We start from the raw sequence: 285553 nt of genomic DNA on the forward strand, positions 1-285553 counted from the left end.
ACATTGGCTAATATTCTTCTCTGTGTGTTTTTCTCTAGACCTTTCAGACGAGTGACAGACAAAGGTGCACTGCTGTGGGACAGGATTCACAAGTTGGAGAAAGGGAAGATCTACAAACAGGTGTTTTTCCATGCATGCTAGTTTAAATGTTTTGTATTAGTAATCCTGGATACAGCTTTTTTAAATATATGTTTTTTTGTGTGTGTGTTTGATGTCTGTAGGGAAACCTTTATGAGTTCCTGAGACTCACCGGCTGGGGAGGATCCAAAGTGCTCTACTTTGGTGATCACATCTACAGTGACTTGGCAGTAAGCAGCATGATCACAACGAAGTGCTCTTTATAACTACACAAAACTTTGTACAATGAAAGATTACCATATCATGAACAAAGAGGGGAACCCCGCTTTGGCCATCCTCCATTTAAGATAAGTGTTTTTCTCTTGAATTTAAAGGCCCGACGCTGAGTTAACAGTCTCAATCTTAACGCTCTGTTAAAGAGCACATAATGAGATACTGAGCGGATGTTAGAAACGGAACAAAGATACTAAAATAACTGGGTAGGAATGCATTAAACCACAGTCACTGTAGCACTGCATTTGTTCAAGGTTCAAGGTTCTTTATTGTCAAACGAACATAGCTACAGATTAATTATGTCGTTGAATATCTTAGGTCACAGGCTTCTCCAACAATGCAACACAATAATACAGATAAGCAGACAATATTAAAACAATATTAAAGTATGTTGACAGGCATTTTAATGAGTGTCACTGTCTCCTGACATCTACCAAATCTACAGTAGTGGGCATCCCTGCACCTAATTTACATCGTAACCTAGCAACCTGATGTAAGCAGCCCCTCATCTCAATAAACTCACAAAGTAAGATCCATTGTCTTTTTTTATTATAACGACTGAATGTGTCGGATCGGCTGTAAATGGTGATAATGAAATACGGAGTTTACATCTTTGCCTTGCTGGTGGCAGGCAGCCGGCTGTCAAACATGTCGCCCTGCTTGTTAAGAAAGATGGAACATGGTGTTACACCGCCACAGCTCCACTGTAGGATAGATGGACATCGGGGAGATTGTTACTGCAATTGGACACAGAGAAGAAGCAGGAGTTGCTAAGGAGTTACAGAGCATGCAGCTATATTTAAGTGCACAGCAGAATCCTGAAACATCTTCTCACTTCACTGAATCAGCAAGGCTTTCTCAGTCGCCCTACTTACGTACTTGTTACAGTCTTAAATGCTTAAATTGTTGCTGTTAGCAATTTCTACTGGTCACCTATTTATTTGAGCTTTAGGCGCAATACTGCAACCAATTTCAAAAGCAAATCTTTAGTGTGACATTGCAGTTGTGCTGCTGATGTGCTGTGTGTACGGCTGGTATAGACAAGGTTAATGTCATAGATGTCCCACCAGTTTATCATCATTGTGATGATGACACTGTGTTATAACAGCAGCAATACCCTCACATTCAGGCTGCTCTACTGTATGATATGTGTTATTTCTCCATCTACAGTGTGTTGTTTATACCACTCCTTTACATTTATTATTGCTCATTCCCTAAATGTAAAAACACGTGAATCAACGAATGGGTACATTCTTCAATTCTGGTGCTTTGTTTTGCAGGATCTGACTCTGAAACATGGCTGGAGGACGGGCGCCATCATCCCTGAGCTGAGGAAGGAGATTAAGATCATGAACACAGAGGAGTACATGCACATGATGGCCTGGTTACAGGCGCTGACTGGACTTATTGAACAGATGCAGGTCAGGAGACTTTACAAAACATTTGTCTTTCCCTTTTTGCCTTTATTCCAAGAGTTGTGTGCCTGACATTTTGCACTTCTCCCAAACAGGTTCACAGGGATCCAGCATCTCAAGCTGTGGTGGAGGAGTGGATCAGCGAGAGAGAAGACATGAGGTATTAAATATAATTACTTTGGCAATCACGAAAATCTGGGATCTCGCAGACAGATCTAATCTACTATTGACGCTATCAATGTTATTTTTTATGGTAGAGCACAGACGAAGGACATCTTCAACCCTCAGTTCGGGAGTCTCTTCCGGACGTACCACAACCCCACCTACTTCTCACGCCGACTCTCACGCTTTGCTGACATCTACATGCCCTCCATCAGCTGCTTGCTCAACTATGACTTCCAGCACACCTTCTTCCCTCGCCGCACCCCCCTGCAGCACGAGTCCCCCTTCTGGCCTGAACACAGTCCTACTGGTGTTCCCCGGTCAGCTCCGGGGACTAAAGCAGAGTCCGATTAGAGAGAAAGAGAGGGAGATAGAATTGAAAAATCATCTCCATTGCTGATCTATTTCTAAAAAAAAAAAAAAATCTTAGGATTTTAGAAGATGCCACACAAGTACAATTGGAAACAATCAAGGTAATATGTATTAGACTAGTTAGATATTTCTGCAGTGGATGCAGTTCTCATTTCAAACATGGTAAACATGTTTTTTTAATTGCACAGAATTGAAGACATTGAATGCACTGATATTTTTAGGTTTACATATATGTGTTACTGTTGGACTGTGTGTTTGTCTTCAGTGTGTTTGAGAGAAAGGGCTGCATTTACACAGTGTTTGTCTTCAGTGTGTTTGAGAGAAAGGGCTGCATTTACACAGTCTAAACAATAAGGGGCAGTCACACATCATGTCTACCAAAAACCTTTGTTGCATCATTTCTTCCCTCTTATTACTTTGCTTTTCTGCTCTTTGCATCTGAGAGAGACTGACGGTGAAATAGTCATACTAGACATTTCCATAACAAACTTTATTGCCTTACGGCCCGTCCACACAGCGGCATTGGAAGCTTCTTCCAACGCTTCTGCCCATTCACTTTGAATGGGGTGACGTCACTTTTCGCCGAACTGCATTGTGGGAAGCAGAGCGGAGCTTTCCTGGCGTTTCAGGCTGCAAAAGTTGAGCAATGTTCAACTTTTGAAGCTTCTGAAGCTTTCGGTGGAAGCGTCAGCCAATCAAATCATATGCCAGTACAAGCTCTAGCCATTCAAACCACTGCTTGTGTGTCCGGGGCGGGAGATTCATGTGATTGGTTGTTGGTCGAGCTTCAGACACACCCGCCGGCAAGCTTTTTCCAAAGCCGCTGTGTGGACGGGCCGTTACTCTCTTTTTTCACATTACTACAATGTGTTTATTTTTGTTTCAACCATATGTTATCTATGGTAATCAATATTTTCAAATGTTTTGCATCTGAGTTCATTTCATTTTGAGCTGCCGGCCATGCTGCACATTTAGGTTCAGCAGAGATCTCTGTATTTGATTGTCTGAACTCGTTTGTCACACCACAGCCTGTATGGTGCTGAGAAATGCTCATCATTTCAGGAAGAAATAGATAATTGTTGCTATATTTAGCACAGGAGTTGCTATTTGATCTGTTAACCCTTGTATGGTGTTCAGATCTGTGGGACCCGTTTTCATTATTTAGTTAAAGAAAAATGATAAATTATTTTTTCAAACCCACTCAATGGCCTTGGCTCATTTTCTGTGAAGAACATATCAGAACACATTTTCAATGACCACCCACTGTACTGTCCAGCCCCATACACGTGTGTGTGTGTGTGTGTGTGTGTGTGTGTGTGTGTGTGTGTGTGTGTGTGTGTGTGTGTGTGTGTGTGTGTGTGTGTGTGTGTGTGTGTGTGTGTGTGTGTGTGTGTGTGTGTGTGTGTGTGTGTGTGTGTGTGTGTGTGTGTGTGTGTGTGTGTGTGTGTGTGTGTGTGTGTGTGTGTGTGTGTGGCGCCTAGCATTACTATACTTATGGGGACTGTAGAGGCTAAGCCAATGCTTTAAGCCTCCGAGGATCCGCTTGGTGGGTGTAATTGACGCACACAAGTTTGCTGCCAAATAAAGGTCAGAAACAAAGTTTCCAGTTTGAAACAGTCCATTTATTTCCATTTTACTGGTTTCCATTTACTTGCTTCTTTCCATATTCACCACACGATATTACTGTTTACACAATACCTTTGCTTTGCTTGTAATCCCGTGTTTGTGTGTGTGTTCTCCGTGTGTGTTCTCCGTGTGTGCTCCTTGTGTGTGTGTTCCGTGTGTGCGTGTGTTGTGTGTGTGTGTGCTCCTTGTGTGTGTGTTCCGCGTGTGGTCAAAAACTGTATGGGCCTTCTGGCGGAACCTCTCCCCAACACACATAGGTTCCTACCTTTTATACCCACAGTTAATTCATTCACAGTTAAATCATCAACTAACTGAAACTGACTTACTGGTGACATGCTGATGCATGGATAATAATATCCATAGTATAAGAACAACACAGACCATTATGCATAGTGAGTGCTTTTGGTATATAAAGTACATTTTGAGTATTCTTATAAACATGGGCTCAAAACACCAACAATAAAATCATTCTTATGCAGAATAATGTATAATATGGATTATAAGTATTGACCCATTCATGTTAATTAATTGTAATTAACCAAGTTGAAACCATCTTTATACTACAACATCATTTAGCAGTTCATTTGTAGTTTGCAGTCACTTTAAGTAACCAAATCACAGTGGAATATCAAGTACAATATCTTCCTTAGAATTAAAGTAAGTAATAGAATATTTTAAATGCCTATGTGCACGTAGCGCAAAACTGTACTTACAGTAAGTACAGTCATTGAGAAAATATATACTTGCCTTTTTCACCACCTTCTTTATTCAAATGCACAACTCGATCACTTGGTTTTATTTAGTGTTTTTACTATGGATGTGTACTTTTTACTTTTATTAACGTGCCTTTTTCTTTAATATGTTGTATTTTTTAAATGTACGTTTTCCTTGTATATGCACTCCCTCTTGGCTGTAACGATGTAAATGTCCTGATTTCGGATTAATACATTATTTCTGATTCTAACTTTGATTATTTAAGCAGTTAGTGTGTTTCCCCTCTGGGAGAAATGGGAGGAAACGTGACGTCACTCTTCCTCTTCCTGCAACACCTGGCGTCGCACTTCACCTTTACTACACAACTACAAAGCCAAAATAGCACCGCAACAAAGTGATAATGGTGGCTCACAACGTGTTTGACGCTGCTGAAAAGACAAAATGGAGGTCCCCATAAGGGGAATCATTAATTTTAGGGTGAAGACTTGGTTAGGTTTAGGGTTAGGGTAAGGGTTAGGCATGTGTTGGTTATAGTTAAGGTTAGGAGGATAAGTCTCCAGGAAATGCATGTCAGTCAATGTAATGTGTGTGTGTGTGTGTGTGTGTGTGTGTGTGTGTGTGTGTGCGTGCGCGCGCGTGTGCGTGCTCTCAATGACCACCCACTGTACACCCCCCCTACACATTTATATTACATACAGGATGTTCGGGAAGTGTGTGTGTGTGTGTGTGTGTGTGTGTGTGTGTGTGTGTGTGTGTGTGTGTGTGTGTGTGTGTGTGTGTGTGTGTGTGTGTGTGTGTGTGTGTGTGTGTGTGTGTGTGTGTGTGTGTGTGTGTGTGTGTGTGTGTGTGTGTGTGTGTGTGTGCCTGCCTGCCATTCCCGCACAAGGTTGCAACATTGTTGATGAATTCAACCACCGACACCTGTCTGCTCTCACATTCCCGCATTATGTCTTGCGGGAACCGGCTGCAAATTTGGGGCGAGACACAATACATAAAGCTTTGCCAGTTTGGGTCCTTATCACAACTGATCAAGATGGCCAAACGATTCTCTGCTCAGAGATGTGCAAATGATTTTGGAAGCGAGAGAACCATTTTGATGATGATGTTGTAGAGGAAGAGGTTTCAGAATGCGAAGATCACATTTCTGAGAATTCTGAGTCTGACAGTGACTTTGAAGAAGAGGATGAGATTGAGTATCAGCTAGTTACAAAAAAAAGACGAGTCTAAGGACCAGCCGGTCAGCGGGCAAAAAAATTAGTAGCACTTTAATTCATTAATGTGATATGAAGCTTAGCGCAAGTTCAGACAGGAAGACCTAACACTCCGTATTGCGCGTCATGGCAATACTTGCTCCCTGCATCTAAATGACAGGGAGCGCCTCTCCTCAGCTAAACCTATCACGCCCCTTCATTACAGGGCTAATCATCGCACCTGTTAACCCCTCTATATATGCTCTCCCCTGTTCTATCAGCTGTCTTCCAGGTGTCAACGCGCAAGCAGCAGCAGGGCTTCGTCCCAGCTCCAGGCATTATTCATCAGCTCCACAGTCTGGCGGATTAAGCTACAGGCGGCATTCCCCAGTCGGCTAGCGGTTCCAGCCGGCCGCCCGCAAACCCGGACTTGGGAGGAAAAGACAAGGAAATCGGGCTCCACGGAAGTTCCTCCAGCTTAATGGAAACGGGCTACTTCACCCAAACAATTGACGTACGCCTTCAGTCTCTCAAGAGGGTATCACTGGTTTCATGGCCGCTCAAATGCGGCGCTTCCGGCTTCACGCGGAACGGGTCCTCATCGCATGCGAAGCTTTACCCATTCTGGCTTCAACCACAACCCCTCCTGCAGGCAGGCAGGGCTCAAGCTACATCCCATCGGAGCTACTTCCTCCTGCGCCTCACCTCTAAAGGCAGTTGCAGCAAATTCACGAGATGTTTCGTTATATTGTCATGACATTCGGGGCATGCAGAGCGAGATCACTACCCCTTTAAGAGAGGGGTGTGGCGCGTGCAGGTGTGCTGGGCATGGTATGGTAGAGCGAGCGGGATTCATGTTTTCTAGAAGTAAACAAGGCAGCAGAAAAAGGAATTTCTGCGATCTTACGAAACAGAAGAGCTAAATAAATGCAACGACCTCCCAAGAAGAGCTCGCCTCTCTCCAGTCTTTCCGAAAAAATGGGTTATTGAACCCGAAGCGTGTTGCTTCTGCCCTGGGAGACGACAGAGAGTCACCCCCCCCCCCCCTTTCCTCGACTACGGTCTGGGAGCCGACAGGAAGTTCAATACGATGCATTGCTACCTTTAGTTCAGGGTAAGGTGAGTTTCCAGGCAGTGTTGGGTGTAACGTGTTACAGTATGGAGTTTCAGTAACGTATTACTTGCATTATTAATGCAGTCGGGTAATTACTACCCATTACAATGCTCAGTAACTAACGCAGTTTCAAGCTTCAACACAGCGTTACCTGAAATGAATGGCGCCAACTCATTTCTAATAAGCAAAAGACAAACAAATGCGTCTATGATGTATTTTCGATCAGACGAGATCTCTCTCCCCGGTCTGCGTGCGAGGGGGCGGGGCAGTTTACACACACGCAGCTGCTCCATGCAGCGGAGCACTCTGCGGAGGTGGCGGAGAGAACGCGCTCCGAGGTGTGGTTAAACTTTACCCGTCTCGACGTGGAGAATGCTCGTTGCCTAAGTGCAATAAGAGTTTAGCTTTTGTCTAAATATTTATCAAAAGTGCAGCACATTCAGACAAGGGAATGCACCGTTTTCGACTGTCTAGCAGCTCTGTAGCCCCATCCACGAGTAACGTTTTCACGTTAGGTGTCATGTATGCTAGCAGCAACACACAGAGTTCACTAAATTATACAAACATGGGTTAATGATTAGAGGTAACTGAGTATTTTATTTTGTTGGGCTGTTTTCCGGGAATAATAGTCAAAGCCGTCAGGTGCAGCATAGGCAAGACGAGAGATTTATCATAACTTTAACGAAAACGTCTGCTACCACCCATATCGTACATTCCTCCACATCTGCAGTCCTGCAAGGACGCTCATCCAAGGTCTGTATGCCCCAGGCGCAACCGCAGCTTTGCCAGTACCTCGCGCCAGGAACCACATGGAAAATAATCTTTCAACCCCCCCCCCCCACCCGCATTAACGCCACACATTAGCAGTGGCCGTATCTACTCACTCAGACACTCAATGAGTCTTCGTTTTATTCACTGATGCTGCCCATCCGTGGGGTTTTTGGGGAGTTTCTTCAGGGAGAAAGAGAAGCTCACGTAATATGATAGAAGACAGTCTAATCACCCAATCAAGTGCATCTATGTCTCACCGTGGCGTAATTAAACTGCTAATTAAGCTAGTCCCATATCATGGGTCATGTTTCAGTATTTACCTAAGCATACATCATTTTATGCTGCGCATATTGTCTCATTTATATTGGTCATGCTCACATGGCTTACGATAAGCCAGGATATAACATTCATGTCTCATTGTACTCAAGATAACAGCTGCATTACATTGTCTACATCTCCCTCTTCCCCCGGACATCGACTCGTGCCGGCAATCCTAGATCTCTCAGTTTACCTATGGTAAACATGCATATAACTGGTGGTGGTGTCTTAATAGCATTCCAGGGCTTCATCCAGGATAGGTGCAGCAACCCTGCCGCAATCAAGGTAATTATTCCTCATCCCTACAACAACCAGACGGCCATCCAAGATCTCTCTTTCCTGGTATTTATACATTTAGTGGTAGTGTTCATCTGTGCATTTTAACCCTGCATCGCAGGTCATCGACCATCGTGTCGGCAAGGTTTAGTGGTAGTGTTCACGTAAGCCCGGCGCTGATTCCGGCCGTTGACTTCCGAGTCAGCATCCTATGATGTACAGTAAGCCCGGCAGTGATTCCGGCCGTCGTTTAGTGGTAGTACGTAAGCCCGGCCTGATTCCGGCCGGTGGCTCTCGGGTCAAGCATCTTATGATGTACAGTAAGCCCAGCAGAGAACAGTAAGCCTGGCAGCGATTCCGGCCGTTGTTTAGTGGTAGCGTTCTCGTAAGTCCGGCGCTGATTCCGGCCGTCGACCTTCGGGTCAGCATCTTATGATGTACAGTAAGCCCGGCAGTGATTCCGGCAGATCGTTTAATCCACATGTTAATCTCTCATTTCATCCATAGATTACCGCAGTCAGCCCACAAGACGTTCCGGAACCTCTGCCCAGGAGCCAGCACTCAACCCGTCAGGATTCCTCCCCTGCATCTCCTCTCTCTCTCTTAAATAGAAGCCCCCTAGAAAGGCACCTCGAATCAGCAGGTCTATGAGGAAGGGCTTAGCGCGTCCACCCTCAAAACATATGATTCACTTGGAGAATGTTTGCGACATTTTGCTTTTCCGTAGGCATCACACTTAAACCTGTTCTCATCTCCACCGTGTGTGCCTTCATGTGCTACTGCGCCACTGATCGCCACCTCAAACCCCAATACATCCGGGGCCTCTTAGCAGGAGTTCAGTTTAACGTTCGCGTTCCGATCTCGGCTTTCCCAGCCTGTTCGCAAACCAGTCAGTCAAACTCATCCTCAAAGGTCTCATTAAAACTTTTCCCCCGTCTTAGACCGGAGACGCCCTATTACGCTTTCCACTTTACGCCTCATGCTCTCCAAACTTAGAAGTGGGTTATTCTCCCCTTATATCGATGCACTACTCGATGCTCTATTTCTCCTAGCTTTTATGCCTTTCTCAGACCAGGCGAATTTACCACAGCTTCCCTTACTTTCGATTCCAATCGAGACGTCAGCTTTCTGACATATCCTTTCACGCTAGCCACTTTAGTTTATATCTTTAAACACTCCAAATGCGGCGGCGCCTGCTCCGTCATCGCCGCCCGCATCGACTCCCAGTTCTGCCCTTATAAGGCCATGATCAAGTTTCTACGGCTTAGACCTACCTCTAATCCTCTCTCACCATTATTCCTTATCTCAGGGAATTTTCCTTTAAACGCAACGACAGTTCAATGTCTATTTAAAACAAGTCCTCATTAAATCCGGGTTATCACCCCTTCTATACACGGGGCACTCCTTCAGAATAGGCGCAGCTACTTCCGCTGCCAATCAAGGCGTCTCGTCCTCATCCCTGCAACAACTCGGACGGTGGTCCTCCTCCGCTTTCTCATCCTACATCCGCCCTGACCTCAATGCCGTGCTGGCTATCCAAAGGTCTCTCCAACCTTAAACAAATTGGTACGTATGCATATAACTGGTGGTGGTTCTTAGCATGTCAGCACGTATGTTGCCCTACGGCTCATGTTCAATTCTGTTATTTAAACCTGCATGTCCAGGCTGTAAAACCTTCGGGTTGTATAATGTGTCCCTGCTAAAGCAGGTTGCCCCGCAAAAAAAAAAATGTTCGGGAAGCCTCGCACGTTCCGGGCACCCGGGGCACTGGTCGGGTCGCTCGGTGCGTCCGGGTAGTCCCCGCTCACCCGGGATGCCCCGTACGTCCGGGACGCCCTGTACGGCCAGGATGCCCCCTCCGGGATGCCCCGTACGTCCGGGAAGCCCTGTGTGGATGCCCTGTACGATCCAGGATGCCCTGTACGGCCAGGAAGCCCCGTATGTCCGGGTTGCCCTGTATGTCCAGGATGCCCCGTTCTTCCGGGAAGCCCCGTATGTCCGGGTCGTGAAACCTCCGGTCCGTATTATGTTTCCCTGCTAAAGTCAGGTTACCCCGCACATTCGGGAAGCCTCGCACGTTCCGGGCACCCGGGGCACTGGTCGGGTCGCTCGGTGCGTCCGGGTAGTCCCCGCTCACCCGGGATGCCCCGTACGTCCGGGACGCCCTGTACGGCCAGGATGCCCCCTCCGGGATGCCCCGTACTTCCGGGACGCCCTGTATGTCCAGGAAGCCCCATCCGGGTTGCCCCGTCTGTCCGGGATGCCCCGTACGGCCGGGAAGCCCTGTACGTCCAGGAAGGATGCCCGGGAGGCATCAGTCGCTTATATCCTCACATGTATTAACCTCCTTTTCATCCATAGATTTCCGCCGCATCCCGCAAGGTAAGATTCACATTCAGTACTTCATCCTGCATTCTTTTGGGGGTTCATCGGAAATGGTTCTTCCCTTCCCGATTGATATCCTACTAAAACTTGGGCCTAATCGCCAAAACAACATTCATTCATTTGTGATGAACTGTCATCATTATGTTTCATTGATATAATGTGACCGATAATAAATATGTATTCCATACATCATGTCTCTCCTGATTGAAATGAAGCTTAGCGCAAGTTCAGACAGGAAGACCTAACACTCCGTATTGCGCGTCATGGCAATACTTGCTCCCTGCATCTAAATGACAGGGAGCGCCTCTCCTCAGCTAAACCTATCACGCCCCTTCATTACAGGGCTAATCATCGCACCTGTTAACCCCTCTATATATGCTCTCCCCTGTTCTATCAGCTGTCTTCCAGGTGTCAACGCGCAACCCTCCTCCACCCCTTCGCCTCCTGCTTCCAACTCAGGGCCAAGCTTATCCTCCTCCCTTCCAACCGGACCTAACCACTTATCACCACCACCAGTGTCTAGACCCAGGGGGGTTAATCGGAAATGGTTCTTCCCTTCCCGATTGATATCCTACTAAAACTTGGGCCTAATCGCCAAAACAACATTCATTCATTTGTGATGAACTGTCATCATTATGTTTCATTGATATAATGTGACCGATAATAAATATGTATTCCATACATCATGTCTCTCCCGATTGAACTAACAAATGTAAAAGGGCAAATATTAACCATATATATGCTGTTTATATTGCTTGTAATTGGGATGAAGTAAACATCTGTGTCAGGGTTTGAGTTTTGTGTGTCTAGTTTTGGGGTTATTTTGCTGTTCTGTTCTCCCTGTCTCATGTTTTCCTCCTTGTTTCTTGTCTGGTCCTTCTCCCTGTGTTTTGCTTCCTGTCGTTAGTTTCCCTGGTGTGTCTGTCTAATTGTGTTCACCTGTTGCCCTTGTGTTTTCTACCTCTCCTGCCCAGCTGTTTCTTGTCCTGTGATTACCCCTCTCTGTATTTAGTCTTGTCTTTCCCTGTGTTCTCCTGTCGGTTCATTGTTTTGTTTTTCCTGTCTCCCTCCATGTCACTCACCGTCAGCTTTTTGGTATTGTATCTTCCTTGTGTTTTATGCCATGTTTTTGCCATCAGCTTTTAAAATAAAGCTCGTTTTTGTTTTCTAGACCAACTTACCTTTTTTTGGGTCCTACCTTTCCCAAACCCTAACAGAATGAACCGACCAGAAATGGACCCAGCAGATGATCCATTTGAGGTGGAATTAATGAATTTTACTTTTGTATTGGCTTGCTGCTATGATTGGTGGAAAGGAGCGTCCAGAGTTCTACAGAAGGAGGCCGCTCTGGTAGAGGCGCACCGGTTGGTAACAGAGAAACCACGTTTATTGAAGTTCTTACCTGGCTGGATTATGGACTTCCTCCAGACATGTGATTCCCGGCCTGCTACCCCCAGGCATGCTAGCCCCCTGCCTCCCAATTCCCAACCTGACACCATACGTCTCGGTGTGTTCTGTCTGGAGCGGAGTCAACCCCTGCTTCTTCCCCATTTCCTGCTCCTGTCCAGGAGCCGTTCTCAGGTACTCGTCTGGCTTTTGGAGGTCCACTGAGCCTCCAAAAGGCTCCTAAGTGAAGGAGTTGCAAGTCCAGGCTAGCAGCCAGAGTCCCAAAAGCCATGCTTTGGGCTCCAGTACAGGCCCACGCAGCCATGGTTCCAGCCCCAGTTCTGGCCCCAGCAGCCATGGTTCCAACCCCAGTTCTGGCCCCAGCAGCCATGGTTCCGGCTCCAGAACCAGCCCACAAAGCCATGGATTCGTGCACCAGTACCGGCCCACACAGCCATGCTTCTGTGCTCCATTACCTGGCTCACACAGCCAGGGTCCAGGCTTCTGGTCCGTGCCCAACAGCCATGGTTCCGGTTCCAGAACCGGCCCCAGCAGCCATGGTTCCGGCTTCAGTACCGGCCCCAGTAGCAATGGTCCCGACTCCAGTTTCGGCTCCAGTACTAGCTCTCCGGCCGACGCCAGCTCCCCGTGTCCTGTCGGCGTACCGGCCGACTCCAGTCCCTGGTCTCCTGTTGGCTCTCCGGCCGACGCCAGCCCCCCGTGTCCTGTCGGCGTACCGGCCGACTCCAGCCCCCCGTGTTCTGTCGGCGAACCGACCGTCTCAAGTCTCCTCTCAAGTCCCCTCTCGAGTCTCTTCTCGAGTCCCCTCTCGAGTCACCTCTCAGGTTCCCTCTCAAGTCTCCTCTCAAGTTCCCTCTCGAGTCTCCTCTCAAGTTCCCTCTGGAGTCCTCTTTCAAGTCATCTCTCGAGTTCCCTCTCAAGTCACCTCTCAAGACTCCTCTCGAGTCTCCTCTCGAGTTCCCTCTCAAGTCCCCTTTCAAGTCACCTCTCAAGTCCCTACCTTATGTCCTGTGCCGTTGGAGGTTCCGCTGGGGGTCCTGCCAACTCCATGTCCTGTCCCGTTGGGGGTCCCGCCGACTACTATTCTGCCGGGGGTCCTGCCAACCCTATGTCCTGTGCCTTTGGAGGTCCCGCCGACTACTCTTCTGCCGGGGGTCCTGCCAACCCTATGTCCTGTGCCGTTGGAGGTTCCGCTGGGGGTCCTGCCAACTCCATGTCCTGTCCCGTTGGGGATTCCGCTGAGAGTCCTTCCAACCCCATGTCCTGTTCGGTTGGGGGTTCCGTTGGGAGTCCTGCCAACTCCGTGCCCTGACCTGTTGGGGGTCTCGCCAACACCTGTTTCGTTGGGGGTCCAGCCGACACATGCTCCGCCGGGTTTCCTGCCAACACCATGTCCTGTCCTGTTTGGGGTCCCACTGACACCAGCCCATGTTCCGTCCAGGGTCCTGTCTACGCCTGACCCGCCAGGGGTTCCACCAGCTCCTGCCGTCCTTGTGCCCGGCCCCCTGAGTTCCCCAGCCGTGGTCTTCGCCCTCGAGCAAGGCCCCCTGACTCCTCAAACTCTGCCTTGCCCCCGGGCCGTCCGCCCGAGACCCCCTCCATGGACTCTGCCTTGCCCCCGGGCCGTCCGCCCGAGAACCCCTCAATGAACTATGCCTTTCCTGGGCTGTCGATCCAGATGATTCTTGTATTTGACACTTCTGCAGAAGTCAAATGTTTTCACACGTGCTAGGATGAATGCACGAGAAGAATATATTTGATAATTATCTGTAAAACGCGAATGAGTGCAACAGTGGTTTATTTGTGTTTGTTTAGTTAAAAAGATGTGATAATGAGGTGTATCTTTTTTCACTATTTAGTAGAAATGAATTAATGATCCGAGCCAAGTGCTTATTTCGTATTCTAAAGCAAATTGATATGGTTTGGTAATTGCTATGTAATTAGCAGGTGTGTATTTATTGAATGTCTAATCCGTTTGTGTACTGTGCGCTTTTTTTCCCTTTTTATATTAGCTAACATTAAAGGGAAACCATATTTCATTAAATACATTTTCAGTTCTAATTCATTCCTTAATATCCCTCAACTTTCCAATTACCATTATAGAAGTGGGTTTATTGGGATTAATCCATTCAAATCGTGTTACGGACCAATTTCCAATATTGCATTTGAGGCTTTCTCCATCAGACAGGTGCACAATCTGAGACCTTTTGACAATAAGCAAAGCTGACTGGTTTATCAGGGATCAGATGTGATAAGATCGACAACGCTGTGTCCGGCGGGTTCACTCTCTGGCCTCATAGTGGTTTCCTCGAGGCAGAACTTCATTTAGGCATCATGGAGGACAGCAACAGCATGCCGTCCATCTCCAGCACACATCCTGGCTTCATCTACGCCGAGGGGGTGACTGTTGCGTCCACCATCTTCCCTCGGGTGGGCTACAGTATACTGGCTTTCCTCATGTTCATCAACACAGTGCTCTCGGTGTTCAACAACAGTCTGGTGATAACCGTGATGCTGAGGAACCCGTCTCTCCTGCAGCCCATGAACGTGTTCATCTTCAGCCTCGCAGTGTCTGACCTCATGATCGGCCTGTGCGGATCTCTGGTCGTCACCATTTCCAACTACCAAGGCCATCTCTTTATCGGACACACAGCCTGCATCTTCCAGGGATTTGCAGTCAACTATTTTGGTAAGTGGAGCAATTTTCTTTGGAGAGAGCAGTTTGTGCTCTATGGACTTTTTGTGAGCAATTTAGTTGTTTTTTCTCTGTACCTTGGGGTCTGTCTTTGAGAAACACAATACACACAATTGTAAGGCTAAAATATCAATCTATTTCTCTCACCTTACCTTATGTCAGTATGTTTTGTAGCTTCACAAACACATTTATGTTTTTGGCTCAGCTTGAAGCTTTTTAAAAATGTCTCTGCTCTTATCAGATGTTGTCAATTCAATTTTTATTTCTTGAAAAATGTGTTTTTCTGATTTAAAGTTTCAATGCAATTCAAAGCACACGCAGTAGCTTTTCTTTCAGAGCTTTCAACAACATAGCTTTCTCAGTGGATGGAGCTTGCTCAATTTGTTATGGAGATATTTAAGATGCAAGCACAGTTCTCTGAGAGCATCCATGAGAACTAGTGAACATCTCCAGTAAAAAAGAGTAGTTTGACTTTAGGCTTAGTTTTTTTTTTTATGAATTGCTCTTTCCTAGGTCTGGTATCTCTCTGCACTCTGACGCTGCTTGCCTACGAGCGTTACAATGTGGTGTGTAAGCCCAGAGAGGGTCTGAAGATGAGCATGCGGAGAAGCATCGTGGGCTTGCTACTTGTCTGGTTCTTCTGCTTGTTTTGGGCGGTCGCTCCTTTATTGGGCTGGAGCTCCTACGGACCTGAGGGGGTCCAGACATCCTGCTCTCTGGCCTGGGAGGAGCGGTCGTGGAGCAACTACAGCTACCTCATCCTCTACACACTCCTCTGCTTCATTTTGCCTGTCATAATCATCATCTACTGCTACTCCAAAGTGCTCAAATCCATGAACAAGGTGGGCCCAATAATGGCTTCTGTATATTTATTACACTTTAACACCATTAGAAGTAGATTTAAAACTCATACCCACATACTCGTGTTTGCAATTAACCACCTACTGATTAAATGGAGCGGTTAGCCTTTAATGGGAGTCACATTTCCTTTCTACTCGCAGCTGAACAGGAGTGTGGAGATGCAGGGTGGGCGTTCCAGCAAGAAGGAGAATGACCATGCCATCACTATGGTCCTGGCCATGATCTCTCTTTTTTTTGTGTGCTGGCTGCCCTACACGGTGCTGTCAGTGGTGGTCGTTGTGGATCCGGAGCTTTACATCCCTCCTCTGGTCGCCACCATACCCATGTACTTTGCTAAAACCAGCCCTGTCTATAACCCTATCATCTACTTCCTTACCAACAAGCAGGTAAGCAGCTGTGAAATTGAAAATCAACTCAAAGGTCATTTAAAGCAAAATATCACAAAGCAGCTTGTCTCAGTGGGCTTTGCAGATTAAAAAACATGAATTACAGTGCTAAAGGAGATGTAAAATGAAAATAGCATAATAAAAGACAAGATAGAATGTAAAATACAAATAACAAAATAAATAATAAAATAAATATTTATATATATAATTAAATGAGACACCAAAATGAGAATAAGAATATAATATAACAAAAAAATACCATAAAATGTACTCAACATAGGGTAATCTTAAACCAGCTTGAACTATCTGCTTTTTTTAAAGGAAAATCTTCAGCACACTCTTAAAAGTGTGGACACTGTCTGCCTCCCTCATAAAAACAGGAAGTTGATTCCAAAGAAAGGGAGCTTGCTAGCTGGAAAGGCATGCACAGTAACATTGATTTGAATTGCATGTGAAATTAAAGCTCATGCATTTGGTTTCTTTATGTCCAACAGTTCCGTGACGCCGCTCTGGAGGTGTTGTCGTGCGGTCACTTCATACCTCGCGCTCACACTGATGTCAGCATCAACATGCAGACCTTGAACAGGAGGAGCCGGCTGACTGCCTTGAGCACCAACTCGCACAGCAGGGTGTTGCCTCTGTGACCTCCTCCAGGAAAGACCAAGAAGCTGCCATGGTTGTCATTGTTTGCCTCTTTAAGGGCCATCTACACGCCCATGTGTCTTGGACAGATAATGTACAAGGCCTCACGCTCGCCAACACTCACACTTCGCAGGAGTGTGCTGCACAGAACACACTATTAGATTGCTGTAAGGTATACATGGATAATTTCCCTCATAAGCACCTGTGTGAATACAGAATTTACTCAGAACAATTACTAACCCGTTTCAGGAAAGCTGCAAAGGCAACATAAATTATGCTCTCGCACTGTGTGGCTGGCCTTAATCCATAGGAGTAGCATAATGAATATAAATCAGTTCTGTAATACCTGCACTAAATCAAGAACACGGGGCGTTTGGGTGCACTGGTTGTCGAGCCTGCTACACATCTCACTTTGATCACGTTTTAACAATGGGAAGTCAGTCTTTGTCTTTATTCAGTCAGGCTGTGAAATGCTGCTTTCTATGTTTTTCTTGCCTGGCTTACTTTGTGCTATTTCAATTTCGTATTTATATGCTTAATATTGTCCTTATTACTTAAATAGGTGCTATAATTAGTATTTTTATAATTAGAACTCAGAGGGGGGTTTGGGTTCAGAAAAGTAACGACAAATCTGAGTCTCATTCAAAGCCAGGACATTGTGTCTTATATGGTCCACGCATGAGTCCGCACTGAGTCACCCGAAACAAGGATTGATATGAATCACTGAATACAAATAAAGAAAAAGGACACAAATAATGAGTGTTCTGATTGTTGACTTAGTGCTATAATGTTTTGATCTCAGAGGGACAATTCTATAATCTACTATACCTTATTTATTGTATTTGTTCTTTATGTTTATTAAAATATGATTAAATGCAGCATCTTTTCACAATAAACCTTAAGTATATAAACTGACAATTCTTATTTTTACAAAAAGCTGAATTATGTGTCATATACCTCACGTCCTTTAGACTTGATGGTAAGAATTGATTGCAAAATGTTGTTTTTCATTCTCATAGTCCTTAGAAGTTTCTTTCATGTTTCCCGGAGCTCATCGTTAGTGACCATCATGTTCTTCGTTACCCCTTCTCCCCCCCGATTGCTCAGTTTGGCGGTCCGCCCCAGGTGGAGTGGTGGTTGCTCTAAACGTCTTCCCTTAAAGAATTAAAATGTGCCTGTGGGAACCTCGAGTGCAGCAGATCTGATCCTAGCCTTCCCCAAATCTGTACTCCAATGCTATTCATTAAGTTCCTTTGAACTCAAGGCTTGTTTTTTCCCTTCATATATGCATTATAATCTGTGAGACCTTAAAGACACTTTCCAAATCATGTCCAATCAGGTTAATTCATTGCATGTGTCAATGTGTAATCACTTTTAAAGACAATGAAGAGAAACAGGAAGCACATAAGGGACATTTTAAGTGTCATGGCAAAGGTTCTGAGAACTGAAGTCAATGTGATATTCCTGCCTTTTCCTTTTAATAAAATTGTCGAAATATCTAAAATCCCTATGGGGTTTTTACGGAGTATTGTTGGGGTATTGTAGATTGATCTGTTATTTAAAAAGTGCAAACTATTGTTGCAAGAGACTGCAACTTGATAAAAATGTAAAAATGGTTCTGAATACTTTCCAAAAAAAAGTTATTTGCATCACTGCACATACAGTGGTGGGTGCCCTATTGTGATTGGTATATATAATTGGGCTGTTATTAAAAATAGATTGGGTGATTTTGTCCTGCTACTTATTTTGTCCTGTCCCCTCCCACTTGTTTGGCACGTTTGATGTACAATCGTCCCTTTGTAGATAAATAGAAAGTACTCTTTCTATTTTTATATATTGCTCATTATGTGATGTGTTAGTGTATGGCGTCCTAAAAAAAGTCATTTGCTTAGTGCCAAGACATTCCATAAGTGGCTTTTTGTTTCATCACAGTTTCTTTTCAAAAACGTTGTTTGTATCTATGTTGACAGACACAAGATCAGTTTAATTTGTGGGATGGTCTGGAGGAAAATGTATTTTGTTGATATAATCCCAGATTTGGCCTAGACCATAAGCTTCCACATTCGAAGCAAAGAGCATTTCACACTTTATCTCCAAACAGGATTACACAATGCTATGCTATAATCCAGCAGCATGGCTCCCTTTATTTCCTGAGCCAATTCAGGAACTCCCAAGTCATCCATCTGCTTAATGCAAGGCTTTTAACCCTGTTGTGAGGTATTGTAATAAAGGAAATGGACAGCTGTTCACGTCACACATCCTGCATGTATATCCGATGCACCTTAGTGCCATACCATCAGCCTTATTGCATATCTACTTTTGAGACAGTCGTGACGTAAATACTTTTCAATTAACAACCATCCCTTTTTCCATTCCTCTGTGCTATGGACACACTGCACAGTCTTTAATGAATGTTAACAGTGAGGACTCCCAGGTGACCGGCTGCGGCAGTGGAGTGATAATGAAAAGGGCGGATACTTATCAGAGCTACAGGTTCCCCCATTAATAGTATTCACTCAGTGGAGAATCACTTTCCAGCAAGCAAAGCATGCTCACTGTGGCGTAGAGAGGATGAAGATACAGAACTGAACATGTTGACTCTTTGAACCTGGAGATGAGAGGCGAGCTCACACCTGCATGGGACTCTGGGAACACCACCTTTTGGGAGGAGTACTCTGACATTGCCTTTGTAGTTGCCAACAGCTTGATCCTGTTGATCACCTGTGCCGTGGGGATTGGAGCAAATCTTTTTGTCATACTGGCAGTTTATCAACAAAAATCCCTGCAGAATGTGAACAATGCACTGCTGGTGAACCTCGCAGTCATAGACCTCCTGAGATGTTTGATTGACTGCCCCATTCTCCTAACCATAGTCATCACTGTGAACCACAGAGGACACGCACACCAGTTAATCTGTGATACACAAGTGGCCTTTTTCTCTTTCAGCTGCTGCATCCAACTGTTGACTCTGGCCAGTATCAGCGCAGAGCGGTACCAGGCCATCGCCCGACCCTTCACCACCACTCAGAGGCGAAGACGGATTATGGTTTTGATTCCTCTAATGTGGACCTTGGCTATTCTGGTTGCTGCCTGTTGTCTGATACTCATGAAGGACTCTCCGGTGCATGAAAGATGCACAGGACTATCAATGGAAACATCATCCAGCTATGACACCTTTGGACTTTACATGTTGTTCCCACTGTGGGCAGTTTGCATTAGTGTTATCATTGGATTCTACACAAGCATATTTCTCCTTGTGAGAACACACAATCGCAAAATATTTGACAAAGGTTCTTGTCCTCTTTCAAAGAAAGACAAAACAGAAGATGAGCAGAAGAAAGAAGAAACCACAGCAGTGGAAAATGGACACGGAAAATCTGAGCAAAACCTGAGCAAAAGTGTTGCCGGGGGGAAACTACCAGCTGAACAAAATGTTTCTAACAAAGATTCTGCGGATGCTATACTGGCCTCGACAAAAGCTCCACAATGTGCATCACTTGGTTCAGAGATGAAAAAGGAATTAAAAAACACATTAGTGATATCTGACTTGGAAACAGAAACACTTCATCCCCCTGCATTGCAGGTTGCAGAGCAGTCTGAGACGAAGCCTTTTAAAGCAGAGCAGCCCAATCCCTGTGGCACAGAATTTGAGGCGAAACTATCAAATGGAGATGCTGCTGCTAGTGTTCAGAGCTCAACCACAAAGCCACAGAAGGTGTCAAGCAATTTCAACACAGAAAAGCCGTCCAAAGAAAGAGTGAACATCGACGAAGTGCCCTCTGAAATGAAAGAAGCCAGCCCCCATGTTCACTCGCCTGCACAGTTAGAAAATCCCGAACCCACTTCTGTTTTACTGATTGAACCAACACAAGATAAGAGCAACAATGGAGGAGAAACACTGAATGTTTCTACAGCAGATCAGGGGTCTTCATTACCCCCCGACTCAAGTAATGTCCCAGAAGCAGAAGCTACTAAACAAGATGTGGAAGGTGCTGTTTGCATGATGCCTTCCAAAGCAAGTAGAGAGAGAGCAAGCAAAAAGAAGGAGGGCAAAATGGCGAAGCGTGCTGGCTACATCATTGTAACCTTCCTCTTGTTCTGGCTACCACTGATCATCACTATCCTGATTAATTGTGTTGTTCACGGAAACAAAATCCCACAGGTACGTATTTGTTTGGTAAGGGTTGAACCTCTACTGTCTTTTTATATGTAAAAGCTTTTAGTTTGTAGTGGATGAAAGAATAACGGTGCTTTATACTAAAATGTGTATTCGGGCCTCTCACAGTTTCCAGGCTCTATTAGAATGTCATGATTGTGCATATGTGATTTATATAGATGTATATGCTGCAGTAATGTATCCAGACTTTGAATGTAAAGGGGCTGCTTCGGCATAAAATATATGATATACACATCTGACACGTATTCAGAGCCCAAGGTTTAAACGCTTTATTCTTTAGATTGATAGAATGACTCCAAGTTTGATCTGTTCTCTAACACTTTATCATTTCCTGTGATTTTGCAGGTGAAAGTCATTAAGGATGTGGAGATCCTGACAGTGTCTGTCACCTGCATCACATCACTGAGTAACCCAATCATATATGCAGCAGTGAACCCTCAGTTTAGGACGGAGTTTTATAGGTTGAAAACAAAATGTGTGTCCAGATTCACTAAGAAGTGATAATATTTCCACTTCTGACTACTTTTCTTTAAACCAAATTCAATATACAGTATGTAACTGTAGTTCCCATCAGCAAAAACACGTGGGTTTGCTATCCTGGCTCCAAAATGGTGGAATGAGCTCCCCATTGACATCAGGACAGCAGAAAGCCTGCATATCTTCCGGCGCAGACTGAAAACTCATCTCTTTCGACTCCACTTCGAGCGATAGAATGACTAACAAAGACCTGCTAACGGAGCACTTATATACTAATAAAGGACTGGCGTATCTATAGCCAGTTGAGTAGCACTTGAAATGTTTGGCTCTATGAAACCTGATATACTTATATGATTCTGTTTTCTTCAAGGTTGTGTCTTCCTGGTCGAATGTACTTATTGTAAGTCGCTTTGGATAAAAGCGTCAGCTAAATGCAATGTAATGTAATACTAGAATGGTTTCTCTAGTCATTGTTCAAATAGTAACACAGTTAAACCCCAGACGTCAATGTGTGAATTTTAATTTGGGTATAGGAGGTTTTATTATTTGATATGCCGCTGTGTTATCTTAGATTTTATGCAGCCTGACTTCACAGCGGTTATTTAACACGGCAGAGCGGAGACGCTGCATGCTGGGAGAAACAGCCTGGTCCTACGCAGCGGGCTCAGCAGGGGGCCGCAGCGGAGGCCTCTGTCAAACAATCACTGAGGCTGTCTGTCTGTCTCCAGAGACCCCGCAGCAGAGACCCACCACTGGGACAGTCAAGCCCTCACATGTCCTCCAGCAGCACCTAATTATTATCCCATCCTATTATTAGCTCTTTGAGTAATCAGGCAAAACATGATGAAATCCACCTAAGTGCACCCTATTAAAAACAAAAGACATGGGTCATTTGATGGGTTTCTCAGTAGAGCTACAGTATTTATTCTATCCACTGCACCAAATGCACAATGTGTGATTATGTATCCCTTTTTCCTCACCCATGACAAGATTTTTTAATTTCATTAAAAGCAAAGAATTTACATCATAACATACCAGGCTCATTGTGTTTCCTTTCATTAATCTCATTTTTACTGACAAACCTCCGACAAGAAGACATACTTTTAATAAAACAGAACTCTGCAATGACAGCATGCAAATCCTTAATTCAACCAGTTAACAGACAGAAATAGTATGGCAACAACTGTCAACTAAATCTAGAAATAAGAGAAGCCAACTTCAAATGCATTTGATAAATTCTAACTGAGATATTTACAATATGAAAAATGTACAAAATGGTCCTTTAACACAGTGAAATCTACCAAGTCTCGCTGATTATAATGAATATTAGAATTTAAGAGCAACTCAGTGGAATTGATGTCCAACATTCTTTCATATGGTTTAAGTCAACATTAGGGTTAGTATTAGTTAAGTGTTGCGGAGAACATTAACTTATATCTCTACCTTGTGACTTAACTAATACTGTATGTACCCTGTATACTTCGCAATATCAATTGTTAATTAATGACAATGGCTTTCACATAGATCCATATCAGAATGTCAAATATGTAAGTTAACACAGATTCTGTCATTTTGACTTGCATTTGCACATTTCACAAACATGTCATGATGCGAAGCATATTTTACTCATCAAGCGATGACACCAACCAGTTAATGAGTCAGTTAATTAATGAATATTCACAACAGTTATCCATTCCAGTGGATGCATGTTTTCTGAATGTACAACAGTGAGGGGACTATTGGAAAGCAGTTCATTGAGGGATTTCAAAACAATCTATTTAAGTGGGTGGTGAGTGAATGTTTCTTCTGTGTAAGTATTCGGATTTAATATTCACAAAGATGGCCCTTGGTTAATGAATATGTGTGCTTTGTCATCAGAGGCCATGATGAATGACCTTGTAACGTCTGCCTCTCCTCCTTTGAACCAGAAGACAACAATTACAACTACATTACATATTCAAAAATAAAGTTTTCTCAGTATTTTTAGGCAACAACGATAACCACGCAGTCCAAACACTCCCGTTGCTCTGCTGTGCTTAATGGAGCAAGATCTGCTGGTTCGCTCATATATCCAAGGCAGCCGTCCACATCATTGTAATACCATGCAGAGTTTGACATCAGATGAGATCACTACTTCAAAAAAAACAGATTTCTGCTAATCTTATAATCCCTCTAGATTATGGCAGGTTGATGCTCGGTGGTCCCTCTCCTCAGCATCTGGTGCTTCTTGAGACCAGTTTGCTGATCAGATAAGCATGACATCTACAAGGCAGATACTCGGACAATGTTGCTCTGAGAGTATGTGGAGGTGGTGGTGGAGCCGTGCCCGTCCGATGACGTCACCACCGGGGCAGATAGGCTGACCATGGAAGGAGTGATGTAAGATTTGTCAAATTTCAAGGGCGCAGTCCCATCGAGTTTGGCATTCAGACTGGAGCGGCTGTAAAACAGACACAGGATGAAAGCAGGTGAGAGCTCTGACCGTGTGAATGTATTACACAAAGCCTGCATTACACAGAGTTCTTTATTATTTTACAGTTTCAGTATAAAAGCCACGATTCAGAAATACCCGCATGCTTTGTACGGAGTGAATACATAAAGGAGCTTTGTCTCATGTTGCTCATTAACCATATCTATGTTTTCAGGGTAGATTTCTGCTTTTGTCCGAGATTAAAGAGGTGAGAGGAATCGCTATATGAAAGCTCTTTTACATGTCCATCTTGAACCAAAACTTGTTAGAATCCTCCAATTAAATGTGTTTTCAGATGCTTGATAAATACATCCTCATTTGATGTCTGTACTGTCGTGTTGCACGTGCAATTAGGATTCACAGAAGAAGATAACCTGTGATGACAGGCAAACCAATGAAAAATCATTCTCAGCTATGTATGTGGTATCTTTCACACCAAGATTAATGGGTGTCATTTCACCCAATTAATTAAATAACAGGGTTTCTCACAGTCAGAATGAAAGATTTTACAGCATTTCTATTAAATATTCATCTCTAATAATTCTGCTGTATAATAAAAGTTGTCTGGATTTCATTGACTGCAGTTTACAGCATCAAAATCACCAGCGACACCGAATACAGTGTCCTCGTTGCAATGGATAATCCAAAGAACAAGCTGTTCTACAGTTTTCACAGAAAGAGGGTCTATTTCTTTGTAGTAGTTTCACTGAAAACTGCAATTCCTGTGGATTAGGGAATCTGTCTCTGGACGGACATGTTGCTGTTTTTCTATCTATCTTTGAGCAACACAAACCCAATTGCATTCAGTTCCAATGTGCTGGTTTGTAAGCAGAAATCTCAAAGATAGATTTATTTAGACCATGGAGAATTAAACTGTCTGAAGATAGATACCAGTAGAGGTAGCGGTATGTAAAATGAAAAGGCGTTAACATATCTTGTGTGAATTTGCGCTTTAAGACTATCACATGCAATGTAAATATCCATACCCAACATGTACAAAAATCAAACACCTTAATTAGCTGTCCAAATAAATCCATGTATCTCCAAAATAAGATAAAGAACAACCGTGTTTGATGATTCATAAAAATGCATTTTTCTTTTATGAATCCACAAAAGATGCCTCAGTTTTGCCATAAAATCCATAAAAACTAAACAAAGAGATACCTGATTTTTACAGGAAAGCAACAGTATGTTTTCCTCCCCTACTATCTTATTATCTATATAGCCTACTGTTAGAAATTAAAATCAATGTTTTGATAGCATAATGTACCTTAAACATACCGTCAGTTTAAATGCTACCGGAAGTTCTCAATACCAGATGATACCAGTCACCTCTGTGGAAACATTGGTATGGCTGCCTTTTTTTAGTTTGTATTTGAGTGATGTATGTTTTGTAATAATGGACTTATTCTAAAGCTTCTCTCCTGGACGCGAGAATAACGAACACAGTTATCAATACCTATGAATATGTGTCCGTTGATTTTCCAGCAAGGAATCAATAAAGTGTATCTTGTCTTATAATACAATATCTGCTGTTTGCATGTGTGTGTGAATCAAACAGAGGATACTACCTGTTGACCATCGGCCTCTCTCTGATCTGGATGGTGCTGAGCTCCTGGTTGTTTGTGCTGGGCAGGCTGAAGCTGTTCTTCTTCCTGTGGCGTCGTGAGCAGCATGAGCTGAGGCCGTGTGGAGACGAGGACAGCGAGGACGCACAGGACCCCGACTTGTTCATCACAGAGATCTCCATGCAGTTGGCCTGAAACGTCTGCTCGTCCACAAACTCGTGGTTCTGCAAAATGGCGGAACATTTTGGATTCAATGTTGCTCATGAATCACTCTATTACATCGATGATTGGCTCTCTAAATAATGGGTAAAGACTGAACAGAATCCACAGTAAAATGGTTTAATAATTTGAAAATGAGTCATCACGGGAATAGAAATATATTGGCACAGATGTCCATATTAAGTGCCATGCCATCTGTGAAAACATTAACAACTGTTATCCCTGTGACAAATTAGAATGACTTGAAGGTCAGGCTCCAAATGTGTTTCCGGCGCAGCCAGCAGGTGGCAGAGGAGCCACGCAGGATCTGATGCCACGGTAGTATTCTGAATCACGCCTCCTTTCTTATACCTTCCCTCTGTCAGTCCTGCCATCTATAATGCACGCCATGATGAGACTAATGTAAACATGTGCGCTGCCATCTGAATGGCAAGAAGCCTTTTTGGAGCTTTTCCCGGACGACAAGCAAGCCTTTCACTATGGAGAGGATCATACAGTGTAAGGAGGGAGACTGATTTACTGCCTGTCCATGGCTTTAGAGCTGCAAGTGTACAAATCATGTCACAGCCAAGCATTATGGGCGCTCTTACATCTGTAAATTATACATTGTGTAAAATGAAGTGTGCTTGTTTGTTTGAGAGGCGTAATGTTTCTGGTTGGCTGAGTCATGTTATCTTTAGCATGTTGCTGGCGAGGGGACTCAACATCTCCCTGCCCCATTTACAGCTATTTTTAACACGTGCTGCATATAATATAGAATGTAGAGTTTGTGCATGGATGAAACAGCTCACGTTGTTTCTATTTTCTAAACACTGTAGCTGGACCGCACTGCTGCATGATACAGCACAGACAGAGGTGATGCAACATTACATAAAATAAGCTTCTTTTTATACAGTGAGTTATTTTAAACTGTCTCAAATCTGTTACCAAGATAGTAAGACTGATCGATAAGTGAGTGTGTGTTTTTCCACTGAAAAAGAAAAGAAAATATATTTTACCGTGGTCTTCTCCAGGCAGTGCAGCAGGTGATTATGCTGGGTCTCAAAGGGAGGGCTGGCGGCCTTCGCCACCAGGGCTTTTCCTGCCTCCTTGCAGGCCTTGGAACATACAAAGTGAGAGAAACAACAGTGTAGATGAGCAGGTTCACACTCTGCACAGAAACAGTGTCAGGCAACAGCTCGGTGATGTAGTGGAGAGTACACAAAGCACTGAGGGTTGAAATGCTGATCTGTAGCACGGCAGCCAATCTACTGAGAACCTGGTGGGATGGGGATGTTTTAAAGATGCATAGAGACAGTGGCTGACTACAACATGCTTCACTGATATAATTGGTTTTGCCATTACGCTGATTTGGTGAGAAGGACCAGAAATGTCAAATTAGAGCTAATTTCAGTGCAACAGCAGTGGCACACCTAGACACAGATCGGACAGATTGCACCAAACACGTCACAGATTCTGGACCACAACAACACCACACACGTGGATGCACTCTGCACGGCTCTGGGATGGAAGGTATGTTGTGTTAGTTTGCATTACAACCTGGATGCTCTAGAAATAACACACAGAACACACAGCAGATCAGAGACAGAGTTTAGAGGAGATGCAGGAGAGCAGACAGCCTCCATAGACCCACTGTCCAGTAAGCCTTGAGTTTCCCTCCTTCCCCTCCAAACCCTGTTGGACAGACATGCAGAGCTTGTCATGAGTCAGTGTGACTGTAATGGCCGTGCTCTGCCAGAAGGCAACTGGGCCTGCCTGGCCCTCCTGCTGTATGGATAGAGAGAGTGTCGAGGAAGCATGTCGATGCCGCAGCTGAGAGGTGTGATGTAAGAGACGATCACACTGAAGCGCTGGAATGACAGCAGCATGAGACCCTCCCCCCCCCCCCCCTGTGTGTGGTGGCATGGCCCCCCGAGCAGAGCGGCATGCAAGCATCAGCGAGGCCCCGGTCAGTCAAGCCGCTGTTTGGTCCTGTTACCTCCTCCAGTGAGTTGATCTGCCCGTTTTGTTTGTAGCGCATATAGACATTTGTGCCTCGAATCTTCGCAGCGCGGATTCTAGCAAGCCGAGATTTCTGTTTGAACAAACAGACCTCTGTTTTAGCCTCTGACAGTTTCTCTGTCAGGCTAATTGATGCTGTCTCCCTCCGGCAGCCACAGTATTTAGTAGGGAGAGGCCATGCTTAACTCAACCATTAGGAAATTCTGCCACGGCAAACACTTTGAGAAAGAAATGCACATATTGCTATTGAAAAGCTGCTGACACTATACTCTGAAAATCATTTGTTCAGTCATTGTCATTCCCTTTCTTATTTCTTTCTCCTACTGACTCAAGGAAGTTGAGCCCATCCAACACACACATACACAGAAACACAATAACAGATTAATATTCTGGAAGATAGTGTTTGCCCTGTCATTCTGTTACTTGTGGATAAGGCAGGGACAGAGGAGAAAGGCAGATAGAAGCAGAATAAAGACAGATAGGGGGGAAAAGGAGGGAGGGGGAGTGTCAGTACCCTCTGGGCTCGTCGCTTCTCCGCCCGCTGGCTTTGGTGGTAGATCCGGCTGAAGTTTGACACGATGACAGGGACAGGCAGGGCGATGACCAGCACACCACTCAGAGAGCATATGGACCCAAACACCTTGCCCACGATTGTTTTTGGCACCATGTCCCCGTACCTGAAACACAGAAAACAGAACAGTAAGCACACCGGGTGAAAAAACAAGACAAAATAATATATTCCTTTGAAAGAATCCGCTTTTGAGGTTTGTTTCATCACGTTATGTCGTTGTTTGTTTGATGTTATTTATAAAAGTCTTGAAATAGTCACAATGACCTTGGAATATTTCAAATACGAAGTCACACATTTGAAGTTGGTGAGGAATAAATAGGACTTCTCTGAAGTCGCTTTTTTCCTGGCCTACTTTCTGCATGCCATCTTGATGTTGCTCTTTTAAAACCCTGTTTCATATATAATTACACACCTGCTGGCACCGACTAATGCTTTCACATCACGACCAAATGTGCTACATATCCCCGGTGACCTCTGTTAGCCAAACAGCTTGTGAAAGATACGGGGAGTAGTATCACATCAAGTAAAAGCAAAAAAGGAAGGGAACAGTGTGATGCCGAGCCCTAGAGAAATGTGTGTGTGGGCCTCAGCCACTGGTGTGTTTTGTTCTCCTTCCCACATCAAAATGGACTTGAATACTAAATGCAGACACCAAGTGAAAACACATTAAAACAGTTCATGTTTGAGATAAAGCGAAAAGCATCTCTCTGTGCTGCGACATTGATCTGATCTATGCATTACATTTTGGGACATTTTATACATGTTGAACAGGCGACATTCAGCATGAGCAGACTAATGGTTGGACACGTGTCAGGTGGGTCTGAATCCTCCCCATTAAAGAGATTAATGTACCGTCCTCCATCAGCCTGTCTGCGCTCAAGGTAAAGCAAAAATCAAACTGTCTGCATGATCTCACTTTCTTTACATTTTCCGACACATCCAAGGCCACTTACTAGAGAGACTACAAATCATTTAGCTGTTTTAATTGTTTCAAGCCATTCATTAAAAGGATTCTTTGTGATTAAAAACGAACTTGACTTTGAGTTTGCACTCTTGAAATTGCTGCTTGTTCAACGCTATTTGTTCAAACACTGTTCAAACCGACGTGACGTTCCGCACTAATATTCATGTTACTGCTTCAACAGATGCTTTCAATTCACCACAAAACCAGACGCATGAAATGTTCAGGTAAAACCCCTGATTTCCTCCAAGCACAAATCTACAAATTACACCCACAAATCATTTTAACACGACCTGCTTGTGCATAAATAGCCTTCTGCAGACACTTTTGGCCACAGGGAGCGCTGGGAGCAGAAAAAGAGAGCAAATAAATGATTCAGAGCATGTATGTTTTCCCTGTCTTCTAAACATCCTTATGTGTGCTGCGGCAGAGGACCAGCAGGATTGCAGGTGGGTTAGATGAATGATCAAGATCTTTAATGCGCAAATGACCTGAGAAGACCATTACCTCCTGAGAGTAAGATGAATGCAGGTAAAGGACATCAGCATTGCTCAGTGGCTGTGACAGCCGCGCGTCTCTCAAGTGAGGCGGGGTAATGTGAATGTATCGCTACACGGGAGGTTGACTATTTCATAAATGAAGTTGTCTAATGCCCACAACCGTCTGCTTGAGTCATTAGCCTCAGGTTTCCATCACGTTGGCCCAACAGCCGGGGCTTTAACAGAGCTTGGGCGGAAAGATGTAAAAGTGGACATTTTAATATCACGCTCGATGGGACTTCATGTACAACAGTTTGCTTTCAAGTTGAGAAATCTCACACAGATGTCATTAGTTTTCCAGATCATTTCGGGTCAAGTGATTTCCCTATGTAATCACTGACAAAGCCTAACAGCAGGTGTCAATTATACATTCCTGATGTACTGTTAAGAGGCCTATTAAGGAATCCATATGAAAAATGCAAGAAAGCTTTCTCTCACATAATGTGACTCTCTAACCTGCCAATGGGAAAATTGGTAGGATGCTGCCTGATGCAATGCAATACATCGCAGTGCTTTTTATTGAAAGCAAAGGATAGTGAGCAGGTGAAAAAAAAAGGAAGGAGCAAGCGCCCTCTGGAGATAAACACTAACAGTGATGGATTGTTCATAAGGGGGAAGCTGAGATACACAAAGCTGTGCCTCCAGGATGACGGCAGTGGGAGGAATTAGCAGCAACGAGAGATTAAAGTAATGTTCCTGCTTTGTTCTTGTTGTCTCTGACTACCAGGTACCCACGTTTCCTAGCCAGAACTGACATGAGTGAGACACGAAGATGGATGGCCAGATCTTGATCCACCCTGCAGAGGAGGAAGAGGATTGTCTGAATGACTGAGTATCAATTCCCCAGTTCCACCCACCTGAAACCGTACGGCGCTCGCATTGGACTGCTCTTAAAAACAGCGCATTCTGTGGAATTGTCCTACAGTGAGATGACAGCATTGCAGATGAAGCCCAGCACAGTGTGTGAGAGAGAGAGAGAGAGAGAGAAAGAGAGAGAGAGAAGTGGAGGGGAAGTGGGGCTTCGTCTCAGACAGTGTGAGAACAATGTCAGATTAAAAGGTATGTTTGAATTCAAGAAGCGAGCGATGGATGTCCCCGCCCGGCTCGGATAATAGACCAATCAAACATTCATGAGTCCCTATATCAACCTGCGTGGCAGAGTTTGTGCCACTGACCTAAGAAGTGGTGTGGTATTTCATCAGGGGTGATGTGAGACAGATTTCTGAACATGACCTCTTCGCCACACAGTGAGCACGACACCTGGAAACATGGAGATGCCCGACACACAGGAACACACACACACGAGCAAGCAGTCACAGATACATACCCTTGTTTGTTTGTGTGTGAATATGTGCGTGTATGTGTGAAAAGGCCCTTAATTTGACATCTAGTTAAACCAATCCCTCTTCCCAAAAAAGCAATCTTGTTCCTTGATTGTCTTCCAGAAGCCTGTGTCTGAAATCTGACTGCCATCTGGTTAGTGGGAAGCAAGAGCAGAAAAAAACCAGGATATCTGGATGACTTTATAGACACGTCATTTGTCTATTTCTCTTCTCAGAGTACGGTCTTTTTTCTTAAATCAAACACAATTATAGGAAATCTTTCCACGTACAATGAGTCTCAATTGTTTAAAATCTGATCTTTGAACTGCTGGGATCAGAAATCAACCCATCAAAGAGTTTGGGGGGCTGGCAGGAGAGAGGCATCACTTACAAAAAACCCTCCTTTAACTGAGCACAGGCTTAGGTTGCTGATGTAATCACGGGGGTCTAAAGTAAGTCCTGCTGTCCCATAGACTCACATTGCAGTATAGGGATCACAGCCTAAAGCTTAACCGCGCTGACAATTAGGATCCAAGAGGGATTGTGACAGATCTTTTAGCTGAGAGGGCTTTGTCACCAGTTAAAATCCAATCATCCACTGGCACCTCTGTCATGATACCTCTGGCTTTCACTTCCCGGGGTTTACCATGAAACTACAGTACCTCGCTTCCTGCAGAAGTGACTATAGTCAACTGCCATAATAAAAGTAAAGGGAATAAATGTCTTCACAGCATCCGATTCCCCTGATGATCCATGAAGGTCAAAGTGTTCAAAAGCAGAAAAACCCTGTGAAAAAGATACTCCAGCTACTAATGGTGCTTTTCCATTAAATCCGTCATGGTAAAAGACATCTCTTCAAACTGTACTTTGATCTACTTCGATATTTCAACGAGAAGTGAACTAATTTGATTATTACAATAAGCATTTTGATTTGTCAGCTGATTAGAATTTAGATAAATTAAGCACACTGCTCTATCTCATGCATCATCTTTATCCGTTGTTTCATGCCAATGATTGCTGGGAGGGCCTGCAATCTAAGAATCTGAAATTAATTTCAATCTCTCCTTCTTTCATGAGATTGGTTGAAATTCACATCTCACTCTCCATCAGTTTCTGATCATCTGCAAGGGGAAATCGCCCTGAGGCACATTCACTGGCATCCGTTGTGCATGTTGAGAGTCACAGTGGACTTACTAAGAAATGCTCTTTGAGATGCTAAAGTAAGACATTCATTTGAAAAAGCACTTTGTTGTGGAAAAAAAATGCAAGGTCAGCCACTTTGCCTCTGAAATGGCTTTAGCATTTTTTATCATTTCAAAAAAGATAAGATATTTCAAACATACTCTCCCCATCGAGTGTCATCAGCATGTGATGACACTCACATGCTGATAAAGTCTGTGAATGCAATATTCTCCGTCTGACCTTCAACAGCCATCCCATCGCACACCGAGCTCCCTATCAGTGCTTCCTGAGGTAATTCACTCGCTCAGTTTCACAGTTCAATGGTTTCTACAGCACAGACAAGCCCTCCAAACCTGTGAGACCAAAACCTGCCAATTATCCTGAAACTCCCAAACTGTCGAACACTACACCAATCAAAACTTGATAAAGACAGAGAGAGGCATTAAAACAGTGCGGGGACAAAGGGAGAGTGGCAAGGTCGGGAAGTATCGGATATCCTGTAACTAGGGACATCACCTGGAGCGTGATGTGAAATGTAAAGCTACAGCCGAGGATCAAAGACTGTCAGAGTGGACCCAACATTGAAATGTTATCTGAGGCTCTGACACAGAAGTGATGAAGCTTTACACTGACCAACCGGCAGATGCTACATTTTTTACGATAATATAACAATGTGCAAATGGAGCAAAGCTCTATGACAATATGCTTCTCCGTTTATTCTCCACAAGGCTGAGAGAGCACAGTGTTCCATCTCACTGACAGTTAAATAATAGATGTTCCCAAAAAGAATGTAATTTTCCTCATGAACTCCATCATGGTCATACCACTATGAATTCAGAAAATGGATTGTACTGCCTGCATGTCACAGAGGCATACTTACATGAGCGACAAGACGATATAAATGTTCTGGGGTGTGTTTGTGAAGACTACGAGATTTATGGTGTACTGCAGAAGAGGTCTTGAGGGTGGTTATGTCATATTAAGAGCTCTCGTAAAACATGTAGTGTGTAAAAACAAGAAAGGAAAGGCTATATGATCGTTCTTTTCTGTGCCAATGGGCACCATGAATCTGACCAAAGAGTAGGGAAAGAGAAATGCAGCAAACAAGGATTGCACCATTTACAGATGAACAAGGGTGAAGTGAAACTAATCGAATAAAGAAAAACTCTCTGGTGTACCACAAATCTATATTATTGATGAAGCAAATGTAAATCTGTTTTGTGTTTTGGTTAGCATGTTAAAATATTAAATACACACCGTATTTATTAATCTCCACTGTGTGTGAACAGACTGTAAAATCTGTGTTATGCCAGAGAGACTGGAAGCACCCCGGTGGCGATCACCCTGAGGGACTTTGTCAATGCAGAGGCACAGCTACACTGCAATGCAACCCTTTGGGGAGACACCGCACAAGGTTTCAAGAATCAGAAGCACAATACATGAACATGATCTCCAACATGATCCCTAAACACCACGTATCATTCCTGATGTTCTGCACTGCATCCCTGGCTGCGGCCCGGGAGCACAACATCCAAAACGCTGGCTCTCCTGGGTTTGGACACCAAAGACTGATGGGATTAGGAGTGTGTGGGCTGATAGGGCTGTGCTCTGATGCTATCCCTCAGATATACATCATTATAGCGCAGGGAATCCCACAGGCGCTGGGATTAGCCTGCTAGATTTTCACTGCAGGTGATATGGGAGAGTAGGAGAGGCTGGCAGAACTACACAACATAATGGGGAGATAGGGAAGCAGAGATAGCAGGAAGCGAGAGGAGCGCACTACCTGGTGTTATACGTGCGGTAGGAAAAACAGAGCGCTCGAGTATGAGTAACTGTGTGAACAATAGCCACAGGGAAGGACAACTTTGAAAAAGGTCAACAGCGCCAACTCTGTGGGAAATAATGCACCGGCTTCATTGCTCTGGCTGGATGTTTAAATGCAGTGAAATGAAGTGTGGAGCAGATGTGAGAGATAGTTTTGATATGCTTTCCAATTAAATGCATGGTTGCAAGATGAAAATGTGAGTTAATTGATTTAGATAAACATTTTAAGTTGCAAACATGAATTTATAAGTTGTGTTGATGTAATAATGTTGGTAATTACTTAATATTGTGTGTAATTTGAACTCTGATTTCTGCGTTAATTGACTAAAAACTAAATTCAAGTTGTAGTAAGCAATGCAATTGGCTTGATAACTTAATTGTTCTACACCTTGAGTTAAGGATTTCAAGTCCACTCCCACTTAACATGCCTGGACATGTTCCGACAGTTAAGACAAATAGAAATATACAAAGGACATTTTAAGGTGAGTGTCATCTTTTGTCATTCAAATACAGTAGATAGCCTTGTAGTTGCACTGTATAGGCAAATTGCTGTTTGACCAAAATTAGCAGCCTTTGAACTGTGAATAGTTCTGTGAGAGGGTACAAAGTAGTAGAGGCTACTGTGAGTGTAAAAATACTTTGGTTACTATTGTGATATCGCTTTTTATTAAAAATGAATCAAGGATGCTTCTTGAGGTAGGATCGTTATTTAGAGTTGTCATTGAAATGCAAGTTGTTGGCAGTCACCCATTCAGAATATATTCATTTAGGTAATTTCTCTTTTTTTCCTTTTTCAAAAATAGCACAATACAATTGAAGTGCGCAGAGAACTATAGCCATCCGCTGCCTTGTCGTGTACCTTGAGAAAAGGAAGAGGACCTTTTCAAGGAGTTTAGCGACGTAATTAAAAATCTTGAAATAAAATCAAATCCATGGGCACAGGACAAAAGCACTGCTCTCTGTCAGTTACATTTTGAAGCGTATTACACTTTTGGCCACACCCCAATTATTAATATCTTAGCAACGTTCAGCATGGATAGGTGTTGACAGCAATGGCATGGGAAAAGGATTGTGTAAAATTTGAAAAGTGGCTTCTGCTCTTCACTTAACCAGTTCACATATAACGTACACTAAAACTTGCACGGTTGTGATTGACAAAATCTGTCCACATGCATTTAAACACTAGTCAAAGTACTCAAAAGCACCTCTTTGCGTCTTCAGGACCACATTGCCATGACGACACACACATGCAGACTCAATAGGTGAAAACAATACCAGCGTTGCTTTAGCAGCTGGTAATAATGGCTCTGAATTAGCTAAGAGTTTAAACAGTATGCAATTACCTAATTCATTATCTCTTATGCGCTAACCTATTATTTAATGTGCTTCAAAAGGACATGAATATCGCCTTCATCAGTGACCGGTCCACCCAAGGATCTGACCATACGATGGCAACCATCGTGGTCGAGGGAAACAAATGAATGAGCAAGCATTCTGCGTTAAATGTGTTCATACTGTTTGAAATAATGACTGTCGGCAGTGTAAACATCTTTGTTACATCTTTTGTCAAATTGATGTGTGTGATCTGCAGATTGGTGGCCATTGAGAGTTTGTTTCTGTAGTTTCACAAAAACTTTACAGATTTTACATATTTGGCACTAGTTTTAAATATGCAAAGGCCTCTAACTTCGTTGTGATGGCAGCATTTATTTGCTGTGTCCCCATGTCCCATGGTAATATGGCTAATGTGTTTATTTATTATTTGTGGGGCAATTTAAATTTGTGTTATTTATCTTTTTTTCAAGATTTACAGTGGGGCAAAAAAGTATTTAGTCAGCCACCAATTGTGCAAGTTCTCCCACTTAAAAAGATGAGAGAGGCCTGTAATTTTCATCCTAGGTATACCTCAACTATGAGAGACAAAATGAGGGAAAACAAATCCAAAAAATCACATTGTCTGATTTTTAAAGAATTTATTTGCAAATGATGGTGGAAAATAAGTATTTGGTCAATAACAAAAGTTCATCTCAATACTTTGTTATATACCCTTTGTTGGCAATGACAGAGGTCAAACGTTTTCTGTAAGTCTTCACAAGGTTTTCACACACTGTTTCTGGTATTTTGGCCCATTCCTCCATGCAGATCTCCTCTAGAGCAGTGATGTTTTGGGGCTGTCGCTGGGCAACACGGACTTTCAACTCCCTCCAAAGATTTTCTATGGGGTTGAGATCTGGAGACTGGCTAGGCCACTCCAGGACCTTGAAATGCTTCTTACGAAGCCACTTCTTCGTTGCCCGGGCGGTGTGTTTGGGATCATTGTCATGCTGAAAGACCCAGCCACGTTTCATCTTCAATGCCCTTGCTGATGGAAGGAGGTTGTCACTCAAAATCTCACGATACATGGCCCCATTCATTCTTTCCTTTACATGGATCAGTCGTCCTGGTCCCTTTGCAGAAAAACAGCCCCAAAGCATGATGTTTCCACCCCCATGTTTCACAGTAGGTATGGTGTTCTTTGGATGCAACTCAGCATTCTTTCTCCTCCAAACACGTCTAGTTGAGGTTTTACCAAAAAGTTCTATTTTGGTTTCATCTGTCCATATGACATTCTCCCAATCCTCTTCTGGATCATCTAAAAGATTCTAAATGCTCTCTAGCAAACTTCAGACGGGCCTGGACATGTACTGGTTTAAGCAGGGGGACACGTCTGGCACTGCAGGATTTGAGTCCCTGGCGGTGTAGTGTGTTACTGATGGTAGCCTTTGTTACTTTGGTCCCAGCTCTCTGCAGGTCATTGACTAGGTCCCCCCGTGTGGTTCTGGGATTTTTGGTCACCGTTCTTGTGATCATTTTTGACCCCACGGGGTGAGATCTTGCGTGGAGCCCCAGATGGAGGGAGATTATCAGTGGTCTTCTATTTTCTAATAATTGCTCCCACAGCTAATTTCTTCACACCAAGCTGCTTACCTATTGCAGATTCAGTCTTCCTGCCTGGTGCAGGTCTACAATTTTGTTTCTGGTGTCCTTTGAAAGCTCTTTGGTCTTGGCCATAGTGGAGTTTGGAGTGTGACTGTTTGAGGTTGTGGACAGGTGTCTTTTATACTGATAACGAGTTCAAACAGGTGCCATTAATATACTTAACAAGTGGAGGACAGAGGAGGCTCTTAAAGAAGAAGTTACAGGTCTGTGAGAGCCAGAAATCTTGTTTGTTTGTATGTGACCAACTTATTTTACTGAGGAATTTACCAATTCATTCATTACAAATCCTACAATGTGATTTCCTGGATTCTTTCCCCCCATTCTGTCTCTCATCGTTGATGTGTACCTAGGATGAAAATTACAGGGCTCTCTCATATTTTTAAGTGGGAGAACTTGCACAATTGGTGTCTGACTAAATACTTTTTTGCCCCACTGTAAATGAAGCTCAGCGCAAGTTCTTTCAGGAAGACTGGGTGTATATACATTCACTCCGCAGCTGCATATAATCAGCTCATCACAGGCGTTCTCTTAACCTATTACATTTCACCTCATTCTCCAGCAGCCAATCAACGTGCTGCAGCCAAACTATAAAATGGTTCTCCTCTCTCCTGCAGTCAGCTGTGATTTCAGGTGTTCATGCACCTTATCATATGGCATGTGTCAATAAATGTTCATACGAAATGAATTCTCTCCTGATTGAAACATCATGTGTTGAAATAAACAACTGCAGTTCAAAATAAAAAGTGAATTGCCTAATATTTTTATTGTGGAATCAATTAATGTCTTTCTTCAAAGGCAAAAACATGAAAAAGCTAAGAAAAAAAACTATTGAATACAATATATTTGGAGCAACTTAATTTATAAATGGTTGTCAACTTAAAAACGTGTGTTCACAATGATGGTAATTAAGTATATACAACTTATAATCCTTTTAAATCATACGGTAAAACAGGTTGGAACAACTTAATTTTTGGAGTAATCGACTTAAAACGTGTATCCCGAATGAGGGTAATTAAGTACATACAACTTAAAATTCCTTTTAAATCATGTGGTAAAACTAGTCGGAACAACTTAATCTTTTGAGTAATCAACTTCAAAACTTGTGTTTATGCTACTAATTATTAAGTAAGTGGTAATTAAAAACACCTCTGATTGTAGAGGAAAAGCCTTCTCCCCTAACTCAAATAACTTTGTTGCTTTAAGACAATTTCATTAAAAGTTGTCTTAACTCAATAAACATTGATGCAAACTGTTGCGTTGATTTTCTTTGTTGAGCCAAGGCATTTGTTTTTAGAGTGCGCTATCCAGCTGACAGTCCCTGCAGATTTGCGGAAGGCGCTTGGAAGAGCTGAAGGTTAGCATGTGAAGTTCAAGGAAACAGCCGTTGCACGCACGGCTACACGCCAGTCTGTGTTAAGGCATTGTAAATGAAGACTTTGTGATGCAGCAGTGTCAACGTGGCTGTGATCTTCAAACTGAAGGTTCAACGTGAAGACTCAGGAACTACACAGAACCAATAAAGGCATTTTTCTTACCCATGCAGACAGAGATAACCATATAGAATAATCCCCCACGTATAGCTCTGGCAAAGGCACCTCATCTCTCTTGCTCACATATCAAACATGTATTCCCTCAGCCCTCCAAATCCCAGCTTAACCCTCAACCCGGGGAAACCAGGCGGCTAGTTATCACCGAGGCTTTGACATTAGCATGCACGCCCTATTTCATTTGGGAGATCTTCTTAAGAGTCAGGGATGATAAAAAGCTTTCCTCTCTACCGCTCGTCCATTTCTGACTTTGACTCACCCTTCCTCTGCCTGGACCTGCCTCCAACTGAGATGGAGATGAAACGCTTCATTCTCTTTATTTTTTCTCCTCCTTTTCTATTATCATTCAGTGCCTGCACAGCCCTGCTTGACACTTTTTCTTTTCTTCTGCTCTTCTCCCTCAGTCTCTACCTGCTGACACTTAAGAAACAACTGCTGTCCTATGCAAAAAAGCAGCCTTATTCCCCTGCTATTATGTGCTAAGTCACCTCTACCTCAGCTCCCCGTCGTCATGATTACAACCAAGTCCTCCTGGCGATTTATTTTAATTACAAGATAAATGGCTGTTCTGTATTAATACAAGTTTTACGAGGGTTAAATATCCTCATGGACACACAAAATAGCCCGTTACCCTGAGAACAGCATATTTGAGAGTTATAATTTGTGTGTGTTACGGTCTGGATGTCTTCCATTAGGAAGGCCGAGATGAAAAAACTGACTCAAACATTGCTCACAGTCATTTGTAATTCCATGTTTAGATTACCCATCCTCCTTGCCAGGGGCTAAAAATATATTCTCATAAGGTCTGTATAATGCTTTGATAATGCAATAACACTGCTGCGTGGCTGAATGGGGGGGGCAAAGGAACATGAAAGAAGGGTTGAAAGCACAAGGGGTGCCAGCGCTATGGATTATGAGAGAACTTGATAATAAAATGAAATCATCAGACACTCAAGCGATTATGCTAATGAACTCATTCAGTATTCATCATAGGTTAATCGGCAGATAGTGGTGGCATTTTCTTGAACATTGGAAGCTCTGATGGAGCAGGCAGAGAGTTACCTCACCCCTGGTGTGTGGAGGCCTGAGGCGGGGTTAGAGGTGAGACGAGAGATTAACCATTGAGAAAACAAATTAAGTAGTAATTGCAGTAAAGCATTAGTAATATCAGTGCTCATAGTCAGTAGTAGAACAAGTATTCAGATTGTATACTTCAAGCAGCCCTATAATGCTTTTTGAGGTTTTCCCTTTCCTGTAGTGTTTTGTATGTTTATGTGCATGTAAATGGTTTGCAAAGGTTAAAATCCCAAGTTCACAAAAGAGGGAGTTTCTCTCCCACACCCCCATTGTAGTCCACAATGACATCACTATGTAACACTCACACTTCAATTGGCTAGCACTCCAACACATTGTACGTTATATGCTAAGGGGGGGCATCTCAAGCAGTTGACCAATCACAACAGAGCCGGCCAGCTAACCAATCAGAGCAGATTGGGCTCTGGTTTCAGACAGATGGTGAAAAGAGAAAAATAAAGACTTTTTTGAACATTAAAGCATGGAGAGAGTCACAGCAGAGACACAAAATACAAAGATGATCCAGAAAATTAGCATAACAGGGCCACTTTAAGTAAAATGATCAATACTTCATTGTAGAAAGATTCTGTTACAAGTAAAAGTCATTCTTTCCAAATAAAAGTAAAATTATTGGAATCAAAAAATACTCAAGTACCACAATTATTTGCACTTGTTAAGCCTAATGAGCACTTATTAAGAACCATATATGAAATGACTGAATTATGATTAGTTATACATGTTTTCACAGCTGGTAAAGGTAGAGCTAATTTTAATAACGTTGATGTATAGTTTGTATTTGCTAAAAATCTGAATCTTCATAGTATTTAAAGCTGTCCGATAAACACAATGGAGTTCAAATTACAATATTGGCTTTCAATTTCAAATGTAAGGAGTATAATTATAAAGAAAATACTTAGTTACATTCCACCACTGCTACTATGAGTTGTTGCCAACGATGCAAATGGTCCACTATTGACCCGACAAGATTTTGACCCTGGTACCCTTTGTTGTGTGGTCAGGTGATGGAGGAGAGGAAACTGTGAAAAGTATTGTGCATTAGTGCCTGTGCGTTGGAAGGGAGACCGGGTCCAGCAGCCTCATTACCCTGACAGCAGATTAGTGCTCTGCGGCGCCAGAGCAGACGGTGAAAGATTAACTTTGATGTGCGATTCCACACAGAGCAGCCGCTGGATATCGGCTCCCTCCACCAACTGGCCCCTTTTCTCTGAGTTTGCAGCATGTGCATTCATGACTTACAGTATCTAAAAATCTGCTTTTTTAACGACAGAGAACAGTCACAAGATTTTGGGCCCCAGTGAGTTTTTTGCTCTTGTCAATATTACACTTACTGTAAAGAAACATTTACATGTTAAGTTTAAATGTGCCAGATGTAGCCATTTTGGAGAGACTGGTTCCATTATGTTCAGTATCTATTCATCTATAGACTGCTTTTTAAACATTTATTTGAAAGAGCACCAGCTTTACACATGAAGATTAGTTTTCTCATTATAAGGAGGACTTAATTTGTAACAAAGGACGTATAATATCTTCGGTGGCTCTGGAGAAGGTTTGTTAAGTACAGAAATAACCCCTGATTCTGGTTTCATCAGTGTTATCTGTGCTCTGAGCCTTAATGATTAACATAGTCTGAGTTACAAACTATTGGAATTTGAAAGAAGTAATGAACGTCACTTGACAATTATTTCTTTAATGTATCTCTCACATAACCAAACTTTATGGAAATGCAATTAAATATCACACAAGTGTCCCTTTAATTGGTCTTCTGTTTAAACTATTATAATTGAATGTCATAACATTATTGAAAATGCTTATCACCACACCTGAAATCTGATGTCTTGACCAACAGTTATTAATTGCCAATTATAAAAGACAAAGTAAAGCAGTACTTCCTCACATTTAAGAAGATGGAACCTGTGAATTCTTTATCTAAAATACTGAGCAAACTCCATTCACTGTTAATGAACCTTATATTCAGATTGTTTAAGCTAATTACAGTTCCAAGTCAAGAATGAACTTCCCTGATTGATTGAATATCATTCTGCAGTCTCTGTGAAGGTCAATGTTTCTATAAAAGCTAAAAGAAAAAGACTTGAGGCAAACAAATAAAGTAGAAATAGGCTGAATAAAGCCCTGGAATTTGGAGGAGAGGAGAAGTCTTAGGATATTACATGTTTGGGGGGGACGATCAATTTTCCTCATGCTCAACACCAGAAAACTTCTTGATTCTGTTTGAGTTGCAACTTTAAAATGTCTGTATCAGCTTTTTTACACCGAACAGCTGCAGCCCCACATCTTCAGGTTTGCTTTCCTGTACTACATGCCAAACTTCACTCTAGTGCAGGATAGTTAATGCCTCAGCTGTTAGTAGATACAGAATCTAATAGCAAAAAAAACGTGTCATGCCAGTGAAAGAAGCTTTTTATATTCCTGAGAGAGTGTCTTTGAAACAAACATGAAGGTACACATTCCAGCCGTTTAAAAAAACAGCTGCAAGTTCAAAGAAACACTTCAAAAATCTCACAGTGAGGCTGAGGGGAATAGCGGCAGTGGGGATGAGACAGAGGGGCTGGCGAAGCGTAAAAATGTACTGAGCGCTCTCTCAGAGTGTGGACAGCAGCCAGGACGGCGACAGCAGCGAGGCCAGATAACAGCGAGTAGCAGGAACCAGCGAGAACCTGTGGGGAAGTATTGGGAAGAGCTGCATCTCCTCTAACAGCTGCTGACTGGCTCCCGGGGCAGAGCATGGAGCTGCTGTGCTCGCTGACGCCACCATCTCACCACCTGCACCACATACTACTTCCTGCGCATGGGGACATCATTACTTTTTCCATCTCACTCCACGAGACTTCTCCTGTCAAATCAAAAAACGACACGAAAAATAATAATTCAGCGCCATGGGCTGAACAACAACAACAACGCCACTAAAAGGTCATTTTGCAGATGAAAATTGGCCTTGCATCCACACAATCTATCAGTCCTCAACGTGTTTATAGCTACATTTACTTTCACAGCAGTGGGGCTGAGTTAAACCGACCCCGGGCCAGTGGGAGAATGTATGTGTACTTAATGACACAACTCCCATCATTTATAACTTGTGCGTCTTGGTCACTGCAGAGGACAGGCTCCTGATGAATAATGATGTTAACACTGCGCTTTTGCACCACAGCAGACAACACATTCGAATGTGCCGTTAACAATCGTGACTGAATGAAGGTTATTCATTTTAATCACACTACAGCACGCCCTCCCTCCCACTATCCCAGGGGGTTGCTATATTTAAGCACTTTTTCATTTCTTCTCCTTTTTTTTGTGGTCTTGGCTGATGGCAAGGCAATTGCTTTGTGGGACGTCTGCCCTTGAAGAATCAGACAACAGAAGGAGATATTTTTACATACTGTAGATGTGGAGTAGGAGCAAGCTGTATCAAATGTAACGCTTTGACTGTGTAGTGTTAAGGAATCAAGTCACAGACGCTTGCTTTCTAGCTTTTATTTATCTTTTTCGTATGTTTCCCCGCCAAAACACGAGTGATGTTGGTTTTTTACCTAAGATTAGCAATCTGTCCTGGGGGAGAGAAGAAGAGTTGGAACGTGTTCCTTCCATCACTCCCATTCACTCGCCCGCTTTCTAATTGGAATACTCCATCTGTTGAGGCCTACAAATTGTCTTCTGGCGCTAAAACATCCTATCAAACACACAAATACTTTAGGGATGGTTTTCTTGGAGTGCTTCCATACCAGGCACTGAAAGAGTAGTCGGTCCATGTGTGTGTGTGTGTGTGTGTGTGTGTGTGTGTGTGTGTGTGTGTGTGTGTGTGTGTGTGTGTGTGTGTGTGTGTGTGTGTGTGTGTGTGTGTGTGTGTGTGTGTGTGTGTGTACACAGTCACGTGTGGGTACTGGCTTCCCTTATGGGGACAAAATGGAGGTCCCATAAGGGGAATCATTCATTTGAGGGTGGAGACTTGGTTAGGGTTAGGGTTAGGGTTAGGGTTAGGCATGTGTTGGTTATGGTTAAGGTTAGGATAAGTCTCCAGGAAATGCATGTAAGTCAATGTAATGTCCCCTGAAGTATGTATACATGGTATGTGTGTGTGTGTGTGTGTGTGTGTGTGTGTGTGTGTGTGCGTGCGTGTGTGTGTGTGTGTGTGTGTGTGTGTGTGTGTGTGTGTGTGTGTGTGTGTGTGTGTGTGTGTGTGTGTGTGTGTGTGTGTGTGTGTGTGTGTGTGTGTGTGTGTGTGTGTGTGTGTGGGTGTGTGAGAGTGTGTGTGAGTGTGTGTAATGTATAATCAGACGTCCAGCAGCATACACCCTGGAGATAAGTAGATAATACACTATATGCTGAAATCCTGATATAAAGCCGGCAGGATTGGCTGCTTCAGAAAATAATCTACCAAAGCAGATAGGTCGGGACTGAGTGACATACAAGATCAAAATGTTGATATGTTCCCGAAATATAGCGTCAGTAGTCACACGCACATCGGATAAGGGCTTCTTCTTTGCACTCTCAGAAGATTTTTCATCTTTTAGGATTCTCTACCAAATCCTACTTGTAGTCGTTAATGATATGGGAAATTGTGTTCCTCACGCTTGTCACTCTTTACATCCCATTGACTGGGAATTGAATACTCGGGAGCGAGCAGTGGGACGTGTGACAGTGTATTTGTGGTGATGATTACAGCCCATTAACTTTGATGGATGCCATTTCACAGAAAAGAAGATGGGAGTTGGAACAGCGACGACGCAGCTTGTTTTTGTGTCTCCAACATATGTACACAGAAGCATCTAGAAGAGCCTGGAGGAGTAAATCTGCATGGAGAATTGATTCAGAATCACAATGAGACCATTTCACCTTTCGGAGGTAATTGAATGTCACATTGCAGAGGCTGATGCTGGATCAGTCTCCCAGGACGCTCATGCATGATTCCCCTTTGACCAGCAAGGACCCGAGGATCACCTACGCTAAGCATTTACATCAGGAGTGTACACAGTATGTTTTTCCATGCAGGTGAGAGTGTAGCACAATATGCAAGTAAAATACACTAAGCTGGACCTGAAATTGCTTTACAATTTCTGGCTTTACTTTTATTTGTGCATCCTGTCTGAGGTGTTTTCCTCTCTGCTCAACTCGCTGGCTGTGTGGTTAGTCAAAAATGACACAAGCTCCATTTGTCTGTGGTCGTTATGTAAAAATAAGGTATTGCATGCCAGCAATCTGACTCTTAAGCTCCTCCACAGGGATTACGGACAATTGGCTAAGGGGAAAAATTCAAATAATAATCAACTGTTTACGGTTTTCCTCTAATACCTTGAAAAAGAAATGAAAATCCCCACATAGAAATGCAATCCTTAAGCAGTTGAGGTACTCCTGTGTAGGACGCCTGCAGAGAGATACACAGGCACAAAATCCTTTTGGTGGGAGAAAAACCCACTCTTCAATAATATCTAAGCAAACATATCAATATACAGTTACTGGCGTCTAAATAAAGCTATTAAATTGTGCAATTTTAAGTCAATGAAATCCAACCATTACTAAAAGGCATTGAAAGAGTACGATGAGAATTTGCCATTTCAATGCTTTAATATGTTTACCTGGAGTGACCTTGTGAGTCGGAAGCCTCATTTACTCCCTGGAGTGTGTATTCACTTCTTTCATGTGTTGGAAATGTTATATTTAGTGGAATAATTACTCTGGTCCTAACTGATTAGTAATTATAAAATAATTATTGAGCAACATTTATTTTACGATATCAATATAAGTATTAATAATCTTGAATGGCCCCCTTTCAGATTCTTATTATCATGATTGACACTTTCATGTCTAAGGAGCATTTTAACTTTTATGTGTGAGCCCACATCTTACTGATGTATCAGATATTATTTAACCAAGGGGTTTTGTATGACACTTCATCTCTAACTACTGCTGTCAAATAGTGGAGTAAACAGTCAAATATCCTTAACAAATGTAGTGCAAGCACAAAAAAGAAATAATTAGAGTGCCAAATATTTCACCACCAAAAGCTCCTGCTCTGTGACAAAATGGTCAAACACCAAATGTGAAGCTCTGACAGAATGATAGAAAACTATCCTGAACTGAGCACTAATTCACTGACAGGATAACTTTGAACCGCGATGTAAGAATTAGCTGTGATAGCACTATGACATGTTAAAAGTCATCCAGTAGCAAAGAGCAAGAAGTAGCAGGTCTTACATGTTTTAGCCTTGTCACCAAGTTACCTTGACAGACTGTTACTACTGACAAAAATGTAAAGTAGCAGCTCTGCGAGTCTGTGCTTAGCCACAGGCTGTGCTTCGAGATAAACGGTATGTCACAATTCCCAAAGGGCCACAATGACTATAGCCTGTTCACATTTAAGCACAATGTAGACTACTTTTTTATTTAAACCTATAATAGTATTGCTTTCAACCAACCTAATACATTTAAGTGAAATCTGTTGACACATTACATTTCATTAAAGTCAACATTTCAGTTTTTTCAGATTTGATAAGATCAACAAACCAACAAAAATATTACTACTAATCCAGAGGATAACTCAAAAATGTGTATCAACTTTTAAGTAAAATCATCTAAACTCTTGCAGAGACCTCTCAATCAATGTCATCTTAATGGTGGCGCTAGAGGGAAAGTCGGGGATCACTAATATCAAAACCAGTGTTCCTTATCCTCTGGGTACAATAAATATCTGTACAAAATGTCATGGAAATCCATCGTATAGTCTCAAACATAGGGCTGGCTCAACCAGCTGACATCGATTTCCATTCATGGAACCACACTGCTGGTGCTGCAAACAAAAAACCTGCTGTCTGTTTAAGCGGAAACATTCGATGGTTTATCACTGTGGGATAGTAAATTACATTGAAATACACACAAAAGACAGACACTGATATGTGATGCCTTCAACCTGCCATGTGACTGCTCTGAATTTACAGGTGGCGGGCACAATAAAAGCATCATCACCATTTCCCCTTTGTGAAGATTTAATGCTTCTTCCCTATTGAGACTGTGGCAGTAAAGTGATGATTTAACACGGTGCTAGTTCTTTAAGACCATAGTAATTCAATTGCATCTTATTGTTGTGTGTGATTGATTTTATTGCGTAGCCTATGATGGAAACTGTATCAACTTATACAGAAATATATCTCCTTTACAAAATCAATTGCTCTTGCATTAGGTGCATTTAAGTGATCAGTTGTCTTCACATCATAGTATATGACTGATGCTTAATATAACATCCATCTGAGTGTGCATGGGGACAGTTTAAAAAAAGGGAAAATGTCCAGACACTGGTACACCTGCTCTTGAGAAATTTGTTTGGGGTGAAAGAGGAAAATATAGCCCTGGAGCACCTGCCCTGTTTAGTTTCTGTTTGACCAAATGGCCTACATTAGGTGATATATTTAGCTATTTATAGAAGCTGGGGCAGGCAGGAAACAGCTGCCATGCGTCAGGGCTGACATCCCTCATCTCAGCAGGAACTCCCTGCGAGGCAGACGGGAGGAAGCTCTCAATACCTAAACTGAAATGGGACATTGCCTCTTATCATTCATTCTGCATACGGAAACTAATAATCTATGGAGCCTGTGGCAAAGACTCGACAATAAAAAACTGGGTTAACAGTGGCAAGTATGAGCCGCTCGATTCAAAGCCACACTTGTGCGCTTTGCAGAGATCTGTTTTCTGCCTTTACAGCAAACTGAGGATTGTATTCAAGTGGGATCACTATTGATCAGGAGGAGCTTTTATCGTGGTATCCTGGAGCTGTAAACTGGCACAAGATGCCTCAGCTCCGACAAAAATGAGACGGTTCATCAACAGCGCTTTAAGCTGGCAAACAGCTGAATCAATATTCATGACTTTGCTATGAAGCCGCTCACGTTCAGGTATTATGAATGGGCTGTAAACCAAATTTCAATTAATGTGTTTGCATCAAACTGTCCCCGCTCTCTCAGAAATTGATGACAAGCCATGCCTTCTGTTTGTCTTTGGTACATGAAAGTCTGCATTGATTTCACACTCTCATAGGATACATTACATTACATTACATTGCATTTAGCTGACGCTTTTATCCAAAGCGACTTACAATAAGTACATTCGACCAGGAAGACACAACCTTGAAGAAAACAGAATCATATAAGAACATCAGGTTTCAAAGAGCCAATCGTTTCATGTGCTACTCAACTGGCTATAGATAAGCCAGTCCTTTATTAGTATATAATTGCTTTGTTAGCAGTTCTTTGTTAGTCATTCTATCGCTCGAAGTGGAGTCGAAAGAGATGAGTTTTCAGTCTGCGCCGGAAGGTGTGTAAGCTATCTGCCGTCCTGATGTCAATGGGGAGCTCATTCCACCATTTTGGAGCCAGGATAGCAAACCCACGTGTTTTTGCTGATGGGAACTTGGGTCCCCCTCGCAGCGAGGGTGCAGCGAGCCGTTTGGCTGATGCAGAGCGTAGAGCACGTGCTGGGGTGTACGGTTTAACCATGTCCTGGATGTAGGAAGGGCCAGATCCATTCGCAGCATGGTACACAAGTACCAGTGTCTTGAAGTGAATTCTAGCAGTTACCGGAAGCCAGTGAAGGGAGCGGAGGAGCGGCGTGGTGTGGGAAAATTTTGGAAGGTTGAAGACCAGACGAGCCGCTGCATTCTGGATGAGCTGCAGAGGTCGGATGGCACATGCAGGTAGACCAGCCAGGAGGGAGTTGCAGTAGTCTAGGCGTGAGGTGACGAGAGCCTGGACCAGAACCTGCGTCGATTTCTGGGTCAGCTGTGGGCGTATCTTCCTGATGTTGAAAAGCGTGTATCTGCAGCAGCGGGTTGTAGCAGCGATGTTTGCAGTAAACGACAGGTTGTTATCTAGGATAACACCCAGATTCCTTGCAGTCTGAGTCGGGGAAACAACAGAGGGGCCGATGTTGATAGTTAGGTCAAGAGACACCAGATACAAGACAGTAACTGGTGTAACAGTAATAATAATAATAATAATAATAATAATAATACATTTTATTTCTATAGCGCTTTTCTTGAACCCAAAGACGCTTTACATTTGGGAGGGAGGGTAGACACAATTGCACACACTTCTTTTCAAAAAAAGTGTGAAATAAATAGATTCTACACTGCATTTAAGTGCAGATACTTAAAAACTGGGGAAACTGTCAAGTTTATACATTACTTTCATTTCATCCAGCTCATGTTTTGCTGAGAGGCTTTAAAAAGCATAACTTCCTTTTTGAAGCCTTATTTAGTGATATCCTATCACTCTTCAGATGAGCACAAGTTACATCACTTTGAATTCTTTTCGTACACACAGCAGACTGATGATTGCTGTTAGCTATAATCTCTGAATCTCTGCTGATCGCAGATGTTGGCTTGTTTGGCTGAGGGGCGTTTTTGATAAAGAGACAAATGTCAGGGGGAGGGATACTCACAGTCTGGCATTAGAGGAGCTGGCACCGTTTCAAGATATTGTGTTTGCTATGCTGTCCCATGCGCCAGAGAGAAAGAAATTGGTGCAAAGTGCAATTCAACCCACCCACACTTTTCACATTGACGGGTGGGACTATCATCACCTTCCTTATAACTTTTTTGTCCCTACATCTGTGCTGCATAGATGGATTTCGAGGTCAGAAAGGGGGCAAGGGCTGGATTAGATGTGGTAAATGCAGCATAATGAATTATAGTGCAATGTTTACCATAGAGACAGTGGCATCTAAAAATAAAGGAACAACTGTTTCTCCCCCGACCAGCACTCATTACATTATACTGTGAGGGAGCGGTTCAGATAGGCATAGTGAACATTAAAAACATTTCAGCTCTCTGTTCCTTGTATGCAAATTAGCTAAAGTGTTACGCTGAAGTAACAAATGAAGGTCCGGTGAGTTGCATTTGTTTAACTCTACAATTTATTACAGTGATTTTTTTCCCCACACAATGCTAATGTGACTTGTGGGAATGATTCATCCAAATTCATTCTTCTGTTGTTTAAACACCATGTTGAGTCGATAATTAGTTTGCTGACCTTAGAGTGCAACCCCAAGCAAGAACATTTAAACTACTGAGTGGTAGTAGCTACATTATGTCTCTCCAAGGGAACTTTTAGTAGCTGGACTTACATTTAGAAAAGTGTTCCTGCAGTGAAAATGTTTTGTTGGAAGAGAGGCTCGACCATAATGAAAAGACACGAGTGATAAAATAGAATATATTAAAATAACCTTTAAAATATTATTACAATCGTTTCAGATTAAAAGGAAGATAACTCAGGGAACTTCAGTTTAAGTAACTTGGTTAACATTTTAGGAATTGTGTTAATTTGCTTTATTAATAAGAGTTCATCAAGCAAATTAACATAATTCCTAAAAAACAAAACAAGTCCCCCAGATTAAACGGCAAGATACGATGCATGTCCCTGCGCTTCAGAACAACATATTAAAGCATTTTCCAATTATTTGTTGTGTCTGTGCTTTCAAAAGCTTTCAAATAAATCAGTTTTATAATTTGACGCTCTCATTAAGGTTTGTTTTAGGCACAAGTTCGCACAACAAAGACTTGGTAAGGAGAAGGGAAACGTTGCTGTTTGGGTTAAAGCCATGTTCTTAAGGTTGTAAAAATATGTTTGTCATGTTTAAAGAAATAGTTTAGCATAAAGACTGAAAACAAAGAAACCAGCCTGGCTCTGTTCAAAGGTAACAAGCACCTCTAAAACGTACTAATTAACTTAAATGAACTAACGTCATATTGTGGTTTTTATGTGTACAAAAACCAGATGCAGTGACAACAAGACTCCAGGAAGCAAAGCACAAGCGAAGGGAAACAAATAATTCTTCACCATATTGACAAGACGTTGGTGGCATACAAAATAATTACATATATAAAAGGCTGCAACAGCATGCACTGCAAAGGAAAAAAAGCAAAGACACTAGGACTACCATAAGATACTTTAAAATAGCTATTTATTAAAGGTGAACACTCAGCATAGTTTCTCCAATGGTATTGGAACAATCACATCACTAAATAAACATTGCTAGCTCATTCGTGTTTCTCAGTTTCTTCTGCTAATTCTGTTAAACTCTCCTCTGTTGTTTTTTTTGCATTTGTGAATAACTGGTTTATATACATCTGCTAGTGTTTTGTGAAGATTCATTGTGCTGTAAGGATGGATAAATCTATACCTAAAGGATTGAGACGACCAGCACTTAGTCTTGTTTGGGTATTGATTCTTGCATCAATAAGATTGATACAAAACCAAATCAACGAATGAACACTCTTATAAATGCATGTGCTCTTTGCAGTTGCTTCCCTTATAGAGTGAAAACATAATAAAGATATATATAAAATGTTGTTATTTAACATTACAAATGTATGGAAATGCAGCATGATCATGAGATAATAATATTCACCTCATAAATCATGACACAAGGGACTCCCTACATGTTATTACATTTACCGACTTTAATAATGAATGGTAGCAAAATGCCTCCGTTCTCTACAGATGACTTCCACAAACGTATACAGAAGATGGCTGTGTTGGAAATGAAAATGCAACGGTTGGAAGTTAACGTGGAAGTGAATGGACTATGTCGTGGGAATGACACCACTTTACCAGTGTTGCAAAATAATGGAGAAGGGTATGCTAACTCACAGCTAGTTAGCAGCTATAAGGATTCCAAGGAACAGGAGGGCTGAAGAGTAAATCATTTCCATGGGATTTGGGAGGACGAATAACAGGCAGAGCCCAGCGCTCTGAAATCTGTGATGCGACCGGCTGGCCTGCATTGCTATCACCCAGGAAGAGCGCCTCTTCAACCCCTATTCATACTAGGATACAGCAGTGGACAGCTGCTAAAGGGAGGATTGTTTGTAATTCTCCCTTTAGGAGCTGTCCACTGCTCTTTCCAAGTGTGCCAATCCAGAACAGATACGCTCCGCTGACCGAGAACCGGAGATCTGATGACCTGGATAACCTGTCCTCTTCACACAGCAGGGTAAGGACCAATAGCTACTCCAAAAGTAAAAGGCTAGAGGGAAAGCTAACGACTGGGCCTGAAACTCTGATTGTGGGTGACTCTGCTGTAAGAGATGTAAAAGGTCTGTGTAGTAAGAACCACACCAAAGTACTTGGCTGAGAAGATCCTGCATATTGGGGATGAACATCAGACTGTGAAGAATGTGGTACTACACATTGGAACAAATGATGTTGTGAAACAACAGTCAGAAGTGCTGAAAGAAGACTTTAAATGTTTGTTGGAAACTGCCAGCTCTCTAAATGCAGAGGTGTTCATCAGTGGCCCTCTACCGCCAGTCAGAAGAGGAGTGGAGAGATTCAGCAGATTGTTTGCACTGAACCCCTGGCTTTCAACTGCCTGTACTGACCATTCTGTTCATTTTATTGACAATTTTAACTTTTTCTGGGATCGGAGACATCTTTTCAAGGCAAATGGAGTTTGCCTGAACAAGTCAGGAGTGAAATTGTTTATCTCTAACATATTCAACTGCCTGCGTCATCAATCTGTTCCCTCTGCCAAGGACGGCAAGAGGAATCAAAACAGGAGAAAGACACAACAGATCGCGCAGAAAACCCTGAAGAATTATCACTGCACCCGCCTGAGGAATGTTCTGATTATGGGAGACGTATGAGACCCCCCCCCCCCTGTCAACGCCTTTGAGGATACTCCGTTCACCCTTTCACCTTCACCCTCGCCCACCCTCCTGGAGATCGCTGAACACACAAAGGAGATACAGAGGGTTGGCACCGATTCCTTCCTGGAGTTCAAAGACCAAACTAAGCCGATACGCAGGATTGGCAGCATGTCCTTTACCCCCGCTCCTCAACGACGCCCACCAAAATCACTGCAGAGACGCACACCATATCCCCCGTCCTCATCACCGCGCCTACGTCAAACACCTCCCCCCCTGGCAGCATGTCCTCTACCCCCGCACCATCTCCCCCGTCTCCATCACCGTGCCTACGTCAACCACCACCCCTCCCTGTGTACAAAACAAAACAAACTCTTACTGATATGTGCTGGGTCCAGGCTCAAGGGCGTATGGCACTCTCAACTCTTTCCAGGACATGCCGGGGCCCTGCCTGCCAGTAGCTTTGCCGATATCTGTGTTGATAGGTAATAGATTAAGAGCGGTGAATCATCTTAGAAACAGGAAGCGCTCAAACGTTTGTGTGAGTTTATCAAATGTAGCAGTGATTCCATGTCAGCCACAGCTTGTTACAAAAAACATGACTGATAGTGTGTTTAACAAACTTAAACTAGCTTTATTAAATGTCAGGTCTTTGGCAGGAAAAACATTTTTAATCAATGATTTTATCACTGAGCACAATCTCGATTTTATGTTTTTAACAGAAACTTGGATTGAACAAAATAACAGTGCAGCTGTTCTTATCGAATCAACCCCTCCCAACTTTAGTTTTATGAGTCAGAAAAGAATGCATAAGAAAAGAGGTGCAGTTGCTATTCTGTTCAATGATTCCCTTCAATGCAGGAAGACATCTTATGGGAACTTTGCTTCTTTTGAATATGTGGCCCTTCAGCTGAAATGCTCCTCTCGAGCTCTGTTCCTAAATATCTATAGACCACCCAAATACTGTGCAAGCTTTTTTGATGACTTTACTGAAGTGCTGTCAATAGTGTGTATTGACTTTGACCGTCTAGTCATTGTTGGTGATTTTAAGATCCATGTTGACAACCCCCAGGACAGAGGGGCTAAATAACTGTTTTGTGTTCTCGATAACTATGGACTGACTCAGCATGTGACGGAGCCCACGCACAATAAGGGGCACAATCTGGACTTAATTATCTCAAAGGGTCTGAATATCTCTAAGGTTGTGGTAACTGATGTTGCACTCTCTGATCATTCCTGTGTTTTCTTTGAGAGCTCTATTTCTGTTCACAAAAATGTTCAAAAAGAGGTAACCACAAAGCGATATTTAACTGAAAATACTAGGGAAATGTTTACTCAGAATTTTTCTTCCACACTTGCCCCTGCTAACATCTCAGTAAATGAGCTAGTAGATCATTTTAATTCAAACAATTTAAAATGTTATAGATGCCATTGCTCCAACTAAGGTAAAGGAAGTGTCTGGCAAGAAAATATCTCCATGGAGAAAGGCCATGACCGTGAAAACAGAAAAAAGAGAATGTCGAAAAGCTGAACGCAGGTGGCGAAAAACAAATCTTCAGGTTCACTTTGAAATCTATAAAGAGAGACTTGGCCTTTATAATTTGGAATTGAAAAACGCACGACAATCGTTCTTCTCTGACATCATTACCAAAAACAAAAACAACGCCCATGCCTTGTTTGCTACCGTCGACAGACTAACTAACCCCCCAGTGTCAGTAGCCTCTGAATTTCTATCCACCAGGGCGTGCAATGATTTTGCCTCCTTTTTCACTGACAAAATTCAGAAAATCAGACAAGCAGTCAGTGCCTCTGCACCAGGAACAGCAAATGTGTTGTCTCTGTGTCCACTTAGCATCAATTCAAACACCATGACACAATTCCATCAGATTAATGATAAAAACCTAGAGGACATTATACAACTTCTGAAATCCTCCTCCTGCTGCCTTGATATTATTCCAACAGGATTTTTCAAAGATGTTTTGCCTTGCATGGCCTCAGATCTACTTCATATAGTAAACAAATCTCTTCACTCAGGTATTTTTCCACAGGCCCTGAAAACTGCAGTCATAAAACCGCTCTTAAAAAAGAATAATCTAGATCAGGGATCACCAACTACATTTGTCCAAGGGCCAAAATGTATCCAATAGACACAATCGCGGGCCAGTGATTTTTATATAGTCCACAATGCTAGTGGAGCACGCTCAGGTACTGCTGCGGACCTTTCATTTATTATCTGAAACGATGTAATAACTTTTAAAACTTGTTCCAGTCACTTGCCCCATGCATTCAGCAGCAGCAGGCCATTCACTTTGATTTGATCGTTATGAAATGTCATCATTTCGACAATAAAGAAATGCTACATAAACGTTATCTTGCACATTTTATCCAACCATCTCCGTTTCTAACTTTCAATATATTTTAAAAGAGATCTCTCTCTCTCATCTGCGTGCGGGGGTGGGGCCTCACAGACACGCTGCATCTCTCTCTCGCTCACAGACATGCTGCAGCGCCGTGCAGTGTGCACACAGTTCTGCCGGTAATGAATATTACATTTTGTGAGGAAACTTTTCCACCAATAACTCCAATAAGTATTCCAAAATGTATTAACTTCAGGTTTATGAAAGTAACTGTAATCAGATTACTCGTTTTTTAAATGTAACGCCAGCTGAATACAGTTAGCCTACTTGATTTTTATATTCTGCGTAACGCCGTTACATGTATTCCGTTACAACCAGTCTAGGTTACAACCCAACCCTGCTTCTAGGCTACTGTCCCGCAGCTCCTGCCTCTGTTGGACTCCGTCGCAGCGGGGCTACTGCTGCGGAGTGCACAAAGCAGACTCTTCACAACGAAGGGTCACTTCTTCTTGAAGGCAGGGAAGGTTTCGCAGTACGCAGTCTACTGTCCCGCAGCTGCTGCCTCTCTGTTGGACTCCGGTACTGCACCTTACTCACGACGTTGTAAAAAAAAAAAAAATGGGTGGGAGGCGAACGCAGTAACCACTCAGCTAACGCCACAGTCACCCCCGTCGTGCGGGCCGGATGAGAATGTCTGGCGGGCCGGATGTGGCCCGCGGGCCGCCAGTTGGTGGTCACTGATCTAGATGCTTCAGTAATGAACAATTACAGGCCCATATCAAACCTGCCATTTCTAGGTAAAATCATTGAAAAAGTTGTTTTTCAACAGTTGAGTAATTTTTGCATTTAAATAACTGTTTCGATGTGTTCCAGTCAGGCTTTCGTCCAAACCACAGCACTGAGACTGCTCTTGTAAAGGTCTTTAATGACATCCACTTAAACACAGACAGTGGCAGAACTTCAGAGTTAGTATTATTAGATCTCAGTGCTGCGTTTGACACTGTTGACCACAGCATATTACTAGACCGACTGGAAAACTGAGTGGGACTTTCGGAAACAGTTCTAAATTGGTTTGAATCCTACCTAAAGGACAGAAACAACTTCGTTTCTATAGGTAAATACACATCTGAGTTGACAAATATGACATGTGGGGTTCCTCAAGGCTCCATCTTGGGGTCTCTTCTCTTTAACATCTACATGCTACCACTGGCTCAGATAATGAAAAACAACAAAATAAGTTACCATAGCTATGCAGATGACACACAAATGTATACGTAACAATTTCACCAGGAGACTATGCTCCAATTCAAACACTGAGTAAGTGCATTGAACAAATCAATTACTGGATGTGTCAGAACTTTCTCCAATTAAACAAAGATAAAACTGAGGTAATGGTTTTTGGAGCCAAGTCAGAATGTATAAAAGTTAGCGCTGAGCTTCAGTCTGCAATGTTCAAAACAACAGATAAAGCCAGAAATCTAGGTGTAGTCATGGACTCTGACCTGAGTTTCAACAGTCACATTAAAACAGTTACTAAATCAGCCTACTATCACCTAAAGAATATATCTAGGATTAAAAGACTAATGTCACAGCAGGATTTGGAAAAACTTGCTTTTATCTTCAGTAGACTCGACTACTGCAATGGTGTCTTCACAGGTCTCACTAAAAAATCTATTAGGAAGCTGCAGCTGATTCAGAACGCCGCTGCTCGAGTCCTCACTAACACTAAGAAAGTGGATCACATCACTCCTGTTCTGAAGTCTTTACACTGGCTTCCTGTGTGTCAAAGAATAGATTTCAAAAATACTGCTGCTGGTTTATAAAGCACTGAATGGTTTAGGCCCAAAATACATTTCTGACCTCCTGCTAAATTATGAACCATCCAGATCTCTCAGGTCTTCAGGGACTGGTCAGCTTTCTGTCCCCAGAGTCAGAACTAAACATGGTAAAGCAGCGTTCAGTTATTATGCTCCAAATATCTGGAACAAACTCCCAGAAACCTGCAGGTCCGCTGCAACTCTGACTACTTTTAAATCCAGGCTGAAGACTTTTCTTTTTGTCGCTGCTTTTAATTGAACTATTCATATCTTAGACTGCACTGTAACTTTTATCCTTGTACTTTTTCTTTTAATGTTTAATTGAACTATTCATATCTTAGACTGCACTGTAACTTGTATCCATGTATTTTTTCTTTTAATGTTTATTTTATTAGCTTTTGTTTTTAATGACTGATTTTAAATGCCATTTTCTTAATGTCTTTCATTTTTTGTAAAGCACTTTGAATTGCCATGTTTTGAAAAGTGCTATATAAATAAACTTGCCTTGCCTTGCCTTGCCTTGCCTTGCCTTGCCTTGCCTTGCCTTGCCTATTATATTAATAGTAGCAACATTTGTATTCATTCATTGCGACCCTGACATGATAATTGCGTGGATCTAATGCTAAGCACAGGGTTATCCACATAGTATACTGTTGTACATCTCAACAAAGTGATGAGGAGGCATTATGCGTGTCTGCATACCAATATTATAATACCAGCCATTTCCATGTATATAAATGCTAAGTATGTAAATAAGCCACGTCGCACCAGAGTAGGAGATAGCTGTTGGGCTTGGGTTTATCATTTGAACACCATTTGATCCACAGATCTCATGGCGTACACTTTTACATCCGTTATCTTTTCCAACATATCAAATTCCACGATAGGACACATACTGTAATAGGCAATATTTTCCCATTTCAGTCATTCTCTCAACCGGGGTCAGGGTCCCTGGACTGTTAGATTGGAGGGAAGTGGAGCCAGGCAGAACAAACACTTTCTAACAACAATGAAATCGAGGTGATGTGTTTTCTCACATATCTCCTTATTTCCTAATGCACTGATGCTGCATTCATTCAGAGTAACTTTAATATTTTTCTAGGAAAATCCATTAATCTTTGACGTTGCTTGCAATACAAAGAGGACGATGAAAATGCTGAGTGGTGGGAAAAACACTGATGCCATATTTTATGTCCTCACACTACGTTACCCAGGCCCCAAGTGCAGAACATGCTAGTCTATTTCCCTGCTTAATGCAGCACATTCAAAGTGAATTAAAGAAAACCCCTGCACGCAACGAGTGTTATTGGTGCTGTCTGGAAGATGGGTTGTCAAAGAAATCGAATTAAATGGAGGGACAGCCATTTTGTCCTTGCCATATAGATTATTTATCAATCTGACCATCTGCAGTGCCTGCTTTTAGAGTCAGTTCACATAGACAGTATCCTCACATCAACCTACCAGCTGGACATAATCTGTTTTCAGTTCAGGGTTGACCGACCACAAATGCATTTTCTTTTTACCAAAGTATTATTATACAGTATATACTATCATTAAAATATAATTTAAGCTGCAGAGTCTTGAAGTTTCTACCTATTAGAGTACATAAATATGATGTAATAAATATGTAATTTATGAATCCCTATCAAATGTTAATAAATCATTCAACCCACACCTCCATAACACCCTTTTAAATCTCTAGCTGCCGGTGAGAAGCTGCCTCGGTGTGATGAAAACAAAGAGAATAAAAGGAATGCAGGGGCTTGCGTATTTTCAATTTAGCAGAAAAAAGAGCACCTTTGTTTTGTTTTTCACAGATTCTGTCTTTCACAATGATCCTAATCTGCTCTGAAGAAGACTGCCTGTTCCCGCCCCTCGCTCTCACTCCTCCATTTCGAAGTCATTTGCATGGGCAGAAAGGAGCCAGCACATAACATATTTCAGTGCCAGGTTTTCCTCATTAAGTCACCTGTCACTTCAGCACCATTATACCAGGCTCATATTAGCATCACCTCTCTTTCCCAATAAAGCACCTGGAGAGGGACTATAGGCCTACAGGCTAATGGCAGCCTACACATCCCACATCAGCCACTTCTTCTTTACACAGTAATTCATCACATAATGGATTGCTGATTTTCATAATGTGCACAACAATGCCAAGTGGTGTAATGTATTCCGCTGAACACAAAAATGATACCCTTTGCAGTACATCATCAAACACACCAAATGTTCTCGCTGACTGTCGTGCTCAGTTGAAAAAAAAGTGAAAGAGTGAAAATCCTCTGCATTGGCTGCGAGGGGAATTGTAACTTATCAAACCACATGCCTACTATATCATCAAAAATGCATTTGTTATCTCAACGATACAGATGCAGTAAAGGCCCTGCAGATTGTCCCTGTACATTTCAATTACATTTGACATGTGGTGAAGGTCTTCAAAAAGCTTTGCTCTGCACCACATCGAAGCATTACGCTAATGATTTGCATTGTAGGCTTTGATTGCAATGGGGTTGAGGTGTCAACACTGGCAGCATGATAATGGTTACACTTGCTGTGGTTTATGGGCCCAACACTGACCCCCATGTCTGTTAACCTTGCCTCCTCTGTCTTGTAAATCCTACCTTGAGAGGTTTATAGGGCTCAGCTGTCAAGCCTTTTCAGTCGTATTTGGTGGGTGGAGCTGTAGCACAGACAAACGACACGGTGATACATTTTGCATCTGTTGAGTGACAACAATGTACATGTGTTTGTTGCAGCAGCGAACAAAGCACATAGTAAACACCACAACAAATGCGTAATTTAAAATTGTTTTTCTTAGCATTATTCAGAAGCAGCATATGAAAATATTGATATGAGGATTGGGAGAAAAGCGTGTGTATTTGTGGAGGCTCATTCAGAATGTCAGAGGTAATGTCAGTTTGTGTCCAGAGTAACGTGAGTGTGGCACACTAAACCCTGTCCTCCCCACTCGCCTTCCCGTGTGGGTTGCGCTTGACTTCCACCGTCTTCACAGCTGCTCTCAGCAGTGCACTCCATTTCACCTTAAATCACTTAAAAGATCTGAAGCACCAAAAAGTCCCTCGACAACTAATTCACCCTGACGGTGTGGATCATCTAGAAAAAACAAGAGCAAGAAAACACTGCAACGTCTGATTCCAGCCTGATAAAGTTGAATGCTCTTTATAATGGAATATATTGCTGCCTTAACTGGACAATAGTACATCAAGTTACAAAATCGTACACTCAGACCTGAGAGCAGTTTACAAGATTGTTGCACAACACAGATAACAATCGCATATTTTTCACAGCCAGGATCTTGGCAGGAGCGTTCTGACAGAGGCAGATTCCTCTTTGTCAGGTATCCGAAAGCAGCCACCGAGATTAGACTCAATAAATAAGGAGGGATAAGTGGGTCTTGTCCTGTGTTTGGTGGCACAGAGCTGTAGACACGCAGAGGCGTGACACGCAGCTGCACAGTGCTATTGATTCTCCGCTAGTCTCAAGGCACCCTTCCTTTTCATTCAGGCTGCCTGCCAAGTGCCTCTGAACAGGAGCCCCTGCTTTCCCAATGTCTGCACGTCTGCTTAAGCACAATCAATGGGCCATCAGCAGGAAACAGAATGCACACCACTGTCTTTACTTCCTCAGGGTGGGAGTCAGGGAAATTGAAAATATATGTAGTGGAAAGGCATCATGATATCATGCAGGCATAAGGCATCATTGACTATCAGAATGAAATCAAAAGCCCCAGATGGATACAGCCAGCAGCACCCTCCCTAGAGCTTATTTGCAACCGAATTACATGATTATACCCCATCCATATCTTGCAGAAATAACTATTTGCTAGACCTAGATAACATTTTCTGCATTCTGAGATCTGAAACAAATTATCAGAGTACCTCATTTACACTGACCAGATAAGCATTTGAAGGTTACTGGAGGAGAGTACAACAATAGATATTTCCCTCACTTCAGTGTCTTCAGCAGACAATGACAACCTCAAATCAGCTCGACTGTAGGATTGTATGTTTTTTTTAAAAGCACACCTCAAGACAATGATAGATCATGAGAAGGAGCCGACTTTGTCTTTCAGTGATAGGTATTCAGCCTCTCCACCGGTGGTCCACTATGCAGCATTCTGCACCACTGCAAGGCTTCAGTTGAGGTTGCAAATCTGTCAGAGAGGCTGTCATGGTTTACAATAGAGTGACAGAAACGTCCCCATTACCAAGGACATTTCAGTTTTGTTCTCGCACGGCAGAACATCTTTTTCAAATCCATCTTAAGCAACACAAAGGGGATCCTGGGCTGAATGCAGAAATATCTTTGTTGCTTCCCAAAGATAAATAATGTACCCTCTTACACAACTCATCTCTCATCTGTGCTTTGAATGTGAATGGAAAGCATAGCCAATGCAGCATTACGTTTGAGGCGCTTCAATCACCAGATCTTGCGTATCACTAATTATGCACTCATTGGTCATTTCGAGGGTGAGTGGTAGTTCGACTGGTATTGAGTGAGTGCAGGGAGAAGCTTTGTATGCTATTAAGGTGACAGAGAATCCACTAACTCAGTGTCATCCGCTGCAGATAGCGAGAGGATGACGTTGTGATAATAAGTCATAATAATCAAAATTATAATAAGATCTGTTGCCTGCAGAGCTGAAGTGTACCCAGGTGCCGAGTGTCTGCATCAATGCAGATAGAAGATCAAGAAGGATCCGTATCAAACATATGAAAAGTCAAGCAGGCAATTAGTTCTGTTTGTATAAGCGTGAAAAATCCTGCATCAGTTAAACCAAAAGTAATTCAGAAAAAGTACACATGTTATGTATACTTTAAATATGAACAGACACATCCTCAAGCACACACTTATGCACACACTTATATACACACAGAACACACAGCCAGTGGCAGTTTGTTTTGCAATGTTTGATCTGTGATGTTATGACTTTGAAATTAAAAGACAACATTATTTCAACAGGATCTCATTTCTGTGTCATCAGTGAGTAGCTGCCTGAGGACTAACATTGGCTGAGTGGCTGTACAACCTCATACGTGCAGCAGCGAGTAAATAAGCAACCAGGATATTTTTACACACAAATTAGAAACGGTCCGATTATTATTTCCCACTGTATGACTTAATAATCGTGACTTCAGGCACTCAAATGGCACATTCACGTTATTCATCTGAACGGATAAAAACCAATAGCAGCCAGTCGCTCTCTGATAACAACTTTTCAGCACCTTGAAAAGCATACCGCCCCAGAATGTTGAGTAAATAAATAAATAATAGCTCGAATAATATAATAACCCATGCAAGCATCCGAGCGGTTGAGTGCCCTCATCAATACACATTCATTTGATGTTACCGTTTTAACCGCTTTTAATTATTTCATGCTACATCAGCACATTGTACAGCTGATGTTGTTCATGAGCACGACATTAGCATTCACATATTTACTGTAACTCTTTAAAGGAAGAAAGAGAAGAGGGAGAGAATGAACGAATGAGATGCAGGGGGAGCCGTGTGTGTGTGTGTGTGTGTGTGTGTGTGTGTGTGTGTGTGTGTGTGTGTGTGTGTGTGTGTGTGTGTGTGTGTGTGTGTGTGTGTGTGTGTGTGTGTGTGTGTGTGTGTGTGTGTGTGTGTGTGTGTGTGTGTGTGTGTGTGTGTGTGTGTGTCGTCTATACATTTTTTAAACTACTTTGCCTTTAACTTAATCACTGCCTTGGCCAGAAAATGCAGTATGCAGGATCTTGATCAGTTAGGAGTCTTTTTTTCTTTGGCCCAAAGGTTTTTCCTCTCACACGGAATAAAAAAAAGAAAAGAAAACTGAAAAATACAACAAAACAAATCCTCCACTGTCTTTTTTACAGGCCACACTGTATGTGTTTGCTGCGGCAACCTTTTCAAAAGAGCCCATCCAATAAAAGCCATTAAAAAACAGGCAGGGACGAGGCCTAACCTTCGGATAAGGGCTGCCTGTGAGGTGCAGCCTCATTGATAGGCAGTGAATGGTGCACGGAAGCCTCTATAAAGCCGACTGTTGGCTGAGCAGCACTTGAGGCTGTTAATATGCCCACTAAATGCACACCTGTGGCTGCACACAATTAGTTTAAACAATGGCCCCAAAATTAGGCTCTGTACGCTAATTCAACAGCTTCTCACAAATTAGAAAAATAAAAAAATAGTTGATGAATTCATAGGATTACTGTAATTAAATAATCGGGGACTTGTTTCGTAGCGTGTTTGGCTATTACAATGAATGTTTCATGGAGGCAGTAAGCTGTGAGCTGGTGATTTATGGACAGTTGAAACAGCTTAAAGGGTTTTATAGACTTGTATGCAGCCACCTACCCCAGTGTTGTCATGGTGACAATGGTGTACCAAAACGCTGCAGGGATACTGGTGAACTTGCTGGCTGTGGAGCCTTTTTCTGCATAAAACATGACCGTTGCAAAGATAATGATGGCCATGGTGAGGGAGAATAGTAGGAAGCCCAGCTCGGAGGCGCAGCTCTTCAAGGTGTAGCCCAGGATGCGAAGCCCCGCAGAGTGCCGGGAGAACTTGAAAATCCGAAAGACCCGGAAGACCCTCAGCGTGACGAAAGCACCGCTCACCTGGTCATTATCTGTCATGACCAGGCCGATGTAGTAAGGCATGATGGCGACCACATCGATGACGCTCATCACACTTTTCATGAACTTGTACCTGCTGGGAGCTGCTATCAATCGAAGAAGATACTCAACTGTGAATATCATGACGCAGGCAGTGTCCAAACAAAAGAAAGCCAGGGAGTAACGGTCTCCACAAGACATCTCTTTTGCCCTGTTGGGCATCGCCCCACATGGAACTGTCTCAACCACATTGGCCATCACTGATATGGCAATGAAGAAGCCTGTGACATAGTAGAAGACCAGCGCCATGGTGCTGGTGTGAGGGTTTTCAAAAGCCCGCCACAGGAACTCCCGGTGCGTGAGGTTCACCGGCGTGACGTCATTGCTCTGGTCCATTTCCTCGTCGTCTTGGAGCCTCTCTGCGTTTTCGCGCCGCCGGTCCTTGTACTCCTCATAACAGCAGTCCCCAATGATTTCGGCGATAATACCAAAGAAAGCCAGCTCCTCGTCGTACGCGGCTATGCATTCTTGGCGCGGATAGTGTAGTTTCCCCGTGCGGTAAAAATTGAGGATGTGTCTAAAGATGTCAGGGTCACGGTCGAAAAAGTACTCGTTTGTTTCGTCGTGGAAAAAAAAGTCTCTCTCAGTGCTCCCCAGCAAAGTGTCCGGGTACCTTTCTAAAGTGGTTCTCCACGTCTGAAACTTGGTCCCACTCACGTTGAGGATGATGAGTCCGTCCTTGCCCTTTTTCTTCTCTTGCGGGGGGATAGGCATAGGGGTGCTCGCCACGGGCATCCATCCTATGGCTGCCGCTCGGGCGAACGGGAGCCACGCCGCTACACCTGCTGCCATGCTGGCCTACAGTGTTTAATATAACCCTGCTCCGGTTATCACAGTGCTATGGTTCAGAGACGAATTGCATCTGCAGGAAGAACAGCAGATAGAAACTGGTGGTTAGGCGTTTGGAGCACCTAGGCTTAACAGAATGTGATAAGAAAACCCCCAAACCCATTTACTTAATCTGGCAATGCGCATAGCACTGATGAGTATCACTCTCAAAGCCTGGAACTGTTCATGTTATGGAAGCTCATACAGTACTTTGCGGCAGAATATGAATTGGCTTTGGAAAACGTCACCCATCAATAAGCAGGAGTGAAAGTAAAAGAAAACCACCCACCTTAGGGAAGGCTGTTCTTTAAACTGCATCCACGGCGAGTTTAATACAAAATAACGATCCTCGGAAGAGAACACTGCAGCCAGACGATAAACAGAGGAAAAACAGAAGAATATCGTCGCATCAACAAGTTAAACAAACGGAGCAGCAGTTTCTCAGCAGAGAGTGGTCAGCCGTCCAAGCGCGATCTTTTTCTCTCTCCCTCTCTCTCTCTCTTCTTTTCATCCGCAAGGCAACGGTGCTCAGTTGCATGCGTTTTTCTCCCGTTGCAGCTACTCCTCAATAAACTCCTATTCCTCTCGTCGACTGCAAGACCACCCTCCCCCCTCCTCACCACCAAGCTCCGACTGTGGAGAGAGGAGAGAAAATCATATTCAGAGAGAGGAGTGGTCCTATCTGCACCCAGAAATTCCTCGGCCGCTCCTCTGTGGGGAGACTAATCAATGCGTAAAGGAGGCGGCATCTCCAGAAGCTCAAGTTATTGCTTATGTGTGTTTGTTTTCTCCCGCTGTACACCGTGAACCCTCACGATTTGACTTCTAAAATCTAAAATACAGTACATGAAACAAACCATAGATTGTTTTAAATAAGATGGGTTATTTTGTGTGGGTTTCTCGGCACATTAACCAAGTCCTTTGAAGATGTCCTTCGTTTTTCTCTTTAAAAATAAAAAGTCTAAAACGACTCGGTTTGAAGAGTTACGATGGATATATAAGACTCTCAGGGTGCAAAGCTTGTGATTTATTGGTAACAATTATTGATCTTAATATTGGGGCTTATTAGTTGTTGTTTTTCATCAAAGAAATATATTACAGGCTTCAGATCTGCAGCACATCGTGATCAATATTGTTTCTTGAATTGCATTGTTCTGTGATGCTACTGCATGGAGTTACACAGCTTAAAAGGTCAACATTGTTGGGCTACATTGCTCTGACATTTTCAGAAATAACCATAATCAATGAAATGCCTCTTGTGTGCCACACCACAACACAGACTTGCCATCTCCGTGGGGATTTTAGAAAACTGCATGGAGCATTTGTTGCATTCTGTGACTTCAGTTCTCCATATAAGGAGCCCACTGCCACTGAACCTTTAGAAGATTTCAGCCCAGTTTCAACCATTTTAGTTTTTCAACTCCACGGAGCGCTCTAAAGCATTCTACATCTTTCTCGTTTCCCGGGATGCTGCAGGTTACAGTTTCCAGAAATGTTTTACAGTGGATTCACTCAGCTGTACCACTTCTCCAGATCCGCTCAGCACAGAGGGGTTCAGAGTCATGGTTAACTACACACAGCTGCTGAGCTTAAACAAAATGGACTATGGTCTCTTCGATAATTGACCCAGACCTCCAGCCCCAAACCAAATGGGGGTTAAGATTAATTCTCTTAAACATGTTTTAAAAAACACCAGCTGTTGCTCTTATAAAAGGCAATTTGCAACAAAAGAAAAATAAGTGGTGGAGTGTTTTGCTCAAGGACGATTTGACAGTGTAAGTGGTCGCTGATGGACACATAAGAAGTTGCACTTGTCAGACCTGTGGCCTTTTGTTCTCAGATCTTCAGCCAGTTAACTCCATTCACGCCCAGCCTCTGGTCCCCTCTGGCTCCATGGTGAGTTTTTTTAGGATGAATGCACAGGACTGTCAGAAGTGCCATTAGTGTATGCGGATCACACTCAGTGTTCGGTTTGAGCAGTCAGGCCCAGGGGCTATGTATTCATCAGGGCATTTAAATATTCCAGCGGTTGCCAAATGGCACCAAACACAGGCGTCCCAGCAGAGCGTGATGCCAGACTAGCTGCGAGCTTGTCAATGCACAGATAGCCACAGTGCTTTAATTTAGGAGGTATTCAAAGTGGTTATTTAGTAAATGGTTATTTAGCATTTACATATCCTGTAATTTAAGCAAATTCTCAAAAACGTTCAGATTTTCGAACAGAACACGATGATATTTGCCTCAGAATTATGAGTGTATAAAAAAGCATGGCAGTTTTTTATCTCTCATTCCTCATATTTTCATTTGCCTTTGGTTTGTAAATCTTCTAAATGATTTTCCTATAAATGTGAATTCACAGTTTCAGCCTATATCTTTTCACAGTATATTGACAGATACATTATGTATGGAAAGTCATATTAGATGGTGGTGCTCTGTGGTGTAGTGGGATGGTCAGAATGACACCCTCAAGGTGCTGACATGCTTCATGAACACGGTCCATTCCAAGAAGTTCCAAGGTCATTGCAGATGATTGGTGTTGACACAGAGCTGTGCAGATGATTTAATTACACCGTCTATGTGTTTATGGATTGACTCTTTGGATCAAGTAATTAGCATGTGTCCTCAACAAGGTTGAACAACTCATCCGGCATTTTTGTGGTGTTTTGCGTTGACATCAGTTAAAAGATAGAAACCGCTCATGTGGATGTATGCTAAATGCATTCATGTCAACAAAAATACAGACATGGTTTACTGTATAAAGGCTTCCAGAAATAATAGTTATATATCATCAGGCTATTTTTCTGTCCAGCCAGATAAGGCATACTGACATTTTAAACTTGTACCATGGAAGTGATGCTGAGGGCTCTGGGATTAAGTTGTGTACCAGGATACATTTTGTAAACAGGTCCTTAAGTGTGCTTAGTGTTGTAACTCGAATGCACGCACCCAAAACAAACACACAAAAACTGTCTGATAAACCCTCAGCAGACTTTCATGGAGGCTCAGACACACACAAACACAAACACACACACGCTTGCACACACCGAGAGTCATCCTTTTCTAATTTGACAGTCATTGACAGTAACAGTTCGTCCACTGTACACTGGTGCAGCCCTCAGTGCTGCGTGTTTTCTGTATTCTATATGTAGTCAGGTCCAGTTCAGTGATTGAGATGATTAATCAGATGAGTCCCTTTCACTAGATACGTGCCATGGCTTGTTAAGTAAGAAGTTAAAGGGCAGCCCCCATTTGATTTGGGTCATCAATGAAGAATCTCGAAACATTTGAAATAATTGAAGCGAGCTTGTAAATGTAAGCCAGATATATTAAGTGAGCAGAACGAATCATCTACAGCACAAATACATGCTTCAATGCCTACAATACCTTTAAAGACAATCATATAGGCTCTGTACTGTACTTTACTGGGATAGAAGTCTAGTTTAACCCCATAATAAACTTCATTTTTATGGAGCATTTCAACGAGATGCAAAGCTCATGACAAGCGATAAAAAGGTCATAAATAAAAAGCCAATAGGATGAGCAATAAAAAATCCCAGAAAGGCAGAAAAAGGTTAGAGAGGAATAAAACAGGCAAATTACACAAGGTAGCCTACCCTATTTCAGGCGTGGGTACCACCCTGGCATGTTTTATGACATGCTGTTAATGAAGTCTGAATCGTCCTCATGACCTCTGGACACAATGACATGCAGATATCCTCAGGTGAGCAGCCCTCCCACACCACGTCACCTCACTCAGCCTCCTCTGCCTCACCTCGGGTCTAATGAGTTATTGACCCCCCGCGGATGTGTAAAATAGAGTTGGTCTTCTTGGTTCTTTATTCCACATGGCAGCTGGTGTGTTTGTGTGTCTGCATCTCCCTTTCCATGTTTGTGTGTACACATCCATGTATTCATGTGTTAAGCCATTTATTTGTGAGTTCATGTGTGTGTACTAAATGCAGAGATGCCGGGAGTGGGAGGCTGATGTTTGCGCTTGAGGACAGTATGACTAGTTTTATCCCTGTCAGGATTGCTGGGATAATCTGTAATTTAACAACTGCTTCTTGTCAAAAAGCTACAAATGCGCTAAATGTGTATGTGTGGTTGCTACTGTACCTGTGGGTTTATTTCAGCATTAAAAAAGGTGCTGGGAAATATATAAATATTACATCTGTTTCATCTTAGATTATGGATATTGTAATGTCGCATGACATCCCTAGTTTTAAGAGATGTACTGGTATTACAGTAAAGTGATGTTATTTCCTGAAGTTACCAGACTTTTCTAGCTGTTCTATGATTTAGCTTTACCCTTTAAGTCATTATATCCACATTAATGTTGATTATTTATTCAATATAATTATGGATATTTTGGAAAAGCACCAACAGTCAACCCTGCAATATCTCTGCAATATTTCCCAGCCAGACATCAAAAGCATATTGTAATTTATAGACCAAATCTGTTAAAACCTACTGGCATGATTACAGTCTGCCAAAAACACAAAAATACTGTTTGAGTATGGTCTCACTCATTAAATCAGTCTATCATTTATATACAGCCCATCCTGGATAGGAAACAATGAAATCCACCCACTAGCGCCTTTTTAATTGTTTTTCACCTGGCTCCTTCTCACTGTGTCTATAGGGAAAGTAGCTCTTGTCATCTGGTGAAGACGTGTAGGGATTAAAACAGAAAGGGAGGTGTCTGTCAGCGTGAGTGCTTGTGCCTATAGCTAAAGCACACACTGCCGGTGTGTCTGGGGCTTTGAGAACTCCTTGAGTACAGTACATCACTGCAGGATCAGTCGTAAGTCCCTTAACTGCCACTGCACCCGGGCACATCTGCTGAAAAATGTAACGTGCGGCCATGAAACTAAGCTAAACCATACTTTTGCTTACCTTGTCTTGTCAGCTCAGCCTTGTAGTATTCCTTTTAGCCTTGTTGCATTGCAGAAAAATACAGATGTTCATTTATCTCATGGCGTATAATTAAAAACTAAAGACAGCACAGTGCCCAGCCTTCAAAGCCTCATTGAAATTATTTTCCAAGGACTTCGTTTTTTGTATACCCGTCTCATCTGTTGAATACAACCCCCACTGCAGAGGTGTTGAGCAGATGCTATGTGAACTTTTGAACACAGAGCTTTTAACAGGTTCACACTGTCTGTGCAGCCGCAGCCCCAAATTGAAAAGGAAGCTTCTCCTTTTTTTTTTTTAAGTGATGAAACCTTTATGTTGCAGCTGCTTCACTGCACTGAGAGGACAGCTAAGAGGAGACGGATATTAGCTGGAAAGTTCAGCTCAGGACTAGAACAGACATCAGAGTTCATTGCCCATCATTGCTGTGCATAGATTTGTATGAATGTTGGAGCACACTGGATAGCATCCAAGATGGAACCATTTTGATCTAATCTGCCTCTTGAAATCATATTTGTTTGGCAGATGTGAGGTCCCGTTTCATTGGATCATATTCAGAATTTCATTGCCATTTCAGTAGATTGATACTTAAATGTCACTGGCTTTAATACGGTTGGCTCAGATTCAATCCATTGTTTTGGATTTGCTTGCCGTTTTTTTATTGTGTAAATGTACTGACAATCAAAGGCCGTCAAGTTCAGGCCATAAACTTCTCTCTAATCCCTAAAGATGTACTTAATAAGGACACACAGTATGCAACTTTTCATCTTTTGTATTTCGGGTTCAAAGAACATGAATAGATGCTGTAATGTTCAAAAAAAACTTTATTCTTCTAATACTGTCTGCCTGATTATAGCTGTATTCACGTTCTGTCTCAAAGCTTTGGTTCAGCGCCTGTGTCTTTAAGCCCCTCTCCCAAAAATACCCAGTTTGCTTTGATTGGTTGCTGGGTCTGCGCTGTCAAACAATGGCCTTTTCACAGCAGCATCACTGCGGTCAGAGAGACTCGCTGTGTCTACTTCCCACTTCTAGGGTGAACAATAACTGAAGAAAACGCTTATTAAATAAAAAACTTTACGCACCACATTTTCCATCAGGAATCAGATCTCAAATCAGGGAGAAATTAGCAACAAAGATTACAGGTTGTCTCCAGTATATAATACTATTTATATCTCCTTGTCACATTTGCTCATTACGTTTGAATTAACTCTGATACCATAAACATTGTAATTTCATCTTTGTGAAATAAATCTAACGTGTGATCTAATGTTACAAGATCATTCATTCTGAATTTAAAAAAAATATCCCCCTAACTAAAAATCACTTTATTCATATACAATAACATTGAAATATAAATTGGGTTTGCCTGAACTGAAGGGGTGTCAGCTGGCTATCCTGACAATGATGATGCCTCTTCTCTGATGGCCTGTGGGAGAAGAGTCCAGAAATCATTTAACCCAACAGGAGCTACAGGATCGACCACCAGGTTACTCATATCACCTGCAAAACAGTAGATTTACTGTAACATTATTGTTCTGATTCTGTTTAGTTTTGGTTTTGTTGTGTGCTTTTTGTGTGTTTTCTTCTGTCTCCCTCCTCCCTTCTCTATTTTCCTCTGCAGGGCTGGGTTGCATTCGGATGTTTAAAAATCAGCTCCTAATGTCTAACCCTATCGTCTTTCCCTTGACCTCTGAGTGAAACGTCACGGGGTTAAGGGATAGTGGATAGGAGAATTCAAAAGGACTTAGGAGAAGAGACTGCGGTACTTTAGAGAATCCGACTGCACTTTCACTATCCGACGTGTTTATGATGCGCCAGCGGACGTCCTGAATGTGCGTCTGCTGCTGTGGGGGAACTATGGAAACTACAGTTTTCTATACAGCGGACTAAAACATGGATGTTTAATAAGAACGAGGGACTGCTGTAAACTCATATAGAGACTCTGCACCGTGCTCTGATGCTGCTGCTTTGCTTTATGAACGTGGACAACAGAGAAACATATTCTTCATGACCAAAGTTGGAATTGAAATAAAAAAAGAAAGTGAAACTTATGCTCGTCACATTAATACAAACAATTATCCCAGTATGATTGTATGAACTATGAAAATATCTTAAAATCAATACAAATGTATTTATTATAAACGTTAGTCTTTACCATCTATCACTGTGTATATCACCATTCAAACATCTTTTAAAAGTTGAACAAACCCCACACAGCTCAGTGAAATGTTGACTTTATTTGATCATTTCAGTAAAAACTAACGTTCATATTTCTCTTTTTGATTATAATACTGATGAACGTTCAAAACAAAGCACTTTGGCAACTTACCACATACGTTTTAAAATGCTTAATAAGCACCGTAACTTTCATGATATAATTTCTCCGTCATAATCTATTGTTTCCGTGAACGGCCGACTGTTGTGTGACGTCAAATGCTGCGGCTGCAAGGCATTGTGGGGCAGCATTTTCTCCTCTCCTTTCGGTTAGGGAGGTCCAGTGGTTCCTAAGCTAAAGGAGGTTATAAAGGAAGTTTGAAACCTCCTTACCTATCATTCTAGAGAATTCGAACGGCACTTATCATGGCTGCCACTGAGGGACTTCCGGGTCATTTCACTCCGTTAGGAAGGTTCCTAAGCTAAATGGACTATTCGACTGCAGCCCTGGGTTGCGTTCCGATAGTCCAGAGATCAGCTCCTAAGTTCTAACCCTATCGTCTTTCCCTTGACCTCTGAGTGAAACGTCACGGGGTTAAGGGATAGTGGATAGGAGAATTCAAAAGGATTTAGGAGAAGAGACTGCGGTACTTTAGAGAATCCGAATGCACTTTCACTATCCGACGTGTTTATGATGCGCCAGCGGACGTCATGAATGTGCGTCTGCTGCTGTGGGGAAACCATGGAAACGACAGTTTTCTATACAGCGGACTACAACATGGATGTTTAATAAGAACGAGGGACTCATCTAGAGACTCTGCACCGTGCTCTGATGCTGTTGCTTTATGCTTTATGAACGTGGACAACAGAGAAACATATTCTTCATGACCAAAGTTGGAATTGAAATAAAAAAGGAAAGTGAAACTTATGCTCGTCACCCTCTCCCTCCGGTCCACATTAATACAACAAATTATCCCAGTATGATTGTATGAACTATGAAAATATCTTAAAATCATTAAATGTATTTATTATAAACGTTAGTCTTTAACACCTATCACTGTGTACATCACCATTCAAACATCTTTTAAAAGTTGAACAAACCCCACACAGCTCAGTGAAATGTTGACTTTATTTGATCATTTCAGTAAAAACTAACGTTCATATTTCTCTTTTTGATTATAATACTGATGAACGTTCAAAACAAAGCACTTTGGCAACTTACCACATACATTTTAAAATACTTAATAATCACCGTAACTTTCATGATATAATTGCTCGGTCATAATCGGTTAGTTCCGTGAACGGCCGACTGTTGAGTGACGGCAAATGCTGCGGCTGCAATGCATTGTGGGGCAGCATTTTCTCCTCTCCTTTCGGTTAGGGAGGTCCAGTGGTTCCTAAGCTAAAGGAGGTTATTAAGGAAGTTTGAAACCTCCTTTCCTTTCATTTAGAGAATTGGAACGGCACTTATCATGGCTGCCATTATATGTTGCACTGAAAGTCGAGCTTCCAGTATAACACCAGCCAAAGCAATTAGCAACAGGTTGCTAATGTTAACCAAAGCTACACAACTTGCTAATAAGAAAGAACATTTTTAAATTCCGTAAAATTTGACCATTTGTTTTTCACATGTGTACATTGAGAGCAGTTTGTAAAGTATATCAATGATACAATACTGCTGCATAGTATGTAGCCAGACCCGGCGCCAGAACAAATCTAAAGGGAGGGCCGATGATTTTCATGGGAGGGCCCACAAAACCGTCACGTGCTGCGTGCCTGCGGCACAATATCAAACAGCGAGGCCAACAGCATTGCGTAAAGACGCACACTTATCGCAAACATACACAAATAAAGGGCAACATAGAAACCACTTTGAAACATTGTGTGCGTGGCAGCACAAACACTGGTAAATCACGAGCAAGGCACACTGGTTACGGATGGCAGCTTCCTCATCGCTGCACTCGGAGAGAAATAGTAGAGACGGAGACGATGAACTGTTTAGCCCGCCTTGGGCATGGTGTATTTCTATGCACTGCACTCGGACATGCTGTTGAGTGAATCGAGTCACCTCTGAGAGGGAGTTGGTTGACAGCTAAAAAAGCTATAATATCAACGACAGCTGACACATAATAACGGCTCCGTGCCAGCTGATCTGCACCAAAGTACTAATTTCCTTATTTGTTTCCTCGCCTATCTGTCTCTCTCTACACACACTCTCATATGAAATGTGTTCTTTTGATGCGGCATGCATTAGCAGTCCTTTATCAGTCTGTAATGCGTGTTTCCAGTCGCAAAAACCTTTGACAGTAAAAGCCGCATCAGATGAAGACGTATTCACTTTAAACTGTCTACAGGGGAAACAAAAGGCTGCGTCTGCTTTGAACGAATCTTCAAGCCATGGTCTGTTGTGTACCATGCAGCGGCAAAAGTGCGCTTCTTTCCTGAAAACAATCTCCCTGATAACGATCCAGTTTCACCTGGTTGGGTTTATTAACCCCAAGATCATCGCTAACTCAGCCCCAGGGTTTGCCGAGGTCACGCTTGTGACATTAGGCGTGCTGCTGCAGCGGCAGGTGCAGGGTCGCCAGCAGCACCATCGGCTGCAGTTCTTTCATCGCTATTTCGTTTTAATAAATCCTTAGACCTTCAAACAGAAGTGGGAGTCTACAGAATGCACAATAAACAAATCCAGAATAGGCGGCAGAGTGTGACGCTGTGATTGGTCTAAATGGGGACGATTCACAAATCACAACAGACACATCACACATGCATTTATTTGACGTAGCCTGCGATTTTTTTTTTTAGTTCTGACATCACATACATCGTAGCATAACAGTTCACAGTTTATTTATAATTAAAAAAAATAAATATATATATTTTTTAATTTTTATAAATAATAAAAAACGTGTTTATTGGGGAGGGCAGGAATGTCAAATGGGAGGGCCTGGCCCTCCCACGGCGCCGGGCATGTATGTAGCCTAATCAGAGAGTGGAATGGAGCAGATGGGACCTTCTTGTAAACAGTGCCAGCTGAGCTAACGTTTCACGAAAGGCAACATGAAAACACAGCAACTCACTTTCAACCTACAACTGTCATAATTTAATTGAATTCAAATTATGCTTAGCACTCACACAGTATAACAATCTGTATAAAATATTGCATTTCTCTGGTCCGTGGGTCGAAAAGCAAGGCTACTGCTGGTGGATGCATTAGCGTAACATGCTAACATTAATCTTACAGGCAAACTGTAAAGCAGCATAACAAAGGCAAAAGATAACGTTTCCAAGTTTTAAGTACAGCTGATACCAATTCATCCAGACTTCAGCTTCCGTTTTTGAAGCTTCAAAGGATTTATTGTCATATGAATAGTAGCTACATTGTGGAAATGGCAATGAAAAGTCCCAAGCTCCTCCAACGTTGCAACATAGTTATATAGAGTTTATAAAAAATAAATAGTGCCATGAGCAACAGTACAATAGATTAAAATAGAATAGTGCAAATTATATTGCAAGACCAATGTGCAAGTAATGCAGATGAAGTAAACGTTATACATGTCAACAACAACAAAAATACAATAAGCTCAATAATGCAGAGAATGTTGTGACCAAGTTAATGCAGGAGGCTATATACATGCACATATAATAAGATATACAAGAACAGAATGTAAAATTAAATACTGTACAGTCAAATCAAATTAAATACTGAAGTGAATGTTGTTGCAGTGTACTGCTTCTTGTTGAGAAAGAGTTGTTTCTATTGTTGTGTGGACATTCCAGCCATAAATTCTCAACCTCAGATGATTGATGGGAGATCATAAAGGTTTTTCTGTTGGTTATTGCAGCAAACAACAGAACAAGTTACTTTGTTCGTTCGGGCTGTGTTAGCAGGTCCATGATGGTGAGGAACAACAATGGCGGACAGGAGAGATTCAGCAGCTACTTTTTAGGGGGAACATCACCTTGCTGGAGGTGGTTCTACTGATCCCAGGAACCTGAATATGGGATATGAATAACTATTTGACATTAGGAGGGGAGACAAATCTGATTCATTCAGCATAAGATGGATGGAGCAGGAGAAAAAGAGAGAGGACTTATTATTCTGAAACTTTCAGGGTTGCCTAGACGCCCCAATGACCCATATTTATGTTTAGAAGCCAGGAAAAAGTACATTTTGAATAATATGTGACCTTTAATGACATCAGCTCTTTTCCCAAGGTACTGTCACTGAATGCTGAATAAGAGAAGCTTTAATTCATAGATCCTCAGCGCCATCATTACCAGTAAACACTGTGACAAAGGGTCAGGAGGGGACCAGAATTGATGGCAGGGTTGTTTGTTTGGGCAGTGACAGTGTGGGCTTCTCCTGACGTCATTTATCGGGACTTGGCACAAGCTGGTTTGACCAGTGACATTTGCTTTCCCACCATGTGGCCCCTGTACTTTGAGGCCAGATGGCAATGATGCCTCCAAAGCAGACGACACACAAACCCTCATGCAAGCGTTCACACACACACACACACACACACACACACACACACACACACACACACACACACACACACACACACACACACACACACACACACACACACACACACACACACACACACACACACACACACACACACACACACACACACACACACACACACACACAAACAAACACACACACACACACAGATTTACATAAACACACACACACACACACACACACACACACACACACACACACACACACACACACACACACACACACACACACACACACTGCTCCCAATCAAGTTCCCCTTCACTCAGCAGAGAGAGGGGGCAAAGCAACAGATCGATTTGTCACCTAAAATAATTTATTAAGTCCTGATAGAATGCCAGAAAGTAAACTTAGGGAAAAGTGGATGTATTATGATTGGAGTCGGGTAGATCGATGCTTTCCTCTCTCTGTGAGGCTCAGCTTGTTTGTTCAGGGTGAAATATCATCATGAAGGCACAGCACATAGCACTTCCACCTCCCCCTTATCTTGACTGCAAAATCTGTTTCTTTTCTGCTCTCTGTCTCATGTCCCCGTCTTTTTTTTCTTCTGTTTCCTAGTGCCAAATGAAGGAACCGTCAGTCATCTGTGAATGGTATTCAGTGGAACAACCAGCGAACTGAAATTTTGTTTTGAACCAAATATCTTGTGATGTTTTTTAGAGACCTCGGGAGACAAGGGTTGAAAAGTGAACTGAACACTCTGTAGGTGTATAAGTGTGACCTATTCATCCTGAGGGAAGGAGGCAAATCAATTTACTCCTTTGAAAGTTTTATCAATCATGAGCATCACAGCTTGGGGGGAGGCTCAATGATGGAGGGCTTCCTCCTAATACATCATATCAGTAAACGGCGATAAGCATCAGCGCTTCAATCTAAAGCTTATTTGAACTGCTTGTGCTGTTTCTGCTTTACTAGAAAGCACACAGACCACAGAGTCACAGGAAATGATATGGACAGAAAGGCGATGACAGGAGTGCACATGGTAATCAATCCATAAGAAAGCCCTGTGCGAGCTGCTTCTCTTTGCATATTTCATTATTTCCACATTCACTTCCCACAGCTTTTGTTGTGCAACCCACCAGACTATAAATGAACAATTATTTTTGAGAGGGGAACTGTGCCCAAGCAATCCCAAATTTCACCAAATGAGTGCACAGCATCACACAGGGGGTTGACGTTGCCACCGGTGACAGTTAAAGGAATAGTTTGACATATTTGGAAATACGCTTTCTTGCAGGGAATTAATGGAGTAGATCGATGCCACTTACATATCCGTCCGTTTCATAATAGGCTAAAAACCAGCAGTCGTTTAGCATATCTTAGCATAAAGACTGGACAAAGAGGAAAACTAGCCGAAAGTCTGACTTCTAAAGCTGCCTTGCAGGACCTATAAAGCGTGTTCAATAACACATTATATATATATATATATATATATATATATATATATATATATATATATATATATAAGTTGATCAATAATTAACAGATGTGTTAAACAAAGATCATGAAGAAAACTATTCCTTGGCAGGGAGCAGCAACTTCCTGTAGTCAACGCTGGTTGCCTGGCAACTGCTAAGAGGCAATAAATATTTCGACATGTAATCCCCTGTGAAACAATGTCTGTTAAAAAAAGTCAGGGATTTAATCAATTAAGTTTCTAATACATTTGAGGTAAATGATTTAGTAATGCAATTTTAAATAAAAATAGTGTAGTTTAATTAATAAGTAGCCTACATGTATTTGTAAACCAATCAATCATTTAATTAGTAACAACGTAATACGCAAATTGTTTGATAAGTAATCTAATTAACCATTTTAAGCAATGTGGAAGGAATTTAAATAAAAAATACACAGAGTGTGCCTTTCATTTCAGATATTTAGTTTGATTGGTTCCTGTACGTTTCAATTTGTGCCACCTGTTGTAATTGGTCGAAGGTACGGAAGATACAAACAAAAAACGTTATGCAGGAGAGAAATGAAAACAGAGCGTGAGACGCTGGGAGTACTCATTATTCAGATCGACCCATTTCAGAATAATGTATTATATGTTTTGATTACAATTATTGATGCATTAAAGTGTTATCAAAGCTGGTAAAGGTTGAATAAATGTGTTTGAGAGTTGATTATATTTGTTAAGCTCCTCGTAAAGAGACACAAAAACTTGAACCCGCTATGCAAGAACACTGGGACGGAGACTTGGGTGAAGTGTCAAAAAGACTGGATTTAATAAGTCCACAAAAACCCAGGCAGGGGACAAGGCAAACTCTGAACAGAGTGGGGAGAACGTGGAGCAGGGCTGAGATGGAGGTTGGGCTGGACGTGGCAGGCAGGACGGAATGGAATGTGGAGTTTCTGGAACAGGCAAAAAACAGAACAGGATTAGCATATGAAAAAATCCAACAGGAAGAGTATACAAAAGGACTAGAAAATCTAGTCAGCCGGAACTGGAGTTTACCACTGAGTATACGAAGAACTGGCGAAGTCTGATGATCGAACCAGAGTTTTAAGCAACAGCAGGTGAGTGGTGGTAATCAGTGATGATGAGAAACAGGAGCGGAGGTGAGTTGGCGGAAAACGGAAAGTAGGGCTTAACAGGTTAAATACTTGAGAAAATATACTTAGTTACTTACACCAGCATGAAGTAATAGTTAAAAGGGTTACAAATATAGATTTTGCCAAAAGAAATCTGAGAGGATTTAAGTTGTGTGGTTTAATATTTAGATAAAAGCCAATTCCATTTGTACATTGTCTTCATTCTTTGATAATCGTATTTAAGTAAAGTTGATTTAGTTTTATATTATTTTAACCGGCACTCTTCTTAATTTTGAAGGGGTTCGTTATTTGTGTCTTCTGTTTTCTTTTTAACTTAAGGATATATTGTAGTGCTGAGATATAGGGAGTCAGAGGCGGTGCAAGGAAGGTGCAAAAGGGTACTTTATTGGAGAGTAGAAAAGGACATGTTGTCCGGTTGCAGTCCGGGAAGAAGAGAGAGAAGACGGGAGGGCACACAACATATATAGACAACACATAACATGTCCATGTGGAAACAAAACCCCAACTGTAGTTCCATGTGTGAACGGGCCATCGTAAGGGGGCCGCATTAGGTGTCGTGGCGAACCCAGCAGGAAAGAGCGCTGCCCGGCCACAGGTGAAGGCACGGCGGCGGCGGTCATGAAATCTCCAGAAGGACGGAGCGGTATCCCAGGGAGGGAGGAGCAGTCACCCCGGGAGGAAGGAGCGCAACCCGGCCGCAGGCAGACGCACAACGGCGGCGGGCACGAAGTCCTCGAGGTATCCCCGGAAGAGAGGAGCAGTCCCCCCGGGAGGAACGAGCGCAACCCGGCCGCAGGCAGACGCGCAGCGGCGGCGGGCACGAAGTCCTCAGCAGGCGTTGAGGTATCCCCGGGAAGCAGGAGCGCAACCCGGCCGCAGGCAAACGCACAGCAGCGGCGGGCACGAAATCCTCGGCAAGCCTTGAGGTATCCCCGGGAGGCAGGAGCAGTCTCCCCGGGAGGACGGAGCCGTGGACAGATGAGAGGCCAGACAGGGTCCCGGAGCGTGCCACCCATGGGCAGATGGAGCATGGGCGACGTCCCGAACTGTCGAGGCGAGAGGGGGTCCAGGAGTGCGCCACCCAGGCGCCGATGAAAACTTGAGTGGCGTCTGGATATCCCCGGAAGGCAGGAGAGGCCAGACAGGGTCCCGGAGCGCGCCACCCATGGGCCGATGGAGCATGCGACGTCCTGAACTGTCGAGGCGAGACGAGGTCCAGGAGTGCGCCACCCAGGCGCCGATGAAAACGTGAGTGGCATCTGGAACCGCCGCCGAGGTGGTGAAAAAGGTGAGAGTGTCCACACGAGGTCAACCGGCTGGTTGACCTCAGCTAGCCGCTATCTGGCAGCCATGGGTAGCTGCTAGGGGTGTAACGGTTCACAAACATTTCGGTTCGGTACGTACCTCGGTTTTTTGGTCACGGTTCGGTTCGGTACGTTTTCGGTACAGCAGAATTTTTTTTCACAAAACAAAACATATATATATATTTTTTTTTTATTATTATTAAACTGTGAATAATGTATTCACTCAAATAAATACAAAATATAATAAAATAAACATTAAGGTGCAGCATTTCGATGAACTGAAATAATCTGTATTTGAACTTTACTGTACAAGTACTCACAAAACATAAACTATTAGTTTTGGGTTTTTAATTATTATTAAACTGTGAATATTCACTCAAATAAATACAAAATATAATCAAATGAACATTAAGGTGCAGCATTTCGATGAACTGAAATAATCTGTATCTGAACTGTACTGTACTGTACTAGTACCTAAGCAGCCAGCTTAACATTAGGACTTGCTTGTCATTGTATTTTCATTTTGTTTAAAGAAAGATGAACTTGTTCCACATGGCTGCTGAAAGGGCAGATCTGCTGGCACTAGCAATGTCTCCTGCTGTGGAGAACACCCTCTCGCTAGGGACAGAGGTAGCAGATACAGCCAGGTAGTGCTTTGCTAACATGGCAACATAAGGATATTTGGCGTTTATAATAGCTTTGACTCGGTCTGAACTTGTTGCGAGTGGTGGAGGCTTAAATGCTAGCGGGAGTTGGGTTTGCACTTCAGTCTTTTTTCTTTTGGTACCGGTTATATTCACGTTCGGGTGATGCCTTTTCAAGAGTGTGCAAGTTTGATGTATTGCCAGCCGCGTAACCAATTTTAGTTGAACAATGCCGCCAAACAGCTTTGGTTTGGTCCACCTGTCTTTGTCCGTCATCCTTGTACGTAACTGCGAAACCAAAATGTTCCCAAACCGGAGACTTCATTGATGCTGGAGGATTTTCGAGCTCAACTTTATCTGCGTTCGCCATTAATTTTCGACAGTTCCTCAAATTACCGACTAAATTTGAACGCATCCCTCTGACCAGCTCTCATAGCATGCCCTCTCATCCAATGAAATGACTTGCTCGCTCTATGACGCGCTGAGCCCAATGGGAGCAAATTACTCTGAATGCTGCGACGCAGCACCTCAGATTACTTCCAAGAAGTTGTTCACTTTCTCAATTTTTTACGTTTAACGTTATATTCGTTCGGTACACTTCGGTACACACGTGTACCGAACCGAAGGGCCCGTACCGAATAATTTCGGTACGGGTACGTGTACCGTTACACCCCTAGTAGCTGCTAGCCGTCGTTAGCCCCTCGTGGTTAGCCGCTAGTCATCGTCAGCTAACGCAACCGGGACGTGCAGCCGCATGCCCCAAAGAAACAAACCCACAAGGTAGTGATAGAGATTTTGAGGGACAACTGGTCCGCTTTCCAAATCTCCGCGCGTCCCTAACAAGCTGGTTATCATACAAGAAGGAATCCAGAACATACAAGTATCCGTTAAAACAATAATCTATTTTAATGGTAATATAACAATGCAATACAATCAATACATTACCATACAAAGCCATATCATATCATATGCGTAATGTCAGGAGTATGCCTACTCCTGGCCCTTGTTCACGGGCTGCCACGACCTTCCGGTCCGGGCGGCGCGAGAAGAGAGAGAGAACAAAAAGATGCATGGCTCTCAAATACCAACAGAAACAGGAAGGGGTGGAGTTTACTCAGCCTCCACACCTTCTGCCATTTCAAATGTAACACACTTCTTAAATATCAGATGCTGCAGTAGCCATCTAGCTGGCTAGCTGGTCGGCCCAGCAGGTCATGCATCGTCCCCCTGTTGGATGGAAGGCTGATGCGGGAATGGCGAGCAACGTCCCCAGCTCCTCTGCGGGGCGCGCACCGAGCCTCAGTCCGCGCGCCGGTGGCAGCCACGGATAATTCCAAAAAATCCCCGGCATTTCGAGAAAGAAACTTGAGTTCCTTTTGCCGTGTTCGGGTCCGTCCCGGAAACTTCTCGAGACTTGTCAGGGTCACCAGTTCCGAGAGATAGGGAGTCAGAGGCGGTGCAAGGAAGGTGCAAAAGGGTACTTTATTGGAGAGTAGAAAAGGACATGTTGTCCGGTTGCAGTCCGGGAAGAAGAGAGAGAAGACAGGAGGGCACACAACATATATAGACAACACATAAAATGTCCGTGTGGAAACAAAACCCCAACTGTAGTTCCATGTGTGAATTATGAACCAGTGTATTAATAGGTGGTCACCACAATATATTATTTGTACACAAAAAAAGTAAGTTTTCTGTGTACAAATAATATCTTATTTGTTGTATGTCTTTTTCATTCCATAATGTTCTGCTATTTATAGTTAACTCAAATGGATCTGATATTGATAGTTTTAAAAGATTTTGTGTTTTATATTAGATTTCTTGTTTTTTATATTTTATGTATGCACCATGACATCAAGTCAAATTCCTAGTATGTGCAAACCTACCTGGCAATAAACCTGTTTCTGATTCTGATGGAGGGGCAAAGGAGTCTGTTGCGATTATTTTCGGAGTATTGAAAATCGTTTCCCGACATCGGCGGTGCCTGCTACAGGACAACAGGGAACGTGCGTGATTTGGACGCGATGAGCGGTGCTAGTGGAACACGCGCGTGAGCTGCGAGCACCAGAGCCTCGCAGCAGCGATACTGAGGCTCCGTGGTAAACTCTGGTAACATGAAGAGCCGTTTGGGAGCCGAAACAGCCGGCGCTTTAAGAGAGCGTAAAAAGACAGTATCTATAAGGGGCAGCTCAACTCAAAATTGAGTGGTGGCCGCCCTCTTAGCCCTGGCCTGGCGGAAACACTGGTAAGCACCATCATTAGTGACGAGAGTGTGCGGTGAAAATACCAATGAGGTTATACTCCATAAACCCAATTGAAATTCCCTTCAGCACACAATTCAATCAGGAGAGACGTGATGTATGGAATACATGTTTATTATCGGTCACATTATATAAATGAAACATAATGATGACAGTTTATAACAAGTGAATGAAATGGTGTTTGGCGATTAGGCCCAGGTTTTGTAGGATATCATTCGGGAAGGGAAAGAACCGTTTACGATTAACCCCCCTGGGTCTAGACACTGGTGGTGGTGATAAGTGGTTAGGTCCGGTTGGAAGGGAGAAAGTTAAGCTTGGCCCTGAGTTGGAAGCAGGAGGCGAAGGGGTGGAGGAGGGTTGCGCGTTGACACCTGGAAGACAGCTGATAAAAAAGGGGAGAGCATATATAGAGGGATTAACAGGTGCGATAATTAGGCTTGTGAATGGAGGGAAGTGATAGGTTAGCTAAGGAGTGGCGCTCCCTGTCATCTAGTGAAGGGAGCGAGTATTGCCATGACGTGCAATACGGAGTGATAGGTCTTCCTGCCTGAACTTGCGCTAAGCTTAATTTCAATCAGGAGAGACGTGATGTATGGAATACATGTTTATTATCGGTCACATTATATCAATGAAACATAATGATGACAGTTTATAACAAGTGAATGAAATGGTGTTTGGGGATCAGGCCCAGGTTTTGTAGGATATCATTCGGGAAGGGAAAGAACCATTTCCGATGAACCCCCAAAAGAAGTGAAGTATGAAGTACTGAACGTGAAGAAATCTTACCTTGTGGGATGCAGTGGAAATCTATGGATGAAATGAGAGGTTAATACATGTGGGAATTTAGACATACTGGACGTACAGGGCTTCCTGGGCGTACAGGGCATCCTGGACGTACAGGGCTTCCTGGATATTGTTGGGGGATGGGGTTTTTACAACCCAACTCCTCTCCGCGTGTCGTTTTGGCGAGTCCTGCTTGAAATCATAACAGGGAGGAAATTAGAAGACACCATGATACCAGTTAAACAATAATCCGTTTTAATTAAACAAGGTAATACTGCAATACAATATAATACATTACTATACAATATAAAGAATCATATAAGTAACGTAAGGAGTACTCCTGCCCTGATTCACGCGCTGTGATCCTCCTGTCTGGGCAGCGCGCGCAGAGAGAGAGAACAACAGGCTGAACCGCTTCCTTCATACTAACACCAACAGGAAGGGGTGGAGTTTACTCAGTCGTCTTTTCCGGTCATTTCATTTGGGAGATACCAGCGCGGGCCAGCAGAGAACCAAACAGTTTCAGTTTGAAGCAAAACACATTCTTATTATGTAGCTTATCACACAATAGTCCATATGTTTTCCCTCTATGAAAGCCACACGTGTTGGGGATTTATCAGTCATCATCTCATGACCCCCTCAGGACCAGCTAACCCACAGAGCTTCTCAAGGCCTGCAGGATGCGCATCATTAATTTAAGAAGAATTTAACCATTATATCTGGGGAAAATGTCCCTCGCAATTTGCAAAGCCTATCAATGGTTTAACCAAGAAAAACACTCAAAGGGGTAATCTTTTCACTCAAAACAGAACTCACAAGTAATTCTGCATCTTCCCTCTTCAAAAATAGCCTAAAAACACCCTTTTGATAAAAGGGTAAAAGTGAAAGAAAAAGACTATTGCGCTAATCTACTTTTAAGAAAAAGGGAACATTGTTTCAGGAATCTATAAAAAAACCTCTCGATATTTAAGAGGAAAAATTTACTTTTTGTTCCTTCAACTATTAACACACAGGAATGTATAAACCCACACATATATTAGGGATAACATGATGCAATACACCTCCTATATATGGGTGACATTAAAATGAATATACCAAAAATATGCTGCCTCACTTCTTCTGTATAATACCTTACATCAATTTTCCACAACATACAGGGCTTCCCGGACGTACGGGGCGTCCCGGACATACGGGGCGTCCCGGACATACGGGGCGTCCCGGACGTACGGGGCGTCCCGGACGTCCGGGCGTCCCGGAGTCTGAATTAGACATGTTTGAGGTTTTCGTATCAAGTGTTTAGGCGTGAGAGGAGTGTAAGCTACCAACTTGCGCGTTGACACCTGGAAGACAGCTGATAGAAAAGGGGAGAGCATATATAGAGGGATTAACAGGTGCGATAATTAGGCTTGTGAATGGAGGGAAGTGATAGGTTAGCTAAGGAGTGGCGCTCCCTGTCATCTAGTGAAGGGAGCGAGTATTGCCATGACGTGCAATACGGAGTGATAGGTCTTCCTGCCTGAACTTGCGCTAAGCTTAATTTGTCTTACCCTTTAAAAAAAATCTTTACATGGAACAGCTTGATACAAAGATAATGATGTATTTCAGTCTTGCAGAACGAGCAATATAGCATGAACGTGTGAGCTACAACGAATAAGGAGATAACCTGCCTATTAAGATAAAGGGGAGGTGTTGAGGTCATCAGCTCGAGAGTAGCTGCCATTGCATGGCAGTTCAATTTAAGAGGGGGTGGACCGTCCTTTGAGAGTTTTGTGATTAATCAAAGTCCCCCTTTAAACTCAACTATTTCACGTTGAATTTTATCAGCTCGTCTCCCACGTGCAAAACCCTTGTGTGATGTGAGCCCATATCTTAATTACTCTCAGATCACTGATACCCCCCACACACACTCCCGGTATCTCTTGAGGAGACAGAAAATCATTTTACAGCTGAGCAGATAAGTCCCCGTGCTCCCTTTAACAGCCCTCCTAGCCAAAGCACATCTGACAGTGTTGTAATGACAGACAGCCAGCAAAGGGCCATGTTCCGATTATTCCTCGGCTACGTACTTGTAATGAGCCCCCCACACCCGTGATGGATTTCAAATTGAGCCCCTGCAAAAATATTATAATTTTAAAGCAGGCATACATCTTTAATATGTTATTAATGGCAATGGCTGCTGGAACTGGCCTGCTGCTGCAGAAGTGTTTCAAGCTGAGTGAAGGATCATTATCGAACGTATATGTTTGGGAATGCATATGTGCGTTTGTGAGCGTTTACTGGAGATGTGTCCTGCTTTATATCTGACCTCTACTAAGGCCACTAATCACTGAGCCTAATTTGATGTCATGTTCTACTTAATGCAACGCTTGATGGTATTTGGTTTCCTGCAATAGAGAACAGTAGAGTCACACTCTGTGGTTCACTCCATCTACAGGGCAGATCAGTCACCCCAGGCATTCAAGATGAAATGTGGCTGATTTTTCCTCTTGCTCTTTCATTCTTGCGCTTTATACTGGTCGTTTGGTTCTGCAGCTCTCTTTAAAATGATCAGATGACCACTGGTAAAACGTACTGTTTGGTTCATGGGGATTTATAGAATTGTGCACACGTAGAATGTTGGCTGTAAAAACTGATTTCAAAGGCATGTTTTGATGGAAAAAATGTGGACAGGTAATATTATTAAAACACTGGCAACTGGACTCTTTCTCAGAAAACATGGTGAAGAGCCTGCAGCAGCTTGTCAGATATTAATGGTGAGTAGCACATACAAGCTTTAGAATGACACAATACAGCATATCTTTTGATACTAAAATAATTATAAATCCTTCATTCTATAAATAAACCTGCCACATTAAAGTGCAATATTTTGATATGCTAAGCCAGGGGTTCTTTATTTGCAAAGGGAAAAAATACCAGATGGCAATACTGGGGCTTTGATCGTGCTCAGGGGCAACACTGACATCATAAGCTTGTGGTTAAATCAAACAAAAGACTGAAATAAACACAAGGTGAGCAACCCGATCTGAACTGCTGATATTAAATAGATTTTGACTTTCTGAACTGCCTTTCTCAGAACACACAGCTGCTTAAAAACACTTCCTTTTTATTGTTCTGTCTAAATTATAGTAGTACACCAAATTGTATTTCAATGTGAGACTGTCATTATGGTTAGGCTTACCCAGCATGAGTATAAACATCGTTAGAGCAACTATTATGACATAAAGTAACACAAATATTCACCTGCAGCGGTTTTAGGGTGCTCCCACTGGCGGATGAATCAGCATGCCGTTGTCTAATCACCTCCTTTCACTCTTTTAGCTTGTTACTGGCTAATCATGCTCATTTAAATGGCTCACATGTGTAATTGCTGCCGTCAAGCAGTCCCAGGCCTAACAGGTCAGCTTACTTAGAGGACCGAGCCCATTATGGAAATGTTAAGTTATGATCACAGCTGTAGGCCAGCTGTAGTAATTCAACCCAGGGGAACTGATGCCAGCCCTTCTCATTGTGAAAATGATGTGTTTGAATAACATAGAACGAGGTGTGTATAGTGTGTCCGATGAGCATAAATGACCATAACTCATGTGGTTCATTAGTGGCTACTGTTTTCCAATCAGACCATTTTAGTGTAACTCAGCTACCCCGATGAAAACTCTGACTTTGTGCTTCTTCATAAAACGTGTAATTGTGTGGGTGAATGCTAATGATGGTCACGATAAACCAAAGCTCCTGCAGTTGATTGTTAGTGTTTTTTGTTGTTCCAAGGCTGAGCAACGGAAATGAGGGGGCAGGCATAGTCACGTCTTGGGAAGTGTCTGTACTTACCTTACAAAAAGGTTCTTATTTAGGATGCAGGGAGGGAAGTGACACTCAGAGGATTAGCCGCAGCGTTTTCCATAAAGCAAAAGCGCTCTGAGGACACCTTCAAGTCTTTCTCACTTTCCCCTTGACTCCCTGATTCCTCCTCTCACTTTTCTTTTACTCCATTGCCACACTCCCAGGAGGTGAAAGAAATAAGCTCTGAACTGTTGGAAGAGAGGAAGAGGAGGATGTGCGAACAGGGTGAACATAAATTCACTAGGTGTTTCACGAATAGGTGTGTGTGCTTGCTGCATGGATTTGGGAATACACACACAGACATCTGGGGATGCCATGGTTCCGGCAGGCTAGAAACTAACATTAAAAAAGCAGTGCAGATCCGCAGCTGGATTGAACCAGTGTTATGGCTGCTTTATGGACTGTGCCCATCCAATCAGAGCTCTAATTAAGCAAGCACAGTGTGGGAATGGCAAACGCAAAGCATCTAATAGCTCTCAACATTATTCTGTTGTTTACTAGAGCCAAAAGACTTCGCTCTGTGTGACTGCTACAGCGCCATGTTGACACGGCTGTTTTATTATGAGCAAAAACAGTTTTTTTCCCCTGCGCCTTCTCTGCTTAAAAGAGTCTCGGTAAGGAGGACCCAGGAGGCTGCACATTCTATTTCATTTCCATTTGAAAAACAGTGCAGTGGAAATGACAAATGTGTGAGGCCTATTGAGGAGCCTTCAGGGCAGTAATTTAAATAAGAGAAATTAATCATCTTCTCCAAAGACGGGGAAACACGCCTCACAGTCACAACAAAGGTCACAAATCCGGCCTGCGCCTTCACATCTTCCAAACAAGAAATGACATACTTCTGAATCGCCACTAATGTCTGAGTGTGTGGTCTTGTGTGTTTTGCCCAGTGTGTGTTTACTGAGTGTGTGTGTGTTCACATTTGTGTATGAGCATGTGTGCAAGCATTTCTGTGAGTGCTTTCTGAATCTGCCTTTGAATTCTTCGCTTTATTTGTGTTGCAAGGTTTTGCGAGTGCATCTGGATCCACGGTGCATATGTTCACGGACGCTTTTATTGTCTGTTTGAGTGAGTGTTTGGTCGCAGATTCACAGGATACCTTTTTCTCTGAGGCTGAACCATCTACTTTTAGCTGACAGCAAATAGTTGAGCAGAACCAATTTAATCTTGTTTTTCAGCCCAGGATGACATACGGGAGAATAAAGCAGTGAAGCTTGTCCTAACTCTCCTGGTGGAGGCAGTCACTACGGGCAGCCGTACACTGAAGAATAGATGGTAATTGCAATGTGGTGATTTGAACTTTATAGGCATCATGGGAAGCTATGGCAACACTGTGGTATTACCATACACACTGCAACATTCTCATACCTTGTCCAACAGCTTCCAAGGAAACTAATTTGCAGCTCGGGAAAATAGTACCTGACGGATCGATTCACCAGTTGTACGCACAATTAATGGACAATTCAGGAAAATAAGCATCCTCTGGCTGGCTTTGGCTCAGGAGAACGTGAGCACAAATGTTGCTCTTGCACATCTCATACACTGTAAATGTCACAATTAAAACCAACCACAAGCTCTGTGTGTGTACATTACAATGCCTCTCGAGGGACAGCTTGACATTTGGACAATCATGTCGTGTTTCTCATCAGGGTAGAAGTTGGATTTGATGTACCCTGAAGAGGTTGCGCATTGCAGCATTATTAGACTCATTTGGAGAGAAGGAGGTAATTGCGTTGGAAATAAAGCAGGCAGAATGTTGCACATTTATTCATAGCAGCAAGAGCCACTAAAATAAGCTTTTTCAATGACGGGGATCTATACATAGAGCTGGTCTGAGCTGAAGTGTTGCTGGTGTGCAGCACACACCAGCTGTCAGTGTGAGGAGAGAAGAAAATAGCTTTCATCACGGAGGGAAGAGGACTGTCGGGCCACAGGGAGGCAGAGACTGAATCAGTCATACATTTTCAAAAAAATCCACATGGGTAAACTAGAATGTAACTGCAGGAATCCGGAGTGGTACGTAATGTAACCAAACTGCTATCCTCCCCAGAAAACATGCAGATGAGAAAAGCTACAAACAAGAAATCCTTTCACTTCTCAGAATTCTGCTGAGCCCAAACCAGATTAGCAGCAGCTTTGCACCAAGTAGTTGATGAAAATGTAAAGGAAGGACATCCTGATTGTTTTACGTAACATCAGGTTGGATGTAAATGAACTAGTGTCGAATCTATCTCGACTTGCTTCATTTTGAAAGGCTGAAACTAGATAGCTTAATTGTTGCCCTGTTGCTTATGTTTTTGTTGATGGACAAAATGATGGGATTTGACTAAGAGGATTACAATGACAGCAGTTAATGAGACACAGCTGGGACTGGATCACAACAGACAAAATGGTATCCCCCATTGGAGTTACAAATCCATAAACACATAAACAGACAACACATGGGCATTCACATCAGCACACGCAAATGTTCCCTGTCTCTCTCTTTGCACACACCTAGAAGCCAAGACAAGGGCTGCCACTCATTGGTATACTGCATACAATGCCTATTACTCAGAGTTTATTATCCTTTTCAAATTAACAAGATTACGTTTTTGTTTTTTTCTGCTTGATTTGAAATATTTAGTCTAACAGGACAGCAGTGGGGGAAATGTATCCCCTCCTCCTTTAAATGTTGGTTGGGTGCCGGGTCAATGTATGCACATGACAATGAGGCTTCAGGTGTAAATGAAATTCAAAGCTGGTTCACATCACATTACCACCTTGATCCATGTTATAATGCCTTATGAAGTCAGCTGCTCTGACAGGATAAACAGGAGGCGTTGGCATCTGCAAGAAAAAAAACCTGACAACATCCCTTTATTCTGACATGGAGTTAAAACTGATAACTTAAAAAAGCCTTTGACACTTGGGGGCAGCAAAACATTTAGTATTCACAACCCTGAAATAGTTGTACCTTATTAAGATAATGTATTAGCAAATTGTTGTCTATTTATAATACACCATTTGCGTACATTGAAGTTATTTGTCTGGTCATCCGAATGTTATTCTAATAGTCACTCTCCTTGTAGTCCTGATTTGGTCTCCACCAGCGTCTTATAATAAATAACCTGCTTTTTGCCACGACTTAAGAAGTTTTTAGAAATCGGGTTCATGAACAAGATCAGGCTTCTCTACCTCACTACCTCAATCACATCACCTGCGCAGTAGGTGTCTCTGACCCTCTATTCATCCGTTGTCTCAGTTCTTCTGACCTTCCCCCCAAACTCGGTTCTTCTCCTCTAGCCCCTCTGAGCTGGGAGACATGGTGGCTCTGTTGTTGGCACCATCCCTCACAACAACAACATAATAGATTTTTACCTGGAGGGGTGGAAGAGCAGGAAACTCATCAAGGTGAGACCAAACCACACCGCTGTTTGGCCAACACAAGCCCCCCTTACCCAATCTTTTCTACATCATTTAGCCATTCTAAATAATATGACTCATGTACAGTACGAATGTTGTTGTTGGTCTCTGTTACTGATCATCGCCAGCTAGTGAACTCTGCCTGTCGGCTGTTTTGTGCTAAGCAGTGACAAAGTGATAGCAGAAAGGTCGTTAAAGCAATAAGACAAAGAGTGCTAAACCTTCTCCAAAGTAATAATCACTTCTAAACAAACGTTTTATTTTTCCATAATTTGGTTAAAATGATCAATTCCACATGTGAAAATCCCTGTATTTTATATATATTTAAAATCTACTGACTGGGACTTTAATGATTCTTAGAGGCACAATATAGGCTCATATCTTCTATGTAAATGTCACCATGTGATATTTGATGCAGTAATTATAGGATCCTCTATATGGAACAGCCCACTTTCATTAAATGTTCATGGATTGATTTCCTATATATAAGCCATGATCAGTTATAACATTTGTCCTTCAGTCTTTCCTAAGAGTCAAACTAAACATCCTTCTACCTTTATCTTTATCTTTCCACTCTTGAGTAATGATATGTCTATTGTATGCATGTGGCGTTCGATGTCTGATATACATAAAATGTTAATGACGTTCCTGGACATCACGTCTTCGTGAGTAGCCTGCAGCAAACCCACACACACTAAAGACAACATGCTTAATTAAGCTCATGGGGCCGAGATGAGCCTACATGACTTTAATGTGGCCTGAACCTATATGCTAATGTAATGGGCATGATTACAAAGAGTGATCTCGTTTAAAGATTTTAAATAATGTAAGAAACACATTATTAATCACTAGCTGAGAGCATGGATTCCAGAAGACAGAGTGCCTGGAACACATGCATTTAGATTCCTTGTGAAACAACTTGTGTGTGTGTGCATGTGTGTGTGTCCATCTGTGTGGGCGTTTTAATCTATGTACACCTTTTGACTTGCACACGGCAACGATGCATTATATCATATTTCCTCATGCAGCAGCAGCAGCAGCAGTCTAAATGACATTCCAAGCATCAATTTGCTGCAGCACATTTATTGTGATTCCTCTCATCTTCCAATCTCACAGCATACACTGTGTTAGGTTGTTACATATAAAAGGGGGGTGACTGTATTATAATCCAACTTTGATAAAACAACTAGCTGTGGCTCTCTCACTGATGCAAGCATTACAGTGAGTCAGTCAGATACAAAGGACAAAGTGCAGAGAAGGAATGTAAATCAGAGGGAGATCACAGCACCAGGCCGTTGCTTTGAATTTCACCATTACATGGTGTGCTGCTGTGGAGGAGAAGATATGAAGATCTGAAGGATAACCTGTCAGTCCGCAGCCTTTCCTTTGGCCAAACCAGCATGACGGACAGGCACTACTTCTCCCCCTGCAGTGCTGTCTGCTTGAAAAAAAGATTCAGAAATTAAGGCCAGCACTTGTTCAGGCTGTAAACGGTTAGTCTGTTTTAATATTTGGAAACACGTTGCCCGTTCGATGCTCAAGGGCCACCGCATTGTTTAGCTTGTCCTGATGGTGTGATGAATTAGTGCATTTCTGTGCGCCTTGAATTCCATTATGTTAATGTTAGCAGACTGCCTCATCGGCAAGTAGCATCTAATAAGATGTATTTCTGTTCAAGCAAGCTGTTTCTATCCAAGTTAACATAGATTTAACCACCTGTGCACATATTCTAATTCAAGATTTTTATGGAAAGCACTCCGGCCGTGACTGGAGAAATACTCTTAAATGGGAATTGACATGCTCACTGAAATGTAAAAAGCTGCGCATGTTTTGTTCAGTGACCCACAGGCTCCTATCATCTCCGGGTTAACAGCTGATGAGGACCAATGACTTTGACTCTTACAGTAAGAGGGAACAAAAAGTTATGCCTCCATTTTAAATCAGCCTGAGTTTCAATCCACACAGACGACATGCTTCAGTGATCTGAGAAATTACAGGATACCACCCCTTCCAATTTCACCACCACTGGACCAGACTGTTGCAGGCATTGGAAACAATTATCCCAAGGGGACCGGAGTAACCTTGTTTATAGCTCATTGAGCATCCACAGTTCCAATTTTGTACAGGTAATTACAACATCGTTATCTTCCCCTAAATCTTCTCCAGAGGTGTTATCACGCAAAGCTACCTTCGGCTCAGCTGTTTGCCTTTTGAACATTGATCCAAAGCATCAGTATTCCCAGACATTTCTTGGACGGGCTTATGTTCCTTCTCCAGGTGTCGGTGACCCAGCAGAGCCCGCTCACCCAGAACACATCAGTCACACTAACACACATCTGTCGCACAGGGCTACCCACTCCATCACAGCCATGGCTGGTCTCTCCTTGAATGTCCCTTCCCGCTTAGAGAGGACAAACAAATCTTCTGATTTGCCTCTAATCTGCAGTCTACCCTCAGCGTGGGCCACCCTCAACCTAGAAAATCAAGGACAAGCACTCCATGGGGGGGGTACCCAATAGCACAGCATCCTGCTTCCACCATAGTGTGATAGGGACAGGACAGAGGGATATGCTCCAATTAGAGATGGAGACATGGGGACTTTGCCCCTGACATGTCCCTGCTGCTCCACAAAAGCAGTGTGAGCATACCTTTCTCATACGAAAGAAAGGCTATCCTTTCCAATCTTGTCCCCTGCCTGGGGCTGTTGCTGTTCACTCACCTCATGAAGCCAAAACATTTCGTATCATACTGTTTTCTTTTCATGTGTGTCGTGCAGCCTTGGTGTGTGTGTGTGAAAGTATGAATGGCAGGTCAGCTTATGTGTGGGTGCATGTCTATGAAAGAAATGGTGTGTGCTTGCTCTCTGGCACGAGGGTGAAAGTGCTATCTTGGGGCGGTCTTTGGCATGCGTCTCTCGTCTGAGGCTGAAATCCATCCCTCTATATAGTGCAGTATATCAGCTTGCCTGTATTGGCTCGGGGTATGTTGGACCGGCTTCATGCTTCATACATTTGCATGCTGCATGAACACAATCTGCTCACGCCCAGTGGGACCTCCCCCCGACCATTTGCATTGTTTTTACGCTCCTACGCGAAGTGAACCAATTTGTGGTCATAGTCCGTCTGATTTTTAATCAGGATTTGTGTACATGAGAGGTTAGAGACACAGAAGAAAGCATAGCAGCAATACTCTGCTATGAATATTTCATCTTTGTTCTATGAATAAAACACAACATGTTCCTGATTCAATCACAGGACTGCACCTTTCACTGGTCCCGTGTGGAGCGATGAGCACTCAGATATGAACTTTTCCATTACATGGCGCCTCTCATTGAATCCAAACTTCACCAATGGCCTGCGCATGCACATGCAGCCCTCTGCACAATACAGACAAAATATAGTGAATTTGGTTGATTATGCAGTGTATCAACTATGCATGAAGCAATTAAGTACCAGGGCCTTGGGGCTCAGATGAAAACCGAATGGATACTTTCCTACAACGATCTCTCCCTTCACTTTCTCTACATGTCCATTTATTAATCCAGCGAGGCGGCCATTTGTTTGTGCAAACATTCGTTTAGCTGTTTGTTTGTCTGCTCGCTCAGCCATAGCAGTTTTCCTTTTTTTCACCTACTTCAAGGAATGTCAGTGTCTTTTCTATCTGAGTTGAAGAGACTGGCCGCATTGATAAATAAAGGTCGAAGGTAGCAGAAGCAGGCTCTGGGGAACCAGGCTTGTGGTGACAGAAGAAGTGAGATGAGAAATAAACCACTGGATCTGCTGAGGCTTGGATTGATTGGAATTTAGAGAGGGAGGAAAAATTAAATTGGAGGGAGGGGGGGCTGGATCAGAGGAGTTGGAAAGAGAGAGGAGAGCAGGAGTCGGCATGATAGGGGCCAAGCCAGAGGATGAGATGTTGTGCCCTGAAAGCACCAACTTCAAAAGCTTTTGGGGGCATGCCGTTACTCAATTGTACTCTTAACATAATCCAGATATCTGAGAGAGAGTGCATCTCCGTGGCAACCCAACCCCCTCCCCTCTTGATCCTCCTTTAATAAGTTCTCACCCATTTCACGACTGTAAATCCAACATTTATGATTGCTCTGAGGTTAAGCTATCAACTGCATTACCATGTTTAAATGAATTTGGTGCACTGTGTTTTTAGGTTGTCTCAATTGTACTGCACTTTGTGTTTGTTTCTGTGTTTGTGTGTGTGTCTGCATGCCTGTCTGTCTCTCATTCTTCCATCTGGATCCTTTTAATCCCATTCTCGTCCTCTAATCCATCTTTCTCCCTCTCTTCCTCCCACACTCTGTTTGCCCTCTCCTCCCTCTTTCCCCCCAGACATCACTATCACCCACCCTCCCTCCCTCCCGCTGCTTGCTTGATCGCATGCTGTCTCCATAGCGAGGAGCTGTATCTTCCACACGCTCGTGATTCACTTGGCAGCCACTTGAGATAAACATGTTGTGGTGGACAGACGCCTGGGTCCCGGTCCGGAGGAGCAGGTTGACGTGGGAGGGCCCTTCCCAGGTCCCATCGTCAGCATGGACAGCAGTGGCAGCCACTTGGCCAGATGGTCCGGAGTCAAGCTCTCGCCACTGTTCATCAAATGAACCAGCTCACTCTGTCTTGCCTCGCCATGACCCCCAGCATCATGTCACAGTGCAACCAGACAAACTTAGCACCTAATTATAGGCCCCTCTCTGTGAAGACTCTTCCTGGTGCTGGTGCTGTGTGTCAGCGTGTGGAGGCTGGCTGGTTGACTCACTGTGGGGACTGAGGTCGGTGTTACACGCAGAGGACATCAGAACACATGCACAGGGCATGGAGGACACAAGTCACGACACACACATATGCACAGGGACACACACAGTCATAAGGCTGAACCTCCCTTCTTTCTGGTTGATTTGAGCCACAGCAGGGTCTGCATCCCCCACCCTACTAGGCTGCCACAACAGAAACTACTTGTGTTCCATCTCTGATCCAACAGGATTAATTACACACACAATGGAGGCTGATGCCTCTGGTTTCTATGCTCCGCAGGCTCCCTTGTGTTGAGGATGGAGTAGTTAATCTTCACTGGGAACAATGGAGATTTCGTTATAGTGTATCTTGTTGAGCCGTAGATTTATAAGAGAGCTTGACTATGCTGCCATCTTGTGATTGCATCTGCACAAGTACAGGATGTAAATGAGAGGACTGAAATGACTGAATGTCCTGGATTGCTTCATCACTCTAATACTAAGCAGTAATTTTGAAAGGATATGAAATGCATCATGGCACACTCAGAATATTAAACGCCTTGGAGGCCATCTTTTAGAATACCGGTCAGATACTCATTTGAGCAACTCTTTGATCAGGGGGAAATATCCTGGGGGCTGCTCAGAAGGCAGAGCCAGCAGTGGTCAGAAAATAGCTGCATGATGAAACTGTAAAAATCTGAAGAGTGAGAAATGCCTTCTGCTGAATTGGCAAAGGCTCTGCCAGCGCTGTGAGGAATCAAATAAATGCAATCAATGTTGTCTGGAAAGTTAGCAATTAAATCTTTATTAGGTCTGCAAAGACTTACCAAAAATAGGTTAATATAACAAAAAAATCAATATCTCATTCTTAAACCATACAAAACCATATTGCATCACACTTTAAAACTGTTGATTACTCCAACATCTCTGAACAGTCATGTATGATGATCGTTTACAACACAACAAAACAGAGAGAGGAAATGTTATGGACCGAGCAAAACATCACTCAAAGACTCATAAACTACGCAGTCTGCCTTTACACCACTGCATGTGGATGCATGCTTGTAAATGTCATGGAGTTAATGCAAAACTTTGGCACAATAGATATTCTGACATCAAAAAACTGTAAGCAAAATCCTCGCAGGTTTTAGTGCATGTTGAGCAAATTGTAATCTGCTGAAGAGCAGGAGAAGCACCGGAAAGGAAGAACCGGATCGATGCGTGCACAGGACGAGAGAAAGGTTGTGGGTCAGTGGAGGGGACGGTACGTGGCACTGGGGCAGTTCTTTTTTAGGGTACAACCACCTTGTAAGGGCTGCCGGGGATGTTGTCGTCGCCCCATTTGACAATGACGGTGTAGCTCCCCTTGTCCTTGACGGTGTAGGTGACGTTATATTGCTTGTTGCCCATGTGCTTGACATACACCTCCTCACAAGGGGCTTGGGGTCCATGCACCCCGACCATCAGCATGTTGGAACCTGGATGAGAAGTAATAGAGGGTTTAATGATTTTATGATTGACAAATGGGTTATTTTTATCTTCAATATGCGTTTATCAAACATTTTATGCAAGCAATGGATGAGATGATTAAGTATAATGCAAGAGGTGTTGCTCATAGTGATAAAACCATCTCCTTAAGCGCTTTGAGCACCAGGAAAAGCGCTTTATAAATGTAATGTATTATTATTCTGTTCACCAAAGCTCTGCATTTTAGTGTCTTGTAGCTCTTTGTTTTGGATGAAACCCTGCAACTGTAAGGCTTCGTTTACCAATACTCAATAGTCAAGACCAAATGTATGCTACCTGCCCAGCACCTAGCACCAACAATGACAAAGCAGGCAACTCCTTTCTGAATAGTGGCGCATTAAGCCGCTGAAGAGCAAGATGTATCGCTCTGGAGATGGAAAGAGAATTGAAAGTCTCTGGTTGCCAAAAACACGACTCAAACTAATGAGTCGTGTGAATGTTAATTTTTTTGTGTCTGCTCGATGTTCATCCAGATATTTGACTTATGTTGGTAATGTATGAATATAAAGTATTTTGTCTTTTAAGTGGCAGATCATCTCACCTGCTTTGCTGCAGTCAACTGTGAAATTGTTTTTCTGTCCAACCACAGCCTTGGAGAGCCCTGCTCCACGACAAACCACCACGCTGGCATCAGATGTCAACTTCGTTGAGGTGGTGGAAGAGGAGGAGCTGGAGCTGTAAGCACCGCCCACTTTGGAGGTCTTGGTGACAGTTTCGACCAACACAGAGGAGGTCTCATGGAGGCTGTGTCCCCCTGAGAGCCGGGCTCCTGTAGCAGAAACAGAGAGAGGTTATCTAATGTCATCAAGACTCAGTCTGTGATACTGGAGAACAAAATGAAAAATTATTTCATACCACTTTCCAATAAAGTGAATTTCCTAGACTCACGGGAGTTTTTCTTACTCTTGAAAGTATTTTATGTCGCATTAATAAATGAAAAGGGAATTTGCTAGCAGTGACAGCAGGAGTATTTCATTGCAGTGCCAGGGAAAGACAGTTTGTATGTAAAATGTACACTGAGCTGAGGAACGAAGATGACATAACATTTTCCGGACTTCCTCGCTTTTATCAGAGGAACATTTGTTTCATAATCGAGACACTTGTCATGTGAGATCCACAGATCAGATGGGAGAGTGGCTGTCAAACAGACCTGTGATTTTGGCTTTGAAAGGGCTGCCCACTATGTGCTGTGGCCCTCCGTATTTAATGGTGATGAGATAGTTGCCGGGTGCCATGGGTGTGTAGGTGATCTTGTAGCCTTCAGGACACTCCCGGCAGTCCATCTTGACCTTAGATGGCCCGTCGATGTTGACCGATAGAGTGGCAGAGCCTGCGTTACAGGTGTTCACCACAAACTCTGAGGGTGCACCTACAATGCAGAAAGAGATGAGAAGATTTCTTAGTTATTGCACAACATTACAGTGAAGCCATGCTTTATTATCAGCTACATTTTTAACATAATTGAAGTCGTGGTGGTGGTGATTCCTACCAGTAGTCCCTCCCAGCAGCCCAGGGCCGTGTGCTGTCACCATGCCAGGGTCTCCAACCAGCCCCGGGTCACCCACTCGCACGTTAAAGGGGCTTCCAGGAATGTGGCATCCGTTGAACTTGACATCTATGGCGTGAACTCCGTTCTCCCGGGGAATGAAGCGGATTGCATTCTTGTCTGAACACAACAAACAACACAACTGGGTAAAGTACTCTTAAATGACAGATCTAAAAAAGAAAAACTGAATATAATGAAGTCTACTTTTCACTACAGGGAGGTTGGTGCGTACCGCTGTCAAGCTCAGTGACATAGCATTCTTCAGAAGAGCCGGAGGGGGTGTGAACTTTAGCGTCAACCACACCTCGAGCCCCATTGCGCTGCACCACGAAGGATGCCTCTTGATTTACCTTCAAGTCCTTCTCCTGAAAAAGATAGGGAAGAATATGATCAGAATATATGTGCGTGCGTGTGTGTTTTTGTGTGTGTGTGTGTGTGTGCCTGCACCTCCAGGGAAACAAAGCGTGTGACTCATCGCGCCTGATCTAGAATAGATTTAACGGTTGGGTGTAAGAGGCAGAAAAGGTCATAGTTTACAGCGAGGCGTTTAGTGTTTTTGCCCTACAGGCGTACGAGCTGTCCTGCCTGACATTAGAGGCAGCGTGACATTGTAAACGTTGGTCTGATATTGCACTTCATCCGGCTTCAAGTGGTAGAAAAGCACTCTGAAGAGGCTTTTCAGTCAGGTACAAATATATGTTTGGAGCATTGTTGGCAATTGTAATGGAAACTGAAAGCAAATAAAAACACGCATCTGTAATGCGGAGAGCAATATTGTGAGCTGTCACAGGTATCTATAAAGAAGTCGTTATCTTGCACCCACTGTTTTCTCGCCGTTTTCCTCTCAGTCAGAGACACAATTGAAAACACAGACACAGAATCACTAAGACTCACTGCCCGCCCACACATAGCACAGCTTGTGATGCCCAACATTAGCAAGGGACAGTTAATCCAGCCCTTCATCACTGGCCAGCATCACAGTATTATCGCTCCAACTCTGGCGTTAAATTACACTTCAAGGGCGAACTGCTATTAGACAGAAATATCTACAGCTACTCTAACAACGTTAAATGCAATCTGTTTTTTATACCTGATATTTTGTGACTGCATGTGTTTTTGTTTTTATGTTGATGTGGCTTTGGTTTTCTTTGTACATGTGTGTGTACTTTTACCTGAACGCTAGTAACAGTGAACCTGCGGGCCTCGTCTGACAGTGTAGCAATTGGAACGATGAATGGACTGTCAGGGATGTGCTCGTTGTTGAACTTGATTGACACCTCGTAGTCACCTGGGGAAACAGACAGATTATTACCGTTCACCAACAAATGAACTGTTAGGAAGTATGAAATAAATACTGAAAAGGTTAGCAGCTTAGAGACAAAAAACACTTTGAAAAATGTAAAATTGGGTCTTTCTACTCTTTGGGGCAACAAATGTTTTACCTGGTTCCTTGACTATGTAGGAGACGCCGCAGGATCCATCCTTCCTGTCCTCAAAGGAGATTTCAGCCTTGCTGGGACCCTCCACAGCGATGGACAGACCGCCAGCACCTGCCTCTCTGGTCCAGATACTAAATTCAGCTAGAGAGGGGGAAACAATGTTGGTATTAACATTTTAATACATATCTGAATCATGTGTTGAATTAAATCAAGCTTACTATTTTCTTAATCAAGCTCTACTTTCTTGATTTATATTGTATTACTTATTATTATTATGTGTTTTATTATATTATATGTTGTTTAGTGTTCTTTTTGTCCTCTTCTGCCTTTTTTCTTTCCCTATTTCAGTAACACGTGTCTGTCCTGTTGTGTTGTGATGTTATGGCAAATTGAAGGAATTATAAAAAATCAAGTCGTAATCAGTATTTGTAGAAATCTCTTTCTCCATAAACTCACAAGGTGCTGCAGCCACGCCTCTCTCCAGACCGGGTCCTCCGGCACGGACCTTGTGTGATCCTCCCTCCCCCATGGGCCCCACAGTAAACTGGAAGGGGCTCCCGGGGACGTGCTGGCCTCTGTACTTGACGTTGACAGTGTGGGGTCCCATTTCCTGGGGGATGAAGCGCACACTGTAGGTGCTGCTCCCACCATCCACTAGGTCAGCATCCACTGTCTTCCCACTGGGGCTGGTCACCTGAGCCGTCATGGCCTGAGAGCCACTCTCAACCACTATGAGAAAGGAATAACCGCAGAGACGACACTTTAGGATAGACATTTGCAGACAATGTATAACAGATATCTTTGAGAAAATAAAATAAAAATAGGGTTTAAATGTGGACTCTCACCTTCAGGTCTGGCAGTGATTCCAGCAAAGCTGCTGAGGCTTTCTCTGCCCAGAAAGTCTCCAAAAACATCTCTGAAGGGGCTTCCCCCGCCGCCCATCTGGGTGCTCTCCTCCACTCGGACCTCCCTCTTGGTCTCTCCACCCCGGGTTTTGCTGATCTCCGTGCGTTCAGTGCGGGAGTATGTGTGGCTGCTGCGAGTGAAAGTCCTGGTCAGCCTCTCCTGAGCTGAAACCATCTGGAACCAGTTTCCTGAAGCGTGAAAAAAAGCAGTGAGGATACAAATGGGAGTACATTTATTTGATGGTGGTTGACCGCTGCCTTGTAACCGTTTCTGACTGAACTCATGTACCCACCTGGGATCTTGAGGTTAAGGCCACATGTGCTGCCCACTGAGGCGATAGTAGACGCCTGTCTCTTTCTAGTAATACTCTCCTTCATCCTTCCTTCTCCGGTCACCTTCACTGTGAAAGGACTTCCTGGAGGGCAGAGAACAACATATATACCGATTTATTTTATGTTAACATGCCAAAAGATTTTGCATTTGTACATTTTCCAGTAAAAGATTCTAACCTGGGATGTGTTTTTCAGCAAACTTGATGTTAACAATGTAACTTCCAGGTTCTGTTGGACAGTAGGTGACCCTGCACGTCCCGTCCTCCACATCTTCACAGTTGATATCCACTTTGCTCGGACCCTCAACCGACAATGCTAGACCTCCATAACCTGAAGGATTAAGAGAAGTACAGAGAGTAGTTAAAAAAACGTATGTGTTGCCTTTGTACTTGTTCTGACCTCGCTTGCTGTAAAGGTGAAATATTCCGTCTCTGAATCGTACCTGCATTCCTTGTATCCACAAAGAATTCAGCCATTTCTAAAGTGTGTGCCTCCGTCAGGCCTTTGCCGAAAGCCTTCACTCTGCTGGCCTCGCCAATCTCTGACTGGCCAACCATGATTTTGAAAGGACTGTTGGCAACGTGCACACCATTCTTCCTCACGCTCACTTCATGCTCGCCAACCTCCTTAGGGGTGAAAGAAATACCTGCAAGAGAGAGGGGAACAAATCAAGAGAAAGAACCAGAGAAATAAAATCGAAATGCATACAATGAATCAAACACTGCTTATCTATGTTCCACTCTTCCTGTGATTTTGTTTATCTGGAAAGAGAATATCTCACCGAGGTGTCTGTTGGGCAGCTTCTTGAGCAGGCAGGGCTCCTCATTGCCTGATGGCGCTCTGATACTGGCAGTCAGAGAGCTCAGATCAGTCTCTGTGATCTTCAGCGACACGTCAGCCGCTGTGCCGACATTCAGCTGAGATGTCCTGGTGATGGCATCATCACCTTAACATAAAAAAGGTGGTTTAGATGTTTATCAACCCCGTAAACCTGATTTATTATAAACACATCCACTATCATAATCGACAGTAAAAAGAGAAGTCAGTGATTTATTTTCTCACCAGTGATCTTGGCAGTAAAAGGACTGCCTGAAATGTGCTTGTTGTCAAACTTGACAATGATGTTGTAGTCTCCAGGAGCGGTAGGCAGGTATGACACAGTGCAGGTGCCATCTTTGTTGTCCTTGCAGGTGATCTCGGCCTTAGACGGACCCTCCACTGCCAGGGACAGACCACCTGAGAGGGGAGGAAGAATAACACGTTTTTACTTTTCTGCTGAGTAAGGTAAGGGTTAACTATTACCACAAATCCACTGGGAAATAAGAAATAGCTGTCAGGAAATGAAGTATAGTACCTTCTCCTGCATTCTTGGTGACCACAGTGAAAGTGGCAGCCTTGTTGACCATGCCGTAACTCAGACCTGGACCATAAGCTGTCACCACTCCGCTGTTCACAGCATCCACAAAGAACTGCAAAGGACTTCCTATAAGGGATACAAAAATGTATACAAACATTTTATTTAAGAAGGCAAGAGAACAATATATATTCATCATATTTAGAGTTGGAAACGGCTTCCCATCCTCGTAAAATGCTGTGATTCTGACCTGGAATGTGGTTTCCTTCATATTTAATGTCCATCTCGTGCAGACCTCTCTCTGTGGGCTGGTACTTTATTGTGATGGTGCCATCCTTATTGTCAGTGATATGAGGGCGGGCAGTCTTGCCTGAAGGCATCCGCACCTCACCTGGAAATGACAGCAGTGTGGGGAAATGTTAGTGACCTAAATATATGGTTGCGACATTGTGTGGGTGTGTTTGTGTGCAGGATTTTCTTTCAGTTAGAGTGGTTTGTGTCACACCTGTGATTTCTCCTTGCTGTGGCGTGAAGGGGACGAGGAAGTTCACGGGACGGAAGAGAGGGTCCACGGTATCACGGGGAGCAACTGGCTCATTTGTGGCCTGTCAATACAGAGAAAAGAAAAACAGTTGGTTCCATACAAGTAAATGTCAGAACAAAAGTGCACCCAGAAAACAACTGGAGCATCTTCTATAAACTCTTTTACCCACCATCACATGGAAGGGGCTCTTCGGGATGTTCTGTCCCCCAAAGCGGATTGTAATAACATATTTCCCAGGTTCGGGGGCTGTGTAGTAAATGTCAAAGGTCCCATCGTGATTTTCCATAACGTCCATGTCCAGCTCCATCCCTTGTGGGGTCTGAACCTTACAGGTCACCTTGCCCTTCCCAGCAGCCTTTGCATCCACGGTGATAACTGTATCCTCTGAGGTCTGCAGCTTCTGAAGATTTGCTGTTGAGGAAAGAGATAATAAAGATAAAGAGTTAGTGCTAAATAAATGCTTTTGATGTGCATGTGATAATTTTTCGAGAAATTAGTCACATAAAAAAAAACGAAGTCACTGTTACTCACACACGCCATGACCTCCGATGGAAACTGGAAAGAAAAAAATGGCAATTTTGAATATAAATAATTAAATGTTTATTTATTAGACCACTTAAAGATCACCGTGGTTTTCTCACCCGTGAGGAAACATTTGCTGGCATCTCCTGTGGGCAGGGACTGGATGCGGTAAGGGGAGTAAGGAATCTCGTCTCCTCCATATTTAATGGTGATGGTGTAGGGGCCAGTGGAGTCAGGAACATAGGAGACAGTGTAGGTGCCGTCCCTGTTGTCCTGGATGGTGGCATTCTTTGGCTTTCCCTCAGGGTCCTGTCAATACATTAAATTAAGTTGCTTTCAATGGTGACTTATTGTTAGAAAAATGATGATTGATGTAAGGTAGCTGAACCCACCAGAATCTGCACAGTGAGCAGTCCCTCTCCAGCATCACGAGCATCGATGGTGAACTCAACTGGCAGACTTGCAGACACACCTTTTGTGTCTAGACCGGGGCCGCTGGCACGCACCTTACTGGCGTCATGCCCAGGCTGAGACATCACCTTGAAAGGACTTTAGAAGAAAGAGAGGGGAGAATAGCAAGTTTAATTACTAAAGGGAAAAGAACATTTGCTGAACTTATTTTTCAAATCCTGCCAGACAGATTGGAACTTTAATTAAGACATATATCTGCACCTTCCTGGCTTAGTGGGTGGATTTTTAAAATTATACCGTACCTGTGTGGGACTTCCTGATCTGCATATTTTACAGCTACAGTGTAAGGGCCATCCTGGGCTGGGGTGTAGTGAACAGTGTGGGTGCCATCGCCGTTGTTCTTCACACCAACTGGCTCCACAGTACCTGGAATTAGGACATTTTAGAATCAATCATATAATGTAAAGTTGAAATGCTGTTATTTGTCAGCTTAGAGAAGACATGGGTTTTTAAATATCAAACGCATGATCTCACCTGTTGGGCCATAGAGTTTGACATCCAGTGGGGCCTGTCCAGCCTTGGTGCAGTCTGCGGTGAAGGTCTGAGGAACATGAGCTCTCACTCCGGTGCCCAGACCAGGACCGGAGCACTTCACCTTGGTGGGATCCACGGGGTCCTTCACTGGAACCCGGAACGGACTGCCAGGGATCGGATGACCTCCGTAGTTGATGTTGACGTCGTAATCTCCGGTTGTGAAGGGGATATATTCCACACTGCAGCTGCCATCTTTATTATCCTTGCAGGATATTTTTGCTTCTGATGCTCCCTCGATGGTCAGGCCCAGGCCTCCTGTACCAGCACCCCTGAGAGAGAAGCCGACCATGTAAATTAATTGCACAAATCCGGACTAAAACCACCAGATTCAGAGACAGTTTCATACCATAGGCAATAAGACTGCTAAACAACTGAACTGCTGAAACAACATCCATAACATTCATCTGTTACTCAGTAATTATTTATCTATTTCTCTAATATATCATTCCAATTAGACTCTTATTGCACTATTTAACTTTTTTAAACTATTTTTCTTTTTGTATTTACTATTTACTTGCACTATATTTTTCTGTGTTATTGTGTTGCACTGTTGGAGGAGCCTGTGACCTAAGATTTTCATCGGCATAACTACACTGTAGCTCTGTTCGTATGACAAAATAAAAATAAAGAACCTTCTAACAGAAAACCTCCCCTCCATGATAGTGTGTAATACTTTAAATCAGGACCTTTGGCAAACATATACCTGATAAAAATTACATATATATTAAAACTGCATAGGTCGAACTGCATGGATCGCAATGAGACAAAGTGAAAGTGGAGGATGTGATTCAACAGTACCTGGTCTCCACAGTGAAGCAGTTGGGCTGGTTGGTAATCCCTCCTTCCAGTCCCGGTCCATAGGCACGGACCCGGGTCGGATCACATCCCTCCACCACCGCCACTCTGAAGGGGCTCTTGGGCACCGGCGCGTCGTCATACTGCACCTCGATCAGATGCATTCCTGCGCACAAACAGATACACCAGTTCAATGTCTGCTGCCATACCTCTCTGCCTGAAGGTACTCAAAGCAAACAAATGGTTTTCTGTTATTGCCACTTCATTTTAATTATGAGCCAGAAAAATTCCCTTTTAGGGACACAAACATCTGTTTATTTAAAAAAAGATCTAGAGCGCAGACGCTTTGGTGAACGTACAAGGCGTTACATCTGTTCCCTATTCATTATTCTGTAGCAACATTTTTTTCTGACAGCCCTCTCAGTAGGCCTATATGCCAGATTCCCAGCAGCACTGCGATGATCTTAGAGCCTGTCTGGTGGTGGAGAAGTGCTCTGTGATCTCTTTGCATTGTGTTATAGGTCTCTAATAATATCCCCTGTCATTCCCCTGCTATATAGCTGTACTCAGGCAGCCTTCAGCACACATACCTGGCTGGTTAAGAGCTTCTGTTCAAGAGCAGACTATTTATAAAAACAGTGCCTCTCTGCTCTCTGCCCCTCACATCATTGCTCTACTGCATCATTCTGTATTTATACCCCTCTCTTTCTCGTTCTTTCTATTCCACCCTGCTGCTTTATTCCCAAAGGGCGCCTGTAAACAAACGCCTGTTAGAGATTGTCTGTTTTCTCTCTCAGACAGCTGCCTATAACTAAAATCCTATTTCTATTTGCAGCAGTTTAGGTTTTTGATGTTGTACTTTTGACATACTGTACATCTTCAATTGTTGTTTGATGCCTATGTCACTGTGTGATATTTTAACCGTGTGAATTAACAATGTTACATCAGATAAAGTAATATTGTTCTCCTACCATCCTCGAATGCTGTGTACTCCACTCTGTAGGTGCCGTCTCCCTTGTCAGTGATGAAGGTTTCTGTGTTGGTGTTGGAAGGGCTGATAATTTGAACCTTCACATGATTTCCTCCCACCTTGTTGAGGGTGCGAGCATCGACGATGAAGTGTGTTGTCACTTCTCTGAGGACCCCTTGAAACAGAAAAGCCCTTCAGGTGATTTGTTGCCAAAGACAAACTAGACCAAGAGTATGATATTATAAATCCTTGTAAAGAGCTTTTTTCTTAACTACTTAAAGTGCACACTGGCTGCAGCTAACAATGCAATGGTTTCTTTATGGCTTCATCTGTTTACTATTGTTTGTTTAGTCTAAACAAGGTGACATCTCCTACGTTTTCAGAACCACATTTCAAAATCTGTATCTGAATAATAATAATTTAAGTTTGAAAAAAAGCTACCGGCAAGTGTGGCATTTTGCTTGATAAATGACTTCAGCTGCTTTCATAACAATTGACAAATGACTTAAATAAATCTTTCTTTAGTACATACCCTAGGTGTATTAAAACCTGGCACGAATGCCAACACATTTGTATGCTTAGGTTCTTAATTACCTCTGGGCTCTACTCCTGGCCCGTAGACATGCACCCCGCTGGTGTCCACTGAGGGCTCCACCTGCAGCACCTTGGGAAACTGGGGAATCATCTGGCCACCATACTTGATTGTGATGGTGTGTGTGCCATGTAAGGGTGGGGTGTATGTGACAGAGAATGTCCCCTCAGCAGTTTTCTGGATGTGAACTTCAACCTTCGTCCCGGTCTCTGACACAATCTCAATGGTGAGCTCGGCGTCGCCCGCCCGGGTGCAGTCCACAGTGAAGGTCGCTGGCTCTCCGGCCTTGGCCTTCTCCAGGCCCGGCCCGCTAGCCGTCACCTTTCCGGGGTCCAGGGCTGCGCGCACTGCAGCTTTGAAGGGAGAGCCGGGGATGTGCTGCTCCGCAAACAGGATGTTGATAGAATACTCCCCAGCCTCGGTGGGCAGGTAAAACACTGAGCATGTGCCGTCCCCGTTGTCCTGGCACTCGATCTTTGCCTCGCAGGGACCCTCCACAGTCAGACCCAGCCCACCTGCACCAGCTCCCTTTGTATCAATAGTGAATGGAGCTGGTTTACCCACAATGCCTCCCTTCAGGCCTGGGCCGAAAGCTCTCACCTGTGATGCAATCAATAATCAGGTCAGTTGTTGAGATATGGTGCATAAAACATCAAATATGTGTAGGTTTCATGAGCCTCGAGCATTCACACAATGCAGAACTACATGAAGCTTTTATGAACTTTTACCTTTGAAGGATCGGCAGGCATTACAGCTTCAACCCCAAAGGGGCTTCCCATCACCGGGTTGCCATCATAGCTGACTTCAACCTTGTACTGCCCCTCCTCTGGGGGAATATACTTCACACTGTGAGTGCCGTTGGCTTTGTCTGACTCCAGCTTGCATGGGATTGGTCGGCCTGAGGGCGAGGTCATCTTCACCCCCACATTCCCCTGCCCACCAGCGCCCTTTGTGTTTATTGTGAACTCCTGATCCTTTCCAACCTCCACTTCTGCAAGAAGATGAAATGCTTTAACTGCTGCATTTAACTTTCTACATAGTAAATGCAAACATTTTGTTTAGTGTAACTTACTCGTGTCTAATCCCTCCACTTTCACCTTTCCAATATCCAGTGGTGGTGACACTGTGATGATGAAGGGGCTCTTGGGAATAGGATCTCCTCCATAAGTGACTGAAATGGTCATGTTACCCTGAAGGCACAAATGGAACAATGAAAAGTAATGGATTTGAGTGATTCATATGAATAATCTCTGAAATGGACTTCAAACTGAGGCCGACTGTACCTGTAGTAGAGCCGTGTACTTGACAGTGTAGGAGTAATCGTGGTTATCGATGATCTCAAAGTCACGAACCGCCTCTCCTGAGACTGATGCTGTGAAATGCACCTCAGGCTTGGCCTTGCCAGCTCCCTTTGTGTAGATGGTGAAGTGGGTTGGAGTGCCCACCTCCACTCCTGAAAAACACCCGTGTTTTGTCAGTGCTATCAATCCTAATCCGATCATCAATCATTTCTATTACTTCATAGAAATGTAGAATGTGGTTTCTGGTCATTCTAAATAAACTATTTCATGGAGTGGATCTCACCTGTCTTGTTGATCCCGGGGCCCTCTGCTCTCACTTTACCAGCATCATGGGAAGGATCCACCTTGACTTTGAATGGACTGATGGGAATTTCCTGAAAGAGTCAATCATAAAATAGTCATAAGAAAGGACTGAAGACCAAGTCAAATGAAATAGACAATTCTACCTCACTCATCAGTCTGTCTTTGACTGGGAACTGTATTCCTACCTGGTCAGCAAACAGCACCATGATGGTATATCGGCCTGCACCGGGGGGAGTGTACTTGACAGTGAAGGTGTCATTGTCATTCTTGATGATGTCAAAGTCGATGTCAGCCTCGGCAGGGCCCACCACCCCTGGGGCACACTTGATTCCGATGCTGATGTCCCCTAATGGTGCATAGCAATGAGCATAGTTCAAGAAGGTCATTCAAAATAGATGGTCTGAATAAATAGACACAGTCGCTCCATTGCCTACAGCTTTAATGCAAGTACATTTCAAATAACTTGTCAGCTAAACTGCACAGCATTGCTTATTCTGTTCATGTGTTCCTTTTTTATTCTTCAACATCCTACATGGTGTAGCACTTATTATAATGAAGAGTGAACTAAACTCAGAAGTGTTTTTGTAACTCCCACACCATCTCCTTGTAAATGCTCACCTTGACCGGCTTCCCCACAGTCCACCGTGAAGTATGTTGGCTCATTAGCCTTGAGCCCTGTCTTCTCCACTCCGGGCCCATAGACTTTGACTTTATCGGGATGACAACCCTCTCCAACGAGCACCTAATGAATTCACATCGTACTTGAAGCAAAAGCAGTTGGTTCAAGTAGAACTGCTGCAGTACTCTTACTTCATCCATAATTGCTCGGGTATCATTATATTTAATTGACTGAATTTCAAATGGAGCAATGTTATATATATATATATATGTGTGTGTGTGTGTGTGTGTGCTAGTATATTGTCCTTTGTCTTACCCTGAAGGGGCTGTTGGGCACGTTGACATCCCCCCAGGTGATGATGATGGTGTGTTTAATGGACTTGACAGGGGTGTACACACAAATATATGTGCCGTCTCCCTTGTCAGTTATCTTGATGTTCATGGTGCTGCCTTCAGCGTCCTTTGTGGGTACAAAAGCATGTCAGATCTGCTCTTTACATGCAACATCAATGATGTGTTCCCATAAATAATCAATGAAGATTTCACAAACTGGCTCTCCACCCGTACCTGTGCGTATATCTTGAGGTGACCTTTCCCAGCCATGGTGGCATCAATGGTGAATTCAGTCGGTTTGTTCACAATGACGCCAGTTGGCTTCAGGCCTGGACCGAATGCTTTCACCTGCAACATGTTGTTGTTTTCATGTATTTGTTGACAATATGGCAACCTGCTTTTATATGATGTATATTTCAGTGAGTGGGAATTACCTTCTCAGGGAAGACGTCATTGGCAGCAGGAAGGATGTGGGCCATGAAGGGGCTGTCCTTGATGTCCTCGTCATCACAAATGACGTGGACAGCATAGTCGCCGGCCTCAGTGGGCCAATAGCGCACATCACAGGAGCCATCCGCCTTATCGTCACACTCAATCTTAGCCTGTGATGGGCCTTCGATGGAGAAGCCTAAACATCAAGAATAAAAGTTTCACAGTGAGAATTCTTTTTTGGATCCACTTTTCTTCTGAAAGAGCTGATATTATTAGCTAATATCTCACCTAGAGTTCCAACTTCAGTGCCGATAGCCTCGACAACAAAGTCTGCCGATTTTCCCACCATGCCAGTCTTCAGACCAGGACCCCAGGCCCTCACCTTCTGAAAGCCTGCCTCCTGACCAACCTCCACCTCGAAGGGGCTGCAGTACACAAGAGTACACAATATAACCAACTACAAATGTGAATGTGAATTGTTAAGGAATAGCTTAAGGCAGCTTTTGGAACTTACCTGCGTGGGATGGGCTGGCCTCCCCAGGCAATGCTCACTGTGTATTTACCAGGCTTAAGTGGGAGATATTCACATTCATACACACCGTTTCCTGCATCTCGCACTTTCACTTGCTCCTCTGCTCCAGCTGGGGAGGAAGAATAAAGTGAACATGGATTCTTATCAAGGCGTAGAGACATTTTATGCTTTTAGTTTATCATATATGAGAATGTTACCCTTCAGATAAACACCCAAACAAAGTGAATAGTCGTAAAGATGTATGACCACGAGTGATGCTAAGACTCACTTGGTCCTTTGACTGAGACGCTCAGTGATCCACTGCCAGCTCCCTTGGTGAAAACTTTGAAGTCTGCAACCTCCTTTACCCTCACGCCTTTGGGCTGAAGGCCTCTGCCTGTAGCTCGGCATGCATTTGGGTTTATTGCTGAAAGGAATAACAAAAAGTGTTAGAGAAATGTTCAGCAAAGCAACCGATAATATCAAGCATTTTACAGCTATGTTAGTAGCAGAGAAATTAAAATATCCAATGCAGTTAGGATTCCTTAAGGTTTGACAGACGGAACCTGCAATCAGAAGGCGTGGTGCAGCACATACAATGCAGGATGCTCAATAGCATATTGACACATTTGAAAGCATTGTGGGAGCGTCTGACGACATTTCAGTCAGTCGCTCCAAAAAGTTGACTGCAGGCTTAAATCGAATGCTGGTTGATGCAAAGGTAGATGTGATAAACAAACATGTCAGCAGAAAAGCAAAGACATTTAACAAAAAAGAACGTGGACAGAAATGCAAGATGGGAAAATCTGTTCCACATTGCATTTCCTCTCTCTCGGAACATAACAAAATCATCAAGCTACAGGACGCAGGAAGTTGGAGCAGGCGACCAAGCACGGCGTTGAGCCGCGGCACTCTATTCTTACAGAAAGCACAATCTGCAGGGCGCGGCAAAGAGAAAAATGTTTGGGCGGTTCTGGCTTAGCAACTGGCACAAGCTCCTCCCAGGAAACCATACTAACTTGGGCGGCCGGGTTTATGGGGGGGTACCCCCTTTCCACCCTTCGCTCCAGGGGGTGTGTGCATTGACTGAGGGGCTATCTGCAGAGGAGCAACTGGAGGAGCTAAAAATGACAGATAGGAATGGTTACGGTCTATACTGGGAGAGTGTTCCCAGGGAAAAGAAAAATGACTAGATTGATAGATCACCCTGACATTAACAGCATGATTAGAAATCTGGTTTGTCTGACACTAATTGACGACACAGACAGATGGCTCACCCTCTGTGATGTTGACAGTGAAAGGGCTCTTGGGGATCTCTTGGCCTGCAAACAGTACGTGGATGGTGTGGCGCCCTTCAAGCATGGGACGATAGGTGCAACGGAAAACACTTTCGCCCTTATTCTCCAGGATGAGCTCCACGGTGTCCTTCTTGCCCTGAGGATCGATGACTACCACACTTACATCGCCATTACCAGCACCTGAGTGGGACAGGAAAACAATGAGTTATCACAGATTGAAGGATGATTTATCTTCACTTCCCTAAGAATATTTTGCAGTTTATTTTGACTTTGTTTGAAAATACTGCAAGCCTCTCATCAGATCACATGCTTGTTATTGACGCTTGTTATGGTCATGTACTAACCAGCTGTGTAGATGTCAAAGTAGGTGGGTTTGTTGGCCACGTTGCCTGTAGCATCCAGACCTGGTCCCCTGGCATGTACTTTGCTGGGGTCGCCCAAATCCTTCGCTACATTCACTGTGTATGGACTCTTGTCAATGTCCTGACCGGCAAACAGCACTTTCACCTAAAGAGACAAAGGCAAGACAAAGTTAAGACACTTTTATTTAAAGTTATTTGACCGTGTTGTGCTGAGTGATGTGTGGACCTGCTCTTACCTTGTGAACACCTTCAACTTTGGGAAGATAGGTGACAGTGTATGATCTGCTCTTGTCCTTGTTGGGCTTAACCTTAGCCTGGAGAATAAGAAGACAAAGTAAGAGAGGGTTAAATTAAAGATTAGATGCTAGACCGATTTCGGCCTGGTGTGTCAGGGCCTTTACTTTGCAAAACTCTGCAACTTAGCAAGATTGTGTGAGTTGACTTGCAGGCTTTTTGTATAACTTGCCTCCTCTTTGTGTCCCTCAGGATCCTCCACATAGACCAGGACCTCCCCACTGCCAGCTTCCAGAGTTTCCACAGTGAACACAGCCGGTTGCATTACCTTGTTGCCATGGGGCTCAATACCTGTAATATAAATACAGAGACACAGGATCTGGTCATATATTCTGCAACACAGTGGCACACCAACTAAAAAGCTTTCTAACTTTTATTATCCCCTAGGTATACTATCCATGCCCTGTTTTTCAGGACTGAGAAGTTATACATTATTCCATACACATTTATACTGTTAATATGAACTTCTTAAAACTATGCAGGTGTTCGTGGCTACCCACCAGGTCCATAGGCTTTAGCCTTGTTTGGGAAAAGCTGTTTAGGCCTGAGATCAGCGCCGGGCTTCAGTTTGGCCTTGGGGAACTGAGACAGGTAAGTCATCACAGAGTGCTCATCCACATCTGGGTCCACAATCTCCTCAGGGGCAATCACCTGCAGCACAAAACGGCAACCAGCATATCAGAGGTTAATAATGTGTATTGTGTTTTGATTGAAAAGTACAGTCAACATATAAGGTCAAGCTCAGTTTTCATGTAACATCCTACCCATTTTATGTTTAAGTTAAGAGTATTTTGAACTGTAAGAAGGGTATGGTTTACTCTTTGTAAAGCGTTCCCTTATTAAGCATAGTGCAATAGGATTTAACAAGGATTACATTTATTTATTCCCCCCACTACTGACTCCTCGCTCCCTTCAAGCACTTGTTTGCCTGTCTATCACAACGTGGCACAAAGCCATGCACGGCGCTGGTTATATTTAACCCCAGGACAGCAGGGTTAAGGATTGTTGTCCTCAATAAGCCAGCCAGGGGGATTTATCCTGAGCCAGAATTTTCCCACATCTCCTTGACACCACACTGCACTCCAGCCCCCAGGCCTGCATACATGACATACACCCCCTCCCCCCACCCAGATATGTTACCAATTCTAAGCCTCATGGAGAACAGCTAACCCCGTGCCTTAGACCAACAAGTAAACAACCTACATCGAGGACATTACAATACGGAGACTCTGAGCCTTACAAATGGGAGTGGAAATATTGCACCCCCGCTCTGTTCACATTGGTATTCTGATGAGCGCACACCTCTGTTTCAGCGGCTGGCTCGGGAGGTGTTCAGAAAGCTCATACCCGCACAAATTCACGAACTACTCAATAAAGCTACAAACTCGCATACTGAGAGCTACAATAAAGTGAATGGAAATATTGGAAGTGTGAAGGGTAATACATATTTCATGATACCCTCCAGCATGATCTGCCTGGAAAACACTGGGCTCCATTTCATACACAGTACTGCCTTATTTCAGTGCAGTGTTGCCGCACCAGTGTGTGGACATGTGGTGAGTTTTCATTTGCAAATGTTTTTGGTGCTCCATTGTAATTGCATGGTAATGACTTGTGCTTGCTGAATGCATTTCCATTGAGTATGGACTATCTTGCCACCTGAAGGTAGAAACGAGACATGCTTGTCTTGTTGTATTGTCCTGTGAGATCAGATAAAGCAAACTAAAAAGCACTTTGTCAGCAACATTCATCATGAATCTTACCTGAGGCACACCCAGCCAGTTGTCAGCCTGTTGCATGGCTTCTCTAGCATTCTCCACAGGATGGTTGGGGTCCCATTCTGCCCAGTCAGGACACAAACCTAACGGAAGGCAAACAGGAAGATTAGACAATCCTGCACAATGCAGTCAGTGTTACTCCACTGTTGCTATAATAAGGGCACTTGGGCTGTCACTACTATCTGTCTAACACCTTCAACTACAACATGCATGACCTTACCCACACTGCTCTGCTCCTATGAAGTGTGACAATAAAGGTCTTACGCTGTGCTATCGCTCAAGAAGTAGTAGCACTTTCACTAGGGCTGTAGCTAGCCTCCTCCGTGCTGCTAATGCCTAAATTGGATTAGTGTTGCTGATGGAGTAGCTACTCACTCAATAGGCCTGTACAGGCACACCATAGAATACTATCATCCAATTATTATTGACACGGGCACACAGTATTAACAGGGTTGAGTTAACATGCATCTGCAAGGGAGTGCATAGCTGTCACTTGGGAGGCACCAGGGTGGGCCTTTTAACATGTTGCCATGAACAATCTGTGCTTTTCAAAGTGATGTCAGCTCTGGAGTTAACCCAGAGCCCCAGAGTTCATAATGCAGCATCACTACGATACCCCACGAAGCAGGACGTATGCCATCGATTGTATGTAAGAACAGAAACTGTATCAGATAAAACATTTATGTATTCCTGGTTTGGCCAATTAACTTGTTTTTTTGTGTATCTGCATTGAAAGCAGAGCTTGTGTGTTTTTCAGAACGGAGAGAGTTTCGTCAGTAACCCTGCTGTTTGGTAATAGCTGATGAAAGAACAGAACCTTGTATGGTCAGTGCTGCTGCACAGTGTTTGAAAGATGCATCTCCACAGATCAATGGCTCATGTAAACACAGTGAAAGTCGGAGCTTTGCACTCCTCTTGTTACTCCTCCACCTTCCCTCTGTGATGCACAGCACGGATAGGACTTTGATGTTCAATGTTTGAAGCAGAAGCCTGAACTGGCTATGGCTCAAACTGTGGCCTCGTGGCCCTTGGATCTGTGGCTTAGGCACCTCCCTGTGACAGATAACTCTGCAGAGCCAAGCATCCCCCCTGACAGAGGAGGAGGAATGGTGCCCAAATTTGGGGGTGTTGTGTAGCAGCAAGGCTATAAACACTAAAGCAGGGCTTGGGCCTCAGGGCCCGAAACAGTAAGAGGGAATGCTTCAGTCATTGTGGGACAGCTGGCAGGGACGTCCCCCGGCCATCAGCAACCCCTCTACAACCTACTGACACTAGTTGCTCTCCAGAGACAGCTAACATACTGACATCTGACTCTGTGTGTGTGTGTGTGTGTGTGTGTGTGTGTGTGTGTGTGTGTGTGTGTGTGTGTGTGTGTGTGTGTGTGTGTGTGTGTGTGTGTGTGTGTGTGTGTGTGTGTGTGTGTGTGTGTGTGTGTGTGTGTGTGTGTGTGTGTGTGTGTGTGTGTGTGTGTGTGTGTGTGTGTGTGTGTGTGTGTGTGTGTGTGTGTGTGTGTGTGTGTGTGTGTGTGTGTGTGTGTGTGTGTGTGTGTGTGTGTGTGTGTGTGTGTGTGTGTGTGTGTGTGTGTGTGTGTGTGTGTGGGATAAATACAGTCCTCGTTTCTATATGAGGAGCAAAGGAGACAAAATCTCCTGAGAAGGTGATACTGTTTCTGACACTCCGACTGACACATGCCTGACCTCAACCTCCATAGCAACCAAGGAAAACCACTATACAACAAGCCCTCAACAGGCCAGGCACCTAGTCTGACTCAGCACTTACTCCACCCAGCCTGTAGGCTCAGCTGGTGACACCACACACTTCTTACCAGGGGCGCAGTTGTCGACCAGAGCTCCCAGGGCTTTGCCGTCCCGCCAGTCACGGTTGAAGTTGCGGATGGGCAGCTGGGGCACCTTGTTCTGAATCCAGCCCAATAGGCGCTGTTTGGGGGTCTGCTTCTTAAACTCCTCTTCATCCTCGTCGTCCCACATGGGCATGGAGATAGAGTAGTGGAGGATAAGAGTCCAGATAAGACCCAGGATCAGCTTTAGATTCCCATCCACAATGGCTTTGCTATCTGTAGTTGGACAGTAGAGACAAACATGAGGTTTAAAACTTCCAAAATGTTCACACCATGCACCATGTCCACTTCTTTATTATATACTAGTTAACTGCATTTCATTGGTGAGGGCACTACACTCTAATAGTAAATGGTTTCACATAGGCAAGTCCTAAGATCTAAACCTAAATGTATTTTTATCAGACTAGTCTTCCCATGCTGTTCTACAGAGTGGATCAGAAATATAAACAATGATGATTGACTGCTGAGGAGACAAGAATGTAATGCTTCTCTCTGCTTCCCCCGAGCCCCTTTCTCTCAGACAGCTGTCTGGCTGAGGACCCCTGACAATCTGTCATCCAGTCACAATGGCACTCTGAAGACAGTGACAGCTGAGGATGTGTGGAAGTGGATCCCTCTCTGCATAAAACTCCACTTGGATTTCAATTACGTCCAAAACTTGTAGCGCAACAGTGTGATCAATCAAATAGTTTGTAGATTAGATGAATTGACAGCGAGCACGCAGCTCATTTCCTGAAGGGCTCTGAGGAAAAGTTTATCCAATAGGCTATTTCACATCCACCTTCATTTAGGTCTTCAGCCATTTAAACAAGGAAACCTCTAAGGAGCGTTTGACTTTAATATCTACTAATCGAATAATCTTATGTGATACACTCCACTTAATTCAGTAAGACTTTAATAACAAAGGGACTTTGATGCCAGTTGTTTATTGAGAGGTTGTTTTTTACGACTACGTGTCTCTTCATAGATGAGGGAAGTGTTTGGTGTGTCACTGTTTGACTGGCGCAGGCAGGTGGCACGACGTGGGACAGTGTGTTGGTTTTGATCCTCCCGTGTCCTGATTTAAGGGCAACTGTGTGCTCAAAGAGACATCCATCAGATGGTATCTAGTTTCATCGTGTGACACATGTGTGACTAAGCCTGAGGTGATTTTTTTTTAAGTGTCTCCAGGTCACTGTAATGAGACATTATCTTAAGAGGGCCACACTAATGCCGCATGGAGGGAGAGGCTTCTGGGAAATAAAATGCCAGGACTTCTGTTTTCATTTGGACCTGTTGTGTTTGTCAGTACAGCTGGGGAAATACTGCCAGTAACATATTTAGTCCCAGAGGCACTATCATAGACACACACTGCACACTTTGAGATGAACTGTGATGGCGACCTTTGCCCTCCTTTAACCAGGACCCTGAGATTTGAACTTCCTGAAAACTGAAACAAATAGTAGATTATTCTGATTAAACTGTTTGTCAAATACAAAATTAATCACAGACTATTTTTCTAATGGATTTAACAGAATGAAAAATTCAGAGATTCTTAAATATGTTATGGTTTCTTTACTCCGCTTTGAGAGTAATAAGATTATCTCTAAGTTTTTAGGAAAAAGGACAGCCAGGACGTCACTTAAGAAACACTGAGAACTAATCATTTGAAGAACAAAATACGAAACTAATAATTGAGTTAACAATAAAAAATACTGGTTGACGCCCTCATGTCACACACCAATCAAATATAACTCAGTGTATGGCGGTGGACACACTGTGGCTTTCACAGTCCGCCGGCCAAAGCCTCAGCCATGCCGGGAATTTCTCTCCAGTGTGTGGCAGAGATCATCAGTCACCAAAACAGAAAAATACTCTGTCAAAGTTGTAATAACCTTTCTCCTTTATGGCTTTTCATATAAGGCTATAGTTTCTCGCCAGTTGTAAACTATTTCTAAGAGGTGGCATTCTGTTCGCTCTTGTGGGGTGAAGTCTATTTCTGACTTTTGTGTGTGACACATCTATCCACAACAATTTACTGTAACTTCAGCTATCCGTAGCACAGTCTGATCCCCAAATCCATCCAGAGTTAATCCTCACTTCACACAAGTTGCTGATGGCTCAGGACCGCAATATGCTGTCAGTGCGGAGCCTCATTGAGTCGTGGTCACCCCTGACCTCACCGAGATGAGTGTGTGTGTGTGTGTGTGTGTGTGTGTGTGTGTGTGTGTGTGTGTGTGTGTGTGTGTGTGTGTGTGTGTGTGTGTGTGTGTGTGTGTGTGTGTGTGTGTGTGTGTGTGTGTGTGTGTGTGTGTGTGTGTGTGTGTGTGTGTGTGTGTGTGTGTGTGTGTGTGTGTGTGTGTGTGTGTGTGTGTGTGTGTGTGTGTGTGTGTGTGTGTGTGTGTGTGTGTGTGTGTGTGTGTGTGTGTGTGTGTGTGTGTGTGTGTGTGTGTGTGTGACTGCCGTCCACAGGTATAAATGAAGTCATTTTCATTAGCACAGGCCTAGCAAATTTCCAGCTTATAGTTTACCACATTGCTGCAGCAGGAGAATGCTTATGATAATATTATAGAGCTTTCAGTCCTTGGCCTTGACTCAAGTTAATGACCTCAGTGGCACCTCTGCAGTAACTTTCAAATAAGCTGATGACCCCAGCTGCATGCAGCTTTCCAGGGGCCTGTGAAACCCATGTCTCACTGCTGACTGACACATGGGCTGATAGCATGCAAAGAGAGCAGCCGCACAATGTGGGTGTGAGATACATTTAAAAATATCCAAAGATATGTGGTCATGGTTCAGCTTTTAAATATTGAACCACAATATCTTATTAAGGATATTATCAATAACTGTAATACATTTTTACAACTGATTCCTATCTAATGTAGCTTGGTAACTATTGATATATTGCCCTTTAGGTAATTTAACAGTGTGTTTTCTTCACAAGCCAAAAATTCAACTTACCAATGGAAACCAGTTTGATATGCTCCCTTTCCAGAAACTCCAGTGCCACAGACACATTTTCCAGTTTCATCTGGCGGAAGTTGGGTCTGATGTGGTGCTTTCTGTACATTTTCTTCTGGCTCAAAACCTCCAGGAGTGAAATTAGCTTCAGCCCATCAGTAAATTCCCTCTGGAGATCGGTGATGGTCTTGTTGACGCACTTGAGGTGCTCGTTGCACCACCTGGTGAAGGTGTTCTGCTGAATCTTCTTCCAGGGCGCGTCCTCGGCCAAGTCTTTCTCCCCGGCTGGCATCTCGTCGTCCTCCTCTTCCCCAAAGTCTGTGGCCTGGTAGTACTGTGGAGGCGGCTGGTCGTCGCTGTAGTTATTGCTCATCATTGTGGCGTTTTCCGTGTCCACTTTTATACCTCGGTGACACTTAAGTGTTGAATTGTGCGCAGAAAACTTTAGCAGGAGGACGGCAAGCGCGCTCTCGCGGAGGTAAGTTCACCCTTTGGAGAGTTCAAAAAGCAGCCTAGAGATTTTTCGGATGTACTTGCGAAGAAACCACTTATGTCAAGACAGTGATGGATTAAAACATCCGATGGACAATGTGCAAGGCAGCAGGTCGTCCGCTTTTTTTAATTGGCACCCTCTTGTGAAGTCGTTCCTCTCTTATAGCTCCGAGGAGGATGTCGGTTTTAGAAAAATGAAGTCTCGCGGCAGGTGCACGAGCTTGAGCTGCACTGTTAAAGTTGACTCGAGCGTGTTTAACTTGACTGCTGAGCGAGGAAAGAGTTGGGTATATAAAGGACCCAGGGCCGCGTCACTCAGCCTCTGTGATCATACTCTATAATCCTGGAGAATAAGGGGAGTGGGGCTCGGTTTACGGGGGAGAGGGGGCCGTGATTGGTCAGACAGCGCAACAGTTGGGGCATGCTGCTTATTTTTAGGTGCTCCTATTTGGGCTGCTGGGGGCCGGCCGGGGACTTGTTGCGAATATGTGTCATGCTCAGGATCCAAGTGTCTGAACAATTGAGCTAAGAAAAGAAAGTGAGAGGTGAGGTGGTCCCTCTGTCCCCCCAACAGAAACGTTTTTACAGAGGATAAAAGTTAAAGAAAAGTGGAATTGTAAACTCTTGGAGGGTAACATTGTAAAGGATTGAGGTCACCCTGATAAAGATGATGAGTGCATTACGTGTGTTTGACAGCTATCTGCCAACCCTGAGTGAAATGCATCTCAGTGTAGACAAGCAAAGGTCACTACAAACTCAGGGAAGGTTATGGAAAGATACTTGATATTGAAGAAAAACTGTTTATTTATTATTTCATATGAATGTTAATGCCCCGTCAAGCAAACCCGTGGTAGTTAAATATATTGTTCATTTCACAACAACAACAACAACAACAACAACAACAACAACAACTGTGGGTTATTGCCTTTTAACTCACTACATTCAGAATGTATTGCTCAATTTTCACATTAAAATGCTTGTCAGGCCACAAGATCATCTTTTTCTTTTTTTACTTATCAAGAAAGGAAACTGACTTCGTAAATTGACTGAAAGCTAATTAGTGTCACCTCCAACTGTGTCAACATGACAGGGTGCATTGATCGAAGATGAGGCTGTGTACAGAAATACTCTGAGACAGTTTACAGCCTGATGTGCGCATAGTAAAATTGATCATCTGTAAACAAAATGAGTCATTTCCAATAGATGTTGTGTTGCAGGTTCAGGGGCTGACAGGCTGCTGTGACTCAGCAGTCGGTGACACCAGATGCCAGCAGCGACCTCGATGGTGGGAGGTAAGAGTCTGTGACACATGCTGGAGGCATTCTCAGGACGCTCCGTCTGCCACTGCAGGGGTCCCCGTGTTTATCTCCCACTGTGTGATGAAGCACTTTGAAGATTTTCAACTTTTTTTTTCATTTTATATCAGAATATTTCCCCCCAAAATATATTTTTTTAGTATATGGAAATAAACATTAATACAGGTATTTCAAAAATGTTTTCATCTTTTAGGGTTGTAAGACATAGATGGATATAATTCCGTATTTCAAATGAACAAGCCATCAAGTCCTTTTGATTCTTGTCAGTGTCACTTTGTAATATTTATGTATCCCTGTGTGTGCATTATTTTCTGTTGTAGATAGGTAGTAAGTAAGTGGAGCATCTTACCGTATATTACTGGGTAGGTTTATCTAGAACAGCATTATATTTTTCTTGGATGATCATACATTTTGTTACAATTAAACTAAGTTAAATTGTTTTGTACAGTAGAAGGTGCTATTTTCCATTAAAATGCAGCAAAGATTTAAATTTTAACAGAACTTTTGGCCATTTTATGCCTGTATTTGACAGGAACAGAGTTGGGGTTTTCAAAGTACCATAACATCACATTTCTCAAGTAAAGCAGAAGAACTTCAAAATGTATTTGATTATTCAGTATTCGAGAAGACGCTTCTGTGTAAATGATTGCAAAAAAAGTTGAAAGAATTTCAATTCAAACAACTACGTAGAAAACAGGCACATTTGACTAAATTAACTCAAGTCTCTTTTTTGTACGTGATTTTGATAGCTTTGATTTATCTTTTCATTGATACATACAACATAATCCCAACTTGATAAATCAAATCAAGTTTTATTTATATAGCACATTTGAAAGTGATTTTTGGTCGAGCCAAAGTGCTGTACATGTAATAAAAACACATTACCACAATCACAATAAAAGACAATAATTTAGAACAGAAATATAAAAAACAAAAACACAGGGAATAGTCAGGTGTCATACTCCGCTCTGACTAGAAGGCCAGAGAGAACAAGTGTGTTTTTAGTGAGGATTTAAAAAACCCTAGTGTGTGGGCCGACCTCACATGGAGGGGCAGAGTGTTCCAGAGCCTGGGGCCAGCTGCTGCGAAGGCTCGTTGCCCTCTGGTTTTGAGCCTGGTCTTGGGCACTATCAGCAGCAGCTGGTCAGCCGACCTTAAAGCTCTGGCTGGGGTGTAGCGCTGGAGGAGTTCAGCTATATAGGCCGGAGCCAGCACATTTAGTGCTTTAAAAACAAATAAAAGGAGTTTAAAATAAATTCGGAACCAAATTGGAAGCCAGTGTAGTGAGGCCAGAATTGGGGTGATGTGGGCACGCTTTTTGTGGCCAGTCAGAAGACGTGCAGCTGCGTTTTGGACTAGCTGCTGGCGTTCAATTGAGGCCTGGTCCATACCCACATACAGAGCGTTGCAATAGTCCAGTCTTGAGGTAACATTAATAACCCTTTCTCGGTCTTTAGAAGATAAATACGACTTGGTCTTGGCCAATAGTCTTATTTAAATAAAAAAAGCAGGATTTGACTACGGTGCTGACCTGCTTGTCAAGTTGAAAAGTGCTAGTGAAGGTCACTCCAAGGTTCATGGCAGAGGGGATGATTTTTTCATTGAGAGAGCCCAGAATATCAACCGGAGAGGCTGGAGGTTGGGATCCAAAAAAGATGACCTCAGTCTTGCTCTCGTTGAGGTTAAGGACGTTTTTGCTCAGCCAGGATGTTATCTCTGTTAAGCAGTCCATCAACTGCTGTAGTGAGTGTTTGACATTTGCTTTGAGAGGCAGATAGATCTGTACATCGTCGGCGTAGCAGTGGAAGGGAATATTGTGTTTATTGAGAATTGAACCTAGGGGCAGTATGTACAGTAAAAAGAGGATGGGGCCCAGGATATAGATAAGATAAGAGGGGCTTTAGCAGAGGAGAAGGCACCTAGCTGCACTGAGAAGTTACGGTCTGTCAGGTAGGACCTGAACCATGCAAGGGCAGAGCCTGTGATGCCTGTGGACTGTTCAAGCCGTGACAACAGGATGCTATGGTCCACAGTGTCAAAGGCAGCTGTTAGGTCTAACAGCACCAAGACAGCTGTTAGGTCTAACAGCACCAAGACAGCTGGGCTACCTGAGTCAGCGGCTAGGAGCAGATCATTAACAACTCTTAAAAGGGCTGTTTCATTACTGTGCATAGGTTTGAAGCCAGACTGAAACTTTTCATGGATGCCATGCGTGCTTAAGAACGACTGCAGCTGGACATAAGACAGAAAGTATAAATTATGTGTAAACTAAATTAAAAAACCAAAGCACAGATTTACATAGACCTTGTCACTGTATACTTGGCATTTAATCCCCAGCCTATGGCTTCTCACACTCAGCCTTCCACGTTTTCTAATTAGCTTTTTCCTTGTTAGTCTATCAGGTGAATCTATTAAATATTTAAGAAGGGATTTGGGGTGAATTTGCTGAACAGATATTCCTGAGGCCAAAGCCCACTTAATTAAGTTTCCCTGGTGATCTGGCTCTGACATTAAGACTGTAAATACTGTTGTATTTATTTAGCCATAACTCAGAATGACACAGAAACCTGATTCAGAATCTGTTGGGAATAATTTACTTTAATATTTAATTTAAAGTGACAGAAGGTTGCTCAATGAGGGTTATGCTAACTGTACCCCATGACTACGTCGGCACATCCATGCTACTTTTAGTTAATTAGACACACTTGAACTTAGTGACCCATGAGTCGTGGCAATGGAGTAATGAGTGTAGTTTAGGGGGCCCATCGACAACGTTCACACGACAGTTCCTGCCATCTGTAAGGAGACCATGTCTGTGAGCTTATGTCACATCTCTGCAGTGAAGGTTATTAATATCCATACAACCCGTGAAATGTAATCCCAGCTGAGAGACGGTTGTCACTCAGGTTGACTGGTAGTGACTTCATGAATGAGAACCAGAAATATCCTTAAATCTAAAACTGTGACTGACGGTGAGGACACCATCCTAGAAAAGAAAAGACTCACACATCACGTGGGGGGGGGGGTTATATTTATTTTCTTAAGTCATAACAGTACAAAATAGACCTCGATGTAACAAAATAGCCACAAACTATATTGAAAACCACAATATGTAAAGCAACAAGCTGAGAAACACAGTGCAATATAGAAGCTTGTGAAACTTTGATAAAGATAATATTCAGGAAATCATGAAAATAATTATAACATTCATATGTACCATTGCAGTCAATGGGAATTTAATTTATATTGCTGATATATTTTTTAATAGACAGTGAAGCATTTGCAGTCCAGTGGCTCATCTTTACCTTTGTTCGTTTTCCTAAATAGAAATGCAATTGCTCAGGCGTTGCTTATCAGGAGTGTGTTTAATGACAAATGTGTCAGCAAAGACTTTTAATTCATTTCTGAATTAAATTGGTCTTTCAAGCAACTAAGGTCAAATGCAATTGAAATGCATGCAATGACTACACAACCTTTCAACAAAGAGGTACTGAGAAAGATTAGCAATGAAAGCAGTTCTGAATAACGTCACCATAAATAAACATTTACACAGCATATAATATGGCTATCAAATATACGAAGCTCTTTCAAAATATAATTAACTTTCTACAAAGCGAATACAAATGGATTTAAGAAATATCTCTCCCAAAGTACTTTATGTCATAACTATTTACATGGAATACAAAGTAACTTAAATGATATATTGTGCTTCTAAATGTTTTCTAGCATGCTTTTTTTAAACCTTAATTATTTTCACCAAAAAAATACGTTTCACAAATATAAACAATAATCAGAGTCCTTCCAAATATACATATTTATGTTTTGTAGTGACTGCCTTAACAAACATCTCCTGACAACTTCCTATTTAAATATTTTGTAACCATATTAATTGCTAAAATGCCCTCACAACCAACACCAATCGTCACCTCAGTCACAACAGTAGATCAATTTAAGTGTAGCCGAATGTCCACTGGTGTTTATCTGTTCTGCAGTTTGTTACAAATGTCGTCAGTAAACAAGGAGATGCTGGCGGACCTCATTTTACACCGAGTACCTGGAACAACCTGCGATCACCATAAATCTAAATAACAATTCACTAGCCATTTCCTGCTGGAGAGGAACAAAAGCTTATTTCTCCACATTGAAATGATCAAAAATATAACAATATTATAGCTTGATCCTTCTAAGATACGCTCCCAAAGTTGCTGGGATATCTTTAATAGCACATAGAAAAACTACAGCGAACATTTGTAAGTGTAACGATGTAGCTGTGGGCGTAAGATAACTGAAATTCAAATCAAGCTGTGGGCAGGTGAGATGAATCAGAAACTGTTGCAGACTTTCTGGCGTCTCGGTTAAATTGATAATTAAATAGGAAAGTGGAAGTCAGACACAAGACAGGAAGTGACCGAGCCTGGAGAAATAAGAACAACAATAATGTGAAGAAGAGCTCGCTGCTCTGGGCTTGGATTACCAGTTGTTTACAATATTTCTCATTGTAACTGCATATCATTTGTGTTAGCAATCGAAAGACATCAATGTGATATTCCAAAGTTAAGCTTGGCAGAATAATGGTGGCAGAATAGTTGGTAATGTTGGCATGTTGTTAAATCATGCAGATTTTGCGACATTCAATCCAAATGCAGAATTTATTCAAAGGAAGGCAACAATTTTAAGTCAAATCGTTCACATAAAATGTCAAACTGCTCTTTGTATTAACATTTAAAGGGCATATGTACATTTCAGGGATTTCAGTGCATCAAATGCCTATACTCCATGTTCTTCATTATTATCAGAGACATCTATGAACAATATCCAAACAAACAACAAATAAATAAATAATGGATAAATAAACCCAAAACCACTTGGTGCACGGTAAAATTCAAAACCTTCATTTGTATCACATTGTTAGCTAAAAGGAGAGAAACATAATATTCACAGACACAGAGGAGGAGAGACACAGCACAACATTTAGTGGAGTGAGATCAGTCTTCTGTTGGCTCTCTGCAGGTCAACTCTTCATCGTCCTCAACCTCAAATGAGACTGAGTGCATCGTTCTCAGTGCATGTACCTTCCTATTAGCGACAACCTTTTCTACTACACGGCTGTTCAGTGTACAGACGCGGCAGGAGAGAGCTGGACTGAAGCAGACATCTGTCCCTGTGTAGATGTTGCCCATCCAATCAACATCGGACGAGAGCTCTCAACAAGCGAGTCATCATCAGCAGCACTGCTGTGGCCGCAGTGATAGTCAAAATGGAGTTCCAACCTACCTCACTCCCCTGAAGGAAGACAGGAAAATAGTGGTGTTAAGAGTCAGCAGAGGCTATTCCTCAGGCATAGATAACATGTATAGGCTAAGGATTAGTTTAATATTTTGGGAAATATGCTAATTCAATTTGTACAGAGTTAGATGATAAAAGTGTTACCATTCTCTGGAACTGGGGACAGGAGGGGATTAGCGTAGTTTAGCATACAAACTGAAGCAAGGGGAAACAGCTAGCTTAGCTCTCTCTGAAATTCAAAAATAAATGTCTCCATATAAAAGTATGCATCCTGTTTGTTGAATCTATACACAAATCGCTTTTAAACTACTTTAAATATGAATTTGTGGTTAAATAAATAACCAAGTTTACCCGTCCTCCCAAATGCTGTCTTCATTTATTGTGGTGATACCAAACACCAGAGAGTTACAGCGGCCGGCCCACAATTTACGGCTCTTGGCGCCCCCAAATACCACAAATTGTTGTTATTGTATTATTTGTGTGTACAGATTAAACCAACAACATACAATGTGTTAATTACTGAGCAGTTTTATTTTGGACATCGGTTTACGCCTGTTTCAAGCCTTTATGCTAACCAAGTTAATCCAAAACCTTACTTGGAATCCATTCAAAACCACAAAATCTACATTCACATTTTTATTTTGAAGGTGTTTGTTTACCTTTCTATTTAATATCGCTTCAAACTCAATCATCAAATATGCAGAGGTGGGACCAAGTCATTGTTTTGCAAGTCCGAGTCAAGTCTCAAGTCTTTGCACTCAAGTCCAAGTCAAGTCTCAAGTTAGGATGGGCAAGTTCAAGTCAAGTCCAAGTCCTAAACTTTGACAAAGCGAGTCTTAAACAAGTCATTATGTGTTTTTCACCAAATGTAATGACATTGATCAACAGAATAATACTTAATAATCAAACTGTTCTTTATTAGTCACATTAATAATTGAATAATCAATTTTCTCTCTGCTGGTAAAGTAACGTGTGTTTTTCTATTTTAAGAGGGATCAGTAAGTTAAGGCTACCGTGACGGTTTGATTCAGAAGGAGTTTAATGTATAAGATCCCTGATGTTGAGGTGACCAGAATGTTTATTTCCACTGTGTACAACATGTTATGAGGGACCCACAATCTATCTTTATGCAAGGGATAATGTGCAGCGAGCGGTCTCTATGGGGAAAAGAACACCCGAATCTAGGTCCCTCTGCAGGTGGCAGAGGTGGGACCAAGTCATTGTTTTGCAAGTCCGAGTCAAGTCTCAAGTCTTTGCGCTCAAGTCCAAGTCAAGTCTCAAGTCAGGATGGGCAAGTTCAAGTCAAGTCTCAAGTCAGGATGGGCAAGTTCAAGTCAAGTCTCAAGTCAGGATGGGCAAGTTCAAGTCAAGTCCAAGTCCTAAACTTTGACAAAACGAGTCTTAAACAAGTCATGTCAACAACATGTTATAAGGGACCCACAATCTATCTTTATGCAAGGGATAATGTGCAGCCAGGTGGTCTCTATGGGGAAAATAACACCTGCATCTAGATCCCTCTGCAGGTGGTACTTTAAGTATATTTTGATGATAATACTTTTCTACTTTTACTTGTAACATTTTGAATGCAGGACTTTTTATTGTACAGGGTTCCTGCAGGCTTCGCCAACTCAAATTTAAGACTTTTTAACACCTTTTTAAGACCACTTTGAATAGAATTTAAGACCTATTTCACGGCAATAAAGTATGAAGGAAAATGTATATGAAAGAAGAAATACGTCCCATAATCACTTACAAAGTAAATGTATTCATGTTCAACATAAGAACAGTGACTGAACATAACAGCATAACAGTACAGAACTGTGTGTGTGTGTGTGTGTGTGTGTGTGTGTGTGTGTGTGTGTGTGTGTGTGTGTGTGTGTGTGTGTGTGTGTGTGTGTGTGTGTGTGTGTGTGTGTGTGTGTGTGTGTGTGTGTGTGTGTGTGTGTGTGTGTGTGTGTGTGTGTGTGTGTGTGTGTGTGTGTGTGTGTGTGTGTGTGTTAGGGCTGGGCAATTAATCATATTTTAATCGCAATTACGATTTTGGCCTGCCACAATTACGAAAACAACATAATCGAAAAAAACGATTATTTTGCTTTGCTAGGTTGTGACAGTGCACTACAACATATTTGATCTAATTAATTTTTTAGTAATGTATCATTTATTTAATAAATGTTTGTATTGGTTTTTCAGTTGAATTATACGTTCAGGGTAATTAACAGTTAAAAAGATACTGTTCAAATTATTATTTGTTTTAAAGTTCAATAAATGGATGTTTTCAAAGTCAATGAATAATCGTATTTAATAATCATGATATTAATTATTGACCAACATAATCTTGATTATTGCCATAATCGAGCAGCCCTAGTGTGTGTGTGTGTGTGTGTGTGTGTGTGTGTGTGTGTGTGTGTGTGTGTGTGTGTGTGTGTGTGTGTGAGTGTGAGTGTGAGTGTGAGTGTGAGTGTGAGTGTGAGTGTGAGTGTGTGTGTGTGAGAGAGAGAGAGAGTGACAAGAGCTATATTCAGAGCTCTGCTGCCTTGGCTATAGTATTTCATCGTTGCTGTTGTATGATTGGTGTTTAGCTACGGTATTCAGCGTCTACAGCACCTCCGCTTTTAGGGTTGACGTAGACCCAAACTTCGCCCGGAGGTCCCCTGGTGTTGTTGCGGGAGCTGCTGCACTAGTTAACGCTACATTAGCTGCTGCTGCACTAGCTAACACTACATTAGCAAAACAAACGCTAATTTATTTTTGCAAAAGGTGCAGCGGGCTTCAAACACGTTCCCTCCACTGGTTTCAACCAAGCACTAAATTAGATGTTTTCCAACCAAATACGGTTGAACTTACACTTCCCCATATTTATTTGTAAGTAGATTCGAAGATAGGCTACATGAGCTGAAGCTTGGTTGCTAGGTTACTAGCTGGGTGTTCTCCAATAAGGGGCCGGGGGAAACAAAGTTAGTGATTAGTTAGTGCGTTCCATGTTGATTTAATTCAATACAAATTGTTGGGGGGAACTGAAAGGCTATTACTACGGAGCCCCCTAGGGGACATGGAGAAGAACACATTTTTTATTTGAAATTAAATAAAAATTAAATGTTTTGCGAGACCTAGGGGGCTCCGTATATTACCGTACTGGTTACTTTGCAGCCCGGACATTTCCCCCAAAACACATTTAGACGCTATCGCAACACAGAAGTACCTTTCAAATCCGATAATTTTTAAGACCTTCTAAATCATATTTAAGACCTTTTTAAGGCCTTAAATTCAGATTATCAAATTTAAGACATTTTAAGACCCCGCGGGAACCCTGATTGTAACTTTTTTAATTGTCTGAACTTCTCCCACCTCTGACAATAAATCCTGAGTGGTTACCAAAAAAAAAAACCCTGCTCTGAAGGTTATTTTCATTTTACAAATCCTGCACTCAGCTTTGCTTTCTCCAATATCATTGAAAAGCAGCCAGATGCTGCTTATTTTTTCGGTTTTCGCTCATTTCTTGACTTTTTCCGACGCACTTGCATTTAAATCCGGCTCCCCGTCTCCCCGTCGCTCTGTGCAGCTGACCTGTATCACTACACCTGCTGTGCCCCCCACCCTTCTTTCAAATAATGGTATGATCCTAGTGTGTCGCATGTGATTGGCCGCATGGTGGCCCAGCTAAATAAAGACCCGCCCCTGCCTGCAAGGATTCTCAGCAAGAGTAGCGGCTGAAGATTCTGCTCTCCCCGACGGGAGTCTTCTCTTCTAGCGGCATCTCGCGATCGGCGTGTTGGAGACCCCTGAATTAAAGTAGGCTATCAAGTCACCTCAAGTCAGAAGGCTCAAGTCCAAGTCAAGTTCTGAGTCATTGGTGTTCAAGTCCAAGTCGAGTCGCAAGTGTTTTGTGATGTTGTCAAGTCGAGTCTCAAGTCATCAAATTGGTGACTCGAGTCTGACTCGAGTCCAAGTCATGTGACTTGAGTCCACACCTCTGCAAATATGTAACAATGTTTTGGAGATCTTCAAACCACCAAAACAGAAAAAATTGCTAGTATTGTTTTTATGCAGATTTTAGGGCCTTGTTGCGTGAAATATACATTTAAAAAAAGGGTCATAGTCGACCTGAACATTGAAGGGGTTTTCTTATCTAATTATTGGCAAAACAGCACATTTACCATAAATGTCAAACAATTCCTGTAAATGAGTTATTCAGTACCATTCAAAGAAAGTCATATTTTATTCTAATTAGCCAAACTGCCCACCCATCCCACGTCCACCTTCCATTAATGTTTAATGTTATACCTTTATTCACTTCAGGCACATTTGGCTTTTTCTTCAGTTTAGACCCTCCTATACCAACCACCACTCCAAATGAATCTTGAAAATGTTTTTATATTAAATGGTCAATCCATCTAAATAACACTAAAACATATTTTCTTACTTACGTCTGGCAGTATCGAGCCATGCAGATGCCATGCTCAGGTTTTGAGACATTTTTCCTTCAACCCAAATGAAAGTGATATATAAAAATCCAATTACACGTTACAAAAACAGTATCCTTAATATTCTGGATTATTCACAGAATACACTTTCTCTCTACAGTATAGTACCTATAAAAACTGTTTCTGTAACTGATGGTTTCTGTGAATAATCCAGAGTAAACAGGAACAACATGTTTTGTTTTGGGATAAGACTCAAAAACTGATATCTCAACACCTGAGCAAATAGAAGCAAAACTAGCAAGATAAGGCCTGGCAGACACTGTGTTTTTATGTTATCAGTGTGTAAGAGCCTTACTTAGCATAATGCATCAGATAGAGATAAGCTCCTCCCATACCTTGCCCTCTGGGACGCCAGCTCCGACAACCAGCACCAGACCACAGCCAATATTACAATCATTCCTATGAAGGGGATGGAGAGAACAGGGTGCTCAGACGGATGGATGAATCTCTGAGGAGGGAATAAAAACAAACACAATGGGAATGAAGGGAATGAATGAATGGATGGATGGATCCAAATAATATATAAACAGATAAAAAGGTGTGACAACAAAACAAATGGACCACCACAACAAATCTCTAAATCAAAAGTGTGACATGGTCTATGACTGTGATATAAAAGGGAGGGGTTTTGATGGAGCGATTCACATTTGCTGTTAAATAAACAAAGCATAACTTTAAGGTGACACATCTTCAACTCAGTGTGATAATGTGCGAGCAGTTCTGTGTGGCATTTGTTGGCAGCGCGTGATGTAATGGTGACAAAGAAAGAAAGACAGACATACAGCATGAATGTTGTGACTAGCGTATGGTGGTGTTTTTGTCTCTCTATCCTCATCTCGTAGTTTGTTTTGATGTTTTGCTGATTTGTGATCGTACAGGCTGAGAGCTCATGGACATTCAGAGGACAAGGACAGTATCAGAGACAGGCACGGGTAGACAGTTTGACGCACACATCTCATTAGGCTGATGAAGACAAAACACAGAGTGTAAGTACTGTTTGTTTCTCATAAAACATAAGGGACCATATTACAGTAAAGTATTTAACATTTCTTCAACCACTGGTTTTGTTCTTTGGTTTGTTTTTTTAAGTATTTTTGTAAGAAATTTTCCTTTTAAAACTGTATGAAAATCAACTTGCAGAAAGTCTGTCTTGGCTTGAAATGCAGTTAAATCCCCAGATTGTCCTCGGGTCTGTAAATGGAACAGTCACACTGTGCTACGATTGCAAAAAAAGTCAAACCCAGAGGACAAACAAAAGGCATAAGATGGTTAAAATAATGTGGTTCAAACGGTTCAAATTAACAGTTTTGTTTTTCCCGTGAGCATTTGAAAACACATACAAACTATCCATGCTTTCAAACACTTATTATGCAACACATGATAGTGTGACTCTGTGACTAGAGAAAAATAAAAGGAGTGTTATTGTAAGAACAACTTATTTGATTTTACTGCAAGTTAACTTTCACACAGCACCTTATTAAAATGAACAAAACAGGTCTTAATAAAGTAAAAAGGCAATCTCAATGGTCCTTTCATTACTTTTTCTCAATTAAAAAATATAAAACACCTACAAAGGATTTAGTTATTGAAAATAGGGCATTCTCTGCTTGACGCCTGAATGCCTTTTTTGCAGGTTTTGTATTTTTGTCTGATAAAAGTATTAAAGCATAGCTTTCACACAGAAGTTAGAACACAGACACAGCAGGGGGGATGTTCCCCAGCCCAATGCCCACAGTAAATACTGATATGGGCTGACAGGCCAGGTCATATCAAAACAGATTTTCACAGTATGAGACACATAAAAAGGTTTCAACAGACACAGGGTACAGTAGGTGTGATGTGACGTGGCGTGTTGGTTGACAGTGTGAGTGCAAAGAAAAAACATTTTTTTAATTGTGTAGTCATCATAGCTGTGAATCTCCAAACTATTTCTAGAATATTTTCACATTCATTTAAAATATATTAATTTAAAGACAAAAACACCTGCACTGCAAATCTAACTACAAAACGGACATTGATCACATACTGTATATATAGCACTACTTCTGATACCAACTGTATGTTATTGTATTATTCATGTCTGCCCCTCACCTGAGCCCCCCCTAGCTTCTGCAGCTCAGCCTTGCAGCGCTGCAGCTCCTCCTCCAGCTCGGCGCGCTCCTTCTGACTGCTGTCGTACATAACCTGCAGCTCCTGGAGCTCCGTCTTCAGCCCGTCACACTGAGGACACACAGGACACACAACACAGGACACACAACACAGGACACACAACACAGGACACACAGCACAGGACACACAGGTCACACAGGACACACAACACAGGACACACAGCACAGGACACACAACACAGGACACACACAGGTCACACTGAGGACACACAGGACACACACAGGTCACACTGAGGACACACATGTCACACAGGACACACTGAGGACACACACAGGTCACACTGAGGACACACAGGACACACTCTCAGGCGCAGGGGACTGACTCCATGTATTAAGGGGAGACGCTACAGGTACAAATATAACTTATAGATAGAATCGGAGGGATGAAACGCTCTTGAATTGTCACACATGCAGAGCACACAGCACACACAGTGAAATGTGTTCTCTGCTTTTAACCCATCCTAGTACCAGGAGCAGTGGGCAGCTATTGTACAGCGCCCGGAAGGGTTGGGGGGGGTTTGCCAGTGCCTTGCTCAAGGGCACCACTGCAGGGCCCAGGAGGCGAACTGGGACCCCTCCAAGTAGCAGTCCACACCCCATATTTAGGTCTGTTCGGGAACTTGAACCGGCGACCCTACAGCCCCCAGTCCAAGCCCCTACTGATTGAGCCTAGACTAGATACCACCATGGAAGTTCCCCAGTTGAATAATAACAACTATTTTCTTTTGTATTAGCAGTGTTTTGAAATGTTAATTATAAAAAATAAATATTCAAATTTGGCATTGTCTTGAAACATTATTTAGTAAATATTTGCTGATTTCATACATTTCCAAAACATAAATCTGAACATTGGATCCAGTCAGGTTAAATGTTCTTCTTTCAATTTCTTGTCAGTATAAGAGTCCATTTTTTAAAGAGAATGTTTTAGATAACATTCCATAAATCAAAAAATACTGCCCTTAGTCATAAAAAAAACATCTATTTTCGCTAGGTTTTCAGAAATAAAATGTTATATAAATCGGGGAATGAATGATTTATGACTATACCCCTCTGTAAAATCCCTCAGAAGATAGATGGGAATAAAACTTGAAAGTCTGGTGTATACAAGCGCTGCTGCAGTGGAGATTTCTGGCTCAGAGCAAGAGCAGAAAACCAAAACAATGTTTTTTTCTGTAATGTCTCACCTTACAGCAGTGTAATAAGGGTTGGACAGCAGGTTTTTTTTTATTGAAATCTATTTTCCTATAATGGCTTTATTCATATTGTGAACTCCCAGGGCACCATACCTCTCTCTGGACCTGTGAGGCCTTCTCCTCCGCCTGTTTGAGCTGCTCCCTCAGGGAGAAGATCTCCCCGATGCCCCCATTCCAGCTGCTCTGTGTCGCGGGCTTCCCATCAAAAGAAATGTTCTTCTGGATGGAGGCGTCCACCAGGCGACAGTTCCCAGACTGGGCCATGGTCATGTAGCTCTCCGTCATGACCTCATCGCAGCCGGTCTGCATATCCTTCCCCTCTGAGCCCTCCTCTCCGTCTTCCTCCTTCAGAGACAGGTAGACGCTGGAGCTGGAAGAAAAGGAATAATGGGGAAAAACTCAAGAAACGTTTGATTTCAGCTGCAAAGGCCTTAAGCTCATAAATTGACTCCAAATAGGCCGATCATTTCCCAGATGAAAGGCTAAACGTGTTTTTTCCAGCAATTATTTAGTGAGAGCTTGTTAGCGTTTGTGTTGTCACATTTCATATGCAGAGACTTCCTCATGGCGTACACAACATTTGATAACTGATTGAGACATTATGTATCTAGCCAGCCTTGTAATAGGGCTTCAACTAAAGATTATTGTAATTTAAGATTCATCAAATGATTGCTTCCTTTGTTATCAATTAATTGTGTGGTCTGTTAAATGTCACAAAAGGCCCATCACAAAATAATTGCTTCTTTTGTCCGAAACCAAAACATATTTATTTAATTAAATTAAAAAATATGCAAAACAGAGCAAAGCAGTGCTGGAACTAGAGCATGTTTGGCATTATTGATTTGTGAATTTAAATAGAATAATCATCATATTAATTGGTATGTTCTCGACGTAGTGCTTACTACAAATTAGTTCATAGTATAACTTATTTGGTGGGTTATACTGTATCTCTGTGTTGTATACATTGTGTTTCTCCTAACTCATCCTTTCCCTTTCTATTCCTGTAAAGCACTAAGTAACGTCGGTTTCAATAGCGCTATAAATAAAGTTACAAATTGCTTTTGATTTATCAGGACGTCTCCATCAGCAGATGCCCAGTTTCCCATCTGCTGAGGGACATCGTGTGATGCGTTAAAAAAAAATCAGCAGCTGCTACATAGATCGGGTGAGGAAATCGTTTTTAAGGTCAAGAATTAACTTTCAATTTCAAAATGGTTGTCCATTATCTTTCCATCAATCTACTTATCATTGAATAAATGTGTGTGTAATCCCTCGTATGATGTTACAGTTGTACTGCAGCGATTAAACAGGTGGCCGGGCCTTTCTAAATGAGACATGGCGTGAATGACGAAGGTAATATTCCAGAGGGATCCCCTTCCAGCTGATGCAGGAAGCACAGCTGATGAGAGAGCAGCCGTCGACCTCTCACCATGTCCTCTGTCTCTGCAGCAGCTGCAGCCTCTCCGTGAGACGCCTGTTGTCCTCCTTCAGGGTCTCACACTCCTCCCTCAGCGTGCGGCACTCCTCCTTCAGCAGGTCCACGTCACCTGGCAGGACAGAGAGGTCAGACAGAAAATTGTTAAATGGATTGTGTTTATATCTCGCTTTTTCCTTTTTTTGTCACCATTCACACCCATTCATACAAGGTGCCACCTGCTCAGGGAGACTAACATTCACACACATTCACACACCGTTGGCCCTGCCATCGGGAGGAACTCGGGGTTAAGTGTCTTGCTGAACGACACATCGATGTGTTGACTGCAGGGTCTGGGGATCGAACCACTGATAGATTGATAGACGACAACACTTCTGAGCCAAGAAGAGGTTAAGAGAAGGAAGATAAGGTGAGCTCATCTTTAATGTTACTGATTGAGACTTTGATATAGTCACAACATCTTAAGAGTATACTTAAGGAACTCTTTATAATAACCATCATGGAGTGGTTCAGTTGATTCAACTTAAGTTAATAGTCATTTAGATTGATGTTGACAAATTAGTTATCTAGTAATGCAATAATTACACTTTTAAAAAAATGTTATCCCAGATATACAATTTTACTGATTTGAAAAACATTGTGAAGGGTTAGAAATGGCTTGATAGTAAACTGACTAAAGGCATTATTTGGATGGCTACTACTTGCTAAATGCTCTTGTCCATCATTGTTTCTGATGCATCAAGAACTACTTAATATATTATTGTGATCTTCTCTTTTAGCTATGAAGGTTTTATCTAATCCAATGAAACAATATAAATGGTCGCATTACTTAAGCATTCATTAGTTAAAACATTATTATAATTTCTTTGTATGTAAACTGTTATTGATAACTATTAACTAAAGCTTAATTATCTATCAACAAACCATTTTCAAATAAGGTTATTACAAAGCACTAATATGACTGTTTAGAGTTAGATGAGTAGCTTGATCTCAACCCAATGCTAATTTGTTAAACATGAAGCTAGCACCAGTTGCTAGTTAGCTTATTGGAAACAGGGGAAACAGCTAGTACGGCTCTGTCCAACAGTAACTAAATCTAGCACTTGTATCGCTCAATATTAAAATATCATATCTTGTTTGTTTAATCCAAGTGTTAAAAGACATGTTGATGTTTTCTAGAGGGATGTTAGCTGGATTGTGGCTTGACTGTTGCTCGGTTGCCGGGCAAAGAGGGTAGATTCCAGGGAGTTACTGGTTCTTCTCACCACATCGTGTCAAGAAAGCAAATAAGCGTGTTTGGTCAAATGTCAAAAACTATTCCTGTAAAAGTATGGCCCACTGTGAGTTAGATTTCACTTCAATATTAATGCCATTCTGTGTGATGTTTACATGAAACAGCCCAGTATGAAATATCATGAGCTCCCCTCTGAGACTGCAGAGCCCAGAGATGATATCATGTGTTACAAGAGTGTGTCCCTCCCGCTCATGACTTCATGTCCCTGGTATTTTAAATGCACACACACACTCACACGTACACACTCAGTCACCACTCCCCTTGCAGCACTCAGCATCACATTTATAATATTTATTAAACCCCACAAATGATTAATGTTCTTGACTGCGGGGTGCTAAGCTGATATAAGGGTTGGAGGAACATCTATAACATCATGTTCCGTTCCCATAGTGTCAGGCACAAAGACTGATCGTGGACTATTTGTACATTAATGTGAGTTTGATAAATGTCTCCCACTAATGGCTTTATACATGTGGTGTGAAGATGAAGTGTCAACACGGGACTTGATTCATCTTATCTACTATGTACTGGAAGTAAAACAATGTTGGAAAGGAGGAGACGGTATGTGTGAAAACTACCAAAACCACCTCGGCACTCTGTTCCACCTTCCTCTCTTACATCCATCCCTTTTATATTCTATTTTATGTACTTGCACTATTGTACCCATTGTATTGTTGTTGCACTGTTGGAGGAGCCTGTGACCTAAGATTTTCATTGTCATAACTACACTGTAGCTCTGCACAAAATGACAATAAAAGCCTTGAATCTTGAACCTATCTTTTTTGTGTTTTCTTTATTATTTCTACACCTCCTCTCTTCCCCCCTCACCCTCTCTCCTCTCGGCCACCCTGCGCTGGCTCTTCATGCTGATCTCGGCCCTCAGCGTGGTGATCTCCAGCTCGTACTCCTGCGTCTCCTCGCTGAGGCGCTGCAGCTCGGCCCGCCGGCGGCACAGCTCCTCCTGCAGCGAGGCGATGTCGAACTCCCTCTCTGCCGCAGCCTCCTCCGCCGTCTGCTGCAGCAGGATCACCTCCTCCTGAGCCACTCGCAGCTCCTCCTGGGCCTCGGCCAGCTCGCTCTCCTTCTCCTCCTCCAGGCTGTCCATCTCCTCCTGCACAGAGCGCAGCTGGGCTGTGGGGAGAGGAGGAGAAGGAGAGTGTGGCTTTATGGGGGATGTGTAGGTGGGACTGCAGCATTACTATAGATTTATATATTTGAGAGTGTGAGTGCGTGTCTGAGCTTTTTGCAACAGTGGGCTTGTATGTTTTTGTGAGTGTGTGTGTGTGTGTGTGTGTGTGTGTGTGTGTGTGTGTGTGTGTGTGTGTGTGTGTGTGTGTGTGTGTGTGTGTGTGTGTGTGTGTGTGTGTGTGTGTGTGTGTGTGTGTGTGTGTGTGTGTGTGTGTGTGTGTGTGTGTGTGTGTGTGTGTGTGTGTGTGTGTGTGTGTGTGTGTGTGTGTGTGTGTTATATGAAAGTGGAGCTGATGTAACTGATGGTAACAGACCTTTTCTTAGGGTGTTGTCCACACTATATGTTTACTTCTCACAATATTAACACAAAAATAATGCCGATAAAACCTTTGATAACTCAATTAAACACTTAAGACCTGATTGTTTTAAAAATGGTCACAAATAAGAAAATGTCAAAAAAAAATACAAGCTTTTAACGTGTTCTTGTCAATCATACTTATTTAGCACTTTCTGTCTGAGACTATTCAGTAGAGAACTAGTAGGATAATAGAAATCCCTTACAGTGATATACAAGATGTTGATTAACGACAGTAAATCCGCATGACCTTGACTATTGAAAAACATGAGAAATGTAATATGCAATATCTGTATTCGATTCTGTTTTGTTGAACAGTCATAGTTATGTCCTGGGTTTATTCAGGGCATAGAGCTTTATTGCTGACGTTTTATTTTTGTTGTTGATACCTTGCAGATTCTGGATCTGGCGGGTGAAGGCTTCAGCCTGATGGGCGCTGGTCAGACGCTCGTCCTCCAACAGATCTGTCGGAGAGGTGAAGTGAGCGGAGGAGTGGAGGGGAGGATTTGGAGAGAGATAAGAAGAAAATGTCAGTTCAGCAGCCAAAGAGAAGATGACATCTTGATAAGCTCTTCAACCTTGAGGCATGTGGGAATGACACAAGCAGATCTGTGTATGTCAGTGTGTTAATACATGTGGGCCTGACCAGCATATTGTATAAAATGAGTTAGGATATTCAAATGTATGAGTATATTTTCACCTATTTTTCAAATCAAGTCAACAAAAGAAATAAAGAAGATTAATTTGTTTTCTGCTATTTTTCTCTCTCTGTTTCATTTGGTCTCTGTTATGCCAAGTCCTTTCTCTAGCATGCTTAGGGCAGATCTAAATATAGTTTTAATTCAATAACAGCTTCTAGATGAATACAGAGGACCTTCAATTGAGTCTGTATATTCTTAAAGGATAAATTACTACAACGTACCAAATACAACCTAATCTTACCTTTAGTGGTACCCAACCATATACTGTATATATATTTAGAAATGCATTTTCTTTTTTTTCAATAAATATGAGGGATAAGTCAGTACACAAATGTTATCAAGACTAAAATGTGGTGAACAGTAAACCAGCCTCACATCAACAAGATAGCATAGTCATTGTGATCTTGTTGGCGTTCAATGTAAATACTGCTATATTTTACTATATTTTTTATTATTTTTTAATGCTATTATAGTTTTTTTTAAATAGTTCTCTATCTGTGTTTTTAATTGTTGTTTTACTTTTATGTATGCACAAAGACACCAAGTTAAATTCCCCGTACGTGTCAACCTACCTGGTAATAAACCTGTTTCTGATTCTGATATGTGATCCTTGTACGGTGTGAGGGTCTAAGGACAGAGGGTGTCGTATTGTCATACTGATATTCTGTACACACTGTGAAGTCCACTGAGACAAATGTAACATTTGTGATATTGGGCTATATAAATAAACATTGATTGATTGATTGATTGATTGATTGATTGATTGATTGATTGATTGATAATGTTAGCACTCTGATGATAGCATTAAGCCACGGTACTTCTTCACAGAGCTGCACGTTAGTTAAGTTTTGTTTGTGTCACTCATTGTTTTTTAGTGTTTCCTGTTTTATTTCTCCTCTTGTTACTGATCACTTCCTGCCTTGGGTGTTCTCCCTCCAGATTTGGTCTGTTTGGCCCTAATTAGTTTCTCCTTTCCCTCGTTAGCCCTGCAGTCACCAGACCTCCTGCTCATCTGTTCCCATTTCCCCATTACTCTTTCACAATATATACTAGCCTAGCTCCTTTGTTCTTTGTCAGTTTCTGTATTGGGTTTTATTTACCTGTTACCTTCCTGCAATTGGACTGTTATCTGTTAGCGATAAATCATTTAACTGCTGCAGGCAGCCTGCTTTTTGTCTGTGTTTGGGTCCTTCCTGACAGTTGTGCTCTACAAATTGTGAAAGACTAATGGGGAAGTGGGAGCAGGTGAGCAGGAGGCTGGTGACTGCAGGGCTAACGAGCAGCAGGTGAAACTAATCATGGCAGAAAAGAAAACTGGAGGGAGAACACAGGAGGCAGGAAAGGTTCTGAAACACAAGCAGAGGTGAGTCAAATAATATACTAATGAGACAAAACAAAACAAGTCCAGGGCAGATTATTAAACTATCAACAATTGTCATGAGTGTTTTTATATTGAGACAATGTTTCTAGCAAGAAATCTCAAAGAAAAACTACACTTTCTGTAAGGCTATACACCATACCACCAGAGGTAAATAATTGAATATACACTGAACAAAAATATAAATGCAACACTTTTGTTTTTGCTTCCATTTTTCATCAGATGAACTCAAAGATCTAAAACATTTTCTATATACACAAAATAACCATTTCTCTCAAATATTGTTCACAAATCTGAAAAGATCTGTGATAGTGAGCACTTCTCCTTTGCCGAGATAATCCATCCCACCTCACAGGTGTGGCATATCAAGATGCTGATTAGACCGCATGATTATTGCACAGGTGTGCCTTAGGCTGGCCACAATAAAAGGCCACTCTAAAATGTTCAGTTTTACCACACAGCACAAGCCACAGCCACAGATGTCGCAAGTTTTGAGGGAGCGTGCAATTGGCATGCTGACAGCAGGAATGTCCACCAGAGCTGTTGCCCGTGAATTGAATGTGCATTTCTCTACCATAAGCCGTCTCCAAAGGCGTTTCAGAGAATTTGGCAGTACATCCAACCGGCCTCACAACCGCAGACCACGTGTAACCACACCAGCCCAGGACCTCCACATCCAGCATGTTCACCTCCAAGATCGTCTGAGACCAGCCACTCGGACAGCTGCTGCAACAATCGGTTTGCATAACTAAAGAATTTCTGCACAAACTGTCAGAAACCGTCTCAGGGAAGCTCATCTGCATGCTCGTCGTCCTCATCGGGGTCTCGACCTGACTCCGGTTCGTCGTCGTAACCGATTTGAGTGGGCAAGTGCTCATATTCGATGGCGTCTGGCACGTTGGAGAGGTGTTCTCTTCACGGATGAATCCCGGTTTTCACTGTTCAGGGCAGATGGCAGACAGCGTGCGTGGCGTCGTGTGGGTGAGCGGTTTTCTGATGTCAATGTTGTGAATCGAGTGGCCCATGGTGGTGGTGGGGTTATGGTATGGGCAGGCGTATGTTATGGACGACGAACACAGGTGCATTTTATTGATGGCATTGTGAATGCACAGAGATACCGTCGCACGCATCTCTGCTTGTCTAGCTGACATCTCTCAGTGGATGTCTGCTCATCACCTCAAGCTCAACCTTGACAAGACTGAACTGCTTTTCCTTCCGGGAAAAGATTGTCCCACTCTTGACCTAACAATCAACATCGGCACCTCTGTTGTTTCCCCGACTCAGACTGCAAGGAATCTGGGCGTGATCCTCGATAACAACCTGTCCTTCACTGCAAACGCTGCTACAACCCGCTGCTGCAGATACACGCTTTACAACATCAGGAGGATACGTCCCCAGCTGACCCAGAAAGCCACGTAGGTTCTGGTCCAGGCTCTCGTCATCTCACGCCTAGACTACTGCAACTCCCTCCTGGCTGGTCTACCTGCATGTGCCATCTGACCTCTGCAGCTCATCCAGAATGCAGCGGCTCGTCTGGTCTTCAACCGTCCTAAATTTTCCCACACCACGCTGCTCCTCCGCTCCCTCCACTGGCTTCCGGTAACTGCTAGAATCCACTTCAAGACAATGGTACTTGCGTACCATGCTGCGAATGGATCTGGCCCTTCCTACATCCAGGACATGGTTAAACCGTACACCCCAGCACGTGCACTCCGCTCTGCATCAACCAAACGGCTCGCTGCACCCTCGCTGCGAAGGGGACCCAAGTTCCCATCAGCAAAAACACGTGGGTTTGCTATCCTGGCTCCAAAATGGTGGAATGAGCTCGCCATTGACATCAGGACAACAGATAGCTTACACACCTTCAGGCGCAGACTGAAAACTCATCTCTTTCGACTCCACTTCGAGCGATAGAACTATTAACAAAGCACTTATATACTAATAAAGGACTGGCTTACCTAAAGCCAGTTGAGTAGCACTTGAAATATTTTTGCTCTATGAAACCTGATGTACTTATATGATTCTGTTTTCTTCAAGTTTATATTTTGTTGGTCGAACGCACTTATTGTAAGTCGCTTTGGATAAAAGCGTCAGCTAAATGCAATGTAATGTAAAGATACCATGACGAGCTCCTGAGGCCCATTGTTGTGCCATTCATCCACGACCATCACCTCATGTTGCAGCATGATAATGCACGGCCCCACGTTGCAAGGATCTGTACACAATTCCTGGAGGCTGAAAACATCCCAGTTCTTGCATGGCCAGCATACTCACCGGACATGTCACCCATTGAGCATGTTTGGGATGCTCTGGATCGGCGTATACGACAGCGTGTTCCAGTTCCTGCCAATATCCAGCAACTTCGCACAGCCATTGAAGAGGAGTGGACCAACATTCCAGAGGCCACAATCAACAACCTGATCAACTCTGCGAAGGAGATGTGTTGCTCTGCGTGAGGCAAATGGGGGTCACACCAGATACTGACTGGTTTTCGGACCCCCCCAATAAAGCAAAACTGCATGTTTCAGAGTGGCCTTTTATTGTGGCCAGCCTAAGGCACACCTGTGCAATAATCATGCTGTCTAATCAGCATCTTGATATGCCACACCTGTGAGGTGGGATGGATTATCTCGGCAAAGGAGAAGTGCTCACTATCACAGATTTGTGAACAATATTTGAGAGAAATGGTTATTTTGTGTATATAGAAAATGTTTTAGATCTTTGAGTTCATCTCATGAAAAATGGGAGCAAAAACAAAAGTGTTGCATTTATATTTTTGTTCAGTGTAGTTTGAAAATATAGCAGGGAGTCTAGTTTGCTGTACTTTCCCTGAGGTAACCGAAAATTCAGCAAAACTACAGCTTTACAGCTTTACATTTTTCTACTGGTGGATATAATGTCATTCCCACCCCCATTCTCATTTCCTGTCCTGTCTCTCGTGAGTTTAGCATGATTTGCAGCTCGTATTAATAATCCTCTATAGACCCTTTTTTCCTTCACCTCACCTTACATCATTCTCTGACCATGTCACTCAGGACCCCCACCACCTCCACAGCCCCCACCCCAACAGCTGCCAGCATGGGGACAGCTGACTGTCCTCAGAGGGAGTTTAACAAATGTGTTTTCTCAATGCGATTTAGGACAGCCAGTCTGGAAGCCTCCCTCAGAATGAACACAGTTGTCTGAGGAATGCCTCTACCGCTGCCAAACAAACAACTGAGCTCACCGTGTCTTTTAGTGTGACACAGTCATATACACACACTCATAAATATGCACAAACACACACACTGAGCTCACTAGCCCATACCCAAGGCCTTACTCACTGCTTGTGTCCCTGAACATTAAGCTCATCATTTCTAAGCTATGATGTGATGCTCCATTTAGCGCCTGTGAGGAACTGGCCGTGTCAGTGGCCGGGCCGCATATAAACATTACGCTTCTACGAGTTCAACTAGATTGTGATGAACCGGAGACGTCGGGATGAGTTAAGCTGTCCAGGTAGAGGAAGGAGTTTTCTTCTGTGGTGTGAAAACCGATCAAATGTAAACTATCACTGAGATGGAAAAGTGCAATGTTTGCTTTTTTACTGCAATATTGATTAAATATGGAATCCATGATCATGACATCTTACTACATAAATTAAGCTGATTTATAGCAGGAAGACTCCAGATGGCAGAAGGCCATAAATGTAAATGTGTAATCGCTCATTAAGTTTGAAGCTTTTCTTGTTTATTGACAACACAGTTGAGATGAAGGGACTGAATGTCGATCTTAGTCTCTGTGTTGTCCACTTGTTTTATGGTTTAACATTTCACGCATGACCTCAATTGTAGAGATGCAGGAAACGCAAAAGTGAAAATGATAGTGATCAGTGAAATGAGGCGATTAGTCACTGCAAACACTCGGTGTCACAAAATATTGTCGAATGCAAACGGCAGATAAAGACAGTGGTCGAGCTTTTAAATACATCATGAATGGTCACTATTAAAAGGAAATTACTTTATAGCCCGAATTGGTTAAAATTGGCCTCTTTTTTAAAGCATTGCGTATCAACTTGTTGTTCAACCTGCCACTGACTTAGCTGCCATATGAATGCACACACACCATTAAGCTGTTGCTGGCTAGGATCCCACTGTGCAGATGGCATTGAATTGCCACCATATAATTAAAGGTGAAAGGGGACTCTAGTTGTGGATAATTGTGACGTAAACATCTGCCATGCAGTTACAGATGCTAGACTTCTAGCTTATTCAAAGATTTTTTTATATTACATTGTTTTAACATGTATTTCTTTAAAGATTTAGCATCTCTCTAGCATTGAAAGATAGATTTAAATGTTTGGGCTGAAATGACAGTATTTAGGTTATGTGGAAGATGTTTGCATGTGGCTTAAGAGCTCTTGATTTCAGGTCAGATGGCTGTAATTAAATGTTGGATAAAAGATTGTGTGAGAAGACGATTAATGATTCAAGGCACTACATAATGAATATATAGTGTAACGGTAGAGCATTGACCTTGCAGCTCGTGGAAGCTCTCCTGGTGTTGGTTGGAGGTTTCTCTGGCGTCGTCCAGCTCCAGCAGCAGCTGCAGCACCTGGGCCCTCAGTTCCTCCAGCTCCTGCTCCTCCGTCAGCGGCTCCTGCTGCTTCTTCATCTTCTCCTCCCCTTCCTCCTCCTTCAGCTTCTTCTCTTCCTCTTCCTGGTCCATCTCCTCCTTCTCGTTGTTCTCCTGCAGGATGCCTCTCTCCTTCGCTGTTATCTGGTTGTCCATGGTGGGGGGGCTGCACTCTGCTTTCAGATCGCTCGGGTCATCTGAGGAAAAGATGAGTGTGAAATTAGAAATGGGATTCATGATATTAAAAAGAGAGGGTGACAAGAAGAGAGATGACTAGGTGAAAAACCTTTTTGTCATCAACCTAAATTGATTCGAATACAGCACTCGGTTTTCTTTTGGATCAACAGCACCATCTTGTGATCTTATCTTGCATTGAGTCTATTGTACACCAAACTCTATTGCACTCATATACCTCCACTACACATAACGGTTTTAATATAGAAAAAATACTGACAACACTTCTTATTATAATAGAGCTGAGTTTTTTATAGAAAGGGATCAAAATAAATCCATCACGTTAGGAAGAATGCATACAAAAATATAAGCCTAAACTGTCTTGGCTCAAAACGTTTAGATACGTTGTTATAAATTGAGACATTATCAATAAATACCTTTTGATGACCACTGGTTACAGTTTTAAGACACATCTGTTTTACATTGGTTTATCCGCTCATTGACTTAACATTTCTGACCAGTAGGTGGAGTGCGTAAGCCGACACAATGCGGATAGAGGGGGGGGGACGCCTTGTATGCTGAAGCAATCACTATGACTCACCACTCAGCAATGTACCTCCAAGTCCATAATAATACAAGCTAGTACGAGAGATGTGACAAAAACGTTTCTCTCTTGTATTACACCGTGTCAAATTTCATGGCTGTCTGCAGTTTTCTATTTTGTTTTGTGTTGATTTTCCTCGTCCGCATCAACGTCCTGAAGAGAGTCTACAAAGCCCAATGAAACATTATGATGTATACTCAATTTGACATGATTAAAGCTGTTGGTTGCCAAGGCTGCAGAGATGAATGCAGAGCCGGTCAGAAAACGAGAAGGGAGGGCATCATTTCGACACAACAGCATGAGGGTAAATTCTCATTAGACGAGGCCGAAGAGTCTTTTCCGATTAGGTAGATGAGATTTGCTGCCAGGCGGGAAACGGCCAAAGCTAAATGCGTATTCACAGTGTCGGTTTGCTCTCAGGTGCAGTTAAAAGATCGTTTGTGTAACCGTTTCATCCCAGGACATTTAGCTTACATCTCGCACTGGCCTGAGACCATTTCTCTCTTATTTCTCAATAACATGCCCTCTGGGGTCAAGTCATAAATTGATGTGCAGCATCTTTCATTTTCAAGTGGTCTCTGAACATTTATGTCTGTACTGTAAGCAGTGTGTGGAAGGGAGAGGGGAATATTGTTTGCCGAGATGGGAATAGAGAGATGGGACAGGAAAAAAGTGCAGCAGGGGACTCAGCAAAGCATTAACTAAAGATCTATCTAATTAGAAGTGATGCTCACCGGGGTAATCCTGGCTCAAGGGATGCTTCCATCTCTTGTGGTAATTATTTCTCTGCCTTGTTGTTCCCCTCACGAGATGTAACTATTTCCACGACAACCAAGTATGTCTTTTTCTAATCATATCTATAGCAATAGCAGCAGGCTACATCCTTCCTGTCTCATAATGGTCCTCATTTAAACAATGCAGCCCCCCTAAGAGGCATGTGAGAGGTTTCATGAGCACTGGGCTATTTTGTCATTAAACTTTGATGCTGGTGTAATGAGTTAGTCATAAAGAGAGGGGCCGGAGCTGCTTGTACAGCCAGCAGCGGCTAAAAGGCCATCAAGAGACAAAAAGCTCCCCACTGAATATCACTCGCTTCTGAATCTTTCCGGATGTAATAATTCCGAAAGCTCGCTCTAACAATTTGTCCTTTGTTTTACATTTTGAATATGTAGCATTTAGACTGCCCTACAATGAGCACAAATGATAGCTGATTAAAAATCAAATGAAATCCAGGTTATAGTGCTAGTTTAGTTTAGTGCGCACTTTTTACCCGCTTCCTGTAGCTGCTGCTGCTGAATGGTCTTGGACATCTGTTAATATGACAGGCCACAACACCCATCTCTACTTTCTTTAACTTCCTCTGATGCAAATGTATAAGCTTCTGCCTCTCACTATATCATTCTGTGCCAATCATTAACTCTCTAAAACCTTCCTGAGAGCCATCCCTATACGTCCAGTGTTTCTTCTTGGCAACTCCCACCTGTGTGTTTATCACTTCAGTCCTTAAGGAAGCTTTATCGCCTCACCTTGTGAGTGAATGTCAAACACATTGTGCAGCAGAATTGTCTGCAATGACACCTGTGATCACTCCACAGCATACTTGGCTCAGTGCTGGTCTTTAGTCACGCAGGGATTGCATTAGACATGGACGCTTCTTGCATACAAGAGCGAGGGAGGCATCTCAGGAGCAGAGGTACCGCTCCAGGCAGACGATGGCTTTATCTGGCCTACACATTCCTCCGTAATCACGTTGCAGCCAAACACTTTGAGTATGTCACTGCGAACATTGTGCCACTTTATAAAACAGACAACAAGCAGGGCTGTGTTGTCCATCAGCATTTCAGAAAAGATGTCCGAGATTACTTTTGAACAGTCATTTGGCAACACAAGCCTGTTGTTTTGCTTCTGATTTGGTTTTCGGAGATGAAGTGTGGAGTGTAATTATAATTGCACTTTGCCTAATTGAAGAGGAGTGAGGACTTCTCCATAAAACACTTAGTGTGATTTTGTTGTCAGACTTTCAGTTCTGTGTATTAAAGGGGCTTATATGCTTATTTAGAGGTTCATAATTGTATTTTGTGCCTCAACTGTGACATCTTTACATGCTATAATCTTCAAAACGTGCTTTAATTTTCTCATACTTTATGCTGCAGCACCTCTTTTCACCCTCTGTCTGAAACCAGAGCCCAGTCTGCTCTGATTGGTTAGCTGGCCGGCTCTGTTGTGATTAGTCAACGGCTTAGAGATGTCCCGCCCCTTAGCCTATTACTTACAATGTGTCTTTGCAGTCCATTAACATGCACAAAAGCCTATAACACACTACAGGTAAGGGAAACCCAGAAGGCATAATAGAGCCTATTTCAATATGCAGCAAAAACTGAAATTCACTAAAACATTTCCTTATAACACTATAATAATAAAGAGTAGATGGCAGTATACCAAACCAGATATTTCTGAAAAAGAAAGATACAAATGTGTTATAGTTTATGCTTTATTTAATCCGGTGCAATGTCATTTCAAACGTGATATATTGCAAGTAAGCTTCTCTATGTAACAAGTGGCTCTCTTCCCCTGACTGCTTATTTCTCATTTCATTGTGGTGAGAGGAACATCTGGAGTCAAATCAGCTGTAAAAAGAAATGACGGCTCACTGAAACAGGAGCTGCGGCTGTGATGAGGTGTAGTGTGATGGAGCCTCGTGCTGAACCAAGCTGGAACATGTTAATGAGGAGAAATGTGGTGCTGGCACTGTAAGAGGTGTGTGTGTGTGCAGCTTTTTGTGATTCTGTGTATAGGGCTGCACAATAACTTGAAATTCTATTCTCGCATTTTGGACTAATAGAATATCCTAATCGTAGTAAGCGCAATATTTTTTAAGGACAACATTTGCAAAAGTTATCTGAATAAAGTATTGTGGAGTCGGCCTAAAACAAATTCTACACATTTATTTAAAAAATCACATTATAATTTTGCATAATTTTCAATGATAATGTGAATATTGTTTCATTCCCTCTTACTTCGCACATCATATCGGAATTTAAAAAAAAACATATAAATGCAAATAGTTATTTCTTTAAACCGTGCAGCCCTAACTCTGTGTATAAAATGTATGCATAAGTGTGTAATTGTACTTAAACCTGTGTGTGTACGCAAAATGGTGATATGCAGGCTTGTGTTTCATGTGTTGTATTATCTCTTACTGTAGGCCCACTTGTGATGAGTCTCATATATGATCACACGTGTTTAAGCTGCAGTCTGTGCATGTATGCCATGGAGCTCTGCAGCTGTGTAGGAGGCCATGCATAATGCACACCGCCCCAGCTTTGAAACCAGCCCAGCACTATGGTGCTAGCTTGTTCACTGCACTGGCACACTTCCTCAGCAACACATCATTTGGGGAAGGGAGGTAGGAGTCGGCAAATCACGGAGAGACTTAGCGAGAGCAAAGTAGGAGCATAGGAGGAGAAAACAATGAGAGATGCAAGGAAGGAGGAGTTATGCAATGGCCTGGGAGATGCTCACTTCCTCATGAAACTAAAAGGAGTCAGGACCCTAGTTTATCTCTATGGTGACCGCTGCACACCAACAACACAGGGATACACCATCTGGAAAGTGACCTTGGCGATAAAGCTGTTTTGTGCACACTTTTGCTTGGCATTTGTCTGCTAGTGCTTTTCCCCACAGAGAAGCCCAGGTGATCTTATCAGGTGTCCCTCCACAAAGCTCACTTCATAGTGAAGCCGGCATCATGTGAGATGTTCTGACTCCAAACTGTGAGACTCAGCAGCTTCAGACGAGCAGCGAGCCACAGGGATGGAGGTCTTTAATGAGGTCAATGCGATGTTTATCTCTTTCCCTCTGTCTCTGTAGTTTGAGCGTGAAAACTCCAGGGAAAGTGAGGAACAACTGCAGCCCGTGACGTCAAGAAAAGAAACGGGATCAGAAGCACCAAAGAGTAGGACTGACTTAATGAGCCACTCTGTTAATTAAATGGAAAATCCACGTTTGCATTTTCAAAGGGAATAATAGAAAGTGGGTCAACAGAATAAAGGCATTGTAGAAAGAGATACTGTATAAATCAGCCTCATTACATGAACATGCACAAAGTGGGTCAGTGTGTAATTACTGCAGGTGACAGATTCAGGGAAGATGTTTCTTCATGGGCGTACGTGGTGGTGCCCTGTTTGTTTCTACATCTGCTTATTTTGCATTAAGGGATATGAAAGAGAACAAAACATGAAAACAAATGATGTATTAACAAGCAATTGTTGCCCCCCACCTTAAATCTATCTCTGTGAAAGATTTGTAATCACTTAAATTGGCCCTGTTTCAGGTTCATATTTGTATTTTGTTTCTCTTCTGTTACATGTTTCCATGCTTTAATGTTCAAAAAGCTCTTTATTTGTTCATACTGCCTGTGCTGCAGCAGCTCTTTTCACCCTCTGTCTGAAAACCCAGTCTGCTCTGATTGGTTAGCTGGCCGGCTCTGTTATGATGGGTCAAACGCTAAGAGCTGTATTGCCCCTTAACCTATCACGTACAATGTGTTTGAGGGCTAGCCAATGGAAGTGCGAGTGTTGCATAGTGATGTCAATATGTTACAGAAGTAAACACAAGAGTCCAAAGGAGGCGTATCAAGCAGGGGGGGGGGGGGGGGGGGGGTAGTGTGTGGGGGAGAAACTCCCTCTGGACGGAACATTGGAATTCTAGCCTTTGCAAACCATTTACATGCACCAAAACCTATAGGACAGACTACAGGAAAGGGAAAACCCAAAAAAAGCAGGATAGGGCTCCTTTTAAAACGAGGGGGAAAGACGGGGCACCACAGCTTGTCAGGTAGCGAATCCAGAAAGCATAAAGACTAATGGGGAGAGAGAGTGCACTAATGATAGGTTGTCAGTGCCAAGCCTTTTTGCAAGGGGGGAATAAAAGTATTTTAAATCAATAGCATAAGCTGCAGGAAGGAGTTATGAGTTCATGAACCTTCTTTTTCCCCTGAAATTGAGGATTTTGTTCCATTATTCAACTTAGTGAGAATTAAAAAAACATGTGGCACACTCAATTATGTCAGGTACCTGCAGAGTGCATTGAAAGCTTGTTTTAAAAGGCTCTAAAGTCTGATGGGATAGGATGGTGCAGGCAGGGGAGAGGAAATGGGATGCCTGAGGGTGGAAAAACATACAAGATTTGTTTTCATTTGATTTGCAATATTAAACAGTGATGTGAGAATCTCACATTGTTGTTTTTCTCAGAGGTCTTTGCAGCTCCCAGATCTACACAGTTTGTTTACAGCAGCAACTTTGCTATGTATTAGATTTAAAGAGCTGAGATAAACCCTGTTTGGCCACCCTTTGGGAATATTGCTGATGATGTGCATTTCACAAGATGAGAGTACAACACTGGAGAGGAGTGGAGGGGAAAGTCGGAGAGGACAGGAGAGAAACGATGTGTGGGTTGAGGCACTGGCAGGTGCAAAGGTTTGTGTCTCTATGCCTGTGTGTGCACGTGAGTGTGTTGGAGGGTGTGTGGGCGCTGGAGAGAGCAGAGGACTGCGATGGAAAGAGGGGGAAGAGATATTGTGTAGGACAGGCAGCAGAGGAGAGAGAAGGATGGAGGGAGATATGCTCGGTGACTGGTGCAAGTGGGAGGAACAATATGGTGGCCGACGGCTGAGATCAGCTGCTAATGGTGTTTTATTGATCAGTGGGAGCTTGTGTAAAAGCATCTGTATTCCCTGTTGGCATAGAAGCATTAATTCCAGGGTGGTATGGAACAACGTCCCAACAGGGCTGAAAATACATTTCAAATAAAAGTGTCAGATTGATAATTGACCTGATCCAGGACCAAATGAATGCACTTAGATCCATTAAAATCCCAGGGTGTATGAAATTCAAAAAGACATGAGTTTATACCTTCCATCACCCAAGTCCACTTTTTCTTTGCTGTTTGTCTATCGTTATTATAATTAGGATTCGCACTCCATTAAACCACACACTTGCCATCACTAGATGCTGAATTTCTGAAAAGCATGCCTCAGGCTGTGATGAAAGGAAAGTGGTCTCCAGAGTTTAGACGGCAGGAACAAGCTTTTCTCCTGAGACGGCATCAAATGTTATGATGGTCAATACGCAGGCATCAGCATAATGTAAACAAAAGAAGAAATGACACGCTAACAACAAAGCAGTGTATAGTTTACAGCTGACTCTGAAGAGCAGGGGGGCTTTGAGAGATAATTCTTCCTGCTTGTTATTGAAAGTTCAGTTTTAGGACAGCAGCCTATACTACGCAGGAAAAGGAAGCAACATGGCCGCCAGTCAGAGGGCTGTGACCTGTGGTTCTCTCTGAGCCCCTCCACACTGACAAACATCCTCCCAACAGGAGGGTCCCACACAGAGCTGCTCTGTCTTCACGCCCATACAAAACATGAAGAAAACACACTCCTTGTTGTCGGACACACATGAAAACATTCCACACGTTCTTAACTGATTCTGTGAAAATGCACTGTTCCCAATGCCACACATTCATAAAGTTACCAAACAAGCTCAACAGCAGCTGTCAAACCCAACCATTATATGTAAAGTGAGTCCACCACAAGCATACATGGTGAGCTGAAAACAACCTTAGCATAAAAAGAAGCTTAATAACATCCAGACTCCATCCATTGTCATCATCATCAAGTTTAAAAAAAAATTACAAATACAATCATAAGACATAATGGAGACATGTGAAATGGGACGCCCAATAAGCTGTAGGAAGCTTGAGAACAGGGGCCCAGACAACAAATATAATGTATTTACATTATATATCAATGATATATAGAATTGAGAGAGTTTGTGTGTTATTCACAACATTACAACTCCAAAAACATACCCCATACTAACCCAAAACACTATAAAAAGGAAACTACTGTAACCCTAACTACTAAATGTTCTAATATTTAATTAATCAGTCTCAGAATAACACACGCAGCCCCGTAACACAGCCTTGACAAACATGTCTCTGGGTGCCAGCCCTCTATATTTACCTGGCAGCACGTTGCCTCCATCAAAGGTCCACAGCTGACAGAAATGCAGTGTATCAGCTCGGCACAGATCCTAATAAAGACAGTCTCCTTCTAATATCTCCCCACTTCCTACCAGCTGACCAGCTCTCTGCAGCTCCTCAGCTCACACTATCCCTCGCTTTGGGAGTAAACACTCTTTCTCAGCAGAGATAGACATCGACCCCTCTACCTTTTCCTGCTTATCTGTAGTACGGGGGCTAAACATAGCCACATCATCGCGATTAAACACACACATACACACACACACACTGACAAACAGCTGAACAGACCTGTAGAGTCCAGAGCCTCCTCGATGAGTGGAGGTAAACGCAGTCCATCCATAGCCCCCTGTAGCTGCAGCGGAGAGGGGGAGACTCGGGAGAGAGTGGGCGAGAGAGGGTCAAGAGGCTCCACACGCCCACCTCAGCTGCAGGGAGAGAGAGAGGCAGAAACACACGGAAAGTACTGAGCACTAGTACTCGCCACTCACACACACATGCAGGCTACGATGCACATATATACACACACACACACACACACACACACACACACACACACACACACACACACACACACACACACACACACACACAAAGAGGCTGAACCTCGGGAGAGTTTGGGAGGGTCCGGGGAGCTGAAGGCTGAGCGCTCCGCAGCGTGGGAGAGATGCCGAGAGGGAAGAGGGGAGGAGCAGGGAGGAGGGGGATGCTGTTTTCCAGACGGCAAGCTCTCCCTCTCTCCCCCCTCCCTCCCTCAATTGTTTCCCTCTTTTACCCCAGCTATTTTAAATACACAGTGGTGGAAATGTGACCAAGTACATTTACACAAGTACTGCTTAAGTATCAATTTGAGGTACTTGTAGGCTACTTTTCTTGAGTATTTCCATTTTCTGCCAATTTATACTTTTACTCCATCACAGAGGGAAATACTGTACTTGTTTACCCTTCATTTATTTGCCATTTCTAGTTAGTAGTTACTTTTTAAGTAACAAGTAACATGATGTGTCTATATGATGTAGAAACTATAATCAACTCGGTAGAACACAAAGTATCCAAAATGTGCTTTACATTACAAGTTACAAGATTATGTATTTATTTTTTAGTGATACTGAAAATAATTGTATAACATTTTATAATAATACAACTCTTTTAAAAGTGCTATTCTATAAAAATGTGTTAGATTTCATCTGAGTACTTTCTTTTTGATATCGTTTCTGAATCTTTTCCAAAGATCTAAATGGTGGTATATCCTGGACTTTCCCTTTGATACATTAGACCTTGTTGAATAATTGCTAGATCAATCCACCGGTGTGAAATAGTTGGCAAGAATAGCTGATCTCCAGCGAATGGCAATGCATTCATCTGGCAAATGCTGAACCCATACATATTTCATAATGCAAAGTCAAACTGGCTTGTCTAGTTCCAATAAGCTAAGTTGACGTTTTGAATATACCCGAATACAAACAGCTTTCAAGAAGAGCTGACAGGATCACAGCACCAAAACATTTCAAAACTCTGTCTTTGCTTCGTAGCATTCATTCATGTGCTTTCTTGCACACACACACACATTAACACACACATGCTTCCTCTTACCCTCATGAACAGCCTTCGCCCCTAAGCTTGATGAATTTACCTATAATGAGGTCCAGACAGGCTGTTGTTGTGGAGGCAGACAGCTACCACAGCAGATTACTGATCATTTCCCCTCCATTGTTCATTTCCTCCCCTTGCTGACTCTTTCTCTTTCTGTTGACTGCTTATAAACAGTTGCTCTTCCTCTATAAACAGCATCTCAAACACACATACCTCTATTTTCATCACTTCCCTTCACACATACATTTCTTTCTCTCTCTGACTGTCTCTCACCTCTTTCTCACTCTTTCTTCAGCTGCTATCACATCTAGCAACTTCTGTGCAAAACGTAAGGAGCCAGAAATGTGAGGTGTGCCGTGAAACAGTCAGCTTAGAGAGAGAGGAAAGGAGGGTCAGGCTTTACCGTTCGCTGGCCCAGTAGGAGGATATTCCTATCACAGCACTGTCAAAGAGCAGGAAGTGCACACAGACGCACAAACAACACAGTCAAATACATAATGGAACCTGCCGACATCTGAGAGAGGAAATGTAAGAAAAAAACAGAAGTAAGTGCAACGGAAATAGAAAGACGCTCTACATGTGGGTGTGAACAAGAATAAATGATAAAGGGGAACCAGACTGAAAAGATAAATGTCCACTCATAGACACTTCCTCTACTTCCGGGTGGTTCTGCACAGCTTTCCTCAGGCAGCCATGACAAGAAGATAAAGCATGCGAGCATCTTTCAAAGTTGTCCCACAAAAAGTCTCTCTGACACACAAAGGAAGGGAGAGCTGTTTGCTGACAAGGTGTTGATAAGGAGATGACAATGTCTGGCTTCAGCCCACCGTGTCACAGACTGTGGCAGGAGCCTGGTGGCAGAGCTGAACGAGCACAGCAGGAATGCAGATACAAGATTAAACCCTGGTCCAACACTACAATTATTCTCACTGCTTGTTCCAAACGGCTTGCTGAACCAGATGGGTGGGATGGAAGTCTATCTGCCGAAACACACTGAGATGATTGTTGAATGGCTGGACTGGAAGCTACACGATGAGACAATCAGTCGGCAACCTCACCCAAAGTTTTAATTTTGCCAAAGTACAGTATATCCACGTGCCATACATACGCCAAATGTCTGTGAGTGTTTGCTCTGTAACAGAGCTCTGTCCCGCCGAGTGTGAGGTCATGCACAGGGAATCCATCCGCTCATACTGTCGTCTTTGTTTTCTCCACATTTAACAAGTCATACGCAAGACGCCCTCAGAAATGGAGCCTGTAATTGAAAATAAACACAAATGGACGCACACAGATGCAAAAACACACAAAGGGGCAACAGTTTCTCATCTGCAATTGTAACGTTTTACATTCTACATGCTGCACTCATGTCATTTTGAGTGGAATGATGGTTTCAATGGGAGTGTTTAAAAAGGATTTGCACAAACATGCCTCATGAATGATTAGGCGTGCAATTCTTGTGTCTGAGCCGTCACTCCAGGGATGGTGAGGTCAGTTTGTGGGTTGGTCTTTAACTTTGGCCTAGATAGAAATAACTCAACTATTGGATCTATTGCTATGAAATGTTGTAATGACATTCAGGAGGATGAATCTTCCTAGCTTTTGTGATCTTTGACACTTTTAGTGTAATCCTGTGAATTTTTTTGACAGATATTAAGACTTTAAATCTCCCCCATCATCAGGTAAAAGTGTCAATGTGTCCAATACTTGGATATAAGCAAAGCTCTGCCAAACTAATCAGAATCAGAATCAGAATACCTTTATTAATCCCACAGAGAGGAAATGTACGTTGTTACAGCAGAAAAAGAGCTACAGTAATGTTACATAATATGTTATATGCATTAAAAGTACTAAGTATACAAAATATAATAAAAAGTTAAACAATTTACAAAATACACATCATGTAACAGTTCTTAGGATTGAATTACATTGCCATCAGCTTCAGCTGTTTTGTCTTCAGCGTTTAGCATGGCTGCAGACTCTTTAAAATCTGAAAAATCAGACTGACTATTTTCCTCTTGAGTAGGTGTTTGGATTAGAGGAAAAACCATTAAGACAACATTCGGACACACATCATATCAACATCAGAGCACATATGTACATTCAAAGTGTATCTCCCAACTGGGTAAAGATGGCAACTACCTGAAGACTCCTAATGCCCATGTTTGGTTTGTTTGTGTTTACATGGAGCTTAGTCCTATCGGAAAGCTAGGTTGTTAGTAAACCTGGAACAGGTTGTACTTGTTGTCAACTCAGTCTCCAGCTGCAGTGTGCTCCTAATAGGACTTTGGAGATGATGGATTCATTGCACACGGAGCAAAGGGAGCAGGAGGAAGGGGAAATGGGCCAAAAAGCTAATTGTTGTATCAGGGCCCCAGAGTGTTTTAATCAGGTAGACACTAACCATATGGCATTCAGACTTTAATTAGACTTCATGGACATTGATGGACAGAGAAGAATAAAACTATTATTTCCCAAACAAGCAAATGTTTAATTCTAAGGGAAAAAGTGCCAGATGTTGTTATTTTACCTTTACGAACTGATTATGATGTTCGTCCAGTGCAGCGGCGAGCCGCCAGGGTCCTCTCTGAGGGCCTAAGATATTCTAAAAAATTATATTTGAAAACAATGTTTTTTTTTCAATATTTCTTTAGTAATATTGTTCATTAATTGTATTTAAAATAAAATGTCCAAAGAAATAAATCGAATGAGAAGGGTTAAATGAAAGAAGCTCGTCTCTGCGAGTTATGTGAAGATGGGAGCTGATTGGTGGTCCTGCTGTAAATTCACAGATGGCCAGCTATAGGCACTCCACGAGAGAGTAATGTCAAGTGACAGGACAATTGACCAATCATATCTTCCCTCTAAATGGGTGGGCTTTATTTTCGCGGACTTTATGACAAGTTCTGCCTGCTGTGAAGTTTATGCAAGTGGTGCAGTGACGCGTCCTAAAACCCGGAAGTAAGCTGCGCTTGGGTTCCCTCGACAAAACAAGCAATGGGATTTCTCCATAGGATTTTGGAAAAAAGCTCGAAATAAGGTCTGTGGAAAACGAACCTGTTAGATAAATGCACGTTTTGTTCAGCCGGATAATATCCACATGTCTACCCTACTTTTATAATTTACTAATCGTAAATCTAATCGATAGATTTATGATTATCATAAGTTTGTTCATGATGGCTCATGTCAGTGATAGTGATGACATCGTTGCGAAATTATTAACCGAGTCATTTTCAAGATTGAGTTACAATGATAAATTGTAGTGGCAAAGGATCAGCTGCATGACCCCGCCATCAAGACAGAGGGCCTAGGTATAAAAGTCACGGCTCGCCACTGGTCCAGTGTCAGTGGTCACACAGCACAAGCTGCACTACAGCCATTGGGCCAACATACACTGAACAAAAATATAAATGCAACACTTTTGTTTTTGCTCCCATTTTTCATGAGATAAACTCAAAGACCTAAAACATTTTCTATACACAAAATAACCATTTCTCTCAAATATTGATCACAAATCTGAAAAGATCTGTAATAGTGAGCACTTCTCCTTTGCCGAGATAATCCATCCCACCTCACAGGTGTGGCTGAAAACATCCCAGTTCTTGCATGGCCAGCATACTCACTACTGACTGGTTTTCGGACCCCCCCAGACCCCCCCAATAAAGCAAAACTGCACGTTTCAGAGTGGCCTTTTATTGTGGCCAGCCTACGGCACACCTGTGCAATAATCATGCTGTCTAATCAGCATCTTGATATGCCACACCTGTGAGGTGGGATGGATTATCTCGGCAAAGGAGAAGTGCTCACTATCACAGATTTGTTTCAGATTTGTGAACAATATTTGAGAGAAATGGTTATTTTGTGTATATAGAAAATGTTTTAGATCTTTGAGTTCATCTCATGAAAAATGGGAGCAAAAACAAAAGTGTTGCATTTATATTTTGTTCAGTGTAATTAGCTGGTGGATGCACCAGAGGGATGAGCAGGGTGTCTAATTACTCTCTAGTGACGGTGTATCATTGTCACTGTCAGCTATGTAACCTCGGAGCTGTAAAAGACAGTGATTCACCCCCACAGTCGTCTCTACACCACCGGGCTACCAGCCTTTAACTCCCAGCATCACTGTGGCACTCTACGGTTGCCTAGCAACTAAAATAAACTGAAGGTGCCTTTGATTTAGGGCATTTTTAGAGGTGATTAATACAAAGACCTTGATGATAAATGTTGCCATGAATCAGGAATTTTCCACTGGCTGATTCTCAGTATTCATGACTGCAGTCTCTGGTCACAGCTGCAGATCTCACAGAGGAATGGACTGTGGCTGTTTGCTCGATGCAGGGCACATTTTTATGTTATAGTGCAAAAGCAGAGCAAGGGAATATGGCCTGTTTCCATGACACCATCAACAGGAAATGGGATGGGCCCCGTGCTGCCAGAGGAGGTTAAATCAGCGTGGGAGAGAGGTCACAACTTTCCCATAATATCAAATCATGCGGGACTAAAACCTGTGCTGTAATGTATTGAAGGAAGTTTACTCAAGTATATTACCAAAGTACAATTCTGGGTATACCTTACTGAGTATTATTTTCTCGTGCTACTTTATTCTTATGCTCCACAACCGTTTAGAAGCCAATATTGTGCTTTTAATTCCACTACATTTATTTAACAAAATTAGTTACTGGTTACTTTACAGATTCAGATAATTAGCTAATGAAAAATATAAAATAAATAAACTATGAAATATAAATATAGGTAAAGACACCCAGCAGTAGCATTTAAAGTAATTAAAAGCAGCTCCACATTTACCCGCGTTTAAGAACACATTAATATATCAAAGATATTAACCCAGTAATTTAATATACATGATTCTGAATTGAGCTATTGTGCACAATAAGTACATTTCGTTGCCAGTACTTTTGTGCTTTTACTTAATTAAAGATTAAGATTTTAAATGCAGGACTTTGACATGTAGATGAGTATTTTCACACTGTAGTTCGTCTTTTAGTATGATATCTGTGTTCTTCTTCCACCCCTGAGTAAAACACACTCACATTATGTATTCATTTATAAACACACACTTACAACTAAAATATTCACCATCCATGCTTAAAGCTAAATTATATCCGCACACTTCCCACTCTCTCGCTTGGCTTAAAGGGAGAATAAAATCAAATGTGTCCCTCTCACTCCCCCTCAGTAAAGGAGAATGGGAGTGAAGCTGTGGCGGTGCTTTTGGTGGCCTCCTGGTCCCATCCCCTACGGTCACCATGCCAACCTGTGTGAGGAGGAGGCTTAGCTGCGGAGCCCAAAGAGACTTGATGAGGTCCTTGGATAATTAGCAGCTCATTATGGAGCCAGTGAATAGGCCATGAGCACCAGGAGCCACAAGAGAGCTCAATGGAAAACATAGGACACATCAAAGGAAGCGCTCACTTTTCAGATCACATAATACAGAGAATAGAGAGAGATTGGGAAAGAAAATATTTCTTTCTGTTCACACCTACAAATATAGCTCATAATCCCCGTTTTTAAGCCTCTGTATGTGTGTGTGGGTGGCTGTGTGCATGTGTGTATTAGTCAGAATCTCTGCGTCACACCAATCTGAATATTTCTTTTCCACCTAGCTGCTTCACAAATGCACTAAAACACAACCCGTCCTACACACAGATAAATGTGCACAAAACTCCCAATTCCACTCCAAAACGTAAGCTCTCATAAAGTACGGGAACATTGTGTGAGTGCCTGAGATCCTCAGTTAAGCTATCTGTCCATCATCCTGATTTTCTGTGTGTCTCACCGTGTGTCTGTGCCTCTAGATGGCATGCAGGCAGGCACTAGTCATGCACACTAAACCGTGCACACCACTCTGCCAGGTGACCCATATGGCACTGCGGCTGAATTTAACCGTGCATGAGCTTCATTTTCTCTGGATGTGTGTGTTTGTGTGCCCATACTGCTCCCTGACAGTGATACCCAGCAGTGATGTCGAAGCTGTTTGTATTGATAAGAACGTGGGATATGTTTTATGGTATTTTAAGGTGATATTTCACAACATGGCTGCGTGATGTTGTTGGAGCGACGTATGCTGTAACAGCTCGGCTAGGTGATCCTAAAAGGAACTTTAACAGTTTGTATCCATCTCTCTTGGATCATATGCATCCTGGGTAACAACATCCACCCTGATGGGAACCACATCAGACACAGTTACAGTTTGCAGAAAGCATTCCTGTTCAAAGCATGGAGTACAATATGACCCAGATTTAATGTTGATGAAAGTATGCAGAAATATTCTACGATGGAGCGTAAATGGTGTGCACTTTGGAAAATTGTAGGAAAATGTTGTTAATGTATGTTAATTTGGTACAACAGCAGAGGGTGCCACTCTTCCACTTTGCTAGTGCCAAAGGAAAGTGTTGTCGCTGTCTAAATGTGTGAAGTTGTGCCATTTACTTTGATGGAATTTAAATGTCCCCTATCATACTGTTTTTCATCAATATATTACAGGTCTCTGATATATACAAAATATGTCTCTGAAGTGTTTGGCTCCAAACACCAAACAGATCATTGCAGCATCTCATAATCCCCTCTGTTTCAGCCCTGTTCCTAAAGTGCTGATTCTCTGTCTGTTACTTTAGACCAGGGGTCTGCAACCTTTTTGAACAAAAAAGCCATTTTGCTCCTTTTTCCAAAACAGTTTTTTGTCTGGAGCCGCAAAACATATTTCATATCAGACAAAAACTACAGTTTTTTGCATTTATTAGGCTATTTATTACATGATATAAAACTGTTAACCTCTAATAAGAAACAAAGAACTCTTATAAGGAGAATTAAAAATAATACACAGGCCTACTTTAAAATAAATGAAACACAGCACTTGGGGAGTCCTCTGCACATTTGAAGGAAAAAAAATATTATTAAAATGGGCCCACTTTGAAATAAATAAAACATATAGCTGCACCCTAAAAAGAGTTAAAGGTAGGTTAGGTAAGAATGGAGAAACCAGCTCGAGTGCGCTAGAATTTGAAAATACACAACCGGAAAAAATATGCCTCTTCCTTCAGACTTCCTTACAGAGTCCCTCTCCAACACACACGAACGCGCACATGACCAATGAGGGCACGAGATAAGTTTGTGCATGGAAGGCTGACAGGCAGGAAGGCCATCCAGTTATTTTAGCCGGGCCGGCTCAGATGATTGGTCGTGCGCTACGGCTTCCAGAGATTAATTTTTGTATGTATTTATTGTCAAAGCATTTAATATATTCATTGCTATCGGGACGTTAAGAGCATTCCATGGAATATAACAAAAAGTGTTTTCTGAAATAAATTACATACCCCATTGAATTATGACTGAAGATCGTCAGCTGTCTTCCTCTCCCTTGTTGCTCCTCGATACGTAAAGGCTGCACCACCGTTGACAACTTCTCTCTACATATCAAACATACCGGTAAACCAGCATCGATTGCTGTGAAAGCATATAACTCTGTCCACACAGAATTAAATCCTGTGTTCCTCCTGTACTTTTCTTTGATTTATCCAGAGTTCGCTCATCGAGCCGGGGGTCAGGTTATTCGCCAAAAAAACGTTATGAAATCATAAAGTGGCCAAAATCTGATCAGCTCATTTTCAGACAGGTTTTTATATAAATGGATCAGGAGAAAAAGAGTGCAAATCTTTTTTTCTGAAACTTTCAGAATCTCTTTCCACAGAGGGGGCACATGTTTATGTAAAATACATGAACAAGTGGATTTTGCACAATAGGTGACCTTTAAATGAATAATTTAGATATAAATCATGCAGGAAATCTGGTTTCTGCTATTAGGCTGCGTGAGATGCTCCAGCCTTCCTATATGTTTTCTCCGTCTCTGTGTTGTGTCAACAGTGCAGCACCATCACCCTCTAGTGGTGTTGAAGGAGAGTGTTTAGTAGTGAGAGAACAGCAAATATTTGTTGTGTACACATTTACTTTAGAAACTGTATTCATATTACATTTTGATATGTTCGTACCTCAGGGGCAAACGTCTGAGAGGAAAATAAAGAAAACAGCAGTTTTATTTAGAAAGAGTGTTCCCAGTTTCAGAGTTATAGTGAGTAAACAACCCGTCTTCTTTTCTTTTTACAGTTTTCCTCATTTGCATTGATTCAATTCTCGGATGATAAATATTTGTTTAAAAACTGTTTATTACAAATCTATTAACAATTCGTTTTTTTGTGCACTACAGATTGCACATGGCTTTGTGCCATCATCTTTTTTAGCCATCACATGCAAAATACTTAAATTATTGAAATATATTATTTGTCTGCTTGATTTCCAGGTTAGCTGCTGGGTGACAGTAATGAACTACTTATCACAATATTATATATTATATTTAACATGAAAGGTTAACATAAATGTTTCCTGTTTGAATTTGCTGTGTACACACACACACACACACACACACACACACGTACGTGCATATCCTTTTTCTGTGAATAACAGCATTGTACAGTATTGACTTTTCCCAGGAAATGTTTACCTACTCAACTACTTGACATACGAATCTAAAAAGCTCAGTGCTAGGCACACACATTATCATCCAGCTAGACAAAAATAAACAACAACTCCGTCACAAGATGATTAAAAAGGCTTTTTAATTTAACAGAGTGTAAGACAAAGGCACGTAATGCATGAAATACAACTGATTGATAAGGTAGTGCATCAGAGAGGAATAGAGAATATAAACCAGATATGTATTCATCCGTAAAACGTCCTCAAATATGTCCTAAACAGGAAGAGAGAAATATAATACAGTAGGTAGAAGACAAGTATTAACACAAACATGTTATTATGGCAGACGAACATTAAAAAGTGGTCCTTAGCTTCATATGAGATCATCATAGGCAATGTTAGTAAGACAAAAACAATACATTAATCAGTCAAAAATTGGCCCGTAGATCATCACTCAGAGCCTGTACTGAAGGCTGTAAGAACAAAACAAATTGCATTTTTCCTCAGAAAAAGGCCTTGTGTCACAGTATAATCCATCGCCTCTCACTCACATTATTAATATAATACAAACACATAAAGAGAGGAGGAGTGTGTGTGTGTGTGTGTGTGTGTGTGTGTGTGTGTGTGTGTGTGTGTGTGTGTGTGTGTGTGTGTGTGTGTGTGTGTGTGTGTGTGTGTGTGTGTGTGTGTGTGTGTGTGTGTGTGTGTGTGTGTGTGTGTGTGTGTGTGTGTGTGTGTGTGTGTGTGTGTGTGTGTGTGTGTGGTAACAGTGAGAGAGACAGCTGGTCTTATCAGAGCCCAGCAGAGGCTTCAGTGGTTATGGATCTCTTATGCCAACATTGATGACACTTCCCCCACCCCACAGCACCCGATCACTGTAAAACATTGACGTAAATGCTCACTCCTAAAATACCATTTTAAAAACAGTGCTCTTAGAAATGAAACATATTGCACTGTAAACAGAACAAACTTTAAGAGACGACTGACCGCACAGGGCAGACAAAGATACGGAAAAGAAAACACCTAAAAACAGGATGTCTATCGCCTCTGTGCTTGAGACTGTAAATTCTTCATTTCAAGCAATAGAAAAACATTCGGGGAAATATGCTTATTGTATTTTGCAGAGTATAAGATAAGTGGATTTATACCACTCTGCGGTCTGTATGCTAAATATGCAGCTACGGAGCACCAGATAACAACATGTCCCGGGTTTGAAATAATCTACAATCAGTAGCCAATTATCTTATCTTAACATAAAGACTGTAAACATGGCGAAATAGCTAGCATGTCCCTGTGCAAAGGTAATGGTGGCAACAAAATCTGCCTCGGAGCATCTAAAAACAAACTGTGTAAGAGTGTCAAAAGTACATGTAATAGGTTATGTGCCCGAAGCAGTTCCTGGAATAATTACCCAGAAAATGTCACTTTAACACTTAGTTTTTTGTAAAGATTAAACATGCCGTGTTCATTTGTCAGCTTTTCAGTGGATTTTGTTCCCATTTAAAGAATCAGGCTAGCCGTTTCCCACTTTCCATTGTTTATGCTAAGCTAACCGTAGCATCATGTTTAAATGGAATCTAGCGTAAAAGAGATTTCCCCAAATGTCCAACTATTCTTATCAAGGTGACAATAGCATTTCGTAACGTTAGCCAACAACATAACAAGCTTGAGGTTTTGTTTGTGTGTGCATGATTTCTAACAGATGGAGAGATGTTCAAGTCAAGCAGAAGCAACATGAGAAACATTTATCCGTGGCCTAATTTGACCTCTTCAAATAATATTTCCCCCAAAATCTGTGGGGAAGAGTAAGTCTCATATGCAACTCTTTCCACCCTTCTTGATCCTTGACTATTTTCTTGTGATGAATTCATATCAAACCTTAGAGAAGTAACACAATTAATTAATTAATTTAACTGTTATAAATATTATTTGAAAGGTTAATGAAAAATGTTAGCAACACATTCAAGTTCTACACAAGAGAAAAATTACCTACATTTAATTGCAGTTCGACTTTAAAAAACAATGACTTCTGTAAATGCGTGGCGATCGTGTCTACTGACGATTGTACAACCAATCCTCTGAGACAGTCCTATCCTGACACCAGACAGCGTCCATGTTTCTGAAGTGTTATTGTCAGTGTGCGCTCTTCACTCTCAGACAGGCACTAACAACCTGTCGATAGCGTACTGTAAACGCTCCCAGTTCTTCCAGAAAATGGTCAAAAAACAGACTCCCAGTACGGTAACTACCACATGGTGCCGGCTCCTCATCAGTGGAGCGGCAAACTTGGCAGCAGTGGAGACGCACACGAGGATGACGGTAATGATAGCCAGCATGATGTTGATGCTTTTTCCCAGAAGCACTCTGGCGTCACGGCTCTCGATCTGCACCGTCTGCTGCTGCTGCTGCTGGAGCTCCAGCTTGGAGACTCGCGTCTGACACGACTCCAGAGCCTCCTAAAAAGAGAGAGAAGAACCATGAGAGTCTGAATGTTTCCAAAATGGCTAAAGGGCTTTTTGCTGACCCTTAATTAATCAAACTTCAATTAGAGATTCATGATGCATGAGCAGAGAGACGGAGAAGATAAATGTCAAATGACAAAACAGACTTTGTACCCTTCAGAGTGTTATCTCATGAAGGGAACGATTGTACGTAGGCCACTAATGCATTTGCCTCTATATGGTAATGTCCTTAGCCTGATTACAGTAGACTCATTATGGGATTTAGAGAAGCTTGGTGGAGATGTTAAGATTTTAAATCATTCCAAAACTATACATTTTAATATGCTTCTATCTTAAAGTGGCCCTATTTTTGCTTTTCTGGGCGTTTCCTTTGCTGTAGTGTGTTATATAGGTTTTAGTGCATTTAAACTGTTACGTGATTCTCTGTTACATGCCTGTATGTCTCTGGCCCTCTCTTGAGCCTGGTACGCGATCCTCTCCTCGATGCTGGCCAGCTCCTGCTTTAGATCACTCATCTCATGTTGGTGAAGCTCTGTCAGGTCGTTCAGCTGATCTTCTAAGCGCTCGTACCTGGCACAGGATGCAGAAATGTCCGATTTGAATACTGTGTATGAAATACTTCACTACAAATGCCATGTGTGTTTACATTTTTAGAGAATAGACGTAACATTAGAAAGGATGTATTTTTGAAGGAAGTAATAATCAAGAATATTATCATTGGAATACATTTCTATTTATTTAGTATTTATTTCTTGGCATAGGACATTTCAATTGATAGTTGTGATTATAGCTAGTCTCTCTATAAGTCAGAAATCAGATAAGTAAGTCTCAAACATGCGTGGAAATCAAAAAGGTTGCTCACTGGGGGCACACAATGGTAATTGAGGCTCTGGCCCACTGAGGAAAGCCCATTCATTTCCAGTATTACAAACTGGGTGTCTGTGGCAACATTCCAAGGGGAAATGACATGCAAGCTTAGTTAGTTATGCATTGTCCTATTGGATGATTCTGCAGAGAGAGTGGGCAGATCTAACACAACAGACTCACTCTTCAACTCACTTGGATGTAAAACCACAAATGCCTCTGCTAGCATTTCAGGCAAACGGATACTAGGATTTCAAAATATGAGAAAGAATGATACTAATGCCCGGGTGCTAACCGGCTGACGTCAGAAAGACCCAACAACCCATCTCTAATTAATGCCCTCACCATACTTGCACAATAGAAAACCAATATTGCATCCAAATTATATAATTAAGTAATAAAAACATACCTGTATCGCTCCTCCTGCAGTGATTGGCTGATGATGCCATACTCCCTTTTGAACTGAGCCTTGATCTCCTCCATATCCTCCTCCAGCTGGCTCTGGGCCTCTTTGATCTCCCTCACCTCCTCCAGGCTCAGAGCTAGTCTGCCCTGGCTGTCGTCCTTGGCCTGCTGGCCCGGAGTCAGCCCCGCTGGGTTCCCGTTACTATCTGCTGAAATGGAGGCGCTCCCCGAGGAGCATTCATCATCACTGGGGTACTTGGGCTTGCCCACCATGGAGGTGCTGCTACTCAGTCCCTTGCTGGCAGTGTCAGTGGGCAGCGTAGGGGAAGCATCCAGAGAGTTCTTGAGGTGGGCGATGTTGTCAGCACTGCCAAACTTGTTTCGGATGAGGTTGGCAAACTCTCTAGGCTTGCTGAAGAAGAAAGGAGGGGAGAGGGAAACACCTGGGCCAATGGTCTTGATCTTGTCCATGGTTGGGTGTCGGCCACTGCCCGTCATGTCCTTCAGCAGCTGTCTGGGCGACTCCCTGGGCATGGTGCTGTGTTTGACAGGCAACGGGTGAGGGGATGGGCTGTAGTGGGTTTCACTGTCTTTCATCTTTCGATGGTACTGTTCCAGCTTTTTCTGCATCTGGGCGATGTTTTGAGCGGACTTCTGGTTCTTCTTCTCAAACACCTGCTTGATGCGCCCGACCTGCAGCTTGTCGGCGCTGTTCACCAGCTTCAGGTACTCTGCCACGTTTTCGTCCCGGGCCGTCTGTTCAATCTTCAGCTGCTCCGTGACTTTGAGCATCTTCTGCTGGAGGCTGTCCAAGCAAGACCGGCTACGCACGACCTCGGAGCCCAGACCAGGACTTCCATCGGTCAGATCCAGGTCCAGGTTGGTCTCTGAAGAGCCCCGCCGCATTGACCCGGAGATGCTCGCAAAACTGCCCTCAGAACTCCGGTCCTACGAGTAGAAGAAACAACAATCAGATAAACATACTTTATTAGATAGGGAGTGCAGAAATGATCTTGGAGCTACTTTAGAACAGCAACTCCATTTCCCATTGTATGCATTAATACATGAAACCCCAAAGGAGCATTTCATTCACTTTCAAATTGGACCTCATTTCCTAGTTTATACTATAATTCCTCTTATCTACTATAATTATACTTATAATACATTATGTTATTTCATCTCACATAATCTCCATACTCTTTTAAGAGACACATTTCACATTACAAAACGATGGTGTGTATGGAAAACTACAAGTGGTGGCTTCTGATAAGGAGCTCTCTAGTCCAATGGACAGTTTGGATCATTTGGTAAAACTCGAGGGTGGTTCCAGAATTTGATCTGAAGGAGTTGTTGTGCCCCATGGGTGCCTTTGTATGTCTCTGGAAAGCGATTGTTTGTGACCATTTCACAATGTGTGTTATGTGCAGTTTGCCCCGTCTGAAGCATTACATTGGCATTCATGTCGGCCATTTAATAGACTAAAAACAAGATGGCTGGCTGGTGAGTGAGATGTTACGAACAATGGCTGAAAAAACAAGAGCTGGGTAATGAAACATTTTGACGTGTGCTCTTCTTCTCGACAGTAATACAGAGCAAGGCCTCTGATCTATTTAGATTCCTGCTATTGCCACAGTGAGACCATCTGGGTGGGCGTGTAATGCTCTTATTTGGAGCATCCGTTATGTTTTAGAAGCCAGAATTTAATCCTGTTGTATTTACATTATAGCACACTTGACACATTCAGATACCAACTATTAATGTGTGTAAAATAAAAGTGGAGCGTGGATCAAATGTAGGTCAGTGATAATCTCAAATAAGGCCATGATGCAGATCCCCTTTCAAGACATTTCCCCCTGTTTTTACAGTAAATTACCATTCTCCGAACAAAGGTTCAACATTACACTATTGACTGACATGTCAATAGTTCACTGTTGAGAGGCCGGCTATAAACTTAAAGAAGTGAAACTAAATAAATGTGGCTTAAGTTCAGCTATGAAAGCAAACCTAACAACTTCACATAAAAGGGGAAACAGACGAAAGCTGTGAAGACATACAGTATGTTCTTCTTTTTTTTTTCGGAGCAGCATTTTTAGAACATGAGTTGCACCTCAAGTGTAATAGCACAACACCAGTGTATGGACAGGATGTGTAAGCTGATAGAGCCTAATGTGAAGTGTTGTACAACAAGCACTATGGGCTGTACAAAGCTGCAATAATCCTTAACAAATGTAACACCACTAGTTTCAAGCAAATAAACTGATCACAGCTAACTCAGGCAGGCTTAGGCTGAATCCAGCTTAGCATTCCCACAACACCACATCATGCTTACATATTGCAAGCTGGCCACACACCACACACTGACACTCCTCGACATGTGACTGTCAGGTGTACCTAAAGACAGGGTTAACCAATAGTACAGTGATTAAGTATGAGTACACTGCTGCACACAAACAGAGGATAACATAAGAAATACATTCTCAGTCTTTATTCCTCTTTCAAACCAGTTGGATTTAAGTTATCCAGTTACACATTTCCGTTTACTTGCTGTTGCCATGACCTCACACTTAATCAACCAGTCAAACCAGTTTTCGTGGGTGATAACAGTGAGCAAGAATTTGATTTATCATCACCGACTTCTCCATTGTGTACTAGAATGTAGTTTCACTACAAAGTAACACAGAAAATGTACTTGTTTTTGGCCTAATGGTTGGAAACGCCCATCCTTGTGTTTGTCTGTACGTCTGTCAACTGTCTGTAGGTGTTTCGGTGTGTCTGTCTATCTCTCGGTTCAATCATTTGGTACAGACTAAACTATCCCAACAAACACGGGTTGACTTTTTCCCAATGGATTCATGTTTCACAGAAAATAAATCCTAAGAACTTCTGTGACTTTCCCTGTAACACCATCATGTGACCAAGTGTAGCCAATTAGCTAATGTTAGCATGCTAACCAACTACACACTAATATATATGCTGCTAAACATAAGCAGGTTATGATGCTAGCACTAGTATTTGAATCAAAGTAAGTACAGCTAAACCAACTGCTAGCATGGCTGTAGTAATAACTACTAGTAGTACATGAACACATTTACAAATAGTAGTTGTAATATTATATTGCCTATAATTATACTGTATACTACATAGGCTACTTTATGCATAGTGTGTAACCAGAGAATGCACTGCCTGGGGTAATACAGCCTCTGTCCTCACCCCCCTCCCTCTCTGGCATCTGTCCTTCTTGAACACAGGACGCTTTGTCTTCGGAGAAAAAAGCGCACTTTGTCATGTCCTACCTCTGCTCCGTCCAGGACTCTGATGAGCGAGCTACTGCATATGGATTCACTGGCCTGACGTATAGCCTGAGGAGCCCCGCGTCCAATCACAATCATGCTCCCTCCAGAGCGCAAACAATAACTCTTGTCAAAACAATCAGGTTCGCACATAAGTCCTGCTTTTTGTCAAACCTGTTTGTCAAAGAAAGAGAAGCTTAATATCCTCCTCCTTCAAGCGGAAGTATAGCGCAGGCTTGTGAGTAGGTTGCTCATATTACCCAATTGTTTTAGTTTCAAACAACAAACACAAAGAGCTGCCTGTTCCACCAGACAGCTTAGACTGCATGCTATTTATCCAGGAGTGGAACTAAGCTGGCTCCTCAGGCACTCTCCTACCACCGCCTTAACTTTGAAATGTTCAATACTCTCTCTTGGTACAGCAGGGGTCAGAGAAAACAGGGGTGTGTTTCTATTGCTTCAAGGTGCTGGTATCACACACTCCGGATGAGCGTAGCATGGATCAAATTGTGACCTGGCTGGCAGCCATTGATGAATCACTGCTGAAGCCAGATGGAAAAGACCTGTAGTACCGACTGTCAAGCCGAAAGAGTTTCACACATCTGGAAGGATGGGCCCACGATTGTTCTTATAAAAAACAAAACAAGAATGCTTTTGGCAGAATGAGGCCTGATTCACGAGAGCAGCTCATATAACACTCATAACTCAACCCAGATGTTACACACTCAAACCCAAAAACGTGTGTGACATACAACGTTTTTTTATAAGAAATGTAATAGGCTAATTTCCATTAAAGCTACTCAGGGTTTTCTGGCTAAACGCTGGAGAAATGTGAGAGTCTCTCTGTGTGAGTGGCTCTGCTAAATGAAATAGACTCATGCTGATGAAGAATGTCCTCCGAAATATGCTGAGGAGCTGCCCTACTTTTGACTCCGTTACTCCCAGGGAGTTATGCAGGCATTCTCCAGAGGTAGAGGACTGGAACAGGGAGAGGATTAAAGGACTTCTGGGGCTGGCGGGAGGGGGAAAGCCCAGGAACTAGGGGAAAAGCCGCTACAAAAAGGCAGATGGCAACAGTAAAATCTGACAGTTATGTGGACAGCCCTTTACAGATTCAACACTGGTTAGAGTTTGATATGATGGAGTTTCCATCTCCATCCTAATACCCGTATGGCTGTCTTCAAGCTAAAGCCCCTGTCACACTGTCCCGAAATTGACACCCGATGGACACACGAATATGGAATTGTGAATTTCGCACGAAGATGGCCCCGAACCACACACGAAGGCAACATTTACATTACATTTAAGACATACAACTGCAATGAAAGTACCAAAAACAATTATGTTACAGTACTATGATACTGTACTGATATCTTCAGACTTTGTTCTTTACTTTCTCCGTCTTTATATGTAGAAAATATTACGTTTTCTCCGCAATGTTGTTTCCATAACAACAACAACTTCCTGTCAACTGTCCTTCAAAATAATATATATTATCCTTTTTAGTTTCACAGAACACAAATTGGGTTATTTAGATAATATGTTTACATTATTTTGTTGTGCAATAAAACAACCCGATGGACACACGATAAAGGAAATGTTCAAATTCGGCTGTGATCGTAGCAACATCGGGCCGTTCGTGAGGGCATCTTAAGCCTTCGTATGATCGCTGGTGGAGTTTCTCAGGCTCCGGCAGCAACTTCGTGAGCGGTGGTAAAATCTTTGGCATGCCAAACAATTGCCGAAGGACCTTGCGAAGGTTCATTTTCGTGTTGAATTCGTGTGTCAATTTTGCCCTTCGTAAGGCCATCGTGAGGGCATCTTGTTATCCTCGGTGCCATCGGGCATTCGCCCCGATCAGAGTGAGTGTGAATGCACCGATGATAACACGAAGATGACACGATTTGACAAGATGCCCTCACGAGTGCCTTACGAAGTTGCCGCTCACGAAGTTGCTGCCGGAGCCTGAGAGACTCCACCGGCGGTCATACGATGGCTTAGATGCCCTCACGAATGGCCCGATGTTGCTACGATCACAGCCGAATTTGAACATTTCCTTTATCGTGTGTCCATCGGGTGTCAATTTCGGGACAGTGTGACAGGGCCTTTAAGGATGACCTCCTACTTGTGCTCATTTATGATGATTCATTCAGATTACAAAGTGAGAATTTGATTTACCCATCTGACTGATCATATGCCTAAAATCTGGTTTATCACTACCAATGTGAGAACAATGTTGTCTTTGAAATGAATAAGCCACGACTGTTTGACTAACCCATTGATATTAGTTTGATAGGAGATTAGAAGCAGAGGGACAGACCGAAAGTGAGAGACAAAATGGAGACAACCAAAACAGATACGATGAAAGGAATAGAACTAAAGGAGGACGCTCCCAAAGACAGGGCACAGCAGCACACATCACCCCGATCATCATCTCTTCCAACAGGATCTACAGGATGCCCCCGGGGTGCCTCTCTTACACCTCAGCCCTGTTTGAGCCCCCTGTCCCCCATGCTGCCCTACATAGCAAACAGCCAAACAGCGTCTGTCCAACACCATGACCCATTTAAAATGCTATGACCTGGCTAGACAGTATAACATAAAGATCCAACTGCATTAGCCTCAATCTGAGCCCAACAGAGAGCGCGTGTTGTTCTGCTGGAAAAATCCGTCCAAATCTCAGTAACATTTGGGGGCAAAGGCGGGAGAGTTGATAGAAACTGCAGATGCGTCTTATCGTGCACTGCAGTGAGCTCTCTCTTGGATCAATGATCAAGTGAATGATTTTATTTTTCATGAAAAAACAGATATTTTTACCGCAGCAGAGGAAGAAACATGCAAAGCATTACAGCACTAAAGGCCTGAACTGGAGTGTGGTGAAAGCACATAGATTATTCAGAATGGGTGCAGTAAAAGAACTGAGATAAATATTGGTTCTTCAGACAAACAGGATTTACAGAAAGTGAGTCCGTTTAATGCTAAACTCACTGTCCCTCCCTGTTAAAGGCGTCTCTGAAAAACACAGTTTTCTTATGCAAACAGGAAGGCATTGTCCGCATTACGAGGAAGTAAAGTTTGCAAAAGCTCACATATTTAATTTTGTGAGATCATCAGTTCACACTGTAAGGTCAGGTCTTGCAGGACAGGTGTTTGTGGTCATTAGATGGAATTAGATACAAACGGTGAGACTGTGGTGAGTGGTGCATAGGGGGGAACTTATTCTCACTGTCAAAACCCTGAACACACACACACACACACACACACACACACATACCATGGATACATCACTTCAGGGGACATTACATTGACTTACCTGCATTTACTGGAGACTTCCATATCATAACCTTAACCATAACCAACACATGCCTAACCCTAACCCTAACCAAGTCTTCACCCTAAAATTAATGATTCCCCTCATCGGGACCTCCATTTTGTCCCCATAAGGGAGGCGAGTGACTGTGTAAACAGATTTAGGTCCCCACAAGTATAGTAATGCTAGGACACACACACACACACGGCGAAAGAGCTGGCAGACTTATTTAGATGGAACAAAAGCGTCCCTTGAAGAGAGCACAGAGCCACAGAGGGGAAGAAGCCTGCAGTGCTTATTGGTATTCCCTCCAGCTGATCCTCATGGATACAGACACTCTCACAGCTCACAGGGGGAGAGGGGGAGAAAAGCAGAGAGGGAGAGCGACAGGGAGCACCTCTTTGATTGCAGAGAGCTGACCCAGCATCTCCTCCCTCTCCTCTCATCTGCATCCCACAGCTGCACCACAGTTTGATTGCAAAACTTTTTCTTCAGAGGCCAAGAAGTTTGCCTCATCAGAACAACAGAGGAAATAAAACTAGCAACAGAGTTTGAGGTCATGAGTTCCCTGAATGAGTAATCCCCATGAGGTCAGCCGAGTGAATTGCTTAAGATATATTTATTATTATCTCATAAAAAAGCTGGTCCTGGACTAAATCAAAGGCCCATTAACACTCCCAGCATCTGCCTGCCCGCGTGGACTGAGAAAGTATTTAATGGGATTCAATTAAGATAACATGCAGCTAAATTCAATGCACTGATTCAAAGTTGGAGAGTGAATAGAGCCAATGGCGTAGCAGGATTAGTGATTAGGCTCTAGAGACATTAAACATGAATTTATAAAAGGGGAAAAAAGGGACAATAGTTGCCAGTTAATGATTTACAACATAACGAAGGTAACTATTAAAAGGTTGATTATTATACTGATGTATTGTTAAGCTTTTTCCTGGTGACATTAATGTTAGAAAACAATTACAGGTTGGCAGAGGGTTCATGTGAGGACAGTCAGAGGGGAATGGCACGTACATCTCTACAGAGCCACCATCTAGAGCAGGGGTGTCAAACTCAAATTCATCGCGGGCCACATTAGCATTATGGTTGCGCTCAAAGGGCCGGTTGTAAATATATAAATATATAATACTATTATTACATTATTGCCTCTGAATTGGATTATTATCGGATAGGGTAATAACTTAGTAAGTAACTACGTCTGAAAGCAGAAGTCCAGGGCAAATAATTCTCTCTTCAGTGCGCATGTCACAGTGCGCGATGCATTGTGGGACATGTCATCTGTAAAGTGGCATGTAACTGTATAATAACGTATTATATTCTTTGCAAGCTCTTGCGGGCCACATCAGATGAAGTCGTGGGCCGGATTTGGCCCCCGGGCCTTGAGTTTGACACCCCTGATCTAGACATAGGGTTAAAGACTCAGAATGAGGCGTTGCATCATCTCTGGCCTGTAAGCCACGAAATCTGCTGGACAATGGCTTTTTTTTGAGGAACCAAACAGGAATGTCATTTGCAACCCAACAAATGAAGGAAACGCATAATTACACAGCCCAGAGGTAATAAACCAGCCAAATCCTAAGATATGTTGTTCCATTATATTGTGATGGCAATCAAACCACAACCGAATACTTGTTTACTTGAGCTGGCTCCAAATATTTGTTTTAGTATCTTTCAAGCTCTACTCCAGGGGGAATGTTATTGATGTCATTCACCGATCAGAGTTACTGTAATCCGAATGTATGTGCAATTGTTCAAATGGCAGTTTTAATAGGAGCTAAACCGGTTAAAGAAAAGCTACCAGCGCTCTCTCTCTCTCTCTCTGGGATGCAGGATGCCTCTGAAGAGTATGGCTGACAGGAGTGGCAGCACTGGAGGCTCATACATAAACTGGGAAGACAAACAACCTGCTGCACGACACCTGACTTGTTACTTGTGATATTAAAAGACACTTTGGAGGTTGTTATCTTTCTTATCTGACTCAATGATTAACAATAGAGGGAGTTGTTTGTTGGACATATTTGAAAGCACTTTCAGACAAATTGGTGATTTGGGTTTAATTAATGAATAAACTGATTTGTCTACATTTCTGTTTAAAGATATAAATAAGATACCATTTGATAGTTATCTAGACATTTCTCTATGTGAGTTCAATCCCCTCTTTGTGTCAGGCGTTGAATTAAATCTCAACGAAACCAACACTTCACTCATTCGAGAGTTCACATACTTATCTGACACAATGGTTAAGAATAGAGGGAGTTGTTTGTTGGACATATTATAAAGCACTTTCAGACCAATTAGTGATTTGAGTTTAATTCATTAATTTACTGATTTGTCTACATTTCTCTGTAAAGATATAAATAAGATACACTTTGATAGTTATCTGGACATTTCTCTATGTGACTTCAATCCCCTCTTTGTGATACTGTAGGCGTTGAATAATTAAATCTCAACGAAACCAACCATTCACTCATTACAGAGTTCACATACATAGATAACATGAGTCCTGAGTGCATGACAATCAAGATGAAGTCAGATTTACTCTTGAAAAACTAGGTTAGATAAAAATGCTTGTTCCGTCTTTTTTGGCTAGAGGATAACACATAGAAACATACTGCAATTCCATAGAACATCCAAACTACAGAAAGGAATTGACATTATGGATGAAACAACACCCGTCAAAATTACTATAGCCCTTGCCTATACATTTTAATTAGAGCTGCAACATTAGGTTATTAAAATAGTATAACAAATATATTTTCATAATAAATCATATGAGTTTGTTTAACTCAAATTCAATGGATCCAGCTTCACCCATGGGGACTTTACATGTTTTTTAAAAATTATTATTTTGAACTGTCGAACAAATCAGGCAATGTAAAGACATCAATTCATGCTCTGGGATGTAGGGGGCCTTTTTCTATCATTTATACCATTTAGTAGCCCAGAGAATGAATCTAAAAAACGATATAATGATCACCACAGTAATCGATATGTGAAATACTCGTTAGTTTCAGGCGTAATTTGGATGTGAGGCACCACAGACAGATTATCATCCCGTTTGGATGTCTTCAAATGTGTGGACACCCGCATTATGAGCCGAACAGGATTTTGTACCGGGAGTTCAGTGACACTTGAAGACATCCAACCAGTGGAACCAGACATGCTCTTTCTCTGCGTAATCCCCCTGCCTGTACCCCGGGTTGGAGGCTCTTTGTTGGGGGAATGTGCCGCTTCAGAGGCGCAGCTGTCGGTTTCTCATGACGTGGAGATGATCCGATAACAATGTGCGCTGGTACAGTAAGGGACCTGCCTGACACAACAATGCTGCGGAACACACTCTCACATGACATTACTCACCATCCGGCTGCTGAGGTATTTCTCCACTTCGGATAAACTTCGCACGGACACGTTGGCGCTGGGCATAATAATCCCGGGTTAGTGGGTCAGTCCGGAGAGGCCGGGGCTTCAATTCTAGACTACTTTACAACTCAAACCTAATCTCGTGTCCATGTTGAGCCCCTTTTCTCTCCCCCTCTCTCTCCCTTTCACACACTCTGATGGCCCTCTTCAACAAAAACAAAGCTCCGCCTCTCCTGGTCCAAAGGGAGGGGTTAACTCCTTCAGCGCCTCTCACTGGTGGAGGAAAAACAGTTTATCGCCTACATGTATTTATTTGAGTTTGTGATCAAGAGAATTGTTTTAATAATGATATTCCCACAATATGCTTATGATGGTTTTGAAGTGTGGTTTAACTTAATGGCGTTTTATGACGAATGGCTTTCAAATGAAGTGTCGCATTTATGAGAGTGGAGATCTAGGCTACCTCAACAAAGCAAAGAGTCAGTCTTTTGCAATATTGATTACATAAATGATATTGATTTATTAATCATGCAATGTTACACATGTTAAATCAAAGCGAATAAGGTCATTAGTGGTTGTTAAGCTAGTTAAATCGAAGTTGTAATTTAATTAAAAGAAAATTAAAGTTTCTAGACATTTCTTTTTTCAAATGCCCATTATCAGAAAAATGCCAAATGTTTAAAGTCATCAGCACTTTAAACTAGTAAACCTAGATATATGCTGCTGCCTGCTGGTAGTTTAATCTGCATGATCATTTTGTTGTTGACATGTGCTGCATGTAAACTAGAAATTAGTTCCTAGCTGTCAAACAACTGTATGGTGGAGTAGAAATATAAAATAGATTAAATGGAAATGCACAAGTGAAAGTACCTCAAAAGTGTACAGTTTCTGAGTAAAAATCTCTTATGCAACAGCTATTGTTTAAAAATATGGGGAAAAGCATAGACTGTATAAAAAAGAGAAATACATACAAATCAAAAACATATCCAATGTCCATTAGTCAAAGCTGTACAGTATATTAGCTGTAAACAAAACTTTGTATCAAGACCCAAACCAACAAACTCGCTGTTATTATTTTGTGATAGACTCGAGACTTGTGATATTTGGTAGAGTTTAAAACATTACAAATGACTTCTAAAGTAAAAAATGCTTTAAACAAGAGAAAACCGATATTACTAAAGAGGAATGTGTAAGTGAAAAAAACAAAACTGTGAATGCTTGTCAGCTTTTTGGGCGGTAATTACTAATTTTATTTATGTTACTTAATCTTTACTTTACTATGTGTGATGATCACCTCGGCCGGTATCACTGGACACTGCTGAGATGTCTTTAGCTGGTACTTTTATTTTTTATCTTTAGAATTGATTATGCTATATCTGTATTACTACATTAAAGTTAATTTAAGAGACACCTTGTTTTGTAGCAATCTCCTCACTACTAAAAGCCCCAAGAGGCCATGGGAACAGTCCAGCGGGGCCTTTCTCTCACATTCATTCAGCCTGCTAATCCACCTGGCTGTGAACACAAAAACCCATGCATGTTGCATCACAAAGCGCTAAACCTTTACAGTTACACACAATATCTTTGTGTTTCGGGAGTTGCAGATTATCTGTGCTCTTTTGTTTGAACAGCAAGTGTAACATGGCATGCAGGGAGAGTAGAGAGATTTGGAGATATGGCCTTGGGGAATCAAATTAAAGAGCTACAGGATGTACTGGACTTCTAAGAACAGCATCAGAATTAATCTGGGCATTAAGATTTAATGGTCGTATCAGTGGCTTTAATTAGCTGGACTCAGTAGGTAACTACAGCACATGAACGCTTTCATGTGCTGTCCTCTGTTCCCGCAGAGCACTGATGAAAAATTGATTTGCTAATAACACACTGAAAGTCTATCGTCCTCTACACAGCAGCCTGAGATATCTTCCACCGCCACGTTACACAAAACACCGCAGTACATTTGTGGGTGAAGATACAGATTTTGCATTATTTATTCAGAAGGACCATGTAAACAACCTGCTGAAGTTATTAAACACAGAAAACAAAGAGTTATGCAGGGTTTGAAATTATCCAGATAACGGAGACAACTTTTTTGAAGGAAGCCCCTAAATCAAAATGTGGATAAATCTATGGGATTAATGCAATTTAGGGGAGAAGACAACATGTTTATACTCTAGTGTTCACCCCAAAATCTTTGTGTGTATGTGGTCATATTTATTTGTAGTTTACTTAAAAACGGATTAACAACTAATTGAGACATGACAATGACATGAGTCATTAATCTCTTTGATTGACAATGGTCAAAGTTTGATTAGCTTGATGAACTTGTGAAAAAAATAATGTTAATCGCTTTTAATAATTTGATTACTCGGTACCACTTTACAATAAGACTACCCTTATAAAGGGTTTATGAATAGTTTGTAATTCATTTATCAATTAGGTTGTGAACACTTTATAAATCATTAATAAGCTTTTATAAGACATGAGATAAACGGGGCAACTGTGACCGGTTGCTTGCCAAATAGTGAGCCCACATCTATCTGTACTGCTAAGTCTTATATTGGCTACTTAGCTTACTTCGTGTTCTTCATCAGCCAGCATCCTTGTTGTCTGTTGTTCACTGAGTTGATTCTCGCTAAGTCATCTTGCCAAATAGTGAGCCTATGTTGAAGAATGAAAACCATGTTAGAACTGGTTTATAAATGGTTCTTAATGATTAATAAAGTGTTTACAACCTAATTCATAACCTAATAATAAACCCTTTATAAGGGTAGTCTTATTGTAAAGTGGTACCGATTACTCTATTGATGTCTGTCTGAATTTGAACAGACTGATAAACTGGCACATTATTTGTGGAAGCCTGTTTTTGTATTTAGAGGATTTTTGCAGCAATGACAGGCATAACAAAAACATAAACACAAAATACACAAAGAAAGCTGATTATAACTCAAGCTGTGGACCCACCATTTTATCCAAACAAGACTGAGCATGGGTCCAAAATAATTATATCTTTGGCTGTTTGAGAGTAAACATCTACTTGTGTTTAAAAAAGAATTCTCACACAAATACAAAATTGTGTTTAAAAGCAAAGAACCTGAAAAGCTACTCTTGTTTCTTGCAGTCGGTATGTAAACAATGCATACAGTAAATCATCTGGAGACAAGGAACGGAGTCAGATCTGTCATTTATACTCTTTACTTATATTCATTCCAAATAAAAACTCACTTGTGTAAATAATAAAGAAACATGGTGGAAATGTGTTTTTATTTTTTAATGACTTTTTCTGTCCACATTATTTTGTCCAAAAGATGGGATTGATGAGTTACCAAGTGTTGCCCATTATAGCCTTCTTGGTGCGATCTATATACAAATCTATATACACAATACGTTCATGATGTCAGGTATTTAACAAGTGATGCGGCCTGATCCTTTGGATTGCCAAACAAATAAGAAATAAAGGTTATAACCTTTTTGAAATAACAACATCTCACATTTTTTTTCTCTGCATAATTATAAGAAAATAAAAAAGCATGACCACATAGGAAAGAAGTGAAAATCAAACCATCCTCATTTCTAAAAGTAGAAACAAGATTTACAGAAAAAAGGAGAGGCTTGCACGCGATGAAGCATAAAATACTATGTACAATAAAAAGCGCAATCTACGATGCAGGTTTCCAGGTTCCCTTCCTGAACGGGCAGAGGTTGGCAGGCGCGCAGCCGCTGATTTCATTCGTCCTCTTTGTGAGTTCTACTGACTCAGGAGTCAGAAGCCGGAGCAAGGTAAGAGTGAAAACTGATTTCCCATAGGATGCCGAGTCATAAATACAGTATGTTGGGACCACTTTGTGATCGCTCTGTGGAGCTCTCTGATTGGCCTGCTGTCCAGTTCAGTTACTAATGGCACAAGCTGGTGTCAGACCCCAGAGGCCGCCTGGCTGTTGTAGTCGGTGGACTCCATCTTCAGGATGTACGGGATGATGCTGTCGATCTGCACGTTGCCGATGAGACCGGCGAAAAACAGCTCCTCAGTGACAGCAGCACTGATCAGCCGGAGGGCGGGAAGTCGCAGCAGCAGCTTGGATAACCTGCGAGCAATGAGGGGGAAATTAGAGACAAGTAGCAAGTACATTCGTTATATTATCACAAATCGGTCTTGCAAAATCGTACTTCGTGCTTATTTTCATTATAAATTATTCTTCAAATGTCAGAAAAAAGTGAAAGATGTCTATGCCAGTTTCTAAAGTTCACAGGAATGTTTTTTAATGTATTGTATGTGCTGCAGGTCTCCCTTGAAAAAGAGATCGTTGAGCTCAATGGGATTTTACCTGATTGTTGAATAAAGGCTACAAACAAACAATTGCTTTGATAGTTCAGCCCCAGTTTAATGTTATATAAAACGGGGAAAAGCAGGAAATCTCCACATTTGAGAGCAGAAGACAGCTTTTTCTGACATTTAAAGGTTCATTGATAATCAAATGATTATATTCCTGAAGACTGATTCAGTGTTGCACCTCTACTAGAAATATAACAATTCTGTATCAGTACATCGTAACCTTTCATGTAGCACAGAGGTAAAGCCTACTGACCGATAGGAGTCTTCTGGGTAAGTGGTGGTCACGTAGTCCTGCAGCTCCATGTAGGCCTTCTCCTGAAAGCGCTCTATCTGTGGAGTATTATCTATGCCTGGGTGATCTGGCACAAAAACAACAAATGCAAACAGTCAGACAAGAGCCCATGCTCATTTAGCCCTATGGAAATCTTTTTTAAAGGATTGTTCCCCAACAGGAGGATAAGAACTGGGAAATGTAGTTTTTATTGTGTGAACTGGTGAGTTGTGAACGCACCAGGACTGAAAAGAATGATGGCTTTGAGGTAGGCATATTCATAGGAGTCTGGGGACAGCTTGATCATGCTGTTGCAGAACTCCTGCATTCTCCAGATGTGCTCCATTACTAGTTTCACTCGATCTGGTGACAGCTTATCTGTAGGAAATAAAAGAAAACATGAGTTAAGGATGCAAGGGGAAAGACATTGATATAGATTTCTATGCAAAGTAAATACGAATAGAGCTTGTATTACATTGTGTTCCCCTTTGGATCACATTGGAAAGCAATTGTATTCAAATGCTAAGGTCTGGTCACAGCAAGAGCGATAAATGCAAATACATAATGTGAGCATCCACACTGATAGACGATAAGGTTCTGTAAACGGTGGCACCGAGTACCCACTGCAGCTGAGTCCAAGCCCTAAAGTGGATTCTGATGGCCTGTTACTGCTGAGCGTTGTGCAGAGAAAGACATTAAGATAAGGATATGAATAATAAGCATAGGAAAACGGTCCAAGAGTTGCAGCTGCTGTGCCTTCCAGCACCATGGAGAAGAGAAGAGAGAGATGCTGTTTATTTAAATGTGTACACTCCAGAACATATGGCCAAAACTCATTTGACTATTTCACCCTAATGTGTGAGACACTGTTGAATTCAGATGGATTTTAAATTCCTGTGAGCTTTTTAGTCGGTCATTAAATCAATCCAAGTGATCCTAATGATATTGTTCACTTCTGTAGTCGTGCAGTAGACACAGTAGTTATCAAGTGGATTTGCTCACTCACGATGTTTAGCTAGAATTCTAGCTGTGGACGCCCTTTGACCTAGCAGGCAAACAAACAGCAGAGCCTCCTACCTTCCTGTAAGCTCGTCTGCAGATGGTTGATAATGGCACTTAGGATGGTACCAACATTCATGACGTTGGAGCACTGAGCCAGACCCAGGGCGAACAGCTCATTCCAGCAGGCTTTCATTAAGTTAATGTCATTATCTTGACCGCTGTAAAAAAAAAAGAAAGAAAAAAAGGAATTAATTGAACTGTATGGCCACATTAGGGAAAGCGCACATTTAACTGTCATGTTATAACTGACAGGTAATGAATGAAGGTGTTATCAGACAATGAAAGAAAATATGACGAAGGCTTACCCGAGGGTTTGAAAGGCAGGGATGGAGCGAGCCCAGTGCATCGAGAGAAAAAGTAGCCGGGAAGCTGACTCACAGATGTAGTTGACATTGAGGTACTCTGGCACAGGCAAAGGCATCATAAGCTGTAGAAACACATTAGAGAATGAAGAGGGAAAACATCACTGTGGTGTTAGCTAGTTTGATTTTAAAATGTGCACTCGGTCGAACATAAGCAGGGGTTTTTAGTCTCAGTTGGATTTCACCCTGAAGCTAGAGGTCAGTGTCCGCTGTGGTTTCACCTTGAAAGGGATATGGCTGTCAGAGAGTATCGGCCCCTCCAGCTCCACCACAGGACCCGACTGGTCCCCTGACATCAGCTGCATGGTGGCCTCCAGGGACTCTCCTGCCGAGCCGTCAGTAGGGTGCAGGACTTTGGCCAGAGTGTCAAAAGCTCTAATAAAGTGAAGAAAAGAAAGTTAACACAAAAACATTTAGACATCGATTCTATTTGAGCTTACATGGAAACAAAGGATAGAACTCAAAGCAGCACTTGACATGTTGTTTATTTTTAAATAACCGTGGGTGAATCTAATTAAGTCCTAAAGAGCGGAGTCAGAAACCACATGGCCCTGCAGGAAATTCTATTAAAGCTTTGTAACAAACAGAGAACAACAGCCCCGGGTTTCTTTCGAGTGCTCACGTCTTACAACTTATTCAGAAACAACAACTGGTCAGTATCAGAGCCTCTTGATTCTGTATGACATCTCCCTCACCGAGTAATATCACTTGCAGTTTGCTCATCTGCCTGGAGGTCTGTCATGGAGCTGTCCCCGTTGCTAAGCGTGTCATCTCCCATCATGTCGTTGCAGCTGTCATTCGCTTCCCTGGCCTTGTTGAGGTGGGCGAGGGACGTCACTACATTTGCCAGCGTGCCGAGGTCACCATGAGACGGGTCATCCTGCAAAAAGGAACATATTTTGAGTTAACAAAACATTGGTGGTTATCACTCAACTACTTCAAGAAAGAATGACCTAAACAAAACTGGTTTACATCATACAGAAGTTTAGACACATGCAGCTTCAATGAGCAAGCAAATACTCATTTCTTAAATATAAGTAAAATCGGCTGTATCTATACTAATATTTAGGAATTGTTAGGTAGGAATGACATGTTGGACTGTGTCACCTTGTCGGGGGATGCTGGAATCAAGATTGTGTTTTCCATCTTGCAGAACGGTTGCTGGATGTTGAGCAACATGCTTGACTCAAGCAAACTTGTAGACCTGAAGTTGGAAAAGACACATTTCACATTGCATTATTTAATATATAACCATGCAATATGAGTAAGTTATAACTCAAACTCTCATCAGTTGATTAGTTACATGTGTACAGTCTCATTCAATCCAATCCAATGTAACAACATCCTATCTTTACGAATCCTATGTCAGATAAAGACAATGAGATAGAAAGATGCCAAGTCAACCTTACGGCCGGTCCACACACATGCATGAAAAAAATCTTGATGCTGGGCGTGTCTGAAGCTTGGCGATTTTTTGCGAGCAACGCGACCAACAACCAATCACATGAATCTCCCGCCCCCGACATACAAAGCAATAGCAATGTTAAAACGAAGTAAACTGGATATAAACTCCCCAAACAGGCGAAAACCTACCAGTTTCACCCACTGTCTCTGCCACCTCCCTCCATGCCTGGTTCCTCCGGTTTGTATCGCGGTAAATAGTTCTGGTCGTAAAGAACCGGGTGATTTGCTACCGTAATTTCTCGTTTGGAATATGAGGAAATGAACTCTCCCAGCTTGCACGCGGTTTGATTGGCTAGCACTTGTACTGGCGGGATTTGCATAAACGGGATTTGATTGGCTGATGCCAGCTTCGAAAGCATCGGGAGCATCAAAAGTTGAACATTGCTCAACGTTTGATGCTCATGATGCTTCCAAAGCCATGCTCCGTTCCCCACAATGCAGTTCGGCGAAGATTCAAAATATTCTACGTCACCCCATTCAAGTGAATGGGCGAAGCTTTGAAAGATTTTTTTCATGCCTGTGTGTGGACGGGCCGTTACAGACATTTTTGAGACTGTGGTTAGTAATGGGATTGTAATGAACTACAATATATTGAGAGTTTTTTATTTTATTTTATTCTGCCAATGGATATACCAAAATAGAGCAAGTGAAATTGAGTAAAGCTGTGCCAGATCATGCAGTGGAAATGCGGCACAATTAACAACAAAAATAATGCGTCGTGTTTTGTGAAGTGTGTGTGTGTGTGTACCTGGAGTCATGTTTTATGAAGTGTGTGTACCTGGCGGTCTCCTTGTCGGACATGAAGGTAGTCGTGGCAGCCAGAGGGCTGCACAGGTTTTTGCGGATGTAGATTTTTTCAGTGGAGGCTGCACAGTTGACAGATTTCTCTCTGGTGTTCACTTCAACAGGTTTCCTCTCACACTGCACAGCTAGAGACAAAACAAAACGTAATCAGAGTCAAACATCATATAAGTGAGAACTTAATAGGTGCTTTCACACCGGAGTACTTTTCCCCCCGAACTAGGCCGATAGGGGGGGGGGGAGATTTGGTTTCACACCAAAAAGGATCTGGAACTAGTCGCTAGTTCGCGCGAACCTTTTCACCCCCAGATAGTCCCTGCTAGCGAGGTAGTACTTTCCTGGGGAGGAAATGGTTTGTGGGTGTGTCGGCCACACTAATCATTTCTGATTGGCAGGGCGAATTGCAAACCACGGCCCGAAAAAGTTTGATGATGATGAAGAAGAAGAAGAAGAAGAAGAAGAAGAAGAAGAAGAAGAAGAAGAAGAAGAAGAAGAAGAAGAAGAAGAAGAAGAAGAAGAAGAAGAAGAAGAAGAAGAAGAAGAAGAAGAAGAAGAAGAAGAAGAAGAAGAAGAAGAATTCCGGTGATAACGTGATCGACTAGGACAGTTCGAAGGACTAAAGAGTTCGGGGGGGAACAAGTACCGGCTAAGTACTTGGTGTGAAAGCGGCTAAAGTGTTAACTTAAACTGTAAATAGAGTATTTTACTCTTACAGTCCTGTTTCATGCCCAGCGATATGCAGCGCTGCAGGCGACAGTACTGGCAGCGGTTTCGGTGGAGCTTGTTGATGGCACACTCTCCGGAGCCTCTGCACGTATACACCAAGTTCTTTCTAATGCTGCGTTTGAAGAAACCCTTACAGCCCTCACAGCTGACAGCCCCGTAATGGCGCCCTGAGAGAGGAAAGACAAAACGGGGTCAAGTTGGAAAATCTTTGCTCACTACTGAAAACAATTGTAATGTTAAAGAAGGTTAAACTTAATTCCTACCAGAGGCCTTGTCCCCACAGACAACGCAGTACTCCACAACCGGTTTCCCAAGAGACTGGTCTGACCCTTCAGTCACAAACTGAAAAACAAATTTAAACAAAGTTAAATACAGCACATATTACATTAGGTTTGGAAATATTACACGTCTGTTCTTTAGTGATCAGACCTTTCAGTAACTCATTTCTTACAATTGGAATAAAACTAATATTTCCTGGATATACCTGAATCTGCTGCCCAGCCAGATCAGGGGAGGCGAACAACAGGTGGTTGATCCCAGAGCCGTCTTGTGAGGAGAGGATGACTTTGTTGGCAGAGCCCTCCTGCTTGGCAAGGATCACTTTCCCTGCAGAGTGGTAGTCAGTGTTTGCTAAAATATACTGCTGTTTTCCAGGGGAAGACGGCTCAAGTGCTGTGACGATCTGGATCTTCTGACCAGTCTGCTGATCAGTTACAATCTGTAAGAAAAAAAAAAGGAAAACATGAGTGATTGTTGACTTTATGCAGAAAGAGAAGTTAAGCTAATTATATGATAAAGAATAGGGTTTGTATTTATGCAAACAGAATGCATGTCATTGGGGGACTAAGGATATTTTGCAAATTTGAAACAGTGTTATGTTTTTCTGTCAGCTGTTTGACGGGATCTTTGAAAGAAAAGAAGATGATCATTCTTCACCTGTATTCTGTGTCCTAATGCCATGTTGCTGTCTGCCGACACAAGTTGAATCCTTTGAGTCTGCCCATCCATTCTGATACTGCGTACACCTTCTACTGTTCTTCACATCAGTGCCACATGAGGCATTCACACCTGTCGAGAGAACATATGCTTTACGTTCTTTAAAGTAATTCCTTCAAGAATAAGGCTGAGTTTTCTCTTTCTTTTGAAAGTGGTTGTTAACAAACAGTCCCATTTTGTAACATTTCAAGAGTCCCTACATGTGTTTTTAGGAACAGATTTTTAACACAGCTGTCCTAGATAGTATTTTCTACAGTTGGACATTATATGTGGGATTGCTGCAACATAATTTAAAGTGGCCATGTTCAAAGTAATGCAGGAACATCCAGTACAACTGTGGAGCTCTATATTTGCAATGGTTCTGGGTAACAGAAAACTAACTGTGGAGGAATAAGCTCCATCAGGGAACACTGACAATACTCATTAATAACATCATCAATGAACTGTCGGTGTTGGTCTTTCATATAAATGTGTTACTATAAGAAAAATATGGAAAAACATCAATTTTGTTGAGTAGATCTTTGAGTTCTGTGTGTAAACATGATACCCGTAGGACATCTCATAAAACTTTTACCACATGTGCAAATATCATGTCTTATATACCGATGTGTATTGGAGCTCCACAGAGCTCAATCCCAATAGTTTGAATTACATAAACTGTATCATATCTCAGATATGTTATTTAAAGCGAGTAACGTTAAGTCTTACAAAAACGTAACTATAATGCTACTACCCTTTACGCTCCTGCTTTAGTTCCCCGTTACCTCTCCCTTTAGGTTTTATATATCTCTGGACTAAACGTGATTGATACTTCTTAACGATGTTAACGTGGCTTGCAATCCTCCGTAATGAACGATAATATGAAATAATATCATCTGATTTATGGTATTGCGTGCTACTAACTAATGTTAGTTCGTGGCCTATGCTAACCGCTAGCTCGAAACTGTACTATTGATGGCCTGACAAAATATGGCATAATATGAATATTAAGTGTCAACGAATGAGCGGTAAAGGTGCAGTAGTAACACAAACAAGCTCCTGACAGCCAGCTATGTAAAATCGATACGGAAGATAAAGGTATTTCTTTTCCTGTGGGTGAAAGGTCAAAATTGAAGGGTTAAAGCATGATGGGGTTCAAGGCCCATGATGCTCAATCGCAGAGTCAGCGGAGGGACCTCGCGTTTTACAAATCGCAAAACCCGCACACATTCTTGCACTGGATATCCACATCTATCATCAATTTAACAAGATAACTCATGGGTTAACACTACGATGAGCTGTTCTCACACTCAGACTTTCTTTTAACGATGTGGCTGCTTGGTTTGCGGATGATAGTTAGCATTGCTAGCGCAGCAGCTAACATGAGCTAACGGTAAGACAGCTAGCTGACGGGGCTAAGCTTGTTGGCTAACTAGCCTGTTTGTGTGCAACATTACTGCTTTGGATTAGCTACACACTAACATATAACGTTACCTACATACATACTAATGCAGACGCGTACAAATACCAACACTATTACATACCTGCCTATTTTAGTTTCGAAGCTCTGTGCTCCGGACAACAGTGCTAACGAGCTAGGATAGCTGTTTGCTAACCGGTAATGGTTGCTTCCCTGCTGCAGACCTACTGAACACTCCCTCCCTTCCTTCCTTCCTGTGTTACTGGTCACTCGTGTCTGGTTCTTGAACATCGCATGCATCCACATTAGTAAACATATCTTACCTGTCAATTAGCTGTTGTGTCAGATTATGTATAAATCCTCAATATATTAATATTTTAACTGTTTGTTGCAGTTAGTGGGAGGGTCAGAGTTCGTGACCTTTTTCCATCAATAAACGATTCACGCACATGCGCAGTTGGGTGGCATAGGCTCATAGCCTATGTGTGTATGTCTATATATACGGTCTATGGTGTGTATGTGAGAGCATACAGTATATGGTGTCAACCTGTCAAAAATATTGTTGTTTTAAATCACAGGAGTAACGGCATGTCTATCACAGTGTATGAATACCTTTTGTGTGTTATGTTCAAATATAACTTATGGTTCCACAAACTCTTACTTGGCAGTTGTTGAAGCTTACTCAGAATAATGTGTATTTTGTTTTGATAATTGGCAATATAATAGGATATAATAGTATGAAAACAGTCGTCGAGAAGACAGGCTTTGTTTAAAGTTGTACAATTGTTATTACCATAACAAAATGCACAATCAAACAAACATGCATTACAGTGACATCATTAAAATAATAACAGTGAGATTCAGGGGACATTTGATTACATTTAATTTACAATCCACTATATTTACAGAAAAATGCTTGTAGGGATTGAATAAATGTACAGCCATTTGAATTACTTAAGTGCAATAAACATGGTACAGTTATGCCCATACAGACAACAACCCCCTGATACACCAGTAAGAATGTAGGTTGTAGAGAGGGTTAATAATGAGTGCACACTGTGTGTTTAACAGACAAATGCTGGTGTGAAATAAAGTAATTATTACTATACAAGGAACATCTACACATACTGCAGGGTTTGTTTTGAGCTCTAAAATTCATTACAAATCTATTTACAATGGGCTTTATTAACAGATATCTGCTGGAGATCCAAGCAGGTTACTAAAAGAATTATACAAAATGGGTAAAAAGTCTAAAAAAAAATTCACATGGAGCGACTTATGATTCCTAATTTTTATCCAAAACTGCATAAATCCTGGTGGCAAAAATTTAAATATAAAACTAACATGGCTATGTCCTACTCTATGGTTAATAAAAGCAATACAATAATGTATTTAGGTTGCATTTCAGTGCAACTAATATGGTGTCTCTATAGTCGGAGAGCACTGAGGTAAACGCTGTCAACCAATGTTAGAGCACCGTAGCTTCTTTAAATGTGTCGACCCATCTGTTAAAGAAAAAGAAAAAAAGTTATTAGTCTTATTAATTTCATACCCATGTGCTACAATAAGTGGCACGACTATTTATACTGTACCTCTGTGCCGTTTGGAGGTCGTCAGCTTTAAAAATGTAGTAAAGTGTGTTTTTGTGGTAAAGCTTAAAATGTAACTTCTGTGATGACTCCTCTTTCAACACGAACCCTAACAGGGGCTGACTCTCTAATGCGGCAACGTCCTGCATGAAGACACAATACAAGAGTGTCAGATAAAGATTAAATCAATTCGCATTACTTTAATTATAACATGACACTGGGATCTTACCTCACTTGCAGCGTACGTGTACAGGACCTTGTCTTTGATAACGAACCACAGCCTCTTCCCCTGCTTTTTGTTCACCTTTGACCTCTGCAGGTACCCACTCATGGAAGAGTTGTCTGTGCTCGCTGTCACCTGAAACAAAAACACATCTGATTATATACATCAGGTCATTATCACCTTCAGTGCATTATGATCATAACAAAGCATCAATCACCTCTTTGAGAGCTGCAGGGATCTTCTTCTGCTTCCTGTTGAAAGCAAAGGTGGCTTTGCTTCCAGGGGACACAGCTGCTGATTGGGCTTGTTGACCTGATCAAGGTGAACAATGCAGTGGTTTAATAGATAGAAAAGACACACAATACCTGTGTTGGTTTAACTGCGTCTAATCAACACTGATGCCTCTGTTATAAGGATTAAGAAGAGCCTGGTACACAGCATCATTACATCTCCTTATTTATGATCCAGCTACCATCCTATCAGGCCCTGTGATATGACTTTTTTTTTAAATCATTTTGTATTGGATCATATTGCATACAATGTCAGAAGAAAGCAAGACTTACTTTTCTGCTGCAGGAGAACATCGATACACTGGTCACACACTCGGGCTAAATGATTCTTTAGGTATTCAAGACAGTATTTGTTGGACGAGCAAGACTGGCACACCACCTGAGGGGATGATTAAGCATAAAATATGTTCTTTTTTGCTCGACAGGAATACTTTCCAATCCAATTAAATATCTGCCAGACATAAGGATAATGTCTTTGGTCGTGTGTTTGTGTGCCTATTTCTTTCGGTGAATCAGCAGTTAATCTTACATACTACAGGTCCATGAGCACAACCCTTTTGTGGTCATTTATAACTATGCTCAGGGATCTTCTCGTGGTTGAGGTCATTCCAAATTGCCAGTAGAGTACTTACTTTTCTTAACTAGCAAAAGGTATTTTTGTTCGATATTTATAGGACATTATCAGATTTAATTTGAACCAGAGCATCTGCATATTCATTTTATACCCGGTAGGTTATGATCCACTAAAGTAAGGCACAATACAACTTTAATAAATCCCTGTTTTTGTTATCTTCACCACTTGACTATAAGCGAACCAGGAGGGATAGTTGAGTGAGATTAAACTCTTAACAAGGGAGAGGGAAACTCTACTGAGTGAACTTTCTAGTTACATAATGATATATATTTTTAACCAGCTACTCTGTTTTTATGAACAGTTTTATAACTGTTAATTGCAGCTCTCATTTATTATAAACATTATTTTAGAAACTGCGTTTGATTTTGAAGGGAGACTTTTGTGACCTTACCTTCCCACATGCGCGGCAGTGGTGTCTCCTCCATGTCAGCGTGAACTCACAGGTGCAGATCATACACATGGTGGTCCGCGGGTCAGGGATCCAGATAGGGGCTTTGGATCCCAAAGGAGCACCATCCCCATAATCCCTCAGCTCTAACTGAGTATAAACAAACAAAGACATTAACTCTCATCACTCTTACATAAGCTATAAAGTACTTTGATTTAGATCTCATCAGTATCATAAAGTATACACTGCAAACAGGAAATGTGTTTTCTTACTTCTTCTGGAGGCTTGCCCGATATAAAACTGATCTTCTTCCTGGTGTAGTCACTGATCGCTGTGGAAATAGCCTCGAGCCATTCATCTCGCTCAGTGGCTGAACTGCAGAGAGAAAACAGAGTGTGAATACACGCCTACACAGTACTCACAGACCTATGCACTCAAATAAAGAACACAGGAAGCCTGTTATGAAACAGCACGTTCTTAAATTACCGAGAGATGTTTCTTTTGTTTCTGATCATTACCTGGCTGAGAGAATGAAGGAGCGCTCCACGCTCTCAATGTTCAGCTCGTTCTGATAGGCCTCTTGGCTTGGTTTGCTAACCTGTAATTCATTTCATTGTGAGCAATGATGGCAGCGTATAACATATAGTGGGATAATAACATATATGTGAATAGATGACGAGTGCAAAGAAATAAGGAGTGAAGTTCTCACCTTCATCCCAGCCAGAGACAACATGTTGTTGAACTTGAACTGGCCGGACTGAGCAGGAGTTGTGTACAGCAGTGTGTCGCTAAACTATAAAGAACATGACAAAGAAACATTACTTACTTTCTGTCATATCGTCTTTGCCAATACACAGAAGAGCTTAGAGTAAGATTTAGAACATCGTGATGATATTATTGTATAAAAAAGATACAAGAGAAAGAAGATATAATGTGTTACTGTACCAGGAAGAACACTCGAGGCTGCATGACCTTTCTCGACAGTTTCTTCAGGGTGCCCTCTCTTAGGAAGATCTACAGCACAAAAACGCCAGAAGGTCAAACATTTTTTAATAACTCATGACTTGTTAATTATTTCCTGATATTTATTTATACTTTCCTTTCAAACTAATCTGCCCGACTGTACAGCTTCTGTAATAGTGCAGTTGTTCTCCTATTGTTATTTCCTGTTCCTTAAAGTAAAAATATTATCTCCCTGGATTTCATTTTGTATTATCCTATTTATTCTGAAAAATACGATTTTATTTAAGGGCTTTAGGGTTTAATGTCAATGAAGTGAGGTTCAGACAAATAAATCAAATATGTGTTGATTTAACAGTTAACATTTAATAGAGCAATACACAATAATTAATAAAACATATAAATCCAAGCTAAAGCTTTATGGTCTTACCCGCCCAGGCTGGACTATTTCATGGTGGCCGTTCAGTCTGCACTGCACCTGGATCAGCTTCTGGAAGTTATCCTGAGAAGGAAAAAGAACATTACAAAAATGCACAAGGACATAATGGAGCTTTTTATCAACATGTTAATAGAATATTTTTATTTTCCTCACCCCTTGTTTCATGATGTCGTTGGCATGATTGGCCACTTCTTTCACTATGACAAGGGCCGCTGGGTGGATAGAAATGTAAAAAGATGTGCATCAAACACATAACAGACGTTTTTATGTGTTTCTATTCCTGAAACTATCAGGTGAGTTAGAGTACGGATTTAAAAAGGAACTTTGTTTACCTTGTGTGTCCTTGTAATCATCAGAGTCCTCAGACAGGTTTTTCAGATAGTCTGAAACACAAATAGAAGTTAGGTCCAACTCTAACAATAGAGTTAGGTCCAACATTGAAAAATACGTTGTATGGGTTATAAGTGCTCAGTCTTGTGTTACATTCCTGGATTATACTCTAAAATTAAAAACGGTCTATAGGTGCTCACGTAACAGAATTATACAGGAGTGAAGTACAAACATTTTCCACATTTTGGTCCCTAGGGATCAACTCTGATCCATTAGACTCATGAAACACTAAGCTCACTCATGTTAAAGCTTGTGTTGTGTCACCACATCTGATTTGGGCTGCACTTCAAAGATCTTATTATATGAGGATTGGAGGAGCAGCAAAGAAATTCCAAAGCATTAGTATTTTTCTGGACACCAGAGGGCAGCAAGATGCCAAAAATGAAAAACATCACAGGTTTTTTTAACTATGTTTAGGGGCCCATAACTACAAGGAAGTTAGTTCGAAAGGGATTCATTAGGATTTGCAGGTCATGTGTCCAGAAAGTAAACTGAATATGAGCCTGATGCGTAATGAGAATGACTCTTCTGCTGATGTACCTGTGAGCAACATCTGATACTGAGGAATCCTCTGAACAGGCTTCAGGAGGTAATGCTTCAGAGCCAAGTTGGCACAGCGTGGACTGGCCTTGGACAAAAAGAAATTACAATTTAGATACTTTTTAAAAAGGGACGAACTCTCACTTGCATAAACAATGAAAGCTCAGTTATGCAACAGTCACTCCCCCTCTGCAGGAGGAAACCGGTTAGCCTCGTTACCTCAAATTCCCGCACCACGCCGCCGAATGCAGGGTTCTTCTTACGCTGCTCTTCCAGTAGAGCCACATTCTTGTCAAACTCACGGATGTATGTGGAGTACATCTTGAGATACGGCCCTTTCTTCAGGAAAATATCTGCTAGCTTAGCATTTTCATCCCTGTAAAATAAGGTAAAATTAGTAATATTTCAACATTATATTTTCAAATGTTTACAATTAAGGTTTATTATTATTTCTCCAATAGTTATTGTACAGAAAAATTTATACAGAGTTGTTGGGGGAAGTACAAGGACTACTTGTCTAAGCAAAAATAACTAGTATCGCATTTACAGAAGTAAACAAGTAAAGGTCCTGCATTTTGGTAAAAGTATTCAAGCATCATCAGGAAAATGTACTTTTAAAAAAAGTACTCAATACAGAAAAATGTCCTCGGTTACTGTTCTGCTATTTCATATTATATCTATATTGTTACTCCCACATTAGTGGCAGCAGTATTTTATAGCAGTAGTCGGTAGAAGTATAGAATAAATTGCTGATTATATTCTCCACTATCAATAGATCTTTTGGGTACAATTTCAGAAAATTGTGAAAAATATCTTAATATGTAAAGCTGTCTCTAGTGAACATGCTTGACTAAATATAAATACTCACATTCCCTGCGTAAACATTAAGTTATATCTTTAGTTGAACTACAGCGTCAGAACTATTAAAAAAAAATACCAACATTTAGACACAAATATGGGGTCATGGGTTTAAATGTATCTTTGTATACATAGTGTATGTGCATATATAGCTGTTTAAGACAGTAAACGTGATGAATATACACAAACATTCAAATATATTATGTACCATTTGGCCACTCGGTGCTTCAGCTCTCTGAGCAGATCCTGGTTCAGTTCATAGAGCTGAGGGAGGTAGTACAGGATCTGGTTGAGAAGACGCTCCTCAATCACAGGCTTCCCACTCTGACGAGACGCCGTGGACACCGCATCACGGAAGTCCTGCACGTCAGATAATCAAATAAACAGACGGATAAAGCGTCAGCAGGGCATATTCAGGAACTCATCCAGGCAGGAAGAGGAAAACCAGAAGTAAATCTACATGAAGTACTGAAGAAGAACTAAAAACAATAGAGGTTTTAAATCGGTCTGCTCTGCAAATCACATATATCAGTTACCAGAACAACACTACAACAAGATAAGCTCCAGAACCATTAAGTATAAAAGATACAGAATATATTCGATTGACTCAGGAAGAAAGAAAAAGGAGAGCAAGAGACCTTGAGCGTGCCCCCTCTGCTTCGTTTTCTGCTGATGTGGAGGTTTTTGTGTGGTTAATGGGACACATGGCATATAAAACTGCCAGACTGCGCACCCAGTAGAGCGCTCCTGTGGTTAACATGTGTGATCTGAGGGCGAAGGAGGCGCGTCACGTGAAGTAGGATTTGGCAGGGAATTAGAAAAAACCGGGTGATTCATAAGATAAGAAAAGATTATGCAGCCGTGACTGAATCAGCAGTAAGTGAATATTTCTAAATGGGGATAACAACAGGGTGGACAAAAGGCTATTGTTCAGTTTGGTTTGATGGTCTTGTCTTCACTTTCGATAAAAGGTTATATATGGCTTAAAAGCATTATTTTAACTTAGTTTATGAAGCGCTTATCAGATGGACCACACCACATATTTACATCGGGCTATAAATCAAAGCCTTTCTTATCTTCGTGTTACTGGAAAGATGACCTTTTACAGACCATAAGGTGTTCAGCTGACGGCAACATTACACACTGCATGGCTGAAAAACACGTCTCTACTGATAACTCAGATAAAAGCTCACAACAAATGTCATGTGGTGCTCTCATTAATCAGTTTGTGAAAAGCTGGCTGAGTGCCTGGTGGGGATGGAGAACAGAAACTAAGTCACCTCTACATTCTTCTGAACTTGGTATGACTGATCCTCATTACTGGACTCTATTGCTCCACAGTCTGCAGAGCACTTCCTGTCTGTGAGGAGTTCACGACTCAGTCCCATTACAATCCTGTTTGGAGATCTGTGTCTCGTAAAACAAACATCTCATACCTTCCTGTATCTATGTTTTGAATATGTTTAATCCCTGCTCACATAATTAAAGTAACCAATCAAACCTACAAATGAGCATAATGTCCTCTATAAATGTGGTAGTGGATCTCCATCACTGGGTGAATACACACATTATTGTTTTACTTACACAATCATATTGATTTTTGTCTGAAGGATACAGTTTATAGTGTACGTATACTGATCTGACAAACAAGCGCAGCAAAGAAACCAGAGCTTCATATTGGAGTTCTGGTTCCGTTATGGATTACATTTCTTAATCAACAAACAAGTGTAGCGTTACGGTCAGATATCACGGCAGAGGAAAACCATGAGGAATGTGAGCTGTGTGTTGGAGACAGTGTTGTCCTGCATGGGGTGTGACCCGGTGGCTAATAATCAGACACATATGTAGAATGTGTGCTCACAGTAAACTAGTGCTAGATAAAAACATATAGAGAGCATTTTAAAGCTTTCTCTACACCATGTCCCGTTCCATTTTTCAAAAGATAAGAATATTTATGTTTTTCAGCTGACTTCACCAAACAACATTTGTCATGTGGCCCATTCCTGGACTCCTAATAAACTTTTAATGTTGACTGCAAAAATATATGAAACAAATCTTTCAATATGGATTTCTATCTCTCACTGTGTTTTAATCAAAAAATGTTTACAATATCTTTGAATGTATTTTATATAAGTCCGCTTTGGAATTTTAAAAATTTTATTAATGCAAACATATAACTTTGTGAAGCAAAAAACACAAATGGATAATGTCTCAGGATACTTACAACATGAAGCAGCTTCAGGACGTCGACAAACCTGAGAAAATGAGGGAATTAAGAAAAGTTATAAAAGGATGAGTATTGTTATAGAGAAACGAGTCTCTTTCCCAAAAAGAAATACATTCTGGCAAATCTAGTGGTGTCTAGCTATGCTGCTTAATTGTGTTTATTTGCCAGGGTTTTGAAATGTCCGTCTCCATTCAATACAATTGAGGTGAATACAATTCTGTCAAAGCACATAATGTACTAATAAAACAATTCAAGATGTCCTTCAGAGCCTATAGCTCACCCTCTTTGACACCCACACAAGCCTGGCACACAACAGGTGGAATACATACCTTACACCACACCCATGTGATAAGTGCCGTAAGTGACCAATTACAACAGTGTTGGGTGTGAACACATAATGACAGTCAAATAAATAATAGGCGACAACAAAATAAGCATTTTGGCTCCAACATCTAGTAATGATTTGTATTTTATACCAGAGAAATGAAACTGAAACCTATCGATATCTAAGTATGTTTGGTAGCATCCAATTACCCCCTTGATGAAATTGATATAATATTGTTTTTTTCATATTTGGTTTAACCTTAAAAGAAAAAAATGAAGACTCTTACACACTCTCAGAGCTCATGATTTCTGTGGCGATGTGGTGAATCTTGTTCTTCTTTTGCCCACTCTGCCCCTGACAAAAAAAAAACACAGACTTAGAATTTCAATGCACTATAAAGAAACCTTGTGTAGTTCATGGCTAAATCACACACCGATCAATCTGAAACCTTGCAAAGGGCAAACCCTGTGTGATGATTCCCAAAAACATTTGTGAGCACTTCTAGAGAGTGAAGTCATAAATCTAACTGTGTGCCTCTCACCGTGCTCTCCTCTGCCGGCTCAGCTTCTCCTTTACTGGAGATGGAGCTGCTATCGTCCTCTTCCTCCGAGGTGTTGGCCAAGATTTCATCATCCGAAGGGCCGTCGTCCAAGGGCGTCACCTCCTCGTCCACAGAGCTTCTGTCAAAGAGGGACAGGATGTTAGGGTCAGGGGAGAATAGAGGCAGATGCCAGAGCATGAACACATCACTGTATTGGTGATTAAGACACAACGCAGCAGCTGCATGCAGTTATTAAAAACACTGAATCCAGCTGACTGTCATTCCCATGCTACATGATTAGTTTAAGAAGTACAAGAAAGAGTGGATGCTGTTTATTAAAAAAGGGGGAAAGAGGTGAGGTTTGGAATACAAGCACATTAATCAAAGAGGAGTGCTTTGGATACAAACATTACATTACATGACATGTCACTTGTTATACGCTTTTATCCAAAGCGACTTACATACTCAATACTGTGGGCAATCCCCACAGGAGCAATTCGGGGTGAAGTGTCTCCGGGACACAACGACATGCTGACTGCAGTGGTGGCGCAAACAAAGGTCAGTCCAGCAGTATTTGAACAATTCCTGCTCTGATCAAGAGGGAGCCATGCAAAGAAAGAAAAGGAGACCCTGACACAACCAGGAAGAAACATTAAATAATAAACTATCAACACGGGCACAGGATTCTAGTCTTGTCGATGGGAAACAAAAGGACAGCAAACCACTAACACCCCAGATCATACAAAACACTGCTTTTAAATGACCACATGTCGACAGCTAAAAGCGGAACAGCACCAAAAAGAAACTGGATCTCAAATGCCATAAAACCCAGAGGGAGCTCTACATGTGAAACGACGGCCCCTCCCTGAACAAGAGCTGCAGAAAAAGAAATAGGCCGGGGCCGAGCAGCAAACCCAATAAGCCGGACTCTGTAAGTCTTATACACTGTGGTATATGTACAATGTTACGCTGTTAGTGGTCTCTGTTTGTGAGCTGATCAACGTCCTTAAACATGTGATCGCTGCACAGTTTGAGCTAAAGATTGGTGACACACTAAGCTGTACACCCCCGAGTGTACAGTTACACAAACTGTAATCCTATTTTTCTGACTGCTCACTCACAATTCAACAAATGAGGATAATTAGAAGCATTTCTAACTATAATTTAATCATGCTAAGTTTAATTGAGCTAATTAAGCATCAATGGGGTTGTTCTAGACTAGTCGCCTAACTGTATCAGGATCAGTTAAATCAAAAAGACATGTTTCCAGCTTCCCGAGAGCTGCTGTATATCTGAAGTGTTGAACATTTGAAACAGAAAAGCTCTTTCATCAGAAGCCTTACTCTTCTTTAGTTGACCTATTCCTCTTATTTAAAATAGGACTTTAAATGAAACCGTTGACAGAAGGATTTGTGGCTTATGCTAAGAAACATAAATATGCTTTCCAGAAGGACACACTCCTTTGAGGAAATACTTAGTAAAGCATCAAAAATCGTATTTATGTGTGGTCAAAAATCTCAGCGACAGATCCTTAAAAACGAAAAAAAGAACTGTCTGCGTGGCTATAGCATTGAAAATGTTAGCATGAAGTGTATTTTTCGAAAATGAAACAGACAACCTAATCATTTAGATGCCTATCTACAATCCATCAACACCTGAAATGCTGAGCAGGTGTGCCACTATACCAGTCAAATTCCCCTGACAGGTATCTGCAACAAAGGCACAAATGTGACAAGCTTCTCCGTAAACTTCCTGGTAAACAAATTATTCACAGTCCCTTTATCTCATTAACAAGATCTTTTTCTCAGCTGATTGTTTTAAAGAGGCCAGAGGTGAATACCAGAAACAATGGAAATCACTCAACATATTCAGAGATAGGATGCGAAGCACTAAGAGAAACAAGACAGATAAAAGCCATGATAATATACCTCTCAAGGTCTGTTGGCGTCTGATACTGCTCAGTGTTCTTCTCAAAGGACATATAAGGCTCCTGCTCCTCATAGATGCCCTCATCATTATACTGCCAGGCTGTAGGCTGTGCAATGGACCCCCGAGGGGATGTGACTTCCATTCCTACATGCACATTAATGTAGTCTGCTATTTCTTCATATTCAGGCATGTTTTCGTAGTAAATATCCTGTTCTGTTCCAGGAGGAAGGTCATCTCCGTCCACGCTTTGCTCTACTCCGATCAGCGGGCAGGAGTGTTTACTCTGAGGGAGATGCGTGTTGTCGTCCTCGCATGCATCCAGCTCCCTGTGCACGCTTTGATCATTATCATTAGCCGAGCTCTGGCCTCCTTTCATCAGCTTGGGAAGCATCATCACAGAGAGCTTCAAGTCCAGCAGTTTCTGGAAAGAGTTCCTCTTCTGTCCGTCGGAGCGCAGGAGGTCAGCGCCGGAGAAGGACTTGGATTTCTGTTTGTTAAGGCTGGAGCGAGAAGGCTTCATTATTCCAGGGGTTAGGAATTTTCTGCTGGTCTTCACCCCTGGCGGCGCAGGCAGCTCCTTCATCACCCTCTCCTTTAAAACACAATCTTGTAAAGGAAGTGCTTGCCTTTTCTCTTCATCTCCTGATTTCCACTCTTCTTTTTCCTCAGAGGATGCCTTCCTCTGCATCCAAGCCATCGGGCTGCTGCCGTTCCTCTTGGGCTTCTTCGGAGCTACTTTGACCACCTCTGCTGCCACGCTGCTGGCAGGAGGCTGGCTCAGATTGTGCGACCTGCTAAAAGGAGGCATAGGTGTGAAGTCACTGAATACTGACTCCTGATCACGCGTTAGTTCTTTCTCCACCTCTTCATCCTCCTGGTCGACTGACACCTCCATCTCCTGGATGTTGCTGTCCCAGCCCAGGTCTTCCTCCACCACATCCGTAGGGAGTGGCTGAAGATCATAGGTCGGTGCTTTCTCAGATGCTGACAGTAAAGGTTTTTTCTTGGGCGGAGGGGCCGGCTGGGCGCAGGCTTTTCTTGCAGACAGAAATATTGGCGCCTCATTTCCAAAAGGTACACTGACAGACAGTGACGAGCTGCCCTTCCCCTCCGATGACAGCTTCACCTCTTTGACGCTCATTTCCCTCCCTTCCTGGCTCACCATCTCTTCACTCTCCTCCACCACCTTTTCCTGACGGGCCAGCCCAGCTGACCTGGGTTTCCGTGGTACAGGGACAGGGATGGGCTTCCTAGAGGCTGCTGGGATTGGTTTTGGCTGGGACACACAAGATATCTCCTCTGAGCCAAGAGCATCTTCCTCTGGTCCTCGCCCAGGTGAAGTCTGAGGTAGTACGTTACCGTTTGCCTCATCGCTCCATGTTCTGTGAGGAAGGGACGGCCTAACAGTCGGAGGTGTTGGTGTCTCTGTTGGACTGGAGGTGTTGATGTCTGTGTTGAGATTTGGGTCCACAGTTTCTTGAAGAGGTTTATGGTTTGTGAGGTGAGTAGTGGTAGCAGTGTTCATCACTTTGCACGTGTCTGTTTTCTCCCTACTCTCATCCACAGAACCTCGAGATGTAGAGACGATCTTCCTGTGTGCTGACGACTTCCTGCCGCTGCACATGCAGTTCTCCTGGCTGCACAGACAGATCGGAATAATATAATCCCAATCTGGCTTTTTGTTCTCTTGCTGTATTCCATTCTGCGAGTTAAGAAGAGCTTCGGTCTGTGGCGTTTCTGTTGCAGATGTTTGGAGCAGGCTCTTCGCAGCAAGAGGTTTGGACTCCACAGCAGTGGTGAGTTTGGAGAGGCAGGGTTTGGGGGCCACTACCGGTTTAGCCCTCCTCGGTGTGCCAGGAGACGGGAGAGAGAGACCTTCTCTTCTCGGGGTTGCAGGAGACAGTCCTGGCCTCTGGGTCTGGGCCAGCTTCGGTTTGGGGGCCACAGGTGGCTTTTGCATGCCTACAGAGAAAAAACGAAACAAATGCACTTCAGATTTTGTGTACTTTATCTCCTCTGAATTAAAGCCTCTTGTCATCTGAAATACATCGAACAGATTAGGAATCTAACTATATTTGATGCATTTTTGGTGGTCTGACAGATGTTGCCCTAATAAAAGTTCCCTCTTAACTATGCAGCATTGATCCTAACCTAGTGACAGCTTAGTGTTGGACTGGACCACCTCTCTGGGGGTGAAAATATCACATGGCTTATGCTTGCCACTCTACACAACAGCACTGTACTCCGGCTAATGGTGCGTGTCAACTGGGCAGAGGAGGAGGAGGAGCAGATGGGAGATGAAGAGCGGGATAGTAATGGAGGAAGGGGTGCAGGGACTTCCAAAGAAAGTCATGCAAACTAGCACATCTGGCTGAACCAATGACCTAAAATTCCTCTGTGGTGAACCGAACAATAACAGCTGATTTGCTGACAGAGAGGGAGGTTGGTTTTTCCCTCTGCACATATTTCCTCATTCAGAAAGCCACCACAGGTTAGACACAGCCAACACAAAGTTTTTCAGGAGTTTGGATTTGGAGATTTTACAGTGAACCACTGAAGTATACTGAGTGGGATATGTCCCATATACTATAATACATATCTCTAAATAAAATCCCAGGATTGCCATTTAAATAGCTGTACAAAACATTGACTTAAATACTACACATTCTGTTTTAAGTATATGATCTATCTCAAATCGTTTTACACACGGAATTGTTTGTCTGTATGAACCTATACACAGAAACAAGGACAGGGGCTGCAGATTAGCTTCAGCTAGAAAGTAAACATTACCACTGTTGAATGTATTCTCCCTGTGTAACACTGTTTAGATGTAATTCCCCCAATAAATAAATGAAGTAACAGATAAATAAATATATGGTTTTACAATAAATCGACCTGCTTTGATTTTATCTGATCCACTAACAAAACTCTGACCAGAACAATCATCGAGTTTCCGTCGCTTACCTGAGTTAATCATCGCTTCACTCACTTCGTTTCTGTTTTGTCAACTTTTTTTAAATCACTGCAGCGGAAAGAAACCATCCTTCGTGTCCGGATACATCTCAAGCCGTCGACTCCAAAATAAGTTATCAGTCAAAAAAGCACATTTTCTCCGCTTTTCTTCGAGAACCCCATGAGATCCTGCTGCCCACAGTTCATTCTCCCCGCAGCCGCACTGACTGCCTGCCTGATTAATGCAGAGCTTCCTTTGTTTCCATGAACGATCCAGCAGGGGGCCTCGTGACACACTGACACATTAGTGTAGCATTTACTAAATCAGAATTGTCTCATGTGCACATCTATTTACCCTTTTCCTACCTAATTGCATTTTTACTAAATCATCACTACTCACATTTTCCACCAACGCATCTTTCCCCAGACATCATCATTGCTAATTTTAACACAGCAAGTGTGACTATGACACAAGAGACATATGAGTGGGAGCCAGCTAATGCTTTCTAAGCTATATTTGATCAAATTGGGGAAGTAAAACTCAAAATACATCATTGTATAGGTGGTGCTTTCACCATGCTGTCAGTCTGTCACCAGGATCATAAATCAGTCATTTTTACAGGAACAGCTCTGGCTAAGAGGAAGGAAGTGATATAAGGACATCTTGCCAAAGAACATTAGATTAATAAATGTCAAAAGATATTAGATTTATAAAAAAGGAAATACAGTACTGAGTAGTTTGGCGTTTTCTTTTTATTAAATCTGCTCGTAAAATATTGCAGTGAATGCAGATGTTTCTCATTGATATTTGATTACAATTAAACCCCAATTGAAATAATAAATCAAGCAATGCTTATCTGGATGATAAATCCTGATCCTTGATACCTGTGTTGGCCTACTTCTCGGTACCAAAATACATTTAAAAATGTCACATTTCAGGAGCAAGTTATTAGACTACTCTACTGCATAGTAAGCAAATGAGGCTGCAGTTTAATAGTACATTAGTAGTGTCCTATAATAGTGTTTTAATAACTTAAAGTGGACTGATACAGATGTAATCCCGTCACAGATCATGTTCAGTGTGTGATAAGAACACGAGGGAGTGCTGGAGTCTTCTTTGCTTTGATACAAAAGTCTCTATGTTGCCGGTTTGATACTTCAGGAACTTTGTTGTTTTTCCTGCTTAGAAAGAAGACATTGATTTAACACGTTATTACTTTTTACCATGCGTTAAATAACAGTATGGACCATCACTATTCATAAGAACACAGCAACATTAAATAAAATGTATATCTTGTTGCAGGAATCTCAGTCACTTACTTCTCATTGGCCTTCTGGTTTCTTTCCACTGAAGGAGTCAGTGTTTTGTTATCTGCTGTTTTTGGTGTGGAATTTTGGGAGTCGTGTGCATCTGCGGCTGAAGGGGTATCAACTGTATTGCTGCAAGGAAAGGACAGAAAACTATGAAAGTAACTAAGTACTTTTGAGCCACCATTTTGAGATACTTAAATTCTTCACTTAAGTGTTTCTATTTGTATTATATTATTTACTAACAAAACATGTAAGTAAATTATATGAATATATATTGTTTACAAATTATGAAAACAATTGAAGCAGTAAACTTAATTTCTGCATGTATAAAATGCATTTTCGTTAAATATTGAACCGTTGCTTTGAATGTCATAATAATCCCTGTACATATATTCCCGTAATATTGAAATGTAACACTTTACATTCACACTGTTTCACTACATTACAGTAACGATTGAGTTTGATACAGTAGATCAGATTCACACGGGGCGTGTTGCAGTAATACCTGAACTTGTAGTCTGTAGGGAGGCTCACACCTAATCTGTAGTCTCTCCTTGTTCTGGAGATTTGCTTGTGAAGGTCCCTGACTGTGAAGTTGTGACCACTGAATATGAAGCCCACGAACAGCAGCTTCCCTCTGATGTACATCTATCACATGAACAAGCAACATCACATTAGAAGTGTGGAAACGGAAAAACTAAACTATGAACACTGCAGTTTTTCATTGTGGGATTTAAAAAGCATTAGTCTACACTGTATATTTAGAGTATGGAGAAGAAGTGGTTTGCATCACAATGCTGATTCTCTCTTTTCCAAATGTTCGTCATATCAGTAATGTGGAAATGTGTACTTTTCATAACTGAGGGTCCTAGAGTGTGTGTTCAATGTGAGTAAGACTTAGGTTTTCTGTTTGATTTATGGACTGTAGAGAGGAATTTAATCTTAGAGCAAAACTCACTGGAGCAGCTGTCATGACTTTAGGCTAAAAATTAACCAACATTTTTGTAATTAAGAAGCGCCATCCTTCACTGCTCCTTTAATAACTGTCTGGTTTTCTTGGTAAGGACAGTAGCTTACAACATTCCTCCTCACCACATCCCCCTCATACTTTCCCCTCTTCAGCTTCAGGCAAGCACTGCTGCTGCCACCCAGAGGAAACATTGAAACCCTGCACTGAGCTGAGCCTGCAGTGGTTTTACTGACCAGGACCATCCCTGGAGCTGCGTTATGCCGCTGCTGCAGCAGGATGCTCCCCGCAACACAGCTGGGCTTCCCTGTTGACATCTCATACCTCACCAGGCGAAATGAATCCATCTGGCACTAGATTTCAAACAAAAACCTGTTACTGAGTTTGCTGAAATACATACTTTTCAATAAACTTCTGACTGTAGTATGTCTTTCTCTGATCCTCTGTTTTTAGTATGTGCAAAGCAATGTATATTTCACATTTAGTGTACTTGCTGTAGTACTGGATTACAACAAAGTAAAAGTGATGCACATGCTGCAAATTGGAGACTGCAATGATGTTGGGTTCGCAAAATAGGGTGAAATTGCTGCTTCTTGTGTTGTTGTTATTTGCTGCACCCCCTGCATGTGAGACAGCCCACCTGAGAACAGGGCATGGTTCTGTGCTTGTTCCTCTTCCTGTACAGCAGCTGCAGCACCTCCTGGCCCGGCGCTGCTTGTGTGTTGACGTGTTGAGGTGGAGGAGTCACACACACCACCAGGATCTGTTGACTGTGCGGAGGCTGGCCCATGACGAAGGCATCGTACTCCGGGTCCGTCAGCACTGGCATCAGTGCAGCGCTGCAGCAGCACCGCCTGCGCCCCCCCTCCCCGAGCAGGGCGGCTCTCAGCAGAGCGGGGCACACAGTGAGGGGGGTGGAGGGGATGAACGATGGTGGGGCAACAGCGGAGGGCTGGAAATCTGCACTGTTTGGAATAAATACTGACCTGGCAGAGTGGGAGTGAAGCTGTCATTGTAAATAAACTCTTGCTCTTATAAACTGCAGTTTATGTCAATTTGAATGAAGGTTTTTATGTGGTCTTACTCAATTTGGATGTTGCCATGAATTTGAAGGGGTCCTATCTGTGTCACAAGACGGGGTTCTTCGTTTGTTTGCTTTTTCCGTGTCCTAAAAACATGCAGATCAAAACAGTGAAATGTTATATTTCATTATATTACATTACATGTCACTTGTTAGACGCTTTTATCCGAAGCGACTTACATACTCAATACTGTGGGCAATCCCCACAGGAGCAATTTGGGATGAAGTGTCTTGCCCAGGGACACAACGACATGCTGACTGCAGTGGGGTTTGAATCTGATCCGAACACCAACTTACAACCCACTGCACCACACTCTTCCTTATATTATGTATAGATAATGCAGGACCATCTGTGCAGAGCTCAAGCACTTGAGATTGATCAATGAACAGTGTGTTTGTGTAACTACAACCAAATCAATAACTAGGTACTGTAGGTAGGTTCTGAATTTGGTTTCATGTATATGTTGCTATGCAGTGGAAGCCAGACCATCTTGGAGCAGATGTTAACTAGAACATTGCGAAAAAATAACGCCTTCACATTATTAGGATCGCATATAAAAGTGGCACAAATCAGACTTTGAGAACAAAACTATCACGTGATTTGTGCTGTTCAAAACTGAGCTAGGCCACATTAGCCCAATAAAGAAATCTGTTGTGAGTCACTTTTGCCTGCAGTGTGAACATAGCCATAGATTAGCATTTAACTACCAAGTATGGCTCCAGCTTGAAACGGTAAAATAAAGTACATTTACAATTAAAAGTGTTAGTGTGGTCCCAATGGCAAACATTCTGGTCCTATACTCTCGTGTTAAATGTGCACCTGGGCAGCTTGACGTAGCCGTCTAGAGGAGGTCTTTCTGCCGGTGCGGACAGATGTCTTTGTTTCTCCTGTAACTCTTTCCTGTCCTCCTCTGGCCGCACTGCTCTAGCATCTGCCCGCTCAGGTGGGTTCAGAGAGGGCAGAGCCGCTGACTGCACCTCCCTCCTCAGCCTGGTCCTCAGTGGGGCATCTGGCATCCGTTTCATGTCAGGACACTTGATACCTGAAGGAGAGGAAGAGGTCACTCAGAAATGCACACAGACACTGAGTGACACAAGTGACCGTGAACAGGATCCTGATGGAACTATTCAATAATGTTGAGTTTGCAGGATGAGATGATACTGTAACTTTTGTCTTCACTGAATCACTCCTAAACAACTTTACATTGGATCAGATTGGCTCAAAGAGACTTTTTTTGCACTGCATAGTTTTATAACTCGCGTAAGAACACAATGTTGTTCTCATAAAAGCTATAAATGTACGAACCTATGGCCACACGGTAATAATCCAGCCAGCCGTCCAGGGTGTTTCGTACTCTCTGCTGAAGCCTCTTCAGCTCCCTGCCAACATGCCCTCCTCTTCTCCACTGTGCTGACGGCTGCTCCAGCCCCTCCACCTCTCCAACCATCTGGAGCACCTCCAGGGAGCACACCTGCCATACATCATTACTCGCATGGTGGGTTAGGATATATAGAACAACAAAAGGCATTTAGCCAGCTGTTTTATACAAAGTGACCCAGTGAAGGTTTCTCAAAATAGATCCTCGGTATTGTTGCAACACTTGAGTCTATAAAGTTATGTAATGGAAAGTGTCTGCAGGGGATAGAAAGTGTCTTACAGGTGTTAACGTCAGGTTCCTCTTGCTCTCTAGGACCACAACAGGGTTTGCTGTCTTCCTCAACAGCAACAGGTCTTGAGCAGAGTCGGCAGTCATCTTTTCTTCAGTCTGCAAACATGTCTGTTAATACATGTCGTTACAGATAGGAGTTTAATCATAAATCCAATATCTGTTAAACATTAATCTTACCGTTTCTCGTGATTTGTTAAGGTTGGACAGGACAGAAAGAGGAAGTTGAACACTTTCGTTGTTGCACCTGAAGCGGAGCATGGCAGAGGTACCACTGAGCAGCCTCACAGAAATTACATCTGACAACTGAAGGAGACAAAAAAACTGATTTTAAGTTTTCCCTCATAAAAAGTGATAATTATTTCACGGTTATCTAATAAGCACACTGTTATAAAACCCCTATCCCCTGTCGGAGAACGTTTGTGTTCAGTCATCAGTAGGTCATACCTCTCATGCCCTGTTTGTTTACAGTTTCTCAAATGCACTTCTTACAATTGTCTCACACGTCAGGTTCTTTCTTGTCACTGACCATATATCCTGTCAGCAGATAAACTTTGGCCTGGTTTTTGTACAACATGTAGCTGTTTGTTCATTGCACAAAGAACATAATCTATTATACTATTAAACATGTCAGAGGTTGTGTCACTCTTGTACACTGGCTGCACCTGAATATCAATCTTCTCCTTCAGTGTGCGCTCTTTCTGACAGCTCCACTCCTTAGTGATCTTCCCATGCTGGTCACATATGAATCCACCATCCTGGTCCCACACTGCGGTAATGACAGAGCTGGAGAACAAGTGTACACATTGTTAAAGTCGTAACACATACATGGTTATAGAAAGGCTGTTTAAAGACTTTCAGCATTTAGGAGAAAAGCCATTTGTTGCTTTCTTTGGGGGAGCGAGATGAGAACATCAATAATAAACAATGGGTGCTACATATCCTAAATTCATACGATACCTGATCATTTTTTCAAATGACGGAAGCTCTCTAAGAAAAGCCAGAGAGGATATTATCCTGACATTTTATTGACTTACTCTCAGCAGAGCACCCGTTTTATTTGCTCAGACTGTCTGACATATCAGCACCAAACTCACGTTAGAGGGTTTGTCGCAGCCCCGTTCCCGAACGCTGTGATAGTCGCCAGAATAACGGGACACTCGCTGTCATTGAACACGTTGGTATAGAAGCCTCCACACGGCAAACCTGAGCGACTCTGGCATACGGCGATACAACCAGACGGGTAGCTGTGAGCCCAAGGTCAAGGGTCAAAAGGTAATCTGCAGTGACACATTATCCATATGCTGCACAATGCCTTTCTTGTACGACTACTGGAACTTATGAATAAACATGACGAGAGAAGGATACTATATGAAGGAGGAGCCGTCGTTGATCCTGTAGTGTAGTTTCTGCCGTGATGGATCCATGGGTTTCATCTCTGGTACCTGCGGCATCCCGTTGACAAGAGCAGCAGGCTGCACCTTTCTCCTCGCCCTCCTGTCCTTCAGTTTGACCTTAGCATCACCATAATGACAGAGAATGAGGGGCTTGTTCAGGTCCTGCTCAGTGTGGAGTTTTCTATGAAAAGAGGTGATATTTTAATGTTTGAGAAGTGGTCTCTCATGTAGCACATCGCAAAAATAATGACTTCATTTCAAATACAGTAAGGATTGCTCCCAAAAATTAAGGATTAACTCAACAGATCATTAAAAACCAAAACAGCAGCCCAAGCTAGAATATTCTAGCCATACTTTTAGACAAACGCTAACGTAAGAGGTATAATGTTCATCATGTTAATTATGTTAGCGTGATAGAAGGCATTTTAAAATTCACTCATTAGCACTGAATGCAAAGAATAGCTGAGTGGGATGTGCGATTTTAGTCTGAAGGTTGTGAAGTAAATTCAATTTCAACGTTATGGGCGCCACAAGATAAGTCATGGAAACACCAAAGTTATTACAATCCAGCCTCAGTGGGACATGCATGTGTAATAGTTCTCTGCATGTTGTTGAAATTAGCAAGGTCATATCTGGGAATCAAGAACATCTCTGCAAAAGTGTGTTCCAATCCATTTAATAAATGTAAAGACATGTGACTAGATTAATGAAAAACTTTGAACAGCAGGTGAGATAAAAAGTCAGATGATCACCAGAGTTGTTGAATCATATCTCTCAGTGTAAGTGCATTGAATAGTAATTGAGATATTGCAGTCTGGACTGACGGATTGACTGACATTGCTGTCCCTGGAAACATCTGATTATCAGATCACATTATGGAATATGTAACCCCTCATTTGACACACATTTGCACACGTGTACTATGCATTAGTAAAGGTTAACAACCCACTGGAGACTTCTTGCGGCCTGGAGTCGCTCCACCACCCACTGACAGAGACGGATCTGCTGAGCCTCATCACAGGAGGGCGGCTTCGACTGGATGATCCAACCTGGACACAAATCACATCCAGCTGAGGCAGCAGAGAGACGACCAAAGACACAGCGGCCTTCATGAACACAATGTCTCACCTGGATTACTGCAGCTGTTGGATGAGATGGAGAAACTGACAGTACTGGAGCTGAGAGCTGCGGAGGAAAAACAGATCTTAGTCAGTTTATCAGCTGAGGTCTGATTCACCTTTTCATTGAATCTGTGAAGACAAACTGGTGATACTTCAGTCCCTAACAGTGGCGCTAAGGAACTCAATACTGTAACTCAATAGCTCTGTAACTGATTAACAGACAGCAGTACATCTTTACCCAGCTACCTTGTCCTATCTGTTAAACTAATCCCCTCACTTCCACAAGCTTGCAACTGAAGCTGTCCTCACATTCAGACTTTAAAGGTCATGAGATATTACTTGGGTTTTCACCCTCACTGTTATTGTCTCTTTACATTAGAGCCCCAAACAGGGGCGGACTGGGGGGAAAAAGTGGCCCGGGGATTAATTGACAGACAGGCCCACTTAATGCGCGGCATGTATCAGCCGGCCGGCGACGAAAGTATGTTACTTAACAAAAAACCCTATGCCTTTAATGTTATTTTGGACAATTATTCATATAGTAATCACATTACCTGAGCCCTTGAGTTGCCTAGAGCAAAAATAGTTACGGCATATATTTAGTGATTTTAATGTTAACAGATCATTGATGCAATAACATTTTGACCCAATTTGCCTGACTTGACACATGGCATAAAACATGGGCGACGTACGAAGCATCCTCAATGTGGGTGAGACAATTTAACAGGGGGTGTGGGCAGGTGATGGACCTCACCTCCTCTAGGGGGGTCCGGGGGCAAGCTCCCCCGGGAAGATTTTTTTTTAAATGTCGAAGTTAAATGCATCAATCTGGTCCATTTTGAGAGCAAAATTAGGGACTAAATCTATGGCAGTCAGTAGGGGCTTGGACTGTGAGCCGTAGGGTCGTCGGTTCAAGTCCCCGACCAGACCTATTTGGAGTGTGGACTTCTACTTGGAGAGGTCCCAGTTCACCTCCTGCCATGGTGCCCTTGAGCAAGAAACCAGACAAGGCTGTACCTTTAGTAATGAATATTACATGTTGTGAGGAAATCTTTCCACCAATAATTCCAATAAGTAATCCAAAATGTATTCACTTCAGGTTTACGAAAGTAACTGTAATCAGATTACTCGTTTTTCAAATGTAACACGAGCTGAATACAGTTACTTGATTTTTGTATTCTGATTACGTAACGCCGTTACATGTATTCCGTTACAACCCAACCCTGGCCACACCCCACTGGGCTGGGCTGGGCCGGAACACTTACAAATGTGGGCCGGTAGGATTTAGGTAAGCAAAAAAAAAAAGGGAGTGGCCGGAACACTTACAAATGTGGGCCGGTAGGATTTAGGTAAGCAAAAAAAAAAAGGGAGTGGCCGGAACACTTACACAGCACCGGCCCACCGGGGAAATTCCCGGTATTCCCGATGGCCAGTCCGCCCCTGGCCCCAAATATAGTTATGTCTGTTCTGTCTTTTCTCAGTTTTACACAATTGTTCCTTTGCAACACTAGCATTTTCTAATAATGCATATTTTATAAACTGTTTGGGCTTAACTAAAGGCACAACAGAGTGTTAATAAATCATTTATTAAAGATTAAAGGCCATTTGTAAAACATACTCTTGGGTTGCCAGGTTGCATATGAATATCCTTTTAGAGCCTACTTGCTTTGTCAAACTGTTTATTGACACTTACAGCTAAATGTAGTGGAAGAAGAGAAGAGCCATCATTAATTACTTTCAAATATGTATGCCTGCAGAACTAACATGACATATTACCTTAATCAATGTATTCTTGATTCTAATAGCCCAATTATACTAGTTATTCATATGCAAATGCGTAGATTTTGGTCCAGGTGCTGTGCAGCCATTTTTCAGAAATGTCAAATTACGTAGCAGATTAGGAGGGAGGTTTTTTTTACCTGGTTTATCATGAAGGCTTAAATAAATGATCTATTAACCATTATTAAAGATGAATTACTGTGCATGCTAAGCCCTTTTCATGCACAGGACAGAAACTATTCAAACAAATATTAAATATGTCAAAGTTAATATGCTTTTTTAATTACACAGGCAGCATATATTCTATAGTGAGTTAACAATCTATTGTTAGCTATTTTAAGTGTGGTAGAGATGTACTGTATCTCGCCATACTTTTTACAGTGAGTTTCTTTAGGTATTTCACTTTTCCACAGGTTTTTTTTTCCAGGCAGAGGTGGGCTTCCATAGAAGGGACCCAGAAATATGTTTACCTCTATTTGAACTGTGTTTACGCTTTTTCATGCGTGGATTTGAGCTGAGTTGTGGTTTTCTCACAGAGGGACCACCATTTTCCACAACACATGAGTTTCTCCCTCCTGCCTCCGTCTTGTCTTCGGCGGACACTTGACTGGATCGAGATTCATCCAGTTTCCCGGAACCTTTGGACTTCCGTATTTCGGCGGCCTGCTCCGGACTTTTAAAGTGCACCGACCCCGCAGTCAGATCCTTCCAGGAGCAGTTCAGAATATTTACAATCCCGTGAGGAATCCGGCCCTCCTCAGTCCACTTATGTCGTGAAAGTAGGCGAGCCAGGTCATTTAATATCAGAGGGGCTGCTCGCTGGTATGCGTCCATGGGATCCTGGTCCTTTATGTTGAGTGCAGCACCGACAGAGGTATCAGGTTCACCATCTCTACATGTTTCACCTGACAGCCTCTGAGTGAGCTCACCACTTTTACCTTCTGTGTTGTCATCTGGATGACTGAGGGAAAATGAGACAAATTATTTCATCGCACAAGAAGAAGGTTAAAAGACTGTGCATAGCAATAAGAGACTTTGATTACCTTGCTTCTTCACGTGCCAAATTAAAATGCAAAATGTTGCTTCGTGCCCCTTTAATTCGGTTTTGTTTTGTTGGCTGCGGAGAGATCAGTTGCAAGGTTAATTTCTTGCTGATTCTTATAAACTGTAGTCAGCTAAATTAATAATTTCCTCACCTGGTCAAAGAAGTACAAAGGGCCACATCTGAATTCTGTCAGCCCAACAGAATAAGTCATTCTTTCTTTCTTTTTTAAATCCACTTAAATGTCCTTAAAATGATCGTCAAACGCAGAATAGGCACACAAAAATCCATAAGTGTAGTGCTTTAAAATCCACCTCCACTGCTGTCAATGTGCCTCAGTCCACTCTTTGTGCTGGGCTTGTTGCTTGGTTACACAGTTATACGCCTCTCCAAATACTCGCGATACGCACCATTAATCGACTCCGCGGGCATCAAACAGAAAGTTCATCTGTGACAAAACAAAAACCAAAAACATTATTGACAAGTAAAATAAGCTGTTTTCCATTGAGGACACACGGAGAAGTGACACACAAGTCGAGGAGCTGCAGGTGCACAGTAACCTGAAACTCAGCGCGAGACAAAGTGATGATTCTGGCAGTGCAGCTTTTACATGCCATTTATCATGATGGCCCCATAACTAAGCATTTCACCCTCCACAGAGCACATTGTGTTGCTGTCCCAAAATGTAATTTCCCCCTGCAGGAAGAAGAAGAAGAAAAAAAATCTGATGATAAATTAACGTTTTTGCTCTTCGTGACAGAGCAGGATCGTCTTGGGTCAAGTTGTGGCGCGGAGATTGTCTAATGGCTCATTATTGGCTCAGCTTCCTCCTGCACACTTTTCTGCTTTGACCACTGGAGGCTCTCAGCAGTTTATGAGTCACTTCACCTCTCAGTCGCTGATCATGGCGGAGCTACAGCTCCAGCGTGAAGTGGAGCCTCAACTTCTCAATGGGGACGACCTGAACGAGCAGAGAAAAGATGCAGACGCGTCAGAATCCGTGAAGAAGAGGAGAAGAAAGAAGAAGAGGAATAAGACCCCAGCACCAGGTGAGAGGCATCACTTTGCGATTGGAAGATGCTTTGAGAAAATAGCGCAGAAATTGTCTCCTCTAGTGCCACTCGATAAAGAGTATAGTATATCAAATATGCGGGACAGGAGACTTTCCAACCTGTCAGATGGGACTCCTGTCCAGCTGTCCCAACTCAACTAGACACGGGACAGTCTCTGGAAAATATGAAATTACCATCAAAGCTGAGTGAAAGCTGTCATTTGAAGATATGGGTGGAATAAAATGTAATTTTACTCCAGATTAAATATGTTCCATCCTATAAATCCCCCTAAACTGCATGAAATTATGTAATATCCACAGTTTTAGTGCAAAAAGATGACAGCCACTCAAATGCAAATAAAGCGTGATGATAATCGCAGCTTTACTGCCTCATGATATGAAAAGAAGAATCTGAGAGAACCTAAGTTTGTTAAGCCTGCCATAAGTCAAGTGCTGTCCACAGAGCTCTGTCTCTGAAGGGCTAAATGTCATAATGCTGCAAGGTACACATGCCCTTGAGGATATTGACTCTCAGGGTAAAGAAGTAAATTATGCACAGACTCTGCCAAGTTGTGGATGCACTTTTTTGAAATCACTCTGAAGCACAAATTATTTACTTACTCAATGTGTGTGTGTGTTTGTGTGTGTGTGTTTGTGTATGTGTGTGTGCCTGTGTATCTTAATGCATGTGCATGATTGCCGATGGTCTTCACGTGTGTGTTGACCTGCACATGTGTGTGACTTTGCAGCAGGGACAAATGAAGCTGAGGGCGATGGAGAAGCTGGAAGTGTTGGGGATGTGACAAAACACATGGAGCAGCAGTCGCTGGAGGACAAAGAGAGGGAGGAGGATGGAGAAGAAGGTAACTCCTCCTCACCATCATCTTCCTCATCATCTGCAGCGGAGATTGTGTTGAACTTTAAGACCCTGATCGTGCTCAGTGAAACTCAACTGCAATGTGATATCTGATTTTCAGTAGCACACTGGGGATTGTGCCTAAGCTCCTGTCGATATGTATCACGTTTCAAAACTGTAGTGAAACTAATGATGCGTTCAACAGATGGGGAAGAAGGAGAGAACTCAGCTGGAAAAAAGAAGAAGAAGAAGAAAAAGAAGAAAGGATGTAAGCCGTTTACTTCTCAGTGCACCAAATGCATCTCTCGCTACAGTTGCTTATTGGCAAGGACTGCTTGAACCAAATTCACATTAGCTACATTCAGGATTTGAATTGAAACTGCAGTTTACATCTCATGTTATAGATACACAAATAACACTAACAACAAAAGCTCTTCTGTGTTTTTTTCTACATCACTTTCAACTATTAGGTAAATACAACAGGTGCATAAAAGCAGGTTGACCTTTTTAAATGAGACACATAAAGTAGGACAGAGAGGGCAGGTGTAGGACAAAACAACAGAGGACCTTACAGATGTCAGGCCGACAGAAGGAAATTAATGACATCACAATCAGTGTGGAGTGAGCAAACTGGAAGTAAGTCGCCCCTGTAACGTGTCATATAACCCACTATAGGACACAAGTGCTTTTATATTGCCACAGATTTGTCTCGCTTTATGATTAAATGGGTTTCTTTTATTCAGGGGTGCCTTACTTGATTAGATCTATAAGGCAGGAGCTGCACTGAATTCTCTCACTCGGTTCAAACGCAGAAGTCATGAACATTTGGAGGATAACTTGTATTTTCTTTTCTCTCTCTGCTTCTCCTTCTCACTATCTGGGTTACAGTGAAGGGGCAGACTGACCCTCCCTCAATCCCTATTTGTGAGCTGTTTCCCAGCGGAGACTTTCCAAAGGGAGAGGAGTGTGAATATCCACCATCGAAAGACGGGTGTGTGACCTCCACATCGTGCCTCACACTCAGCAGTAGTCTTCCACTGTGTGACATGCCTAGTTTTAGGTTTATTTAGGTCTCTCTGTTTTGCACTCATTCATGTTTGGACAGCGTAATTAGGTGCAATGTTCAGTGTGTGCTTTAATCTGCTGTTCTGGAGCTATCTCATTTGTCAGATCTGCAAAGTATCAACACGACTTTCACCTGTCGTGTGTCGTATTCTCATTACCCGTATTTGTATAATGAGAAAATAATGAGTTCCTCCTCTCTGCGGTGTGCTTGTCTACCCCCCACCAGGCGCAGTGCAGCGTGGCGGACCACCAGTGAGGAGAAGCGGGCGCTGGACATGGCCAACGAGGAGATGTGGAGTGATTTCAGGGAGGCAGCCGAGGCGCATCGGCAGGTCCGCTCCTATGTTAATAGCTGGATCAAACCAGGGATGACCATGATTGACATCTGGTGAGATATGTGCAAAAGCGTTGACCTTGAGCCCCTTTTAATGGAGTTTAATGTTGGCTGCTTATACCTGCCTTGGCTCAGTTGAGACGTTTTAATTTGGCTTTAAGTCCAATTATTCTTATTTATTTATTTTATAATTGCTTTTTCAGCCCTGTGTTTATCGACTTATGTTGGTATTAAGTGGTTTTAACACTCACAAAGTCTGTTTATAACCTTGGAAGTGGGGTTAATATGTGTTTTTATGTGCTTGGATTTAGAAGCACTTGATGCTTTCTGTATGAAAAGTGCTTCATAAATGAACTTTGATTTGAAATTGATTCAGGTTTCAGCACTTCTTTGTCCCGGTCTGTTTTAAATGTTTCAAGGCTGTCATGTGTGCATAGCTACAGTGTAGTTATGACAATGACAATCTTAGGTCACAGGCTCCTCCAACAGTGCAACACAATAAAACAGATAAAATAGTAGTGCAAGTAAATAAAATAAAATATAATAGAAAGTGCATCAAAGCAAGCATAATTTATTATGTGGCTTCATCCTTTTCTTCTGCATGCATTATCTGCCCTCAAAACAGTCTCATGGTTTCTGTCCTCCATTGTCCCCATTTCTGTGTCTGGCAGTGAGAAGCTGGAGAACTGCTCCAGGACGCTCATCAAAGAAAACGGGCTAAAGGCAGGTCTGGCCTTCCCCACCGGCTGCTCCATCAACCACTGTGCTGCCCACTACACCCCCAACGCAGGAGACCCCACGGTGCTGCGCTACGACGACGTCTGCAAAATCGACTTTGGGACGCACATCAACGGCAAGCGCTCGCTAATAACTTTTTAAGTGCTTTAGGAGTTCTGCTGTGCCATTTCACACTTGGCATTTATTATGAAACGGTGAAATGATGATTACATTATAATTATTTCTTCCTGGAAAGTGCTGTTCTTGTAAGTTAATTAACTTTTTTTTTTAGATCAAGACATGATGAATTTTCCTGCAGAGTGATAACCTCATTGGAACTGACTGAAGTTTTTGGTCTTTCAGGTCGAATAATAGACTGTGCCTTCACCGTCATCTTTAATCCAAAGTTTGACAGGCTGCTGGAGGCTGTGAGAGACGCAACTAACACCGGCATTAAGGTGATACAGCTCTTCATCCTTCTCCAATTCCAACAGTTAAACCTATAAAATAATGCCATGATAGAGTATTTGGGTACATTTGGCTCTAATGCTGGATTCACAGTAACAACTACGTTTCTGAATCTGACTTGATGTGACACAAAAATGCAGAGTAAGTTCAATATAATATAATTTGAATGATCTTATACATACTGTAAACAACAAGGTATTTTTGGTCAAGACAAGACTGTAAAAATGTTATAATAAATAAAAAAATCAGGTACAGTATATTTACCGTTTTTTTTTTTTTTTTATTGATTATCTGAATAAATACAGGCATTAAATTGCATGAAAAACACTGAAAATATGATAAATGTGTAAAAATCAATCAATCCCCTAGCCCACATACATTTCCTTTAAAGGAATTGGATAGTTGTAAAAAATTGGAGTAAGCAATGTATACCATATGGAAAATGAAAAGGAGATCAAATGTACAGCTTATGCAACCAGAAACTACAAAGTGTATTGAGACCCTTAATTAATTAATTAAGAGAAGGGCAGTAATAAATCATGAAATGTAAAAAATCATGTGACTATTTACATGGTTCAGAGTTCAGGAATGAAGCATTATGTTAATCATTCTAGACAATCATCATTCGATAAGAGTTCATTAACAAAGTGGCTATACCTAAAACTATCATATGTTTTAATCCTTGATGTTCAGGTATTCAGGAATGACCATTTGTGAATGTATTAGCAGGGTTCCTCATTTGGGTCTCGGGAGTTTGTGTACTAAACTGTTAAGTGTTTCCACGCTGCCTATAAATAAGACACATCACATTGACTATCCAGACTGACTGTGTGTGAGCATTGTAATGACGACATGTATTGATGCGAGAGTAAACACCTCCCTGTCAGTTTGCAGGGATTGATGTGCGCCTGTGCGATGTCGGTGAGACCATTCAGGAGGTCATGGAGTCTTACGAGGTGGAGATAGATGGGAAAACATATCAAGGTAACGCAAGGTCGTTCGTCATCTTTTATCGCGCACACGTCCAGCGCTGCTTCCTATTTATTAAACCTCTGGGTGCTGTTCTCTTTCTAGTGAAGCCAATCAGGAATCTCAATGGCCACTCTATCGGACAGTACCGGATACACTCGGGGAAGACGGTCCCTATTGTGAAAGGCGGAGAAGCCACGAGGATGGAGGTTTGTGCAGCAGCGAATACAACCCACTCAAAACGTGATTACATCCGAGCCACATGTGGATGTGACCAGAAAACAGCACTGCAGAACCTTTTTGCTGGAGTGCGTGAAATTAAACCTTTATTAGCTGCTTGACCTTGCACATAAATAAACCCTTTTTAAGTCTGAAGTGTAAGTGGAAGAACATGTGGCTGGTTAGGGTTACGACGGCGGGGATGTAAGAGAAGTGTTCCAACCCACTGCTCTAACAGCTTCTTAGTCACCCTAGTCAGCACTTTAATTACAACTTTAATGGAATTACCAGCCGCATCGAGTAGCAACACGTAACCCTCATTTCATCTCAAGAGTCGTGGGCATCTCGAGTTCATTATCGAACTCTATCAAGGAGAAACATGCTTTTGCACTATCTCACATTTCCTCTGACTACACGGCGATCACCGCCTGCCTCACACTCGCACAGCTGCAGTAGTATTCGGAGAGAACTGAGCATTTTAATTGGCGAGTCGCTGAGTCAAGCATTTTACCTGATGGTTGCAGGAGGGGGTTGCTGCTGACGTGGCAGCTTTGCGTGTTGTATTTTTAGCTGAAGTGTGTTGGTGTAACAGAGCCCTTACCCTCTTTGTGATCAGAGTGGCAGCTGGGCGTGCCACGGGGCCGCTGGCACTTTGACTGATTATCGGTGCATTGAGAGAGGGTGTCGCAGTGTTATCAGCCAATACCACAGGGACTCCGACAACAGCCACGCTATCTGCTGATAGAGATACAAAACGCCAATGAAACCGAGTCAATCAACTCGCAGGAGGCGCTGCGCCACACAGGACACTGCTGCTCTTAATAGACTCCACATGAATATGTCAGCCTCTGGCTTCTTGAGGCTTTTATTACATTGACTCTGTCCCCTGGGGTCTTTTGTCCTTTCTGCAACATCATACCCTCTCAGCCCTGTATAAAAGTGCATAGATACATAGACATTCATATTAGTTCAACATGTTACCAAATAAAGTGTTTTGCCTTTCTTTTTGTTGCTTCCTAGGAAGGTGAAGCGTACGCCATTGAGACATTTGGCAGCACAGGAAAAGGTGCAGTCCACGATGACATGGAGTGCTCGCATTATATGAAAAACTTCAATGTTGGACATGTACCAATCAGGTTGGTTCTGCTGTGTTAATATAAACAAAATTGAGAAAGTGTTTTGGTTAATTTGCTCTTCATATTCTGTCTTCTAATCCATATTTCTAACAAAATAGACTGAGCATAGTCTGGTTTACATCAATAGCCAGTCTCCGGCTTGTCTCTCTAATGACTCTGTGTTGTTACTGCGCCGCAGACTTCCAAGGGCTAAACATCTGCTGAATGTGATCAATGAGAACTTTGGCACTCTGGCATTCTGCCGCCGCTGGCTGGACCGCCTGGGTGAGAGCAAGTACCTGATGGCGTTGAAGAATCTGTGTGACCTTGGCATCATAGACCCGTACCCTCCGCTCTGCGACATCAAGGGCAGCTACACGGCGCAGTACGAGCACACCATCCTACTCAGGCCCACCTGCAAGGAGGTAGTGAGCCGGGGGGACGACTACTAAGCATGCGCCAAACCTGAAGGAGAAGCAGGAGGAGACAAGAAACCTCTGCAGACTGATCGCAATTATGCAATATTTCTCTGATCTAAATTACCACTGCTTTAGTACCTTTAAGTCATTATTCAAGCAAGAGCGAAACGATGTTGGTCCTGGTAGAAGCTTAATAGTTACTTTTGAATGATTGAGGCAAAAGACAAAGGGCATATATCTTTAAGAAATGTAGTGTTGTCATTTAGGCCATATTTTGATGCTTTTAGGATATATGCAAAAGTTATATGCAAAACAAACGTGCAAAAAAGGTTTTGGTGAATAACTCACCTGAAAATGTTTTGCTTCATTACCATGTGAGGAAATATAAATATTTCATTGCTCCATTTTAATTGAATGCAGTTTTTATAAGAAATAAATTGTTATCAAACTTGAATCGATTACTGTGTTTGCATATTTATAAGTACTTTAGAGTGCAGCATGCTTAATTACATAACCAGCTATATCTGATGTTGTAGGTGTATTTCTCTCTTTTAACCAAAGGAGGGCGGTACTAAAGCATGGGTCAAACACCAGTCAGCCACTTGTACTCGTAAAAATATTACAGTAAGTTACATCAAGATTTTCTTGTCTTGTGCTTAATTGTAAGTCGTCATGGAAAGTAAACACGCTTTTTCCCAGAAGCATTAAGAATGAGCACACTGATGTGTTATTTATACAGCTTAGAGGAAAAAAATAACATATAATAAACAGGAAGAGCATTACAAATATCACATTAACAGCAAAGTACATTCATGCCCCCTGAATCACCACTTTGTCCTTTACAAGGAAATCTCCAGCCCATTGCTCTTATTTTGGTAAGGTCTTTGGGACAAGGACACGGGCGCTGATATCATGTTTGAGGAATGCTTCATGTCTCCTCACAAAGTTTGTCCTTCTCCTTGGAGACAGCGGACCCGACCTATTCTTAACTGGGCCTGGCTCAAAAGATGGCCTGTGGACTCTGCATCCGATGAACTGTGATGTCAATGAATACCCAGGCTTTTAATACACATTAATCTAGGAGCAGAGGAAGTCACAGGAGGAGAAATGCTTAAAGAGTGTGTGTTCTCTTTCTCACACACACACATTGGTTCAGATAGGGTTCAGAGAGTCCATCGGAAGTGAATCCTCAAATGGAAGTAGGAGAGAAGAAAATCCTCACAGAATCAAGTCTGACTGAAGCAACCTGACAATCACACAGTCTCGTAACCGAACCTGCTGAGAGAGCAAACTAAATCCAGAGTGTTAGCCGGCTGCATGTACTCCAGACAGGAGAGGGTGGAGCGGAGTGTGTGTCGCTCTTGTCAGACAGCAGGCGGGCAAGTTTGCCAGAGCAGAGCCGCTCAGATTAAGCCGCCTGATTCCTTTAATGTTTTTTCATCCTCTCCCCTCATCCAGGATTTACTTGTTCTGACCTGCACAGTCCCAGACTCCTGCCAAGGACATCGAGCACATCCACACACAATCTGGTGATGACTTCATTCATGATTTATCGCCAATAACAGTGAGGCGACAAAGATAATTCAGTCCGCGCCTGTGCAAGATATCAGAGTAAACAGCTCTAAATTGAATTGATACAGGAGGGCATGACTGACTCGTCAATTCTGACAGCAACACTGGCCCAGAAATAAAGTGTAATTGAGTTTTTAACACACTTACTGTTAATTAAATAACCTGGAAAAATATAATACAGTAATAAAACACGTTGTCTTTGTTAAGGTGAAAGTCTTTATGGCTTGCTTTGTTCTCTTTGACTCTTAGGTGACTGTAGTCTGGTGAGGTATGTGCTGATTTCTACCACAGGCACTTTGGCGTTGTAGCCGTTTCTCGGGGCTTTGAACTCCCTTTTAGAAACAGAAGAAACTGTGAAACCCCCTGTAGTAGGCATGGGGTTTGGTTTGCTTTCTATTTAGTGTCAAAGTAATGCCCAATTGGAACAGTCCCTCTGTTCATTCTGCACACCGTATGTCGCAGATTATCCTCACTGTCTCCATCCCACTGCAGTTCTACCGACGGCCACAGTATTTTCCGAGGATGTGGAGGATTTTGCGTCCCAGGGTTGCTTTCCACGGTTTAACCAAGCTCTTTGTGTTGATCATCAGTCGGCCCGTCTTCCAGTCCTCATGACCAGCCACTACATACTCAGAATCTGGAGGAGAGACAGAGTATGAGCTTTAATAAGCTTTAACTAAGATACACTGAAGTAGGGATGTAACGATGCCAACAACTCACGGTACGATAATATCGCGATAAAAAGTCAACGGTACGATATTTATCGCGATATTGAAAAATAAAAAAGGGAAAACAATGTGAATTTTTCTTTTTTTTACTTGAATATTTTTTCTTTATTAAATAATAAATCTGATTTGTACAGCATAGTAGGATAGTAGTATTTTAAAGTGTCAACAATATAATAATCAGACCCTGCAATAGAATAAATCAAGTTTCACTTTAGTTTTTCAAGTAACTCAACTCTAACTCACTCACTCACTCACTCACTCGGCATCATCAAGGTTATCTTTTAGGAATATGAGCATGTCCACATTTCGAGGTAGAAGCTGGGATGTTTGGGTGTTTACAATATAGCTGTGGAAAAATCTCTCTTGCTTGGTACTGATGTTGCTGGGACAGAGAGATATGCTTTGGCCATGGGCAACAGCAGTGGGTAAAACTGTGCATTGTCTCTCCACCACTTCAAAAACAATACCGTTGTTGCCAAGAAGGTGAGGCTTATTGACAGGGCGAGATATAAATATACTGTTGGTACTTGTCAATGTCTCTAGGTATGTACATGTAGCCCTGTAAATACGATGTCCTTTTGTGTTATCTGTTGTTTTATGTTCATGTTGTAACCTACTTGCTGCCATGTTGGACAGGTCTCCCTTGAAAAATAGATCGATGATCTCAATGGGACCATCTGGTTAAATAAAGGTTTTTTTAAAAAATAAAAAAAATGTAATACGACGGTATTGAGACATTTATTTACCGCGATATCTCGATATATCCTTACATCCCTACTGAACAGGAGAAAAATCACATTGTGCAAAAAGAGGGCACAACATTGTAAAACTATTTTTAAAAATGGTTAAACACTTTGCTGATGTGGATGGCTTGGATATAGTTGCCAGAAACGATTATTGTGAAAGTGTTAGATGTGAAATAGTCTCATAAGGGAGAGGTGGCTCTAATCTTTAAACTGTAATTGTCCAATCTAAATGAGTGATGCAAGGACATTGGCACCCGCTCAAACCCTCGATGAGCATAGACAAAGAACCTCTATTCGGCACAAAGCTTCTGCTTTCTGAGCAAAAAGTGTTTTATTGGAAGTGGCTGCAGCTGACCTGGGTTGAGGAGGGGACAGGTACAGCCGTGGGTGGTCCAGGACTCCGGGTAGAGGGTGACGCTTCCCCTCTGGAGCTTCATCTGAGGGTTCTGGTACAAGACCTTCTTGACCTTGACCTCCACCTCTGCATGGGAGCCTTTATCGTGAGCGGACATTACCTTCACCACCAGGACTGTCGAGACAAAAACAAATAAATAAATGGGCAGTCTAACAAGTACGAAATATAATTTTCACTCCTCATTTCAAAAGGTTAAAGGGGAACGCAATTGTACACATCCAAATCAGTTTATTAGTCATAAGGAGCGCTGCCAGACATGTTTCTACTTTGGTCATGGAGACTGCTGATTTTTCACAGCCTGCACATTTTAGATAAGGGGCATTAAATCTAAAGGATGTAAGTCTGGTAGATTCAAAAGGAAAATATGAACTAGAGTTGCAACATAAGAGTTCAACTTTGACCTTGAGAAGCAACGCATAATCTTTCTAACTTTAAATAAAAGGTTCCCTGAATAGTTTTCAACAACTACCAATATAAATCAATGTTTCTGTGATTGGATCAATAAGCATGAGATAATGTAGACTGTAAACAAGAAGTGGACGTAGATCAAGGGATTTTGGTTTTTGAGCTACCTTCATGTTGCTACCTTGAAGCCTCTAGGTTGGTATTCTGTTGTCGTCTGTTTTTTAGAACTGACACTGAATGCTAAACAATACAAATATATAAAATTAAACATTTATTTTAGATACATTTTTGGGGTTTTAAACAACCAGACTCATATGGTTGAAAGGTCTCACCCACCTTCCCCCGTCTAAATTCTAAATTACTTCCTTTGTCATATAGCACATACCATAGTCATACTCCGCAGCACAGAAGAGTTTAGGGCTGCCCAGGGTGACTTCGACACACTCGCATTTCTCTGTAAAAATGACACATGATTAATGAGATCATCATAATGTATGGGTTTGAAGATCAAAGCCGCTGCCTTGTGTCCGTGTGGGCTGATGAGCATGCTGCGCATTACGTGGGATTTGACCTGGGACTCACCAGAGTGGTGCAGTGCAGAGAAAAGCTCCTCTACCAAAAAGAGTGCCGTCTCACTGTTATTGCTGCTGTGTCCCATGTGGCCGGTGGCTGTATAGAAGACCTCCACATCTGAGCTGTGCCGCAGAGGTAAAACCAGTCAGAGGCAGAGCTCCACTCAGTGTTAAACATCCAGAATGCACTCCACCTCCACACCATACATCAATTAATCCAAGTACAATACATATGGATATGGTATTAAAGCCTTGGCTCTCACCCAGGAATGCAGTCCCCGGTGTAGGGGTCACAATCCCCCGTGCAGTCACATGGACGGCAGCCGTATTCATGGAGCCCCCAGTATCCCAGCATGCAGCTGTCACAGCGTGGGCCTCCGACACCGGGCTTACAAGTGCACTCCCCGCTGCTAGGGTTACACAGAGTGCTACCTCCAGAGAGGACGGAGCCCACAGGGTGGCAGGAGCAGGCTGCAGAGAAGAACAATAGCATGTTAACATTTCATTTGAGGGTCAAAACATGCGTCTCCTTTTCTGGCACTCTGTACGAGCTTCCATGTATGAAAAGGATGAGCGTACTTGAAAGCACAAACACAGAGTGTACACAGTGAACTCCCATGGCAATTGTTTTTCTTTTGTATTTAGAAGATAGTTGAGAACATTTCACCAGTAAAATAAAGTAGCAGTTACAGGGAGTAATAAAGGTGTGCAATAAGGGGGCAGTCTGAATTGAAAGCCTCTCCTTCTCATTATTCTCTTTTTATGTGCATTTTCGTGAACGTTATACATTAACAGAGGGATGCATGGTAACAGAGTTGTAATATCGACACAAAAATGTACAATACTTTGTGACGGACACCAAGCAACCTTTTATTTTGTTTGTAGAACTCAGCTCATTGTTAGCGTTTCTCTATAAAATGTGGTTGTGTCTGTCCAATAAAGGACACGCATTCAGATAACTTAGTAAATCTATTCATTTTTAGGCAAAAAGAAAAAGGTAATTCTTTCCATTATGGGTTAACTACATCTACCCATTCTTCAGGTTAACGGTATTTTATAATCCTCTGGTTGCAAGCGGCAAGCTGCGAGGGTGTATTCAACATGCTTTAAGCAGATGCAGCAAAAACAAACAGTAAATCACTCCCACTCCACGCTGTCCGGCCTGCCGCCTGATGGTCCCTTGTGATGACAGATTGATTTTGTTACAGACTTGCTTCAACTGTTTCCAAAAACGGCTCGTTTGTTCTTAAAAATGCTTCGGCATGCCTGGCGGGGGGAAAGGGCAAGAATGGGAGAAATGTGCTCGCATGGTCCATGGGAAATTCCTCCATTGTTTGCAATTACAGTCACATTCCAAGACAGTGCGGTCTCCGTCATTCCTGCTTAGGAGCGCAATGGAGTCATCTTACGATCTCATCACTGGGAAGGCAGTGACTCAGAAAGGTGCCGGGGGGAAATGCCCTTATCAAGAGATAAATCTGCTTTAATCTGAAGGGTCAAAAGAAAAATCAAATCTCCATTACTGCCCTCAAAATATCAAAGGCTCCCCTTCTTAATTGGAATTCTCTGCTGGCATTCATCCAGAAGAGTTATGCTTTAAGGAAGAAAAAAGGCTACACTGTGAAGAAAAAGATTTAAGGGCCATACCTTTGCAGGAGTCCGGGGCAGTTTTTGGTCGGCTGGGGTCTCTAAAGAAGCCCTTCGCACAGTTCTGGCAGTGCCGGCCCTCTGTGTTGTGGCGGCAGTCGTCACACACCCCCCCACTGCGCCGTCCTGTAGCCAACCACAATCCCCGACTGAAGTGACAGCTCTTGGCCTGGCCGTAACACTTGCACTCTAGGAAGAGATGGACATGTTTAATTAAACACACTTTGCTTGGCGGACCTCTCCAAGCCCCGGTGACATCAATGATAACTTTTACATGGGCTTACATTAAAGATAGAGGCTCTGTTATGCATGAGCGTCTAAAAGGCCACCTCTGATTTATGAGGCTAAATTCATCTTGGAGATACGTCTACATGCTGTGTGTCCTACTCTGCATTTGACTCTCTGTGCCCATCACTCACTCTGGCACTCATGCGGTGTCCCTGTGATGCCGTTGGCAGCCTGCCAGGGCTGGTCATTGTAGAGCGGGGCGCAGCGCTCGCAGTGCTGCCCGGCCGTGTTGTGTCTGCACACACACTTGCCATGGACCTGCCAGGAAAACAACACACACAGAAACATGGTTATTTCATTGTATCGGCATCCATCTTTTAACTATTCACATAGTGTTTTTAATGTGCTAAAGAGTATTGCAACATACTTTACACCGTCTCATATTGTACTGTATTCTTTGGGATTCAAGAGTTTTCAATGTGTTTTTCTTTAACTGTCAATTGTTTGAGGTGTTTTTTTACTCTGGGCAGGTTGGATGGTTAATCATGAGTCTTTCATCAGCCTATAAATGAATATATAGCTGTGATAAGCTTTTAAAAACATTTAAGCTTGACATGGATCCGACTGATTTTGATTCATTTGTTTGTCTATAGTCAGCATTACTCTTTTCATTGAGCCCGATTTCCTGAAGCCTTGCCCCTAATGCGTAATACTTCTTAAATGTTTCAACATACCAACATTTACAGTTAACATGTCTACACCCCATTAAACTGTGTTGGAATTAAACTAGTGCTTCTATTTTCCATTTACAGTAAAGAGACTAACTCGACCAAGACTTTGGTTGTTTAAGCATTAGCCTGAATACCATAATTAAGGTTTCCACATCCTTAAATCCCTGTAATGGTAGGTAAAGCCGGGGCCTGATATCCAGGCTTCACTGCAGCCTCCAGCTTCAGTGGCACATACCAGCACACAGCTGAGTAACAAGGGAGTGGTGGGAAAAAACCCTTAACCCTGGACTCGCAATCTCACCACATAAACAAATAAAATGGAGACAAAATGAAACCACCGACGGACGTCAGGGTAGCAAAATATCTCGGTAAGTTTTAACAACAGAGCAGCAGGTTGAGTTTTGTGCACCTGCATGCTGTATTTTCACATAATCCAGCTGAGAATGGCTCACCATGTTGTCGGTCTTCTGTTTAGTGGGTTGGTAGCCCTCGGCTGGCACACAGTGGTCAGCGTGTCCATTGCAAAGACAACTGCCTTTGACAATAAAATCATAGATGGCATAGTGGTCTGTGGGGAGCAGGGCGGCTCCAGGGTGTTTGGCCTGGCAGGGACACTGCTGGCGCTGCAGCAGGCGGACGCGCAGGTTGGTGATCATGAGCTGGTCCTGGGCGGCGGGTCCATACGGGTCCACCGAGTCCCAGGGAGACAGCGCTCTGTAGATCACCTGGGGATTAAAGCAAAGAGAAAACTCAAAATCTGTTTTACTCCACTTGTTCAAGCCTCTCCAACATGTGAAACAGCTGACCTTAGAGACACTGACAGACCATGACTAAACATAAATTATGTCAGTTTCTCTTTTCTCCGCCTGCATAATAAAAAACAGGCATCAATCTGGTTCGCCTTTCATGCTTATCAAAAAGAAAGCTCTTCTAAGAAAATCAGACTTGCTCCAAACCAAACATTGATAAATGGTTCTTGTTCTATCTTGTTAAGTTTAGATGAATGTTGATCTTTCAGATACGTCCGCTCCGTCTGTTTATGAAAATATGCACATGAATGAAGGAATGAAAAAACTGTCAGGCACACAATAAGGATTGAGTTAGGAATTTTAAAGGATTCAAATCGAACGCAGAAAGCAAATGTGGATATGTATAAATACACTGTGGACAAACCATGTACTCAATACCTCCGGTTTAATATAAATAATCTCAGCAGTCCTGTGTTTCAGTAGAGGCAGAAAAGAAAACAGTTTTTAAGAATGAAAAACCAATAGCTTTTTATCCTTAATTGATTCTATTAAATTGAACTGTGACATATATCAGTAAGTCAGTGCCATGTATACATCCTACATTGTTTGAATTATACACAAGAGACATACTTTTGCAATAGCACAAACATATGTTGTATAATGACATCATACGGTAAGTGGTACCGTAAACAACAAGATTTACTGTAGCCTAAAATAACTGCAAATTACCAATCTGAATGTGTATCATTCAGCTCATTACTGCAAGCGGAGAGTTAAAGCTAAGTATACGATGTCTGAAGGGTTACTTCATGTCAAACTCTACATTTTCACACAACATTTTGTGATGTCTTTGTCTGTTGTGCAACAGAGACACCAATTATAAAAAGGCTTACACAAGAGAGCTGACATACTGTAGCAAGACACATACTTGATGCAAACACACTGCAATTATGAGATCAGTCAAAGCCATACACAGTACAGCATTCATTCAGACGTTCAACCAGAACCTCCCAGCGTGGTCTGAGGCTCTTTGGAGCAAAACAAATCTTTAGTATCCAGTGAGAGTCTCGCTTTTACACCATCTGTGGTGGAACAGCAGCGTCAAAAATGCATTAGAGGTAAAGATGAATTTATCTTATAGCCTTGCATGTCAAAAGAGTTTGTGACTTAAAGAACGGGCCTAACAAAAGAACGTATCAGAGGAGGTCAGTTTATAAAGCTAGTGTTTGTTCAGTGTTGTGTGATATCAGATTAAAGTTAATCGATGTGGCAATAAATTGACAACAAGAGCAGGGCAGATGGTGAGTGTTGTTGCTGAGAAGCGCTGAGGGAATCTCTGGCAGCATTTTCAGTGAGGTCAACATTGGAAAGAAATGTAGAAGCAATATCAATTTCAGTCATTTCAAGTATATCTAACGGATCAGACACCATTGTCTACTGCAAGTCGACCCCTACACATAATTTGCCACTGCAGTGAACTGTTATATAAATGATTTGATTGTTAAAACAACTCTGCATTCTTACTTTATAATGCATTTGAAAAAGTGATAGATTTTGGGATGGAAATACCACCAACAGTGTTTTTGTTCAATGCTTCCCAAGAGGTGGATCTACAGGTCAGATTTGCATCCTAAATTTAAAGTAAAGATGTGAAAGACTGTAATTTTCCAGCTCCTTTTTTTCCCTGAGCTGTCAAAAGCACTTAAGCAGGCAAGACATAGAAAATACCAACAATGCACATCATGGTTTGTTTCCAGTGAAGTGATGTACCTATTACTCGGTAAAACAACATATTTTTTGTTATTGCTTTCTTCTTTTTATATTACGTGCAGCAGTAGTATTTATTTGTATATGGCCCCCTGCCATACCCCTCTCATTCTCACTGTCACACCACTTTCCAACCCATGCAATGTGTCTAAACCTCTCACTGTGCTGCACTCACCTCTCCTCTGGTGCAAGGGAATGCTCCTGAATACTTGGAGGTGCAAGTTGCTCCACTCTCCCCTACTGACGACCCCTCTGCCAGGCCAAACACCTCCTCGCAGTCCCTGGCAAAGTACCTGAGGGCCCTCCACGTGTGCCCATGGTCTTGGGATCGCTCCAGCACCATGGCAGCGGGGCGGGGGGAGCGGAACACCAGGATGAGATGGGTGAGGAGGAATTCCGTCTCCAGATCCAGCTGGAGCATCTCCTCCTTCACCCCCTCTGCAGACTGCCACCAGGTGTCCGGGAAGCGGAACGAGGAATCGCTCATGGCGGAGGGAGGGTGCGCCTGACCGGGGATGGCGGAGTTGCACTTGCTGCATTTTGCTGGCGAGCATGACTCCCTGCTCCGGGGGGAGGCAGTCTCTCTGTAGACACAGTAGGGCTCCGAGAAGTTGGAGCCGCACACCGACTGGGTGCTCAGGACTCTGCCCTGCGCCAAGCTGCCCATGCGCGGGTTACAGGCTCGGCCGGAGCAGCGGCTCTCCACAGCTTTTGATTTAGACACTTCTGTAAGGGAAAAAAAGACGTTCAATAGAGTAACATTTGAGTCAGGTTAAAGACAATTACTGTTGAACATAGGGCATGTTGCGATGTTCAGTTCCCGCTTTCCTCAACTCCCTTTATTGCTCATATGATGCTGTTAGGCACGTGGATAGAACTTTTCCCAGATTAGCACGGGCAATGCTTGTTTTTAACACATTCAGAAAGTGCGTGCGTAAAAGTCTCAAACTCACCGACTGGCAGAGGAGAGGATGCGCACATCGGGAAAATAACAAGTAAAGTCCACAGTCTCATCCTGGAGAGGTTGTTGTACTCTCACACAAAATCACCTGTCGTGTAAGAAGGCGTACTCAACAGCTTGATCCAAAGATATCCAGTCGTTAATAATCCAACATGTTCCTTTTCGATAAATATCTACTGCCAAACGCTTACGGAAGTAAAACAAACTCAGCAGAATTGAGTTTTCATCTCTCTTTCATGGTGTTGAAACGCCTCGTTAGATTTAACTGCAGTCATTACACTCAAATTATTTCAGCCCATGCACTTCAGGGTTCAATTTGCTGTGGCTAGTTCATTGACATTTGGGAATATGAAGAGGTTAGCACCGCCTTCCTCCTCTTGTCTTCTCCCAGACCCCGCCCACACTGGTTCCCCAAATTCAAAAAAGAAGCAATATGCAAACTTTTAAAGACTTATTTGCATACAATACATGCAGTTTAAAGTGGATGTTTTGATTATGATAATGATGTGTAAACACTTTGTCATCACCCTCAACGAAATGATCATTTTAATTAGCCTCAAACTAATACATGTATTTCTTATAAGCCTTTTTAACACCAGGCCGTTATTAACTTGTATTCTTTCTCAATCCATAATTATAAAGTTGGTTGTTGTCATATTTAAAGTAGAACATCACTGGTTTAAAACAATAAGGGAGACATTTAGATTGCCTCCACAAACCACCCAGGCTCTTGCTGACCGACAAGTATGTGATTGTGATGCATTCCTGCCACATATCACTTATTTCTAACTGCCACTCATTAACCTCACTTTACCTGCCCCGTCAAACAGACAGCAGCCCGAGACCTGAGGGGTCGCACAACCCTTGACCCCAATAATCATCAAGTTGCACACCATTTAAAAAAAAAAACTCAAACAGTGACATCACCTCATTGTTTCAAAAGAGATGTATCAAGAAGAAAGAAAAGGTCATGTGATACAACAGGTAGTTTGCCAGTGGCTTACCACATGTACAACAATAATTTGATACCATGTAAAAAACTTTAGAGCGTAGACAGCTAAAGACAGGACAGGCTGTTGAGTGAAGATGAAAAGGGAAAGGTGTCCCTGAGAATATGAATCACCTCTGAATACATGAGGTCAGGAGTAATCTGTTCTCACATGTGAACATGACCTGTCACATGTATCATCCTCTCATATGTGTGTATATATTAAAGTAGGAGAAGGGGGGGCTTCCTCAGTCTCCTCCCTGAGGCGTCCCGGATCAGGACATTCCTTGAATACTGCTAGTCCCGTCAGTGATGGCCTGTTCTGTTCCAAACAGGGTGCATGTCTGTATGTCTTTAGATTTGCATGGGTTATTTTGGTTGTCTCCAGATGATCCGCCGGGGCAAAGGTCTTTGTAGATCACTTGCATGTTTTTTGATCCTAAAATCCCAGGAGTCACCGTGAAAAATGCTGCAGAGGAAGGATGTCTAATCTCAGCCAGTCTGTGGTGTATTCCCCTGGCAGGATGAAAGCAAACACATGACAAACAAATTCCTTAACTCTCTTTAAGACCAGCTGTTCATCATTTTACTCTGCTACACATCTTGAATTCTACTGAGCCGAATCACTGAAGGATATTTTGGGATATACCTTTATTCGCTTTAGCGATAAGAAGATATACAGCCATCATGGGATTAGGTTAGTTTTGCACAACGGCTGTTACCAGGGGGGAAACGTTGCGCTGTCCATTAGTAATAAAATCAACAACAACTCTAAAACTAACTGATTAACACAATTATAACTTGTTTGTCTATCCATACAAATAGCATATTATAAAATGTGCTAAACCTTTTTTGTTGTTGCACACCCTCACTTTCAGGATTCCTGTCAGCTGAGAAAACAGGAGGTCAGCAAACAAAAAGGCCTATACTAATATTATATATTATTATTATTATTATTATTATATTAGCATTATATTAAGCGTTACTACGGTGGCCCTGAAGTGCAAGACACCACAGCATTTCACAAGACACCACAGCATTTCAGAAAACACAACAGCATTTCGAGAAAACACCACAGCATTTCAGAAAACACCACAGCATTTCAGAAAACACCACAGCATTTCACATTGGACGGAAAGGGTATTCCTTTAGGGAGAACACTTCTTGTTTGTGATTGGACAGAGCCAGCCAGAGAAGCACTGCTGTGATTGGATGTTTTTGCTGCCAGTCAAGAAATGACTGCGTGATTGGCCCAACACATCAGCCGTTAGCTGTTAGCTCACAGCTCCTCATGTTCAGAAACTGGACAAAAGTTAAACATACAAAACACAGACTGTCTGTCATTTCTAATACAGTCACTGCTTTATTTATGTCTGTATGACGTTGTTGTGAGTGTGGACGGAGCAGCTACAGGTTAGTTTAGCCTGATCGATCCGATTCCGATAGGATTTACACGTCTTGTTTGAATGACAGGAGTAAACACAGAATTAATGCTTTATTAATTCATGGTTTTTAAGGGGCTTATCTCCATGTAAATACTATGGTAGACCACCCAATATTCGCATCGCTCTTATCGCTCGAGTTTCACCGCGGCTGTCAGCTGTGTTTGATCCTGTCATTCAAACAAGAGGCGCTGGAGAGGGAGCGGGGCGTATCTCCATGTAAATCCTATGGGAGATACCAGCTACAACAAAATGAACATGTTTGACCGTGATTTAATTGTAATACACGTTTCAACGTGATGCCGAAGTAACTACATACTGATAACGGTTAGTAAAAACCATGAATTAACGCTTTGACAAGTCTGCAGATAAGACGGCAGGCGAAAAGCTTTTAAAATGCCTGTTTTCTGAATGGAATCGGATCCATCAGGCTAAACTAACCTGTAGCTGCTCTGTCCACACTCACAACAACGTCATACAGACATAAATAAAGCTGCGACTGTATTCGCCATGACATAGACAGTCTGTGGTTTGTACATGTTTAACTTGTGTCCAGTTTCTGAACAGATATAAGGAGCTGTGAGATCTGAGTGTGTGCTAACGGCTGATGTGTTGGGACATATTTCGCTGTCGGGTGTTGACCAATCACGAAGCGTCATTTCTTGACTGGCAGCAAAAACAACCAAGCACAGCAGTGCTTCTCTGGCTCCTAAAGGAATACCCTTTCCGTCCAATGTGAAATGCTGTGGTGTTTTCTGAAATGCTGTGGTGTTTTCTGAAATTCTGTGGTGTCTTGCACTTCAGGGCCACCGTACATCTTTGAGTTGTAGAAAAGCGCTATATAAATATAATTTATTATTATTATACCTAAACCCCCCAGAAAACGCCAATGTGTTGTTCTCACACTTCAGATTTTGTATAACTAAACAAGTAAGATACTGTATGTAGCATCTAATACGTGAGCTTTTGAAGAGCTTGAAGGTGGATTTTGTTACTTTACAATACCAGGCTAGCTAATTCCTGTCTTTTTGCTAAGCTAGGCTAACAGGCTGCTGCATGGTTGTAGCTTCATATTTACATTAAACATCAAATTCTCAGCAAGAAAAATAATAAACATATTATCCAAAATGTAATTTAACTATTCCATTTAAGGAGAAATTACTGTTCTCTTTGTCAATAAAAAAAACGAGTTATTGCCATAATCATATGCAATGCTTGGACAAGCTGAGGCTTATGGATAATTCAATACCAAATGGAAACCTTTATGCCTGCCTGTCTACAGTCTGCTGCTGGACCTCAGTGGTGCTGCTGGGGCCTCGACATCTAATGGCCCAATAAGATGACTGACAAGGGTCCAGTGCTGCTTTATTTCCAGACTGTAAAAGGATATCCCCCCCTCCCAATGCTGCCATGTCACCTAGTACCTTAAGCTCGCTGAACCGTCTCAACCCTTGCAACTAATGTGTCTACTCTCCTGTAAAAGCCAGACAAAAATCCAGACACGCTGCAGGCGAGGCGAGGATGGTAGGTGCCTTGCCCACAGGCTATAGGCAATAAACAGCGGGCTCCAAACACCTTCTGACACTATATTTCTTTCTCTTTGCTTCCATTTCTATGACGTTTATCATTGCTATCTGTCTGCTTGTTTCTAGTCATAACATTCAGCTCGCCCTCATTTTATCAGACAGTTTAATCTGAAATTACACCAAAGTGAAAAAGAATTTGTGAAAAATATTTGTCCTAAAATGCAACTCTTTCTCATGATGTAACTTATGTGGCAGCAACAGTTGGGTATTTATATTATACAATTACACTAGAAAGTCTCTTGATACTACTTACCCCGAGTAAATGCCTCAACACACATTCCCCTCACCCCCTCCACCGACACTTCTGGAAGTTTATGCTCTATATTTTATGTCACCTTTTGACACGCTCGCTTATTGCACAGGAAAGACTCACCAGATGACTGAACACAAGCCTGGGTTTTAAAGTGGACACAGCAACAAAGGAGTAGTGGGAGTTTCACCTTCATGAAGCACAGGCAAGGGGATGTGCCCCACTTTTATGTTTTAGTGTTATGAGAGTGGTAACGGAAAACCCACAGAGGGCGAACTGTACTTGTGTCAGGTCAACGAACATATGGCATGAATAAAAGCAACCCAAAAAAAACATACAGTATTACAGACCAAGAGGAAGAGTATCAGGTTGTTATCATTGGACAAACTACAGGTGTGCGTTATTAGTTTGTATCTGACAGGTGAACACTGAAATACTGCCAAACAGGTGGACATTTCTAATATCAAAAATCACATTTGTATGCGTTTCTTTTTTTTTTAACTATTTGCTTGCTTCCCCTGTATCATGGTCATCATACTGATAGTAACCCTATGTTTTACATTACTAAAAACTATATGTATCTTCACGATTCTATGTATTTTATGTCCAAATGTTGTATCTGTGTAGATGTTGTTTCATAAATAAATTAGATTAGATATACTTTTATTGATGCCAGTTTGGGAAATTCTTGAAAGTTGTATTGTATTTATGAAAAGGAAACTCTTTTCACTGCCTGCAAATACGAGAATCCTCATAAACATATAGACTATTTCAGAAAAATGTGCTTTTACCTGTTGTTTGTGAAATGTTAAATAGGAAAATAATCTCAGTGCTCAACAGTTACAGCTCCTATCAATACAAAAGTATACTATTGTAATATATTGTACACTTACCTCCAAAACATTATACTAAATACTAATTAGTGTATTAGATTAGATATAGATAGATATACTTTTTTCATCCCGCATTTTTTGTCATGGCAGCATGTGTATTTCATTGGCATGCAGAATGGAGATGGGACACATTGATGTTTTAATTACTTAATTGACCATAATTGTGTAGGTGTCATTTAAAAATGCCCATGTTGAACAGCCATCAGAAACTGTGTTGTCTATTGTATATGGTGATAGTAAAACACTGAAAGGTGCCTGTCTTACAAAAAGCATTATTGGTCACATGGGACGGCCCGTGAGGAACTGACTGACAGTGACCTTGGAATGCTGGCTGCTGGCTGTTGTTAATAATGAAGATGCCTTCTGGCTTTCCCAGCTAAAACTGCTGAGAGAAAAAATCTTCTTTACTTTTCCACCGACTGTACCATTTAGTTTTTATTTAGTGCTTTTAAAAACACTTTAATGAAAAAGAGAGCCGTAAAACATTTGACTGTGGGTGCTGGAATGAGGATAACATTCATGTTGAAGCTGTTATGATGGATAGTAACACGTCTGGAAGATCTACCCTTCAGACTTTACCTCAGGCAGGTGAGGTTAAGTAGCTCCCAGGGGATTCTCAGTGAAGGGGCGGACAGGATGATAATCTCGGTAAGGGATGGAGAAGATTCAAGCCTGCCTTATGAGAGGAATGTCTGCTGCCTCACTAGCATGACCCTGCTGAATATATCTTAATTTACACAGAGCAGACGGACAGCAAGTATTGCTATTTATCATTTGAAGCCTTTAATAAACCTTACTGATAGCAATTTTCGCGTCTCTTTTATGCTCAACAGACTCCTTGATTTTTGGTTTGAATCTCCCTGAGCTTTCCCCAATGGAAGAATCCAGATCCTTTACAAGGTCAAAGTGGCAAAATGGAAGAAAAAAACACTACAAGTAAAGACAGATGTAATTGGTAAAATATATATTAAAAGTAAGATACACATAAAACACAAAGGTCCTTTGTTATATTACTACATAAATATGATTGAAGCATCACACCGCTTCAATGTTCACAGCTTTAGGGCTAGGTAGGTAGTAGGTGGCACTGTAACATGCATCATATTTGGTTTTTAAAAGTTGCTATCTTTTGAATGTGGAAATCTTAGTCTGTTGATTGACTTAACCTCTCAAGATAAACATCAAATACTCGCACAAAGTAAAGCAGTGTTCAGAAAACTGGTGTTTTTCTGTCACTCACTGATACCAATAGCTTCTCAGATACTTCCCCGATCTTGTTAATGTATAATGGGTTTATTGAGTAATGCTACAATCTAATTCTGCAGGGGTATGCCCCTTGCTTGGTGCTGTTATGTAACAATGTGAGGAATTGCAGTGTGAGATGGTTTGAAAACTGAATTTCCCCTTGCAGGGTTAGTAATATTTACTCGTTACATCACATGCAATCCAAGGTAAAACCATAATGTCCTGATACTCAAACCCCCTCACAAGAAACTGAAGTCAAGGACACACTATATTTGTAAAGGTAAATACATTTGTATGACCTGAACCCTAAATGTGCTGATTTTCTCAATTAAAAAAATATCTAATAGCATATAATAAGTGTGTTGATTCCATGGTTGATTCAAGAAAGAAAATAGGGGAATACTGCCGCCTAGTGGTAGAAATTGCGAAAGAAGGGTTCGATATTGAGCGCTGACTCTTGGTCATTATCCATGAAAATATAGCTTGTTGGATTTTCAAACAGATTAAATCATAAAGTACAGTACTGAATGTATGTAAGTCACTTTGGATAAAAGCGTCTAACAAATGACATGTAATGTAATGTAATAAAGCTCCTCAATGCTCATCCCAGGGACATTAAATTATGATAAATATGTCGCTAATTATAATGTCACCATTGATTATTCATGAATATAAAACTAATTTACCTGCAGGCAGACATGTCAAGAGTGTGTTGAGATATTCAGTAAAGCATTTCAGAGCTGCATTCAAAAAAGAAGCCTGTTTTCCAGAAATGTCCAATGTGTCTTTTTCGTATGTTTAATCTGTTTATGGCCAAATATCAATCTTTCACTTCAGAGAAGCCTTTTGTCCTGCATCCTGATTGCACAACCCAAAAAAATACACAAAACTGTAAAAAACTAGAATCACAACTAAAATATAATTCTTAGATCTTCCACTATTGTCTATCAAAAGGGGGTTAATGAACATAACATATTAATTTAAGACATTCACAGTATCATTTAGTTTGTGTCGGTTTGAAGTGCAGTAGCAAAGCTTGTTGAAGATCCTTCCTATTTATAATTAGAAATCTACTCTTGTAACTGTAATGTTTAATGCACGTTTCCTTTACAGAGCTAACCATCTAAAATATCCCCTTTGCAGCAGTAATGCATAGACAACAACACAGTGTTTCTGATATACACAGATAAAATCCTCCAAAAACATTTTAACCCTCTACAGCATACTGTTGCCCTCAGGCAACAAACCACTTTTTTCGAACTCACACTGGCCCTCTAAATATTTTTATTTTTTTAAATATACACAATGTCACCTGACATGCTGGTGTCCAATAAAATGAGGGAATTATATGGGTGTGGCATTTTGTCTGGGGGTGGAGCAGTCCTTTCTGCAAGCAAAGCTGCAGGGGACTCAGGGCCACCACTTGGTAAGATACATTTCACTTTTTAACATATTAGAAATGTACACAACTTAAAATAAAAAATACATGCAGACATGAATACGTAAAGAAGTATATTTGATTGTTTAAAGACTTATTATGTATTTATTAATTAGCTAAAACTATGTTTTTTTGTGCGTTGCCTCAGGGCAACACTGTGCCACTTGACCACTTTTTTCCAGGCAATATCATACAAGTGTGCAAATGTGCTCAGCTGTAAAATGATAAACCTAATCAATGTTTTTACATCTACTGATATTTACAGGAAATGGACCCCACAACCTGTTATGGGCAGAAGGGACACGATCAGGCTGTTAGGGCTATTCCGTCTGACAGTGAGGACAGTGAAGGTCAAGATAGGGTTAGGCACACAGACACACACAGACACAAACACACACATAGACACACACACACACACACAGACACAAACACAGACGCACACACACACACACACACACACACACACACACACACACACACACACACACACACACACACACACACACACACACACACACAGAGAGAGACATACAAACACACACACACACACACACACACACACACACACACACACACACACAGAAAACCTTTTGAATTCATATAGAGTTGTCTTTTCTATTTCTTCTGAATTGTAGAAATCCTTGGTGTTTCAATACCCTCGTAGCACAGTGTTGCACTGAGGCAACAAACCAACCCCTGGTTGAGGGGTGAGGGGGGGTCACATGTTATAATTGATATAATATCAGGGACCCCTAAGCTCCTAAAACACATGGTGAAACATTTTTTTCCTCCCAAAATAAAAAGTCATGCCATAGAGCAGGGGTGTCAAACTCAATTTCATCGCGGGCCACATCAGCATTATGGTTGCACTCAAAGGGCCGGTTGTAACTTTAATACTATATAGAAATACATATATAAATATATCATATATATAAAATAATGTATTATATTATATTACATCATTGCCTCTGCATTGGATTATCATCGGATAGGGTAATAACTTCATAATTAATTACGTCTGAAAGCAGAAGTCGAGGGCAAATAATTGCAAGTCTCTTCAGTGCGTATGTCCCAAAATGGTTTAAAAAGAAAAGCCAAATTCTGGAGAAAAAAGAAATAGAAGTGACATTTTGAAATAAAAATCTAATTCTGAGAAAAAGGAATTCTATGAAAAAAATGCATATTTTGAAGAAAAAAGGCAAATTCTGAGAAAAAAACTCATATTTGAGATGCATTGTGGGACATGTAGTTTATGGGCAACATGCTTCTGTAGCATGTAACCGTATAATAAACATATTATATTCTTTGCAAGCTCTTGTGGGGCCACATAAAATGAAGTCGCGGGCCGAATGTGGCCCCCGGGCCTTGAGTTTGACACCCCTGCCATAGAGGGTTAAAAACAGTACGCCTGCTTGTTCCTGTTGTTTATAGCACTGTACATGATGGCAGTGATGATAAGAGCGGCTGCTGGTTACCACTTTTCAAAGTGATGCCTGAACCCAGGAACACACCTCTGTAACTACAGCTTTTAAAACAGTCCAGACTGATTTATTATAGTCATGTAGTTTGATTACAGTCACTAAAACGTCCAAATTATGTTGTTAAACATGAGATCCAAGCTTATAATCAATGACAATTACCTGTTAAGGGGAGTTAGTTCTCTTGTGGTATTGGGCCTACTGGCCTAGCTTCAGTTTTTAATAAGACTACCTCCTAATTTTTTATTTTCTTATTGTTAGCTGGATGACAAAAACACTGTAAAAACCAGCACACAATGAACATTAGCACAAATACACAAAAATACATCCATTCACATAGTTGCAATGTTGCACAAGAGCTAAATTCATACCAAACACTTGTCTGTATTGAAGCTCTGTTGTTTGTATTGCATTAACAGGTAAGCAAAAAGGCCTGTTAATAAATTGTTTCAGAACAAAACAAGTAGCCCAGTGTGAATTTAAGGCTAAACACATGGAACTAGTACACATGTTGGCATACGCCTGAGATGGATCTTTAGCAAGCACCGCTTACCTGTGTGTTTCTGTTTACAGGGCAACAAAGGTACGATTCAAACTGCATATTTATAAGTGCACCAGTCATGTACCAATCTTTAGCTTCATGTCTTTTTAATTTGTTTAAAAAATAGGATGGGTCAAAGGTGTGCAACTCAGCAAACTGTGTGAGAAACGAAACGTAAGAACGTAACCTACTAACGTAAATAACAGGTAGCTAGCTTGGGCGTTCATTTAACTCTGTTAGCTACTAACTTTAGGCCATCAGTATTCTTTAAAACTACCGCTATTTTTGAGGGTTTGCTTGCAACGCTAGCTACTACTTACGTCCAATGTATTTCTTCCAAGGAGTTTCAGTCGACGCTAAGTTACTTTGGCTAGGTAGCTAACTAGCTAGCGGACGTTCGGTAGTGTTAGTTTACATTAGCGCGTGGCTATTATGTCTATTTGAATGCTTTAGTTAGCTGTTAGCTTTGTTGGAAAGCTCTACGAACATTAACACCGATTAACACGTCCTCTTTAAATTTTGTACCACGCTTCCCCTGAACATCGTCCCTTCGATAGCTCAGTTGGTAGAGCGGAGGACTGTAGAGGCAATCAGCTGAAATCCTTAGGTCGCTGGTTCAAATCCGGCTCGAAGGAGACCCATTTTTTCCCTATATATATATATATATTCGTAGTTTCTGGACTGATAGACACAGAAATACAAAATGTACACAACAAACGCAAACAATTAATGACACTGTCACCATAATATAGTACGGACTATATTATAGTCATTTAGTTTACTGCATTATTATAACTATATTATAGTTATATATGTAAGCGTCTTTGGGCATTAGGAAAAGCGCTATACAAATACCATTTATTATTATTACTATTATATTAAAAGTAAAGTGATGATTTGACAGAACATTTTAATTATGGATAATATAAAATACAGAATTAGGAAAAATATAGGAAAAAATGCAGTTCGAGCATGCGGCTGTCATATTCTGTAATGTAGGCAAGCAACATTTGATTAAAATAATATAATAATCTATAATCATATTATTAATATTGGTAGTACTGTATATTGATTAGATTGATCAATGCATGCATGTTTCTGAACAACCACAGACATATTAATAATGCCCTCCTATGATAAATAAATTCTTAGTTGACTTACACTAGTAAAATGCAGTCAAATATTGCAGTAAACTAAATTCAGCAGCACCAAACGTTCAGGTTAAATGTCTGGAAAAGGCTGAGATTGCAACTGGACTTTTCCAGTGAGGCTAAGCACACAATGACAAAGGCTTTATTCTAAGGTTGAACTATTTCTGTGAACAACAGACTTCTGCCCCTTGTGCTACTATCTGTGATGAATTGTTTGTGTAACCTTTGAATTTGTGGACCGTTGCTGCTTTCTGCAGGTCTTTGATGCACCTCTTTATCTTCCTCAGGTGTTTCCTCACAGCACCTGAAGGGGGCAGCAAGGCTTCTTTCTCAGCCTGGACAGGTAGGTGCTGTTAAACTGGACTAGGAAGCTTACTTTAAATTTAGAGAACGCCTAGAGAATGCAAACCCACAAACACTTTCCTCTCTGTTTACGCTGACTGTGTGTGTAATTAAGAAACTGAAAGATAATTAAATCGCTACGGGTAAACAAAGTGCTTTGACTAAACAGATAAACACTTTGCCACCACATATTGATATTCATTGCTTTATTTTGTTATCGTTTGCGTACATGGGGACCACTTTATTTGGTTGCTAATCATAATTTTTAAATTGTTGTTTTCTACTTTCACATCACAAATAAGCAGTTGGCAGAAAATAGGCAACTATTTTAACAATGGATCAATTAGTTCTTGTGATTTTTTAAACGAAAAAAATCAAAGATTTATTGGTTTCTGATTCTTAAATGTGGTTATTGGATTATTTTCAATTGCATATATGATGGAAAACTGACTCCTTTGACTGAGTATGATTGACATCCAACACATCGCCTCTGGCACTGGTCAATTATAATGTCCATTTTCTTCTGTTATTTTAGACATTTATTTTACATAATTCTTAATTTGCAAATTAAAAGTTACAAATACTGTATCAAGTAAAAATCCTCCTTTAAAAAGATCCTCCATAAAAAATGCAACTGAAGTAAAAGTACAAAAGTGTTCAGTGCAAAATGTACGTAAAATAATATGTTGCACAGTTACATTTATCACAGACTATTGTATTTTTAAAACGTTTTGTACATAACATCTGAATCTGCAAAGTAAATAATTATTCCAGCTGTCAGAGAAATGTTTTGTAATGTAAGTAAATTGGACATAATTTCCCTCTTAAATGTTTTAGAAAAAAAGTGTAAATAGCAGAAAATGTAAATCTTCAAGTAAACATTTAGAATTTGAGTACATTTACTTAAATCATGGTGGGAGGTACCAAACATCTTAATGGCAGAAATATAGCAGTAACTCTATTATAACTACTTCTTAAATAATGCCACCACTGTTTCTTCTAAAAGTGATCTCAACATACTGTTAAACAAACCAGAAATAAGTGAATGTATCGGTGTCTGTCAAACACAAAAGCACCTTAAATGTAGACATATTAACAGTAATAGTTAGCAGAAAAGATGAATTCACACAATCAAACAAACAATTAAAGAATGCAGCTTTCAAAAGTTGTATTGCTGTCTAAGTGGAAATATACAGATGACAATCATTTAATATTTCATATGAGAAACAGCAACAATATTTAATCATAGTATTGTTTGTGTTACATCATTAAGAGCTTTTTCGATGTGAAAAGGTTACAATGGCTGAGGTAGTAATGTGGCAGTAAAAACTAAATTAGGCACATTTTAAAGGGACAACAAAAGTCTAGATAAATACAACTCTATATAAGTTCAACTCACCAAAATTACTAGAGGAACAGCACCAATTGTTAAATTACTAAAACACCAAGGATTAAAAAGGTCAGAAATCTACTTATGAATTAAGCCTACAAGGGACAAAACAATGCTGCATCTTTAAATAAAAGGGTATTTTTTTTATTAAAAATAGCAAAGATCAGACATGTTTTCACTCATGACGACAGCGCTTCCTCTGTGACACCGGCGGATCCAGAGAGAAGGCGGTCGGAGAGACTGGGCGAGACTCTGGGATGACCTCGGTCTTATACTTGTCGATATAAGGTTTGGCCACATTCCACACCTGGGTTTAAAATATAAAAATGTAAAAAAATTACAATTCTATCTTTCATTTCCATACCTGGGAGCCGGGACACCATTTAATGTCACTTGCCTTCTGGTCAAGTAGAAGTCTGTGAGCAGCTTCAATGTCCGGAGACATGAATCTGTCCTTCATCCACGGTCTGTTAATATCAGAATAGAGAGAGAAGAAGAGAGAGTCCGAAGTGGAACAGTGGATAAATATTAACCATCCTGTACGTTGTTTCAGTGGACTGAGAGTCGTGTACCTTGGCCACATCTGTTTGACTTACTTGACCACACTGCGCACGAGTTCATAGACCTTCTCCAGCGGAGTGGTGGTGCGGAGTGGGCGGAGGAACTCGATACCCTGACAGGCTGCCAACAGCTCTATAGCAAGAACTGAGCACAGAAAAACACATATTTAACAATATTAATTATATCTCTTACTTGTTCACTTGTCAAGATTATTCCTTCAGGACACTTTATTCTGAAAACAATCCTACAGTATATAGATAAGTCCTATTTGTAGTGGTTACAATTTCTGTCACAAAAAATTGAAATGTTACACAACATGTGATGCAACCCTGTTTCTTATAAACTCAAGCTCCATTAAATCTAAAGCGGCTATCTGATGTCTCTATATGAGCTATAAGTGACAATCCTGTGTTTGCAGTGAGGCTGCACACTGAAAGCATTAGAGTGTATGTAAAGTATGAGATTATGAGATCAGAAATAGGGCTTTAAAAATACTTTAATACAACATTTTTTTCATAAATGTACTAAACTATGTGTGAGATTGTGAAGCCCATTGCATGTTTTAACTTGTACTTTAAATAGTTTAGCAACATGTGTCCATTTCTTTTTTAATCGCAAAGGAATAGCACATAAAATAGATCGTAAATGTTCATGCAGAGCAGCCACTGGATTCCTTGCATTGGAGTAAATACGTTTTTTTTCACTTTGAGTAACTGGAATGCTGTTGTTTACCTAAATATTAGTAGTAACAATAAACCAATCATACCTGGATTAAAAAAAATGAGTTACCTTGCTCCACATGCTCCACGACCCTCAGGGCCTTCCTGGCAGCCCAGCCCCCCATGGACACGTGGTCCTCTGTGGCTGCGCTGGTGGACAAGGAGTCCACAGACGATGGATGACACAAAACCTTATTCTCTGAAACTAGACAGTTAAAAAAGGACATAAATACAAATCACTATAATGATCAAATGCTGCCAAACTTTACAACAACATATATATTATTTAATGGCTCCCCCAACAATATCTATTTTATTCACCAAAAATATAATTGTCACCTAATTTCTTTACTTCTGTTGATGCGCTTTTATAAAAAAAAGAAATGTGCACACTTACCCAGGGAAGCAGCGGTGCAGTGAGCAATCATGAAGCCGGAGTTGAGTCCTCCCTCGTTGACGAGGAAGGCCGGCAGCTCGCTCAGAGACGGGTTACACAACCTCTCGATCCTGCGCTCACTGATGGAGGCCAGCTCATGGACTGCAATGGCTAAAAAGTCCAGAGCCTAAAAGAATAAAGTGAAAAGGAAATGAAAGGTAGGACAACAAAACCACTAAACATAACAACAAAATCATTTTATCACTTCTTACGTACTTTAGCCGGGTATTCGCCATGGAAATTCCCACCTGAAATGGTCTCTCCTCTTTCGGAAAACACCATCTTTTATGGCCGTTAAGAAACATTAATCTGATTTGCAATAAAAGCAGAAAACTGTTTGGTTGAACCAATATACATTGTTAATTGCAGAGACTTAAGTGACACGTCTAGATTTATGAAACAGTCTTTACATTTTTACGATGAGGAAGGATACAGGGTTGTCAGTGGCGCTGTTGATTTCTGTATTGATGATGTTCTTGACAAAATTGATCGTGTCATTGGTGATTCCATGGACCTGTGTAAGTAAGGTAAGTAAAGTAAACAATATTTTTAGCATTTCAATTCCAGTAATCTGATTTCTCTGCTCATCATCACTCATGCTATGTACCACAATCCACCACAAGTGAGACGGCTAAGTCCTGAGGGAAGAACTTGTGATTTTGGGATGAAAAAAATAAACTTGATTTGAGGTTACCTGAGGACAGCAGCGCATGGTGTAGGCATCCTGCACTCTGTCACAGAACCGGTGGCTCTCTGGAAAAACATACCAATCACACACATTAAGAACTACATATGCAAAGCAGCCATCATGTTACCAAAAGCAATACTTTATTAATCCTTCTGGGAAGATACTCACTCTGCATTTCAACCAGACTAAGTATTTACGAGCTGTTGGCAGCCACAGTGAAAGCAGTACCTCAACCGAGTGCAGGGGTATAAATATTCTTCACAGATGTTTTGGTTTGGAGGAAACCCCAGAGATATCAAAGACTAACATGCAAACTCTACTCATTGTGGCTCTGTAAGCATTTACACACATGTATTGATGTGAGGCAACATTGCTGCCCAGCATATAAAGATAATTCTGCATGATTTGATGTTGTGTTATTTGTCTGTTTTAGGATATGGCCCTGTCCCCTGACCTGCAATCTCAGATGGATGATGATCAGAGTCCAGCAGCGAGCGGAAGCGCAGGGCCACCTCGATCTGTCCGGGGTGGGGCCGCAGCTTATGAATGTCTGCAGGATGAGACCACAAATTGAGGAGGGATTGAACAGATATCACATTTTTAAGTTTAAAGGTAAACGTTTCCATTTAGTTTTTTGATGCTGCTCACCACTGTCAAAGGCCTTGGTGGTTCCCTTCAGCACCTCCAGGGTCAGAGCAGCGATGATGTCGGCCTGCCGAGCGATGGCCTCGGCTCGCTCCACAGCCTCCGCCCCCAGAGACGTGATCATCTGGGTCCCATTAATCAGAGCAAGACCCTGGGAGGTAAAGACTGGGAGTGAGTTGCACATTTTTACACTTTAAAAGCCACTAGAAGAATGCAATGCTTTGAGCACTCGTATAACTGTAAATATAAACACTGATATCAATCTTATACACTTTGTACCCTGAAGAGAGGGCAAAACATATCCCCAGTGAACCCTGGGTCAGGCTGTTGAGTGCAAACAAATCAAATATGAGAGAGCACGGCTGGTTTTAAACATTACCTCTTTAGGTTTCAGTGATATGGGCTTCAGTCCATGGGCCTCTAGGACCTAGTCAGAGATGAAAGGAGAAAAAACATGTAAAATGTCAAGGGTCATCAAAAGCAAACATGTTATTCTATTGGACCTTGCAACCTGTCACTCAAAACTATACACAAAGCCCATTTCCTGGAGCATTGGGTAAGTTATTGTTGTACAACCATGGAAGTCAGTATTAGAGGTAAATCTTACATATTTGGCGTCTGCCCACCCGCTCTTGGGAGACCACATTTTCCCCTCTCCCATCAGCCCCAGGGCCAGGTGAGAAAGAGGAGCCAGGTCTCCACTCGCACCCACTGTTCCCTTCTCTGGGACGAAGGAGAGGCAGGAGGCTGCAGAGTGAGTGAGGGAGGGATAAGATTAGTCATATGACCATTGGGGTAAAATAACTAAGTACATTTACTCAAGTACTGTACTTAAGAACAATTCTGAGGTACTTGTACTTTACTCAAGTATATATATTGTACTTTTTCTCCACCACATTTACCTTGTACCTTTAGTTACTTTGCAGATATGGATAAATAATACAAAAAATGCAATCAACACTTAAATAAAACTTCAGTTACACCTGGATTAAATTCACATGCTACCCTTCAGGAAATAAAGTAATTAAAATGTGTTCCACCTTTACAAGCTTGATAAACAAATTAATGCATCAACGATTAAAATGAAAACATATAATACACATGATTCTGAAATGGGCCAATCTGCATAGTGAGTACTTTAAGTGTATTTAGGCAAGGCAAGGCAAGTTTATTTATATAGCACCTTTCAACACAAGGCAGTTCAAAGTGCTTTATGTAGGTGCCAAAACTAGTATTTCTACTTGGGTAACATTTTGAATACAGGACTTTTACTCGTAACAGAGTATTCCTACACTTTGGTATTTCTACTTTTACTTGAGTACAAGAGTACTTCTTCCACCTCTGCATATGACATCCAGCTTCCCTGATACTGATCCATTAACGAAGGTATCAGCAGTTAACTGAAGCTGATATCACCGGTCAGGCGAGGTGAATGAGGCTCACCGTTGAAGGCTTGGATCATTTGATCAAGCGTTTCCGGAGATATTCCACTGTACCCTTTGGCCAGAACATTGATCCTCAGAGCGAGCAGCATGCGGGTCCTCTCTGGGCTTAGAGGGTTTCCAACACCTACAAAAAGCAAACCATATCATTGGTGGTGCTGATTTAAATGCAGCAAAAGCTAAAAATGTTGTCTGGAGCTCTGAAAATGTTTAAATGTTTAATTCTAGACTAGTAATTTAACTTGTTTTACCTGCTGAGTGTGACCGCACCAAGTTCTCCTGCAGCTCCCTGTAGAACAATCACACGTCAGCACATTAAAACCAACACACTCTCTAACAGAAGATTTAATGGGGAAAAAGAAAATGTGAAATGTTGTCTTTACTTGAGCTTGCTGACAGGAATGACTGTTCTAGCAAATTTGCCAAAACCTGTTGTGATTCCATAGACAACTGGAGGGACATAGAGAGAGATACAGAGAACTCAACACATGGGATTATTGATGTATCACATGTGCCAACTTTTTAAGTAGCTGGTTAACAGTGGGACCAATGCATTACATATATTATCCCTAAATGTTTCTTAACCTTTGTTTTCTTTGACAATGGTGTCCAATAGCTCTCTGGATTGCACCACTTTTTTTTCGGCCTCCAGAGTCAGCTGAAAATAGGGGATGATTACGTTAAATCAAAGATTACACTGACCAGTCATGACAAAAAATACAATTTGTTGATTATTACCTTTATCTTGTAGAGTCCTCTTCCTAAATTGACCAGATCTGTCGATGTCAGGCTGTTGCCATCTAGGGAAAGAAACTGCACAGGGAGAGAGAGCCGTGTTACACAGAAGCAATATAGTAGTATTACTACTGCAAGAGAAATGGTGAAATCAACTCTTACCTCCGCGGATTCTTTGTATGCTGCAGTGCTATTTCACATTTTTGATTGAGGATAACATTTAACAAATACAAGTTTGCCCTATAGTATATTTTTTCTTACAGAATTTAAGAACTTTATGTTATTTAATAAAATACATTGTTGCTCATAAAGGTGTAAAGTAATATTTTGTACCTCTTCTCATAAAATGATTGTCAATGTAAATAGGAATAAAAAAGAAGAATGTGTCTGAAAACTAAATTATTCCAACTTTATGTACGACAGTGTAAATTACTTAGCCTAGAAAACTGTTTAATATAGCCTTAACTTAATGAAAAATACAACAGTTTCCACTATTAAAATATCAACTTCAGTCACGTTAATTTAGAAAGAACGTTTTAAAGCAACCCAGGCTGACCAAAGTGTAGATCACAGTAGGGAGCTTACATATGGCTCAAACAGTTAAGTGGAAGGATACAGGTGGGATACTCCGGGCTGACACGGGATAAAGTCAGTGGACATGGTGTCTCCTTGGACAGCTGCAAGTACAGGATAATATTTTACATCACATTTGTACTTGTATCGACAGTATTATTACATGTAATGTCTCGTTTCTTAAAAACTGGCCATGCACAATTACGCACAACAACTGGCATAACTGTCCCTTAAATGTAATTCATAAATGTTCTAACATTTTACATGCATAAAGTCATACCGAGCTCGACAAAGTCATTATCCTCCAGCACATCTTCAATAGTGTCATCGGTGTCCAGCAGGCCCAGACCCTGGCACCTGCGCACCACAAACTGGGCGTCCTTTACATCCTTGATGCCGCCGTTGTCCGGTTTGTTCTTAATGTAGCGTTTAAGGGCTTCCTGTCCGAGCCACTGGATGGTATTGGTGGCGTCCTTGCAGGGCACTGCCAGCCACTCATCTCGGATATGTACGGTGAATCGAGGCATTGCACTTCAGCGGGAGTCTGCAGCAGTGAGGGCTGCTCTCCTCTCCCCCGGGAAGCACCTTCAGCACCTAAAGTCCAGCAGCCAATCAGAGGCTCCGCATGGGAGCCACGCCTCGTCGGTGTCACACCTCTGGGGGTCACTGACCTGCACAGGTCGGTCACACTGATGTTTGGACATACTGACTGAAATGCGTTCACGTGATTTAATCTCAGAAAATATGGAGGCTTTTAGGTGTTTGAATTAGACAAACGGGAAGAGTCTGCTGACTTTGTGTATTGTTGTTTTAGTTGTCAGGCCAGAATTGTCCTAAAGTGATACAACCGAGACAATTCTGGCTTTGCTTTGGAAACCAAAATTAGATAAATCTTATTTCCAAAATTACATATCAATAACAAATTATTCGAATAACATGTATCCATGTATCCCATTTCTGCTGGTGCCTTAACTTGCTGTCAGACATTTTAGTGCCTGTGAATCTTATAGGAAGTGTAAATATGAATATGACCAAAAATGACCAGAATTATCAATGGCTGATACTTACCAAATAAAACATGATGGGGTTCTGATGCATTGTTACACTGAAAAAAAGGACTTTTTGGCTTTGTAAATATTACTTTGATTATATGTTTAAATTCTACAATACATTACTATTTCAGTAATTTTACTCAAAATGTCTCCTTTTATTTAATGTGTTACTTGTGTTTCTAAGTAATTTTGAATCTTCATTTTCATAAGTGAATTTTAACAATAGCACTAAGTAAATATTACCTAAATTATTGTATTACTGTACAACCTGTTAAAGCTATTGAAATGTACATGGGAAATGCGAGTTAACTGTGGGTGACGTCAGGGGAGAGTATTTCCCGCGCACATTGTCCCCGCAGTCAAGCACGGACAGTCCACTCAGAAGGTTGACATTTGAGTGGAACTTGAAGACTGCTTGGTCGACCATTTAATTTGAATATTCATCGAGGTGGAGACATGTGAGTATGTTTATGTGCTTGGTTAACTTGTTACATTCCTATTAGCTTGTCAGCTGAAGTCAGTATTTGGTTATTAAAAATGTAAAGCCAAGTTAGCTAACATTAGCCGACAGAATAGCTGGCTAACTAGCTCGTTATCGTGCTAGCAAACTTAGCCCGGTGTCATGCAAGTTCCACACATCAGATGTAATATATATTTTTTTAAAGGCTTATTTGAAACTTCAAAGTTCTCGACTCCGACAACATTCGCCGTTTATAATGGAAACTATGGCACTGGCGCACTTCTTAAACATTTGAATAGTTTTTTATTTCGGGAGAGGGGGGTGTTCATGGCTCCAGCTCAACAAAAGAAATACTCAACAGTATGTGCGACGCTACGTGATGCAGTCAGTTTCACTGCAGCCTAGAGAAGGACAAAGTGGTCAAGGAATATTATATTTGCAATGACATATGAACAGCGCGATTTAAAAGGTGAGTGTGTTTGCCTCCATGGATTCACTGTTGGCGCTTTTCCAGTGCAGCACGTAGCGCAGTTTGGTTTGTCCCGGCCCGTAACAACATACTGATACCGGTTAGTAAAAACCATGAATTAATGCTTTGACAAGTCTGTGGTTTGTACTAGTTTCACTTTTGTCTAGTTTCTGAACAGATCTGAGGAGCTGTGAGCGCTGAGACTCCGTTTACACGAGAGCTACTGTCAGTGCTACTGCTAACGCTACTGCTACTGACCATTCTACAGATGTTAGTACACCATCTACAGCTCGACCGTGCTACCGATGTTAGTGAACAATCTACAGCTCCTCTACCACAACCACCAGCAACAAGTGGACATGGAGAATTACATGAACTAGTACATGTTGCTAAATCCACCGCGGGGCATAAACAGAAGGGCAACCATGCTCCGGGTCTTCTTCACTGTTTTTGGTATATTTTGTGGCGGCAGCAGCGCCACTTACAGGCCTGGCATATGTACTACAGCGGGTCGAGCGGTCTTGTCTGAACAGACACGTTAAATTAAACAAATGCGTGTGAACGGAAGACTTTTTAGAACATGCGTACTGTGCATAAACGCAAACGTTCCCGTGTAGAGGCAGGTCTGTCAATGTATTGAACGGTTGTATTTTGGATAAAAGTATTATTACGTTATTATTACTTTGAGTATTGATTAGCCTTGAATGCAGTGACAAGTTGTATGTGAGTTCCTGTTAGAATATTTTTTCGCCGGTCAACATGTCCGTTAAAGTTTAAATCTTCCAGACAAAATGAGTGCCGGTCAAAGGTCTTCTTTGTTATTTATTGAGCTTTAAAACAAATTGAAATGATTCGATATTAAACAAACTAATTATAGTAGATTAACTACATTATTCAAAAGTGAACAGAAATGTACAATAACACGGGAATAATAAATGGAGCGCTCTCCCTCTTCTGACAGCCCGCCAGTATCAGCAGCTCGAGGATCAGTAATGAGTGACCCGACAGTAAAACTAAACATATATATTACTATTTTAGGTAGTTTGAGAGGTCATTAAAATAGCTACGTATAATATTGTAACCTGAAGTGTGTGTTTTGTTCCGCTCACCGCTGCAGGTGATCATACAGAGCTGCGTGTCGACTCGTCAGCAGCAGCTGATCTCTCTCTCCCGTCAGAGTAGACTTCACTCGCGTTTATGTCCATATCGCTCAGATCCAGCTAGTTCTAGATAATGATAGACTACCTGCTTATTAAAATACCTAAACAATAAGCGTCGCTATGCAACCGGGTGAGGCCGCAAAGTATAGCGTAGCATTATGCATTTGTTTACATGCCCACCGGAACCCTGAGGCATTACCAACAGATCAACGCACAATCAACCCATACAGGACATCTCTTTCTCCACATTAAGTGTTAGACATTAGAGTTGACTATTAATTATTTTTTAAATAACATTTTACATGATAAAAATGGCTCTGAATGTATATTGTTGTGTTCATATTTAAGCAATAAATTGCAAGACAGTAAGTTCTGTCATTTACATAATTCATTTCTAATGTACTTTCTATATATTTCACAGGTTACCAAGGGAAATTGAGTCATTCAGCAATTTCGTCTTCGACAGCTAATGCAGAGTAAGTTCATCAACTCAGTACTGTTAGAAGTTTAAGTTGACATATAAATGTTTTTGTAACATGGTTTAGTTTCAAGAGGTTTAAAGATTGAATTCATTTGTGTTTTTTTCAGATTCCACTAGATGGGTGAGCAAAACATGTAGCTTTGAATCTAACAAAAGGACAGGATTGTTAAAGCACTACAGGCTAAAACATGTAAATGGTGGACGCTGCAACTCAGTCCCTTGTCTTTATACAGATTGCCCTTGTTCGTTTAAACATTTAATGTTTTTATCACCTTGTTGTTTCAGATCAAAGAGGAGTTCCAAAGGATTACAACAGTTCATCTCGAGTCAACCTTTTTGACCAAACTGGACTTTTACACCCCAAAACGGCAGGAGATCTTTGGGACAAAAGGCGGAGTTGCAGGCACAAAAATAAGACCCCTGCTGGATTCACTCAGTCAGGTAAAGTGTAAAATTCATACAATTGCAATCGATCAATGTATGTTGGGCTCTTATTCACTGAGAAAAGATAATAATAATAATAATAATAATAATGTAATGATCTGGCCGGCCTGACCAAGACCCAAAGCCAGCAGGGCATCTACCCAACTGACCCTGGGTTTCATTTGGCACATCATAGGATGTTTTAAGTTAAATGTGTATCAACTCATTTGTATGCACAACTTGATCCTGCTTTGCATCCTTGCACCTAGTTGGTGCCTTATTTTGTAGCAGGTTCAATTGACCATTACGCAACATCTTTTGCTTTCTCTCTACAATAATGTACTTGTCTGTTTTAACAGCTACATGTAGACGATAGACGAGATGCCATCATCCGCTGCTTGATGGAGTTCCTTGGAGAGTCTCCAGAGGAACTCATCAAAGACTACCAGGTAAATGTTCTGATGATTGTTGTACATGGATATCTCTACAAGTTAGTGACTCATGCCAGTATGTGGAAAAGGCATGTCCTTTTAATTAAGTTAACATTTAGATGAAATAAATTGGTATTTAATATATTTAAAATAAAAGCAAACATTTTACTTTATTCCATTCATTCTTTTTTTCATTCTTTCTCTAATGATCTTTTTTTACATTCTGATTCATAATTTGGTTTTCAGTAGAATTGAAGATGTGAGCCTTTAAACCCCCGATCCCACCTCATTTTCGCTAAACTGAATCCAGTACTATACTAGCTTTTACTTCCTGCTTGGAACAGAGCAGCTTTTTTAAACCAAGAAATAAAAGTGACTACAAATTCCCTACATAACTTACCCCGTCTTTATCTACAAAAGGAAAGGAACTATAACATCAATAGTTGGTTAAATACTAGGGCTGAACGATAATAAAAAAAAAATGTAATTGCAATTATTTTAACTGATATTGCAATTGCGATATCAGGAAATTATCATCATTATTCTCATTTTCATTGAAACATTTTTAAATGATCATGGTGTGATTTTTGCGAGGATTTGTAGCAAACAAAAAGGTTTTCTTTACATTTTTCCTTTTACAAATATCGCACCTGCTGCGATTTGAAAATTGTTGTAGGCAATATTGCAGTTTCGATAACATTTTGATTGGTAGTTCAGCCCTATTAAATGGCCACTTTAACCTAATGAATGACCTTTTGCATATTCAGTCACTTCAAATAAAACATGTACAGTATAGTGTATCTCATCACCGATTCACATGTTTTGACAGGATGTGAGCAAAGAATTCGTCAGAGGACTATGCTGAGCACGTCATGAAAATAGTTGTCCTCCGTGGAAGTGCAGCACACGAAGGCCCTGCCGATGTGTCCATCATCATCGAGGGAAGTGAGGTTCTTGATGACTGCAGATGTGTGTGTCAAAGACTTGCCTTCTGCTCACAGGCTTCATATATGCAATGAACTTAAGTTATCCACCGAAGATGAAATACACTTTTGAAGTATTTCAGAAGCTCTTTCTTGAGCTAAATGTCCTGAAGATCTCTCCAAAAGTCCATGCATTGTGCAACAAACTTGTAGCCTAAGTGTATACAAAGGTGTTTCTTCAACTTGCAGTTCAGAGGAAATACTTGGTAGTTATGGTGTCTAGCAACAGTGACCTTTTTCATATGTTTTGCCTGAGCCCACTTTGTACAACTACATGTTTTGTATATTGTTAAGATAATGTTTCAAAACCTTGTTGAGGGGGTTCTTGACACAGCACTTTTTTAGTTTCCCCTGGAAACAGTTTCATTTGTTGTGCTTTGAGTATTTGCAGCTCAATGCTGCACATGTCAAATTGGTGAAGATGTTTTCTTCATTTGATTGTGTTTTGTATGTTTTCTTGTGTGCGTTGAATTCTCAGGGCCACTGTACAACTAGATATTGTGTAATTATTCTCTATAACACTAAAAGCAAGGGATGTCAGGGATGAGTGATTGCACTTAGTTTTCTTGCAAAGTCATGTGCTGAATATGATATGAATGTGATTTTTTGGTTTTTTTAGCTCAGAATTCTACCAGTGTTTCAAAACATAAAGTTGCTGTTTTAAAGAGTACATTGTTTCATGTTTTTGATGCCCATATTTAACAGGGTATTGCTGTTAAAGGTAGAATACATATTATGTAAATATTACTTATATATTTAAGTAAAAAATACTATGCAATAGTGAGTACAATTAAATAGAAGAAGAAATGTTATGTAAATATTACTTGTATATTTAAGTAAAAAATACTATGCGATAGTGAGTACAATTAAATAGAAGAAGAAATGTTATGTAAATATTACTTGTATATTTAAGTAAAAAATACTATGCAATAGTGAGTACAATTAAATAGAAGAAGAAATATTATGTAAATATTACTTGTATATTTAAGTAAAAAATACTATGCAATAGTGAGTACACTCAAATAAGAAAAACAGAATGCACAGTAAAGTTTACTTGTGTACCTGTAGTTAGAAACACTTCTGAACTGTAAGTAGAATTTACTTGAAATGTAGGTTGTTAAATTTACTTAGAAAAACCTCGGTAACAATATTCCACGCAGAAATTCTAAGTAAATGTCACTCCACTTTTTTTTCAGTGTACTAAAACGTGTTGTAATCTAAGTGGTCAAAGGTGGATAACATGTATCTGCAACATCAACAGTTCATTAACACTTTGCTCTTCCTACTTTCCATAATATCAAGTAATCACAAAAACAAACGTACATCTCAAAGCTCCGACCCACACAGCGTAACATATTTTGTGCCAATCGTACTGCTTGTGCGCAATGACTTGACAGATTTACTGTAGTTACTTTAACATTCAGGAAGTTCTGCTTACAATGAATAAAGAGGGTTCTTAAAAAAATAGGATTTGTTATAACGAGTGCATTGCAACAAACATTCCCTAATAACTTTGGTCCTGAAAATTACACCTGCCATGACTTAGTTGTTTCTATGATGCTTAGATAACAATTCAAATGTTTTTGAATTATGTTAATATTCTAACTCATTACAGCCCAACATAACTTACAGAAGACTCCCAAAGCTCTACAATTAAACTGCTTATTTGTTTTTTACTTCTACTTCACAGTAAAACATTAACTTAATTTAGCTTAACAAGAAATATACTTGTGCTGATGATGCCTCCTCTCATTTTTAACATGAATAGAACATTTGAATGCAGGACTCTATTGCTTTTTTTATGATATTCTATAGGCTACTGTGACGTTTTTATGACCATTTTATTACAATTTGTATTATATTTTATCCTACTTTTACTTTAAGTACTTTGACTACATGTTTTGAATTTCACTTAGTGACTTACTTTTACTTAAGTAGCATGTCAATACACAGCTTTTCAGTGTTGTGTTAGCAGTGAAGGGAAAAGTATTCAGATTATTGAGTATAAGTACTAATACCACACTGTAAAAATACAAAATGTTAAGTAAAGTACTTCATGGAGAATTGTACTGAAAAAAAGTATTTAAGTATGATTAGGAAAATGTACTTGAAGTATTAGGGGTAAAATTACTCATTGCAGATATTTAAAAATATATATTTTAAAAGACTTGAAGCATAATCAGCAAATCTTCACATATAAGAAGCTTGGATCTGTGAAACAAAACACTTTTTTCTGTTAACTTTATGTTTAGTTACTTTAATATAATGTTGAATGGTTTAATCTATACCAAATAATAATATTTGAAAAGTATAAAAGTATTGTGTGTCAAATTCTAAATTAATAAAGTAACTAATAAATACATCTGTAAAACAAAATGTTATGCAGTGGAGTAGAACATTTAAAGGAGTTTTAAATGAAAATATTAAGGTAAAGGACAAGTAGGCCTACCTCAAATGTGTACTTTTGTCATCCTCGTGGATTCACCTTCTTATTACAGACACATGCATTTCCTAACATTCGGTCTATATGCTGTAAAATGTATTATCTCTTCGATTTACACACAGTATCTATTGCACGTCTGTCCGTCCTGGGAGAGGCATCCCTCCTCTGTTGCTCTCCCTGAGGTTTCTCCCATGTTCCCTTTAAACTGTGGGTCTTCTCTGGAAGTTTTTCCTTGTACGATGTGAGGGTCAAAGGACAGAGGGTGTCGTATTGTCATACTGATATTCTGAACAATCTGTGCTGTTGTATTTGCTGTAAAGTGTCTCTACTGTAGGCTATTTTCATTATATGTACAGCACTTTGGCTCGACCAAAAATCGTTTATAAATGTGCTATATAAATAAAACTTGATTTGATTTGATTTAGTTCCTACTTTAATACTTTTACTGAAACTTGTAATGTAGGCTACAAGTACTTAGATACTTTTCCACCAATGGGTGTTAGTACAGGTATAGTACTGTACTTTGATGTCCTTTTGTTGTTCTGTTGTTTATGTTTTAAACTTTTTATGTCTTCTTGTGGAACCTACTGCTGCAGGTCTCCCTTGAAAAAGAGATCATTGATCTCAATGGGATTTTACCTGGATAAATAAAGGTTTTGAATTGAATTGAATAGTAGGCTATCTGAATTATTCCCGTACTATTGCAACACATAGACTGTATATGTTGCAACATAGTATTTCTACTTTTCCTGACATACAATATCTGGATTTGTCTTCCACCACTGCTGAAACGAAACACAATAAAACCTCAAATCACATGACTCTTGGCCTGTGAGTGGAAGTGACAGAAATAACGAGGCGCACCTGAACGCATCGCGCCAGACTGCGGACGGATGATGTCAGTTTACGGGCTGTAGGAGTTTCTGCAGCCCCATGTGTGCGGCGGACGCAGAGTAGGCCTTTCTGCTGGCCGTCAGCAGGCAGGCAGAGGAGAAGAGGAGGGAGGAAAACTGTGTTTACACAGACGGCAAAAACGCCTGGGGAATCGTCGGGGAGAGGAAGTCAGCCGGCTCTGTGTCTGCCTGCTCCAACTTCCTGCTCAGAAAAAGAAAAAGCACAGGATCCTATTTCAGTCCAGCACAACTGTGTAGACCAGAAGTAAGCATGGAAAAACAAGGAATCACTCAAGCTTCACCGTAAAGTTTCGCAGAGGAAAATACCGAGGCAGAAATCGCAGGTAAAGTAAAAAACAATCTTTCTATGAACAGAGCTTTGATGGCTTATAGAGAGGGAAGTGCATCATTGGAAGTATTACCAACATGAACTGTAGTCGCTTTAAAGTTGTCTTCGGATCGAGTGTTTTTTGTTTTACTTTTACGCAAGAATAGTAGGCTACATGTCTAGATGCGGACACAATTGTCTTCCGGTCCGAGCCACATCTTGAATATGAGTCAGTGTGGCACAATAGTGATCCAAAACCTCTGTGTGCGTAAAGGCAACTTTCAAGTCCCGGATACAACTGTCGCCTCCCCAGAAAAGAGACGCAAACAAACGAGGAGCTATGCGAAATCTAGTCCACGGCGGCTGTTTGGAGATGCTTCTCTTATTTAAGGGCCCTTGTTGAATTTTCCACCGTGTGCGAACAGGAAGAGAGCAGATTTAGTCATGGCTAAGTAATGTCTCCACACACACCATCTAATCTCATTAGCAGTTTCCGTTCAGCCAACACTGGATGGCTTTGTGCACACAGCGAGACTTCTCAACCTGAGCATCCACAACAGAGCTCCTGAGTCCGGACCAAAACCACCACAATGTCCCTGTAATGTTCCTATAAAGTGGTCATAACATGTCTGCTGTGCTGTATCTGTAATTACTTCGCTGTAGGAGATTGTATATATCTTGTATTCAAATATACAATATGTATAATCTCCTACAACTGCCTTACTTTACATATCAAATCTGATTTATGTAGGAGGTATGTCTGCCCTACCGGAGCTGCTCCATACTTTAAAGTCCCTCTGTGCTATTTGTGGCATCTTGCAAAGGTGAATGTTTATAAGTCACACTGGCCTAATTGTAGAGCTGTCAGCTCAGTGGCCAGCTTTCCTTTTGCTTCAAAGTGTCTGAACCGATCTGAACCCAGACTTTGGTTTGGGTTTTTAAAGGGTGGATCTGTGGAAAGATGACAATGACTTGATCTTGTGACCCTCTCCCTTGTGGGATTTGTGTGGGAAGTGTGGCATGACTGGGGAAATGCTCCCCTGCTGTGGGATCCCCTCTCTCTCAACATTTGTCCTTGGAATTAGAATGGGAGGAAGTCCTGACTCTGACAGGTTTGTAGTTTCACGTGGAAGATGGAAAACTCAGGGGATGCATTGTGTCGGAAATGAGTTCAGCCCTCTCTCCTCTCCGGACAGAGACATGTTTAAAGGCAAGAGTGTTATCATTGTTCTTAAGCATCAGTCACTAATTGTTCCTCACATCCACCGATGAGACTCAGGCAGGTCCATCACTATCTATCGAGCTGTGTAGTGCCGAAACAATACCTTACTTTTAGTAGGAACTATTTTTTATTTAACAAAAATAAGCCAAACTTCTCAAACAAATAGCCAAAGGACAATCAAATTGACACTAATGTTAGCAACAACATGTATTACAGTACATATCAGATTAAAGAATACATTGAGACTATAAATCATCTTTGAACCTGATTAGGATCAACTTTTGGAACCTTTTTTTTAACAATAATAATTGCAATGGACTCATTCACCAAAAATGTATTAAAAGTGTAGCCCTATCCACACACACGTCTATCTGATGTTAGCTTATAACTAAAGATTTGTCATCGAATATCCTCTTAAACATGGGGCATCACAGTTTCTCTGATTCCAAGGGGATGTCTTCAAATAGCTGGCTTTGTCCGACAAAATCTCGAACATATTCAATTTAAAATCATTGAATGTACTGATAAAGCATAAAAACCTCACATTTGAGAAGCTGGAAACAACGGCATGTCATTTTAGCTTAATAAACGACTTAACTATCAATTACTGAAAACACTGCCAATCTATTAATTGCAATTTAACTAATTGATTTATCCTTTCAGCGCTGATCTGGTGTTGCTATCCATGGTGACAGAAACAGCCCCCCCTACACACATATACACACACTCATACACACACTCATACTCACACTCACAGTATTAAGACGTGAGCTCGTAGCAGGCAGACAGGAGCTGCGAGGCTGCACATTCCTCTATTAAAGGAATAACCCACCCTGGGCCGTCATACTTCCTGTGGAGAGAGGGCCAGGTTGAACCGCAGCATATTTCTGGCTTGAGCTGTTGTTCCTCCTTATACTCCTTTTTTCTTCTTCTTCTCTTCTGCTGCTGCTACACTACACTCTTTAAAACACACTGTTCTATTCATCACCGGTGGACTCGTCCGTACACCACATGTTACAGGCCGTTTCCTTCTCAGCCAGTAACCTCTTTGGTCTGTGCAGTAAAAAGAGAATGGCAAGACGGAAATCACCTAAATGGATTTTAAATTAAGATCAAGTATCAGTTCTTGTTCTTAACAGTTTCTCTAAACACACAAGGTAGGTTTTATTATAAATAAGCAATTAGCTTAAGTCTAGAAAGTAGAAATAATGAGCACAGTGGAGTGCAAACAGCTTATAGGCTGGTTTCCCTCAGGGGTTTGAATTGTGTGCTTATTCTGTCATTTAGCATCCGGCAGGTAGTGTAGGAAGTGTATGTGCTTTTCTTCTAGGACACATCGCTGGGTGGCAATTTAACTTTTATCTTGCAGAGAAAAGGCCACGGGAGGACGACATCTTATTATAATAAAAAACATTGAAGGCGTTTTATGTTCGTTTCCAGTCCATTGTTTTCTCTCACGCTGGCCGTGTCTTGCTGCAGGTATGGACAGCGCCATCACTCTGTGGCAGTTCCTGCTGCAGCTGCTGCTGGACCAAAGTCACAAGCACCTGATATGTTGGACGTCCACCGACGGAGAGTTCAAGCTCCTGAAGTCAGAGGAAGTGGCCAAGCTGTGGGGGCTGCGCAAGAACAAGACCAACATGAACTACGACAAGCTGAGCCGAGCCCTGCGCTACTACTACGACAAGGTGAGGCCATTTGGGCCATATGAAGGGGTCGCGTTCGTGTTGTCGTTCAACTAATCTTTTCATTGCAGGTTTTGTAACCGACAGGACCTGAAGTACTTCTACAACATGTTGTTGTTCTCTTTCAACCACAATCTTCCCTGATAGACACTTCCACTTCCTCTTTGTCAGAAAACACAAAGTAGAAATCCGGTTGTTATGTACCACTCTTGACAAAGAGTTGTCTCAGTAGGTCTTCACTATCACCATCCCTGTGATGATTAAGATATGTTTTTATTATTTTCTTTATTTGTTTCAGTTTGCTATACCTACACATTTTCCTCATCATTTGTGCATTTGTGTGTTTTGCAGAACATCATCAAGAAGGTGATTGGCCAGAAGTTTGTCTATAAGTTTGTGTCCTTCCCTGAGATCCTGAACATGGACCCTCAGGCGGTGGAGATGGGTCTGGCCTCTGGCAGGTTTCCCCTGCAGGACGGAGAGGCCTCAGAGCTGGAGGTAGAAGAGGAGGAGGAGGAGGAGGATGAAGGGGAGGAGGAGGCCCAGAGGAGAACCCTGGCGCAGCAGTGTAGGAACGACTACCTCCGCTCCGGCCTCTACTCGTCCTTCAGCATCAGCTCGCTGCAGAACCAGCCCGAGCTGCTGCGCGCGCTGCGGGAGCGCCAGGAGGAGCCGCGCTCCGTCATCCGCTTCGGCACCAACGCCAACGAGAGGAGCTCACCCCCCTCTATTAAATCAGAGTCCTACATCCCGCCCAGACCATCCAAACACCGGTCCCTGTCCTCCCCCCACACCCACACCCACACATCCCGGAGCTGGAGTCCTGCCGTCATCAAGGAAGAGGAGCCCTCCGACCACAGCGCCCAGCCCCTCAACCTCTCCTCCGGGCACCGGGAGCGCGCCCTGCAGCCCCCGGAGAAGAGGAGGAGCAGCAGCAGCGCCGGTAGAAGTAGCTCTAGTAGTTACCAAGGAGATGGACTCCCACCAAAAAGCAAAAAGCCCAAAGCTCTGGAGATCTCCGCTCCGTCTCTGCTGTTCTCAGGGAGCGACATCGGCTCCATCGCCCTGAACAGCCCGGCCCTGCCGTCCGGGTCCCTCACCCCCGCCTTCTTCACTGCTCAGGTGAGACCATGTATCTGAAGGATGCCCAACCATCACTGTGAGCGCACGGCCAGGTCACATGACTGCACTTTGTGTGTGTTTCCTGCCCGTGATCAAAGGGTCTCCTCTCTCTGACACACGTTGATTGTTTACAGACTCTTAAAGTTATGTTTGTCAGCACTTTTGGGGGAGAAGGTGTTCCCAAGCAATGAAATATGATACATAATGTAAGCATGACAGGTGTACACCTCAGACTCACAACCGGCTTTATATCTATCTAGTCTAGACATGTTTACACACTTTATGATTTCTCCCTTACACATTTTAAAGCGCTCTTATTTCCACTCTCAATCATTTACGGTGGATTAGAAATCGTCTCACTCTGAGTCAGCTACAGGTGAAGTACAGTGACACCAATAATAATCAAATCTATTGAAAGAAGTAGATTAAATCCTGTGATGCTATCTGTGTGCTGGCCGGTCGCACAGAGGATGGGATCCGTCCAGAGTATGATGTCAGTGCCCCCAAAGCGCTCAGAGAGCAGCCAGAGACATCTGACACAGCCTGGCATGTTTCTGTGGAAAGACTACTGCTATATTTATTTAATTAGTCACTTGAGCTCAAATATCCTTAAGAAACAGGCAGAGAAAAGGTATTAAAAAAAGGTAAATAGGCAGGATTTCAGGTCGATTTAACGGTTTTGCAAATTAAATCAAATGTAATGCGTCACTGTCTGTGTTTGGGATTTAAACTTCAAAACATTTCAATAAACAGCTTTGTGGGGCAAAAGCCAAAATGACTGCCAGAATGTTTATGTGCTGCAAATAACAGGCCTTATGGAAGTATGTCAACGCTAAAATTAAAGTTAGAGAAAATATAGTATACAAGCAAACTGGAATTCTTCAAGCAATTTGTGGAACATTTGTCTTTTTGTTGTCTAGTGTTGATCAATACCACTGCTTAAAGGTGCATTATGCTTTTACGGTACTGTATTAAATGTGTTCTGACACACATGTAGAGCCAAATCATTCCAGCTGGATAACGCTAAAGGTATTTCATAATCTGTTTAATGTGCTTACATTAGCGTTGTTACAAAGCTAAATGACTCTGCCACATCAGAGGTGTATCCACACTTTGAGAAAGCCATTATTACTACACCCTCACCGTCTGTTTATGGGGGCGCAAAAAGGGAGATCAGAGGAAAACAAGCAATTTACAGGAATCTTCGGCAAGTCTAACCTATGAGAGGGGGGAAGAGGCCCTAAGTGATGCCATATGCTCCAATAATTCCATTAATAATGGGAGCGGGGCTGGGTCCCTCCGCAACACTGGCTCACTTCTCTGAGGTGACACAGGGGAAAGTAGGGGGGAGGGGGGAGAGCAGGCCAGGGGAGAGAGGGAGAAATTGATTTCATATGTTTTCTCCCTGCTTGGAGTTCGAAGTGCTTGAGGACCCCCAGCCCCCCCTCCTCCCCCCAATCAACAACAACCCCCACCCCACGTCACCCCTGTATTCTGGGGAGAAACCACAGACTTCCTTCCTGCTCCGTCAGTTGTTTTTCCAAACGCCAATACCCGTCCATTTACCGTCTCGGCATGTTTCGCATTACCCAAGCCCTCAGAGCAATGCTCTCCAAGCAGTGGGTCTCTGTGTTTTTATTTAAAAAGAAATATTGTCTTCCCCTTGGTTTCTCGTATTTACACAAAGCCTCCCCTCCTCCCTCTGTGTTTCCCCCCCACCTTGCAGACTCCCTCTGGTCTGCTGCTGGCTCACAGTCCTCTGCTGTCAGGCATCCACTTCTGGAGCAGTCTGAGCCCCGTCGCCCCGCTCAGCCCCGCCCGGCTGCAGGGCCACGGCTCCCTCTTCCAGGTAAAACACACACAGGTGGAGACAAATACGGGGGGGGGGGGGGGGGGGGTGTTGTTCCTAAGTGTTTACCGGTGTCGTTTGAAAGCCGAGGAGGACGTTAAGAGCACGGGTGAAATGAGCTCTGCCGCAGAGTCCCCTTAACATCAGCTGAGTAATATAAAGGAATTCCTAAGTATTTGTTACAGGCAAGGACAGACATTGGCTCCTGTTTTATCGAATCCTTGGTTTCTTCAGAATCAGAATTGGTTTTATTACCAAGTAGGTTTACACATACGAGGAATTTGCTTTGGTGTAAATGTTGCACACAAAGACACAGAAAAAAGAATTCGTTTTTTTTAAGAAAGGAGCAAAAAAATTGTATTATAGAAGCTATTTTAAAAAAAGAAAATGTTTAAAGACTAATTTAACAAATTAAAGATAAAGACAACATTTACAAAATATAAATATTTAACAAACCGAGTACAGTCAAATAACATATGACGGATACTTATACCCATAATGGGCATTAACATTGATCTCTGTCTTTGAATACCTGCATGAATTGAATAATTTTACTTTAACACAAAGAATATACTGAACTTTAAAACGAGACGTCTATGAGATCTGCGAAGGAGCGAAACACTCGAAGCTATTCGAGTTAGTAAGCAGGTCCAGCAGAGGTGTCCTGTTTCAGCGCTTGTGAGAGAGGAAATCCTGTGAATACTTCCTGTTTGAGCCCAGGGGAGCCAGTCTGAACAGGGTGGACTGGTTTGAGAGCTGCTCCTCATTTGTGAAAAACACACACACCCACCGCAGCCGCACACACACCATACCGGATTCTTTGTGCAGAAACAGTGTTGACTTCTCCTTCTGTCGTGGAGGTAGAGGGGGACAGAGACGAACAGGAAGAGGCACAATGAATACAAAAAAAACAGGAAACCAGAGCAGTGACAATGCTGCAGTTCCTCTGCGGAAAGCAGCTTTCATAGAGCCTCGTACCCTCCTCGCTAACTCCTTCCCTCTCTCTCTTCCTCCACAGTTCCCCAGCCTAATCAACGGACACATGCCTATCCCCCTGCCAAACCTGGAAGGAACACCCTCCTCCCTGCTCCTGTCCCACATCACCCACAAATCCTGATCCAGGGTCTGCGGATCAAAACCTCCCATCTTCATGCATCCCTTGTTCTGACCGATCATCAGCAGCAGCAGCCATCTCGTGTCCATCTTGTTAGATTTCACTTCAAAAAAGTCCTAGGAGACAGTTTGTGACCTCACTTTTTTGCACTTGAGTTGCTTTAGATTCCAGTGGTTGAAAGCACTTGGTAAAAGCCATATGCCGCGATGTCTGAGAGACGTCTGGCTCTTTATAACGTACAGCACATTTCCACATGACCCTGTCCGCGCTGGACAGTAGAGCTCGCTGCAAACGGCTAGCCAGCCGCTCATTCTGCGCAGAGAGCTTGGTTATTTTAATCTTGTATAAATAAAAACAAAATCTTTGTTTTCCATAAATGTTCATCACAACGTGAAACTGGTTGTTTTACTCGTGTGGTTTTCTATGTAATGTATGCACTATGCTTCTCAGATAGTACCGGCTGTGCCTTGTTGTCCTATTTTTCTCTTTCCAAAACCTTTTAATGAAGACGAGATTTCAAATCAATGAAAAACCTTTGTAACACTTGTAATGTTCCTTTTTTTTTATACTGGACTTGGTATACAGTTTGTATTCTGTATAATTTTGTATTGTGAAGAATGTCTTGTCATTTTCAATAAACAAAGCATTGAATGCTTAAACACAGTGTCTTTAAATCCAACATGTTACAGTAGCTAGAAGTGTCCGTACAGCAGAGAGAAACACAACCAGGTCACATGACTTCTGTTTAAACTTTAGATTTAATTTTCTTTACTCTGGAAAAAAAAAGCTAAAATATGGGTGGGCATCGGCAATGAAATCCCACACCAATAACAATTATCAACAAATAAAGTTAAAGAATATCATACAAAACATCTCTTGTAACACTGTTAAATAGACTGACTCAGGATGGTATTCACTAGGGGCAGGACTATAGCTAGCGCTCCGAATCAGGAGCTCAGTGGCTGTGTGCTTCCTCATACAACAGAGCAGGCATGCAACACAAAGATGGGGCCAATCCAGAAACAAAAAGATACTTTTTTTTTTTTACATTTGATGGAGATGGGAATGGCAGAGAGGAGAACACATCTGCGAAGCTCAAAGCCAGCAGAGTCCAACACTGGGGGTTCACGTTCACCTCCCCTTGTAACAGACTGGAGAAGTGTCAGATTGAGATGGAAAAAGGTTCACTTTAGTTACATAATTATGTTTTATTCAGAGCTAAGAGGCGTTACTAATCCTGTAATGCCCTTGTCATTATTTCTACGTTTGCTTTTCCCCCCTGCATGTGTTCCTTGGTCACGACAGAAACCGCAGCATCCTGGAATGATATGCCAGCCTCTGACAAGAGCGGGATCTTTTTTGGCTGCACTGCTCTCCTAGTAGCCTCCAGTTATGATACAATTATCAGTTATATCAAAGCCAGCCTCGGAGTAAACAGCTGAGAAACAGCACCGTGGCAACAGAGACAGTAATCAAACCCCATTGAGTTGCTACAGAAACATGCCTCTGCTCGCTGTGTGCCTCACACACCCCCACACACACACACTGAGGAGCTTCGAGGCTGAGTTTTTCTTATGTATGAAAATGACAACAAAAAACTTAAAATACCACCACTTCAAAAGAAATTAAATCTATACACATTGCATGTACTCATTAAAGTGACTGAGCCCGTTAGAATTCTAGACAGTAGTTGGATTTAGCAGCAAATTCTCTTCTCAATAAATATAGATGTACAGTATATAAATGTCTCTCATTGGCCAGATTCAGGCCAGACCTGGAAAGGGGATCGGTCGCACTGTGGACGAGTTTCCCAAGTTGGGGGGGGGTTTGTAATGATGAGGATGATGGTGGTGATGATGAAGATGATGCTCCATGCCAACATCCATCTCAGGTTACTGATCCATCGGCGAGACTGTACAGCTATCCTTCCCAAATAAAAAAATACAGTCCAGAGAATCTAAAACAGCATGCTCTGTCTTCTGCTCTTTCCGTTGCCTGAGGGGAGAGAAACATAAATGATTTAGTTTTTATTTTCAGTTTACAGCAGCACCCCAAACCCCAGAATCTACATGGAAAGGTTTGCAACAACTACTCCCATAATGCTTGTTAACAAGAACTACGACGGAGTTTAGTATGAGCCAAATAAAATATCACAACATTTCTTTACAAAATACCTTAATATCATGGTGATACTTCAGGGTTGATATTTGCTGCATTGACAAAATATTAACACAATGAGACATTTGAAAAAGAATCATCAGTAATGTGATATAATGACCAAGTGGATAACATCACACAACAACTAGAACAGTCTTCACTGCAATGTAAACAATAACAACAGAATAAGTAAACACTACTAATCTAAGAAAATATCTATTCCCATGTCACAATACGAATACATTGCCCAGCCCTAACCTAAGCCTAATCTTTATATTTGTTTACATTCTGGCAAATAGGTGACATTAAAAGTGTCCTTATTTAAGTATAAGCAGCTCCTGTATGCAATGTGAACAAGTATGTATTGAAAACATTCACTGGATGTATTTGATGCAGAAGAAAGCCAATTAAAGGAGCAGTTACTATAGTTACTATAGCAGTTTTCTATTAAATAACTAACTATGGATTTAAGCAAATATGGTTATTTGCCATGGAAGTCAGATAAAATGAAGTCCTCAGTGTGTAAGTCACATTCACTGTAAACACTCTTTGCATGCAGTGAGTTCATTTTGAGAAGGAAAATGCACATTTGTTATATTATAAGGGGTTCCATTACATGAGTTGCCTCCACAAGGTGTGGCACAGGCACAGCTCAAACTGTTTACCAAGTTCATGAACAGGCCAAACTCACTTCCTGTTGTTCTTAAAACCCTAGCATGCAGCTGTCTCTCCCCCCCCATGCAGTATCTTAGACTCAAGGCTCCCCTTCAACCCTCCCGCGGCCCCCTGGGGAGGCACATCTCATCCTTTAGAAACGTCTGATTCACAGTGAATACAATCACAGTGCTCATCCACCATTCCTCCCTCACCTGACTCCGGGTATGATGAGTTCCGGTAGCCGGGATCTCTCTGCAACTGGACCTCCTTCAGTGTGAATATGGATATGCCTGTCAGACACAAAGAGGCCGTCAGTGCTACAGAAATCACATCTTGCCAAGAAAATAGTCATGAGGCTGTAACTGATACTCGCTGTTCGCTGCAATATCCTTCAACTCGTAGCCTGCCAAGTCTGCATTACTGCGTTTCATTACTCACTCTCTGGCAGTGCGAGCACACGTGGCCCCAGGCTCCTGAAGTACGGCTGTTTCATTGCTTCATCAGCGGAGATCCTCTTTTTCGACTCGTACTGAAATTCGGCAGTGAGAGAAAGACGCAGTTATTAAAAAAGAAAGGAGGTCAGCAATGTGTTGTTGCTCCTTGATTTACTTCTGTCCAAAAATACAGCCCCAACATATCTGCTAAATGTGTCGCACTGCTTTTAACATCGCAGGCATGTCTGGCAGATTTAGAGAGACTCACTCTTAGGAATGACATCAGCAGGTCAATGCCATCAGTGTCCAACCTACAGGGGGGGGGGGGGGGAAAGAGAGAGAGGTCAGTGGAGGTGGGGGTGACTCACAGATGCTGGCGAGTGTAAGGAAGGAAACAGTCAACTATTCCACAGGATTTCCTTACAGGAAGTGACAAAGAGCACACACTGCTAACTAAACAAAAACTAAATCTCTAAGCTTCTGAAAAGCTCTACATACAGTTACTCCTCTCGTACCTGGGTCCGATTTGAAACATTTGCTCACTTCCATTCTCAACGATTACAGGGCTAACAAGAGAAGTGAGGCTGAGTGTTAAAAGACTGTAGAAATGCTGTATTAATATCTGATGTGAAATGTAATGAGCTGCAGAACGCTAAATCTGATGTCAAATAAGAAGCCAATACATATTTTAGAAGATGAATCAGAAGTCTCACCTGGGTGCGTGGTTAATGAGCGGCTGGATTTTGTACTTGGGGAACTTGTAGGACTTGAACTCGTCCATCGAGGATATCCCGGGCCAGCTATCCTCTGTGGGAGTGCCTGTGGGGGGACATTCAATGGACCCTGTTAGTCAGGCGTTACCGTGGCAGCTGGAGGGGCTTTTCGTGCTGCCACAGGGGCTGCATGCCAGGGTTAATGCGATTAAAAGGCTCATATTAAAAGTTTGAGTGGTCCCCGGTCAGCAGAGGGCAGCACTGACCTAGCAGCCTGAAGATGAGGTGCAGCTCGTCCTCCACCGTGGAGCCTGGGAACAGGGGCCTGCCGGCGGCCATCTCGTAGAAAATACAGCCCACACCCCTGAGAGGAGGGCAGAGAGGTGGGATCAGGTCAGGAAAAGAAGTCTGACTGAAGATCTATCACTAATCTTTCCAACAGGTCATCTGTGTTTATGCAACATCAGTTTTTTTTATCTGCTTCCCTGAATCGCACATTATATGGCCAACTACAATTTGTCCAACGAAGGAAAAATCAAAAGGAAGGATTAATTTAAGAAAGCCGAGTACTTTGAAGAGAAACCATTCATGCTTTAATTTCATAACAGCTCGTTCAGTCGCTAACAACCATGTGCCACATCAAAGTGTTTTTACTGAAGCTTAGGACACCTGTGTGCTGCTGCACTTCATACGTTGCTCAACTTATTAAAAGAAGATCCAAACAGACGGGTACAAAAAATTATCTTTCTTCTTGAGGATCATATTTGCTTTTGCACCATCCCGGTCATATGGACATAGAGAGTTATGAAACGTGTTTTATAACAGTTGTAATCTTTCCTGTTAAGTGCGGCCCACTCACCACATGTCGATCTGCGTGGAGTACTCAGAGGAGCCCAGCAGCACGTCGGGGGGCCGATACCAAAGAGTCACCACCTCGTTAGAGTATGTTTTAGTGGGCACTGATTTGGCCCTCGCCAGGCCTGTGGAGCAGAAATATGAGAAGTAAAAAAACAGATCCAAGAGAAGAACTGAAGTGTGGCTTTCAAACATTTTCATTAATTGCTCAATTGTTCTAAGCAGTTTTTGAAAATAATAGATGAATTCATCTTAAAGAATTGTAAAAACAAGTGTTTTTTTAACATCCAAGTGGCCTATAATCCATCACTATAAGAATTGTTATCTCAAACAGATTGGTGTAAGTATTTTCTTTCGTTTTTACCAAAGTCAGCCAGTTTGAGTTCTCCTCTTTCGTTGATGAGCAGATTTTGGGGCTTCAGGTCTCTGTGGAGAACTTTCCGTTTGTGACAGTACGCCAGGCCTCGCAGGATCTGGTATAGAAAAATCTAGGGAGAGAGATATTCTAGATTAGTGACTCTCGTCACATCGGTGAAATCAGTTTCAAAAAGCATCGCTGAATCAATATTGATGCTACATTACATTCAATTTTACCCAAACCCCATTGAAAAAAGCTAAAGAATCCTAGATATATGTAATTTTAGAAACATAATATTTACAAGCGCTCCTTTCAAACAACTCAGGTTCACTTTTAATATGAAGTTCAAGTATTTTTTTTCTTATTTTCTTTATTTAAAAGATACAAAATGCACACAAAAACATTACACTTTTGTGGAAAAGTAAGGTTAGTAAAGCAAATTTGACTTTCCCCTTCCATGCCGTAGCTTCACCACCAGGGGGCACACTAATAGCGTTCCTTGCATCAATACAAGCCACAACAAACTCATGGCATTTGATGAAGTTGGCCATCAGGCCGCCTGCAGAGACTCACCTTGACATTGTGCATGCTCAGGATGTTCCCGCAGTCGTCCATGTACTGCTTCAAGTCTTTGTCCTACACAAAAGAGAGAGGGGGAGAGAAGAAGAAAGAGTGAGGGATGGTGTTCGAAGCATAGAAAGGATAAAGGCATAGCAACAATTGTGCTCCTACATGACAGTATCATCCTCAACTGTGCAGAGGGTCATGAATAGTTATGACGTATAATGCATTGATATTAGCATCAGTGCACAGAATAATATGCGGTGGTGGCGAAGTCCATAGGGACATGGCTTGGCAACTGGAAGGTCACCAGTTCAAGTCCCGGAAAGACCAGGTGCTACCGAGGTGTCCCTGAGCAAGGCACCGTTCCCTACACTGCTCCCCGGGTGCCGTACATAATGGCAGCACACTGCTCCTAACACTAGGATGGGTCCAACGCAGAGAAACCGTTTCGTTACATGGTACCTGTACTGTGTAATGACAATAAGTTGAATCTATCTATCGAATATGTGAGTCATGCAGGAAGTGAGGGTCTCACCAGGTACTCGAAGACCAGTGTGAGGGATTTCTCTGTGTGGATGATATCGTGCAGCGTCACTATGTTGGCGTGTTTCAGGTCCTTCAGTAATGACACTAGAGGAAAAGAAAGAGGAAACAAAAGCAATTTAGAACACAAATGTCTCGACCAAGTCACAACTAAATTAAAACGACTCCGAAGACTATTAAGACATTACTCTTCTTGAATAACTTCTGTGATTAACTCCAAACTCACCCCACATTGAGATAATCGGTATATTCACGCATTTTTGTGACGTGTTTTTATTGTGCAACATCCTGGTTTTGTGTTACAACATTAGTGACTGGTGTTTTCTAGCCACATCTAGGGATTTGTTGTTTGTGTGCCAGTGCGCATTCCCAGCATGTGTTGAAACAGACACCTCGTCAACACCTCAAACTAAACCGTCAATACTTTTTATCCCCTACTATGCTACTATGCTGGGCGGTTGTGGCGAAGTCGATAGGGACTTGGCTTGGCAACTCGAAGGTCACCAGTTCAAGTCCCGGCAAGACCAAGTGCTGACCACACTGCTCCCCAGGTGCCGTTCAAAATGGCAGCACACTGCTCCTAACACTAGGATGGGTCAAACGCAGAGAAACAATTTACCCACGAGGGATTAATAAAAGTCCATCTTATCGGACTCCTTTACGACAAATTATGTTATGACTTTTTTGGACAAACTATATTGTTTGTAACTAGATTAAATGATACTGTATTCTTGGGGTCTTTTTTTATTTATCATTTAAGACTTAAGAGTTCTATCTCCACAGAGTCTAATGAATATGAAACAATACTATCAGAAAAGGTCCACTACATATCTGGAATTTGTTTTTATAACAAAGCTCTCTATTGTGGCAGGAAATGGCCAGATTCCCAGGAAAAGAGTGATATATTCCTAGTGATTTATTATCATTGTGGGTAATTTATTGCAATCTTGGTGCAACACTGAACTTTCATACCTTCTCTGATAGCGGTGCATGGCGCCCCCTCCTCGTGCTCCAGTCTGATCTCCTTCAGCGCCACGAGGTTGTCCGTCAGCTTACTCCTCCCCTTGAAGACTGTAGCGTACGTGCCCTGGAGGACAGGAAGACAGGAGGACAGGAAGACAGGAAGACAGGAAGACAGGCAGGTGAGTCAGGCTGTCAGGGGTTAAAGCAAACTCTACACCTGTGTTTAACTCTGTGAGGACATCAGCACCTGTGGAGAAGGTAAACAAACACTCTCACGTACCTCCCCCAGTTTATCCAGTTTGATGTAGGTCTCCAACTTCCCAAATCCAATTTCTGACTGCAGAAGAGAAAGGGACAAGCTGTATTAATGAGGGTGGCGTCTTAATTAGCGCTGACAAGCTTACTGACACTACGGCAAATCCTTATGACGGCCACGCAGCAACAGAGGGGGGGGAATAAAGAGGTCAAACACCCCCCAACCACCGTCACAGATAATCTCCTCCGACAAACAACCGCTGGCTTTCGGCTTCAAGGATGTGTTTGTTTACAGGGAAGGCAAACGTCCTTTATTAAGCATGTTGAAACCCTAATGTGCTTTAGAGCTTTAGTAATAGATCAATTCATTAACTGAACAATTAACCGAACATGCAACCGTCTTTTAAATCTTCTCTGATGTTTGATTTAATGCTTTTCTTTAAAATGTAGGAATATATCGGTGTTTTGGATTGTAATTTGACAAAAAAGATCTATCTTAATACATCGCATTGGGCTATGGGAAATTATAAAATGCATTTTTCACTATATTCTGACTTTTACAAATAAATCTACCACTCAATAATCCAAAAAATAATCTGCAGATTTTTTGATAATGAACATAAAATGATTACAGGCTAAAAAATCGAGTAAAAGCTATTTAGAAATATAGATGCAATATTAATTATAAATGGGAGTGAAAACCTGAGGTAATCTCGAGTCCTCAGGAAACATTTTACAGCAACTCAGAGCACTAAAAAAAAAACCCCTACCTCAGCATAATCTGAGCCTCTTTAAAGCATGAGGACCAGAGCCACGTGAGCCGAGATCTCCGGGTGGAAAACAAATGGACCGAAGCCTCTCAGTGCTTTCTAAACAACTCCGCCGGGGCGCGGGCGTGAATGCAAAGGCAGTGGCCTGTGCGAGGCAGTGCTCTTACGTCTCCTCTGTTCTGCTTTTGTTGATGTACTTTCAAAGTAAAATCACAAGCTAATTATTGAAGCTGCTGACACACTGAATGCTGGACTTCAATATAAACACACGACCGGCCGAGAGGACGAGATCAGACAGCCGAAGTGAGCTCTCTCACTTCAGTTTCTAGGTGCTTTTAAATAAAACATAATGCTCACAGCTATCTTTATGCTGCCTGTTTCTGCCCAGCTCTCCTCCACTGCTGATACTCAAATCTGAACAGCACGCTCTTTTAGAAGTGGGCAGCAACTACTGCACATTTACATAAGCAGAGTTCGGAGGTATCAGCACTTGAGTTTTATTTTAAATAAATACAACATATTACAGGGAAGTATTGTAGAATTTAATCCTCTACATTTATCTCCCAGTTTGGGCTATGAGCTTACGTGCTGATCCAGATTTTACCTGAGCATAGTTAGATAAGATAATGGTTGGATTATATAAAGAATATCTGACATAAAATTATATACATTTATATATTTGACATTCTTTGGGTGCATTAGACCATTTCAGGCATTGTTGACAGTTAATAAGCAGGTAGAAGTACTTTGACTTGTATCTAATAAACAGGGCAGGCAAGTCAATCCTCAACTGATAAATACGAGAAGGTGAAAAGGACGATGGATAAGAACAGGAAGTGGGTTATTGTTCTTCCGTTTGGACCAGTGATTTTGACCTTTTACCAACACAGAGGCAATGTAAACGCTTTACACAAGTTTGCCAAAATTCAAGTAAAAAATATTCTCCGAGTCATAACTCACTTTGATCTGAACAGAGACACATATGATAACACAATGTAGAAAAATGATCCTCTTTATAGATACATATCCAGAACTTGAGACTGTTCATGTTTCAAATGTTTCTTCAGACTCAAAATCATGCAGACCTTGATTGCTCATAGCCAAAACAAATATAGGCCAATGAAAGGGGAGGGGGTCTCGAGTTTTAACTGGAAGTCAAATGTACATGTTCCTTTTAGATATGGTTTTGGTTCCAGAGAAAGATATGTGGCTCTCCAGCTGCTAAATGCTCAGCTAGTCAATAACTGTGTCTGGTGTTCGGTGCTTAGCAGGAAGGTTTACAGTAGGATCATAAGAGCTTAAAAACGGAATTAGATTTCCATTTGATTTATTATCCATTTGTTCCTAACCCTAACCCAGTTCTCTCCCTTGGTCTCACCAGCGATGCTCTGCGGGAGCGTCGGCTCAGCGGCTGGTCGAAGGGCGGGCTGCTCAGCTGCAGCTTCTCCAGGTAACCGTCGGGTATCCGGATGTCAGCCGGCAGGGACAGACGTTTGTTCAGGTCCTGCAGAACACACACACACACACACACACACACACACACACACACACACACACACACACACACACACACACACACACACACACACACACACACACACACACACACACACACACACACACACACACACACACACACACACACACACACACACACACACACACACACACACACACACACACACACACACACACACACACACACACACACACACACACACACACACACACACACACACACACACACACACACACACACACACACACACACACACACACACACACACACACACACACACACACACACACACACACACAACAGAGAACCTAATTTTAAAACAGTGTCAACATGATGTTAAACCAATGAGAAAACAGGAGTTAACCCTCAGCAAACAGCGTAAACTCTGAATAAATACCAGAGATTGACAACAAAATGGCAGAAACCCAGAGTAAACAAGTAGAATCTATAATAGGCAGCCGGCTTTAGGCCTCTCTGTTGACTAGTGAGGCCTATTACAGATTCTACTTGTTTACTGTGTGTGTGTGTGTGTGTGTGTGTGTGCGTGCGTGCGTAGCAGCATGCAGTTATACAGTGTGTTGTAGCAGACGTGTGTGCTTGATAGAGACCTACTGTAGAGCAATGCAATACTTCCCTTTCGAGAGCAACAAAGCACTAGCATGATCCTTTTGACTTGTTATATAAAATCAAAACACGCTCACAATGCAGCGCCTGGATTCATCCCATCATGCATTTCCTCTATTTGTTAGATTACTGTTAATCCAGCCTCTCTCTCTCACTGCTTTAAACCTTCCACTCCCACTGAGGTAACACTGGACACTAACAACCCCCCCAACAATATGCAACACAACAATATGCAACCTTGAACCGTCTACATTTCAACAACCAGCTCATTGATAAATCTGTAACCGAAGGTGACTGACCCCAAAGCCTTTCCTTCTGAACTAACACGGTGACTCGGCTTCGGCCCTTATTGTCGTCGACGCTGGACAGATTCAGACATGAGATTAGCTTTTTTTTTAATACTTAATTTTTAAGTTATGAGATTAGCTTTAACGGACGTTTACATTACTTTTAAAACAACTGTCATGAATGGGACATACCGTAATCTGCATATAGCAATTAATAAAAGGTTGTAGTAAGGGGACAACGTGTATTATAATAGTGTAACACGACTGATTTTGCTGCTGTGAGGATTTGTTTGTTTATTTTTATGCAACATATATTTAAATTATTTTGTCAAGAGCCATGGGATATAATAATTGATATGGGACTGCAATTTAAAATGATTGCCCTTTTGGCTCATTTATTGGTTATTGGATTAATTGATTTGCCATTATAATTTGAGAAAATGGGGGAATGTTTAAAATGATTCACCTCTGAAAAATGCTTATTTATCCGATCTACAGCCCAAAAACTAGAAATAATAAGTTTATTATCATATAAGACGAAGAAAAAAAACGCCAATTCTAGTACTTAATAAGCAACAATTATTATTTTGATTATGAAATTAATTATAAAAAAATCGCTGTATATTAACTTCTGTCTAATTGTATCAGATCTAAATGCATGGTAAAAACCTATACATCAAATCATTTATATAACTGCTACACTTCATTGATGTATTGGTATCTATATTTTTCAATGAAATAACTCAGCTTGCAGTTTCCGTATGCTGAGTCAGGCTTGTTGCTTCGTCCCAGGAGCAAGTGATACCATGCATCACCTGACCTCTGCACCCCGCCCCAACCAACAGTTGTCAAATCAACCCGTCCTAATCTTTGACAACAGGGGCCCATCTGGAGCGCATTACTGTAATCCTTGTGATGTAATCCCGAAACAGCCCTGCTTCCTCTCCAGTGAGGCCTGCAGTCCTCCACCTGCCCACAGACGGAGGGATTTCCTCTTCCTCACTTCTTCTCCACTGAATGTCACATCAGCACAAAGGCAAAGCACGAGGACACAGTGATGTAGCAGAGGAGTTAGTTAGTAAGTTATTGTCCTCTGTACTTATTCATTAAGAGAAGAAGGGACCAATCACAGTTACTGAGGTCGGTGCCTCTCTGGTGTTTAGAGTTGGTGTCTACACTTGTCTGCAATTTCCAAATATAAAAAAAGGACCTACAAATCCACAGGTTTAACTACAACTATCGAATCATACGGACAGAGGAAACATGGCTAATGTTATGGTAACTGAATGCCAACAAAACGTCGGCTTATCACAGTTAATCTATCAGCATATGTACGTATTAAAAAAGATGTCCCGTTTTAAACCATACTCCCTGTGTAGTGGTTTGTGTTACTGTAGTTCAGCATCTCAATATTGCAATTCTGCATCTCTTGCTGATGATTGCTACATTTACTATAAATAGTATAGTAGAAATGTGATCCCAGGGTCCTTATTTCTAGCTTTTTTTCATAAGTATTGGAGTGTCTGTTACTGCCAGCGAGATAACAGTGCCTGCCTACTGACAATGTTTTAAAAAGTTACGGTACTTTGTTAGCCGTGCAGGTCCATTCCCTATTAACACAGCTACAAATCCAGAGACAACTGTTGCTAAGTTACTCTCAACATACCATGGCAACAAACTGACACTGTCAAACTATTACTGTGTTGGTGTGAAGGTAAAACACCACAGAAAAAGAAACAAAAGTTGCATTTAACCACAGATAATGGTGAGATATGTTCCTACAGTCAGCTCCAGCGCCATTAATCCCACTGCTTTGTTTGTTTGTCAGCATAAAAGTGTGAAAAGCTATGTATGGGTTTCTGTCCAACTAAACCTCTTCTTGTGAAACAGTCACAGGAAGTGGGGGGTGCACCGCTTCTTGAACACTCTGGCAATGCACAGCTAGAGGTGATGCGTCATGTCTCTGTGTGTGGGTTGCTTCAAATGGAGTAAGCTGCTTAACTACAAGTTTAAAGTTTTTCTATCGTGCAGCCTTGCATGTTTGGTTTGTCTGCGTAGCGACTGGTATCTGCTCGTAAATCCCCCAGAGGTCCTGCAATCAAACGGACCAATAAAGCGTGTCAGAGGGAGGGGAGTGTGTGTTCTTCAATCACAAGACGTTTCCTCGCATGATCGCCCAGCAGGTACTGAGCAACATGTGGTGCGCTGGCAGGATGTCAACATCAACCACACAAAACACACACAGTGCAATAAAAACAAAAAGGAAGAATTATGTTTCCGCTAATTATTGCAGATTATTATTGCGATAAAAAAAGCTTGGGTTGATTATTGTATTATTTATATTTATTGAGAGCAATATCTCGACAAAACTCAATGAAAAAAAGATATATATGTTTTTGCAGAATACTAATAAATCTGTCTAACCATTTAATTGAATCTAAATGAAACGGTTGAAACACAATGTGTCCGTCTAGCCATGTTTCTTCTTTACGTTCATAATAATATGTTATTTAAGATAGGAGGAGGCCTGACGGGTGTTTATTTGACTTTACTGTAGAGGGAAAGAGTTGGCATAGTTGGGCTGTGTTTATATATTTTACATCATATAAATCCAGTTTTAATAGCTTGCTTCTCTAATCCCAAACCAAAGCTCTAAATTAGACATTTTTAACTATATAAATACATTACTATATTTGAATAGTACTCCCATCTTCAACCTCATTCATATGCAATGATAAACAAAGATGATATTTCTATTCATCTGCTGGGTAAAAACTTGCCATATTGTGGCTTTATCTCTACAGTGGCTTGCTTCTGTTCTCAGATGTTTGAACTTTATGAAATTGGAAAAAGAACAATGCTGCGCTGAATAATCACATGCCATGGATTCAATAGCTGCTTGTGGCGAAATTAAATCCCTCTTAGAGAACAAACAATAACATTGATATTTGCAGCGAGTGAAAAGTCTTTCCGTAATGAGTTGACATTATATAACCACCGGAGGACTGAAACAATCTGTAAACTGCGTATGTGTGTGTGTGTGTGTACACAGTCACATGTGGGGACTCGCCTCCCTTATGGGGACAAAATGGAGGGGGGGAATCATTCATTTTAGGGAGAAGACTTGGTTAGGGTTAGGCGCGCGTGTGTGTGTGTGTGTGTGTGTGTGTGTGTGTGTGTGTGTGTGTGTGTGTGTCTGACACTTTCAGAACCTGCCTACGCTGAGTTACAGCACAATGCTGCAATGCACACATCATTAAATACCGATTCCTGCAGAGTAAAAGGTCCATTATCAAACACTACGCTTCCTTCACTTCCCAGTGAATGCATCAGAACAGCCAAGCCAGGTACGTACGATCCTGAACGATAAATGTGTCATCACTTATTTTACAAAAGTAACATATTAAAAAAGGTATGAAGCCAGTGATTCATCTCTTCGACAACATGTCCATCATTTTAAAGGTTTCCAAGGACAGATGACGTCTAAACACACAAAGAAACAATCCTACCTCTGCAGAGATGCGTCTGTTCCCTCTGTTTCGAAGGCACACACCCGTGGGCGACTGCACCTCGTCGGAGGAAGTCCCCGACGCCTGGTCACTCTCCCCGTCGGACCCCATCTTCAGGTTCTCATGGACGATATCTGGAGCATACGGGATAAGAGTTTGAGTTTGACAGATGGAGCAGGTCTGAGGAAACAGGGCAGGGCTCGACACTGGGCAGGGAAGAAAAACACTCACTTTTACGAGCGCCTCTGTTCTTATCTTGTTTCCAGTTGTGTCGAGGAGAAGATTTAAACGCAGCAAGTGTATCAGGTTTTAAGAAGTTTGACTGATAGATTTAATTTGTTTCTTTGCCACAGGGCCTTACAAGACAAACCCACACATCACACTGTAATCTTCCAATGCCTAAACAAACTCCATTTCCTCCAGGTTTTGTGCTTATATTAGGCAGTGTTAACCTTTTTAATATTGGATCTGGATTGCAAAATCACGCTGCTGGTTTGATGGAAGTGTTCAAACACAATCTTTGGTCACATTTCATAACAAATGGCTTATTGTTTGACTGGATGTAACACAGGAAGGATTGTACCGCTGCTTATGTGCATGTCTGCACTCATATAGGCCTCTGGCACATAACATATCGCTGTGTGTGAGGCTCAGCTGACAGTCGAAATGTACAAATAATAAAATAAAAATATTTGACATGCAGTCAAATGACGATATCTTGCATGTGGACTTTAAATCTAGAAGTTTCACTCATTGAAAAACTAAATCAAACGTATCCACTGTAGCAACTTCTATACAGATCCTACCAATTGACACACAATACATTTTCTGTGCTAAACCTCTGTTAAAAGTCAAAGAAATATATACATATCTAATGCGATCATAGCGTGTTTGTGAGTGAGTTATTGAATAAGTTAGCGTGTATGTGTGTCTTACCGAGGCGGCTGCCGTTGCGAGGCATGACCATGAGAGAGCCCAGACCTCCTCCGATGACGCTCTGAGGCCGTCGCAGCGGCGGCTTTTTAAAGGAGCCCGTGTACTGGTGCAGGAAGGAGTGCACACTGTGGGCGGAAGGAGGACGACCGTTCCTCACTATGGGCTCTGCAGAACAAGAAAATACATATCTGATCATGAATGACTGAGCCTGCCTGTGTGATTTTCTGACACAAGAGACAAGACAAGACGAGACAAAAAATGTCTTGAAAAGGTGTGAAGGCACCCTCTGGGTGCGTTCACACCTGCCTTGTATAGTCCTGTTGAATCGAACCCTGGTGCGTTTAGCTTGATGCGGTTCATTTGGGTCGGTGTGAACACAATCCGAGACCTCTTAAGTGAACTAAACAACCGGACTCTGGTCCGCTAAAATAGATCCTCGGAGTGCTTGCTTGCGAACTCTGGAGCGGTGCATTGCGGGTGTGAACGCAGTCCGCACCAAAACATAGGAAGCGTAGTATTTACGTGTCACAAGAACGCGGATGTTTTCAAAATCTTTAGCGAAAGAGTCTTTCAAGACATCCGCGGTTGTTTAGTTAAAGAGTGAAGCAGAATTAAGTGTTGAACAGTGTCGTGTAAAGTAAAAATGCTCCGTCAACTACATAAAAGTAAGAACACCTGTCGTCGGTGAAACCCCCTCCTTACTGCAGAACGTCTCATTATGTTATAATGTTTTTTAACGGACGTTGTATGATTATATAATCATATGCGCGGGCCGCTAGTGTCTGTTGATCTCCAGACTAACAGCAGCATGAGAATAACCTGCCGAAAGTGCCGATGCTCCATGGCGGAGGCTCCGGTAGAAATTGCTGGGATTTGCGCCTTTACCCCCTTAATGTCTGACCAATGGTTGAACAGCATTTCCGAGCACATGACTTGTGTTTAAAGTTTATAGTCCGTTTGAGTTTTGCCCGTGTGAACGCAACCGAACCTTCTGAGAAATGAAACAATGTAACAAACTGTCGTCTGGTGCGCACCAGAGAGCGGACTATCAGCTGTGAATGCACCATCAATGTGAACATTTTCTTTTTCAGTGTATGACATGGCTCCATTTTCCAAGTATTCGCCAATCTCAGTAATCATCAATCATAATGTAGCAATCTGAAAGTTCATAAAAAGGGCCTCCATTTTGCATTTTGGGTGTTCCCTTTCCTGTAGTGTGCTATATAGGTTTGTGTGCATGTAAATGGTTTGCAAAGGCTGAAATCCCAAAGTTCCCCCTGCCGGAAACGCTTCCATTGGACTCCTTTGTTTACTTATATAATGGTGACAGTGACACTATATTCGGGAACACTTGTGCTTCTGTTGGCTAGCACTCCAAGGCATTGTTTGTGATAGGCTTAGGGGCGGGACATCTCCAAGTGGTTGACCATCACAACAGAGCCGGCCAGCTAACCAATCAGAGCAGACTGGGCACTGGTTTCAGACAGAGGGTGAAAAGAGGTGCTGCAGCATAGGCAGTATGAGAACAATAAAGAGCTTTTTGAACATTAAAGCATGGAGACATGTCACAGTAGAGGCACTAAATGATGAGCCGGAAAGTGCGCATAAAAAGGGCCACTTTAATTTTGTTGTATAAATATAAGGAGATTTAAAGCATTTTGCAGACTAAAAGCTTTTTGTTGCACCAACTATTCATTACTGCGCTTACATAGCATAACACCAAACGGCATAAAATAATCTGCGTTACATAAGAGATTCAAACTTGTAATCTACTGATGCATAGATGTGCATGTTATATCAGTTAACTGCTGTCATACTATTTCACATTGAGTTGTGTTTCCGAAAATGGGTGGAAACAAGAACGCATTTTCTTTTCTGACAACTCTGAAAAACAACTGAAAGAAATGGGGACAAAAAACTGTGGAAAATATAATTTAAGAATTATACAAAATAAAAAAGATGATTCTCCCGAAAGAACAGACTCAATAAATGTTATATAACTTGTTGTATTCTTTATTTATGGAGGGGTTTGGTTCATGAATTCTTTATTAAAGAGAGTACAACATTATTTGTAGAATGGTTAATGGATTAAAGTATATTTCAAGACTTTAAAGCATATTTGGATAATATTGTGAATCATAAATTATTTTGGCCAGGATAATCTTGACATGAATTTTCATATTGTACCATGTCTAGAGCAATATTATCTTTTTGTGTTTTGATTTCTCCAGAACATCACATTCCTGCCACTGACACAAAGGTTACCTGATTATAAACAGAGCTGTTCTCTCATCCAGTGTGACCCTTATACTGTAAATATCCAATATCAGAAGTAGAGAAGGGAGAGACTTGAGTCTGTAAATATAAAAAAAGTCTTGTATAATCAGCAGCAGTGTATTTTGGCTGGAATAAAAGGGTGTTAAACTGCCTGACAGAGGAGCATTTGTCTTGAACCGAGAATGGAGCTGACAGAGGTGAAAGATTTATTCTGTACCGAGTAGCACTAACTAAAACACCAACTGTGAAAGTGGGGAGAAAATGGAGCCGGGACAGAGGGATTCTGTAAGAGCTGAAACAAGAGCAGCGAATATTATGAGGAGACATTTATAGACTAACAAAAAAGAAAAACAGGCACACTCATTGGTTTGTCTCTGGAACGGGGTAAGATAGAAATATATTTTGACTTTATGGTTTTAGCTTCAATGTTATGGAACACATTGATGGTTTTTCTTTACCCCATCAGATGAAATATCCAATCTCTCCTCTGTAGTTACTTTATCCAATATCATTTTCGTGATTAATTCCCCAGGAATTGTATTGTACATAAAAAAGTACCTCATTGACCCTAACCCTAACCCCTAAAGAACAGATCAGTGCAAATGACAAACGAGGAATCATGCTAACTGTGAATTGAGTTTACTTTGTCCTTTACCCTATCCTAATTTACTTTAAATCCCAAACATGATAAGAGTAGAAAATGCTCAGTGTGAATTTATAACAAATATCATTTATAATATAATAAATCTTTTATTAAAGTGAGTCTTTTGTCAGTTCTAGTTTTTCCTTTCACATTTCACAATGTTGCGTTTTGTATTATTTTATAATAAAAGGTACAATTCAGTTTTTTCGTACATTTCTTTGTATTTTTATTAATGGACTTTTAAGTGTCTGGGCTAAGGTAAAAATAAAAATAATAAGATGTTGATGTTTTTCATTCGTAGAATTTAGAAAGACAACACTAAGATTTAGATGCACTCACTGATGTCTTGCTGGCCTCGTTGTGAATTAGTTTTTCTAGCACAACAACAGATGACTGAATGTGCTCCACTTCACTGAGACATAACAGCAACCCTTCCCACACGAGATTAGATAAATTCACCCCTGACTGGGCTGTCATCAACCATCGCCTCTGATTCTCAAGCTTGAAAAACAAGGCGACTGCTCTGTCAAATGGCTCTTGAACCCGTATAAAACTGGGGCAAGAAATAAAAACTGTAGTTGTCGAGTAATGCTAATAATTATAATAATAATGCTAATAATAATAATCCTTATATAATAAATATAAGCGCTTTATCAATGACTCTCAAAGCGCTTTACAATTACACATTACACATACATGTAATGGTCATCTACTGTGGACAATACCCACAGGAGCAAATTCGGGTGAAGTGTCTTGCCCAAGGACACAACGGCCTGACGCAGTGGGGCGGGAGCGGGTTTCGAACTGGAGTTCCCCAACGCCCCCTTGATCTGATGATCAAACGCACAGACCACTGCGCCACCCGTCCCTAGGTGGTTAATTCATACTTAATAAGATCACAGAAGGTTTAAGAGGAAGCAATCCAGGTCACCATCTGAAAGCGCCTTCTGATTTATTTGGCTGCTAGTTTTCAAGGTCAACAACTCTCAGTGGATCTTTTAGATTTAAATCATATTGACAAAAATTAAGCTCACAAGGTCCAGGCTGCCCTTTCAAGCTGATTCAGAGAGCTGTGGGCGTGTGAGTCTTGTTAAGCTTTTAAAACAGATTTCACTACGTAACAGTTTTGTAAGAGCAGATGTCAAAAGTTTGGAACATTTGGCGTGTCCTATATCAAAAGCCATTTCATCAATGTGTTGTTTTTTGTTGCACACATCCTTTCTACAGCAATGAGGCATTTCCTAGATTTCCTGTAAAAACAGACAAACACACAGCCTCCATGTAACATCCAGTCCCTTATGCCACCTCTCCCTTATCTCATGCGGCTTTCACACCAGCGCTTTTCAGTTTCTAGCTCCGAGCGGGAGCTTTTCTGGTTCAGCTCCGGTTTCCCTTTTCAGCTCCCGCTCTGTGCACACCGCCCACTGGCGCCCCAGAGCTGCCCCTGCTGCGTCATGACGTCACCGTTTACATCGCTGATTTGCCCCCCCAACGGCAGCTCACAACAACAACAACTGCGTCGGGTCAATGATCGTGTTGCTTTTAATCACACGAAGCCAGAATAAATTGAATAACGACTTCTCCAACCTTATACTTTTCTCCACAGTGCCGTGGTTCATTGTTTATTAATGTGTTTCTGCAGCATTTACCGACCGCTGCAGTGCTGCTCTTCCACGGGAGTTTATTCTCCCGTTAGCTCCCGGTTAGCTCACACTGCAGCGGCCGCTCTAAAGTATTCACTGTCCGACTCACACAAGCAGCTGATGCATATCCCCAGTTCCCCTTAGCCTAAGTGAATGTGTGTCAGTCTGAATTGACACTGGTTGGTATCACAACGCTGTTATGAAAGTTTCTCTGGTATAAAACGGGTGATGTTGGCATAGCAACCGAAGCTAAACTGACTACTTGCATCCGATAGCTGCAATAATACAAAACAACACGTCTGCCTCTCTCCACAATGATCGATAACAGTGAACGAATGGTCAAAGTAAGGCACAAATAAACAGAATCACACGAAGCCTGGTTAGTGTTGCCTGACTTTATAAAGTGTGTTTATAGGCACTACTGCTTGTAGGCAGGCATAACAGTCAAGCCATGGGAGGTGGGTTTAGTTTCCTGCACGCCTCGACGTAAGCGACGTCACCTCTTAGCTCCAAAGCTCTTGCCTCTGGACCGACAATTTTTTGGAGCTGGAAATGAAGCGGATTCCGGAGCTAAGAGCCGGCGCAGCTCCGGTGTGAACTGGAAAACCCGGCGCTTTTCAGGCTCTAGCTCCGAGCCGGAGCTGAAAAGGCGCTGGTGTGAAAGGGGCATCAGTGCAGCTGCTTCTGTTGCTGCAGGCCTGAGTTATACGCGTTACATAATCAGATCAGGACCAAAACGCTTTCCCCATTCCCAGAGTTCAGATCACATCTCATCTGGCCACTCGTTCCGTCTCCTCTCTCCCCTACTTACTGTTTCACAGGCTGCTAAAATCCCCTCTCTCACACACATACATATACACACACAAACACAACAGGATTCTGTGTCCCCGGCACCAAGCACAGAACACTCTGGCCAAACGTGGTGTTAATCACTACACAAAAAGCTCTTTAGAAAAGCCCAGTTAGTTCTCAGAGGGATGTGGGGAGGGGAGGGAGGACTTGGACGATCTGATGGATTGAAGAAGGGGAAACAAACTTCTCACTTGGACAAAAGACAAGAGAGACAGGCCTGAAAGAAGCTTTTGGGGGGATGTTGGGGACTCTGGGTGGTCAAAGGAGAGGAAGACGAGCTGAAAGATGAAAAAAAGGGAGGAAAAACAAGCGGAAAAATGCATCAAGATGCCTGGCTGGTTTCACCAAGTCATCCAAGTTGCCGTGGCAATGTCATGGAAACTCTAGAATGTTTCCAGATCCTGGGAAC

At 42.0% G+C, this 285553-nt stretch overlaps 15 protein-coding genes, 1 long non-coding RNA gene and 1 other non-coding gene across 37 annotated transcripts in view; 7 read left to right on the forward strand and 10 right to left on the reverse strand.

Annotated features, from left to right (window-relative positions):
* The window catches only part of nt5dc3 (5'-nucleotidase domain containing 3), an 8249-nt gene extending 4749 nt beyond the window's left edge, over window positions 1-3500 (forward strand). Inside the window, exons 10-14 of the mRNA XM_034086029.2 lie at window positions 39-120; window positions 222-308; window positions 1632-1772; window positions 1862-1926; window positions 2024-3500. Of these exons, the coding sequence (XP_033941920.1) occupies window positions 39-120; window positions 222-308; window positions 1632-1772; window positions 1862-1926; window positions 2024-2282 (634 nt within the window). The 3' untranslated portion in view covers window positions 2283-3500. The remainder of the gene's footprint in view (window positions 1-38; window positions 121-221; window positions 309-1631; window positions 1773-1861; window positions 1927-2023) is intronic.
* A 10935-nt stretch (window positions 3501-14435) lies between these two features.
* Window positions 14436-16687, forward strand: parietopsin. The gene is made up of 4 exons (XM_034085810.1): window positions 14436-14790; window positions 15310-15638; window positions 15798-16043; window positions 16538-16687. The coding sequence occupies exons 1-4, from the start codon at window positions 14436-14438 to the stop codon at window positions 16685-16687; spliced, it is 1080 nt and encodes a 359-aa protein (XP_033941701.1).
* Window positions 16688-19299: 2612 nt separating this feature from the next.
* LOC117448500 (probable G-protein coupled receptor No18) lies at window positions 19300-21363 on the forward strand. Its single transcript, XM_071203412.1, has 3 exons — window positions 19300-19731; window positions 20269-20847; window positions 21208-21363. Exons 1-3 carry the CDS (start codon window positions 19300-19302, stop codon window positions 21361-21363), a joined length of 1167 nt encoding a protein of 388 aa, XP_071059513.1.
* Window positions 21364-21603: 240 nt separating this feature from the next.
* kcnd2 (potassium voltage-gated channel, Shal-related subfamily, member 2) lies at window positions 21604-64655 on the reverse strand. Of its 2 annotated transcripts, XM_034084217.2 has the most exons (7): window positions 64235-64655; window positions 62798-63979; window positions 28112-28274; window positions 27575-27670; window positions 26595-26693; window positions 25381-25601; window positions 21604-23779 (listed from the first exon to the last, which is right to left on the reverse strand). In XM_034084217.2, exons 2-7 carry the CDS (start codon window positions 63907-63909, stop codon window positions 23602-23604), a joined length of 1869 nt encoding a protein of 622 aa, XP_033940108.1. In that variant the 5' UTR covers window positions 63910-63979; window positions 64235-64655; the 3' UTR covers window positions 21604-23601. The 2 variants fall into 2 exon arrangements, with proteins under 2 accessions (XP_033940108.1, XP_033940110.1); XM_034084219.2 differs by lacking the exon at window positions 27575-27670 and having other exon boundaries at window positions 21605-23779.
* A 31200-nt stretch (window positions 64656-95855) lies between these two features.
* Window positions 95856-119401, reverse strand: LOC117447695 (filamin-C-like). 2 transcript variants are annotated; one of them, XM_034084522.2, is made up of 47 exons: window positions 118630-119401; window positions 115657-115905; window positions 113817-113914; window positions 112554-112704; window positions 112226-112344; window positions 111996-112073; window positions 111742-111904; window positions 111377-111577; window positions 111119-111220; window positions 110389-110526; window positions 110103-110229; window positions 109877-110013; window positions 109591-109784; window positions 109391-109504; window positions 109140-109283; window positions 108824-108947; window positions 108391-108551; window positions 108186-108276; window positions 107885-108054; window positions 107674-107791; window positions 107330-107592; window positions 106604-107201; window positions 106011-106184; window positions 105043-105205; window positions 104185-104513; window positions 103953-104076; window positions 103632-103788; window positions 103359-103548; window positions 103249-103272; window positions 102887-103128; window positions 102679-102778; window positions 102424-102564; window positions 102174-102302; window positions 101882-102055; window positions 101601-101765; window positions 101262-101465; window positions 100997-101149; window positions 100780-100902; window positions 100427-100675; window positions 100038-100310; window positions 99585-99722; window positions 99315-99430; window positions 98375-98507; window positions 98086-98262; window positions 97747-97965; window positions 97138-97365; window positions 95856-96547 (listed from the first exon to the last, which is right to left on the reverse strand). In XM_034084522.2, exons 1-47 carry the CDS (start codon window positions 119003-119005, stop codon window positions 96360-96362), a joined length of 8229 nt encoding a protein of 2742 aa, XP_033940413.1. In that variant the 5' UTR covers window positions 119006-119401; the 3' UTR covers window positions 95856-96359. The 2 variants fall into 2 exon arrangements, with proteins under 2 accessions (XP_033940413.1, XP_033940414.1); XM_034084523.2 differs by lacking the exon at window positions 111119-111220.
* Window positions 119402-123451: 4050 nt separating this feature from the next.
* Window positions 123452-154430, reverse strand: LOC117447628 (coiled-coil domain-containing protein 136-like). 8 transcript variants are annotated; one of them, XM_034084412.2, is made up of 10 exons: window positions 154346-154430; window positions 152641-152777; window positions 144431-144727; window positions 138227-138301; window positions 137123-137425; window positions 134995-135112; window positions 133659-133935; window positions 132296-132424; window positions 130540-130652; window positions 125624-125720 (listed from the first exon to the last, which is right to left on the reverse strand). In XM_034084412.2, the coding sequence occupies exons 2-10, from the start codon at window positions 152690-152692 to the stop codon at window positions 125708-125710; spliced, it is 1377 nt and encodes a 458-aa protein (XP_033940303.1). In that variant the 5' UTR covers window positions 152693-152777; window positions 154346-154430; the 3' UTR covers window positions 125624-125707. The 8 variants fall into 8 exon arrangements, 7 of the variants coding, with proteins under 7 accessions (XP_033940305.1, XP_033940303.1, XP_033940304.1 ...); XM_034084413.2 differs by lacking the exon at window positions 154346-154430 and adding an exon at window positions 154216-154322; XM_034084409.2 differs by lacking the exon at window positions 154346-154430 and adding an exon at window positions 153983-154204.
* LOC117447630 (uncharacterized) lies at window positions 137385-138962 on the forward strand. Its single transcript, XR_004552252.2, has 2 exons — window positions 137385-137475; window positions 138234-138962. It is a non-coding gene; the product is annotated as an uncharacterized lncRNA (long non-coding RNA).
* Window positions 154431-164406: 9976 nt separating the features above from the next.
* LOC117447626 (transmembrane and coiled-coil domain protein 3-like) lies at window positions 164407-176322 on the reverse strand. Of its 2 annotated transcripts, none has more exons than XM_034084407.2 (4): window positions 176127-176322; window positions 166162-167105; window positions 165323-165458; window positions 164407-164882 (listed from the first exon to the last, which is right to left on the reverse strand). In XM_034084407.2, exons 1-4 carry the CDS (start codon window positions 176190-176192, stop codon window positions 164580-164582), a joined length of 1449 nt encoding a protein of 482 aa, XP_033940298.1. In that variant the 5' UTR covers window positions 176193-176322; the 3' UTR covers window positions 164407-164579. The 2 variants fall into 2 exon arrangements, with proteins under 2 accessions (XP_033940298.1, XP_033940297.1); XM_034084406.2 differs by lacking the exon at window positions 176127-176322 and adding an exon at window positions 169451-169761.
* Window positions 176323-179318: 2996 nt separating this feature from the next.
* On the reverse strand, window positions 179319-188065 carry nr2c1 (nuclear receptor subfamily 2, group C, member 1). Of its 3 annotated transcripts, none has more exons than XM_034084404.2 (14): window positions 187867-188065; window positions 186085-186216; window positions 185633-185866; window positions 185412-185490; window positions 185136-185315; window positions 184370-184550; window positions 183265-183361; window positions 182853-183037; window positions 182379-182532; window positions 182101-182222; window positions 181811-181953; window positions 180974-181111; window positions 180716-180821; window positions 179319-180214 (listed from the first exon to the last, which is right to left on the reverse strand). In XM_034084404.2, the coding sequence occupies exons 2-14, from the start codon at window positions 186154-186156 to the stop codon at window positions 180043-180045; spliced, it is 1863 nt and encodes a 620-aa protein (XP_033940295.1). In that variant the 5' UTR covers window positions 186157-186216; window positions 187867-188065; the 3' UTR covers window positions 179319-180042. The 3 variants fall into 3 exon arrangements, with proteins under 3 accessions (XP_033940295.1, XP_033940294.1, XP_033940296.1); XM_034084403.2 differs by lacking the exon at window positions 187867-188065 and adding an exon at window positions 187668-187814; XM_034084405.2 differs by lacking the exon at window positions 187867-188065 and adding an exon at window positions 187668-187813 and having other exon boundaries at window positions 184400-184550.
* A 248-nt stretch (window positions 188066-188313) lies between these two features.
* On the reverse strand, window positions 188314-202077 carry LOC117447621 (FYVE, RhoGEF and PH domain-containing protein 6-like). Of its 3 annotated transcripts, none has more exons than XM_034084393.2 (21): window positions 201841-202077; window positions 198876-200838; window positions 196948-197083; window positions 196693-196760; window positions 196079-196109; window positions 194063-194214; window positions 193216-193372; window positions 192997-193084; window positions 192399-192449; window positions 192220-192278; window positions 192058-192129; window positions 191613-191681; window positions 191377-191460; window positions 191186-191265; window positions 190940-191042; window positions 190671-190817; window positions 189919-190024; window positions 189573-189667; window positions 189362-189490; window positions 189136-189275; window positions 188314-189048 (listed from the first exon to the last, which is right to left on the reverse strand). In XM_034084393.2, the coding sequence occupies exons 1-21, from the start codon at window positions 201851-201853 to the stop codon at window positions 189012-189014; spliced, it is 3780 nt and encodes a 1259-aa protein (XP_033940284.1). In that variant the 5' UTR covers window positions 201854-202077; the 3' UTR covers window positions 188314-189011. The 3 variants fall into 3 exon arrangements, with proteins under 3 accessions (XP_033940284.1, XP_033940285.1, XP_033940283.1); XM_034084394.1 differs by having other exon boundaries at window positions 188315-189048; window positions 196693-196754; window positions 196948-197086; XM_034084392.1 differs by having other exon boundaries at window positions 188315-189048; window positions 196948-197086.
* A 498-nt stretch (window positions 202078-202575) lies between these two features.
* LOC117447622 (uncharacterized protein C3orf20-like) lies at window positions 202576-212438 on the reverse strand. 6 transcript variants are annotated; one of them, XM_034084397.2, is made up of 18 exons: window positions 212348-212438; window positions 212195-212268; window positions 211622-212112; window positions 209380-209436; window positions 209201-209300; window positions 208223-208432; window positions 207952-208101; window positions 207520-207640; window positions 207035-207160; window positions 206846-206953; window positions 206494-206659; window positions 206008-206230; window positions 205191-205274; window positions 204747-205092; window positions 204343-204459; window positions 203645-203787; window positions 203149-203268; window positions 202576-203010 (listed from the first exon to the last, which is right to left on the reverse strand). In XM_034084397.2, the coding sequence occupies exons 1-18, from the start codon at window positions 212405-212407 to the stop codon at window positions 202905-202907; spliced, it is 2802 nt and encodes a 933-aa protein (XP_033940288.1). In that variant the 5' UTR covers window positions 212408-212438; the 3' UTR covers window positions 202576-202904. The 6 variants fall into 6 exon arrangements, with proteins under 6 accessions (XP_033940288.1, XP_033940290.1, XP_033940289.1 ...); XM_034084399.2 differs by having other exon boundaries at window positions 206494-206635; window positions 206846-206965; XM_034084398.2 differs by having other exon boundaries at window positions 206494-206644; window positions 206846-206965.
* A 619-nt stretch (window positions 212439-213057) lies between these two features.
* LOC117447627 (methionine aminopeptidase 2-like) lies at window positions 213058-219833 on the forward strand. The gene is made up of 11 exons (XM_034084408.2): window positions 213058-213242; window positions 213994-214107; window positions 214306-214368; window positions 214989-215091; window positions 215392-215553; window positions 216171-216352; window positions 216580-216674; window positions 217572-217668; window positions 217759-217862; window positions 218893-219008; window positions 219187-219833. Exons 1-11 carry the CDS (start codon window positions 213068-213070, stop codon window positions 219437-219439), a joined length of 1464 nt encoding a protein of 487 aa, XP_033940299.1. The 5' UTR covers window positions 213058-213067; the 3' UTR covers window positions 219440-219833.
* A 277-nt stretch (window positions 219834-220110) lies between these two features.
* LOC117447624 (netrin-4-like) lies at window positions 220111-230249 on the reverse strand. The gene is made up of 10 exons (XM_034084401.1): window positions 229920-230249; window positions 229142-229692; window positions 226903-227175; window positions 225911-226037; window positions 225492-225680; window positions 224108-224315; window positions 223855-223967; window positions 223658-223726; window positions 222808-222981; window positions 220111-221615 (listed from the first exon to the last, which is right to left on the reverse strand). Exons 1-10 carry the CDS (start codon window positions 229978-229980, stop codon window positions 221473-221475), a joined length of 1908 nt encoding a protein of 635 aa, XP_033940292.1. The 5' UTR covers window positions 229981-230249; the 3' UTR covers window positions 220111-221472.
* Window positions 230250-240335: 10086 nt separating this feature from the next.
* Window positions 240336-240423, forward strand: trnay-gua (transfer RNA tyrosine (anticodon GUA)). The gene is given in 2 exon segments: window positions 240336-240372; window positions 240388-240423. It is a non-coding gene; the product is annotated as a tRNA-Tyr (tRNA).
* Window positions 240424-242434: 2011 nt separating this feature from the next.
* hal (histidine ammonia-lyase) lies at window positions 242435-249040 on the reverse strand. The gene is made up of 20 exons (XM_034084426.1): window positions 248751-249040; window positions 248514-248574; window positions 248060-248087; window positions 247901-247975; window positions 247748-247820; window positions 247546-247612; window positions 247414-247451; window positions 247164-247289; window positions 246328-246467; window positions 246100-246147; window positions 245724-245871; window positions 245530-245625; window positions 245082-245140; window positions 244821-244901; window positions 244604-244669; window positions 244349-244514; window positions 244022-244156; window positions 243268-243376; window positions 243069-243138; window positions 242435-242978 (listed from the first exon to the last, which is right to left on the reverse strand). Exons 1-20 carry the CDS (start codon window positions 248995-248997, stop codon window positions 242847-242849), a joined length of 1965 nt encoding a protein of 654 aa, XP_033940317.1. The 5' UTR covers window positions 248998-249040; the 3' UTR covers window positions 242435-242846.
* An 8191-nt stretch (window positions 249041-257231) lies between these two features.
* elk3 (ETS transcription factor ELK3) lies at window positions 257232-265244 on the forward strand. The gene is made up of 5 exons (XM_034084600.1): window positions 257232-257609; window positions 260295-260503; window positions 260852-261622; window positions 263349-263471; window positions 264490-265244. Exons 2-5 carry the CDS (start codon window positions 260297-260299, stop codon window positions 264586-264588), a joined length of 1200 nt encoding a protein of 399 aa, XP_033940491.1. The 5' UTR covers window positions 257232-257609; window positions 260295-260296; the 3' UTR covers window positions 264589-265244.
* Window positions 265245-265324: 80 nt separating this feature from the next.
* LOC117447732 (cyclin-dependent kinase 17) overlaps window positions 265325-285553 on the reverse strand; it is a 41813-nt gene continuing 21584 nt past the window's right edge. Inside the window, exons 3-18 of one of the 2 annotated variants that reach the window (XM_034084598.1) lie at window positions 279730-279894; window positions 278794-278927; window positions 274233-274358; window positions 272110-272166; window positions 271839-271953; window positions 270859-270953; window positions 270333-270395; window positions 269766-269889; window positions 269406-269526; window positions 268813-268910; window positions 268547-268652; window positions 268102-268144; window positions 267838-267928; window positions 267612-267689; window positions 266760-266795; window positions 265325-266580 (exon numbers count right to left, since the gene is read on the reverse strand). In XM_034084598.1, the coding sequence (XP_033940489.1) occupies window positions 266767-266795; window positions 267612-267689; window positions 267838-267928; window positions 268102-268144; window positions 268547-268652; window positions 268813-268910; window positions 269406-269526; window positions 269766-269889; window positions 270333-270395; window positions 270859-270953; window positions 271839-271953; window positions 272110-272166; window positions 274233-274358; window positions 278794-278927; window positions 279730-279894 (1445 nt within the window). In that variant the 3' untranslated portion in view covers window positions 265325-266580; window positions 266760-266766. The remainder of the gene's footprint in view (window positions 266581-266759; window positions 266796-267611; window positions 267690-267837; window positions 267929-268101; window positions 268145-268546; window positions 268653-268812; window positions 268911-269405; window positions 269527-269765; window positions 269890-270332; window positions 270396-270858; window positions 270954-271838; window positions 271954-272109; window positions 272167-274232; window positions 274359-278793; window positions 278928-279729; window positions 279895-285553) is intronic. The other variant, XM_034084597.2, reaches the window with a different exon arrangement.

The sequence above is a fragment of the Pseudochaenichthys georgianus genome, chromosome 6 (genome assembly GCF_902827115.2).
Source record: "Pseudochaenichthys georgianus chromosome 6, fPseGeo1.2, whole genome shotgun sequence".
In the NCBI taxonomy this organism is placed as follows: domain Eukaryota; kingdom Metazoa; phylum Chordata; class Actinopteri; order Perciformes; family Channichthyidae; genus Pseudochaenichthys; species Pseudochaenichthys georgianus.

What these genes read in the sequence shown, in the direction of transcription:
- LOC117447626 (XM_034084406.2), bottom strand. Translation starts at nt 169,600, where the DNA reads ATGTGCGAACCTGATTGTTTTGACAAGAGTTATTGTTTGCGCTCTGGA. An exon ending in CTGCAGGAGGAGCGATACAG is followed by an intron (nt 165,459 to 166,161) that starts GTATGTTTTTAT and finishes ATCCTGTGCCAG; the next exon opens with GTACGAGCGCTTAGAAGATC. An exon ending in AGAGGGCCAGAGACATACAG is followed by an intron (nt 164,883 to 165,322) that starts GCATGTAACAGA and finishes CTCTCTTTTTAG; the next exon opens with GAGGCTCTGGAGTCGTGTCA.
- LOC117447624 (XM_034084401.1), bottom strand. Translation starts at nt 229,980, where the DNA reads ATGAGACTGTGGACTTTACTTGTTATTTTCCCGATGTGCGCATCCTCT. An exon ending in ATCCTCTCCTCTGCCAGTCG is followed by an intron (nt 229,693 to 229,919) that starts GTGAGTTTGAGA and finishes TTTCCCTTACAG; the next exon opens with AAGTGTCTAAATCAAAAGCT. An exon ending in TCCCTTGCACCAGAGGAGAG is followed by an intron (nt 227,176 to 229,141) that starts GTGAGTGCAGCA and finishes TTTAATCCCCAG; the next exon opens with GTGATCTACAGAGCGCTGTC.
- hal (XM_034084426.1), bottom strand. Translation starts at nt 248,997, where the DNA reads ATGCCTCGATTCACCGTACATATCCGAGATGAGTGGCTGGCAGTGCCC. An exon ending in ATTCCTGTCAGCAAGCTCAA is followed by an intron (nt 247,452 to 247,545) that starts GTAAAGACAACA and finishes ATTGTTCTACAG; the next exon opens with GGAGCTGCAGGAGAACTTGG. An exon ending in TATCACTGAAACCTAAAGAG is followed by an intron (nt 245,872 to 246,099) that starts GTAATGTTTAAA and finishes TTTACCTCCCAG; the next exon opens with GGTCTTGCTCTGATTAATGG.
- LOC117447628 (XM_034084412.2), bottom strand. Translation starts at nt 152,692, where the DNA reads ATGGATGGACTGCGTTTACCTCCACTCATCGAGGAGGCTCTGGACTCT. An exon ending in GAGCTTCCACGAGCTGCAAG is followed by an intron (nt 138,302 to 144,430) that starts GTCAATGCTCTA and finishes CCTCTCCGACAG; the next exon opens with ATCTGTTGGAGGACGAGCGT. An exon ending in GGTGGCCGAGAGGAGAGAGG is followed by an intron (nt 135,113 to 137,122) that starts GTGAGGGGGGAA and finishes CTGTCCTGCCAG; the next exon opens with GTGACGTGGACCTGCTGAAG.
- LOC117448500 (XM_071203412.1), top strand. Translation starts at nt 19,300, where the DNA reads ATGAGAGGCGAGCTCACACCTGCATGGGACTCTGGGAACACCACCTTT. An exon ending in AGAGGCGAAGACGGATTATG is followed by an intron (nt 19,732 to 20,268) that starts GTTTTGATTCCT and finishes CCTGCATTGCAG; the next exon opens with GTTGCAGAGCAGTCTGAGAC. An exon ending in ACGGAAACAAAATCCCACAG is followed by an intron (nt 20,848 to 21,207) that starts GTACGTATTTGT and finishes GTGATTTTGCAG; the next exon opens with GTGAAAGTCATTAAGGATGT.
- elk3 (XM_034084600.1), top strand. Translation starts at nt 260,297, where the DNA reads ATGGACAGCGCCATCACTCTGTGGCAGTTCCTGCTGCAGCTGCTGCTG. An exon ending in CCGCCTTCTTCACTGCTCAG is followed by an intron (nt 261,623 to 263,348) that starts GTGAGACCATGT and finishes CCCACCTTGCAG; the next exon opens with ACTCCCTCTGGTCTGCTGCT. An exon ending in GCCACGGCTCCCTCTTCCAG is followed by an intron (nt 263,472 to 264,489) that starts GTAAAACACACA and finishes CTTCCTCCACAG; the next exon opens with TTCCCCAGCCTAATCAACGG.
- LOC117447621 (XM_034084392.1), bottom strand. An exon ending in ACGCCAACAGACCTTGAGAG is followed by an intron (nt 197,087 to 198,875) that starts GTATATTATCAT and finishes CCTCTTTGACAG; the next exon opens with AAGCTCTGTGGACGAGGAGG. An exon ending in AGCCGGCAGAGGAGAGCACG is followed by an intron (nt 196,761 to 196,947) that starts GTGAGAGGCACA and finishes TTTTTTTGTCAG; the next exon opens with GGGCAGAGTGGGCAAAAGAA.
- parietopsin (XM_034085810.1), top strand. Translation starts at nt 14,436, where the DNA reads ATGGAGGACAGCAACAGCATGCCGTCCATCTCCAGCACACATCCTGGC. An exon ending in ATTTGCAGTCAACTATTTTG is followed by an intron (nt 14,791 to 15,309) that starts GTAAGTGGAGCA and finishes GCTCTTTCCTAG; the next exon opens with GTCTGGTATCTCTCTGCACT. An exon ending in TGCTCAAATCCATGAACAAG is followed by an intron (nt 15,639 to 15,797) that starts GTGGGCCCAATA and finishes TTCTACTCGCAG; the next exon opens with CTGAACAGGAGTGTGGAGAT.
- LOC117447627 (XM_034084408.2), top strand. Translation starts at nt 213,068, where the DNA reads ATGAGTCACTTCACCTCTCAGTCGCTGATCATGGCGGAGCTACAGCTC. An exon ending in TATCCACCATCGAAAGACGG is followed by an intron (nt 215,092 to 215,391) that starts GTGTGTGACCTC and finishes ACCCCCCACCAG; the next exon opens with GCGCAGTGCAGCGTGGCGGA. An exon ending in GTTGGACATGTACCAATCAG is followed by an intron (nt 219,009 to 219,186) that starts GTTGGTTCTGCT and finishes ACTGCGCCGCAG; the next exon opens with ACTTCCAAGGGCTAAACATC.
- kcnd2 (XM_034084217.2), bottom strand. Translation starts at nt 63,909, where the DNA reads ATGGCAGCAGGTGTAGCGGCGTGGCTCCCGTTCGCCCGAGCGGCAGCC. An exon ending in ACTGCCTGGAGAAGACCACG is followed by an intron (nt 25,602 to 26,594) that starts GTAAAATATATT and finishes GCCATTTTGCAG; the next exon opens with AACCACGAGTTTGTGGACGA. An exon ending in GAGAGGCCGATGGTCAACAG is followed by an intron (nt 23,780 to 25,380) that starts GTAGTATCCTCT and finishes TCTGTTTTACAG; the next exon opens with CCGCTCCAGTCTGAATGCCA.
- nr2c1 (XM_034084404.2), bottom strand. Translation starts at nt 186,156, where the DNA reads ATGGATGGGCAGACTCAAAGGATTCAACTTGTGTCGGCAGACAGCAAC. An exon ending in ACTGCAAGTGATATTACTCG is followed by an intron (nt 182,533 to 182,852) that starts GTGAGGGAGATG and finishes TCACTTTATTAG; the next exon opens with AGCTTTTGACACTCTGGCCA. An exon ending in CATCATTCTTTTCAGTCCTG is followed by an intron (nt 180,822 to 180,973) that starts GTGCGTTCACAA and finishes TTTTTGTGCCAG; the next exon opens with ATCACCCAGGCATAGATAAT.
- LOC117447695 (XM_034084522.2), bottom strand. Translation starts at nt 119,005, where the DNA reads ATGATGAGCAATAACTACAGCGACGACCAGCCGCCTCCACAGTACTAC. An exon ending in ACTGGCTGGGTGTGCCTCAG is followed by an intron (nt 112,705 to 113,816) that starts GTAAGATTCATG and finishes TTTGTGCTGCAG; the next exon opens with GTGATTGCCCCTGAGGAGAT. An exon ending in TCACTGTTACTAGCGTTCAG is followed by an intron (nt 98,508 to 99,314) that starts GTAAAAGTACAC and finishes TATCTTTTTCAG; the next exon opens with GAGAAGGACTTGAAGGTAAA.
- LOC117447622 (XM_034084395.2), bottom strand. Translation starts at nt 212,407, where the DNA reads ATGACTTATTCTGTTGGGCTGACAGAATTCAGATGTGGCCCTTTGTAC. An exon ending in CTTTGTACTTCTTTGACCAG is followed by an intron (nt 212,269 to 212,347) that starts GTGAGGAAATTA and finishes ATCTCTCCGCAG; the next exon opens with CCAACAAAACAAAACCGAAT. An exon ending in CAGGCCGCAAGAAGTCTCCA is followed by an intron (nt 208,433 to 209,200) that starts GTGGGTTGTTAA and finishes CTCTTTTCATAG; the next exon opens with AAAACTCCACACTGAGCAGG.